The sequence below is a fragment of the Rhipicephalus microplus genome, chromosome X (assembly GCF_043290135.1).
Source record: "Rhipicephalus microplus isolate Deutch F79 chromosome X, USDA_Rmic, whole genome shotgun sequence".
In the NCBI taxonomy this organism is placed as follows: Eukaryota; Metazoa; Arthropoda; class Arachnida; order Ixodida; family Ixodidae; genus Rhipicephalus; species Rhipicephalus microplus.
In genome coordinates, this window is record NC_134710.1 from 206,194,917 (window position 1) to 206,462,110 (window position 267,194).

Below are 267,194 nucleotides of genomic sequence, written 5' to 3' on the forward strand. Positions count from 1 at the left end.
AACAGATAAACAGAGTGCTATACTGCAGTTTTGACAGGATGTGTATGGCTGAACTGCGAGAAGTGCGTTTCTGGATAGAGCAGCTCAATTACAAAGGGAGTGGAGCGTGAAGGAGGGAATACAGTTTCTGCATAACGATAAATTTTCCACTAATTGTTATCAGAACATCACAGAATTTTGTGTGTTTTCATATCATATACATTAATGCTTGCATATGCTAAAAACTTTTAAATTGATCCCCTTTCATTCTAATGAATGCAGTGCAGTGTGACACGTTTACATTTTATTAAATTCTCAATTGCCCTCACTTGACTACAAACCACTTAATAGCGGTAAGCATTGAATGTCGCATAGTCATTTGTACAAAATGTTACCATTGAGTAGAACACAACCCACCAACTTTTCAGTTTTCTTTTTTTGAGGATTAAGAAGCACTGGCTTCCTGCCTGGTGCAGAACATTTTTTTTCCCGCGCAGGATGGTGCACATTAAGGCTTTGTGACTTGACATTAGGTAAGCAAGTATGCTATAAAAGAAGCTCGCAGGTGCCGTGCGCATATAGTTTCGAAAAGACGTGGCGCTACGAGACGAGAACTACTTTCTTCTGACCATGTGGCCGAGTCATTGAGACCGATGAGGGATCGAGCGCTCTCAAGGAAACTTCGACGGTCATGCTTGGTGAACGCGGTTTTTAAAGAGCGCTCGAATGGCGACTGTGGTGCAAGGCTTGTAAGTTACGTCGCTTGTACTACTTGCATGCCGAAGACGCGTAGTTGCCGTAGAAGAGTGTTCGTTAGAAAAGAGACGTAGGGGCTAGGAGAATCGTGCTTCGAAGCTGTTGGTTGCCATCTTCTGTATAGTTCCCAGGGTTATTTCTTATCTGATAGATCTGATAGGCGCAGAGTTTATTGGCATCGATGGCTTTCTTGGAGCGCGGACTTGCTCTTTAGGTGCGCATGTGCATCCCTCCCTGCAATATATATAGCGGCTTTGAAACTGAAGGAAGTGGCCATCATATATCAGTGATGGCCACTTCCTTCAGTTTATATATATATATATATATATATATATATATATATATATATATATATATATATATATATATATATATATATATATATACATATATATATATATACATATATATATATATATATATATATATATATATATATATATATATATATATATATATATATATATATATATATATATATATATATATATATATATATATATATATATATATATATATATATAAGGAAAGATTCGAGAATGAATGTTCACGTAGTGATCGTTGAAAGAAAAAAGATACGACTACGCATACACCGAGTTGTAAGATACACTTATTTGAATCCTGAATATTTACGTGTTCGACGTCTAACATAGCTGGCCCTGGCAATGCTACGTGGAGTGTAGTCACTGCCATTGAACAAGAGTCAAGAGGAGGACAAGCAGAGCATGCTGGGTGCAGAAAAAACTGCGCTAGCGAGGTGCATCGGGAAACCCCTTTAGATTATGATGCATTCCCAACGTCTTTCATGCATGCTACTCCAAATGAATTGACGTCATTACGTGCATTCAATTGTGGGTTTTACTGTTTTTATTTTTTATACTTCCCCCTTCCTGTAGCCGGAAAACCCAGCTCACAAATTTATGATAAGTCAAACATCAAGTGTTTAACAAAAAATTAGCTTGTGTTGTGTTTAACCAAGAGCTGTATTCCTTAGTGTGCATGGAATGCGGTGCTAACACTAGTTTATTTCTTTTTTATTCGAAAGAGTGGCCTTTGGTGCAAGAAAAGTATACATAATAACAAGAGAGGCGTGTCACACATAAACAAACAAGCTGAACTCGTGCATAAAGTTTTAACAAGTATCGGTGAAATGGTTCTTGTATCCACCTTTGTAAGTCCTGAGGATGGCCGGGACGGGTGACCGGTTGCTCTGCAATGACGTAGGCATGCTTGTTCTATGCTCGGCAACAGTCAGAGCAAGTGTGTCACGTCCACTCCAGTTATCGAAGCGTCATGAACAGGACATGTGGTTTCATACGCTATGCGGTAGTGTTGCAGCCAGTGGGAAAGGGAGGGAGTGTCACTGCTACGTAACAGCAATCGCAACTCGAAGTCTACGAAGCGCCACCTTCTCTAAGCGAGTAAACCCACTAGGGAAGTCAGAAACATATGGTGGTATGAGTGCTAGTGTGGTACTTCGCCGGCATAGGTCGGCAAAAACTGTGGAGCTCACTCTAGCTCACTCACAAAATATAATTTTCTCTTAGTACTAACTCGGACTAAGACTGATCAAAATTTTGCTGACCCGAACTCGCTCAGATTCACGGCGTCATCTTAGTTTGAGTGAGTCGACTCATGAGTTCGTTAGCTTAGAATTAGCTTTTTTGACCCTGGCATGAATGCTCTTTAAAGAAACAGTGACATCAAATTTCAAACTCAAAATCTGGCGTCCTTTCAAATTCTTAGTATGCAGCAGTTTTTTTAGTGAAGAGTGAAGTTCGTTACGTAAAAATTCTATTTAGAGCGTAAAAAGCATCGGAAGTCTCAACAGCGCGTTCAGGGCCATAAAACATCGACACTATTTTCACGTGTTCAGTTACCTTCTAGGCCACGCCTCAAGCGCTGAGTGAGGATGAACGAGCAGCGATGCCGTTGACAATTTTAGTGTTGTCATCGGGGCATCTACATATGGTACCGTTTGGCGGCGACACCTCTGCCTGGCAACGGCTTCAATTGCTTTTTTCTTTTGCTTGGCTTGTGCAGTGCGTTCGTTTAAATCATGCGTTGTCGTTGTGCCGCGGGCTTCGGTCGACTTTTTATGGACTCGGGGGCGTGAATGTAGTTATTTGAAGCTATGGTCATCGCGAACAAGAACACGCAAAAAGCACTCATGTGGCTTACTAGACAGCGTAGCCCAAGCGTGCGTCTCCAGCTGCCTCGTCGCTGCTCGGTCCAGCGTCGATTTCAGAATCACTGCTGAGAAGAGGATCGAACCGAAAATGATTCGCCACGCCTGGAATCACTGCGACTTGATATTCCTCGGTGTTTCCATCGTCGCTTGTTGATGCTGATGATGGGGTGACGCCAATGGGGGTGGCAAAGACATATGCTATATGCGCGTGCGCACCAAGCATACGGAATGTCGACTGAAACTTGCATTAGTATTTCGTGTGGCTACGTGATCAGATGGGGTGCGACTTCAGGAGGAGACCACATGGCAGCGTTGGCAACGCTGGAAATTGTCCGCTTTCGCACCCGCGTTCAATTTGGTTAGATACTGATTGTACTAATCAACATTGCGTATATTCTTTCGTCTATCTTTTGCATTATCAGAACCGAATCGTTACAATAGGATCGATGACTACGTGTTAACACAAAAAACGCGACATGCGTCAAGTTGATGTCACTGCTTCTTTAACACCAATACTCACGTAATTGCTGCTTTTTTGGCCCTTTTTGATATTCGCCCCGATACCAGGCTACAGATGGCAGCACCATCACCGTGTATATAGATAGGCGGACGGCGGCGTGCATTCAAATGTACGCAGTGGCGCTTTTTTTTTTTTGTGAGTGGTGCGAGCCGATTGTTGGCTAATAAAATGCGTTAACTACATCCTACTCGTAATATGTCTGTAATACGTTGCCGAATGAGTTCACGAGGCTTGTTCGAGATTATAATCACCTCTGAGAGAAACGCTATCTACCAATGAAAGGGATTTCGCACGTGGGGACAGCCTGCATATTCACACTTCATAAGTAAAGTTTATTGTGTTTGTTTTATTTGTAGGCGATGACCATGTGTAGCGCCTACTACGCAGTGTTGTAGTGTGACCTAATCCATTGTTAAAATATTACATGCTGGTCTTGTATACTAAAAAAACTTAAAAAAAACGACAGAAATCTGATATTCTTGAGTTATGAGCTAAAATAACCACGAACACATATATACAATTCTTTCTTATTCAGTTCTCCAATAAATGAACGTGAAACGTTTGATACTCTTATTCATAAATGCTATATAGGTGGTTGACAGCACCTTAGCGCGCCTATTTTTTACTCCAATAACAATTAATATAATAATAATAATATTGTACATACAAATAAATATAAACTATTTATATTATTTAAATATTAATATATATGTGTGTGTAACAATTGAGTGCACAGCTTTCTTCGATTGATTATTTGCATGACTGTGATGCAGCAAAGGTTTGATCAATTGATTGGTAAAAAACCTTTTTTTTTTTTCAAGTGAATAATGTGCGATCCCTACATCAGTCTGTGAAAACGCCACAAGACCACTGAAGTTAATGTGAAAAAAAAATTGACCTTTTGCGTGAAATTATACGACATAACTGTGATGCACGCCGTCTCAAATAATTTTGACATTTCCATTATTTAATTCGAATTAAAACTTGTGGGGTCTCCGCGAGGCGAACGAGCACATCGCCACGCTCTTGGAGTGAACGGACACTGCAGACGCGGTCGGTACAAAGCACACAACATACATACATTTATTAACTAATTTAGACGACGATATCGTCCGCCGAATGTTACATCAATTTTAATTAACACGCTACCATAAAAACAACATAACGCAGTGACACACTAAACACACAATAACATGATAAACACACACTAACACACCCAACACACTAACACATACCCAAGGCGGCGTCGCCAACGCCTGACTTTCCACGTGGGAACCCGGCGCGAAGCCCGCGGTGCCGAGCACCGGGGACCCACGCTACAGACAACCGTTCGCGGCAGCCGCCACGCGCAGAAGAGGCTCGCTCAACTCTCGCCCACCACCAAGGCCTGCTTTCCGCCAGGGGCCACCGCCGGCACTACCACTCTACCAACAGTGGTACTCAAAGCGAACACAACGCCATCTATCGCCCGGCGGTGGTCACCACCGAAATAAAGCCTTGGGGCGAGACACATGCGCCACGCGGCGCAGACAACTTTACAGGGGTGGGGGGTGTCAGCACCCCCACATTCCCCCAACCTTAAATCAAACCATATCCCGAAATCAAAAATTAGCTACACAAGCTTTAATAAAAAAATGATATCGCACGACCATAATGTCCTCGCACCACGACACCGCCGCTGGTCGACACTGCTGCACTGTACGGCTAGACTTCACCTCAGTACCGGCCTCGCAACAGCAACGTTGCCGTCGGCGCGACGATCTGTCGCTAGCGCCGACACGTCTTCCAGTTGCGACCAGCACTCGCGACGGCGCCGGACTGCAGGCAGTTGCGCAGGTCCCAGGCATCTCCATCGCCCGACCTCACGACCGCATTCCTGGCCAGTGACGCTGATGATGTGCAGGACAGCCGGCCGTGGATGACATCCCTCCCACTGAATACATCAATAACAACAATAAAAAAATTGAAAGAAAACAATCGAGCAGGTCCTCGGGAAGGGAGCTTCGAGCTTTTCGTCCACGTGGTACGTTGGTCAGTACTGCTAGCTAATACATCGGTGGCGGCCGAAATGCCCATCAAAATAAAACAAAAATCACTTTTCCTAACTCGTGCTCACAAGAAAAAAAAAGTGAGGGAAGCAGAGCGCAGCACCTCAACGCCACGATCCACCTAGTTGTGCCACGTGCGAGAGGCGGCTGCGCAGAGCCTAAGGCCTCATGAGTCGCTCGGCAACAACCGGCATCCACCCAGCACCCAGCCTAGGCGCAGAAGAGGCTCGCCGCGAGGAGACGTCCACTCTGTGAGGTGGCCCTATCGCTCGCCGCACACAGCAGCTTACCGAGCGATCGGCGTCCACCGCCCCGGGCGGTGTCACGACGCCTCGGCGTCGAGCCGCAATACCAGACAGCAACGACCCCCGGCTCCCTGAGCCCAAAGATATAGAAGAAGCTATTTACAGAAAATTGGACCACCCACGAGGCTTCCGTACTCACTCGCTTCGGTCCTGGCCTACAAACCACGTGCTCTAGGCCTTGCTCACCCCAGGATGCGGACCGCATGGCTCTCGTTCAAATTCAACAACGTTTTTGGAAACTAACAACAACAAAAAATAACAACACTTGCGAGCAAAAAAATAAATAAATAGAAAGTCAACCTGCCAACAAATTCAAAGACGTTACAAAACCAATCTCCTCGCTTCTCAACAAAGCACACCACCGACGCTAGCAAAGAAGTCCCCCCTAGGCCTACTCTACTCCGGCTCTAACAAAATCCCTGTATTGAACCGCAAAAACTGTCGTCTGATACTCCAAGAGCCCCACGTTGGGCGCCAGTGTGGGGTCTCCGCGAGGCGAACGAGCGCATCGCCACGCCACGCTCTTGGAGTGAACGGACACTGCAGATGCGGTCGGTACAAAGCACACAACATACATACATTTATTAACTAATTTAGACGACGATATCGTCCGCCGAATATTACATCAATTTTAATTAACACGCTACCATAAAAACAACATAACGCAGTGACACACTAAACACACAATAACATGATAAACACACACTAACACACCCAACACACTAACACATACCCAAGGCGGCGTCGCCAACGCCTGACTTTCCACGTGGGAACCCGGCGCGAAGCCCGCGGTGCCGAGCCCCGGGGACCCACGCTACAGACAACCGTTCGCGGCAGCCGCCACGCGCAGAAGAGGCTCGCTCAACTCTCGCCCACCACCAAGGCCTGCTTTCCGCCAGGGGCCACCGCCGGCACTACCACTCTACCAACAGTGGTACTCAAAGCGAACACAACGCCATCTATCGCCCGGCGGTGGTCACCACCGAAATAAAGCCTTGGGGCGAGACACATGCGCCACGCGGCGCAGACAACTTTACAGGGGTGGGGGGTGTCAGCACCCCCACAAACTTAAGCGCACAAGTGTGCACATGTCTGTATAAGTTTCGCCTAATGTTCAAATTGCGCCCGACCACTGAGGTTTAATCACTTTCATGTCCTTCGAGTTTCTGTACATTTTAAGGGACAATTTAAATGTAGAAGTGTTAGAATTTACTTGACAAATATTTCTCTCTAGTGAGTCCATGACTGTTGATTAAAAGGAAATCTCAAACACAAAGCTCGTCACGTAACCGATCAGCCACAGCGCCGCAGTTACACTACTAACAAGTGAAATTTCATTTATCACTGAGTCTCTAAAATGACGCTGCATTCACACAATATGGAATATTCCTGATGTTTGAGACGACACCAAGGGCACTTCACGATGAGCTTCAACTACGCAGCGGCCCTTGCACCAAAATTATCCAGGTGAACAGACGGTACGATGGCAATATACAGCATTCACGGCGAGTGCACGAACTGGTCTTATTGCAGTGAATATGCAGCCGAGCAAGGCTAAATGCTTTTAAAGATAGCGTTATATGCAAACGTACAAGCAGTTGAACTTGCGCTAACAGTGTGGGACAAACCACCCTCTGAGAATGAACATGGAATACAAGCACATGCTAGCCTTAGGTAGAGAGCAAACGACGCAAGGAGCAATCCACACTAGACGCGTTTCAGCCAGTGGCCACCTGGCGGTGACTCCGCTCAATTTCGGAGTGAATATTACCTTCAAATACGAATTATGAGGGGTTAAAAAACAACAAGTACAATTTTCCTTGAAAACGATGACAACATAAAATATATTTATCAAGAACTTCCCGGAAAAACTCGGTGGAGGGGAGGTGAAGGCACACTCCTGAACAATGCATAACTCTCATAATAAATGTTGAAATTGTGTATGAACCATACTGCTTTAGAATACGGCTAAGTAGACAAGAGTATAAACGGTAATCCAGGCAAGGTGGATAGTTATGCTTAAGATGAGTAGATAGGTGACGTCGGAGACATTTGTTTTGGTGTAGCAGTTTTCCGTAGTTGTTGTTGGGGCATTGCGGCAGCAGGTGTCTTATTGCAGGTGAACAACAGGCAGGATTCGCCTTTCACTGACCAGATACTGCCGCTCTAGAGCCCCTTCAATGTGCATCGTTGTGCCAATATTTTTTGCCAGCTGATAAGTGGCGCCTGAAAACGCGGTCGATCAGGCCACCAGACGGATATCACCAACTGCTTCCGTGGTACGATGGCACGGTATCTGTGCTAATAACAAGCTTGGAGTAGAACTTCACTTCAACAAAATAACTCAATGCGTTAAGGCCGTCCCGTATAGCAGCGATTTCAGCGAAATAGGCTGGTGGTTCAGGGTCCGTTGCGTACGTGCATGTCTGTTCTACCTGTGGTAGTTTTGACCACACCTGTGTGGTGTGAACCACGCCAATGCTGATACTGGCATCGACGTCTGCTAGAAGAATACCTGGAGTGTCGTTGTTGCGATTAAGACGGGAGACTATAGCCATCACCAGGCAGACCATCGGGCTTGTTATCCGTGAACTATATTCAATGCCGCGTCATAGTAGTGGTCGCAACAATAGTAACGGGTACTGCACATCGCATATATCGAGCGAATGCAGCAAGATTGAGAAATATTGACTATTAGTTCGTGAGCAGAACGCCACTGATGTACCAATTCATCAACCATGTCAAGTTGCACCTCTGTAAATTAGAAATCAACTTCATGCGCTGCAACTCAGTTATCGCACGCATAGCTTTATGATTATTACGTTCAAACCGGTTCATTCAGCCTTTGTTAGATGGAGGAATTGGGCTTGACTCATAAGGTGTGGTTCAAGTACAGCCTTGAAAAGGTAGCGTGCCACTGTGCTGCGTGCACTGCTGGATCTTTTGACAATCCGATGTATAACATGAGTTGTGTCTGCCCCGCGCTGTTTTGGTCTTTGCCTATGTGGTTTTTGCCTATCCCAAATTTCCTCTTCACCACTTCTTCCGTTCTTTAGAACATGTTCGATTCTGTCTATACTATACCTCCTTACATCGGGTATCTTGCGATTATTAATCAAGCTCTATTTTGTGGGTTTTGTTTGGTGATAATATGCTTTGATCTTTCTTAATGAAGATCATCTCTTGGGACAGCTTGCTAGTGTCCTGTCTAACTACCGTAACTCCCACTCCCAATGCGCACTCCGTAATGATACTCGTCAGACTATCAGCCATTGCTTCAACGCTAAGGTCGGTTTTCTAGTCCGATAAGAGCCAAGTATCTGTTCTGAATTGAGACTGAATTCCTGTACTTTCTCTCTTAGTGCTACCTGATTGATTCACTTCTTGCATATCATTTTCTGTCGTTCCTTCTTCAAGTTTAGACTAATTTGAGACATTACCATTTTATGGCCTCTGCATCGTACCTTGCCAAGCATTACCTTACGAAAGTCACATATAGGGCCTTGTATAAAATACCCATATATTGCAACATTAGGAATTGGGCATATCGGGCTTCATACAGAGGCCCCATATATTGGCCTTATATAACCTGATATGCCAAATTCCTGACGTCGCCATATATGGGACTTGAACAGCCTGATATACCCAATTCTTTACTTAACTACACTTGGAAAACATCCATATATGGCTAAAAATAGAAGCATTCATATAAGTTTATACATAGCGTTACGCGGATACATTCATATGTAGCTATTCAGATGATTCGTCTATATGAATTGAGCTGGTGTCATTGGCATATATTATGGCTCCGCAAATCATTCTACAGCTAGAAATATTGCTGTTTGTATCCACATATTACACGATGCCTGGGTGTGCATTCAGGAAAGTCTATTTTATTCTTACTTTCGCCATTAGGGTTCATCCATGTCCACGATTCAGTCGTTTTCGGTAGAAGGTATTCAAAATGCATAAATTATTGCGTTTGGCGAATCCTACTAATAACTCCCGTCTGGCTTTTCTAGCAGCGATGCCATAATCTCCTACTGTCTAGTCTCCTGCCTGCTTGTTCCCTACCTTGGCATTAAAGTTGCCCATCAGTATGGTATACTGATGGCGAGCGTAGTGCGACACGTTTATTCATTTTATTTATTTGCAAAGTACTGCTTGCTTCAGAAGGCTGCAAGCAGGAGTGAGGATACAAAGGTGAAGGAATACATGCATACTACGCAAAAAAGGCGATAACGCTATGCCACACACTGGGTACATTTCTGCAGCAATAGCGTCAGCACATCAATAAACACTATATTGCAAAACCACACGGTAACCAAAGTGTTCAAAATGCCATTATTGCATAGTGAACATACTATGAAAAGTTATATCAAAATACATACTGAAATATCTAAGTGAACATTGACAAAAAATCAGTAGATTTATATAATTATCCAGTCGACCAATCAGCCTTAAGTGTCAGAGTCCATAACATCGACTGGGAGCTCATGCCATACCTTTACGGTTCGTGGGAAAACCGTGTTGTGAAAAACATCTGTTTGGCAGTTATAGTCCAGCAATTTTTTTTAGTGATGAGGGTGTGTGAATGGCTTCTTGACAGGATGGATTGATTGGTCCTTTTCCTATTTTGTTGTGGAAGATTTTGTATAGGTACACGAGTCTGTCAGCTCGGCGCCGAAGTTCAAGGGGTTCCAGTTCAGCCTTTTTCACTAGCATACTTGCGGATGTGTGCCAGCTGTACATATTAAAAATAAATTGCACTGATTTTGTTTGGACACCATCCAAGTGCGCAATGATTTTTTTTTCGTGTGCGGGTCTCATACTACTGATGCGTATTCGATGATTGGTTGGAGGAGCGTTTTATAGGTTAATAGTTTAATGTCTTGAAAAGCTTGGCGCAAAGTTCATCTTAGGTATCCTAGTTTACTTGTAGCTTTTTTCTTTATGCAAGACACGTGTTCGTTCCACCGAAGATCAGATGTGAGAATGACATCTAGATACTTAAAAGATTTTACTTCAGTCAAGGCACTTTCATTTAGGTAGTAGCTAAATTGTAGTGGTAAACGTTTTATAGTTATTATCATGAGAACTGTATTTCGACGGTTAATTTTCATCTGCCAGGTTTCACACCATTTCTCAACGCATTCAAGAGCTTTGTTTAGCTGGACATGGTCGTGAAGTTCGTCAGTTCTGTGATAAAAGACGCAATCGTCTGCAAATAGTTTATTTTGACAGACACTGCGTTAACTAAATCATTTATAAATATTAGGAAAAAGAATGACCCCAACATCGACTCTTGTGGAACGCCTGACCCGACAGCTGCAGGAGTTGAGCAAACATTATCAATTGACATACATTGCTGTCTGTGATACTAGAAGGCCTCTATCCATGACACTAATATAGTTTTTTTAGTATTATCTTAACCTTGAGTAGCAGTTATGAATGGGAAATACAATCAAATCCTTCTTTGGAGTCCAGAAAAATTGCGTTTATTTGAGAATGGGCCTCGATAGCCTCAGCGAAATAATGTAGAGTTTCAAGGAGTGCCGTCACTGTTGATTTGCCTGTGCGAAAACCATGTTGCCCATCGACGCGGAACGCCCGTCGACAAAGGCAGTCCTCACAGGCGCTGCGACCAGTTTGCCCGACATGGCACGAGCTGAGTATGAGCGCCGAAAAGCCCGGGCTCCTACCGGGAGTGCCACAGCCAGGTTAGCGCGTGAGTTTTTGGCACTGAAGTTGGACATTTTTGCCAGATTTGTGAGTACATGGCTGCGGTTCAACTATACCCGGTCTACGCTAAGGAAATACCTAAAATCACAAACAAGGCTGCGTTAAGCCTCTAAGATTGACCAGACTCGCTATTTCTTGAAGGGCCCCTAAACAGTCTCTGAAATAATGAAAACGTCTCTCCTGGCGTTTCCTATTCTAGTTAAACAATTCGTGACGTCACAAGTTTCTTCACGCGACATCAGGATGAAATAGGCTCTGGATTGTTCATTGTGAATTGTTTCGTACTCTGCTTCACCACGCGGCCGCATGCCCGTTCTGCCTTGTATTGCATAACTATCGTGCGCCTAAACGGATTTCACTTCGTTTTTTTTTTACGTTTGTGACTGCGCAAGCGGCAATGGCACCGTCTAGTCGACAACGGTGAAACAATAATTGGCTCAACGCTTATCACTCACATTTCTCATGCTTTATGAAGATCCAAAGCTCTCCACCACAGCGTCTCTCATAATCATATGGTGGTCTTAAGACGTTAAAACCCACATATAAATCAAATTATGTTTTATGGAGAAACAAGTGGCGAGGAGGATATGGTGCTTGTAGGAATGGTAGTGAAGGTGAGAAGAAAACTACTGTCTCATATTTGATCTCGAGTTTGTTTTGGGGCCCTTTAAGCCTTACACGGTTTGCGTAAACTTCTTTTAAGGGCGGAGCACTTTATGAGGGCAGGTTGTCAAATGCTCTCATCGTCCCTTGGCGTAACGCAAACGAGACCATCTGCAGCACGCGCTCGCGCCAAAAATGGTTCCTTTTGTTCTTCAAGCGCCTGAACGATATTATGCAGAGGACTTGAATTAAAACTGCGTATAAAAATTGAAACAAAAACAGAAAGCAAGCGAAAATTAAAAGAGGGAGCAAAAATAGGAAGAAAATAGACATTGAAGGACTGTAAAAGAGAAAAAGGAGAGGAGGATAGAAAGAGAAAGCTTGCGAAGCTTCGCACTTTCTTCAGGCTTATTGGCGCCCCTCCAGTACGAAGCTGCCGTACTTTTCTTTTCATCTTAAAACTTTGAGCTATTACCACGCCGCGGTTGTGTGGCTAAGGTACTCGGCTGCTAACACGCAGGTCGCGGGATCGAATCCCGGCTGCGGCGGCTGCAGTTCCGATGCTGTATATGTAAGCCCGTGTGCTCAGATTTGGGTGCAAGCTAAAGAACCCCAGGTGGTCGAAATTTCCGGAGCCCTCCACTACGGCGTCTCTCGTAATCATATGTTGGTTTTGGGACGTTGATTGCACATATCAATCAACTTCGAGCTATTGAAGATTTGTGCCGTTTGGATGGTGAAGAACTGAGCTCAAACGCATGCGCACAGTATGAGATTGAAATAAATTTCTTTTTTGTTTAATGGTGCCCCGTGCAATGCATCGTCACGTTAACCTGGAACAGTGAATTCACATACGTGTAGCGTATGGTCTCGTTTTTTTTTTCTCGTGGCGGCTTTTCCGGCATCAATTTGCGTCGAAGGCATGCCGACGCTGCGGGCGTGTTCCGTGACATGAGAGCGCGGCTATGAAAGCCCTGCGGCGCTACGTGATGTCGCGAGGATGCGTTGGCGCCATCGTTTCAGACGCGGCGTTGCAAAATGATGGCTATCCATTTGCGCGTGACGTTGACACACCCATCCCTACCCCTCCTTCCTATTTAGTGTCCTCTCTTCTGAGAGAGTATACAGGGTCGTGGGGAGTGGAGCTAAGATTAGCATAAACTTGAAAGTTAGCGATGTCGGGGGACTATATTTTTTGGCGAACGGAACGCAAGGACGGTAGCATATGATTCTAGTGTTGTGAACAGATTTAATGATTAAATGCTGTGACCGCTATTAATGTTGACCATGATTGTATTGATAAACATTCTCAAGATCGAACATTTTGTGCCAACTGTGAGCTTAGCTTTGTTGATGATTGATATGCGGGGTTTAACGTCCCAAAACTACCATATAATTATGAGAGACGCCGTAGTAGAGGGCTCCGGAAATTTCGACCCCCTGGGGTTCTTTAACGTGCACCCAAATCTGAGTACATGGGCCTACAGCATTTTCGTCTCCACCAAAAATGCAGCCGCCGCAGCCAGCATTCCATTCCGCGACTTGTGGGTCAGAAGCCGAATTTTTCACCCACTAGATCACCGCGGTGGAGCATGATCGAGCTATTTAAATACACCATAATCCGTTGGTGGCACGCACACCTCTTATGTGCTTCGTGGCAGAGGCTTGACTGTGCACGCTGAGGTGACGCAAAGGGACCCCCGAGCGCGCTTTCCGAATCATGCAAACCAAAGCACAAAATAAATGATTCGTTCTGTGGTTATTTCAGGTGGCATGGAACTTGAAATCAATATTTTACCAATTGAAGTGGGAATTAAACAGTTGGCTGAATAATGTTAGTTTATTAACTGAAACATAGTAATCGAATAGTTTAGGTTGCAAGAAAGCACGAGCACAGCTAATGGAAATCAGGTATACGACTTTCCTGGAGCACATAACTATTTTTTTAATGTTGGTTCGAGTTAGCTGGAAACCCCGGTATCTATATCTGAAGCTGTGCTATGTGGCGCACTGCAAAAGAACGCCAACCCGCGAAACTTATCAGCGCATTCTCGAGACGCAGCCTATCAAGTATAGGAAATGTATGCGTGAGACATTCTTCTATAAAGCATCGTAAGGAAGTGACCAAACAGTTATCTCCCAAGTAAACTCGCACGCATGCCTGATTGTCAATTCCTGAGATAAGCTTCTTGTCTACCTTCTTTTCCACCACTGAAAAACGCTTCATTTGAAAGTCGTCGTTCATGTGCATAATTTCTTCTTGTGTGTGTGTATGCGCGCCTCTCAAAATAAATCCGTTTGAACTTCCTGTCGTCCTACGCTTCCCTCCTAGTTCGGTGAACTGCTATCCGTGTTCTTGGCCTACTTATCCACACAATTGTTGTTTTATTATTTTGGTCTTGTTTGAGCAAAGAATATTTGTTGGTTAGTGACATACTTTGGCCGCAAATAACACAAACACAAGTAAAGGAACACACAAAGACAAGTACAAGCGGCACGATGGAACAGAAAATGATGTCGACGCTAGATAGGATGCCCGGAGAAGACACACACGAAGACATGCCAGTTGCACTAAAAATATATTGTAACAATACTGTCTTCGCCGGGCATCCTACCTAGCGTCGACATCATCGTCAGTTCTATCGTGCCGCTTGTGCTTGTCCTTGTGTGTTACTTTACTAGTGTTTGTGTTATTTGCGGCCAAAGCATGTCATTAGGCAAGTACCAACTGAGCCAACAATCAGTATTATCTGTTGGCTTTGCCGGAATAGCGTCTGCCATAGAAGTTCAGCTTAAATGCGGCTTTCTGCAGCCATCGACCACCCATGGATCTGTGCATAGCCTCTGCTCCCCTCTGGCGTTGCACTGAATTTCGTCGCGAGCACGGGAATGTTTGTTACTCAGCACCGGGAGACGATCGCCGCCAGCAAACACATGGAAGTTCTTTAGGATAGTGGTTTTTTGAGGCCTCCTGCCAGGTAAGAAGGAAATTCAGTTGTACTAGTTCACTGCCAAATAACTCACTATTGCTCGGAAAAGTCATCATAAATGAAACACACAAGTAAGTTTTCGATTTATGCTCCGCACATTATTCAAAGCTTGCTGCACTGCGCCACTTACGTTTGTTGGAGGAAGTGAGCGCCCGCGTTGTAATTCAAAGGTTTAAATACGACTTTTATTCCTGCGCGTAGTTTGATCAAATAATGTCTAGGGAGGAACTCTATGAGCCGTCGTATCAGATATCTAAGCAAGACCTTTTGTAGTTATGTCAGATATAATGAACACACAAAAATTCCTCGCAGAACTCCTATTGTATTTATGCTGCGTAATTGTTTGCAAGCAATCGTCTGCCGTTTCGTCGTCGTATGCAGCTGTGTTTAGTATAATTGCGAGAAACGGTAATGAATTGGGAAACAGAGATGCGCCATTTCAACACCGTAATTTTGAGGCCAGTGTGAGACGGCCAAAGGTTCGTTATTTGTATCCGATAACGTGCGGCATAACGTGCATGTATTTCCCGCGCTTGTTTTCAGTTGCGGTCGTCCCGCGTGGAACGCTGGTGTCGGATCGCATCGGCTTGCTTTAGTTACATCCTCTGCGCAGCCTCAGCGTCCTGCTACCATCCGCCCTTTTTTATGTTCGCGTGCTGCCCTCTTTGTCTCGCAGCTGGAAACACCTCGGTCGCGTGCCGGAGCTCTTTGATGGCGATTTACGTGTTTGCGCTGGTTTGTGCCGACAATGCTGCACGTCTGTTATGTACGTCTTCGATCTGAATTATGAAGACCTGAGTACATTATAATATTGGCTTGTATGGTCTTAGCTCGATAGTTGCTTCAAGTACAATAGAAATGACGCAGTTCTGGTGTAGATTAAGGTTTGCAACTTCGCAAAACATATTTGCGTGTATGTGATCAGTACCTTCACCTTGATACAACTCATACCGAAACGGTCCTGAAAACTGCTGGTTGTTTCAAGTTTGTTCTCGCTTGTAGTCGTATGCACCATGCATGCAGCTTGTCTTCTACTGTGTATTGTAAGCGCCCAATCTGCGTGTATAATTCCATTTGTAGAAAATTATTCTCTCGCGAAAAAGCAGCGGCAAGTGCTGATCACGTTGTTAACTGAATGAGGTGGTTGTTGTGGGCGGCTGTACTGAACACGCCATCATTAGTTTTATGTTTGACACAAACGGTGCACATCAACAAAATTTTTGTAGTGTGTGTGCGCATAATAAGCACCGAATTGTACAAAGACGTCCATACACTCGTATTTCTTGCGAAGATCGTGAGTGTGACGATCAACCTTCGGGAACAACGATGTACCAACGTTGGCATTTTGATGTAATGGCACAACCTTATTGTTGACCGTACGAGGTACGAAACCCTTGCCTGCAAATCATTAAGGCCAGAACTTGACTGTGAAAGTAACTTCCTTCATCCGAACTTCATAATTTTTATCCAATTACAGCATACTCGTCAACTCTAATACTGGTCTAACCTTTGCTAGACCAGATCGGCTTGAACTGTGCGTGCGCGGATTGAGAGGGCTGAACGACCTGCGTGTCAAATTAGGGAGTGTATTTTTAGGTTGTAGGTCTGTCAGTTTTCTCAGTAGTCGAATGTACAGCGGTGAGCTCTGTGAGGGTGAACACCCGCGCTCCGTTCAACGCCAGTGTGCTGGCGCGGCCGCGCATCGAAGCGTAGCGAGGCAAGCGCACGCGGACACATGGGAGCTGCTTTACATCGTCGGCTACATCGCTTGAGCGCGCCATTTTGTCGTAGTCAAGCGCAGGTGTCGCTTGTCTGTAGTACAGTCAGAGCGGCGCGCTCGTGCGCGCCTGCATGCGCCACTTGTATTCGATGCGCTGCCAGGCCGGCTACACTGGCGCTTCGCTGAGAGCTGCCATGCTGAGCCATTTTTTTTCCCTAACAGGGCTCGCTGCTGTACCACAAAACCGGTCCAACGAGCATCGCCAGCATAATCTAAAACGTAGCTTCGCCTCGACAACTCGCGACCGTCGGTTGTGTCGTTTTCAGCGTGTATAGCTGATGAAATGGCCATTCACTGACGATGTTTCACTGACAACACTCGGCCGCACACTGCCTTCAGCATCTTCTAGGAGTCTTTCCCGTTCGCCTACCGTATTTTAAACAGCTTCGTCCAGTCAGGCATGCGCTGCCAGCACTATAAAAAATGACAACGCTTCAAAACAACAAAAAACTGTTTGGTACACAAAATGTAGCCGCAAAATGACGTCGATCACGCTTATGCAGACGACGTCCAAACATATTTAAGTTTAAACGTTGGAGGCGTACCCGTCTTTGTGTAGCTGGTACCTCATTAACGTGCTCGAGTTATTGAAGCCCTATAACGCATAACTATAGAATCACTAGACGAAAAGCCACCAAGATCAAGCAGTGTGCAGGGGCCATATCAACACTTTCTTGAGGGCAAAAGTGCATGCGCAGCCGCTGGTATACATCAAATTTATATAACCCAGGTTTATCAACCCCTGCAAGTGTGTGCATTTCGCCCAATGAGTAAGGCACTGAGCGTTTCAACGTGAGGTCGTAGGTTAGATGCACCTGTACTTGCTTTGAGCAGCGTCTCCATCTTCAGCGTAACTTATTGCGAAAGCGAAACACCTAAATTGCTGAACTCAGAATTTGTATTGTAGTAGTAGTAGTAACAGACTTTTATTCAGCCACAATTTACAGGCCGAGCATTTCGACCGCCTGTGCGATCAGTCGACGCTGTTCTTCTTCCCCTTCGGCACCGATCCAGTCGAGCCAGGAGGTTATGGAAAGGGATGGTGGAGGGTAATAGCTGGATTGCTGAGCAGTTGGGCAGTAAAACAGGCAGTGTGACAGGTCAGCATATGGGGAGGGGCAATTAGTACAGCAGGGGTCCGACCTATAATTATAAAGGAAAAGGCGAGAGGGCGTTATCAGGCAATTCATTTGGACATGCTGTAGAGTTCGAGCCTCGAGCGCGGTGAGTGATGGATGAGGGGGGTGGTAAAGACGCTTGCGAGCCGGGGCTGGAGATATAGCTCCTTGATAGTGTGACGTAAGGAGATCTGCCCATCGTTATTCGTGGAGTTCTCACTGTCTTCCTAAGGTGTGGGCCACGAAATAAACGGCGCCCGGTGCAATATATCGCGGGCAAGCTGATGAGCTAGCTCATTGCCGTTAATACCTGAATGCCCAGGAACCCAGCGGAGGAAGACAGTGGAGGGTTGAAGAGCAGAGGCCGCTCGCTCGACCTCCTGTTGAAGAGCAACGGGCAACGTGTTGTTCTGTATGTGACGGATGGCGGCGTGAGAGTCGGAGTAAATCGTGTACTCGGGGAAAGAAGGGAGGGAGGAAAATACCTGCATAACGTGGACCATGGAAAGGACCTCGAGAGAAAATACATTTCGCGGGTGCAAGTATGGCCCGCTGGTGTGCGTGTCAGGTGCCGAAAGGTGTGGATGGTAGATAACGTAGCCACACGAGCCCCGAAAAGCCATGTATGAGGCATCTGTGTGGGCAACTCCCTGTGTAGAGAGAGGAGGAGAATGATGTGCTGCCGCATGACGTTTGCTGGCGTGAAGAACGGGAGACATATTGGATGGGAGGGCAAGGATGCAAAGGTTAGAAGCAGTGGTGCTAGCGGCAGAAGGTAAGGTGGGAACGGAAACGGGAATGTGAGAAATACCGGCTTGGGCCAAAAGCCATTGGCCTTGACGAGTGAGAGAAAGACGGGCAATCTGAGCGTCGTGATGCACAGAAATAAGAGAACGTAATGGATGGAAGATGCCGGTAGCAAAGAGCTTAGTGGTAGAGGTATTGACAGGGAGGTTTAGAGCTGCCTTGTAGAGGCCTAATAGAGCTCTTTCGAGTGTGTTGAGCTGCGTTTGGGTGGATTGAACGTAGGGTACAAAGTACAAGAACTTGTTGAGGGGGTACAAAGTAGGGTAGGGTACAAAGTACAAGAACTTGTACAAAGTACAAGAACTTGTTGAACTTGTGCAACCCGGCATGCATCAGCCTCGTGGAGCCCCAACTGCCGAGTGACAACGCGTCGCAGGATGTGAGTCACCGAGTGGCAAGTACTCACAGCGTGATGTAGGGCCTGCGCGTTCTTTGTCGCGTGCAAAGAGAAGCCGAGAACTTTGCATTGCTGAACAGTGGGGATGATAGAGCCAGAAAGATGTAGGGAGATGAGGGTGTTGTGGGAGCGCTGGTACGCAGACCGGTTTAGCGACAGTAGTTCACATTTCTCCGGTGCAGGAGACAGGCCAGCAGTAGCGAGAAATGAAGCGATAAGGTCCAGGCCACGTTTCAAAGTATCCTGCACGTGGCCGGGACATCCAGACGTACACCAGAGAGTGATGTCGTCTACATAAAAATTATGGTGGAGGTCAGGTATTTGGGAGAGTTGGGAGGCAAGGGGGGCTATAGCTATATTAAATAGAGTAGGAGATAGCACGGCACCTTGAGGAGTTCCGCGGGTGAGGGAGTGTGGGTTAGACAAATGAGTATCGACTCTAAAGCGAGAAACTCGATTGGAAAGAAAGGATCGGATGAAAGAATACATGCGGGAACCACATGACAGGGAGTAGAGCTGAGCGAGTATGTGGTCATGACTCACGCCATCGAATGCCTTCCGTACATCGACGGTTACAAGAGCATGGATCTGACTACGAGAAGGTGAAAGAAAAGTATGCTGAAGAAAAGGAACATGTCCTGTGCACAAACGTGGCGTCAGAAGCCAATAAGAGGAGAGAAAAACTATTTCGCCTCAATAAAATCAGACAGTCGAGTCAAGGCCATTTGCTCAGGAGTATTGCCAACGCATGACGTCAAAGAGATAGGGCGAAGGTTAGAGAGAGATTGAGGCTTGCCTGGCTTCGGAATCATGCAAATTAGAGAGGATCTCCAAGAGCTTGGAAGACAACCACTGTTCCATGCTTCGTTGAATGTGTGTAAGAGAAATTCCTTCGCGTTGTCGGGGAGATTACGTAGTGTAGTATACGTTATCTCATCCTCATCGGGAATCGAACTGGTAGATTGAGTGGCTAAGGCAGCTTCCAGCTCCCTGAGCGTGAATGGGCGGTCCAGGTCTGGGTTAGCTTCGCCACAGTAATCTCGGTAGGAAGGTGTGAGGGGGGTACTTTTGAAGGGGCCTTGAGGGCCATCCTGAGGTCAGACCGGGGCCCGGATGGTGTCGGCGCGTCCCGGAAGTCCTCTAGAAGGAATAGTGAGCTTCTCAAGACACGGGCGGGGCCCGGTAACGGGCCAAGAACACGTGCAAGTGGAGCACTGTATGCAGCCAGCCAAATAAAATGGTGCCACCTGGTGGTTCCGGTATTGTACAGTATCGTAACTGTTGACAAAATTTTCAACCTCTCGGACTCATTTGGTTTTAGCAGCGAAGCTGTTTAAACTAGGCATAATTTTTGCGGCCCGTATGTGCAAAGTAGACTACGCGAAAACTGTCCTCACCATAAAAGGGTATGTGCCACAAAAATAGAGTGAATACCACTGTTCACCACGGGTCCACTAAAGATGAAGAGCCAACAGTTAGCCCAAAAAATGGCTGCGAAGTGGCGGCAGCACAACGAGGAACGGGAAAGGCAACGGTGATGACGACGCACCGGTAGATCTATGAAAAGTACGGACACTTGGTTTCAGCGCAAGGTTAAGTCTCGGGAGTTTTGACATGCGTGTCGGTGTATACCTTACTCTGTTTCAACGCGACCCTCTGTGCGCTGAGAATCAACGTAGAAACAAGCTAGCAACTACTTAAAAGCAACCTAGAACCTTAATTCATCACCTATCTTAGGGAAGCAACCAAATCAGCCTTCAGGAAATCCAGTTTCACTGTTGCAAGCCTTAAACGGCTTAGCGCAAGCTTCGCGTTCCCTTCTTTTTCCCCCACTTTCTTTAGCGATCCTTCTTCAACCACGAGAGGATATATTTTCTCGTTTGATAGTAACTAAAAAGAATTTCATACTGTGAAAATCAAGGCTATACTTAGGTAACGCGTAGTCGACCTTCGTATGAGACATTCGGTTGATAAGATCATTCGTGATGTTCAGAAGGGCAAACTTGTGCTCCCTAGAACTGTTTTTAAATGCCAAGCTTTTCTTGGCCGAACAAAGGCAATTTGATAGTATGTTAGCTTGGGCTAGTTGGTGCAGTTGAGAATTAAACACCGACATGCTTGCACAGCAGAAGATGAACGTGGACACGTAAGAAGAGGACACAACACAGGCGCAGAGTTGTGTCCTCTCATCTGTACTTGTTCATTTTGCTTTGTGCGAATATGACGACTAAAGGCACTTTCGCCATATCTATCTATCTATCTATCTATCTATCTATCTATCTATCTATCTATCTATCTATCTATCTATCTATCTATCTATCAATTTTAGTTGAACCTCGATATAATGAGGTCTGTAAAACCGGATCTCGTTAAATATAAATTTGACATTTTGCCCAAACTATAGACCCTTTCACTGTTTAAAAACGCAGGCCCTTGTAGACACCCACTTTCATCCGCCGGTGTGACTTAATATCATCGGTGGGAAATAAGAGCTCTAGAATATATCCTGCAGATTTTCAAGCCTTTCCTTCTCTTATTTCACAAAATATATTCAAATAAATGTTCTCTTGAGCCACATAATATTTACGCACGTTCCTTTTATTCGAAAAGCTCAAGAGAGACTTTCTTTGTCCTGTAAAGAAGCTTGAAAAAATGCCTGGCCGGTGCGGAAGGCGCAGCACAGTTACAGCGAAAGATAGAGGAGCGGCCTGTCAGAGCCTTTTTCGAAACACTCATTGGGTAACTTCTGCAAATTAAAAAAGTAGTAGGGAAAGCCAACAAGAGATTAGGTTATATTCGACGTGTCCCTAAACTGGCTTCTCCAGCCACGAAATTGGCTGCTTATAAAGTGCTCGTGCGCCCAATGTTAGAATACGCATGTAAAGTGTGGGATCCGTATTTGAAAGATTCAGAGTCAAAACTACAGCAAGTTAAGAGACGTGCATTGCGGTTTATTTATTTCCGATACCGTCGGCAAGACGCCGTAACACCACTTTACGCGAGGGCAAACCTACCCGTACTTAACGTCAGGAGGAAGGAGAAACGACTTAGCCCCTTCTATTTATTCATTAATGAGCAGCTACTTGTTGATAAGTCTCGCTACATAAATGAATCTAAGACTAGCATAGTGCGAAACAAACATAGTAGGCACGTTAAGGAAAATTGATTTCACAAGAATTGCTACAAATACTCATTCTTCCTTTCGACAGGACGTCGCTGGAATTATCTCCCTGCAAATATTGTAAACACTTAAACTCGTGACCAGTTTTCTGCACTTGTGTCCGAATATTTACAACAATAGGGCGTATATCGCTGCATCGCTGTATTCTATTGTTCCGTTGACTGCTTGCTGTATGTTGATGTATTGTTACCACTCCTGTCTTTGTCCTGATGAGGACCGACAGTATCTGTAAATAAATAAAAAAATAAATAAAGTACACTTGCTTGATACCAACTAGGCCATTAATAATAATTTTTGGGGGTAGTAGGCCGGCACTCGCTATGCTATTTTTCGTCATTCTTCTGAGAAGCGTGGTATCCGCTTAACACTGGTCGGTCGGTCGGTTGGTCGGTCGGTCGGTTGGTCAACACCTTGGCGCAACCCACCTAGGTGGATAGGCCATGAATAGGATGGTGCTTTGCTTTTTTAAATTAATTCACTTCTTGAAAGGGCGGGTTGGATTATTTAGGTAATATAGACAGTAGGTAATATTTAAGTAATAGGTAATAGATTTAGGTAATATAGACAATATTTTAAAGGTGTTAGATTTCTAAAGAAACAAAAAACCTTTTAAAAGAAAACATAATAAACACAAAAACCGTATACATAAAAGAACTGAATGTATCTATGTTGAGCATTCCACTCTTTTAGATTCTCGTAAGAAATTTGTAACAGCGGTAAAAACACTCCTGTGGCTGAAATCAAATGCGACTGCGCGAAATGAAAGAATCACCGGAAGGGTCAAGTTTAAGTCCAACTTTCGTAGGGGTTCTTCTGGTAGGTTTTTCCTTTGACTTTTGAATTTTCGGCTTAACACTAACAAGGAATTTTATGCCGATTGTTCATACAGTGGCTGACGACGATGACGAATTATGGCTGAAGCGGGTATGCGCCACAGTTAATTGGGCAACAAGAACAAGCTATTGTAATGGGTTGGAGCAATGGACGGCCCACTCATTACGCTATTCGCATTGGTCGACGATTGGTTCTTCTTTCGCTATTTTAGAACGCTTTATAAGTCTTAATAACGCTATTGCTTTCCCGACATCAAGCCTGCCTAAGGCAAGTTTGACAACAAGTCAGTCAAAAGAACCAGCGTAGCCCTGTAGTAGACGACTGGGCTGGCACCCCACGGACCCGGGTCTGGCTCCACTAAATCATTGGTGCTAGGTTTTGTTTTTATTTGCTAATTTCGTGTGATGTGGTTACGGACACCGGCGGTGGTGGACAACTGCGCGTGACCCAAGTTCTGACCTAATAACAGGTTTCGCTGTAAAACGTGCTTTTAGTTCGACGTTAAGAGCTGGTAAATGAGGTGAAAGGAAGTTTTTACAGTGAAAGCTCTTATGAGATCACAACTCGGGTGACGCCCAGTTGTCCGTCACCACCGTCGCTGCCGCCAGTGTCTGTAACCACATCGCGCGAAATTAGAAAACAAGAACCTAGCACCTAAGACACAGTGAGACTCGAACCCGGGTCCGCTGGGTGCCAGCCCCATATTCTGCCACTGAATTACGCCGGTGCTTGTGACTTGTTGGCAAACTTCCCTTAGGCAGGCTTGATGTCGGGAAAAGCAATTGCGTTATTACGACTTTTAAAGCGTTCTAAAACAGCGAGAGAACAACCAGTCATCGCACATAGCGGATAGCGTAACGAGTTAGCTGTTCACTGTTCTAAGCCATTAGAAAAGCTTGTTCTTGTTTCCCTATTAACTGTGGCGCATAACCACTTCAGCCATAATTCCTCATCGTCATCAGCCACTGCATGAACTATTGGCACAAAATTCTTTGCAAGTGTTTAGCGGATACCACGCTTCTCAGAAGAATGACAAAAAACAGCATATAAAAAAACTGCGTACTATCCAAAGAAATTATTATTATTGGTGGTGGTGGTGGTGGTGGTGGTGGTGGTGGTGGTGGTGGTGGTGGTGGTGGTGGTGGTGGCGTTGCAGCAGGCGGGGTTAGCCTGGCCTGCATTGCCGGCAATTGTTCCGCCTGAGCATCTCCTGAATTTGAAAAATGTCACCACGTGTCAGACAGCCCAGTGTCTCACAGAAAGACCAGCAAAATTCGTTGCACGTTCCTCCTTTTTGCCGCAGGTCCTTCAGGAAAGATGACGTCATCAACTGTCCGGTGCCTATGACAGCCTTTTCGCAAGGTGCGGATCATCGCTGCTCTTTGCACATCAAACTGTGGGCAAAGCCAAATGAAATGTTCAATATCCCCGACGTCACCACAAAAGGCAAAGAACGGGGAAGCATATCTCCCAGTCTTGAATGACCAGGCCGGGGTGTACGCGGAGCCGGTTTTTATGCGGTACAACAGCGTCGCTTCTTCACAAGTAAGTTCGTGAATTACACATGCCTGGTGTGGGAACTTGTATACCGCCTTGAAATGATTGCGTATCACATCTTTGTTGTTCTCGTAAGTCTTGGGAGTTCTTACTTTTGGAAACGATGTTCAATGATTGAAATAGTGCTTTGTGCTATCCGGGCCAAACGTTTGTGCTGGTACTCTGAGATCCAAATGCAGATGTCATCGGCGTAGATGAATATTTTAACTGCTTTCAGAGATAAGTGCAGAGTGTCGGGAAGGCTGGCCATGGCAGCGTTAAAAAGCAAGGGAGATAGAACACTTCCTTGTGGGACGCCAAGGGAAACGCGTCTCTCTTCGCTCGTTACATTTCCAAGCTTAACAAGGACACAGCGGTCTCTGAGAAATTCATGTACGAAGCGAAGAGCATTTCCCGACACACCCATGGCTTGGAGCCCGTTCACGATGCCTGCCTGAAGCACACAATCATATGCCTTTGCAACGCCCATGAAGACGGCGAGTGTCGAGAGTCCGCTGACGTGGTGGTGCTTGATGTGGCTTAATAGGTCCAAAAAACTGTCCTGGGCACTCAGTCGTGGGTGAAATTTGGTCATACACAATGGCCATCGTCTTCCTTGTTCAAGGTACCAAGTTAATCTTGTACATATTAATCTTTCCATCAACTTAGATACGCATGATGTAAGAGATACCGGTAGATATGACGCGAGGCTCGCAGGGTCCTTTCCGGACTTTAGGACTGGCACCACCCATGCTGTCTTCCAAACAAATGGGACCTCTCCCGTGCTCGAGACATGATTAAATATGTCCAAAAGGGCCCTTTTTCGCTCATATGGTAGATTTGTCAACATTTGATTGCTGATCAAATCGGGACCCACGGCAAAGCGTCTTCTTAATTTGCTAAGTGCCATATCCAGCTCTCGAAAGGTGAATGGCGTATCCATCGTGTGAAAAAACTGGGTTGACAGAGGAATCGCCGCTCCTGCTGATCTACCAAATGTGTACACGTCTGCGAAATCCTCTGCAAGGGTTTGCAAATATATCCCTTGTTTCAAAGCGAGGGCTTCGTATGGCCTGTGTGTTCGGATCTTCCAAGAAAGACTATTTATCACTGCCTATATCTTTGTCAAGGACGTAAACGTTGATAGACTCTCACAGAAAGCGAACCATTGATTTCATCTTAACTTTTTTGTATTGCGACGAATCTCAGCGTTTATCCTGTTATATTCGGTTTTCGCAGACGGATTTCCTTTTGTTCTCATTATTTTCCGCTCCGCCCGTCTACGTGCTGCGCAGAGGTTCTTCAATTTTAAGTCAGGAGCAGGACAATGGTCGGGCAGCTTCAGCAACGAAGTTGCTGCTCGCTTGCTTTGCAACATATCTGCGAACAGCTCACCAGTGGATTTGTCCAACGCTTCTCTGTAGGTGTTCCAGCGTGTTACATTGCAGAATTGTCGACCAGCAGTTCGAAATCCCAGGATATTGGTGAAGATGGGGAAATGGTCGCTGCCCATTCTGTCTGGAGCCGTGTTCGATGATACCAGAAGGTCCGTGAAGTGAAGTACAAGGTCTATTGCACTCCATGAATCTGGTGACCTGAAAAATGTAGGTTTGCCATCGTTCGCCACACATTAGTCGGCAGCATCCGCAGCTGCTAGAAGTTCTTTGCCTCGAAAATCTACACTCCTATCTCCCCAGAGTGGATGGTGCGCGTTAAAATCACCACAGATTATTCGAGGAGCGGGACATCGAGTGCAAAGGTCCTTTAGGAAAGTCTCCATGGAGACCTTTTTTCGTGGGCTTATGTACACCGATACCACACTCAGTTTTGGTTTCCCAGGCACACTTGAACAGCAGCGACTTCCAGTGAGTTGGAACAGAGGTCTTGCACTGGTAAGGTGACGTGAGGCATTTCCCGCCTTATGTATATCATTGTGCTTCCATTTGCAAAGGATGTTATGCTCGGTTTGCCGTGTCGGGTGTACCCTGGGAGCGTCCTTGCATTCGGTAGACTGGCTTCGGAGAGGGCTAGAATCGGTATTGGAATGTCGCGCAGGAAATGGTTGAGTTCGCACAGACGTTTTAGAAGACCGGCGCAGTTCCATTGCAATATTAAGGGCATTTTTGAAGGACGAAATAGACCAGGTGTGCGAGATATTCCCATTATTCTACTGTGTGTTTGTGGAAGCAGAGCAAAGTAACACTGACTCTAGAGCCAGGACTGCTTCCAACATATCCTTCGTTGAACTCGCAGGCATCTTAGCGACGTGTGAACGTAGTGCGGTGAACAGAGCGCGAATAACGTGCTCGAGGTTTCCTTGCTGTTTGCTTCCAGATGGTACTTGAGGTGGGCTCAGTGCATCAGCGTAGGTGCGCTTGGCGGACTCTTTCGTGATACATTTCTCACCAGCGTTGAGCACTTGCGTTGACTCAGTACCAGCTCTTGTCGGATTTAGGCGCCGAAAATTTCCTGCGTACTCCTTATCCAAACCGCCATGTTGTGGCGCATTAATAATGCCCTAGTGGGTATCAAGCAAGTGTGCTTGCAAAAGTTACCCAATGAGCGTTTTGAAAAGGCCCCAAAAGGCCGCTCTTCTAGCTTTCGCTGCGACTGTGCTGCGTCTTCTGCGCAGGCCTGTCGTTTTTTTTTTTGTGAGGGGTACAATGTTTGCAGTTTTTAAACTGTCTATAGAGGCCGAAAGCGTTTATGTTTTAGCACGGCAAGTGTAAAATAATACAACAGTCCAAGAAAAACTAATTTCAATGGTACGATATAGAAAAACTTTATTTAAATCCGTCGGGGCACGAACTAGTACGTAGCGGACCGCCCCCACGTCGCGAGAGATAGGCCTAACCTCTCCCCACGACGTGGACCCATTGGACGGCCCATAGCTGCGTTTTTAAAGGGGTTCTGACACAAAAACTTTGGCCTCGCGTTTTTCGGCTGCAATGTCTTGCTAGGGGTGTGTAATTCACGACACGATTCATCGTTTGCTACAGCACGCGACAGAAATAAATTACATGCCCCTTACTATCGATCAGTTTTAGTTTCGCTTTGAGAGAGCTCCAAAAACTGGGTGCAACTGTCGCCACCAAGCGTGGGCAGCTTTTTACCACATCAGCACACAGAAATGTGACACACTTCCACATGGTCGGCACCAAGAAAGACTTTCGAACAAAAAATGTGACTGCAATGTTTCCAAACACAAACCTTTTTAAGCGTGTGCCACGACCACACACTCGCAACCAGCCGCCAAAAGCTGAAACAAACGTGACAAAAAAAACTGGCGGCTGAGGCGTCATCATAACTTGTTTTGTTTACTACAGCGTGGTGACGTGGGGGAAGTAGTCGGTGCCCAAAGGGTCCCCTTTGATGGTGTCAATGGCACGATGGAGTCAAGGACTCACGCAAACTTCAAAATTCTTTTAAAATAAATTCACAGCTATATTCGCTGTAGATATGTTGCAGATGATATACGAATGTTCCTGGAAATCGACGCCACAGGCTTTCTAGGCCGCATAATTTTGTGTCATGCAGTGCCCCTTTAAGTCCGTACTGCATATCGTAACATCCCACTTGGATGATGTAACATCTTCAACCCGTAACGCAGGGCTACGCCAGAGCATATAATCTAGGGTGCTATGCAAGATCGCCAGAGTTTTGCCCGAGTTTCGCGAAACTCAGGATCGTTTCGAGGCTTATTACACCCCTTATTAATGAACCAAAAGTACGAATAAGTCAAATGCACCCCCCAGTGTGCTGCGTTTCATTGGCTATACCATGGAACCAGTCATCGCGTCAAGGACGGTCTACTAAGTTGGGCGGGCAGTGTTTTTTATCTTTATTTACAGAAATTCTGCAGGCCACATGGCATAAGCAGGAGAGCGAAATACAAAATCATCAAAACATTGAAAGAAAAGATAACAAGTAATAATACTATCAGAATCTGAAAGAAATGAAAGTAATACAGGTTGTGAAAAGGCCACACAAATAAATGTGTGTGAACAGTCACAAAAATTATTAGACAAATGAAATAGAACCAATTCTTACTATCCATGGGAAAGTAGACTTAACAAAGTAACCTAGGAGGAGGAACTCGACTGCGCTAAGGAAAACAGTTGGTCAGGAAACAGGTCATTCCAATCAGAAATCGTACGCGGAAGGAATGAGAATTTAAATAGATTTGATTTGGCAAGATAGACAGTTAAAGATAGTACATGATTGATTGATTTGTGGGGTTTAACGTCCCAAAACCACCATATGATTATGAGAGACGCCGTAGTGGAGGGCCCCGGAAATTTTGACCACCTGGGGTACTTTAACGTGCACCCAAATCTGAGCACACGGGCCTACGACATTTCCGCCTCCATCGGAAATGCAGCCGCCGCAGCCGGGATTTGAACCCGCGACCTGCGGGTCAGCAGCCGAGTACCTTAGCCACTAGACCACCGTGGTGGGGCTAAAGAAAGTACATGAATGTCACGAGTGCGTCGTAATGTAAGCGGAGATAAGTATGGAGCTGGGTTGAGCCCGAGCTTTCGATTAAGCAAGGAGTATAAAAATTTTAGGCATCGCTCCTTTCGCCTGGACTGCGTTGAAAAAAAAAACCTGTTGGGATTCCATACATGACGTAACGGAAAACTGGGGGCTTTATAAATCAAAAATGAATCGCACAGCCTTTCCCTGATTTTTTTCAAGTGCCTTAATGGTGACGTTGGTGTACGTATCTAATATTACAGAAGCGTATTCAAGCTTAGGCCAGATCAGGTGTTCATAAGCCAGGCGTTTAGCACGTGGTGTTGAATTTTTAAGCTTGTGCCGCATAAAGCAAAGTTTGAGAAGAGCAGCAAAACACTTGTTAGCAATATGGGTGTTCCAACATTAAATGATACTAAAGGCAACTAATAATTCAACGTTGGTTGTTGAAATAGGGGTCCAGAAACATCGTAGTGTTACTTTTGTGCCAAGGCCTATTTCGAAATAAAATCACGTTTTAGTGGTCTGCATCGGGTTAGCGCACTTCAAATTATCCGCCTCGGGAAGCGGACTGACCGGACCGACTCACGTCACTGTTGCCGTGCAAAATGTTGCCCGCCTTTACTGCGCTAGTAGCAGCAGACCTAAAGCAGCGGGAGCCACAGCAGCAACAACAGCCACTGGTAAATTTTCCGCCATTAGCTGCGAGATTGCAGACGTTTCATGGTTCAACTGCGCCCTGCTAGTTGGCACCACAGGTACAGTGTATCTACGCGAAAATTGAATTTTTGAACCACTCACGTCATTCCCCATAGTAACGTCCGGTGGTTCTTTTTTCCATGAATCAAACAGAAACGAACAAGCCTTATTTATTGCGTCTCTTGATGCATGGATGGTTGTTTATTTAGTGCAGGTATGTCAATTCCAAGTGAATAATTGTATGCAGTCCGTCTGATGTCATCAGGATCATTTTGAGAATGTCCTACTGCGAAGCATGTGTTCTTGCGCATTGACCTTAATTTCTGTGTAAGTAGGGCAGTGTTGTTGATAATATTCTCGTTTTAGATGTTGTCCTGCACTGAGATTTCACTACACTACAACGTAAATTGTTATAAGACTTTAGTGTCCCTTTTATTTGTTATATTGACACCTAGGTACTTATTCATCTCGAGGACATACCGTGGCGCCACCTGCGTGATGACGTCGCTCATAGGATGCCGAGTTGACTTTGTGTGCTAGAACACTGCATTGCCTGCGCTGTTGTTGTGGACACTGTGCATGCTTTTCTTTGTTTTGAAGGTGAATGCTCAAAGAAGCGGTAAGCCCTGATAATACGGGCGAGCAAACTGAAAATCGGTGCCCCCTAGTGGCACTCTTGTGTCTAATTAGCATCGTAAAATCGTGACTAAGAACCGGTGCAGCCATGGGGGATCACGCAAGTGGTGTCGCGAAAGCAAAGCTGCCGTATTTCACAAAAACACATCGCATCTGTGACGTCAAAACGATCGCAGCGCTGGTCTCTTTAGTGGAGGCCCTCGCGGCCATTATTCGCAGACCTCCGTTGACGGTTTAGAAGAAATCGAAAAGGAAAATTTCAGTGGGTGAAGTCTTTTTGCGACGCGAAGAAGTATAGTCCTATCAGTGTTAAGCTCCGTGCCCCATTCATCACACCATGTAAGCCTTTTACTGAAGGCTACGCTAACCACGTGTTGATCGTCTGTGAAATGAATATGGTTAAATGAAGCACAATCGTGTGCAAATAAGTCATATGTTCATTAGTTTATTCAAAACTAAGACTAAGTCATTTATGTAAATGAGGAAGAAAATTGGCCCTCAGGCATCAAACCAGGTGCCTCTGGTTTGAGATGCCCCAAACCAGAGGCGTCTTGGTTCATTTGTTTGTCGTTCCACTGAGTGCACAGGTGCACCCATGCAACAAAGGTGTCCGGAACTTTTCGTTGCGATGTTTTTTACAGGCACGGGTTGATTAAATTTATTTTGAAGCTTTTATACTGGCACTAAGTCTGTTTTAGAATAATCAGTATGGTGGCCTCCGAGACTAGTATTGGCAGGGCGTCTTTCAACATTGCGACTACAGCTATAGACCTGAGGCCACGTGTTAATCATCATGGTCAGCCTGTACATTCTAGTGCGCTGCTCGGCCGGTGCATGTCGTCTTTCTCGTCATCGCCCGCTAGCATCTCAGCACGTGCGGCCGTCAAGTCAGCTATTTGGCGGGACGGTATACTTGGCAAGTTTGGCCAGGACAAGCTATGACCAAGCTTACGCCAAGTTATGGTAAGGCCGAGGTAATTGCGCCACATACTAAGAAGACCGTGCTAATCGAGCCATGTAAAACTAGAACCTGGCTAACGAAAGCATGCTAGTTGATGAGCTAACTAAACTATCCTAATCATCAGAACGTTAATCATGAACACGCTAAAACCTTGCTTATTAACCCTTGTTATTATAATCTAAGGTAAAATTACCTGAGAAAGGAGTAACGGCGCCCAATAGGGGCGCGCGATGAACGGATGGACCGTTGAGGAGCAACCACAGAAGAAAGCGTGCCGCGCGAAACCACTCAGTATCGAAACATGCTCCAAAGGGACGAACCACCCGGGTATTGCAGGCAGCGCGAAAAGCGTTGCCAAGGTGACCAGCCCTCTTTCTCCTCCTCTGCTGGTTCAGTCTCTCCCCGTATTTTGCCGGCGACGGTTCGCGTTGCGTCGCACTTGCAGTGCTCGACGAAGGCCGCCTAGATTCGACGATCTAATAATTGCAACGTGGTGCTTGTGTGTACGCTTGGATGAGCGTGGGCTGCTGCTTTTGCGGTTCGCTGCACCCATGAAGTCTGGAGCAAGTCTCGACACGTCACCAACCCGCGCTGTATATCTCTGGCTTCAAGATAGTCACGACCAACACCCGACAGCCACTGTTGGGAAGGCCAATTGGCAGCCGAGAAGACAACAGGCCTATCGGATATATACTTAAGTCCGACTCAGGGCAGAAAACAGCGCTAGATTCTAAGGCAAGTAGGTTATCATTCTTTATTCGACTCTACACTCTAAGGCAAAAGTACCCGAAAAAAGAGTAACGGAGCCCAATAGGCACACGCGATGAACGAATAGACCGTTGAGGAGCAACCACAGAGGGAAGCGTGCGGCGCGAAACCAATTAGTCTCCACTAGTAGGCAGCGCGAAAAGCGTTGCCAAGGAGACCACCCTCCTTCTCCACAGAACACATGTCCTTCTTCTCCTCTGCTGGCTCAGTTTTTCCCCGTATTTTGCCGGTGGTGGTTACACAACGGCGCGCTCGGAGTGCTCGACCACGGCTGCCTAGATCCGACGATCTAAGAACTACGACGTGGTGCTTGTGTGTACGCCTGGATGAGCGTGGGCTGTTGCTTTAGCGTTTCCATGCACCCATGAACTCTGGAGCAAGCCTCGACAGGTCACCACGCCACGCTGTATATCTCTGGCTTCAAGAAAGTCACGACCAACACACGACAGCAACAGTTGGGAAGGCTAATATGGCGGCCAAGTACAGGCCTATCGGATGTATACTTCAGTCCGACTCAGGGCAGAAAACAGCGCTGGATTCTAAGGAAAGTAGGTTATCATTCTTTATTCTACTCTACTTGTCGCGTGTGCGATACGGATCTCACTTGCCGGCAACGTGCTCGGTCGTGTTGTATATCGCACGCACGAAATGCATCGCGAAAGGTCAGCTTCGGCGTCTGCAGTGTGCCTGTGCTTTGCAACCGCCTGAGAATTGTTTATTTTACACCACCCCGAATACTTTTTTCGCCTGTTTCTCTGCTCAGTGACCAACAAATTCCGCAGAAAAAAACACGTGAAAAACCAGTTAGCCACCTACGTGTAACTGCTTTCACAGTCACGGCAACAACAAAAGACAAAAATGCGACATCGAAATCTTTTATTTTTCGGTATACACATGAAGTTTCCCCATTCTTTTAAGTGAATTCATGGTGAAGTGCACACGTCCAGTCTCGTCGTCAAATCTTGTTCACTCCTTGGGGAGCTCCTCCGACTGAAGAAATAGATGACAGGCATTGCAGACGCCAGCGCACGCAGCCTTCTGTCTGTTGTGTTCCCATGGCTTCACGTACAATAATATAGTAAAAATAGTTAGGCACACGTCACAGAAGATGAAGATGCACGCATGTGACAAGTACGTGCACGTTAATGTAAAAACAAGCGTTAAAATATGACACACAAATAACTTTACCTTGACATCTCGCACAGTCCTTCTGAAGCTGCTCTGACGAACGAGATGGATGACGTGCATCGCAGACGCCAGCACACAGTCTTCAGCACGGTGTGTGCCCACGGCTGCACAATAAGTATGTAAAATAGTGAGTCACACGTGACAGAGGATGAATACAAATGCATATGAGAAATACGTGCAAGGTGAAATGAAAACATATTTGAGATATGACATGCTAATAATTTCAACGTGATGTCACATATCGTCAAAGACTCATTTCGATACCCGTAGCGCAACAGCTTAGAAGCGGCGGCCGCAGTCACAACTCCGCGAACCACCGTGTCGCTAAAAAGTCGGCGAGTCCTAAGTGAGTGACGTCGTTCAGCTCGAGCAAGCGAACGCGAGACCAAACACGGCACTGCACGCGGAGTGTCTGCCGCCAGCAAACTTCGAACAGGAGAGCGAGCGTATGCTTGGCCGTCGCCACGAACAGCACCGAGCTGGTTTGCAGCTAGCGCCAAAGAAATCGACGGTAATGCGGCCCTTCTCCACAAACTCGAGCAAGCGCAGTGCGCAAACGCGAGTCTGCCGCCGCGGCCAACGGTCTGCGCCGAGCTGCTTGCGACCGACTGACGGGGAAGCCAACTGTAATGGTGACCAATTTTCAGTGAGTTCCGACGCTAGCGAAAGCCCCGCCAGCCCATGCTGGTGCGCTTACAGCGCGCGATATACTACAACCAAGCTTTTTACGAGAACCCGCAACGTGTTTTCGACGACTCCAAACACAGCGACGAGGTCTCAGCCTAATATCGTCAGCACGGAGCTCATCGCGGCGACAAAGGCAGGCGAGAACTCGATGAGCGAGCATACGGGAGGCCGACGGCAATGGCGGCCAATTTCCAGGCGGTCGCAAAGCACAGGCAAACTGCCGACGCCGAAGCTGACCTTCGCGATGCATTTCGTGCGTGCGATATACAACACGACCAAGCACGTGCCGGCAAGCCCGATCCGTATCGCACACGCGACAAGTATAGTAGAATATAGAATGATAACGTATTTGCCTTAGAATACAGCGCTGTTTTCTGCCCTGAGTCGGACTGAAGTATATATCCGATAGGCATGTTCTTCTCGGCCGCCATATTGGCCTTGCCAGTGTTGCTGTCGTGTGTTGGTCGCGACTATCTTCAAGCCAGAGATATACAGCGCGGCGTGGTGAGCTGTCGAGGCTTGCTCCAGAGTTCATGGGTGCATCGAAACGCTAAAGCAGCAGCCCACACTCATCCAGGCGTACACACAAGCACCACGTCGTAGTTCTTAGATCGTCGAATCTAGGTGGCCGTGGTCGAGCACTCAGAGCGCGCCGCTACGCAACCACCACCGGCAAAATACGGGGAGAGACTGAGCCAGCAGAGGAAGAGAAGGACATGCGTTCTGTGGAGAAGAAGGGCTGGTCACCTTGGCAACGCTTTTCGCGCTGCCTGCTAGTGGAGACTAACCCCCGTATTCTGGAACGTCCCTTCGCTCAACGCTTCACCTTCACTTGAGAAAGCAGATTGGAGCGCCGTCTCTAGGCACGGCAAGTCACTGCATATCAACAATAATCTGCTCTAATTCTTGAGTAGCGCAGCGTCATTTTCAGCTGAGTGGTGACGCATTGCTCAGCTCTTTTAAGTGAAAGAATAAAGTCGAGTCGAGGAGCGTTTGTGAATACGGGGGTAAGTGGTTTCGCGCCGCTCGCTTCCCTCTGTGGTTGCTCCTGAACGGTCTATCCGTTCATCGCGTGCACCTGCTGGGCTCCGTTACTCCTTTTTTGGGTAATTTTGCCTTACAGTGTTGCTTCCTTTGAGAGTCAAAATGTTTATGCTGCAGGTGGAAGAAAAGAACTTGTCCGTGAACGTCCCTCAACACGCCTTAGGAAGGCGCGTTGTGAGCTGACAAAAAGACAGCGCTACAATCACGCTGACGTCGCTGCACCGTTAAAATATTGACTGAGTGATGGCGCTGACGTGTTCGCACGCGGTGTTTCTTTGATAGCCCACGCGAATGTTTCATGCGTTTATAATGCCACGCGCGTACTTGTAGTCAATTTTATCGTCGCTATCACACGCTCTGATGTGTTATGGTGGCTAGCTGTGTCTTCATGCCATGGCCGCCGCATAGCGAGCTCGGGCCATCCTGCATATATCCCTGAGCTGGCAAAATTTTAGCAAAGCCCGCAGGTGTTAGGCGTCTGAAGTTTTGGATAAATTTTGTGCAAGAGTGCGGGACTGAGATATGCGCCGACCGGCAAAAGTCTCAGCGTTAATGCCTGAGAGGATCGATGGTGAAGTCTTTCCTCCTCACTGCGGCCGGGCACGTGTTGATACCCATATAAAACGGTCCGCCACAATGTGGCTAATTTTCTTCTGCAGTGTAACCTTACACCGTTACATAACAGGCCGGCATGCCACCTTGTGGCTTCTCTGATTATTCAATAGTAAAAAAAACCTGTAAAGAAAAGTGAGTGGACTGGCAGTAGTTGTAGTCGGCTGCGGCGGCTGCATTTCTGATGGAGGCGGAAATACTGTAGGCCCAGGTGCTCAGATTCGGGCGCACGTTAAAGAACGCCAGGTGGTCGAAATTTCCGGAGCCCTCCACTATGGCGTCTCTCATAATCATATGGTGGTTTTGGGACGTTAAAACCCACATATCGATCGGCAGTAGTTGTAGTGCTTTGAGGATAGGAAATATGTGTATTTCTACGTCCTGTAAGGGAGCAGGGCGCAGCGTCATTGTAATGGGGGTAAGGAGAGTGAAAGAAGTAGCGAGAAGGAGAGGCCACTTTCTCTTGAACTGAGCACACACCACCAAATGTGAGGCCGGAGTGCCTTTCGTCTTATTAGAAATACCACTCAGTACTGAGAATCGAACTCAGTAGGCCCTCGCTTTGGAAGGCAAGAGGACATGCGCACCCTCCCAGCCCCCTTTAACCATCATAGTGCGCACTCAGCTCTTTTGTCCCAACCCCGCTAAGGCTCTTTTGTGCCAAGCAGTCGTTCGCACCAGCCGCTTGTTGGGAGCCGGCGTACGTGAATACCGTCTTCAACTCGTCTTCGCATTCTTTTTCTCACACACACAGCATACAGTTCCAGAGAAATTTATCGCAATTCCAAGTTATGCGCAAACTCCCGGTGACGGCGGCGACCAAATATCGCTTAAAATGCACCTGTATTTTTTGTCCGTCCACCCCTATTCATTATTTCTTCAATTCTTGCCCATAGGACACAACCGGTCAGTCATTCTGCCTGTTGAAAAGTGTCGTTGCCTGTTAAACTTCAAGGAACACCATTTTCGTTGTTACACGAGTCGTTACATTCCAGTGGTCTGACAAGTAAAACACAGAGCACGAGTAACGATGCTTTTCATCATACTGCAAAGAAGATGCACGAGCCTACGGGGCGCGGAAGAAGAAGGGTAGTGGAGCGGCGCTTGGACTGTGTGGTTGGGTGAAGCGTTCTACGCCTGTTTCAGACGTACGCTGCTCTTTCACAACGCCATTTCACCTCATCTTTAAATAAACAAAGTCACTCGTAACAGTTTGGTGGGACGTGCCGGGTACGTAGATCTGGACGACCCAGCTCTACCAATTTAGCGGCGGAGCAGACGCTTGGCAGGCTTGCCACCACAGCTACCAGACATGGAGGACGCGGGAGCAAGCCATAACAACCTCGTTGCTGATGACCAACACGCTCACCCGCCAGGACAAGCTCGCTGCGGCATGTCAGAACGTCAGAGGAGGAGATTTTCGGGGCAGCCGGATGACGACGAGTGGTTAAGGAAGAACTTGCTCAACTGCAAGCTGTGGACACCGCCGGTATCTGCCATTAGTGTGCATTCGACCAACGGCCCCGTGAACCACTGGTACCTCGGATGCGACAGAGCTACTTTGAGCCTCGCCCGAATTACACTGATCGGTTCGAACGAAGAAGGGAGCGGCCACTCGAAAACCATGAACGTAGGCAACCTGCACCACAGCGATTTACTCCTCGGCCACCATCGCCCAGCTTTTATCAACCGACGAGGTCTACTACTTCGCCGGGGAGGACTAGACGCGACACCCGTACTTGCTAAAACTGCGGGCTACCTGGACACATCGCTAGGTACTGCTACCGTCAGCAGCAGCGAGCTCCACGATTCAACGTGTACACGCTCTATGTACCTGCTGGCGAGTTTCGACCATTTCAGGGCTTTTTCTAACGGCAACACGCAGCACGTGCTGACTCGCCTTGCTCCGACCGCAGCGTTACCCCACGACCCGCACGCCAACAGCAATCCCCGTCTCCGCGTAGCCGCTCGGGGACGCCACCACCACTGGGAAACTAACTGGTGCGACCAATTGGGGCGAGGCCGCAAAATCATCTTCCGCAAGACCCCCTTGGGTTGTAATGGTTGAGAACAAAGTGAGTGTTTTTGTAGACAATGTGAGTACTGTTGCTCTAGTTGATACCGGTGCTGCCGTTTCCATAATGCGCATGTCTTTTAAAAATCGCCTTGGGACGAAAGTAATGTTTGCTTGGAATCGGAGTGCTACGTTCCGCGGCGTAGGGGGAGAAACGTTGAGCCCGGTTGGTGTTCTGTTTTACTTTCTGTAGGAAATCAAACATTTCGAGCTGAACTAACGGTGCTTGCACGAGTGACCCACGACGTCATTCTAGGTATAGATTTTTGGCGCGAATGTGGTGCAACTCTAGATTGTGGTAGTGGTGGGATTAACTTTCGTCCCGTGTTGCCGTCTCCATTGACAAAAGATACCGTTGATGACTGCTTGGAAGTCTTTTCTGTGCCTGAAGACGTCTGCTTGGCCCCGCATACCGCAACGTTTGTGCGTGTAAACTCTTCGCTGTCTTGTGCGGGTTCTTACTACGGTTTAGCCAAGCCGAACTTTAGTAAAGCACTTAAGAAAAACGTTAATGTGCCACCGCCGATGGTCACCGTCGATGGTTGTGCCGATTTGTTGACTGTGAACGTTTCCGCGCAGCCCATATATCTGCCTGCAGGACTTAAATTGGCAAGCTTTCAAGAGCAAAGTACTCTTACCATACGGTCATTCCAACTGTCGGTGGATGTAAAGAAACCCCACGCCAACTCGTACCCTGACTATTCTGCCAGCATTGACCATGTGATCAACAAGTCACTTCCATCAACTGAACGGTTACTGCTGCAGGAGGTGATCGCACGCTACGCCTCAGTCTTTGACTTCCCAAGACGAGACGTCTACCGTTACGCCACCGTCTTCACGTATATAACACCGGATCTATACAGGCCAAGCACCACCAATACGCCAGAAGCCCTATCCTGTATCGCCTTCCGAAAGGAAAGTCATCGCTGAGCAATTTGAAGACATGCTAAAGAAGGGCGTCATACAAGAATCGTGTGGTCTATGGGCAGCTCCTGTCATTCTAGTCAGGAAAAAGGATAATTCATGGAGATTCTGCGTAGACTATCATCGCCTAAATGCCATCACAAAAAAAGACGTCTACCCTTTTCCACGTATAGATGACGCCGTGGACTGCCTGCATTCTGCCTCCTATTTTTCTTCTGTTGACTTGCGTTCTGGGTATTGGCAAATTCCTATGCATCCCTCAGATAAAGAGAAAACGGCCTTCGTAACACCAGACGGTCTCTTTGAGTTTAACGTTATGCCCTTTGGTTTGTGCAATGCTCCAGCGACATTCGAAAGATTTATGGATACAGTACTCCGTGGACTAAAATGGTAAATTTGTATGTGCTATTTAGATGACGTGATTATCTACGGCAATACTTTTCAAGAGCATAACCACCGCTTGTCGCTTGTGTTTGAATGCCTACGTGAAGCTGGCCTTGTTTTAAACTCAAAGAAGTGCCATTTTGGAGAACGTCAAGCCCTCGTATTAGGCTTTCTTGTGGATAAAGAAGGCGTGCGACCACACCCACAGAAGACCGCATTGGTTCGCAACTTTGAACCACCACGAACAGTGGAGGACCTGCGAAGTTTTCTGGGTCTGTGCTCATATTTCTGCCGATTTATTAGGAACTTCGCACAACTTGCCTCCCCAATGACGTCCCTTCTTCATAAAGACACACCGTACTTGTGGGATGATAAATGTGAGGCTGCATTTCAACAGCTGAAGTTTTTATTGACTTTAGGACCCATCCTAAAGCATTTTGATCCTGATGCTTTGACTGAACTTCATACTGATGCTAGTGGGCTAGGTGTTAGTGCTGTTCTGGTCCAACTCTGCAACAGCCGTCAGCCCGTCGTAGCATATGGCAGTCGGACACTGACCCGAGCAGAGAAGAACTACACCGTCACCGAGCTCGAGTGCTTAGCAGTCGTCTTCGCCATTCAGAAGTTCCGACCGTATCTACATGGCCGCGAGTTCACAATAGTGACCGATCACCACTTACTATGCTGGCTTGTGGGACTTCGTGACCCGTCTGGCCGGCTGGCTCGTTGGGCGTTGCGCCTCCAAGAGTATAGCTTTTCTGTTACCTATAAGAGCGCACGATGTCACACAGATGCCGACTGCTTATCCCGCCTTCCTTCAGTACACACCAATGCTGACGACGATGACATTGATGACTATTTAGTTTCTGTCTCTTCCGACTTCTCAGATACCAGCAGCTTCAAACGTGAGCAGCAGCACGACCCTACTCTGAACCCCTTGCTCGAAGCTGCACATAACTCCGTCGACAAGCACTTTAAAATTTCAAATGGCTTGCTGTATAAAAGAAACTTTTCAGCCGACGGCCTCCCGTTGCTTCTAGTCGTGTCGCAAAGCCCGCGCCAGGTCGTCCTTCGTTCTATGCACGATGACATAACATCCGGTCATCTCGGTTTCACAAGTGCGCTACATCGACTACGTGAGAGGTTCTACTGGCCGAAAATGTGGAAGACCACAAAACAGTACGTCACCAGCTGCGCTATATGTCAGCGCCACAAGCAATCCACCACTGTCCCGGCAGGTTATGTGCAGCCCATCCTTCCACCGGCATCCCCTTTTGAAAAAGTCGGCATTGACTTGCTTGGACCCCTCCCTAAGACCCCATGCGGCCACCGATATGTTATAGTGTGCGTGGATTATTTAACTCGTTATACGAAAACAGATGCGCTGACATCGGCCACAGCAGTCGCTGTTTCCTCCTTTCTGTTACAACGAGCCATACTGCGTCACGGTGCTCCACGGTTTTACTCAGTGACCGTGGACGACAATTTATCGCCGATGTGGTTGAAGAAATTTTGCGCCTCTGTGGCTCCTCTTATCGCCAATCCACCACTTACCATCCGCAAACTAACGGTCTCACTGAGAGAACAAATTGAACTCTCACGAATATGCTATCGATGAACGTTGATGCTGACCACAAGAACGGGGACGCCGTCTTACCGTTTGTTACTTACGCGTATAACACCGCCAAGCATGAAGTTACTGGACATTCGCCCTTCTTTCTGATTTACGCACGAAATCCACTGAGTTTTCTGGACACTCTATTACCTTTCTCGCATCAGGAAGATCTGTACATCGCTCAGACGTTGTGTCGCGCTGAAGAAGCACGTCAACTAGCGCGCCCTCGAACATTGTCTACGCAAGAACACAGCAAGAGTCGCTACGATGCCAAGCATATCCCCGTAGAGTTTTCTCCTGGTGACTACGTGTGGCTGTGGACTCCTGCTCGTAGAAAAGGATATTACCGGAAGTTTCTAGCAAACTATTCTGGCCCATTCGTGATAGTCACTCGTCTCAGACGTGAATTACGTTGTCGCCCGAGTCACAGCCGATAACCGGCGTTCGCGCACTACGCAAATTGTTCCCGTAGCCCACCTCAAAGAGTACCATCATAGGCCTATTTAACTCGCTCGGCGAGCTTCAACTGCCACCGGGGGAAATGCAGCGAAGATGCGCGAGCCTACGGGGCGCGGAAGAGGAAGAGTAGTGGAGCGGTGCTTGGACTATGTTGTTGGATGAGGCGTTCTAGGCCTGTCTCAGAAGTACGCTGCTCTTTCACAACGCCATTTCACCTCATGTTTAAATAAACACAGTCATTCTTAACAATACGTTATCTTATTGCGATGAAGCCAGCTTTGTCGAGCACTTTTAAGCGTGGACATGAACGCTCTAGTGCGAGGTCGAATGCTTTTATAACTAACAATATTTTTTTTCGAAATTTCGAATACCGGAGTGGCCTGATAGTGTTTGGTCTCGTGGGCATGCTGTGCTGCGAGCCATCAGATGGCGCCACGGCTAACGTACCCAGACAGCACTGCTCTCTGGATAAATTCCTCTGCCTTCCCAACTTATTCGTTCCAAGCGATGTGAGTAACACTTAAAGCACGAAGGAAATTCGTTATTTCTGATTTAAAGGTAAAATTGTGCTATGTATAAGGATTCATTACCAAGAGAATGCCTTGTGCACGGTGTGAACGTCGTCAAGATAGTTCCGCTCACATGGACTAGTATTTTCGACTGTTGACGGTAATGCCCAATGCAAAAAAAAAAATGTTAGCCAGCGTGCTATTCATTCATCAAAATACTTCCCCGTGGAGAACGAAGGCGAACTTCCACGTGCTTTGATGTAGGTGCAGGTAAAACAGCCCCGATGGACCAAATTAGACAAGAGTCATCTACTATGGCGTCCCTGGTAATAAAATCGTGAGTTTGACGCGCAAACCTTCACTAAAAAATATTACCCCATTAATAAAAAAGAATCGTTACTGCACCAAACACGTATTTTACGCGTATCACTGCTTTCACCTACACCGGAAATCGTTATGGCGTAGTGGCGCTTGTTCAGTGTGCACGCGTTATGAATAAATATTTGGAACGCGCAAGTATTCCATATCAAGCTTACAAGACCAATGCAGTTGTCCAACGAAATATATAGATATTTGGACCACGCTATAATTTCATATATAGCACACTAAAACAATGCGGTTGTTCATGGCTAGATGTTACGACGCGAATTCACATATTTATGTCAACGATCACCGTCAAACGACCACTGTCAGACAGCGCTTTGAAGAAAGGCACTCCAATGCGTACTTTGAAGAAAGGCTCTCCAATGCGTACTTCGCCCCGCAATAGGGGAGATGGGGGTAGATGCTTGTACGCGCGTTTGTCCTTTGGTGAGGATAGTCATGTGCCTTCGGCTTACATCGGAACGATTTCGTTAGTTGCCGGGCCCACAAAACTCAGTTCGGTCGCTGAACAGGCCCCGTTTGAGAAAAGAGGGTGCTTTTCAACACAGTGAGGTATAAAAACTGGGACACTTGTTAGTTTGCACTCATCTGTACCTGTGATTATGTTTTGTGTGTCGTTTTCGTTGAAACAGCATGTTACGTGTCACACGGTAAACGTTGCTGATTCGCTCTCGCCCTGTGTGTGATGTTTTCGTGCGTCATTTGTGCGTGAGCAGCGCAAAGCACTTTATGATCGGCTTGCCGTTCTCAGCGTTACGTTCTAAGTTGTTGCTATCGCATCAATTCGAAATTGTTACTTTTTTGTGCGTACATTCATAATTACATTTCGATTTTGCTTACTTTTCCGAGGTAATATTACTGTCGATGTTTGTGACTACATGACTATGAGAATGATTTTCATGTTAAGATCTATCTATATGTGAAGCAGCCCTGATGCAGTGATAGCTTTTAGTCAACATTGTTTACTTTACTGCACGCATCCAAACACGCTTGCGATACACAGTAACTATTATTTTTTGTAAGTTGTGCTGCTCGCTCACAACACAATTTCGCACGCTATTTTTTTCGGGCAGAATTTCTTGCAACCTTGGTTGACATTAGCGTTGCACTGTGACTTTTGACAGCATGAAGTAGAGCAACGGCAGAGGTCTTATCATCTAATCTGCAATCGCAGGGTAAGCATTGTTGGGAAATGCTCAGTTGGTCTCAATCGAAAATGCACTTAAAGCCAGACTCTACGTAATCACATAGAAATAGCTTGTTCGCAGCGTATATGGGCTAGCAAACTTAAATACGTTCAAAAACGCATAATGCTCTCGTGTTATTTTTTTTTGTAAATTTCGTCTGTCTGCTCCCTGAAACGATAGCGTTGCGGCAAGGTGCCTTCCGATGTTTGCAAACCTGCAGCTATCTTCTTTTACGTCAACAGATTCAGAACTGTACAGAATATTTCACCGCACAGTATAGATATGCCATGTATACACTGTTCTAACTAGTACGTGCATTCATGTTTGCAGCGGCGCGAACAGGAGCAGCCTCGTAACACACAGAATCTCCAGTGATAGGTTCACTAGTGACTAAAGAATGAACTCCGGTGTTCTTTAGAGCATAGTACACCGTAATCGATTCCTCAAAACGTGTGAACTTCGACGAGAACTGCGAGTGCATGAAACACGAGTATATTTACGCTGTATACTGTGCACCATCGGGGCCTGTCAGTTGTCTATCTCGGGCATTCCGATTCGAGTCCGGCATTCTGATTCGAGTCGCTGGAACTTTACTGTTGGCGTCAACTCCTTCGCGTTCATTCACGTTTGTAGTATGGCATCACAGCGCAATAGAACTTACTATCCTTCTGTAGGGACGCACTCACAAATGCGAGACGTTTCACGCGCTGAGTGAGATACTGAGCAAGCGCGACCATACTGGAGCCTGGCCTGAAGCGAAGCGGAAGAAATGTACGCCCGTGAACCTTTCCACCAGGGGAAAAACGAGCACCAGCTAGTGTTTAAAGTGGAATATTACCAGCCGACATATATCGTCCCTAAAGTTCTCGTTTCTCGCATTCAGTGTCACTGGCCGAACTTTGCTGATCGTGTTGCTTCCTAGCAATGTGAAGTCAACTTCTGAAATATGCTACCTAGACGAATTGGTGGGTAGTTCCTAGTTTTGCGTCAATCAGCGCCCTTCTATGAGACTCGATAAGCACGCCAAAACGCCGTATGGTAAAGCTTCATCATTACTTCTCCAAAGGTGATGCTTGCCCTATATTGTGCACACTCGACAATTGGCGAAAAGGCTACCGCAGCTGAAGAAACAGTTACTAGCTATAGTTCTGCACTGCCTGAATTTGACTCGTGTGCCGATCGAGCTCCTGAAAACCGACCGCAGCATGGTGCATGCACGGAAACCACGAATCATGACAATGAAATTAGTCTTTATGTGTTTAACGGGCCAAGACGCCAAGAGTTGCAGGACGACGGGACTAGATAACGTTTGCTAGTGACGCCATAGAAACCAGGTGTTAACTAAACCTTTTCCTCAGTTAGCGCTAACTGAAGTTGCAACTTCCCTTGCTAGAAATGTTTCTCTGGCTTATCTATTCCAAGTATCTTGAGGGAGCCCTCTGCAAGACAAGTGCGCTTTTTGGACAAAAAAGTTCAGGCAAGGCGGCTTGCAAGTTTTTGGTGCTTTGGTCCTTTTTGCGTTCATGCGTTGGGAGAACGAGCTCGAAAATTTCAGAAGCAACAATTATTGTGACTACCACAAGACCGCTGCTCTATACGCGTGTCAATTGAAAAAGATAAGCAATACTATTCCGGTATATCATGTGTCCCTTTGCTACGGTAAACGTTGCCTACATAGAGATCACTGAAGTTCTTGTAAAAATTATCGTTACTTTATATATTGTTTTTAAGTTTACACGATAACATGTCCACCCATGTTTCTTATATCTGTGCATTTCTAGTTGTAGGTTTTTAGTTGTAGGTTTTATCACTACTAGTTGTATAAATTGCCATGTCATGCCCTTCTGGTCATTTCAGAGTGAACAGACGGACAGGTGATGCGAATATATATAATATATATATATATATATATATATATATATATATATATATATATATATATATATATATATATATTTGCATCATCTGACCGTTCGTTTACACTGAAATGACCAGAAGGGCATGACAGGGCAATTTATGCAACTAGTAGCGATAAAACCTACAACTAGAAATGCACAGAATCAAGAAACATGGGTGGACATGTTATCGTGTAAACTTAAAAACAATGTATAAAGTAACGATAATTTTTTACAAGATAAAGTTCTTGTAAAAAATAAAAATTATATATATATATATATATATATATATATATATATATATATATTATTTTTATACAATTGTTTTGCTGCTTTAGGCTTGTGACCACCTGGCCATGGGATCAAATCTTGGCTGCGGTGGCTGCATATTCGCTGGAGGCGAAAGTGCTGTAAATTCGTGTGCTCAGACTTGGGAGCACGTTAAAAACCACAGGTGGTCAAAATTTCCGGACCCCACCAGTATGGCATCTCTCATAATCAAATGGTGGTTTTGAGACATTAAACCCCGCATATTATACAATCAATCGGGTTTATGACCAACATATTTATATTATTTGCTTAATTTACATACTGAGTATGTTAGTAGGCCTTTCTAAGGTTATGATGGGCCCGCACGTTTGCCTCCGTTGCACCTTCGTCATTAGACATTTCAGAGTGCTTTAGCCGTTAGGGCAAAGTAAAGATATTTATCAGTATATGGAACACTAGCGTACAAGTGAAGTTGCCCCGCCGCGGTGGTCTAGTGGCTAAGGTACTCGGCTGCTGACCCGCAGGTCGCGGGTTCAAATCCCGGCTGCGGCGGCTGCATTTACGATGGAAGCGGAAATGTTGTAGGCCCATGTGCTCAGATTTGGGTGCACGTTAAAAAACCCCAGGTGGTCGAAATTTCCGGAGCCCTCCACTACGGCGTCTCTCATAATCATATGGTGGTTTTGGGACGTTAAACCCCACAAATCATCAGCGTACAAATGAAGTTCAGTGAATAATACCAATATTTTGTCACGCGCACACGCGAGCATGTATGTGTGTTTATACGTTATCAGAGCGTGCGAAGTTTCAATACAAATGTTATTCTCTGGCTTGAGTATATCTTAGCACGAGTACAAAGAGTCACACCGTAGTATGTTTGAATTGGCCTGTCAGGATACTGAACTGTGTCTTGCTTTTACCATTAAAATGAATATCGGCTTATCAAAAATTATCAGCGAGATGAACTCCAGCGAGATCTGTTCCGGCGGGTACACGAATAACCATCGCTGCAGCATTAATCCCGTCACCGAGCCAGCTTACAACGTTCGCGGCCAAGATTTCTGCCCAAAACCTCGCAGAGTACCAAAGCCTTGACAAATACCACGACACATTTTCCCATGTGCAGACATTACGGTAAAAGGGCCCAGGAATGGTTTTGTGATAACAGCACCGTGTAGTTTCTAAATCATGCCAGCCCGAAGCGATGAAAAAAGAAGGTGCCGTTGTTCCACAGGCATGGTCTTTGTTCAAGAGCACTTCTTCTCACAAGAACCAGCGCAGTTCCGGCGAACTCAACCCCCCCCCCCCTTCCCAGCGCCACCTTCCACGCAGATGGCGGCGAGCCACCATGCAGTTCTGGGGAAAGTTTCGCCTCTTCTACCAAGCACCGGGAGCTGGTCTCCGAGAAAGGACCAAAAACGTTATTTAAGGCCGTGCCAGCCCCTTGTTTGGAGATCTTGCCCCAGCCTACGTCGTCGTGCTGGCCGGCTCTGTACAATATATAACCTGCTGCTTGAGTAAACGTTCCTACTTGTTGCTGTTTTCAAAACGATTGCCTCCCTATTCCACCTCTGGGCGAAGGCTTCAGCGACGTCCGTTCTGCTGCTAGCCGCTCTTGGCTACCGCTACCATCGTGACAAGGCGAATTCATAACAGTGGTGGCAGTGGTGGGATGCCAACAAACCCGAATTCGTAACAATGGTTGGCAGCTTCGGGATACGCTATACCCTACGTTTGGCACGCTGTATCGGACCCCTGGAAGCTCGAGCACGACTGACCTGATATAAGCGTTTGAATATGCTGGAATACATTACCCCTGTCCTAAACGTTTTGCTGCTCTTGAGCCCGCTACCCTGATCTCAATGGCTGAAAAGTTGGATCGTATCCCTGGAAGCCTGAGGACGACCACTCGGATATCAGCGTTTGGATACGCTGAATTACGCTACCCATGTCCTCAACGATTCACTGTTGTGAAACCCACCACCCCGATCTCAACGGCTCGGAGTTGGAGCGGATTCCTCCAGACCCGAAGACACCCACGACACTGTTCTAAGGCGGCCACGAGTTGGACCATTGTCGGCTATTTTGGTTGGGTGAGTGCCCAACATTTACTGTCCATTTCGCCAGACCTTTCTAGCACAGGCAGATGTTAGGAGAGTGTTTTGTGTTTTGTTGGTTGTAATTTAATATTCACGGGCTCTAAACCATGAGATTAGTTTTAGAGTGTGGTGGATATCAGTAGTAGAGCTCGCGATAAAGCAATACTCGCGATAAAGCAACGAAATCGCGATAAAGCAATACCTTGTGCAGGACCTCCTTGAAGTTTGTGGAGCCATGGGGATTTCTGCCGGGTCCTTTAAAACAAGCGAAGCGATTCTCGTGGTGATGCGGGCAGAGAATGTGATGGTCGAGGAAGCTGACGAGTCTTGGGAGATCATTTGTGAGCAAAAGCAGAAGGCCGAGAAAAGCCGCGAAGAGCTGGAAGCTCAAAGACACGAACGATGGAAGGCCGAGGAAAGTCGCAAAGAGAGAGAACATGCTCTCAGAAGGAAAGAACTTGATCGTAAAATTGAAGCGATCATGTGGCAGCGAGCACAATACCGACTCGAACTCTTCAGAATGGACGAGAACATAGTGTTTTTTCTCGTTCATTTTGAAAAGGTCTACGGCGATGTTAGTGTTGGGCGAGACTTTTGGTCGGCGAAGCTTGCCACGTTGCTTACGTGCAAAGTCGCAAGCAGGTAGGAGCGCTTAACCGCTGAGGAAGCGCATGACTTTGATAGGATTAAACACGCTTTGTTCGGTGCAACTTTGCTGCCCTTAGTCCTGCCAACTGCAAAAGTCGAGGGTACAAGTACAGCATTGAAGAGTGCAGCAAAGTGCTAAAAATTGAGGCCCTTAGCAAAACGCAGGACGCCGACATGCGTCAGAGAGAACGAGATGAGGCGCGTCGTAAGGCGATGGAGGTGGAAGCGCCTGAAAATGAGGCTCGCCGAAAAACGCTGGAAGTAGAAGCGTGTCGAGAAGCGCGTAAAGATAAAGCATACCGAAAAGCTGTGGAGGCTGAGGCCCGTCGCAAAGCACAAGCCGCTGAAGTGCGCCAGAGAGAGCGGGACGCCGAAGAGAGTCGTGAGGGGCCTGACATTGAGGCCCGTCTTAAGGTACGAGACGCCGAAGTGCGTCGGACTCAGCCAGACGCTGAGGTACATCGCGAAGAGTTAGGGGCCGAGGCACATCGCATAGCTAGGGACGCCGAGGTGCCTCCTAAAGCGCTAGATACGGAGCCGCTTCACAGCGCACATGATCAGGATGAATCACGTCAAAAAGAACTTGACGACGAGTCGCGTCGCAAGGCACTAGAGGTGGACGCCTGTTAACAAAAGCTTGAGCAGGATGCGCGACATAAAGCACTACAGAATAAAGTTTCTGAAAGAGAGCATGAGGCTGACTTCGAAGGCCAGAAAACAAGGGCTATCTACGACAGCGATTGACCCCCAGCCATCGAAAGCTCTCTAGGCGCGTTAGTTGGCTTTAAAAGCATCGGGACTCCCGTTAGGTCACAAGCAGAGACAGCTAGCAACGGGCCCAGGAAAATGTAGATAGCCAGTCTGGAGGTTCGGCAAAGGCAGCACACTTGGAAGTAAGTGTGTCTAGGCTGCCAGTATTGCGAGAAGTCCCGACTGAAAGAGGCGTCGGCGTAAGCATAACGTGGTAAGTACGACGAGTGCCAGGCGTGCTAAACCCACTGTTAGGTGCCATGAAGTCATCAGTCAAGACGCCAGATTCACGGCTAGGTGTAGGATCGCGACAGGACCCTCTAGGAAATTTTTGAAGCTCAGACCATCACTGAGATCAAGATTAGTCATGAAGCGCATCAAGAAAAACCGAATTTCAGGGAAATTCGAACGCCGAGATCATTGCCTGGTCTTATATTTTTCACTGCCGCGTAGAGGCAACCACGTGGGGAAGCATCGCGTCGCCTGAGCTGTAACAAAGGCTGTCGTTCTCCACCGTGGCGAGGGGGTCACTGGTCGAACGGGCGGGGTAAAGGACGCAGGGCAGATACATTCTTGTTCGAGTTAAGTGGTTGTACGTCAAACGTTGCTGCTACCGAGTTCGGAAAACAGTTTTGTTCATTGGGTCTTTGTCAAGACAGGATTCCTCGAAAGCTATGGAGTGCGCGACTCCCCAGAGTTCGTCTGAGAGGGGCCCCCTCTTGCCACTACTAAGAATAGATTTTGTATTCGGCTTTGGGAATCATTTTTCTAGTTTTGTCATCTGCCGATGAGCAAGGAATGCGTCTAAATGTTTGTAAGTTTTACGTTCCTTGTCATCGAAGAAGCAGACATTGATATCTTTGCTTGATGAATTTCGTTGTCATAATATTCGAAAGTTATGTTTTAACAGAGAAGGCTGAGTAAAAGCCCCTGTTTAAAATAGCTTCTGTGTTTGGCATTACGTGTGAGTATGTGCGTCAGTATTGGTCAACTTTAAACTTTGTTTTGTGTAAAACGCGCAAGTTTGATTTTATGTCTTATTTTCTTACTTTTTCAAGCGTGTTTTAACTTGTTGGGATGCTCATTGGCTGAGCGCCTTGAACGAGAGCTTATCGAATGACTTTGCTATGTTTAACGGTCTGACGCTCGCAGGCGACGCCAATGCGCGTGAATCAGAAGTGCTTGTTATTCTAAATTGTAGTTTCGGGGCCAAATCGAGTTATACCCGTGCCACACGGGCATAGAAAATGACATTTGGTGGCGAAGGCCTTCAGTTCCCGAATGACATTCGTTTCGCCGGCGCTGCTACACGTCCAAAGCGAATGACATTTGACTTGATGATGTCGATCACAGCACCTTCCAAGTGAGCATTGAGTGAATAGCAATAAAAAAAATTAAGAAGAATTTACAAGCTTCATACACATCAGATAATCATCAAATGAAGAAATAGGCGTATTACGCTGTCCTAAGTTTTAGTTTCTTGCTTTGTTTTACAACGTTGCAGCCGACCGTAGCAACCTAAGCCAACACTGGTCAGATCCACAGCGTAAATAGACACTAAAATTGACAAGCGTTTCATTATCAATACTTTATTTTCTTTGTATAACGTTCAAAGCATCTTCTCAAGACTTTAGTGCAAATAAAAGACGGGAAATTTCATTTTCAGCTCAGTATGATTTGTTTTATATACTTTCAGGTAAATCGCACTTCGCGAGATGTGTCGTCGAGAGTAGGCATTTCTCAGTCAACTGAGTTCTGGCGAAGGCAGTTGGTGGCGAATGGCATTCGAATGGCATTCGGATGAATGCCATTTTGTTCGCCCGTGTGGCACCGCGCGAATGGCAATAAATCTGAAGGCATTCGGGGGTAAATGCCATTTTTTCTGCCCGTGTGGCACGGGTATTAGACTCAGCAACTCCGATCGTCCACAATCTGCCTAAGTCACAATTGATAATCGCTGGGAAAGGAACGAAAAAATTATGTTTGGTTCAGGAGTGTCTTGCACTGGCACTTAGCTAAATGTGTGTCCGCAATGTGTATTGCTCCTCAGACACGTTGCTCATGATGCTATTTTTTTAGCTCAGCTTAATCTCGAGGAAGTATTTTCATTTCTGATGCTCTGGCTATTTCATCAGCATTTGGAAGGCGCTTGCTCTGGCCAGGCTAGCTTGGCTTTGTGCTCGACTCCGCCGTTCCAATGATCCTCTGCGGAGCTGTGAATGTCACCACGGGCGGAGAGAGCAGAACAGCTACAATTCTCAACGGTCAACCAGCATCCCTCCCCCTGAGCCGCGCTAGACGGCTCAAAACTGTGGATGCTTTGTCTGGCGGCGGGGGTGCTGTTATGCCACAGGCATTGTCCTTGTTCGGGAGCACTTCTTCCCACAAGAACCAGCGCACTTCCGGCGAACTCCCCCCCCCCCCTTCCAGCGCCACCTTCCACGCAGGTAGCGGCGAGCCACCGTGCCATTCTGGGGAAAGCATCGCCTCTTCCGCCAAGCACCGGGAACTGGTCTCAGAGAAAGGACCAAAAACGTTAAGGCCGTGCCGGCCCCTTGTTTAGAAATTCTGCACCAGCCGACTTCGTCGTACCGGCCGGCTCTGTACAAACTATAACCTGCTGTTTTAGTAAACGTTCCTACCTGTTGCTGTTTTCAAAACGATTGCCTCCCTATTCTACCTCTGGGCGAAGGCTTCAGCGACGTCCGTTCTGCTGCTCGCCGCTCTTGGCTACCGCTACCAACGTGACACAGTGAATTCATAACAGTGGTGGCAGTGGTTTGATGTCAATAAACCCGAATTGATAACAGTGGGCAAGTGCAAGGAGGGCGGGGTCACGCAAAAAATTTCGGGGGGGGGGGAGGTTGAACTCCCCACTCCTTGGCTACGCCACTGGCTCGTCACACAAGGTTAAAGTTTGCCTCGCTAATTCTGAGCATTAGCATGTATTCTGAGCTCTAACAAGAGAAATAAATTCAATGAACTTGTCTTTTGAAAATAATCAGCATCAGCTACGTCATTTTATTTTTACTTTATAATGACCATTTGTGGGGCCGCAGCATTCATATGGGGGACGGATAACCAGCGACGTTAAATTTGCGTTTCTGCTCTAGATTCTTGTGCGCTCGCTACTTCGTCAGCGACTGGAGACAGCGCCGTTCTTCGTACTCGGGGTCATTGGCCGCATTCTAAGCTGTTGCACTTGCGCTTTCTGTATTCTCATTTTTGCCGTCGTTCAGACAATGTGTAAGGAATAGATCCCTTACGGCTGTTCCGTAACTGCATGAGTGGCTAATGGTTGAATAAAGTGGTTTGGGTTCGTGGTTAGCTAAATGTCTAAAATCTGCTGGGTGCGCTGGGGTAACGGGGAGATTCTGACTTTCACCCTTACGACATATAGAAGTGTGAGAAAGATAACATATTGGAGGACTTCACGAAGTGTGAGTTACTTTATGTGGTTGAAACTGTTCTTTCCCTAAGGGGTGTCGGTGTACACTTCAGTGAGATGTCATGTTGCAAGTAAACAACGACACGCGTAATTATAACAAAAACAACATAACGCTTTATTGATACCGGTATTCCTTTACAAAAAAAGTTGGAAGAAGTAAGTGATCGATTAAACACACGCATGAAATATCCTCTAACAATTCAACTTATACACTTCCGCCCAATCAACTGGGATCACAGGGTCAACATGTTTTGCGCTAATATGCGCGGGTTCAGTTTACACCAGAAACATTGCAATTGATTCACAGTGCAGCCAACAAAACACAACGAGCAGGCAGAACTGTTGTCTTCGGATAACATGATGATACACCGCGCGGCATTAACTTGCATAGCAGATACTTAAACACAGGTACACGCTAAGTTACACTCTTCCTCAGTGCTTCATTGCACCAAAGTAAAACACCTCTGTTTAGAGCTGAATCTTCCCTTCCTTCAGGGCGGGTCACAAAAATGAGTGCCACACTCGACTCTCGGCAGAACTTTTGGAGACGACAAATGTCCCCTCAGTGCGTTTGCTGCGCCTCGCGGAGATGCAGCGAAGTCCCTTCCTGTGCCGCTTACCGGACCAGGAAGCGAGCTCACGCACCAGGAAGATCTGGATACTGAATGCGGCCGCTCAAAGAAAACGACAAACATCAAGGAAAAACAAGTCCACTGATGACCAGATTGTAGTAGGCATGTTCCTTTCTTGTTCTACTGCGCTCAGCGCAGCTTTCTAAAAGCCAAGAAAATGTACACTGTTCGGCAAGAAATACATGCACATTATCTCAAAAATATAGAACTGCAAATATCAGCGCAGCATCTACCTATACAGAGAATGAGTAAAAACTAGACTGAACTCACAATAATTACTACGAGAGCAGTTAGCTCATACACTTTGGTGGTGGATACTGAAAAAATAGAAACTGAAATTGGCCATACACATTGCCTTCTTGCGATAATTACCGCACACATTCAAAAAAGATTTCATGCAAAAAGCTATTTACAAGTCGCACTTGTCCGTAGTGCTTCCTTCAAACACGTATTTACGGTTGTTCATTTTAATCCCGAGACTCTCATTGCTCACGGACGGTGCATGCACTTCTGGTTGAAGATATCTTAAGGGTGAATGCTCAACGATTAAAGAATTATTTTTTAATGCTTCAGCTAGAGCGAAAATTTCAATGTCGCCGCACTGTAGCTTTTTAATTGGTTTGTTCGTCAATAGTATTTTATTTGCAGTGAATTTGTAAGTGGGGGATGCGTCAATTTCGAACCTCCCTCTGTGCTTTTTAGGCATCTATTACAGAGTAGAATGTCACAGTTAGAAAAATAGCTTAAAATATTTGTTGAGAGAAGAAATTACTACTTGGTTTCACCTTCGAGAGAATTTACCATTGACTGATATTGTTATGAAATACGACGCACGAACGCGGTCATCGGCTCCTAGTCAGCGTCTACGCTCTGGCTCGCAACCCTCCTAATGTACATAGAAAAGTGTTTGAGCTTCCACGCAACACACAAAGCAAAAGTGCACACTGGCAGACGACGGCATACTATCCCGACGCACCTGTACTCACTGTACCGGTATGCCTGGGGTTGCATAACGCACAGCGAGAAAGAATACACTGCTCACTACGAGGACACAATCACGCAGCCACTTGTACTCAACTGAACGGTATGACCATGCATACCAGTGACGTTATTTAAGGCAGTACCCGGGGAACTTGCTGCACTACTGGTCCGAAAAAAAAAATTACTGGTAATTAGAAAGATGTGCTATTAGCTTTGTTAAGGCAGCTGCATGAGAATATTTTATGAAGCAGGCTTTTGCAGAAAAACTCGTGGTTCCAATAAACAGACGCTTTTTCAGTAAAAACTTTAATTATGTAATCGTCATAAGGATTCAAGTAATGAACTTACTACTCTCTGTACCTTTCCTCAGATAATTACGCACACGTTATATAATTCCTCGATTGTGTGTCTACCACGGGCGTCATGTGCCTACGTGTTTCAAACAAGCGTTAGAGTCTGATCTTACGAGAATCGGTGAGCATGTGTTCTCAATTCTGTCAACTTTTAGTGCTTTAGTAAAGAGCCACTAGGACATCGTCCTCTCGTCCTGTTTTTCTTTTTTGTGTTTGCGTGTGTGTGTGTATGTGTGTTTGCTCCAGACACGATCACAAATGCATCAGACAAATTCTTGTACTATTGCTAGCTTTCAGCGTATTAACTTGAGATTTTTAGTCCACTTTTTACGATATTAGCATAGGGCATTACTTCAAAAAAGATAAATCCTGTAGGACCTCTTTCCGAGAACATATTGCACACTTTTATACTCATCGATGATTATTTTATGAATACTCCAGTTAGAAGACTAAATGAGTGGGCGTACAACAATATATCATGCAATATAATGTTCTAAAATATGTTAAGAACCTTCAATAACAATAACAAGAAAATAATACCAATGGTGACAATAAAATACTAAGTATATTTGTAAAAAACAACTACTGTTGCATCCGTTGGTATAGACACAATACTCATTAAGTAAAGATCATTACTAAAGCTTGCGAACTTGAAGAGTTTCAGATTTTTTTCTTGCGAAAGATATTAAATTCTTACTAATGGATTCTTGAGCGCGGAGATGATCAGCAACATAATAGACACAAAAACTATAAGGTAGCTTTTAAAAGCCGAGTGGCTGCCATCACATTGTAAGGACCATCAGTGTTTCTATCAGTGGTATACCATCGTTGTGAATCCAGAAAAAATGGTTAGGAAAATTCATCTACTAGGCCTTAAACGCAAGCTATACAGATTTCATACCTAACTCCTAACATTAGCATAATGCCACTTAACAACAAAGTTATGCGAATGCTGTAATTATTATCGAATGAGAACTAAATGGCGTGTTATGTGGAGAAAAATGCCCCTTTGGCTCACAAAGCTTTTGTCACGCGCTGCTATGAGTTTCAACTAAACGCACATTATTTTTCTACGCGTGTAATATTGAGGTTATACTGAAGCAAAGTATCCAGTGGAACATTTTCAGGCGTCGCACTACAAAAGCAAACTATGAATCGAATGACAATTAGAGATTTTATACTTGCTTTTCTACACACTTCTTAAGCTTTAACTGGTAATAAAGACATTTAAGAGCTACTAAACTAACCTACTGCTGCAAGCTCCAAATTACGCATGTTTCACGAGCTGAGGGCGCTGCGAGTTTTGAAGCAACGCGATTCATGTTTTCATGATTAGTCTCATCGGCCCGTTTGCAGCATTATATTATAAACTGCTGTAAACAATAACAAGCCATCTCGAAACAGTTCTCAAATGTATGTTTTCAAAGCTAACTTTATGTATATTAAATTCGCTCTTGACGCACGTACCCGAAAAAAAAGCTTGGATTAAGGTGGAAGCGCAACAAATGGCACATTATCTTGGCAAGTAAGAATGTTAGTGACAGAGAGAATAACGCCAGAAAAGTTGCATTTGTCAAAAAGAAATCAGCCCAATATTTGAGGCAGTGGTGAAAAAGCGATGGATCATGCTTGAAAACGTTCGTACAAGAGAAGGTGACGTGTGCTTAGGCTATCTGAATGAATGTCACGAGAAAATGAATAGCACTTCTCGGATTAAACGCGAAAGTAGGGATCTCTGAAGTTTCAAAGCGTTTTTTTTTTCTTTCTGTATCATTCTGCTCAAAGTAACTCTCCCTGTAGCTATTATAAATTCAGCTTCATGGCAAACTTATGTAATCCAGGTTAGTAGATGTGATTTGACAGCATGTTGTTCATATTTAACTGCTCACTACTCCTTATTAGTCTGCTTGTGAAACATGACAATGGCAAAAGTCAGAACAATATATATTTGGCAGCATACTATATAAATCACCTTTTTCCAGTCTTTGCACCGTGACCAGATAATAAGCAATGAATGGTGGCCTAAGAAAGGAAATCACATGCAGACGCTTTGACGTTTTCGAAGCTTTCCGGTCCCAGCTTCGAAAAACAGCGGACCATTATATTCCCTATTCGCGCTTCATAGACGCTGAGCGCCTCTGAGAGATAGCGATATACCCTGAATATCATGCAGCTTTCGGAGCGTGTCAAGCGTTGCTGGCAAACGACCATTCGCTAGCCGGCGCGCCAGCACTTCTCGTCCCATCACCACAGCCATTTCAGGAGCGGGCAGTCGGGTGATGGAACGTGTGCGCTCAGAAGCCGAATAGTCGAGCCTCACGTCATCCCGATCTGTCCAGCGGTGACGCGTCGATGAGAAGGCGCGAAGAGTGTCTTGAATGTTGGAGGCAACACGGTGGCGGTTTCGCAGATGAAATGGTAGCTTTCGATCGCGATAGCTGAAAATGTGGAGTGGGTGTTTTATCAGAGTGGACAAGATTTGGCGCCGCTGCGCAGGCGAGGGAAGCCGATGCCGAGTAGCCAACCGAATAGAAGGATGCGTGTGGTAGCCGCTTGCCCAAGCCGGTGGTTTCACGGAAAAGTGTGTCTGCTCTTTCCCGCTAATATCTGGTGCACGGCCTACCACAGTGCCACCATTAACGAATTTATTCCAGGTGTTTAGAGATAGCGCCGTAATCTCGCTACGGCTGTTCTTGTCTGATGAATGATGCGGAAAGTGATTCGAAGGCGATAATGATTGCACGCCGTTATTGTCACTTTGGGAGTGAAGGTATGTGTGATGGCTGACACTGTCAGATGAGTTCAGCTTAGCAGTACTGTGAGCGTATTGCGAATCGTTGCGCGAAGCTGAATCAAGTCGCTTCTCTTCCGATTTTGCAGCCGAAGACTCGATGAGTGCTTCATCCCCCGACGACGCATGGGCACTGCTCATTTCACTGAACTTCGGCGGCTTCCGCCTATGGTTCGACGGCGATGACCTTGGGCCATCGAGGTCGAAGGACGTTAGGTAATGTTGGCAGCATTTGACATTAAGCAGGCGAGCAGGAATGCGCTTCGAAGGCGCTGAGCAGAAAGAGTTGCGCAAGGACCGGGACAGTCGGCGGCGGCGGCGCGCTTCCATTGAGCAAGACTGCGCACAAGGCGTGGCACCGCGGTGACTTCCTGCGCAACTGTTTTTCCGCTTCTTCCTGGCCGCATGCTATGGATTCACATTGAACCGTTTACTGCTGCCCTCGTAGGGAGTAACCACCTGGAGGATGTTCTTGCTGTGACCAAAGTGACGAATCCTGTAGACGCCCGGTTCCGCACTTTGCGGGATTTCCCACATGACTGTCGCCTCGCTCTGCCCCAGGAAGCCCGAAGTGCGGCGCCAGTAGAATCTGCATTTGCCACAAAGCACACATTAGCCTACATAAAAATTCCAGCGCGCATTCATGCGAACAACGCAAGGTCATTTTTTTACACAAGCAGTTTTTCTTTAGGATTCCACGCCTAATTAGGCATCACAATTATTTCATGCGCCGACTCTTGCGTAAAGTGAGACACTTAAAGTACTCAAAAATTGAATCATTGCATTAAACAAAAGTCTATTTCACTTCTCAAAAGCTCGAAAGCCTACAAAAGTACGAACGTGAGAAAACGTCGCGACAGAAGTCCTTGAAGAACGTGTACAGATGCTGATTCCCTATTGTTTCACTTGGGCGTTGCCCCCTATTATACATCGTACCTATGGACGGTCTCATTGTGCTGTATCAAAGGTTGGTTCCGAACTAGTTGATGACATTTAGAAACTGGCAAGTGCACGAAAACAGGGACAAGACTACGACACGCAGACGGCTACTTAGACGAATATTTACTACGACACAAATACGCCAAATGTGTACTTTCTCCACTCGTCAAAGGGTAACTGCGCATGCTTGAGAAACGGGCTACCAGTTTTTCTTTTATTCTTACACTCTATCTACCTATATTGTCTTCACGAGAACAATTATATGCTTTGGTATATCAGTTTTAATTAGTGCTGTGCGCGTCGTCTTCTTGTTTTCATCTTCCTACGCTTACCAGTTTCAAAATGTCCTTGTCCCGTTTTTTTCATGCTAGAAAGGTTGCTTTCCAAGAGAGACGTTCCAGCTAGACTCAGAAAGAGTTCATTTCACGTTCCATCATTAAAAAATGAATTTCATAATTTTATATTGACACAATAGCATTGAGATCAAATTACAAATGTGCGAACCAAGTGATTTGTTCTTTTCATGTGCACAGGGCATCAGAAAACTGACCAAAATTTGAACTGTGTCACTCTCCAAAATAAGTCACGGAAGTCACGTGCATAGGTGAAAACTGTTTTGATTTGTAGTAGTTTTACATGCAGCTGATATAATTACAATCACTACATAATTACCAGGAACATTGCCGTAAACGATTGCGAATCACTTTTGATCACCGCGGCTTCTACAATGTGTACTATAACCTAGTAGTTTTGCTTTTCGCCCCCATCAAACGTTGGCTTCCTTGGCCTCGTATTCGTAAAACGAACCCGCATTTGCGTGCTTATCAGCTCAGCACCTTGGCCTCTACGCCTTCACGGGGATACCTAGACTACCTAGCGCTGGTGTTCGGCAATGTTCGGGAAGCGGTTTTGTTTGCTGCGTGAGAGCTGACTCGACAATGAAATCCTGACGGCTGTTCACTCCACTGAAGAAACATTACAATTTCACCCGATTCCGAAGGTTGCACTATTGGTTAATTAGGCTGCCCAAGAGGTGGTGTCACAGCGTTAGATGCTACGAAGAAGAGATACGTAAAAGTGGCACGCTCAGTTTCTAAGCAAAAGGCACACTCGCTTTTAGTTGTACGCGATAATAGTTGGTATGCGAGAGACTTCACTCGTAGCAGACTTCACTCGAGCCACGAACGAAGTATGTGGCCTGTCATGGGTTGAGTATCTGGTTAGTGCCGTGTGCATGTAATTTTGTTTTTAATCCACAAGACCTCAAATGAGCCGTGATCAGCACGTAGGACTACAAAGGCATATAACAGCTGCGTCTTGCCGCTACTTACCTACGGAGCAGAACCCTCGTGGCTTACAAAGATGGTTCAGCTTATATTAAGGACGACGCATCAAGCGATGGAAAAAAATGATAGGTGTAACATTAAGAGACAATAAGAGAGCATAGTGGGTCAGGGAACGAATTGCGGTTAAGTATGCTATAGTTGAAATCAAATAGAAATGGACATTGGACGGGCACGCAGCACGTAGACAGGATAACCGCTGGTCTTTGGGGAAACTGACCGGCTTCCCAGACAGGGCAAATGCACGAAGGAGAGACAGAAGTTTGGGTGGATTGGTGAGATTAAAAAGCTTCAAGGTATAACGTGGCAGCAGAAAGCACAACACTGGGTTGATTGGTGAATAATGGGAGAGGCCTTTGCCCTGCATTGATTGCAGTCAGGCTGATGACGATGACTACGAACCTACCACATAACATCGCTTGAGAGGTAGATTTGATCAAACAATACCTTGTTTCCCAGTTGCCGTCCGTAGCTACGACGGTCCATGATTCTCCATCCTCTGCAAGTTTTTCCACGGTCAAGTACGTGCTTTCCAGCTGGAAAAATTATTACAACGGCGTATTTATAAGGCGGTAATAGCAGTTACCACAACGCATGAGAGTAAAAACGGCACCTAACTCTTCTACAAGCAAGGTTACATATGTACAAACTTTGCCACCGAATAATTTTACACGTGCAAAGTGGGAAGTCAGAATAATAATCGTAACAAGGCCGTTTTTAACATGAAAATGTGCTCTTACCATCAAGTTGTTTCTTGGATGGCCGGAGACAAACGTCACAAAGACCCGATCTCCCTGAAAATGATTAATATGGTTGTCAAACGTCTCGCCCAAAGAAAACTACCGGACTTCAAATAAAGTTTATTAATTCATTGAACGTCTAGCTTTTTGTAACCATTTTCCCAACGTATCACCCCCCAGAACTCATGCTCCTGAAAACATAAGCGTTTGCTTCTACATTTATCTCTTGTTAATCCTTTGATTGCTTCGAACTGCAACCTGCGTTAAATTTTGGTAATCCGTTTTGCCTTCGCCTTTCTGCATTTTTTATCTCCGTCCGAATGTAAATAGCGCTTTGGTAAAAGTGTGCTGAATACTTTAGACCGTCTGAGATGTTGAGATGGTTATGAAGACCACAGCATACATGACTGTGTTATTTTGTTTTCCTGCATTTAGCACAAGGTAACTGTGACCAAATGTTTGAAGGGGTAAAAAAAACTTGAATTCCATACACAGCTGTAGAGCGGAATGCCGCACAGACACCTCTGCTAATAAAACGAATCTGATACAAAGCCGAAAACCCCCTTCAATCCCAAATTAAGACATTTAGGCTTGATTCTTAAATTCTTCAAAGTTATATATTTTCCTTAAATCTGACACAAGTCTACCAGGAAGAATATAGACGTATGTAACAAATATTTATTCTAGTCCAAGCTATTCATCAAAATTACGAAAATTGAATGGTCACTCATACGTTTCTCGTGATAGGTGATTCGAGTAATGGAAAGACCAACACGTGTTTTTTTTTTATATTAAGACAGGCTAGTCATTCAGTGGTCACCACTTTGATGCAGAAACCACATTGATATGGGGCAACTTATCGAACGTCTTGTCAAACGTGATAGCGCATCTTCTGTCCTATGCGATTATATTTTGAACATAAAACCCCTTTTTTCAGCATGAAATATACCAATTCACAATTTTAACATTGAAAAAAATGTGTTGCATGTTCGTAGGAAGACGCCTAGACTAAGACTGATAAGAATCCACAAGAGTACATATATTGCCCGGTTGGTACAACTCCATGAAAAAACGCGAACCACAGGGCGGGACGGAGACGGAAAAAGCACTTTTTCATCTTACGCTCTCTTTTTCCACCTCAGTCCTGTTGTTCGGTGGTCCGCGATGTTCTTCGTTTGCTATGGATATGTACTAATTTGGCCAAATCAGCACTCTTGTGGAGTTTCTTTTTTAGCAGCGCATTTTCTTGTATTTCCCGTTGTCCTGCGGTTCACGATGCTTCTCTCTTTCTAAGATCATACTATATTGTCTCACCACACCAACTATGCTCCATTAAACAAATTTCCCTGCACCAAGGCAAACGCACAACAATACACGCGCGAAGCTAAGATTATTATCTCACAGTTATATTACGATAGCAATTATATGGACACTCTCAGCTGTATTTTGCCGTTAACGTCGCCGTCACTCACCATATATATTTATTTATATATATATATATATATATATATATATATATATATATATATATATATATATATATATATATATATATATATATATATATATATATATATATATAGAGAGAGAGAGAGAGAGAGAGAGAGAGAGAGAGAGAGAGAGAGAGAGGTGTTGAGAAAGGTTCAGACGCAGCCTGGCAAAATGTGCTTTATCAGAGGCAAGTTGGCGAGCGGCGTGCACGAGCTACTACTACAGCCACCGATCATCATCGTCTTCTTCATTACCAGCAGAGCGTCCGTTATTCAGATTCATTACAATTACTTACAATTACTCTCCGCGAAATAAGGAGCCATCCTGGCGACCTATGGACAAGTAAAAACGGGAGAGTCGTAGCAGGGCTTAAGTCTCGAGACGTGGACAATTTCCTGGCCACGACGACATTGGTCAGAAGATGGTTCCAGTGGCTCGATCAGGTAATTCACCGGTGACGTTTTTTGTAACACACGATATGGGCCGTGATACTCGGGAACCAACTTGGTAGAAAGGCCAGGTGTAGCAGAAGGGACATGCAGCCAGACGAGTGAACCTGGATCGTAGGAAGTAGTGTTATTTGATGCGTCATGGTGGTGCTTTTGGCGTCCTTGGTCTTGGGTTGTGAATGATCTTGCCAGTTGGCGGCATTCTTCAGCGAATGTAGCGGCTTGAGACAAAGTCGTGGACTCTGAGGAGTCGGGTTAGTACGAAAAAATGGTGTCCATAGTGCAAGAAGGTTCGCGTCCGTAAAGGAGGAAAAAAGGAGAGAACCCAGTAGTGCTTTGATAAACAGGAGCACTCGGTCCCAATTGGAGTGGTCTGACTAGATATACATAGACAGCATGTCACCAAGGGTGCGGTTGAAGCGCTCTGTCATTCCATTGGTCTGGGGATGATAGGCGCTTGTAGTGCGGTGAACGACGTGGTACTCACGCAGCAATGCTGAGATGACGTCTGACAAGAATACGTGACCACGATCGCTCAGTAACTCCCGAGGTGCTCCATGACGTAATACGATGTTGTGAAGAACGAAAGTCGCAACGTCTTTTGCTGTAGACGAGAGAAGGAATGAAGTTTCGGCATACCGCGTGAGATGGTCGACGGGAACTATGATCCAGCGGTTACCGTCAGCAGTGTTGGGAAGGGGACCATAGATATTGATGCCGACGCGGTCGAAATGGTCGGGATGGGCATGGTAAGGGTAGCAAGGTACCGCTGGCTGATAAGTTTTTCGTCTCTGGCACGTCGAGCAGGCCCGAACGTATTGCCGTAGAAAACGGTACATGCCACGCCAGTAATATCGGAGACGTATGCGAGAATAAGTCTTCAGGAAACCTGCGTGGCCACATTGGGGGTCGTCATGAAACGTGGAACAAACTTCCGATCGCAGATGACGTGGAATCACGAGTAGCCACTGACGTCCACCGGGTGCGTAGTTGCGTCGTTACAGCACGTCGTCGCGAGTGGTGAAGTGCTCGACTTGCCGACGCAACGTGCGAGAAGGGGGGGAAACCGTCCGCCCAGCCAGGATGTCTAGAATCGAAGCAACCCAAGGGTCCTTGCGTTGCCCAGATGGCATGTCGGCGATGGTGATGGCAGTGGTATCACAGGTTAGACTTTCGCAGCAGTCCGGGTCAGGGGGTAGGGGCGAACGGGATAGGGCGTCTGCGTCCGAATGTTTCCGGCCGGAGCGATATACCACGCGAACATTATATTCTTGGAGGCGTAATGCCCATCGGGCGAGGCGACCGCTTGGATCCTTCAGTGATGACAACCAGCAGAGGGCGTGGTGGTCAGTCACGACGTCAAAAGGGCGCCCGTACGCGTAAGGTCGAAATTTCTCTATCGCCCAAATAATGGCGAGGCATTCCTTTTCAGTGACGGAATAGTTGATTTCGGGTTTGCTAAGAGTTCGGCTTGCGTAGGCAACCACGTATTCTTGGAAGCCGTCTTTCTGCTGTGCAAGAATAGCGCCTAGCTCAACACAACTAGCGTTGGTGTGGATCTCTGTGGGTGCTGATAGGTCGTAGTGTCGCAGAATAGGCGGCGACGTGAGGAGGCGGCGCAGTTCATTGAAAGAATCGTCACAGGTGGCAGACCAGGCTGAAAGGTCTCTAGAGCCGGCGAGGAGCTTGGTCAAAGGAGCGATGATCGTCGCGAAATGGCGGATGAAGCGCCGGAAGTAAGAGCAAAGGCCTATGAAGCTTTGGAGCACCTTCATGATGGTCGGTTTGGAAAACGCTGAAACGGCTGTAAGTTTGGCAGGGTCAGAAAAAATACCGTCTTTTGAAACCACGTGGCCAAGGATCGTAAGCTTTCGAGCGGCGAAATGGCACTTCTTCAGATTCAGTTGCAGCCCCGTGGCAGAAATACACGCGAGGACTTTCTCGAGGCGGGTTAAATTGGTCGCGAAATCAGTTGAAAAGACGACAATGTCATCTAATTAACAAAGGGAAACGTTTCATTTGAGGCCTTGAAGGATAGAGTCCATCATTCGCTTGAAAGTAGCTGGCGCGTTGCAGAGGCCGAAGGGCATGACTGTGAATTCGTAAAGCCCGTCGGGCGTGATGAAAGCTGTTTTTTCGCGATCGGCCTCTGCCATGGGTACCTGCCAGTATCCAGAGCACAGATCCAAAGAAGAGAAAAATTCGGCTTCCTGTAGGCAGTCCAAGGCATCGTCAATGCGTGGCAGCGGATAGACATCCTTGCGCGTGATTCAGTTGAGACGTCGGTAGTCCACGCAAAACCTGATGGATCCGTCCTTCTTCTTCACCAACACAACTGGAGAGGCCCAGGGACTGCTTGACGGTTTGATTATGCCACTTGTCAGCATGTCGTCAACCTGTTCATTGATGGCATGGCATTCGGTAGTTTACACACGATATGGACGCTGCCGTAATGGCGTCTCTTGACCGGTATTTATACGGTGAACAACAGATCACGCTCGACCTAAGGAAGGCTGATTGTGGTCAAACGAGGCTCGAAAACGCTGGAGGAGCTTGATCAGCTGTTTCTGCTGCCCAGGCGTGAGGTTGCAATCAATGGACCTGCGGAATACATCCATAGGTTCATTAGCGTCAGTTGCGGGTGTAATGGCACAAGTCGGTAAAAATGGCTTGTTTGGATAGATCGGGTCTTCGAAAATAAATTTAAGGTCTCGACGCTTCCCAGACACTCGCCGCGTAGCAGGATGTACGGACAAGCAGAAACGTTGCACGCATAAAGTCCCGCCGAACCATTGGAAAAGTTGATGACGGCAAACGAGAGGACGATGGTTCGGTGATGCACACTAGCTACAGTTGGTTGGAACAGGAGCGTCGAGTTAGTGACAGCAGGAGGAAACACAGGCACTAGGACGGCGGACAATGGCGCGATGCGGACTTAAGCTGCAGCAAACACTTTCAAGGGACTGTGGTGGTCGATATCAAGGCACGGATTCGTCAACGTGAGTTCAGCACGAGTGCAGTCGACGAAGGCCTGATGGGTAGAAAGGAAATCCCATCCTAGTATGACGTCGTAAGATGAACGTGGGAGAACAACAAAGTTAACGGCGTACCAAACATCTTGAATGAGAACGCGTGCTGTGCACTGAGCCGTCGGCGCGATGAAATGGGAGGTGGCTGTACGCAGAGCAAGATTCGTAAGCGGCGTTGTAACTTTTCTAAAATCGCGACACAGTTTTTCACTGATTACAGAAACGACGGCGCCTGTGTCGACAAGTACACGTACAGCAACACCTTCTACTAGCACATCAATTTCGTTGGGCGGACAAAGAGGAGCTCTTGGAAAGTTCGACGACGACGCAGTTCTTGCCTCCGGAACTGCGGCTGTCAGTTTTCCTTTCGAGCGGCTCTCGTGCGCCGAAGCATCGGGGAGACAGATCAGTGACGGGGTGGTAATGACCAGCGAGAATCGACAGGGCGTCGTGGGGACAATGAGTCGGTGATAGGAGAAGATGGTCGCTGGGGATTCTGGGCAGCCTGGTAATTTGCAGAATTCCCATGGTCTGGAGGCTGGAAGTTGCGACGGCGACAGTAGCGTGCTATATGTCCCACGAAACCGCATGCAAAAGAGATGGGTCGATTATCCAAGGTGCGCCGTGGGTTAACGACAGAAGGTGCAGGGGGCGAAACAGGATGGGGTGCCGTGTATGTAGGCAGCGTCGTAGGGTAGGAGGACCCGGTGCCCCGGTACCCCGGTATGCACCAAAGACAGGTGGGGCTGGGGGTCTAGCAACGACAGCAGCATAGGTCAGTGGCGTAGAGACAGATGGCGATGGAGGCAGTGCCTGCGTGACCTGTGTCTCAATGACCTGGCGTAGACGTGGGTCTAACGAGGTCACTGGGCGCGGATGCTTCGGCCACAAGATAAAGCTGACGCGCAACTTCTTCACGAATGAATTGTTTGATGTGGGGCAGTAAGACAGTGTGATCAGCAGCGACGTCGTGCACGAGGGCGGAAATTTCAGCCGTATCTTCAGCGGCCCTGCACGTCGAGACACGCTGCTTACGCAACTTGTCGTACTCCTGACAGAGCTGGACAACATCGGTGACGGTCTGTGGATTCCTAGCGACGAGCATCTGGAAGATATCGTCGTCAACTTCTTTGATGATGTGCTTGATTTTGTCGCGTTCGGTTAGAGATTCATTGACGCGCTTGCAAAGAGACAAGACATCTTCAATGTAGCTTGTAAAAGTCTCGTCCCTGCGCTGGACTCGACTATGGAGACGCTGTTCCACGCGAAGCCGGCGCATGGCGGGACGACCGAAGACCGCGACGATAGTGGTCTTGAAGGCGGACCAGTTGGTGATTTCGCCTTCGTGGTTCTTGAACCAGAGGCTGGCCACATCAGCGAGGTAAAAGCGCACGTTTGTGAGCTGGTCGCAGGCGTTCCACTTGTTGTAAGCGCCTACGATTTCGTACTCGACGAGCCAGTCCTCGACGTCTTGTTCATCGTTGCCGCGAAAAATTGGTGGGTCGTGTTGCCGAGGCACGCCAGTACAGTAGACTGTCATTGGTAAGGCAGCTTGAGAAGGGCCAGAAGCAGTCATGGTCAACGGTCAGAGTAGCGTCCGATTGCGAACTTCCAGGTTGATGGGAACCCCGGCTCCTGCACCACTTAAAATAGAGGTGTTGTACGTCGAGAAAGGCTCAGACGCAGCTTGGCAAAATGTGCTTTATCAGGCAAGTCTGGCTAATGGCGAGCGGCGTGCGCGAGCTACTACTACAGCCACCGATCATCATCGTCTTCTTCAATACCAGCAGAGCGTCCGTTATTCAGATTCATTACAATATATATATATATATATATATATATATATATATATATATATATATATATATATATATATATATATATATATATATATATATATATATGAAAATGCAAGAAAGAAAAAAATCAGATAAAGACTCCAGCGCACGGAATTGAAGGGTCCTTTGAATCGTGAGTGCGAGGAGTAACCACTGTTAAAGGCTCGAAGGCCGATAGCAGGAACGGCGGATTTCCTTTAGGGTAGCTGGCTCCCCGCCGTCGTCCGCATAGTCGATCTTCGCCAGTGAGAAGACGAGTTCGTAGAGATATAACGAAGGTTTATTTACATGATCGTTGAAAGACGAGAACTGTACAGAGATTCAGGAGATTCATCAATGTACAGAGGTTCAATCCATGATTCACCTCTATGTACAACAGAGATTCATCGATAATTTACAAAATGTTTTCGGCTTTTATAGCCCACCGTCTCCTCACACGGAGGTCCGCTGAAGGCAGTGACCACTCTTGCCACAAATCAGGTGGCATCTCAGTGGTCCACCCAACAGAAAGGGTGCAGATATTGAACCACTAGGCTGGGCGAAAAGGTCCAATGGTAGCACGAGCGCACCACACAATTACGCACCCGGCCCACGTCTTGAAGACGTCGAAGGGCGAGGAGGTAGAGTCCGGTAGAGGGAGAAGTTGAACTTCTCCGGGGAGACGGCCACTGATACGAACGTCAGAAGTGATCCAAGGCAGCGCTTTGCTACAGTGTTGCCAGAAGCTTCCCGAACTCGGCAGGCCAGGTGCTCAATCCCTGAGAACTGCGACTACGACGCCTTCCCAAGCTTCCAACGTCTCGGTGCTTTTGTGACGATTTCGCGTCGGCGACAACAGCCGAGTCGAAAGGTTGACTCCATGAGAACTGCCACAGTGGCGCCGTCCCACGCTGTTCGAACTTATTCAACAAAAGAGCTGTCTTGCGAAGCTTTTGTTGTGACCCGACAACTACCTGGAACACCTACAGGCGAGCGTCTAGCTGACTGGGCGCCAATGGGGTTGAAAGCATCCTAGCATACCGGCTTACGCACAATGGCGTCTGTCCAGAGGAACTGCCGGACCAAACGTAACACAACTGAGCTGTGTGGCAGCTTGGGCTAGTTGGCATGGCATGACGATAGTTATAGCGCGAGAACAATACGACGACACAGAGACAAGAAGGACACGAAGGACTGAGCCACCGTGGAGCACGTTCTTCAACGTTCAAACGGCAAGCTATCTATATCTACCACTTACCGCTGCTGACGGGCATCGAGGTGCGGAGTGGGTATTATGTTTTTAGCGTTACCAGCAAGATGGCGCAATGAGCGCGCGTAGCAAAATCTTCACGACGCAGCAGTTGCACTCTCGTCTCCCACGCGCACTTTGCCCCGCAAAGAGCAGGGGGTCGACACTCCTTACGCGTCCTTATCTCGCTGTAGGGAGGATGATACGTCTTGGCTGGCGTTCGGCTTCTACCGGAACAATTCTGTTTTAGTTACCGGGTGCACAAAAATCACTGCAATTGTTGCACAGTCTACGTTAGCAAAAAGAGCGCGCCTTTCAAACACAGCAAAGTAGCAACGGAGACGCTTATTCGCGTTTATATGTACCTTGAAGTACGTTTCGTGCGTCATTTGTGCGTGAGAAAAGCGGGGCATATTTAGATCTGCTGTTAATTCTGCGCGTGACCTTGAGACTTGTTGCTATCACATTCATTGTTTCGACTTTGCGACAAAGCTGTGACATTTTTTAGACTATTCACTGGACACCGCGTCTGGTACATAATAACGGACTCTACTGCGTTCTTTCACGCTGTGCTGCTTTAAAGGCTACACAAAGTACACAGCCAGTTCCATGCTTGTCTTCTTCAACGTTAACTACGGGCTTTCATTTTTTTTTCAGTATACGAGCTAGTGCTCAAGAACTGACCCTGTTGTACGCATCATTGGCGTCGGACAGCACATAGCCGAACGCTTTTCCAAGAGGGGCACCGTCGAAGACAACACCTGTCTTGAAGGTTACTTGCTTGGAGAGCAGGTTGGGAAGGGGAGGTCCGATGGGCAGGGTCGTATTGGTCGTCAGACTCACAGCCAGACCTTCGAATTGCTTTTGGTAGGCTAACAAAGTGTGCGGCCCGTATATCGTCGACGCTCCCTCGTAGCGTTGTACCTGCAATAAGTAAGTCACCGTGTGAGATACAACCATCACCACACGTGCACAGCAACCAAACACTTCTGCAATCTTAAATAACGATGTAACTTCAAGACATATTAGCCACGTCCACGCTTCAGAATAACCATCGTTCAACAGCAGTAACGGTTCCGTTACTCCCTCGGCGAGTTAGTTGACATTTATTCGGTAGCGCAAACAAGAAGGCCCCGACTTTCCACATCCAAATCCTACTCTCGTAAGTCTTCAATAAGTCGAAATCATTATATGCCCCATGAAACAGAAGACCCGGACTTCGTCGGTGTCAACACATCAACATTCGATGGCAAGAAACCTCGCATGACTAATAGATGACAAAACGTAAACTTTGGCGCCCAATTCGAAACTCTGACCCAAGTTCAGAACCGACACGGCTTACTTCCTAAAATAGCTTGAATGCACTCAAAGTTTAGGGCGCGTGCGCCTAAAGTTGACATTGCCCAATCCAAAACCTGACCCATGTTCAAAACTGGTCTGCCACACGCGCTAAGCTCACTTGGGCAACCTCAAACGTTTAGGTGGCGTACCCCTGACACCTGAGTGGCCTACCCATACCCACTACTAACAAGCTAGGCAATGGGACCAAACAAGTACTTGCAAGTTTTTTAATTAGGTACAATTTAAGTTACAGTCAAAAATTACTTTACCAATTCAAAAACTAGATAAACCTTCAATTGATGTTCACGTTCAACAAGGACCTGGCGCATCCCCAGAGTTCAGGTGACCCAATCTTAAAATTGTCTTCACCCAATTAGAAAATTTGGTTCATCCTAGTTCAAAACCGATCTGGGCACTCCCAAGATTTTTCTGGCCCACTGTCTCAACTGACTTTCTCTGATTCGCAATTCGAATTTATCCGCTTTCAGAAGCGACTTAGTCCGCTCCTAAAATGATTGTGCTCACACCTAACATTTGCATGGCCCGCCCCTAAAACTGGCATCACCCAATTAAAAAAATCAGTTGACCTACCTCAAAAACGAACCTCGCCCGGGCGCTCCTCAAATTTACTTTGCCCTGTTCAAGCTCATGACCAAGTGACCCCAACATGGGACAATGTCATGTGATCGAGAACCTCAAGTTGCAATTCGCGTGATCAAGTGATGACGTCATGTGAGAATACCATGTAACTTGGAAGTCAAAGTATTATGGACATTAATACAGTCAGCCCACCCAAACATGCCATGTCCTCACTGGCTGAGCCAGTCTGATCTGTGTGTCAGTGTGCTCAGCGTTACTTTCGCATTCATTATACGTAAGGAGGCTTAATTGTCCCCATCACTTTTTAATGCGGGGTTTAACGTTCCAAAACCACCATATGAATATGAGACGCCGTAGACGGGGGGGGGGGGGGGGGGGGGGGCTTCAGAAATTTTGTCAATCTTGGGTTTTTTAACGTGCATTCAAATCTGAACCCACAGTATTTTCACCTCCAGGCTCTATCGAAAATGCAGCAGTAGAAGCCGGGATTTCATCTCATGACCTGAGGGCCAACACTTTTGCCTAAGTCGACCAAACTGTTCGTCAGAAGTCTGCACACATGATTTCCAGATAGGTTTTCGCTGTTTTCTTCGTACCATGCGATGGGTAGGTATAGTAGTGGGAATAACTCAAAATAGCTTAGCCAATCATTATGGGAAAAAGGCAAACTTCAAATTAAAAAAGTAAACATAGAACTGTCACGTTTCACTGGTCAAAGAAAGCGTGTACAATTTGAAATATACCGCAAAAAGAGAGCTATAGAAAGGATAAGTACCCTCCAAATGTCTTCTATCCGATTGGACGAACCTATACAAACTATGTGAATTGATTGCAGACAGTTAGCCAAGCAATGCTATTATGATAACAATTACATGGACACTCTCAAAGGTTTTTGTAGTCTCCGGGCAGTTTAAGATATGTTTAACAAAGTCACAGCAAGAAATTGGAAGGTCACGCGCAAAATGGCAAGCCAATCGATACATTCCCCGCGTTTATCACGCACGAATGACGGACGAAACAAACTCACAGGTACAGATAAATGCGAGTAAGCGTCTCAGTTGTCACTCCGCTGTGTTTGACAAGTGTGTCCTTTTTGAAAACGGACACTGTGCAGCGAGTACAGTGACATTTGGGCGAACGGTAACTACAACAGAATCGTTCCGATGTGGGGTACGATTCTCCCCACCCGAGATAAGCGCGCGCACGCGCGAGAGTCCCCCCCCCCCCCCCCTGCTCTCCGCGTGGACCTGTATGGACCTTTTAAAACGACTCAGAAGCTCAAGCCCACATTTTTAGCCCAAGTTCTCATGCTTTTATCGCCCAAGTGAATGATCGAAAAGCTGGGAGTTCCACCTGTAATATTGTCGCAGCAAATAAAATAATGCAATATGTTTTTATTATTTTTTTCTATCATCTGTGACAAACGTTTCACGAGGTTTTACCACAAATCAATGATGGGGTGTTTAAATATTGATTTTTCATTAGGCTTTACTGTCGACGAATTTGCATGTTTGAGGCCATTTATAAAATTATGTGTTCGAAGTACAGTAACGGTATTGACAGGCGATATTGTAAACATTATGTTGTAATAGGTCACCAAGTAATGAAACACTAGCTGGTTTATTTTAGCGAAAAAAAATTTCAAGTGAAGCAACTTTTAAAAATATCACCTGTTCAGACATTTTCAGAAACACTTTGCTTCAGCATACAATTTTCAAACAATGCTGCTTCATTCTTCATTACATGTACATTTACTAAAAAAATCGTCTTCATTAGACTAATATTTGGGTTTCTATATTGTCGTTAACTTTCGAAATTGAAAAGAGAAGGACCTGGTCCCTCTGTACAAATTAGGCTCGATATTTTTGCTCCTCACTTATGCAGTTAATAGAATAATGAATGTCGCTTTCAGGCTACAAGGTGGTATGTGCATAAAATATAAAATAAACAGTCAAATCTAAAATATCAGCTTTTCAACCTGTGTTTATCTCTCGTGGAATCACTCAGTAGGTGTTCCTTCTTACCTCAGTGGCTAACGCCGCGCACTCACGCGCAAGAAGTCGGATTTTCGATGGCGTGCGCCGAAGTCTTTTAGGGGCTAAGCTCTTTAAGGCGTCACCCGATCGTCCTCTGTAATAACCACCTCTCTCGGGTATGTGCCACAGGGGAGTTCAGTTCTTAGAATGTACGCTAGATGGTGGTATTTGTATATAATCAATGGCAGGAACAGGCTGGCTAAGGGTGGCAGGAACAAGCTGAAGTGGGAGAGATAGAAGAACAGCTAAGGGAGGAGAGGCCGGTGGTATACAGTTTTGTAGAAACACATCTGAGGGACATGGAACAACATCCTAACAATCTGGACTACGCGTGGAAATATTGTAATAGAACAGAAGACAGCAGAAAGGGGGGTGGTATTGGGGCACTCATTCGTAAAAGTACAGACTGGCAAAGGGTCAAGCAGGAGTGCAAGGAACATTTATGACTAAAAGGGGAAGTGGTATTGATAAGCAATAGGATCGAGTACCTAAAGGAACGCGAAATATACGGGACGACTAAAGGTAACGGGAATGCAGAAGTGATGCAAAACAGGGCACTGTAGAATTACATTAGGTATGATATTGTGAGAGGAATATAGAAAGGGTCATGGTTCCTGGTCTGACGTTCGGCAATGCGGTGTTGTGCATGAGATAAGAAGTTCAAGCAAGATTAGAAATTTAGCAACGTAAAATAGGTAGGCTTGCCTTAGGAGCTCACGGGAATACACCAAATCAGGGAGTAAAAGTGGATATAGAATGAACATAATTTGAGTGCAGGGAAGCTAGCAGCCAGATAAAATTTGAGAAGCGATTGAGAGAAATGGGGGAGGAGCGTTGGACTGGAAAGGTTTTCAGCTACTTGTACATGAAAAATGCCGATACAAAGTGGAGGAAGGGAACCAGGAAATTGACCGGTAAATACTTAGAAAACAGCAGGGGGCCAAACAGAAAAGAACTGTTGGTTAAGAAGAAACTGAAGGAAACGAAGACCGATACGGAGAGAATTGGCATGATAAAGAAGTCCGCACTAGAGATCTATCAAACTTTTAAGCAGGAAATTTCCAAAGAAGGAATCTAGGATGATACTCGGGGTAGTTCCCTACTGTTTGAGGCCAGGACGGGAGTATTGCGAACCAAGACATATCGGGCCGAATACGAAGGGGTAGACACGGTATACAGTGCGTGTGGAGAGGAGGAGGAAACTGCCGAACACTTGATAATGTTCTGTAAAAAGCTTCAACCTACAGTTCAGGATGATGGCGCAGAGTTTTTCAAAGCACTGGGGTTTAGGGACCGGGAGGGCAAAAGATACTTTAAGCGGGTAGAGTTAATTAGAAGGAGGTTATCTGATTGGTGGCTAAAGTGAAGGCACGAGTGAAAATTAAACCCAAAGTACGAGTTCTCAACCTCACTATTTAAAGGAAAAAAAATAAATCTAGTTTTTGGTTCACTAAGAATTACGGCTTGGTGGCGTTAGCCACCGCCCGATCTAAAGGGTACAGCCATATCCATCCATCCATCCATCCATTTAATATATGGTGAAAAGATTCTTCTTTGAAAGTGCACTAGATGGTGGTACATGTACATAATCAATGATATGATATGTGGAGTTTAACGTCCCAAAACCACTATATTGTCACGTTACTCTCGACAAACTTGATAAAAAATGGGCTCGTTTAGTCGACTACTCAAGCAGCAGCTCAGAGAGATCGTCTTTGTCTTCTTTCACACTTCGATCTCACCCAAGCAAACCATGTGGCAATAGTCCCCCCCTTTGAAAGCATCGACTCGATGCTCGTAAATAAAAAAAAAATGAAGGTATACACACGCAGATATAGAGAACCAAAAGAGGGAGAGTGCCACTACTCGCAGCGCAAATGAGGAAGTTTCGCCAACGCTTCTGCCAAGCGCAAAAAGAAAGGGCATAAAAACACACGAGAACACAAACACCAGCAGCAACGCAATGTCACGGCATGTCGTAGCACGTGAAACAACAAGGGCTACTGTGTGAAGTAGGGCTTCAGCCGAAGGACATGCACGGTTTCGGGCCGAAGCTGTCGACGAGAAGACGCTGCGCCGTCCGGAAATACCTCGTAGGTAAGATCTGTGATCCGCCTAAGAACCTTGTACGGTCCAAAATAACGGCTTAGGAGTTTTTCGGATAAGCCTGGTCGCCGGACAGGGATCCACACCCACACTCGGTCCCCAGGGTGGTAGGTGACATTTCGATGGCGGAGGTTGTAACGTCGTGCGTCTGCATCTTGTTGGTGACTGGTGTTTATGCGAGCTAGCTGACGAGCTTCTTCGGCGTATTGAGTGTATTGCTCAGCATCTTGAGCAAGTTCATTGCTTTCGTTGCACGGAAGCATAGCATCGAGCATGGTTCGCACGTTGCGTCCGTAAACAAGTCGGAAAGGCGGAAATCGCGTTGTTTCTTGCGTTGCCGTATTATAAGCAAACGTGATGTATGGGAGAATCTCGTCCCAGGTTTTATGTTGTACGTCCACGTACATTGACAGCATGTCCGCTATGGTCTTGTTAAGCCTCTCTGTCAGTCCATTGGATTGCGGATGATAAGCCGTTGTTTTTCGATGACTTGTGCAGCTCAGTTTAAAAATGTCCTCCATCATTCGTGCTGTAAACGACGTCCCTCTGTCCGTAATCACGCATGACGGGGCACCATGCCGTAGGACGATTTGGTGCACGAAGAACTGCGCGACTTCAGAGGCCGCGCCACGGGGTAACGCTTTTGTTTCAGCGTAACGCGTAAGATAATCTGTCGCAACTATAATCCATTTGTTCCCAGAGGACGACAAAGGGAAGGGCCCGAGAAGGTCCATTCCCACGAGGTCAAACGGTGTCCGTGGTGGTGCGATCGGCTGGAGCAGGCCCGCGGGTCTCACAGGCGGAGTCTTGCGGCGCTGGCACTCACGGCAGCCTTTCACATATCGATGTACACTAGTTGATAGTCGCGGCCAGTAATACTGTTGGCGTACTCGGGCGAGAGTTCGCGAATAGCCCAAATGTCCTGACGTGGGCTCGTCGTGGCACGCCAGGAGGATTTCATCACGCATGTCGGTAGGAACAACGAGTAGGAAGGCCTTGTCGCTACCACGGGCGTTTTTCTTGTAAAGAATGCCTCTTCTTAGACAAAAAGAGGACAGTTCGCGAGCAATGTGTTGAGGGACCTGAGAGTTGCGGCCTTCCAGGGAATCAATGACTGGGCGTAGTTCATCGTCTGCCCGCTGCTTTGACATAAATTCAGAGTCGCTAACTGCTCCGAGAAAGGCATCTTCATCTTCGGAGCCCCTGACAGCGTTCCCCACAGGTGCTCGAGAAAGCGCGTCGGCGTCTTCGTGTTTGCGCCCTGACCTGTACACAATCGTAATGTCAAACTCCTGCAAACGCAAACTCCACCGTGCGAGACGGCCGGATGGATCTCTGAGATTTGCCAGCCAGCAGAGCGAGTGGTGGTCAGTCACCACTTTGAAGGGACGACCATAGAGGTAAGGCCGAAATTTGGTCGTCGCCCACACGACTGCGAGGCATTCTTTTTCTGACGTAGAATAGTTGGTCTCAGCTCGAGAAAGAGTACGACTGGCGTAAGCTATCACATGCTCAACGCCGCCGTGCCGTTGTACAAGGACAGCGCCAAGTCCGACGTTGCTGGCATCTGTATGAATTTCTGTAGCAGCGTCCTCATCAAAATGGGCAAGAACAGGGGCTGTTTGCATTCTCTGTCGTAACTCTGTGAACGCTGTATCTTGTTCTGCGCCCCAAGTAAAGGGTACGTCATCTCGGGTGAGTCGCGTAAGAGGTTCAGCTATCTTAGAGAAGTTGGCGATAAATCGGCGATAATACGCGCACAAGCCGAGGAAACGGCGTACTGCTCTTTTATCTGATGCGACAGGGAAGGCGGCGACAGCAGCAGTTTTGTCTGGATCAGGTCGCACTCCATCTGCACTAATGACATGTCCCAGAAATTTCAGCTCTTCATAGCCGAAATGGCATTTTTGGGGTTTCAGCGTAAGTTCAGCTGTGCGAATGGCTTCCAGAACCTTTCTCAGACGCTTCAGATGTTCTTCAAAGCTCTCGGAAAAGATGACCACATCATCGAGGTAGACAAGGCAGCTTTGCCACTTCAAGCCAGCGAGAACTGTGTCCATCATCCTCTGAAAAGTGGCTGGTGCAGAACAGAGGCCGAAGGGAAGAACTCGGAATTCGTAAAGTCCGTCTGGAGTCACAAACGCGGTTTTTTCTCGGTCTCGTTCATCCACTTCAATTTGCCAATAGCCACTCTTTAGATCGATGGACGAAAAATACTTCGCACGTCGTAACCTGTCGAGGGAGTCGTCTACTCGTGGAAGCGGGTAGACGTCCTTTTTTGTGACGCTATTAAGCTTCCTGTAGTCAATACAGAATCGCAGCGTTCCGTCTTTTTTCTTTACTAGAACGACTGGCGAGGACCAAGCGCTGCTGGATGGTTGAATAATCCCGTCAGCGAGCATCTCTTTTACTTGTGTCTGGATAGCCTCGCGTTCTTTGGCAGAAACGCGATAAGGCTGCTGCCGGATGGGGCGGACGTCATCGTCGGTAATAATTCGATGCTTCGTGAGGTGCGTTTGACGGACTTTAGAAGAAGAGGCGAAGCAATATCTAAACTCACTTAAAAGGTCGTGAAGTGCAGCCTTTCTTTCGTCTGACAGCGTGGAATTTATGTCGATGTGGTCTAGAAATTCCTTATCCCCATGCGTTTCCTCGGACGCGAAGCACTCCGTGACGTCGGCAACAGGTTCTCCATAAGCTAGGGTGGTTCCACGGAAAAGATGCCGGTGCTCGTAATTGAAGTTCGTAGCTAGTATCGTTGAATGTCCGTCACGGACGCGCACAACACTTCGGGCGGCGCATACACCTTGGAGCAGCAGAAGTGATAAGTTGCTTTCAGCCACCACGTCGCCGTCTTGGAAGTCTTCACAAGTGACTTCGATGGGAACAGTTGCTCGAGGTGGCAGCGTCACACTGTCGTCAGCAACACGCAGCGCAAGTCTACGGCAGTTATCTGCGTCTCGATCTGTTGCGCCTTGAGTCGAGAAGGTCACGATGCGCTCACGGAGATTTATGATGGCACCGTATTCCCGAAGGAAGTCCATGCCGATAATCAGCTGACGCGAACAGTCGGGAAGAACGAGGCAGCTGAGCACAAACGTTGACGCACGAATTTTCACTCTTGCGGTACAGCGACCCAGCGGTGTTACAACGTGTCCTCCAGCTGTTCGAATTCGCGTTCCATTCCACGGCGTGATCACTTTCCTGAGATCTTTCGCTAGCCTCCCGCTGATGATCGAATAGTCTGCACCAGTGTCTACCAATGCACTGACCTGAAGACCGTCAACCAGCACAGGTATGTCGAGCGACACGCGGTCACTAAGTTCAGATGCGGATGTCGGCGTTTCTTCGGCACTGCGATTATTCTCTGACGAAATGCCTTCGGCGCTGCGTGCAAGCATCGATGGGAGGTCTTCCGCACTTTGAGTCCCAGCGACCTTGCCCCCGAAGGCCGCTGCCTTCAGTTTTCCCGACGAGGGCTCGGGGAGCGTTCCCGTGCCGTCACCCCAAAATGTGGCCCAGTGGCTGCGGGTCTCCTCGGAGATGGTGACCGCGATTGCCGTCGTGTAAAGGGTGCACGCTGTTGCGCGAGATATTCTTCGATATCCCTTGGCCTTTGACCAATTCGGGGACGAGGGGAATTGACGGAAAATCCGCGCAGTCCAAGTTGCCGGTATGGGCATTCGCGGTAAATGTGACCAGCCTCACCGCAATGATAGCAGAGGGGTCGTCTGTCTGGCGTACGCCAGAGATCAGACTTGCGCGTCGGTGTACGGCGACTATCGATGTCCAAATCAGCGTGCGCTGACTGAATCGCGACTGACGGCATCATTGTCTGGATCGGGACGTATGGCATTGTCTGGATCGGGACGTGCGGCACTGTCTGGATCGGGACGTGCGGCACTGGCTGGATCGGGACTCCTTGACCCGAAAGAGGAGTGGCAGATCGCAAGGCTTCCGCGTACGTACGACGGCGACTGTCAGTAGACACAGGAGCCGTTTCCAAATCAACCGACGTGGGCGGAAAACGATGGGCGTGCAGCACCTGCTGGACCTCGTCGCGGATGACACTGGTGATAGAACCAACATCGATTTGCCTTGTCCCGTACATCTTTTCCATTTCTTCCCGGACGACAGATCGAATGATCTCGCGAATCCATTCGGGGCTCTTGCTCCCAGGGGTGGCGAAAATCTCGGGAGTTGAGGCAGCATTCACTTGACGGTCAAACTGGGCAGACCGTTGGTGCAGTACTCGCTCCATTGTTGCCGCTTCAGTAAGGAACTCAGCAACACTTTTGGGGGGACTACGCACCAAACCAGCAAAAAGTTGTTCCTTCACACCACGCATGAGGTGGCGCAACTTTTTTTCTTCTGCCATAGCAGGATCCGCTCGCTTAAAAAGCCGTGTCATGTCCTCGACGTACATCGAGACGGTCTCGTTGGGCATCTGGATGCGTGATTGAAGTGCACGCTCCGCCCGTTCGCGGCGGTCGGGACTCCTGTAGGTCTCCAGGAGGCGACGCTGGAACTCGCGCCAAGATGTCAGAACATCATCCCTGTTCAAAAACCACGTCTTGGCACCGTCTTTTAGGCACGTGTACACGTTCCGGAGCTTCGCGGCATCATCCCAGTAATTGATCGCTGCGACACGTTCGAACTCACTCAGCCAGTCGTCAACATCTTCATGCTGCGCTCCGTGAAAGGGGCTAGGCATGAGCGGGTTCTGGACGGTGCAGTAGATCGGCGTGGAAGGTGTCGGAGCTTGCATGGGATCTTGTGGTGAAGTCATAGTCGCTGCGTCAGTGGTTGGTGTCTCGGGCGGTAGGCCTCGTTGGCGGCGGCTTACTCTATGAACAGGAGTGTCCACGGGTGCAGGGCTTGTGTTCCGGCTGCTGGACGGGGTCTTGGGCATCGGGTGGATTGCAAGACGTTGTACCCAGCAACTCCACCAGTCTTGTCACGTTACTCTCGACAAACTTGATAAAAAATGGGCTCGTTTAGTCGACTACTCAAGCAGCAGCTCAGAGAGATCGTCTTTGTCTTCTTTCACACTTCGATCTCACCCAAGCAAACCATGTGGCAATATGATTATGAGAGACGCCGTAGTGGAGGGCTCCGGAAATTTAGACCACCTGGGGTTCTTTAACGTGCACCCAAATCTGAGCACACGGGCCTACAACATTTCCACCTCCATCGGAAATGCAGCCGCCGCAGCCGGGATTCGAACCCGCGCCCTGCGGGTCAGCAGCCGAGTACCTTAGCCACTAGACCACCGCGGCGGGGCTGTACATAATCAATATATGATGAAAAGATGCGAAATGGTGGTAGTTGCAGTGTTCACTAGACAGACGGACAGACGGACAGACAGACGCACAGACGGACAGATCGACCCACAGTTGGATGGATGGATGGATGCCCGAACGTAGATACGAACACTTCGCCCCACTCATCATCATTCAGTCCATGAATATGCTGTGATTTATCTGAATTATTTTTCTTCCTTGCATTTTCATATAGATAGATACGTATACATATACGGTGAATGACGCCGACCCCCACGCCGGCGGTAAAATCCAGCTGAGAGTGTCCATATAATTGCTATCACAATAAGAACTCGCTAAGAAAACAGATCCGAAAAAAAAAACTCCGAAGCGCACGACGAGGATTCGAGCGTGCTACCCCTTGCTCCGCAGCGCGACGTAATAAACAACTTCACCACAAAAAAATTCGTCCGTCAGCCCTCTAACGGGTACTTATATACAACATTGCCGTCGGTGATACGCATATCTGCGAGGTTCGTCAGCGTATTATGGGCTTGTTTGCCATCACCAGTGAGATGGGGAAAGGGCCAAAGTGCGCGCTTTAAATTGCGTTGTCCAGCTCGTCTTTCGCCGGATCCGGTTTGCTCACCTCCTGTCCGGCACTTATAGACCTAGAGTGTGCGGTGGTTCGTGCTCATGCGCCTGTCCTTTCAGGGAGGTTCCCGAAATTGCTCATAACTGTTATGAGCCAGTCATAACTGGCTCATAGCTTGTGCTTTCGCCGCGAAGTTTGCGTTGAAGCCATAGCCCGTACGAAGGTGACTTAGTTTGCTGCAGCGGCCATGAGCTAAAAGAGTGAGCTGCTAGCCTTTGTTCGTAAGGCATTCCAGTTTGTTGCCATCGCATTCATTGATTCGCCCCTGCCACAAAACATTTATGTGTGTACAAAAATTGTGTTGTTCATTCTAGCGACAATGCCATAAACACTCTTGGTGTTTTCTTTAGTGGTCGGAGCATCCATGCCTGTCACGTAAACTGCAATATTTTCCATTAAAATTAAGAAAAGTAACTCATTGTAAAATAAAGTAAAGAGATGAGCGGGTTACAGATGCAGCCAAAAATATTGCTTGCGTTCTCGATTTTGAGTCGTACTTGTCAATAGCCAGTTATTATTATCATGACCGCGTGGTTTTCTAGACAGGGTACTTTTACTTGGCTGAAAGAGCTGGGCGTCTGGAGTGTAACAACATCAACTTCCGAACGGCTATAAAAAATTGGTCGAGGTTGAAAACACAGAGACTGAAAAAAACAAGAAAAACAGTACAACAGCTTAAACGATCAGAGCCATCTTAGCATATAGCTATTTTTTGAACATGCAAAAATGTTTCCCTTTCTATTTCAAAACAAATGTTTACAAAAGGTGCGCACTGCATAAGTCTGAATCAACACCATTTGACAAAACTTTCTGACGGCGTTATTCTGATGATGCTGTTGATGCAAGAAACTTGCAGGTTCAGTAGTTATGACCTACCATGTGTTCGCTATAACATTTTGCCTAATCTCAGTTTCTGTTACTCTCTGCGGATGTCCGCACGCTATAGCTATAGCATTCTGTCTTCATACGAGACAACGTACCTGGTACTCTTCGTAAGTAGCCACGTAATGCGTGTATGTATTGGACAGGCCAGCCAACACGACCATGGATTCTGGGTCTTTCATCCTCACCACCTGAGCAAAAATTTATGCGAAAATTCATTTCAAAAAAAGCAGACGGGATAACCATAATATGCTCATCGATGAATATCGTTGGATGCGCTGCGACAACTATGCAGCGGTGACACGATGATGTCTCGTCGTGCGATCGAACTGTGATTCAACAACAAGTTGCATCTCCACAGTTTCAGTAATTACCTGCACGGAATATATTGCCGACTTCAAAATGTAGACACAAATAAAACATTTACATTTTCCTCATATTCGTGATGTTTAGGCCGATCACATGTTTCGCACGCACCCTGCTGCATTATAACTATACATCATTCGTATCACACAGTACTCCTGGTATAACCTTGACCACAATTCATTAGCTAGCATGCACCTTAAAGTTAGGCCACGAGCTACACTTCGCCTCTCAAGAATGCCGCATCGGCAGCTGTAAACAAAACACTGAGTCAATGCTTTCGTTATATGTTCAATAGTAGCTGTTCTATAGTCGTCTTCTACAGTGGCGACTCTAGCAATAACTGAGCTCTTTCGCTGGTCGTGGACATTTCTCTCCCTTCGTAAACTACTAACGTGGCCGAGCGACCCGCGGTCAATGCATACGATGCGCCTGAGGCTACGATAAGCAATTGCAAGCTTTCGCGTTATATGACGCGCAAGCCAATTCCACAAAGGAAGGCGACGGATCGTGAAGTAAAGAAATGCAATGCAGTATGAAGGGAGGTGCTTCAGCAGCTCGCTTGATGTCTCAGAGGGAAAGTACGTTATTAAGACCACTTTACTCACCAAAATGTACTCTTCGTGTACACGCCATTTCACAACAAATCAAGAACATACCACATGAAAAAATAAAGGATTGCAAACAGTCAAGTACCTTTTCGACGGTAGCGCGAAGTCGTCTTCCAGACATGGTGCTGCAGTAAAGAATTGTAGAGACAAAGTATTATAAAAGACACCACGCCAATACCGTATATATATATATATATATATATATATATATATTGTGGGAGTAATAATTCAATGGGCCAGTTAGTCTTCGTGAAGGTATGGGAAATGGCACAACGGGAGCGTTGTCAACAAGGATAAATATATTTCCCAACAGTTCCGGGAAGGGTCCTCCCTTCATCAGGGGATGAGTATAACTCATCCTCTGATGAAGGGAGGAGGAACCAGAACTGTTGGGAAATAAATATATTTATCCTTGTTGACAACGCTCCCGTCGTGCCATATGTATCCCATACCTATATATATATACCTATATATATACCTATATATAAATACCTATATATATATATATATCTATATATATATATATATATATATATATATATATATATATATATATATATATATACGCACAGGAGGTTATTGAGGTGAGAACACTTTGCCACGGCTGAAATGACATTGCCATGACCAATTCACATCAACTCGTTCTATAAGTGTTTTAATATCGACTTCAGGGAAATTATTGTGTTAGAAAAATACGTACAATTTATGGCATACATAGCTCATATATTCGAGAACATAATTCAAGATATGGATCATTGAGTTTTAACACTTTCGGTGTCATTGACGTTACAATGCATTTTCGTGTCCCCCCCCCCCACCTTCGTACTTTCAATAACGTATCAATGTATTTCCTGTAGTTCACTTAAGATTAGTGTCATGTGGTGCCAGCTAACTAGCTCCAAGACATGTGCTCTAGGAAACTCCCACCTACCCTGCTGTATATTAGTAGTAGTCGTGTGTACATCCTGTATTTTTTTGTGACTAAACGCTGAATAATTAATAAATGTGAAGCATTTCTTGGCGAACTTCGGCAACCTTGAGCGTATCTATCTATCTATCTATTTATCTATCTATCTATCTATCCATCTATCTATCCATCTATCCATCCATCCATCTATCCGTATATCCATCTATCCGTATATCCATCTATCCGTATATCCATCTATCCGTATATCCATCTATCCGTATATCCATCTATCCGTATATCCATCTATCCGTATATCCATCTATCCGTATATCCGTCCGTCCGTCCGTCCGTCCGTCCGTCCGTCTGTCTGTCTGTCTGTCTGTCTGTCTGTCTGTCTGTCTGTCTATCTACGACCTATAACTCTCCTTGCCATTTCGATAATGGTATCGATACGAAAACTGGTATGGCACAAAATGACTGTATGACAAACATAAGTGTCTAGTCATAACATGACAATCCTGACATGTATGTCATGAATGTCGTGATCTGAATTTCATGGTATTGCCGCTCTTGTGGTGTTTTCGTTGCCATGCCATATTGCAAAACTGGAATGGTATGACATGACTGCATGGCGAACATAAGCGACAGGCCCTAACGTGAAAATCATGATATGCATGTCATGTAAGCATGCCTACATATGCCACGCTCATGGTGCGTTCGCGGTCGCTTTGCTAGCTTCACATTTACTAAATGTGGTATTGCGGGACGGGAATGAATGACGAAGGTACATGACTGTTGCAAACATGATAATCAAGAGATGCGTGTCATGTAAGAACATGACTACATGCCACGCTCATGGTGCACTCGTGGCCGTTTCGCTAGCTTCACATATACGAAATTTGGTGTTACGTAACGTCGATGGATCACGAAGGTATAAGACTGGCGCAAACTTGATAATTATGACATGCGTTTCATGTAACAACATGACTAAATGCCACGCTGATGATGCGCTCGCGGCCATTTCGCTAGCTTCACATACACCAAATTTGGTATTACGTTACATGAACACACGAAGAAGGTAAATGACACGTCCAATAATGATAATCATGACATGTAAGTCATGGACGGCATTATTTATGTTCGATTCATAACGTTGTGCTGATTTTAAAGTTACATATCAACTTTCCTCATTCGTGCTTCGCATATCAACGATTCTGTAGCTCGCCTCAAATAAATACTGAGTCAAGTATGTATCTTTTGCTGAAACATGCGTAGTTGTTTTGTTTTGCTTTTGAGAAAAAAAAGCGCGCCAAACATGGGAAGTATAGCACGTGCGCCGCTACTCGAGCACTTCCAAGCGTTCTTTAGTTGACACACGGCTGGGTTTATTCGTCACCTTATTGTATAAGGCATCAAGATTGGAGATAGATGCGTAAGCAGTGTCTTTTGATGTGCGTTTATTAAATGGCGTGAGACACTGTACAATTAAGGAATGCAGCTGTGTATCAACTAAGGAATGTTTGGAAGCGCTCACATCATACTTCACGTGTTTCGCATGCTTGTTTTTTTTTTTTTGGAAAGAACAACGAGGCAGGTTTGAGTTATTTGAGGGTTATTTGAGGCGAAACATAACATGGAGTCACAATTTTACCTATTCGAGTAGGAGTAAATAAGTTTGTTAATTAAAGTAATTTATTAATTAGCGCATAGACATAAAAAATACGAGTGCAAGCTCACGTGACTACCACTGATATACAATGAATAGGGTTTCGTTGTACGCGTGCTTTTTTTTTAATTCTTGGTCAGAGTTGGCGGGGAACATAGTTTTCCGCTTGCGGAGCTTAGTTAAGAAGACCAGCGTTTTGGACACTTACGTAAACTCTCCAGGCGCACCAAGAATATACAGCTGTCCGACTTTCAGAATTTGAGTAGGAACGATGGTGGTCACCCAAGGATATGGAAAGTTCATCTGAAGGTGGACGGAAAAAATAAGCAGTTGCAACGACACACACTTTTAAAAAAATCAATAGCGTAACGTCATTATCAAAGATTACAGGTACCAAGTTGTCACATTAGAAGAACGTTCTTAATGTCAAATTACTATAGTGACTAATGTACCGCCTCCCCCCACCCCGTCACCTTAACGTAAATTATAAAAGATATTGAATTACCATCTTTATGCTGCGTCATGACAGGCTACGCCCTCAGTGAAGATAAATTCGTGTGGTGGACATTGTTAGAAGTAAGGCTTGAGCATAGTGAAAAACATGGCAGCGTCGCTGCAATTGACGGAGCTTCCTATTTGAGCAGTACCGTAATGACTACAGGGGGCGTGTCATCATAGTTTTTGTATATAAGCCACTAGCAGCACATCTCCTAATAGACGCAGTAACATAAAGGAGGCTGAAAACAAATTGCTGGAGTGGAAATTACTGCCCAGGAGTGAAGCCATACTCACCGTATAATGACGGCTGTGGCTGCTATTTATTGATAGCGGCATGATGAGCTGTTGGCGTTCGGCGATTAAATTGGAGCGCTTTCCTAGGACGCCCAACGAGTTCAGCCTGGCAACTTTTTTGGCTCAGTTAGTGCTCGAAGGGTGTCTTTATGATACTAGTTTTATTTAGTAAGCCTTGAATTCAAGGCAAATTTTATTGGAGGTCAATTCGATAGTCTTCTTTATGTATTGTTTTATCGAAAATAACTACCTTTTAATTTATAATTAACGTAGCCTTTAGACTAACAGATCAAAGCCACATAATTTCTAAGTAAGCACCACCAAAAAATAGCATGCTTCTAGGTCTTTGGCGCGCAAAATCTGGCTTCACTACTGCTGGCAAAGTATTACGAGAGCTTCAACTCAAGCAATTTTTTAAATCTCCTCCAGTAATATACGTACACGCGACCTCCTAGTATGAACCGTGTTTAGCAAGGTAAAGAAGCTTTCACATGTTTTCTAGTCTAAATAGTGATTGCCAGTACGACATACTTATTTTAAACTTTCGTAAAAATATTCGAAGTAACTACCTACACTAAAGTGGACCGAATTTTATGGAGACAGAATACGTAAGGACAGATGGACAAGACAGAATAGATGCCATGCCGAGGCTGTGCTTCGGTGATGAGATGTACCCGCTGCGGTGGTCTGTTGGTTATAGTGCTGTGGTGGCTGTGTTTCTTATGGAGGCGAAAATTCTTGAGGCCCAAGTACTTAGATTTAGGTTCACGCGAATTAAAAAAACCCATGTGGTAGAAATTTCCGGAACCCTCCACTACAGGGCTTTTCATAATCATATTCTGGTTCACCAGCTTCAACAATTACTATTACTATAGATGGCCAGTTGTATTTTATTTTGATTGAATGTGTTGCCTGTCTGGAACTTTACGTTCTTAAAGCAAAACTTAGCCCCGCAAGAGACACATCCCAATGCCATTGGTGAACAAAAAGCACTCTTTCTAGAAGTGCACTGGTATTAAGACAACCTGATGCCTTCACGAACGGCATTATTCGTACTAAACCTACAGCTTCGGCACTAAAGGACATTTGTACAATGCCAGCATGCACTTGCAACGCGCTGGAGGATTGCTGAAAGAAGTCCGCGCACACTTACCTCTCCTACAGGCAGCAGGATGGGTTTCGGGTGATGACATTTGATGGCCTCCTTCGATGGTGTCGCGATGAAGTCACGAACAAAATTCCAAAATGGGGTCGACTGCGTCGTTGCTGCATTGTGGACGAGAATCACTCGTAACTCCATGGCATTCAATGTGAAAAGCGAATCCCCGTTTATCGTTTGTTCCGTCTGCCAATATTTATCTTTTCGTCATCACTATTCAGACAGGACAGTCTACTTATGATGCGTGATTGTAAAACTGCTTGCCAAGTGCTCAGGAAAACCTAACGCTAGCCTTTTGGCTCAAGGCAACGCCATTATAAACATTGTGGAGCGATCGCCCTCTCGCTAAGCCGACCAGCACCTGCCCGTCTGGCGTTCCGAATATTTTTGTGAGCACCTGTATTTGCAATGTGCGTTTTCTTGTGTCTGTCAGAGCGAGCTGAATAATACATAACTGTGCGTTATTTTTATTTTTAGGTCATGCTACTTTCTATGTTATCTCGTGTGTGCTGTCCACTATTTAAGCTTTGTGATGCACTAGAAACAACCCTAAGCCTTGCTTGCGTAAGGAGGCTCCTTCTTTTCCTTTAAGAAAAATGTAATAAAATTCGAACATTAAAACAACACGCCTTGTAGCCAAGCCCCGTAAAATCACCGCTAGTTTTGGTTTCAACTAACATGCACGCTTGTATCGGTTGCCGGGCATTCTAAGATCCGGTTGAACGGAAGGAGGATGATGTGAATTTTCGTTGTTTATTGGCTTTCACAAGTTTTTACAAATAAAAAAATCGATAACCCTGTAAAGAACTCTTTTGTTTATATATCATTTCTTATTCCTTATTTTTTGAATTTTAAATGAGGCGAAGCACGGAAAGTGCTTGACTAGCGTTGATTCACTTCTCGCCCCTCGCTCAGCGATATTAGAAGCTGGTTCGCGCTCAGTTATCTCGCTCGGTTGGCTTGTAAACTACGAAAAAGAAAAATAGGAAAAGTTGTTGCGGGCAGAGAACGGAAGCCGCAGTGATCTCAACCAGGCATTCGTCGAAGAAGGCTCAATCGGGCAACACGTGTTTTGCGCGGCTCTGCGGTGTGCTAACCCGAGCATTTCTACTTCTGCAAAGGTTCTTCAGCGTTTCCTAAAGGCAACGGGTGAGCACAAGAATTTGGACCCATTATTTGAGAAGGTATTGATTTTGCATAAGCACATATGTGTAAATCCAGTTCTCTGCAAGCCTGGCTGGATTGACAGAAGTGCAGTGTCGCTTGATTAATTGGTGAAGACGGCAGACAAGCTCCTGTTGGGAAAATGAGTTTATTGAACGCTTTGAATTCAAGTTGACTCAGCTACATAGTTTAAGTTTCTTTTACTGTTGACGTGTATAGTTCAATTGATGTCAAGTAATGATAGGTTGCTTTCTGCTCATGAGGTTCTTGTTGCCGCTGTTTGAAACTTTGTGAATCTTTACTTCTAATAGTGTAACTTAAGTACAAGTGATGGTTGATTGATTTGTGTGGTTTGACGTCCCAAAACAACCATATGATTATGAGAGACACCGTAGCGGAGGGCTCCGGAAATTTTGACCACCTACAAGTAATGTATAAATGCTTCTAAAAATTATTACAGAGAACGTAGATGGAGCCAACGTTTTGACAAGTGAACTTTTCTTCGTCAAGGCAACTCGGATGCCTTGATAAAGACAAGTCAACTTGCCGAAACACTGTTTTCAGCGACGTTCTTTCTCGAAAAACTTCTGATCGCTTCAAGCCACTCCATACCTCTGAACTTCAGTCTCGTTTAGTATTCAACTTCTGTAAGAGAACTATGCGCGCCATCATAACGAACGTGATTAAGTCAAATACGACGTGTCCTACTCGCGATTGTTGATAATTTTCGCATCGGTTTGCATATTGCACATGATTACAAATAAGCAGCGCACGACGTTTTACACAAAGAGAGACGATAGGGACACCGCTGCACTCTCAACGTCGTGCGCTGCTTATTTGTAATCATGAACAATCACCAACTCGCCCAACTTTCGGTGTTATTGCATATTGCACTTTACAGCATTAACACATTAGTCATGCAGCATGACAAGAGTTAGCACTGATTCAAATGCCGAGTAATAACCTGAAAACTTAAAGCCCGATATACTCACGAGGGCTTTAAGTTTCTGTGCATATAATAATAATAATAATAATAATAATAATAATAATAATAATAATAATAATAATAATAATAATAATAATAATAATAATAATAATAATACGTTTATTTCATCATCATTGTGTACATGATGACAGGGGCCCGCAGTAAAAGCTGCAAAATCTGAGGATCGTTCCAATGAAAACTCCAAAAAAAGCAAACAGATAACAGGAATTATGAAAGAAAAAATGATAACAACTCTTTATTTGTCAATGTTTCAAGAGGTGCGTTTTTAGCTGCGAAGCTACTGAGCAGTCGCGGAAGCTGGTTTTCCAGGGTTTGCGTGCCATAAGCTGTTCTGTATGTTTGAACATGCCATATATCTGTATTTCTTGTTCTGCATATATGTTTTCGCGGCTCTAGCAGAGCAATCTTACGAAGTAGAAATTGACTATACTTGATTTCACGCTTGAAGGAATGACAAAGACGATACTCATATAATTTAGTTACTCACACAATTTTGTGCTCGGTAAAAAGTTCGGTTGTTGTGTGCCAGCGAGGAAGGTTTTCCATTACGCGTAAGAAGCTCTTTTGTAGGACGTGTAATTTGTTTAGGTCACGTGTTACTTCTTTAGGCTTCAAGAAATGTTTTAAAAAAATTGGTACCCCGTGCTAGTGTTTAGAACGGTGCCGCGCCTGCCATGGTGCTTTGGCAGCTATGGCATTGTGCGCGGCTAAGCACGACGGTGAGGGTACGATTCCAGGCCGACGCATTTCAAAACAGGCAAAATGCAAAAGAAACACCACTGCTTAGATATAGGCGCATGTTAATCTCGAAGGTCATGTGGTTAGGTATGAACCGGACCGCCTCACATAAACTTGCCTCATTACCATATAGTGGTTACGGCATGTAGCTTCCCCAAAACAAAAAAAGAAAAACTTGAGAAAGCAAAACCTAACAAACAAAAGGCAAGCCTAAGCGCTGCTACCGTTGCCAACCTGGCTGCGCATGCCAGACGAGCGTGATCACACTCCGTGCTAAGCTAATGCGTTTCCGTCAGATCAACTAATTAATCGACCCACATAATGTTCTCCTCTGTGGATGCAGGCGCATAAATTGCGGAACATTTTCTCTTCGCACACCAAGTGCAGCGCGTAGGCCAATCAGGTTCACCGAGCACGAGGTTTCTAACAAGATAGCTGGGCAACCTTATCGTCGGTGAAGCGTCATTTATAGTTAAGACGAAACGTGGTATTCGCTGGTTTGCTTCGCCAAGTCTATCTCCAACAACGTACGGGCCAAAAAAGTAGACCAGAATTTTCTGACCCAAGCTAAGATTGCACAACAAATAGCCTAGCCAGACTAGCTTCCCAGGTGAATAGTCTCGGTGACCGAGGCAGTGTGGCCCAGTCACAGAGTGGACAAGTGATTTAGATTTCGCACGGTAGACTTGAAAGCGTAGGAAAGGATTAACTCGTTGTAGCTAGTGCTCTGTTTAGCCCTGGTGGAGGTGTGTGCTTTGCATCACCTACACAGATGAAAACGAAATTCTTAGTTTACATGCCTCACGGTCACAATACTTGATTTCATTTTTACATATGGCTCCTCTTTAGCATTGGTCGTTTACCCGTAAGCCGGCGCACAATGTCTGCGAACCATCTTGTGGCACGACACGGCCAGACCGGTAATATGTGAGTAGGCTGCACTATATAGATGTTTCTGCGTCGAATTCCTGTATCGGAGTTCATTAGGCCTATATGTTTTCCTAGATCTTAAGGCGCATAACTGTGGCAAACCTAAAAACAGATTTCTCAACAGTGTAAAAGAATCCCCCTCACATAAATGCCACATTGTGCTTCCGTTCCAAGCAGAAATCACATTACGAAGTGCCACTAGTTGCACACGCAATTATGTTGTTTGAATAGCACCCGAGCCCCGCCGCGGTGGTCTAGTGGCTAAGGTACTCGGCTGCTGACCCGCAGGTCGCGGGTTCAAATCCCGGCTGCGGCAGCTGCATTTCCGATGGAGGCGGAAATGCTGTAGGCCCGTGTGCTCAGATTTGGGTGCGCGTTAAAGAACCCCGGGTGGTCGAAATCTCCGGAGCCCTCCACTACGGCGTCTCTCATAATCATATGGTGATTTGGGACGTTAAACCCCACATATGAAACCAGAATAGCACCCGAAATGTAGGGCGTTGCTGTTTGATTAAAGAGGAAAAGGTGTGGGAGTGCTTGAGAGCAGCAACAGCTGGTCAAGACGGTTGCATTGTGTTCATGTCGGTGTTACCTGAACCATGCGAAGCTTATCTGAAATCACGCTTTCTTTTCTCTTCCGACAAAAGCGAACCAAACGTGAACTTTACGCTTCAATGACAACCGTAGAAAGCCCCAACTCACACTGTGTGAAGTCGAACTGGCCCGGTCCATCAGTCGTTCCTGCTGCGAAGCTGTAACCCAACGCTGCCGTACACGTTGTGATCTAAAAGAGCAAAATGAGCGGCTGATTGCGCGTACCGAGATCTTAGGTGCAAGATTTCATGTTTCGGCAACAACATTGAAGTACTGGTTAATTATCCCTCGGTGCACCACACTTATGGAGGCGCTATATTGCAGCGCCACCACCCATAATCCAGATGACACTATAAGCTGCGACCTCACGCTCGGAGTGTGTGACGCGCACCTTTTTTAAAACTACAGTACCCTGATAAATCTTGCTTGATAAATGGTGAAATCATACGAAGTAACAAAGGCTGTATCTAAATATAGCAAAAGACTGTTCTATATCGTTACTGTGCATGCGGTATTGCTGAATGACGCGGGTACGGTATCGAGCACAGAACCAGAAACAGTGCAAGAGTTCTATTATTACCAGAAACGGACAAGGTGCTAGTCCGTTTCGTTTTCTTGCGTCATTTGTCTCTCTTCATCTATGCTGCGCATCGTTTCACTTCGCTTTCTTTTTTCACATTCAAACGAAGCTATCTGCGAGGATAATTAAGACATTTTATTTTTGAAGCAACGTGCAGAAAACGAAATTCGGTATAAAGCAATAAAAAGGATTGTTTCAGAAGTTCGGTTATTCTGAAAGGCTTATTGGTTGACATGTCTCGAAGTCTCACTATGTTCACTGTTCAAAGGATACGTAGGCCTGGGGACGAATTCACAAAACTTTTCTTTCGTCAGTGCCTTTTCCCATTAGTCGGCCGGATTCGCTTATATATGATGTGTGCCACATCATCAGTGGCTTTTGGGTAATTTTTAGCGTAAAAACAATTTTTGTGATTGTGGGCCCTTGACCTTATTCAATTTTAAGGAGGGCATTTCGTTCCGTTGAGACGTGATACAGAAACCGTTCTTTGTAAGCAACTTGCATTGCCTACTATTTATGGGTTTTCGTAGCAGTGCCTCCGTTTTACAATGTGTAAATATGCGAGGGAACAGTACAAAATGACTATAAGCGATTACTGCACGCGATTGGGTCTGAAAACGACATCGTATCTGCCACAGTGAAGTTCCTGTGAAAGTAAGTATATGCACGTTTTCATGCGAGCAAGACACATCCAATAAAAAACCGATCGTTTTTCGTTTTTTGAATTGGGAAAAGGTGCCGATAGGTAATATAAAAATATTGTGCGATACTCTGTATTTACTATAATCTGCGAATATTTAACGTTAGCAGCACTTGCGTAATACGTGCAACAATATATACACCCCCTCTCCCCCCTTCATGATGAGTTCGACACACGCTTTGTTAATAGAAATTGCAGCAGCTATACTTAAATTGTTAAAGCGTCACTGCTCATTCCACCGGTGCTGACTTCTTGTTGAATGGGCTGAGCTGTACAGAAGTTTGTGTTTGCTATAAATGAAGCAGCTCTTTAAGGGCTCTCAGAGTATGACTTCCAGTGAGCATGCGTAACACGACATGACGCGAGCTTCAACGCATTGTTTACCGGTACGCGTGTAAATATATTCAGTGTACATAATCACGAGAACCGCTTTTTTAATACAATGCATTTACACTCGTTCTTCTTTCGTGTACGCCTTTGAAGACAAAAAAAAAGATGAATAAGAAAGGAAGTGCGGTTACCGGATCTGCTTCGTTGTCGCTGACTTCATACTTCCCCATGTTCACCCTTTGGTAGGCGAATCCAACACTGCCGGAGAGCTTGCGTGAGGCCGAGTGGAACAGGTCCTACAAATAGGGAAACGTCGCTCTGTCAGGCAGCCATCAAATCCGGACGCCCTTTGTCCGACACCAGCGCGTATAGCTGACAGTACAACGCGGGTGCGCTGACCGGTGCTGCGCACGCCCCCACAACGAAGCGCCAGGAAGTCGGCACCCCACGACGGGGCCACATCGTCAATGTACGCGACAGCCTCAGTGAAAAAAGAATGGTGTGTGTGTGTGTGTGTGTGTGTGTGTGTGTGTGTGTGTGTGTGTGTGTGTGTGTGTGTGTGTGTGTGTGTGTGTGTGCGTGTTTGTGTGCGTGTGTGCGTGTGCGTGTGCGTGTGTGTGTGTGTGTGTGCGTGTGCGTTTGTGTGCGTGTGTGTGTGTGTGCGTGTTTGTGTGTGTGTGCGTATGTGCGTGTGTGTGCGTGTGCGTGTGTGTGCGCGCGTGTGTGTGTGTGCGTGTGCGTGTGTGTGTGTGTATGCGTGTGTGTGTGTTTGTGTGTGTGTGAGAGAGAGAGGGGGGAAAAAGAGCGAGAAGGCACCAGATTAGAAAAATTAGGGTGCATTGTGTGTGTCATGTTTAACGCCTTGTATGCTGTCGTTCATGCTGTCCTTTATTTATTTATTTATTTATTTATTTATTTGTCATACTGTTAACCCTCACTTGAGGGTTGTTACAGGGAGGGTGAAGAATTTAGTTGCACAAAATTCAATATTTGAAAACTCGTAAGATGAACTTTGTAACATATAGCATAATTATATGATAAACACAGTGACATGCTTTTTCACTCAATATATTTACAACATGATCTCTATGACCAATGAAACATTTCTAAGGAAACACATACATGAACACTGCAAACTCTACATTCTCAACAAAATGCCTATCAAGAGCAACGTCAAAATCACTCAAAGTTCTTATTTGCACCATATTGTTCGGTAATTCATTCCACATGTTAATAGCATCGGAAAAGAAAGAGAAATCGGAAGATATCTGTTCGAGCATGTATTCGTTGTATGAATACAGTGCATGTTGTTCTTGGAAACCTTTTGTAAGAATGCTTCAAATAATCATCCCTGTTTATTTTGACCCCGGCATGCAGGATCTGAAAAAAAAGTTTCAACCTTTGTTTCCGCCTTCTTAATTCTAGCGATTCTAATTTACATTATTTTAACATTTCAGTAACAAAATCCTTTCTTCGATATTTGGAGGAGATAAAGTTAGCTGACATTCTCTGAATGCGTTCTAATGTATTTTTTGAGACCTTTTGGTGCGGGCTCCACACAGAGCTAGCGTATTCTAATCTCGGACGCACATACGTTTTGTAGGCAAGCAGCTTGACATCTTTTGTGGCTCGGCCTAACTTCCTTCGTAGGAAGCACAATTTTTGACATGCTGATTGAGATATGTTATCGACATGAGGACGCCAGCTCAACTTATCTGTTATAGTTAGACCCAAGTATTTAAAATTACAGACTTTCACCAGCATATTATCACCAATGTTATATGCAAACGAAAGAACTCCCTTCTTTTTTGTAATGTGTGTGTAAGTCGATTTTTAATGTTAATTTCCATACCCCATTCAGAACACCATAAGTTTAGGGTTTGTAAGCACTCATTGATATTCACTTGATCTTCGCTGCATGATACCAGACAATTAGGCAGTCATCTGCAATTACCCCAATTTTTACTGGTGGTTGGACAACTGATAATATATCATCTATGTATAAAAAAAAAAGAGTAGGGGCCCTAATACAGAATCTTGAGGCACTCCCGAATACACCTCCCGATTTCCCGACATAGCATCTCTCACTCTAACTGCTTGTTGTCGATTGCTTAGATAAGCTCTGATCCAACTGAGAACATTCTCACTAATACCGACATTGCGAAGCTTGAATAGCAGCTTACGATGTGAAACTCTGTCGAACGCCTTTGAAAAATCGATACATATAACATCGATTTGCATACAGGCATCTACAGCTATACACAAGTCATGTATAGTTTCAACCAGTTGTGTGACTGTTGAAAGGCCACCGCGAAATCCATGCTGAAAGGGGCATAATAATTCATTTTGTTCTAAAAATTGCCAAATATTTTTTGCCACTATATGTTCAAATATTTTACAACATACCGACATGAGTGAGACAGGCCTATAATTGTTCAATGTCGTTCTATCACCACCCTTCAAAATTGGGACAATTGCTCTACGCCAATCTTGAGGTAACGAGTGGCATTTTAAAGATTTCTCGAAAATTATCACTAGGTAGTACGACAGCCACTCTGCAAATTGTCGCAAAAATTTATTCGATATACCGTCAGGTCCACATGACGTTTTGATATTTAAAAGAAGTAGTTGATTGAATATACCTTCTCGGTTAATATTTATATCATCTTCCTGAAGTGTCACTGTAGTACCTGATTCAATTTTCTCGTCGTCACCCTGATCCTTACAGAAAATACCGATTGAAAAAATTGATTGAGTCTTTTGGCTATATCTGACTTTTCTGTGATTACTTCTTTTCCATCTACAATAAGATCAATTCCCTCATTCGCTTCCTTAAAAATAGCCAAAACTTACGTGGTGAGTTCGTTAGCCTAGTTAGTGAGTGTGTTACTGAAAAAATGTTTCTTGGATTGCGCTATCTCTGCTTTCAAGTTTTTTTTAGCACATGATATTTCGGTCGAGGCCCTATGAGTTCTGCGCAGTCTTTTTAGTTTACGCTTCATGTGATTTATTTTCCTACTTAACCATGGATTTCTTCGTTTTGTCTTTTTAACGCGAGTGGGTATGAAGTTGTCTGAACAGTAACCTACTATTTCCTTAAAATGTTTCCAGATCTGTTCAACGCATTCAAGCTTTGATGCCTCCTGAAATTCGCCCAGCGACATTTCTAAAAAGTCCAGGATTGCCGTATCATCAGCACTATTGTAATCTTTGACATGTGCATACACATGACGCTTTGCTCGAAGCATAAACCAGTCCGGCACAGGTTTTGCTTGAATGCTGATTGCGAGCTCACGAATGTTAGGTATGTTCGCATAACATCGGGCACTGATAAACATATATTTAAGGCGGCCTATTTATCACCCGTGTAAGTGAATCTAATGTACATTCGACACGTACCCCGTGTGGTCAAAATCAATGTAAAGCCCTCCACATCAAGAAGCCTTAATATTGTTACGGAAGAGAAGAGACGCCGTATCGACGAGGCTGTGGATGAAATATATTTCAAACTAGCAGCACCGGTTGACCGGACACTGAGCCGAGACCACTCTTCGTCCTCTTCGTCCGGCACACACCCGCATAGTCCCACAAAATGTCAACATGCATGTAGCATAATCCCCGGCGGCAGAAGCGCCGTCTCGGCGCATCAAAATGTCAACATCAGCGGGAAAGTGGTGAGGCTTCAAGCGTGCCACATGTACGATATCAGTGGTCTGTGGGGCAGTTGAAGGCGATGAGGCATTTCGTATGTCACAGGAGCAACCTCACGAAGGACTCGATATGGACTTGTGTAGCGGGAGAGTTCATTCGACAAGCTTACTTGACAGGTCGAGGACCACAGCAGCACCAATGAACCGGGTAAGAAGTGCACATATGAAACATATTTCGCAGCATGTCTGTAAGTGTCTAATTCAAACGCTCTGTGAGTCCATTTGTCTGCGGGTGGTACGATGTAGTAAGCTTGAGCCTCGTTTCACATGACTAAAGCATATCGGCTATGACCTTTGATAGAAAAGTGCGGCCACGGCCTGTAAGCAGCTGGCGTGGAGCTCCACGTTGCAAGATCACGTCCTTGAGGAGGAAGTCAGCGACATCTGCGGCGCAGCTTGTTGGAAGTGCTCGTGTGATGGCGTGGCGCGTGGCATAGTCTATGGCCACAGCTATCCACCTGTTGCCAGAAGAAGACAAGGGAAAAGGTTCCAGAAGGTCTAATCCAACGACGCAGAAGAAAGGTTCTGACGAAATGTCAAGTGGTTGAAGGTGCCCAGCGGGAAGCGTCATTGGTGTTTTGCGGCGCTGACATCTATCACAAGCCGCAACGTATCTTCTGACTCAGCGTGAAAGCCCTGGCCAAAAGAAGCGTCGGCGAATCCAGTCGTAAGTGCGTCACACACCAAGGTGACCGGCAGTTGGGAGGTCATGGAGTTCGTGGAGAACTGCCGAGTGGAGGGGTTTTAGAATGACGAGCAGCTGGGCTGGTCCATCTGGGTAGAAGTTCTGGTGGTATAGGACACCATCAAGGAGGACGAATGAGCGCTGGGACCTGTCGGAAAATGGTGATTCAAAATGTTCGATTAGAGCACGCAAAGATTCATCACGGCGTTGCTCGTCACTGATGCGGGTCAGTTGCGAAACGGAAAAGGCGCAAGTATTGGTGTCGGTGTCAGGGATGGTGCTCAATTCATCGACCGGGTAGCGGGAGAGGTAGTCTGCGTCCGTATGTAGGCGTCCCGACTTGTACGAAACTGTTCTGATGGAGGCGGAAATGTTGTATGCCCGTGTGCTCAGATTTGGGTGCACGTTAAAGAACCCCAGGTGGACTAAATTTCCGGGGCCCTCCACTACGGCGTCTCTCATAATTATAAGGTGGTTTTTGGACGATAAACCCCACATATCAATCAATCATTGTACGTGACTGTACAGGTATATTCTTGCGGTCACAGAGCCCAGCGCACAAACCGGCCAGTAGGATCGTTCAGTGACGAAACGAAAACCAACACAGCGCATGGTGGTCCGTTATTACAGAGAAATTAGCGCCATATAAATATGGGCGGAACTTCATCACTACCCAAACAAGAGCAACACATTCACGCTCTGTTATTGAATAGTGGCGCTTGGCAGGGCAGCTCTGAGAAGGCGGCTAGCGTAGGCAATAACTTGATCGTGTCCCCACTGGCGTTGGGCTAGGACGGCTCCAATCCTGTGACCACTCGCATCGGTTCGGACTACTGTCGGAGTGGACGGGTCAAAGTGGGCCAATTAGGTGGAGTCATCAGGAGGGTGCTGAGGTGAGAAAAAGCGGCAGCTTAAGCGTAAACCCACGTAAAAGTCACGTTTTCTTCAGAAGGTCGGTGAGTGGTCGAGCGGTCGTTGCAAAACTTTTCATGAACCTTCTAAAATAGGAACAAAGTCCCACAAAGCTCCACACATCCTTGACACATTGGGATACAGGAAAGCTCGTGACGGCAAGATTTTTCTCCAGGCCAGGCTGCTCACCTGATGCGCCGACAAGGTGGCCCAAAACCGTAATCTGCTGGCGGCCGAAGTGACATTTCGACGAGTTTAGTTGAAGGTCAGCAGTGCGGAAAATGTCGAAAATCGCTGACAAACGCTGGAGGTGTGTCTCAAATGTACGCGAATATACGAAGACATCATCTAGGTAGCACAGGCATGTTGACCACTTGAACCCTTGTAATAGCGAGTCCATCATACGCTCAAACGTGACAGGGGCGTTGCATAGCCCAAACAACATCACCTTGAATTGGTATAGGCCGTCGAGAGTTACAAACGCAGTCTTTTCTTGGTCTTTCTCGTCCACCACAATCTGCCAATAGCCAGAATGTAGATCAATTGAAGAAAATTATCGCGCGCCGTGAAGACAATCGAGGGCATCATTGATTCGGGGCAAAGGATAAACGTGATTCGATTAAGATGGCGGAAATCAACGCAGTAGTGCCACGTGTCATCTTTCTTTTTAACGAGCACAACAGAAGATGCCCAAGGGCTCGAGGAGAGTTGAATAATTCTTTTAGATAGCATCTTGTTGACTTCTTCTTGAATTACCTTACGCTCTGTGACAGACACCTGGTATGATCGGCAGTGAATGAGAGGAGAATCAGAAGTATTAATGCGGTGCTTCACGAGGGAAATCTGACCGAGTGGACTGCTGTCGATATCAAATATGTCGCGGTAGGAAGTCAGAAGGCGGAATAGGGCGTCGGATTGCTGAGGTTTCAGTTTCGGGTCGATCATGGGGCGCAAGGCGGCATCGAGGGATGTGGCATTCTGCGGGTGACATGGAAAATCGGGGCATGCGTCTGCCACAAAAGTGGTGACGTGGGCGTCTTTTAAGGGTCGAGGCGGGGCGATTGAAATTCCTTGTGGTAGTACTTGGCGCGTGAAACCGAAACTGATAATGGGCAGACATGTTTGGTTAGAGGCCATGATTACGACGCAGTGTGGCACAGTGATGTCGCACGCCAGAACATCAAGAATAGGCGTGACGACGTAATCACCGTCAACAGCGGGTGAACTTGTTGCCAATGCAATGAATTTGAGGGCTTTTGGTGGTATCCGACTGAAGTCTGTGGTACAGATGTTTTTCGGCAGCTCGGGCCGAGAATCTGGAAGAAGAGAAAGTTCTTAACAGACAGTGCTGGCGGAACAGTCGATCAAGGCAGAACACGTCAATAAGAAGTCCATCCCGAAGATGAGGTCATGAGGGCAATTGTCGAGCATGGTAAATAAAACAGGAACATGGCGGCCGGCAGGGCTAACACAAGCGTTACACATTCCAATGACGGCCGCAGTTTCACCATCGGCGACACGAACGGCTTGTGTTGCGGCAGGCGTGAGTACTTTTTTGAGGCGGCGACAGAGACGAGCACTTATTATAGACACCTGAGCTCCAGTGTCAACTAAATTCGTCGATGAAAGACTGTCCACATGCATTTCCAGCAAGTTCTTATTAGTAGGGAGCGTCAACGGATGATTTGGGTCAGTCGTACTCGATGCAGCACTACCTCCAGGAGCCGCATAATTTAGTTTTCCGTTCGGGAAGATCCATAGTTAGTCGGCGATGGATAGCGGCGGGGTTGGGGCGAACGAGATCAACGGCGTTGCGGTGATGGTGAACGAGTGGTCGAGCGGCTGTTAGGTGCGTCGGAAGCAGCGTCCGAGTGTTGTGGCAGTAGCGGGAGACATGTCCAACTCGGTAACAGCGGAAGCAGATTGGCTTGTCGTCTGCTGTGCTCCATTCCGTCGGATTGCGGGATCATGGCAGAAAGTATGGGTCATGGCGTGGCGCATTTATTGGCATCGGTCTGTAGTACGGTCGGGAGACGGAGCAAGCGATAGGAAAACCAAGGTTAGCAATTTCTTGCTGCATGACTGCCTGAATAACTGACACCGCCGGAGGTGTTTGCACGGTGCCCTGGTCGAGTGGAAGTGCATGAAACGGTGCTGGACGGACCGTCTCAAGCTCGCGCCGAACGATGCGTGTGACATTCTCGTGCAAGGGTGGTGCGGCACCGAGATCAGTACAGGTTGACGTGACAGCCGTGTTTGGAAGCCACGAAAATTGAGGCAGAACTCGGCGGTTTTCGGTCATTTCGAAACGGCGGCATTCCTTAATTATGAGATCTACGGTCGTGACGTTGTTGTACACGAGCAAGTTCAAAGCGTCTTCCGCGATGCCCTTGAGTATGTGGCCCACCTTATCGCTCTTGGTCAATGGCTGCTCCACTTTGCGGCAGAACGCGAGCACGTCCTGTATGTACGAGACATACGACTCGGTTGATGACTGTACACGTGTGGCGAGTTCTTGTCATGCGGCCATTTGTCGACCGGACGGGTCCCCGAAGATGTCACGTAGTCGTTCCTTGAAGATGTACCAGCTGGTGAGCTCGGCCTCATGAGCGTCGAACCATACACGTGGGGTGCCATCCAAGTAAAAGATTACGTTGGTGAGCATCATGGTAGGGTCCTATCGGTGAGATAGGCTAACGCGCTTGTACATGTGGAGCCAGTAGTCGACGTCAAGGCCAGGCTGGGTGGAGAACGCACCGGTATCATGGGGGTGGGACATCGCAAGGTATGTAGTAGCTGGCACTCCAGCTGAAGGCAGTGGCGGGTTGTTATTATTGGAAGCCATGGCCGGAAGCTGGACGGTGCGGCCACTTCGGAGCTTCGTGGTGAGGACTAGAAATGTTCCACCTCCACCAAATATGTTACGAAAGAGAAGGGACGCCGTATCGTCAAGGTTGTGGATAAATATGTTTCAAACCAGCAGCATCAGTTGACCAGACACTGAGCCGAGACTACTCTTCGTCCTCTTCGTCAGGCACACACGCGCATCGTCTTACAAAATGTCAACATGCATGTAGCAATATCATGTTTTTAGCTCATAAGAAAAAACCGATATTAATTCATTATTTTAAACATTGGCGCTGCTTGGCTAGAATATACAGCAGTCTGCCAGGAAAATCAACAGAAAATAGTCTTATGATTCAAGTAAGTTAGTTTTCGAAAAAAAGAAATTACCGCAGGTCACACAATATCATATTAACAGATTATCATGAAATTGAGGCATATAGCTGAGAAAGTTTAGTTTCTGTGGTAAATAGGATTAAATGCAGCGGAAACATATTAGCGAAAGATGTGAGGGAACTTGAGCTTAATACTGAATTTAGGCAAATCTAAGGACGTTACACTGCTCATCTTTCCGGTAAGCGAATAGAGTGTTGCCACTGCAAAGACAGCAAACACTGCAAACGTCATTATTACGTCACCGCAACTTACCAATGCCTTTTGGAGCTGCCGCTCACCAATAATTTTTGTGCTTTCAAACATGTCTTTGCCAGGGCCAAAAGCGATGCAATTTTCAGTCTGGAATCGAGAGAACAAAATCATAATCAAATTAAATAAGGCTGCATCTGCACATCGACAGTTTTTTTTTAATTTCGAAGGCGATCAGTGTTTTAATTGCCAGAGACGTAGCGCCTCAGCGGCCTGTCTGCAGCTCCTACGTGTCACGAGGAAAGAATGTGAGAAGGCTTTTTATAGCACCGACACTGAGTGGTGGTACTGCACACTATAGTGCAACCGGTATCTATACACTGCGTTTACGCTGGTGTGCGAAACACACAGTGGTACCAATACCTCAGGAAGCACCGAAACTACTTCTATTTACGAAGTTGACACACGCTGTACGACAGACTATTTTTTATATCAGCATGCAATGCATGGTATGCAATACAAGCCCATCATGTCAGTGAACGAGAGCCAACACTGAAACATAATTTCAGAATCAGGCATTGTCAGAAAAAGACGCACAAGCACAACACGTTTGGAATTATATGCCTATTTTGTTGTGCAATAAAATGGCCTGTGTGCACCAGCTGCCACAGCGTCGTTGAATAAAGGATTGTAGCGTCTACTGCCTACATTTAAAAATAAATTTTGTGACTTTCACATTGCATTTAGGTGTATTTAATTGTGCCAGCTCCTCCTAAAATTTGGTGAATTCTTACTCATTCGGGCATAGAAAAAGACTGTTATGTAGTGGGTATGTGTCATCATGAGGGCACATACCACCAAGAAGACATTCTGCTCATTGAATGAGCTCGTTCAACCAATTTAGGCACACTCGAAGAATTGAAGTGCGCTTAGCGCTGCAAAACCTTCGCGATTAACTTCGGCAGCACACCATCATGCTGCTGAATAGGATCGCGGAGGCCACGCATAAAGAAGCGCGTGGTTGCGATTGGTTCCGTCAGGTGTCACAACGATTATTATCACAGAAACAAGAAGACATTCTCCTCTTCCAACGAACTCGTTCAATTAATATTCATTATTTTTCTTGACAGTTACCTGACCCTAACATTTAGTACACTTAGGCTCCAACATCATTTGTATGCTATACGACTCTTTTACTTGCCTCCTTGTTTTGACAGTTACCATTTTTATTGGGGTTTCGTAACACTGGAGCCAACGCTCCACTTCAGGTTGGCTTGGTGCGAATTCCCATAAGCTTCTTTAGAAACACAGTGCTGCTAGGTGCTATGTAAGGAAGAAAATGGAAAAGAAGACGCATGGGGAGGAAGGAAGAAGAACGCAAATATACAGTAAAGGCTTTATGATTCGGGGTCTTGTTGCTTGCTGTAGCCCCATAAAAATGCCTCTTTTTAAGAGTAAAATTTTTGCACAAGAGCATTTGATACCTGTTTGTTTATAAGCTATCAATAAATTATTTTTGTCTAATCAGATCAGTATCAAATCGCTTATGTCACGAACGCTGTACCTCCATGCCGCATCATCAATATTGTCTGGTAAACGAACGTCATGACCTTTTCTTGTACGTAAAAGTGTTTTGATTGATTGATTGCTTTTTATTCACAAATTACTCTTTACGCAAGGTAAACGCAATTTTTTTCGATCCACAACTGCAACAGCTAGTATTTGGTGCAGTAGTGAAATGCTCTTTTCATTTCACAACTTGGTATAGCACAAGATCGGAAGGAAGTAATTGAAAGAACTCTTCGTAGCTCTTGAGAAAAGTGAGGAGACTAGTGAGTGTTAATGGCCATGTTGACGTTTGCGTAAGGTACACGAAATTACAGGTTTACAGTGGTTTCATTTCTATCAAGCCATGATGATTTATAGGCTGCTAGAAATAATTGCCAAAGGGTGCAGCTGAAGCCAGCGTAATGTAACAAGATTAGAGTTCACACAGATTTATTCGGGCAGCGCACATGAGTTCTCGCCGTTTCCGACAATTGCGTCCTCATGCTCCATGTCAACGTAAATTACTTTGTATTTACACTTGTATGTCATAATTTAGTGGTTGAATACAATTTAGTACGACCAATGTAAATAACCTTGCCCTCGTCTTGACCGTGTTTATTTGGCTCTAGCTATCATAGCAATTATTAGCAGGACTTTGATGCTAGTTGGCTTACTCGCACAGTTGTTCCTTCACAAAATAATTCATTCGATACACTCACATAGGTGTCCCACTTTTTTTAGTGTTTTTATATCAAGTGGTATCCACTTATTAGTTGCAAATGCCCAAATCTTCACTATTCATGATGCGTTCCAGATGGTGTAAGAGGAAATAGCTGTTCTCCTCACCCGGCCATTGCAGGTAGATGTCTCGAAGTCACACGGAAGACCCGTGTCGATGCACCGTGGTCCCTGTAGGTTGGGGGACACGTCGCCCTCATTGGACTGTGCAAAAGCGGCGATGAATGGACCCTGTGAACAACGCAACACCTGATGCTCATAGTGCGCGCCCACATGAGAACATACTCACGCCCAGCCATCCCTCAAATTGGCCAACATGTTCAGAGATATCGCAAGCACCTTAAAAAAAAGTATATCTGCTACAAAAATGCAATAAAAAACAAAATTGATGTTGTGGTGGGCAGCATGCTTCACAAAAATGTGAGAAAACCATAAGCAACAATCTGCCATTAGGCTCCCGAAAAAGAAAAAAAAAGTCTAATGTCTGGTCAATCGCTCTACATAGATCCCCAAACGAATAACCCTGAAATGACCCTTATGTAGTAGGCTGAATGTCTGTGTCCTGACGACTTGAATATTCTGAAATAGGCTCTTGCCACAGGTGAAAATGAAGACTTTATAAGATACCGACGCGACGGTGTGGTCGCATTGTAATAACGTCAAAATCGGATTACCTTGTAAGGATAACTGATTCAAAAAATTACTGCAGCCTGCTTTGTTTTCAACGAACAGCCGTTTAACCATGGAAAAATGCGTGACACATTTTATCATGTGGTCGTCACATAATATTTGTAACACGTGGCTGTAACGCGATATTTAACTGTTTAGACGTGAATGCTAAGGAACCTATTGATAGCACCAGACGGCGTAAGTCAGAGAACATCTCATTTGAGCCATTTTTGCAGCCAAGAATTCTGTGCAAGTGTAGACTGGGCAATCGCGTTTCAGGAATAAAGAATTTGAAATTGCCGAACATAAATGTATGACGTTTGAGACATTGGTTTGTCAAACCTATAGCCTTATAAACATAATAGGTTAGACTTTGCTCCTAACATAGCATCTTTTTGAACCAGACTTGCGATTTCTTGTGCTGGAGCGTTTGTGAATTTGCCAGATAAACGGCAAGCATCGTTTCATTTCGCCCATGGTATGTAAACGGACGCTCGCGGTAACTGAAACTTCGCTGTTTAATATTCCGAAATTACAACTATGTCACAAGCACAGAGCTCCAGATGAGGCGCACACGAAAATCAAGGAAAAAAAACAAGCATTCATAATGTGTCTTACGCTTCCGTCAAAATTGCGAGGAATCCGCCCCGCTGCCTCGGCTGCTCTGTATTCGCAGTTTTGTTTGTTTTTTTTGCATTTTCAAAGCAATTTTAACTAGCACCTTTTTTTAGTTTCTTCCGAGTTTAATTTTACCAATATTAGCCAAAGATCCTTAATGGGTAAGAAAAGCAGGACTGAGGTTTTAAGAAAAGCATTCAACGGAAGCTCAATAGTTTGAGCTCCATTAAATTTATTTCGTTGGGTGTCTAATATGAAACTAAAATGCTTGAGTTCTGAGGTGTTGATTACACCACTATATATATTTCCAACGTACCTTCCCGGGAAGATTTCTGTTCATTGTGTATTCGAACATGAGCTCGGCGTATCCCTTGTTGTCACCGCTAATAAGTACGTTGCTGTTGTTCATGCTAGTTGGGTGAACGGAGAACCAACTGAAAGAAAACATACCTTGTCACATATTTGTCATAGCTTTAAAGCTTTGAAAAGCGGCATCAATAATATCCCAATCGAGCCTTCAAGCCCAAGATGGCGTGTCCCTCATTAAAAAGTACACATAGTAGTCAAAGAAGTGTCGCCAAAAATCACGAAAGAAACGGGTAGATTTGTATGCAGCCCATGTGACTTCCAGGTTGAATTTTCGGATGTTAAATGACACGAATGTGTTGCTGTGACAGCAGACGGCAGCAGTTTTGTCGATTCTCTACACACATTCTTCCTGTGATCGAGTAAACGTAGCTATGAAACTTATTTCGTGAATTCTCACTGCAGTAGCACATCTCGTATATGTGTACAGCCACATTTTTCATACATCTCCCGTGGACTTCTGATGCTTAACGTAGCAATAGTCTGCCCGAATATCTACCGTGTACAAAATCCCCAATACGACTGTGCTTCCTGCTTGACATATAGACTGCAGTTACGCGTGAGAGCCTTACATTTTCCCATTCCTATCTTTACATGCCCTATATACAGAATGGCTGATTTTTAGATCCCAAGTATTCTGTAACGACGTCGAATTCCCAAGATTTAGGGACATCTTTACATGGCGCCATCTCTCAGCCGCAACAACGGCGTCCTTCTATACCTACGAGTGAAGTAGGGAAAAAGTCATATCGGATAAGGAAAGCTAGTAATCATAAACAACTACTGGTCGCATGTAGCAGAGACCCACTAGAGCATAACCGCAAAATTTTAATATCGCAATACAAAATATGCGGCTTCCCAAGACAATTGAACATCGTCCCCCCTAAAAATGCGAGTGCTTACTTTATCATTGCTACTGGGTTGTTCTTTAGATCTGTGAACTTGAGAAGCAGCATCTTTGTGTCCGTGTTGTTCCTGTACCTGCGACACAAAAAAGTCTTGTTACACAGCTGCTGTCATGGATACCAACAATTATAAAAATCTATAGAGAGAAAAATAAAATTCCAACATCATTTATTGCAGCAAACGCCTGTTTGGTGATGTCCAATTGTAAGCGACGTAGATAGGCTTGCCTGGAGCAGCAGTCATCTTCCTGGGCATCTGTGATATACGCACTAATATGCGTGAGTGTTCGATATAAAATGACTTGCTCTACATGTACGTAAACGTCTTTATGTACGTAAATGACGTTTCACTAAATACCCATTGACAGAAAAAAAAGCAGCAATATCATTCTTGGCACACATGGCCTGATATAGTTGTACAGAAAATATCCACACCTCTCGAGTATCATGCGAGAAAATGGGCAAGCAACCAGTACTACAAAGTTCTCGCATATTGCGTGCCTTATTTCGTAGTTGTACAGCGTATCTAAAAGAGCGAAAGCAACACGAGATAAGCTAGCGTCATTTGTAGTAACGTCTGAATGTTCAAGCAGAATACTCCTTCACTTTATTCGAATAGATATGTGAATCTTGGAAATGTTTGGCAAAAAGTCTTTTTTTTTATAGCCTCGCTAGGCATCTTTTATTACTTTCTTGTTTTGAAGGACCAACACTTGCTTATTTAGTACGGCCACATCCAAGATCATTGGCAACAAAGGAAGTCGCTGTAAGAAGCTGGCTTGGGATAAACCATAAGAACCTTCTCACAAGGAAGGCATTTTGCCTAGTTATTGCAGGCAGTGGGGTGAAGTAAATGTATCTTTCGCAACACCTCACAGAACTGGCCAAGCCTTTGCAGTAATGTGGTAATGTTCAGTGCATGACGAGGATACAGTGCATTTTTTCTTACCTAACTTTTCGCGAGTTCCCTCACGAACGCGCTCTGCGAGTTATGAGGAAATATGTAGTCGTGATGTTTCTCTCCAATGACGCAAGATAATACACTCCGAGGCAACGAAAGAGAAAACGAGCTAAAGTCGCACAAGGAAAAAACGACGCACACGGTTGTTTCGGGGCGCACGTGAATTTATTTTTACCGCGTGTCAACATGAGAATACTGGCAGTACTTTCCACGGTGCTCGCTTGCAGCGTCTCGCCGACAGAAACGTGTTCAGGTCGTGGGATTGAATCCCGGCTGCGACGGCTGCATTTTTCATGGAGGCGGAAATGTTGTAGGCCCGTGTGCTCAGATTTGGGTGCACGTTAAAGAACCCCGGGTGGTCGAAATTTCCGGAGCCCTCCACTACAGCGTCTCTCATAACCATATAGTAGTTTTGGGACGTTAAACCCCACATATCAATCAATCAATCGAGAAAAACAAGTTTCGGCTGCAGTATGCGATTACAAAGTAAACGATTAAATTATTACATAAAAAAAATTGCAAGTCCCGTGGACGATAGGCCATTTGCGCACACAATTTCGCGCGCTTGCACAGACAGCGAATACTGCCAGAGTTGCAGCACGATCTACTGGTCGCTCTTGCGAGCTCCAAGTAATGAGAAATCGTCGCCCAGAGAACGTCTCTCTGCATAGCCAGTATTGCTAGGCTGTACGAGCGTTTCTCACCACGCGACGACGCCCAGCAGCAGGCGCGTTTCAAGCGGACCCCCGATGTTAAATATGGACGCTTCCGCGGCGCTTTGTTTCTCGCAACTGCGCTTCTTGAAGCCTGTGTTTGCGGATGTTTCAGCTGCCCCCGGTACTCGTTTATTTTTGTCTGCTCAGTTTATTCTTTACTTCGGTGCATTCGAAAGCAACCCGCCGCAGCGGCTCTCTGAGTAGTGGTCGGCTGTTGAGCAATAAGTGGTAGATTCGACTACTGAAACTAGCGGCCACATTTCGGTAACAACAGTGTTTAACAATGCTCATTCACCTGTAGTCAAATACTCTGATACGAATAAAACGTTGTTATACGGCAACACTGAACTTCAGCAGTGAAGCATCTCTCGTGACTGCAGCGTCGTGAGGCCCATAAAGGAGCAACCATATATATATATTAATTCTTTTTTTATCTCGTTATCATTCGTTATTAAAAGTTCAATTCGCCCATTTGTCACCCCTACAACAGGTCAATGTGCTTGAACACGTACATATAAATTTAAATCACAATAAAAAGAAAGAGCAAGCATTGACATAGAACGAATGAATGAAATTGGATCTGGAAGCAAATTCTGCAGCCGCCTCCATGCATGTTATGACGTCAGACAGTCAGTCTACCTTTCGCAAACGCAAAAAGCAGCGTCTCCGCGCCCTCGCTCGTCGTTACTACTTCATCACGGGCGAAATGACCACCGCATTCCTTCGCTTCGTAAGAGTGTGAGCTATCCTACTCATGATAACACTCGCGGAGCATGTCTATGTTAACGAATACACCACTGTAGTCATTGTCAGAAATTATGGCAGTTGAGATTTGCGGTGCTTAAGTTTGGGTTCGGCTGGTAAAATTAATTCGATTTCTAATTACTCCGCGAAAACAACCAGGGGCCGTTTTTTTTTTAATATCTCCAAGCGGCAATGAACTACTCGATATAATCCTGAATCAGCTCATTTGAGCCGATCACCTGTCAAGCCTAATTAATAAGCGTGTCTTAGTTTCTACGCTTACAGGCGTAATTACTTAAGATATCTATTCATTGTGAGATGTCTGCTTTCACATAAAAGAATTATGAAGAATTGTGAAAGTAGCCAGCAAATATCACAATATCCTTCCTTTGAATGATTTTCGTACATACAATGTGTTTTTTGTATGTCTTTAAGGTCACGCAGATTGTTGTTCGAAATCCATACATCTACGTCGAGGTGGAAATACTTTGTCGGAGCTAAAATCACTGTAGCGAATAATTAACAAACTCCTTATTTGACGTTTTAATTGTTGACTTGCGCGCTGTTATTCATATTAGAAAGTTGTAGATCATGACAATTCATGGCCTATCTATCTCTCAGAAGTCAGAATATTTGAGCATAGTTTGAAATAGTCATCATCGAATTTCAATGGTCATATGAAACCTCACCATGGTCAGCGCGTCGGACGCGCGGCCGCTCTGTTACGTCCGACTGGAACTTCCATGACAGAGGGGACGAAATTTGAATGAAAGCGCATCGCAGCAGCATCTTTTCGTTGAAAGAGGCAAGTCATCACATTTACGCCAGAGGATCGCCCTATCTTTGCATGTGGTATTTAGTGCTTATCTGCTTATTTCGACGTGTGCGCGATAATATGCAGTATCAACGTCCTCTTCGAATCTGAACCATAAAACTCGGGGCCCGCCACTGAAGCACTACTTCTTCCATAAAAGTGAAAGAGTCCATCGCCCCAGTTTATAGTTTAGCAAAGTAGCAGGTAAGCACGACACATTTCGCGCAAAGAATGAGTGGTCTACTCATTTATTTCATAGGAAACGACCACATTCTGACCACAATCTGTTTCAACGCTCCTCCATTCAAATTTCTTCACTTATCTGTCCTAGGAGCTTTCTTTCTGACGTAACTGAACAGCCTCGCTTTCTGGACACTGGGTGCAATTACTTTCAATATCAACATTAAAAATCACTCTTGAATTAGTCAAATAACGTGCAATTTTCTTGATTTCTAAAAAAACAAAAATGGGTATGCTAAGAATTGTCTCGCATGCACTACAACTTTCTAATGGAGAGAACTGCCCTTAATGTAATAGCAAAAAAGCTAATTCACGAGTTTTTTGTCGATTAGTCCGGAGCGCAACGAAGACGCCTACAAGTGTTTCTGACTTGTAAAAGCCCTATCAGCTTTTGTATTTCGAGGAAAAAATTACTACCTTCGAAGGAATGGCAATCTTTCTATGACTGACCCCCTGATTAAACGCTGTGAATGATTGATAAGCGATGTCACAGGAAGAAGACCGAGCCGCTGGGGAGTGTACGCTCACCGGTCTGTGTAGTGAACGATAGCGTCACCAAGCGCTACAATGCGTGAAGTTTTGCAAGTTACAATGAGACGTCCGACGTTAGGAGCCTAAAAAAATGAACTGCATTTACTCGGTGTTTAAGGACACGTATCATCCCTCACCAAATTACCGCCAGTATAGAAGCAATATCTATAATGGAACCCGCTTTTAAATATATTCGCAGAAATATTCAGTCTGTTCAGTTCTTAGCGAATGAAACGCTACAATCGGGTCGCATGGCCTCCAGCGCCGTGAAATTGAGCGATGGGGGCGGAAGGCTGTTCAAACACGCCGGATTTCTCTTTCATCACAATGCATAAGCTGAGTCTCCCCAGCAACCACCGGCGGAGCCTGCCGTGCCAGCAGCCGTGCGCTCAAGGTAATGCGTTTTTTTTTTTTCAATCGTCCGGCAGACTGACATAATAAAGCAACAGTCTTTGCGCGTGGTGAGTGATATAGTTGGCCAGAAATGTAGTCGCTATTTTAGGAAGCCGAGCCGAAGCCGCCCACAGCTGCGTTCAAGCGTTTGCGCGTGTCTTATTCGCCGCTATATTTGTAAGAACGGACAACATGCTCCGTTGAGGCAAAAGGCCCGCTTCGGGAAACAAAAGCGTGCCGTCACGTACTCCCGAACCCAAACGGTGCATGGCGATGAAAATGGAGTGGCAGTGAGGCAGGAGCTTCTTGCTCTTTTTTGCTCGCGGAGAAGCTGATTGCAGGAAACTATACAGCAGCGTTCTGCTAAGCGATCTGTCTTAAGGAAAGCACTGGCGGCGGCAAAATTTAGCGCAGTGTCCAATAAGTTTAAGACAAGTAAATGGTAGACCACATTCCATTCAAGCGGGATCTTGCAGCTCCGAAAAAAAACTTCGCGCGTGCGCACACACACACACACACACACACACACACACACGCACACACGCACACACGCGCACACGCACACACTACTGTGCTGAATGTCATTTTACGAAATTGGTACAAAACCACAAAAACCAGATACGAAGTAAAGTTGTGAAAAGAGTTTGGGGAAAGTTTGCGAAAGACAAACGAAAGCAACCCACTAATAATTAGGTATACGTTTTCCGCGAAGGGCAGCAGAAACGACAAACATCTGCAGCCTCTACAGGCACCCTAAGTAAACGTTTCAACAATTGAATTATATGGTTTGGTCGGCCTTCTTGCAAATATATTCTTATGCGCCCCAGGAGGAGGGACTAGAGCAGGCACACCCGCTAAAGCGACCGAATCCGGCACATTATACTGCGCAGCTTGGCCACCGCTATGAGCACGTGGCTAACCAGAGACAAGTTGTGGTGATGATGCAAGAGGTGACGAACTCGGCTACGATATCACGCAACCAGGCGTGAGAATGGCAAACCACGCTCGGGCCAGTCTGTGGCCGCATGTTTTTATCTTGAATGTCCTACTTGAAGGTAACAACTTTTTGGTAGCGCGGAGCATTTTAACCATCCACTGGAACAGACTCGGCGAGAATCATACTGCCTTGGACAAGAAAAAATATCTACAAGTGAAAGGCGGAATGAATGAATTAATTAATTGAAAATGGTTATACTTATGATAGACCAAACGCTTCTATGTACCCAGAATATAAAGAGAATGCTCTACTTACTTGGCTTTCTCCTCAGCTGGATTTGCCTCGTATGCGTATGGACTGCGGTTGATGTTGGCGTGCAGGAGCTCGCCTTCGTTCCAGTAGATGTAGCCCTTCCGGATGCCCTCGTGTGCTTGGTCAATACTCTGCGAGGACAAGTCATCCATCGTCGGCTGATCACAGCGTATACGCGAGCATTGCATTCGTGTGCAACGCCTTGCGCCTTAAGATTCTATATTGGCCCCTTTTCGAGCAACGGTTAGGATTGAACCCAATAGCACACTACATTTCCTCGTAGGTGCGGGCGAGTGATCCCAGCTGGTACGCCCCTAAGTAGGCAACCTGAACACGATGAAACAAAAAATGTAGGCAAGAAAAACAACCCACAACACTCCGTAATAGTTTTCATCGCAACCAAGCTCTATCAAATTCCAATTTCCCGATAATTATTGGTTCCTCTCTAAAAGTTCAAGAGGAGTTTTTTTCAGCTTTTTTTAATTGTATGAATACAAAAATATTACATGTATTTAGTATACATAAAAAGGTCCCTAAGTTGAAGACTGTATCGAGACCTCTTGTTAAAGGCAAATTGTGATAAAACAATGTTTAGGCAACATAAGCAAAAATCAAAAGTGTAAACTAAACACGTTTGCACCAGAACATTAAAGGAATGTATAAGACGAAAAAAATGTACACAATAAACAAAATGAAGCAACGAATAATGCTAAGCAATATAACTGAAAAAGAACACAAAAAGCTGTTATACTTGAGTGTCAAAATTAAAACAAACTGAAGCTATGAAAATGAACAGTAATACTAAGCATGCATAATGTGTGATTTCAGTTCTGTCTTAAATTGATGTAATTTTGCATTTTTATAGAAACTGGTAGTTGTATACATAACAATATGAATAAAATTCAGCAGTCCGTTTACCATAATTAGGGCGTACCTTAGGCAAAAGAACATTATTGTGTATGCGCAAATGTAGTTTACTATGGGCAAACAGATCAGTAGATGAGAAGCAGATTGGAGGTAGTGCCTTGGTTATATATTTATAGAACACGATACCTAAATTGTAATTGATGAGCTCTGAGATGCTTAAGAGTTCCAACCAAGATCTAAAAAGTCGTTGTTAGTCTGATATTATCCTGATTATGTTCTATCGCGACAAAAAAATCTCCATGTGAACTGCGTGAAAGTTTTGCCAACTAGCCCATCTTGACGATCATTTTAACGGAACGAGAATGACGTGTCCGCCACCGCTTGGGCAGATCTCAGCTGCGTTTACTTTAACCTCTAGTCACCCACACAGAGCCCGTTCCCTTAACGTCAACCCGCTACCACTGACAGGGCTGCCGTTCGTTCCTCCTGCACCAGTTTTCAAGTTCATCAGACTTGTCTTGCATTGTTCTTTGACAAGCTTACGATTACGCAAGGTGTGCCAAAAATGTAACAGTAATAGCTCCCCTCGAATGCTTCGCAGTTTACGCGCATGATTAGTACTGGATTTGTACGACAAGCGCGCCGATTTCACGAGTCGTTTCTTTTTTTTCGTATCATTAAATAAAGTCATTTGCCATTACTCTCCTTTATATGTACACGATTGGCCAGCACCTGTTCTTAAAACTTTTTTTCTCGTACGAAGTCATAACTGATTACGGACCCAATAGTTATCTGCTATTGTCTACGCCTATGGCAATCCACTTTGTGTTACTACGAGAGATTCAAATTTTGTGTATTTGTGCACACTTGCTGCAACAAAAAATGCACCGCAAGCATAGTCGTTTGCTTTATTCGTCAAATCAAGTCGCCATTTTTCGCTTGCAGCGACTACTGGGGCAGTAAGTTCGGGTTCATGAAAAAACAAGAACTCGGCCTGTCGATATTGAATCATTTCTCGGCTAACTCGAGTTCTGGTGTGTTTATATATATATATATATATATATATATATATATATATATATATATATATATATATATATATATATATATATATATATATATACATATATATATATATATATATATATATATATATATATATATATATATATATATATATATATATATATATATATATATATATATCCAAGCATGTGGACGAGACGTACCCTGCATATGCCGTCGATTTGGACGTCGGCCACCTGGCGGATGAAGCCCTGGGTGTGGATGTTATAGAGCAGGTACTGCATGAAGCCGCCCACCGACGAGTGCGTGTGCGTCGCTGTCAGCAGAATGTTCTCCTCGCTGTAAAGCGACGGGCCGTACTTCTCCTGAAGACGCTTGACCACCTGCAAGTTTAGCTTCCGTTTACTACCCTCTTTAACAAAGTGATCAGAATGCTGCACTTTCCCGTCCCAGTGCACACTTGCGTGCACAAGGGGCACAGGTAACTCATTTGCAAAGCAACGAAGGTCTAAGCTGGCACATGAGTATCTAGACTCTCCTTAAGGGTGCAATCAACTTGCCATTCTACTGCAAATAAAGACGTCTTTTAAGCACTATAGCGAAATGGTCAGCCAGACAATTGGAGCATTTGAGAATAGCACGCACATATAGCTTCGGCCGGAGAATATTTGAAGGGTTATCTCACACCCTGCCCGCACTCACCATGCCCTCTAAATTTTAAAACAATTTTACCATGATGCTTTTTATCAAAAATGTCGAAGCCACTCGGCGAGTGACTAGATTTGTCACTTATCTTCTTGCAAGAAATTCTCTGCAGCCTTGTACAACAAATCTTAGCGTAAAAAGGCTGGTGATATTAAGATGATTCTGCTTGGAGCGAAGGTCTCTACGAAGACGTGGGGGGGGGGGGGAGGTGTTCCGGTTTCACGTAGTTGGAATAACACATACAACGTGTTCGAAACGTAGTGTGCACGCGCTTATAGTGCGCGCTTAGTGTGTGCACAGATAGTGAGCTCCAGGCGCAGTGCGTTCATGGAGGCGTGTCATCGCATTTTAGAGCTAAGATAACATTTCCTACACGCAAACAATATAGAAAGTAATGGGGCATGGTAAACCATATAACTTTAATAATGTTTTTTTTTTGCAAGTGAGAGTGAAAGTGGTTATCGAAGACTGCACAGACGACACGTGTGTTTCATCACAAAAAAGACGTTTATTGTTTCAGTCAACTGCCGTATCACGAAGCTGAGGGTATAAAGACATAACGTTCGACAAGTTGTTTCATTCTCTTTCTACACAGATAATAAATATAACCTTCGAGAGACACCATGCCGAGGAAGGCGTAATTACCGCGAATGAAAAGGCCGGCCACGGCTCGTATGGCGTCACAGTGATGTTACAATCATCGGGGTTTCAGCTTTCTTTCCATACCTGGAATTTGTGCCCAAATGTTAGATAGTTCTCGGGTATGAAACTCTATAAAACTATCTTTAAAGTTTAGCATATTATACAAAGATCCATCTACTTAAGAACAGGAATTGTGTATGTTTAAGGACACTAAAGGCAACTATTAGGTCTACGTTGGTTGTTGAAATAACGGTGCATAAACCTCGTAGTGTTACATTTGTGCCAAGAAAGTGCTTGTTTTGAAATAAAATCACTTTCTAGAGGCCCGCATCGGTTTAGCGCTCTTTAATTCACCCGCCTCAAGAGGAACGTCTCACGTCACTGTTGCCAACGTTGCCCGGTTTTGCCGGGCAACGTTGGCAACAGTGACGTGAGACGTTCCGACAATAATAGCAGCAGGACGAAAGTCGTGGGAGCCACAGCAGCAACAACGTTCATTGAACAATTTCCTGTCATAGCCTCCAAGATGACAGACGTGCTTGTTTCAACTGGGCCCCGCTAGATGGGACGACCTGTCCAGTTTAACCATGCAAAAATTGCAACTTTTAAACCACTCGCACCATTCCCCGGAGTAACGTCCGGCGGTTCTTTTTTCCATGAATCAAATAGAAGCGAACAAGAAGCATTTTACTATGTCTAGACGCACAGGAGGTTCTTTATTTAGTACAGCTAGTTCGACTATTAGTGTATAATTGTAGGCAGTACCTCTCACGTCATCTGGATCATTTTGTGAATGTACTAGGCGTAGCGGATTCGTTCTCGTGCATTTACCTTAATGCTTTACTGCCATTGTCACGAACTCGCGACATACCGAAAAACATCGAGCCAGCAAGTCATGGAAAGCGTGCCACCATTAATGACGGCAGTAAAGTACTCACGGGGAATGTAGACTTCACCTTAAAAAAATCTAGCGCTATCTCGTGTATGTTTTTTTATGCTACAACCGATTGTTTTATAACTGATGGCGGAGAGCGCAAGGCGCGTGCAAGACCACTAGTTTCTTCGTTATTTCTCGCCTGGCTGACGCAAGTTCTAGCTTCGATCATTTTGTTTATTTAGTGTGTGCGCGCCACGCACTAAGCACGTTTTTTCTTGCAAGGTCCTCGCTTCTGGGACATTTGGAGAATTCGCCACGTACCTGTATGCATTAAAGGTGCATTTTGGATAATTTAGCAGTGTAATCACTAAACGGTTGCTATGTAAAGCTGGAAAATGGAACCATTTTTTTTATTTTCTTCGGCAGTTTTATAATTCAGGTATTAAAGAGTTAATTTCTCGGTAAGTAGGGCCCTGCCGTTGATAATATCATTGTTTTAGAATTTTTCATACATTGAGCTTTCACCTGACGTAAGTTGTTATTTAACTTTAGTGTTGCTTTAGGAAGACGTACGTCAAAAAAAGCTGCAGAAAATGCTAAAAACGTCCTTTTGATAGGATGGTGCTCTTTGAGGCATCATCATCTATTTTTAAGCCCAGTTGAGTACGGCCGAGGGTTAGATGGAATGACAAAATTAAGAAGCTCACGGGCACAAAATGAAATGAGTTGGCCCAAGAGTGGCTGAATTTGGAGTCATTACGAAAGGCCTTCGTCCTGCAGTAAACATAAAAATAGGCTGAAAATTATTGTGATGGTGAAAACATTGCCTAAATAGGAAATGAAGCTCAGTAGCAGATAACTACATAAGTATAAATGAATGTGTCTCAATGACATTCCATTGGCAAGTTATCTTTTCGTCCGCTTTTCTTTCTTCCCATTTACAATACAACTACTTCTAATAACATTCCCATACTTCTCTTGGCATCATTGTCAGTTAGTTCTTATAAATATAACTAAAGGAATATGTAAACAACAAGTAATGCAAACGTACGCTCCAACGTTCAGCCATAGCGGTGAAGAAGTCAAACGAGGATGCTGAATTAGCAGTGCCGAAGGTGCGTACTACATCATTATCATTGGATAAAACGAAATTTCGAGCAACCAATTGGTAACCACGGTATCTTTTTTTAGGAATCGCGGTATCTTCTATAGAAATCTTGATGTAATTGGCTGAAAATGTGACACCAATTTATAGGTCTTACGAGTCAAAACACTGATATATTTACGAGGTGCGCCCGTAGTGGGGGACTCGTCTATAATTTTGACCACCTGGAGTTCTTGAAAAGGCACGTACTTAAATTTATGTGACTGGAAGTTATTGCATGTAGCACCTGTCAAAATGGGGCCACCATGACGTTAATAAACCTACTCTCTCGAGCCTGATGAGTTGAGTTTATTTATCACATGCTGTTTTACAGTGGTTGGCATAGGTGGAAAATTCTGCATCAAACAGCTTGACCATGCTCCACGTCTCAGATTCACATTGGCAGCAAAATGAGAAAAGCAAAGTTTAAACGCAATCCAAACCTACAATGCACATGCTTTGCATTGAAATCAAGTTCTACAAAAAGGAAATAATAACACGGACATATTTAACAAAGCATTTTTAAAAAAGAAAAATTAGAAGAACTAGAGAAGAATTCGTTCGCAAAAAGAAAACGAATCTGTAAAAGTATAACACCTCCAAAAAACAAAGACAGGAATTCAACAAGGAAAAGTTCTAACAGGGAAACAAAAACTAAATGAAGCGAAGTTTTTTTTTATATATTGTGCGGGGATTCTGGCATAATACACGATATAATAGTACAGGTAAGGTAAGGTGTAGTGAGCATAGGTTACAAAAGAAAACAGCGAAATTAATCCCTAAAAAACAAGCTGTGGTCAGGAATAAATAGACGAGTGTAGGGTTGGTCCTGATAACAAATACGATGCCTCATAGAACACGAACAAACTGTGACACAGGAGAAATGAATGAAACCGTATGTAGCTTCCTTTCCAATCCTGTCTCGTATGTTTGAACTTCCTGCTCTGATTACTAAAGGCTTATGAACTAAGTTGCACAATGTTTTCTTACTTTACATTATGCTATAAGTCCACCCACGAGTACAAATAACGAGGATGAACAGAATCAGCGTGAATGACGCTCAATCAAACGCTCCTCTATGTACGTTTAAGCGCCCACGGTACTGCATAAAAAGTTCAACGTGACAATTCATCTGATATGAGCTTTTATTTCTATAGAACATCCTTTAAACTCGGTGAGAAGAAACGCATCACGCGTCATGCCCTTGGGAGCTCACAGAATTCCCATAGAACCTCACCCTATAGAATCACCAGTTGAAACCCTTCCCAGCCGAGTGAACTGCTATTGAGGTCATAAGGTCGACGCCATTCGCGGAGTCAGCTGTTTACGTTAGCCTGACGATCACGGTCGACGTAGTACTGTACACGCGGAATGATTCAACTGCGAGCGCGGTTTACGTGTCATTCGCTTCTACCGCGGGCCAAGTCGAGGCAAGCGTGTGAGTGACCTTGCACGAAAACAAGCCGGCCGTGTAGTGGAGGCCCGTAAGAGAGAAAGAGAGCGTGCGAATCAGGCGGGAAAGAGAGCGATCGAGGAGGGGTAGGGAGTGAAACAGAGAAAGCAGTGGGGGGTCTCATCAAGAGAAAGAAAAGCCTGATGCTTCACTCTTGCCTATCGGCGAATAACGGAATTTTCCTTCATGGTGGGGTCAAGGCTAACTATTTCTAGAACGCTAACCCTCGCTGTGGGCCATTGATTCGCGTTTCTTTTTGAAGCTGTTTCGTAGTACTGAGGCTTCATTTTTGCCTTTTGTGCTGCAAATGTTGCGCGACCCGTTTTGACTTATATTGCAGAATAATTCATTTATTGTGTCGCCATTCCCCCTCCTCTCTCATTTCGAAGCTGTCAATAGCATCTGGTCTGAAAAGTGCTTTGCCCTTGCCCTTCAAATATCAGTATCACTTCACTTTTTTGCAAATTGTATTTCGTAGGTTTATTTTAGGTTAGTCACCTATTTCGTATAGTTGCTGTTATCCCTATGCACGTAAAGCGCTTCGTTACTGCAGCATTACTTCTTTACTTTTTTTCCGCTCACGCATGTAGTTATAGCGAATTACCATTTTGTGGGTTTCGATTCAGTCATAATAATGTGAGAGTACACACAATGCATATTATCAATCAAATATGGATTGAAGGAAGCATAAATTAAAGTAGTAAATTTACTCAAGTGATCAAGTTTGAATTAGTTGTAGATAAAGTTTTAAAGACCATTAAAGGAGAATCAAATGTGAATCGAGACCTCGTTAACAAATCTGAGCATATGGAACTATTTGTCATGTCTAGTTGACCGAAAGAGAACAATGAAAAGCAACAATGCAGTCGAGCGAGAATGTCAAAGGAGCTTAATGGGTGTTCTGTGAGGCCATATGCTTTCGCCTGTGCTCTCTTCAGTGTTAGCTAAATCTAGTGGAAGTTTTCCTGTCAGGTAAGAGGCCACGGATAACGCCTAGGCAGAAATCACACTCAAAAAGTTTTTGGAAAATTTGCTAACTATCACTTCCTTTATTCTTGTATTTCAGTCATCTGTTGGCCTTACGCACAATATATTAAAGTAAAGCTATCAATGATCTGCACGAGAATGATGAGTGCGAACGTCCGCTCTAAATGATGATGATAACTAGAATTTATTGACCTTAACCACAGAAAAATCGTCCATGAAGTGAAGCACACCTGATGTAAAACGAGTCAGCTAAGTGTGTGAGAGATGTTAAATAGGCAGATTCCAGGATATGTCGAAAAAAATTATTATCTATTTAGTGTTCTCACGCGTATTAATCACTAGAAAAATTCCAGCATCATCCAACTTCACTCAAAAAACCCACAGGGTCCCCTTCTAACCTGTGCATTTGCCTAAGACGATTCGCAAGCGAAATTCATCTCCTTCTTTGCCTTCAAAGTCCATGCATTGATTGTCCCCCGCAACCCTCCGAGAGTTTTATGCACCTAACGCAGCTTTGCTTCGCCTCCAAGATCGAAGGCAGTGCAAGCTGTTTGCGCCTCGCCTGGTTTTTCATCGCCTCCGTGATCAGTCGCCTATGACCAAGCAGCAACGTCACACGACGAAGTGCCATCGTGTGACGTTATGTTACGTTACTTGAAGATCCGTAACGTCACGATGACCTCATATGATGACATGATAACGTTATGATGACTTTCATTTGCATCCCTTCGTGTTGGAGCCACCGACTGTCACTTTCGGAGTTTTATGACCTAATAAATCGTGCTGTAGTGTACGCACACCGAGAAATTTGCGAATTTGTAGCTGCCTTGAGGTCACCGCAGAAGCTCATAGCACGGCTCATAAAAATACTCCCAAAATATCAGAAATTTTTTAAGTTATAGACAGGAAACTCTCAGGATCACCTTCGAGCAGCCAATTCAGGTTTATGTTTACTGCTGTAAGTAAAAAAACGGTATTTCTGCTTGAAACTTAATACTTCTACGGGAGCCCTCCTTGTTGACAAGCTTTCATAATGTTGGTAAAGTGGTCTGCAATAAGCACACGAAAAAAGAATAAGTCGATTGAGGGGGAAGTGAAGGAAGAAGTTGGAATAAAATAGCGCATGACACCAGTCTGTCGTAAATTATGTGTGTTTGATGTGTTAGTTCCTAGTCGGAATGCTACAGTTTTATTACACGGAAGCCCGAAAGTGTTAATTGCAGAGGGTTAACTGCGTGTTACAGGTATATCTACGTCAGCATTTTTGAAATGAGTGAAGGTTGGAAAGAGAGTACACGGGTGTTGTGAGATGTCTTCTCCGAAACGAGTCACTCAGGTCTCGAAATTCACAGCGGTCTTGAAATTCAGGTTATGATTCAGTGCGTTTCCTTTTTTCTGATTGATGCGGTGTCACACGACAGGCGTGCACTGCTATAGATACCCTGTACGACACGCACGTTCACCCGAAGCTACCCGTTTGTCTACTTCATTCTGTGTAGACTCTAGCGCAGTTTTCCGCTAACGGAAGCTCGAGTTCGCTGCATAAAATATTTCAAGAGTGGCTACTTGGGCTGGTTGGTATTGCATTTTTGAAAGAAATATACTTTCTTAGTGCGCAGGGAACGTTTTCAGAAGGAAGATGGGTGCGCCTGTCCTTTCTCTTGGCTCTATCTTCCTTCTGAAAACATTCCCTGTGCACTAAGAAAGTATATTTCTTTAAAAAAATAATTTTTTTCTGTAGACTATGCCGCAGTGCGATGAGTCTGGGCGTCCAAACTCTGGCGCGATTTTAAAGCATGTACTTTAAGAGCTAACGTGACTGAGGTTAATTAGGGGTCCTTCGCTATAGTATGCGTCATTTATCACGGCTAAGCTTGTAATTTTGCACCGAAAAATAACCATTCTCTCATGCTCGTCTGCGGGGGTGCTTTTATTTCACACAGATCCAACTAACCAAACTACATGTGACGTTATTCGTGAGAAGCTGCAAACTTTGCTTTTTCAAGGTCCGTCGTTGAGCGTATGTGATTCATACGAACGGCGAGGGTAAACTTGACACAGGGGCAGCATAAAAATGTGCCTCGTGCGCTTCCCTGAGTGGCGAAATACATCGTATTTTCCAACTTCGCAATCGTGGCGCTTGATCGAGTCCAAGAAAATCGCCATGCGCTCCGTGATTGGTCGCCTCGGTTGTTTTCCTTCTTTTCCTCCATGGCCGCTCTCACGTTGTCGTGGCTACTGACGTCAAGCGCCACAGCACTCCATCCTGCCGATCATCCTTCCGTTAAAAGGGAGAAGATTTGGGCGCGTTCGTTATTCATCGTTCTTCATAAAACAGAGCGCAGGCAACACACGGGGCAGAAAGAGATCGGGACAAGCGTTCGCTATCAACTGAAGTTTTATTGCCGAATCAGAGCATATATAGGCACCCATTAAAGCCACTATAAAGAGAGGAAAAGAAGAAAAAACAACGAAAAAGGAGGCGTGTCTGTGCCAAGAATTTATGCTCTTCTACAGATAACAGGATGGACGGGATACTGACACACCTCTTACCTGCCCTCACTATCTCTGCCACCTCGATGATTTCTCTAGTCATTTTTTCCCGCTGCCGATACAGTACAACTGTCTGACTGAACAATGGAACACACACTCTTAAAAAAAGTTAGTAAAAAGGTAGCAACTGCAAGAAAATAGGTAGTAACTGCAGCACTTACTACCTTTTTTTGTACCATTGGTACCCTTTCACTACTTGTTGACTGCTTACGTTAGTAAACAGTTATTACCTGCAACTGTTACTAACTTTTTGTGGCCTGTTTACTACCTATGTTAGTCAACATTAAGTAACTAGAATGAAAGAGGTATCAACTACAGCCGTTACTAGCTTTCTTGCTCCGTTACTACCTTTTTGCTACCCGGCTGCTGACTATCTAATCCAAAACAGTACGTGATTCTGGTTCTGATACTTTGAGGGTAATTGTCTCAACGTATCAATATTAAACGAAAAAAATACGCAGGAGATATTGCTAGATAAAAGATTTTGTTTTAAATTACGCAACATAGATATGTTGACGTCATTCTGATACTGTCGAAACGGAGAAGTACAAGTTAACTAACCATAAGCAAGTGCTACACACGTTGTAATAGACAATTACAACACAGTAAATTACAGCAAATTCACAGGACCGCAATAGAACAAGATGGTCACAAATATTTTGGAGGATGATCACAATTAATTCCCTGCGACGCGTTTTCCAATATTATTGTTGTCTTGGCACGTCAAACCCCCAAACGATTATTACCTATTTTTCCGCTGATATATTCGCCGTGTGAAGCATTCAAATGCACCGAGACTATGTCAAAGAGTTCTGTACCTTCTTTCGGCTACTGTCAATAATGTCTTTTTGTGGCCCTTTTATAATAAATAGATATGACATATCATTTTTTTTACAAGTAAGGCTGATTAAAAGTCTTGTGCTACGTGCCCAAGCACACGTAGTCAGGTAGTATGATATAGTACTCTAGATTCACATTTGCTATAATTCATCCTAGAACACAAGTGCTTCCCTGTACCAGACACGCATCTGCTAAGTAGGGGCTCTATATATACCGAGGCTTGCGTTATACTGTAGTGTAAAAAATAGTGCAATTCTTAAGTCTATGTATTCTTCGCGTTCATGGCACACCACGCAAATTTACCCTAAGTTGTTTAGTAATGAGACATTAATTGACCAACATTAGCAATAAAAAACACTATGCCAATATGAATGAACAGGGTAGTATTGTTGGCTACTTCTTTTTTTCTTGAAACCTTTAAAATTTACTACCCATTGGTGGTAACGACTAGGGTAGTGACAGTTACTAAATGATAGTAGTTGCAGCAAAGGTAGTAGTTGGTACCACCCTTGCCGTTACTAACTACGCTTACTACCAGGGTTGTAAAATATGTGACAAACCATTACTACCCCAAAGTTAGCAAACACTACTACCGTTTTTTTAAAAGTTGATTGATTGTTTGATATGTGGGGTTTACCGTCCCAAAACTACCATATGATTATGAGAGACGCCGTAGTGGAGGGCTCCGGAAATTTTGACCGCCTGGGGTTTTTTAACGTGCGTCAAAATCTGAGTACACGGCCCTACAACATTTCCGCCTCCATCGGAAATGCAGCCGCCGCAGCCGGGATTCGATCCCGCGACCTGCAAGTCAGCGGCCGAGTACCTTAGCCACTAGACCACCATGGCGGGGCTTTTTTCCAAGAGTGCACTGTGGTCTTGCGTCACACTTCCTACAATGGCCGGCAAGGTGTTCGTCAATCGCAGTGCTCCCGATTTTTTCGTTATGCTCCTGCAGGCGAATGTCGAGGCATCTGCCAGTCTGGCCTACGTAATGCCTGCCACATGAGAGGATGGTGCTGTCCGTTAGACGGTGCTGTCTAATTTTCAAATGCTAGCGGCATGGGTGAAGTTGGTTTGTTTTAACTCTTATCTTTTTACTTGAAGTTGTTGCTTTTGACAACGGCATTGACCTGCAGAAGTAGGCTGTTTGCGTCTGATTGTGCGCAGCACATATTTTAAGTGATCTGTTTCACGATTGTTGTGATCGGGCTCTCTCTGACCAGCTGGGTGACTCGGGAACGGTAGATTGATATGTGAGGTTTAACGTCACAAAACCACCATATGATTATGAGAGACGCCGTAGTAGAGGGCTCCGGAAATTTCGACCACCTGGGGTTCTTTGACGTGCACCCAAACCTGAGCACACGGGCCTACAACATTTCCAGACTCATGCATTGTAAAAAACTTTCAAGTATGTAAACGGCTTCTTCGTTTTTTTTAAGTAGATCAGTTCTTGGTACTATTGCGAGTAGCTCTCGTGTACAATGTCTTGACTGCAGCAACTCAGTCCTCACGCGAATTCTTGCATCTTTTAATCCATATTTTACGTCGCTCAATTTGACCACGGAATTGCCCGAACAGCTCAGCATCAGGTATTTATATCTGAGGTTGCATTTCAAAGACAATTACGTGTGTTGGGTCTATGAACCAAGAGCCAGCAAGCCGTTCTTAAAGTACTCATCTGAGCCCTCGAAGCTTACGAAGAGGAACGTAGTGCTTTCTCTTCGTCAAATGCTATCTGCAAGTCCTGCGATCACTTGGTGGATGAAAGCCTCCTCAAATAAGTGGCACGTTTGGAAGCCGCAGGCTACCCTAAGCATATCATTGTCTCAGTCGCTGAAGGCCTGCATCGAAGGAAGAAGTGTGTATCACGTCGCAGTGAAAAGCAATGAACGGAACTTGAGAGAATCGCTAAAAAAAATAGAGCCAAAGAAAAGATGCCTGTAATTCCATACCTTCACAAATTGTCTCACAATATAAAGAAGGTGGGGCAGCATACTGCAGTAAAGGGTGTGTTTTCAGCACCTAACAAGCTTTTAAGCTTCTGCACGTTGAGCTATCCGATAAGAAAGCAGAAACCTGTTAGCTAAATCGCACACAAAAATGCCTGCGATTTCTGTGCAAAAGGTGTAGTGTACAGAATTTCTCTTTCATGTGGCAGGCATTACGTAGGTCAAACTGACAGATGCCTCAACGTTCGACTGCAGGAGCATAACAAAATCGGGAACACTGCGATTGACGGACACCTTGCCGGCCATTGTAAGAAGTTTGACGCAGGGCCACAGTGTGTTTCATTGTTCAGTCAGACATTTGTACGGTATCGGCACCAGAAAAGAAAAAAAAACTAGAGAAATCGTAGAGTAGAGGCGGAAGAGATAGCGAGGAAAGCTAACAGGTGTGTCACTATCCCGCCCATTCTGTTACCTGTAAAAAAACATGGATTCTTGGCATAGACACGTGTCACTTTTTGTTGTTGTTTTTTCTCTTTTTTCTTTTCTTTATAGTGGCTTCAATGGGTGCTTACACATGCTCTAATTCCACAATAAAACTTCAGTTGATAGTGAGTGCTTGTCCTGATCTCTTTCTGTCCCGTGTTTTATGCGCTCTGTTTTATGAAGAACATCCTTGTCAACGCTTTCCAGATATACCTCAACGACACAGATTGCTGAGAAGCAGCGTTTCAGGATGTGCTACGTGGAGACACGAGCATTAAGGTGCTTTTGTAAGAACAATACAAACGCCAGAAAATGAACTGCATAGGCACGGTGGTAAATTATTCGACCACCCGAAAGAGAAAACACAGAAAGTTTTTGGGTGTGTCACGACCGTGTTCGAATAATTCATAATAACACATCGCGAAGAAGGCTGTTCGAAGAAATATTCAAATGCTTCGTAATGCCGCTACTTATAGAGTTACCCCCACCAAAAATGTGATGTATTATTACCGATGAAAAATACGCTCTGATATCATGAGCATAAAGTTTGCATTACACATTTTACGTCATTTACCTAAACATTCTTGCCGCTTTATGAAATCATGAAATACAATTAGGCATAACAAGAAAAAGAATATTTTTCAGCAGACGAGTAGGTGCTATATTTGCCACATGCAAGCTTGTTTCTATTCAGTCTATGGCACTCACTCGACTAAGCAAATCTTAGAGAATGAAATAGAGAGAGGGGGGGAGGGGGCTGCATGCTCGCTTTAGTGGTTAAAAAGCATAAAAGATTGAAAAAAAACGCTTCTTGAGGAATGCAACTTTGTTCCTACGGTCTATTGCAGTTCCCTTTATAAAAACGTTTCAAACCACAATAGGAGAGTATGCTTAAGCGCCTGCCACATAACCATGAGAAATCATTGTCTGTTGCCTATTATCGAAAAGTAGCCCCACCGTGGTGGTCTAGTGGCTAATGCACTCGGCTGCTGACCCGCAGGTCGCGGGATCGAATCCCGGCTGCGGCGGCTGCATTTCCGATGGAGGCGGAAATGTTGTATGCCCATGTGCTCAGATTTGGGTGCACATTAAAGAACCCCGGGTGGTCGAAATTTCTGGAGCCCTGCACTACAGCGTCTCTCATAACCATTTGGTGGTTTTGGGGCATTAAACTCCACATATCAATCAATATTATTGAAAAGTACCAAGTGCTTAAAATATTATCAGCTTCCACCCTGCCTATTCACTAATTTTACACCTAGCAAAGGCTGCCATGTGGAGGAACACAGTATACAGAGTACAGGTATATTAGGTGGGCTCATTTTACAAGTTGCGCACGCAGTACACTTCCTCTTGGCTGCAGCCATCACTGACCTATCCTATGAAAAATGTATTTCTTGAATAACAGCAGCAATTATGAAAACTAACGAAGGTGTTTTCGAGGCCACATATGCCACAAGTGCAGTGGGCACGCTGAAACTTTTTAAGAGCACGTACCATAAGTGGCTTCTTTTTTTTATGCTGTCGCTATTTGTAGGAAGAAAACGTTGTCGTTGTAAATTATATGCGGCAGTGTCTTTCTAATGTTAATATAATAATATACCTTACCGATGGCAATGAGTAAGTCTCAAAATTTCTGTACATTTTTGAGAACACCAGAATGTACGTCCAGATATGACTTACCTTCCACCCAAGTAGAGCTGCAGTTTACTAAATATTAAATATCTACGGTACAAACAAAAGTACACAACATGGTGTACAACAGCAAAATGGCCACAGATTTCAAAACAAAGCCTCTATTAAGTGACTATTAGCTGTTATTGGCTGGGAGAAAACAGAGAATTTTCTACACTTTCTTCGCGGGCAGTAGTACATCATCTTTCACGATACCTACATTAACAAGACGTTTACGCCATCGAAAACGCACATGTGAACAGTACCTCTCTTAATTTCATGAGCGTCAATGTGAACAATAAAATCCATCAGCAGCTAATAATTATTAACTGCTCCGGTGCCCTTTACGAACAAAACTGTCTTGATTTATTCCAGCCAAACAACAAATGAAAAGACTGCATAACGAGGCAGTGTGGTTTTCCTGCAGTTTTCCCACAGCCAACAAAGCTTTAACAGTCACGCCACGTAATTATGGCATATAAAGCACGAAGTCTGCTGAGAAAGCCACGTCGTGCTCTTGTACGACTTCGTGGTGGCAGTTAGAGCGAGGTAGTTTAATATTAATGCTTTTAGCCGCACGAGTATGCCTAGCCTGAAAGACATCAAGAACAATTCAAGTTAAACGCGTGCCTGAACGCCACGTAATTGGTGGCCCTTCAAATTGTGCGGTTTATATAACTGGATGAAAAAAAAAACAACTCTGACTAAAAATTGGTGGATCTCACGCATAGTGCCAATCAATGACATGCCAAGAACGAATGAGGAAGGTTGATATGTCACTTTAAAATTAGCCCGACGTTACGAGGCGGACCTATATTATGCCGTACATGACTTCAATGTGCTGATTATCATGCTTGCACCTGTCATTTGTGTTCGTCGTCCATTCACGTCACGTAACACCAAATTTGGTATATGTGAAGCAAGGGAAACGGCCGCTAGCGCGCTATCAGCGCGATATGTAGTCATTTTTTAGATGACATGCATGTCATGATTATGTTTGAACGTGTCTTTTACTTCGTCACACATTCACGTCACGTAATACCAAATTTGGTATATGTGAAGCTAGTAAAGCGGCCACGAGCACATAAGGAGCGTGGTATGCATTCATATTCTTACACGACACGCATGCCATGATTATCATGTTTGCACCAGTCACATACATTCGTCATCCATTGACGTCCCGTAACACCAAAGCTGGTATATGTTAATCTAGTTGAGCCCTGTGGTGGGTGCGTGGATTTGAATCATCATCGTCATCAACAACATCATCATCATCATCATCATCATCAGCCTGACTACGTCGACTGCAGGGCAAAGGCCTCTCCCATGTTCCGCCAGTGAACTTGGTCCTGTGCTTGCTGCTGCCAATTTATACCCACAAACTTCTTAATCTTATCTACCCACCTAACCTTCCGTCTCCCCCTAACCCACTTGCCTTCTCTGGGAATCCAGTTAGTTAGTTAATAACCAGCGGTTATCTTGTCTAAGCGCTAGATGACCGGCCCATGTACATTTCCTCTTCTTGATTTCAACTATGATATCCTTAACCCCCGTTTGTTCCCCAATCCACTCTGCTCTCTTCTTGTCTCTTAAAGTTACACCTACCATATTTCTTTCCATTGCTTGCTGCGTCATCCTCAATTTAAGCGGAACCATCTTTGTAAGTCTCCAGGTTTCTGCTCCATAGCTAGGTATCCACAAGATACAGCTGTTATATACCTTCCTCATGAGGGATAGTGGTAATCTATTTGTCATCATTTGAGAGTGCTTGCCAAATGTGCTCCACCACATTCTTATTCTTCTAGTTACTTCAACCTCATGGTTCGGCTCCACGGTTCTTACCTGCCCTAAGTAGACATAGCCTTTTACAACTTGAAATGGACTATTGCCTGTCTCGAAACGCTGCTCTCTACCAAGGTTGTTGTACATTACTTTCGTTTTCTGCACATTAATTTTAAGACCCACCTTTCTGCTCTCCTTGTCTAACTCCGTAATCATGAATCGCAATTCATCCCCTGAGTTACTCAGCAATGCAATGTCATCGCCGAAGCGCAGGTTACTAAGGTACTCTCCATTAACTCTTATGCCTAACTGTTCCCACGCTAGGCCTCTGAAAACCTCCTGTTAACACGCGGTAAATAGTATTGGGGAGATTGTATCCCCCTGCCTTACACCCTTCTTGATTGGTAGTCTGTTGCTTTCTTTATTTAGTACTATGGTAGCAGTTGATCCCCTGTAGATTTCTTCCAGGATGTTTATATATGCTTCATCAACGCCCTGATTCCGCAGTGTCTGCATGACTGCTGATATTTCTACTGAATCAAACGCCTTCTCGTAACTGCTTTGACGCTTGCTCCATTTTTCAGAGCGTGTTCAATTCTCTCCATATTATACTTTCTTACATCGGATACCTCATGCTTATTAATCAACTTCGAAAGCTCTGCCAGTTATATTTTGTCTGTCGTACTTGAGACTTTCATGCTTTGACGCTTCTTAATGAGATTTTTCGCTTCCTGGGAAAGCTTGCCAGTGTCCTGTCTAAGTACCGTGCCTCCAATTTCCACTGCACACTCCGTCATGATACTCGTCAGACTATCATTCACTGTATCTACGCTAAGGTTGCTTTCCTCACTAAGAGCCGAGTACCTGTTCTGAAGCGAGACTCTGAATTCCTGTACTTTACCTCTCAGTGCTAGCTCATTGATTGGCTTCTTTCGTATTAGTTTCTGTCGTTCCTTCTTCAAGTATAGGCGAATTCGAGACCGTACCATTCTATGGTCATTCTATCGTACCTTGCCAACCACTTCCCCATCCTGGACGATGCCTGGGTGTGCACACATTATAAAGTCTATTTCGTTCTTATTTTCACCATTAGGGCTCCTCCATGTTCACTTACGGTTTCCTCGTTTTCGATAGAAGGTATTCGAAATCCGTAAATATTGCGTTCTGCGAATTCTGCTAGTAGCTCTAGTAGCTCTCCTCTGGCATTTCTAGTAACAATGCCATAATCTCCTACTGTCTTGTCTCCAGCCTGCTTCTTCTCTACCTCTGCATTAAAGTCTCCCATTAGTATAGTTTACTGTGTTTTTACCTTACCCATTGCCGATTCCAAGTCTTCATAGAAGCTTTCAACTGAAGCGTCATCATGGCTGGATGTGGGCGCGTAAGTCTGTACCACCTTCATCTTGTATCTTTTATTCAGTTTAATTACGATACCTACCACCCTTTCAACAATGATATAGTATTCCTCGATGTTGCCAGCTATGTTTCTGTGAATTAGGAGCCCCATTCCCAGTTCTCTTCTGTGAGCCAAGCCCCGATAGCAAAGGACGTGCCCATTCTGTAGCACCGCTTGAATATCTTCTTCTTAACAGCGCAGTAACACTCATGGTCATTCCCTATTAGTACAGCGCAGCATAATCTCTAGAGGACGCCTGACGTGTGTTTCCGGTAGAATCGAATTAACGTGTATACATGTCATACAAGAACGAAAAGCTCTTTGACGTGGCTGCGGAATGACAGTGCATTTCTTTCCAATGACAGAAGACGTGCACGTGTATACAGGTGTCTGGTCGCTTGGTATTTGCTCTCAGGCAGCCAGCGCTGTTTCATAGGCATTGCATTATGAGCTAGTATAGCGTGGGAAGACGACCTCGCATATTTCCCTTGCGCATGGTATAAGTATCCCGTCACTCAGCTAAGCTGCAGATTTTGATGGGGCTAACGGTTCGATGCAAGACTTCCGGCGCAACTATACCAGTATCAGAAGGGCACTTTTTATAGCTATCAGGGCCAATCCAAATCCAAATTCTTGATTGCGCTAACAAATTTTGTCACTGCTACGCGGTACTGCATATTCCAGATTGAGTTGGGCCTGGACGTCAGTCAAATAGCGAATATACAGCCACATCACGTCACGCAGATTGCGATCGTTTTGATCCCAGTCAAACCTTATTGCGATGAAAAAAAGCGTGTCGCCGTAACAGGTATGGATCGACCCTGATCGCGATCAAAGGTATTTGCCTGACACAAGCAAATGGCTTGAAGCAGGCAGCCAATTAAAGCACGCTCTTTCCAGTGCTTCCGTTTGGTTTTCGTTCTTTTAAATTACAATAGTGTCATACCTCACTTCTGATGCACTCAGTTTCATTTAACCAACCAATCAGAGACGCTGCCGACAAAGCCATGCGCCTAGTTTTTGCAAGGTCTACTACGCCTTCATTACAACCGCAGTCTCGGAACTACACAGATGATGCCACGTGAAACACAGCACCTGAAATACTGTATGATGACTTGTTTTTGCCATTCCCACAACTATCTTTTCCTTCCTCATTTCTTTTTCTTTTTCTGTTCCTTTTTTTAACCTCAGAACAAGGCTGAGACGTGGTTACCCAGCATTACTTTCACGCTTGTTACTTTTACGTCAGCGTATGCAAGAGTAAACAGAGCTACTTGCCACTCACGTTTATAAATCTTTCTCGTAGGATCTTTTTTTTTTCATGTGCGCGTGTACGGTCACCGCAGAAAACGACAATCACAGGCGACTATTGGCCACAACGGTTCTCTGTGCTTCTGTGGACACTTTACATTCGAATGGTTTGCCTCTGCATGGACTAGTTGCTGATCCTGCTTGTCGAGGGGTTGCAGCTAAATTTAAACGTACGCACGAAGTAAAGAGTCAGCATTGTCCTTGGGTTTCGTGCGTACGGCTGAATTCAGCTGCAACCACTCGACTGTACACTGTATTTTTTTCGATGAATTTAGGTGTGTAGGTCGCGTGGCTAAGAGATCTGTTGCATCTCCAATGTTAAGCGTGACAGCAACACGCAAAAGACCAGGGTTTCTGCAGGTATGCAATGCATTCTAGCAAGGCAGTGTAATAACATTAGTGAAATGCAGTGACAGTTTCGGAGCTCACGAAATAAAATGTATTAAACGTGAGTAACAGTGAACTCACCTCAATTTTTACGATGTCACCAATCATGGCGGAGTCTACATTGACGATGACCACCCTGGAATCACCTTGCTTTATGATGAACGCCCTGCTGTACACACGGAAGTGGATGCCGGCTGAAGACTGGCCGGCCTTGGCATAGCCTAACTGCATATGACAAAAAAGATTGCGAGTAAGGAGACGTTCGTTAGATGTGCGCAAGTGCATACATTCACATCTGTGAAACACAAAAACAGCGTAACCAAAACTCTGGTGAGATTGAGAAAAACACGGGAGCATTGTTCGCATTAATTTTTGTTGCTGCGAAATAACTAAAGCTCAATCATATCTTCAAAGCTTTACCCTTAGTACTCTTCAGTATTGACACATCAGTATTGACAATCCATGCAAGAAGGTATCGCTGCACGAGAGGCGATACTTTTTGTCAGCGCAAAGATTGTGTACAAGCAATGTACATCGAATGCTATACGGTGGCCTAGGAAAAGCGCTGACTTGCATGAAAGCATCGCAATTTCACTGACCCTTGAGCTTCTTTGCATCAACTGCCTCATGCTCAATGCGAGCTCCTGATCCCTGGATTTTTATTTGAGGGGCCCTAATCAACTTTAGAAGAACACTTTAGAGTATACATTCTCTCCACTTGAGATAATAAAGATATTGTTTGCCAGTGCTTCCACACGACACTGGGAGTAACACCAGTACCACATACAGAACTTCTGGAAACTGGACCTCCCCGGAAAACGCTAAGAAAGTCCTTCACTGCAGAAACAGAAAAATTGTACGCAGTGGTTGATGCTTGTTACGCGACGGGCCATGTGTTTGCAACCAGGCCTTGCTAGAACCTGACCTGGGATCATTGTGCATAAATAAAACGAATGTAAAAAAAAAACGGCATCGGGTATGCATCAACTTTAAAAATCAATTGTTTTCGAAATGACATACTACCTATGTATAAGCTCCACCATACTTATAGCGAGCGTCCAGAACAAAACAAGACGAGGCATGTGACCTTACGTGTAGCCCTGCGGAGTCAAGGTAAATGGCTTCACATCTGGTATATTCAATGTTACAGACGGAGCGCCGGCACAGCGATAGCTCACACCCTCTTGCGTCGAAGTTATCACTTTCAACAAAGCCCACGTATGTTTATACCCGTTCCTGTCTAACAGCGAACATTTATGAAACGATGGTTTACAAGCATAGATGAAAGAGTAAACCGATATTCGGGCATCTTTGTGTCATTTTAATATTTGCTTTTTTGTTCTTAACTTAGGCGGCTCACAATTGGTACCTGCTTTTCATAGTAGTTTAGTGTCTAAATTGTTGCGCTGTTTAGAACGAAAGCGCGAGTAGTACCTTTGGTCACAGAGACCGCGATTAATTGCGAAATACAAAAACACAGCTTTCTTAGATTCACGTGCACGTTAAAGAAGTCTATGCAGTCAAAAAGAATGCGAAGCCTCCCGCAGCGGCCTGCCTCATATTCACTTCGTGGTTTCGACACGTCAGTGCAGAAAATTTGAGCCTTCAGGTTTTCGTATATACTTATGTTGTGCATTTGTTGTATGTGCAATGACGGGAAACACTTTTTCGAGCAACAGTTAAGTTTTTAGAATCATCTGGTGAAGTAAGTGATCGTAAGTTTCTCATGCGTTTTCGTGAAACTATGCAGTTCTACATTTTTCGTCGGAAGCAAGCCGAAGGTCCGCACAACCCATCTCTTGCAAGCAGAGCGTACAGGGTGTGTTTTTTAAAGTGGTACGTGCTGCCTTTTCTCGGTGCCATCTCAACGTGGCGAACAAAAGGTCAAATTTAGACTCTAAATCATAAAATTTATTTATTTCACTTTGATCGAATGAAATCAGAAAGCAGCAAGCAATACATTATGTGACAAAAAAAAAGGACTGCCGCTTGTTTGCATAACTGACGCAATATAGCAACGCGGGATGGCGAGCGAATTTTAGCTTTGTGAATACGGGATAGATTATAGAGAGCGGAAAATGTTACATTCGCATTACTAGGACAATTTTACAGAGACCATGAAATATGCCGTGCGTATACCGCCCGACGTATCAAGAAAGAATGGTACCACTACGCAACCAGTCACGAGTAATATTCGTGCATGTATATGGTGCCTACTGGTGCACGCAGGCCACTCATCAGTAAGTCATATACGGTTCCTTTTCAGCGGGTGATCCCCACATAAAATTATTAAGTAGACTTCGGGTCACGATTGCTGTTCACTTGTGAAGAATTATTTACAAATAACAACAACAACACAGTCATCGTCCCAATTAAGAGCAGACCATTCATTTTTGGCATTAATCAACGTAATCACCCTACAAGGCTCCACGCTGTCATTTACTTTTTTTGGAAAGACTATCACTGCTGGTTTTCACGATCAACCATGCAAAAAGAAGTAGGACACTGCGCTTTCCCCTAACTGGACGCAAATGTCATCTGCAGTAAACTACTAACGAGGCAAATGTTCAGGGCAAGCTGGAAGCTCGATATCATAAACAATCGCTATTTTCGAAACGCTGGCTTCAGAGACATTCTCTGTTCAACGGTTTCTCGTATCTACAGTGAAACTGCAGTACAATGAACCTACTGAGAGCGATTTCCGTTCACGTGTTCACTTCCTCTGTAGCGAATTCACCCGGCTGAAGTGATCAGGACGTGCTCATTTTTTTTATGGTATCTTTTTCCACACCTTGCACCCGTAAACGGCCAAAACGAATATGTCATTTCTATAAAGCGAGCCGACTTCAATACTATATATACTGCTAGCTGCGCTTTTCACGATGAATTCCTTTTATATTGTGCACATAGACATGTTGAAATACTCTAGCAGTCATTCAAAACAAAGGCAGGAGAACTAATGAATCAGTATGTTGCATTATAAAGAATTATAAACATTCAAGCACCTCTTGGAGTTCTAGGTATTTAAACTACTATCCAAATAAAAGTCGCGGGCATTTTATTTCACAGTTTGGGAGCCACTGAACGTTGGTCTGCCTAAAAGTTGCAAATATATAAATCACACAATATACACTTACATTTTTAAACATTCGCAATAAAAGAAACAAGTTCTGTCAAAACTATCAGCACGGCTTTCGTATTTTTTTGCATTCGATTCCCAACTACAATCATACTTCCAAGAGATTTTTCTCGCTGCTATGAACATAGTTATATCACTAGTTATAATTTTTTAGATTGCGCGAAAGAATTTCACAAGGTTAACCACTACTACTCAGCATTGTTTAATTCAATAAAAGAGCTTCTAACCGCACGCAGTTTGTGTCCCCTGACAATATTGACTCTTCTAAATACCTGAACGTTCTGGTATACCACACGGTTATTTTCTGAATTCTCTACTTTTGTTGAAATTATACCAACAATTTGCCCTACGGTATAACTTGATTATGCACCTTTTAACAGCGAAGCTGTTTAATCTCGAGCTTGGTCCGGCCGGGTTCGCAAAAACCATCGAGCGATGACGTCACCATGAGTCACCTAACAACGCGTTGAATGGAATAAAGGAAGCGGAGAAGAGCAGAAGAAATGAAACCAGCCGACATTTGAAATCGAGTACTCACTGTCTGAAAACAAGCGCCACGACAACTCGGCTATCCAGGCGCGCTATCAAGAACAAGCATTCATGGGAACCACACGGGTGAGGGAACGGATAGAGATAAAAACAAACGCACACACACACACACACACAGAGAGAGAGAGAGAGAGAGAGAGGAACTAAATAAGACTTCTTGGTGAAGCGGGTTTCCAACCTGACTACCCACGGTCCGAAGGTGAGCTTGTAACCACTCGGCTATCGTCTAAGCACGCTAGCAGAGTAAGCGTTTATGGGAACCACGTTATTGCGTTGCAACGGACAAGAAAATAAGAAGATAATAAAGAGGAAGAGAAAGAAGCAAAAAAAAATGGCAGATCCCACGTACAGTGGGAATCGATCATACGCGAAGCACGAATTAGGAAGACTCATGGTCATTCCTTATTTGTACAGCGCAGCATAATTTCCAAATAATTACAAACTACAGAGGAAGCATGTCGTGTGTTTCAGGTAGAAGCAAAATAACGTGTATACATACAAGAACGAAAAACTCTTTGACGTGGCTGCGAAATGACAGTGCATTTCTTTCCAATGACAGAGGACGTGCACGTGTATAGAGGTGCCTGGTCGCTTGGTATTTACTCTCAGGCAGCCAGCACTGTTTTATATGCATTGCATTATGGGCAAAGATAGATAGATAGATAGATAGATAGATAGATAGATAGATAGATAGATAGATAGATAGATAGATAGATAGATAGATAGATAGATAGATAGATAGATAGATAGATAGATAGATAGATAGATAGATAGATAGATAGATAGATAGATAGATAGATAGATAGATAGATAGATAGATAGATAGATAGATAGATAGATAGATAGATAGATAGATAGATAGATAGATAGATAGATAGATATATAGATAGATAGATAGATAGATAGATAGATAGATAGATAGATAGATAGATAGATAGATAGATAGATAGATAGATAGATAGATAGATAGATAGATAGATAGATAGATAGATAGATAGATAGATAGATAGATAGATAGATAGATAGATAGATAGATAGATAGATAGATAGATAGATAGATAGATAGATAGATAGATAGATAGATAGATAGATAGAAAAGGTAAGGGGGAGAAGTAAAAATACAGTGAATAATGGAGAGAGGGTGCCTCAAATCGGCTTTCCTAGGCCCAACTTCACTTTCCAAAGCTCGATTGGTATCTCTATAGTACCTTCAGGCTAGGAAACACCATTGCAAAGCTGACCTAACTTTTTTTGCAAGCAACTGCGTTACTTTCCACGAAAGTACTGATCACTGATTCTGAGGCCCTACGTGATGACCTGAATAACATTCTGCGCTGGTGCGACCTCTCTAAGGTGCCACTTGGCACTTCTGATTTCAAGCAATGAGAGTTCTCGCGCACCACATATATTAAAACAATGAAGAAACGCTGCCAGAAAACAGGTACTAGAAGGAAGTACTTCCAAAACACAGGCGCAAATTATCAACTGAGATTTACTTGAAGAAACAATAATACTTTTACATGAAAGAAAACAAGATTATGATTTGTGGGGTTTAACGTCCCAAAACCACCATATGATTATGAGAGGCGCTGTAGTGGAGGGCTCCGGAAATTTTGACCACCTGGTGTTCTTTAACGTGCACCCAAATCTGAGCACACGGGCCTACGACATTTCCGCCTTCATCGCAAATGCAGCCGCCGCAGCCGGGATTCGAACCCGCGACCTGCGGGTCAGCAGCCGAGTACCTTAGCCACTTGACCACCGTGGCGGGGCGAGAAAACAAGAACAATATCACCATCAAGACGTACTCTGTCTATCGCGACATAAAAGTAATCTCTCTTTTCTCGATTGCCACTGACGCGCAGCTAATAAATGTGTCCCCTTCGGGTGCATTTTAAAGGGCTTCGAGGATCTCCCTTTCTAATTTGTTCGCGGAGCGTGCCAAAAATTTAGCCTGTTTAATGATAGGGCGGCAGTCGCAACGCTCACAGTGTTTTGGAATATGTATGCCCACCCGCGTTCTGGTTCACTGCCTTGTTGTACTCTCTCGCCCGCGATACCAGTGCCCAGTTAGTCCTTTATACACCTTCGTTGCAACATCGAGGAACTTCGTAGATGATATCACTTTTGCACTGGCTGTATACTGTACCGCATGTTTCTTGACTTATAGATCCGGTTTTATTTTGTTTATTACTGGTCAAATTTTGGATGATTTCCTCAGTGCACAGTCAGGGCTCTGTGCCTACTGGGTACTTCCAAAACACAAAATGCCTATATACTATATACTTCCAAAATGCCTATATACTGGGGAGGTAGCCTACTGTGTGCGCTATATACGCATCATCATCATAATCAGCCTGACTATGCCCACTGCAGGGCAAAGACTCCTCCCATGATCCGCCAATCAACCTAGTACTGTCCTTTCTGCTACCACGGTATACCGGCGAACTTGTTATTGTCATCGTCCCACCTAAATTTCTGTCTCCCCTTCGTGCGTTTGCCTTCTCAAAGAATCTAGTCAGTTACCCTCACTGACCAGTGAGCGGTTATCCTGCTTACGTGCTACGTGCCCGACCCATGTTTTCTTCTTCTTGATTTCATGTATGGTATTGTTATAAATTACAGGGGGTTTATTTAGGAACATGGTTTACAGTCGTACTTGTAGAGACGCTCTAAAGAGAGGGAAGCCCAGATTGTCGTCTTCTTCACTCGCTGGCGCTGCGCCCCTCGGGCAAATCCGTGATCTTCATTGTCGTCACTAGCGCACAGCTAGACGCAGCTATGTACACGGCATTACCCTCCCGCCAGAGTGAGCATTGTCTCGATGCTCACCAAGTAGAGATGCGTTAGTGAGCTAGCGGGCGTTTACATCACTAAAATGGGTAAGTTTTCATGCTGATGCTGGCGATGTTTTGAACAGGAGGAGGCGATGGCCACGACTTCGTACGCCGCGTCACAAAGACGACGCAAAGCCTTGTAGGCTCCCAAGTATACCGGCGAAGGAATTTCTTTGAGAGGCTTTGCCGTTGTACAGGGAGCCAAACCAAGATTTTTCCTCTGGTTGATAAGCGTCGAATTGATGGCGAAGGTTTCACAGTTGGGCGTCAAGTTGTTGCTGGTTGTTTATTCTGACACGGGTAAGCTGCCTTGCTTCCTCGGCGTGCTCAGTGAAATCTGCGATGTCTGTCTCTGAATCATTTCAATCATAAGGCAGCATGGCGTCAAGCACTGTAATATCTTCTCTGCCATCAATTGGTGCAAATGGCACCATTTTCGTTGTTACCTGGCGTGCCGTATTATACGCGAATGTGATGTAAGGCAAGATTCGGTCCCAATTCTTGCGTTCCAAGTCGACGTACATGCAAAGCAGGTCAGCGATTGTCTTGTTAAGTCGTTCCGTAAGCCCATTCATTCGTGGGTGGTATAAGCTGCCGACTTCCTATATGCGCTGCGCCACTAAGCGTAAGCACAGCGCGCAAAAGCTCGGTTGTACACGTGGTACCTTCGTCTACACGTTATGACGACCGCTGGAGCGCCATGTCTCAGGAATATGTTCTCCATGAAGAACCGGGCCACTTCAGCTTCAGTGCCACTCGGAATCGTCTTAGTCTCCGCGTATCGGGTGAGGTAGTCTGTCGCCACTATAGCCCATTTGTTGCCGCTGTCCGATATTGGAAATGGGCCCAGCAGATCCATTCTGATTTGAGCAATCGGAGTTTCTGAAACTGACACAGATTGCAATAGCCCAGTGGTTTTAAAGCTGGTACCTTGCGCCGCTGACAGTCAATGCATTTTCGGACGTAATGCTTCACCTCTGCTGCAATTCTTGGCCAGTAGTATTTTTTTCTTTGACGCGTGTCAATGTTTTTGTGAAACCGAGGTGACCCGCAGTAATTTTGTCATGGAAAGCTTTTCAAATTTTACTGCAGAGAGCTTCAGGTACTACCAGCATATAGCTTTTACCTGTTGATAAGAAATTATTTTTGTAGAGATTTCCGTCCCGTAAACAGAATGCTGATAAGTTCCTTGAAAACACTCTCGGTTCATTGGCGGCTCGTCCATTCCAGAATTCTATTAGCGAGTTGAGCTCCCGATCATCTTGTTGTTGCCGAGAAATTATAGCTGCATTAACAACTCAAAAAAAAAACCTGCGTGTTCGTCATCCTCTGTAGTCGGTGATTCCATCGGTGACCTTGACAAGCAGTCGGCGTCCAAGTGTTGCCTTCCGGACTTGTAAAGTACAGTCATGTCGTACTCTTGGAGCCGTAAGCTCTTTCGTGCCAAACGTCCAGATGGGTCTTTCATGTTTGTCAACCAACAAAAAGAGTGGTGGTCGCTTACGACTTGAAAAGCGCGGCCATATAGGTATGGGTAGAACTTCGCAACTGCCCAAACGACAGCCAGACACTCCTTCTCCATCGTTGAGTAGTTGGACACGGCGCTACTCAACGTTCTGGAAGCGTAAGCAACTACTCTTTCCGCACCATCTTGACACAAGACAAGATCAGCCCCTCGGGCCACATTGCTGGCATCTGTATGGATGGCTGTTGGTGCATCCTCATCAAAGTGAGCGAGGACGGGTGAACTTTGTGGACGCTGCTGCAACTCGTTGAACGAAGCTTGTTGCTCTTCATCCCATACAAATGCAACGCCTTCCTTTTTGAAACGGGTGAGTGGAAAGGCGACGTGTGCAAAGTTTACTATAAATCGCCGGTAGTAGGCGCTGAGACCCAGGAAACACCTGACCACCTTCTTATCAGCAGGCCTGGCGAACTTTCCGACAGCTGCATTTTTATCTGAGTCAGGCTTCACACCTTCGTGAGTGACAACATCCTTCAGGAACTGGAGTTCTTCAAAACCAAAGTGGCATTTTTTCGCTTTTAGTGTGAGTCCCGTGGACCATATGGCTAGAACAACAGACGGTAGCTGCTTTAGATGTTCCTCAAACGTGGCCAAAAAAAAAACAATCACGTTTGTCGAGGTATACACAAGGCATGTTTTTTTTTATTTTTTAAGAAATATATTTCAAACTGGACAGAACGGTATCCATGAGTCTTTGAAACGTGGCTGGGGCTGAACATAAACCAAAAGGGAAGACTTTGAATTCAAAAAGCCCGTGTGTCATCCCGAAGGCGATCTTTCCTCAATCGCGTTAATCTACTTCTAATTGTGAATAACAACTTTTAGGGTCCATTGACAAGAAGTAGCGCGCATGCCGTAGCCTGTCCAAAGAGCCATCTATTCATGGTAACGGATAAACATCTTCCTTCGTAACTTCATTCAGCTTACGGTAATCGATGCAAAGTACCACCGGTGATGCTCAAGAACTTTTGGATGGTTGAATTACATCATCCTCGAGCATCTTCTTGACTTGCTGCTGGGTTACCTGACGTTCTTTCTTAGCGACGCGACATGGGTTCTGTCGTATCGGTCTTGCTGTGTTTTCTGTAATGATGCGATGTTTAGTCAGAGGTGTTAGACCAACTTGTGACGTCGAGGATAATCACTCCTTCAACTGGTTGAGCAGCTCCATAAGACGGCATATTTCAGTCGAGGTTAAACTCGGACCGATATCGACTGGTGGTGTATGCGGTGCTGAACGGGCCGTGGCTTCCCCTTGCATAACAAGACAGTCGTGTAGTCTACCTCCTCGAGGTATGCCACAGCAGTGCCTATAACTATGTGCCGGTGCTCATTCGTGAAGTTGATCAGAAGCCCCTCCGCACGCTCCCTCACTAAGCTAACGATGCCGCGAGCAATAGCGATGCCTTGGCGAGAAAGAAGCGCAGTGATGCGCTCGGCTAAGGCGTCTTCATTACAGTGCACGGCGCAACACATGGAAACAAGACTACATCACAGTGATGTAGGCACACAGGCGTCGTCGTCGACCACACGTAACACACTGTGTTCTTGGTCTGGGTCATGGTTCACAGGCTTGTCAGCGGCGAATGTAATCACACCATCACGTATTTTGACCACAGCACCGTACTTTCTTAACAAGTCCTTTCTCAGTATCAGAGGTTTGCAGCACTCCGGTAGGATCAGGAACGTGGCTACAAAAGGCACCTTCTCGGGCGCGAGTCTTCCTGTAAATTTTCCCGTTGGTGTCATTATCTGGCCTATAGCATTTCGGATATAAGGACCCGTTCATTCCGTCCAGACTTTCTTGAATTCGTCTGCCAATCGTTCACTCATGATGAAAACGTTTTTACCAGTATCGACTAAAGCCGTCACTTCGAAGCCATCAATCATCACAGCGAGGTCGGCAGTCACAGTTTTCTGGGCGGAGTCTTCATCGTCAGCGCTCATGTGTTTCGGCAGCAGTGGGGGATTTTCGGCAATTCGATAACTTGCGATTTCTCCCCCAAAGATCGCTGCTTTCAGTTTCCCCGGCGTGGGCCGGGAGACCAACCCCTGACGGCGTCACCAAACGAGCCGGAGATGGTGAGCGCATCCGAAAGGTAGCAGAGTCGGTAGCAGAGTGGAATGGTGTACTCCACCCTTTTGTCATGCGGGTGCACGTGCATTGAGCAGACGGGACGTTGCCTCAACGTCCGTCTAAGGGAGCATGATAGCGCTCTGAAAGGTACACCATCCACGCATCTTGCCCTCTATTGCCGGCAGTGAGGCTGCCGGCAATAGAGGCCAAGATGCGTGGATAGTGTACCTTTCGCAGCTGAGATGCGCAGCTGAGTTGAACAAAACCACTGTGTTGATGAGGCAAAGAGACCAGCGCACGCATGAAATCGCTGAACCGTATGAAATCATCAAAGCTAGAGACAGGTGCGTGAGCGCACCTTCTATCGCTCACGGAGATCTTTCACGTGCTTGGCGGGGGGTGTCGGGGTTTTTATGCCTTCATGTTTGCAATGTATGACACATTTCTTCCAATAAACTTTCAGTTGTTTACAGCGCTTAGGTCGTGCGCTTTCTTGAGTTTTTTTTTGTCTTTTTAGTGAGCTGAACATGGTGAGTGTTTCCTCGCCAACTGCGTGTAACCATCTAGGTGACGCGCTGTGCTGACATCTGTTGTCTGCCCTCCAAAGCGGGCAGCTACGCTTGCGCGCCCCTCTCCCCAAACACACAATGATAAATAAAGTACGCTAAAGATGATACAGAATTAACGACAAGAAGGCACTAATAACTCGCTCTTGCTTTCCACTGACCTGTCTAAACCGTACAGAAAATACCCCAAGAGAATATTTGCTTCGCACAAAAGTGAGGAACCGGTCATGACTATGACACTCCTGACGGGGAAGGTGGAGGGGGATAGTATGCTGGAGTATATCTGTTTTTTTCCATCACACGAATTATATTATAAAGTCGAGGGACCTATATTTCGGTAGGAGTTTTCCAGTTAGCCTCTTAACCTCGAACACAGCTGTGCGTTAAAAAAAATATGCCACTCAAAATGGAGTGTTTGGGGAGACCATACGCAGCAGATTGCTCATTGTTATTTTATTGTTATAATCAACCGCCCCGCCGCGGTGGTCTAGTGGCTAAGGTATTCGGCTGCTGACCCGCAGGTCGCGGGTTCGAAATCCCGGCTGCGGCGGCTGCATTTCCGATGGAGGCAGAAATGTTGTAGGCCCGTGTACTCACATTCGGGTGCACATTAAAGAACCCCAGGTGGTCGAAATTTCCGAAGCACTCCACTACGGCGTCTCTCATAATCATATGGTGGTTTTGGGACGTTAAACCCCCCAAATCTAATCTAATCTTGTTATAATCAACCAAATTATTTGGTTTTACATACCAAAACCACGGTATGATTAAGCCACACCGTAGTAGAAGGCTTAATTTCGAACATCTGGCGCATATCTAAGTGTACGGGTGTTTTCGCGTGTCACCTACACTGAAATACGGCCTCCGTACCGTACATTTTAATCCGCATCCTCGAGCTTAGAAGGACGACACTTTAGCCATTAAGGTAGCATGGTGGGTGATTAGCAATACATTCGCAAACATACAGCGCTATATCTCACACGTATGCATGCACACACGCCCACATGACATAAGCGCGTGGTTAGGAGGCCATCCAACACCCCTAACTTTCAGCAAAGCTGCCTCCCCCTCCCCAGTCATTGAACAATGGGATGCATGAAGCGCTTACTCAATGCATCGCTAATATGATTCTCTTGATGCTTCGAATTCTGTTGATAGAGTATACATAGAGTTATATAGTTACTCGCAGTTATTTAGCTTCTTAGCCTCGACAAAACAGCGCGCGCGAATTCCACGAAGCGAGGGGCACGCAGCCATCACGCAAAAACGTAAATAAAGCTGCATACTTTTGGCCAAGTTTGCTCAGCATTAATGCAGGAAATAATCGCCTCATGTCAAGGACGCCAAGAAAGGCACAATGCACACCATGTGCCACTTGAAATACTGAAGGACAACAGAACATATATACTGGTAGAGTGACACTCCCCTTTGAGCGCATTGTTTGTCTAGCTTTTGGCTAGCAATGTGCAAGCGTGGCATCAATATCATCATCATCGGAAGTGCGGCTCTTGCGTGGAAACTCCCACTATGCCGCACAACAGCAAATATCCCCTGTATCAATAAAGCAGTTGTAAATGGCGCAATGTTTGCACTGTGCCTTTCCTTGTGCCCATGTTGTGTGGCAGCTATTTCCTGCTGTCATAAATAAAGGTAACGTGAATCTCATTCAATATACGTGCATAGCGCGATTTATCAGAACAAGCGACCGAAGTTGTCGCTCTCTTCCACAGGAAAACCGCACGCTGAATTCAGATTATCCCTTCTGCGTGGTTGTATGTCCCGAGCACGCGATGGTTTTCAGCCCCGTGCGTCTGCAGTTGTAGCACATGGCTTAGATACGCCATTTTGGAAAAAACTGCTTCAAATATGGCTGCAGTTTTTGCGGCCAATTTCGGTTCTTGTTTTCGCACCGCTTCATCACGCAAAAAGGAAGAAAAAAAATCAAATATGGAAGTCAAAGAATGTTTACAATAAGCACGCCCTTGTAAAGCAGTGTTACAAAGTAAAGCTTAGCTAAAAGTAGTCAGAAAAAAATGCAGAGCAAAGTTCATGGTAACAAAAAAAAGTGGTGCAATGTTTGCGCATAACAACAAGTAAATCCACATAAATTGAGTACACAAAGAAAAAACAAATATAAGGTACAAGAATTTCTTTCGAAAGCAGTGAGACGAGAGGGAAAGTACAGAAACACTAAGAAGGCCAGCAAGAAAAAAAGACAGTGACGATTCATGGCAGTATACAGGACAGCGCATCCATATTTACCGTACCCTTTGTCTAGCGTGGATGCATTATCTACTGGTTTTAATTATTATTGTACAAAAAAGCCATCTTATCCCCCCTCTTTCATTGTACATTTGAGCATAATTATGATAACGACTCTACAGTCAAGAGTTTCCTAAATTATTCTTAACAAGTTTGCGCCGCATAGTGTGTGCGTGCGTGCGTGCGTGTGTGTGTGTGTGTGTGTGTGTGTGTGTGTGTGTGTGTGTGTGTGTGTGTGTGTGTGTGTGTGTGTGTGTGTGTGTGTGTGCGTGTGTGTGTGTGTGTGTGCGTGTGCGTGTGCGTGTGCGTGTGTCGTGCGTGCATGCGTGCGCACGCACGTGCACTTCGGTTTTCATGTTCGATTTCTCGCGAAGGCTTCTAAAGCTCGTAGAGTGCTTGTACACGTGCCAAACGCCTGCACAAGTGCAATGACGGTGCGCCACAATTCTATTTCCAGCGGTTATGACACCACGCCTCGCAACTGTCTCTTGGAACTACGGCTCAATTGCACGTTGTTCCTTGGAGCACCTGTTGTCATATTCAAGTGAAACATAGTGAAGCATCGCTGCCGGATTGCGAACGGAAACGTAATGTGTCCCAGGTACCAACAGCTGCTCGCACATGCAGTACGGCGTCTACCGTACCATTCCCCGCGGCGTAATAACGCGCCAACGTATTCATTTTAATGATCCCCTGAGAGCGGTATAGGCACAGAAGGACGTAGGTACCTATCGGCAACAATTTAGTCATGCGCTCAAAGTGCCACATATGAAACGCCTGTTTTACAACCTGACAGCTGTATAGATTTGAGGATGACACTGCGTCATATTGTGAACCAGCTTATGCGGGTGGTCTAGACGAGGTCTCTTCTTCCGAGGCAACGACGACAGGTTCGAGTGACCATCTGTGCGAAGCTGGGGGGATGGTTACTTGGAGCACGCGCCCAGCAAAAATGTTACGTGGAATATGGCTGCATAGAATGCATACAGATACGTTTACCAACTGACTCGCCGCCCGGCTCACGGAAATGAAGTGCTAGCTGAAGAATAGTTGCCTTCTAGCCAATCACGTCAGCAGCTTCTTCCTTATCAGTGGCACTGGCCCGTAGCAATATTCTATTCACCGATTGTGCGCTACCTTGAAATTGCCAACAATTAAGACAATTCCTTTGTCTTGCGGTTTTTGTTTCAACTTTTTGTGGCTTATTATCCAAACGATTGTTTTATGTGTGGTTCAACGTACCAAAACCACTATATGATTATGAGAGACGCCGTAGCGAAGGGCTCCGGAAATTTCGACCACCTGGGGTTCTTTAACGTGCACCCAAATCTGAGCACATGGGCCTACAACGTTCACGCCTCTATCGGAAATGCAGCCGCCGCAGCCCGGCTGCGATCCCGTGACCTGCGGGTCAACAGCCGTGTACCTTAGACACTCGACTACCACGGCGGGTTTTTTTTTTTTTTCAAAAAAAGTGAATGGCACAAAAATGCGTCAGGCGACTTTACTGGTCAAGGTAGAAGGGCAAGGGAACCTCCAGTATCACCTGTGAAACCACCAAATTTGATTAGACAACGAACTACGACAATGAGATGCCACAGCCTTTCGTCTACAATGGACCCGTCAGTGTTTTACTCGTGCATCTGATTGCAACTCTGCAAATGTTTTTTTTTTTTGTACTATATGAAAGCACGAAGGTGGCACGTACTACAGGAGTGCAGGGCGTATTCCTTTCGTTTCAACATAAAAACAAGAAATTCGTTATGAAAAAAATTACCCGCAGCTTCCCTCGGGGGAACACTGAGGAGGATGCGGACCATATAATTGGTTAACGGGGTGTTAAAGTGCGACTTACTTGGGTCGATGGCTAAATTGGTTAACGTGGTTGTGAAATGGGGTGTTAAATTGCGACTTACTTGGGTCGATGGCTAAATTGGTTAACGTGGTTGTAGGAGGGGGTGTTAAATGAGTGAACACGTACACACGTATGCGAAAGGGCGGCGCTGGTCGAAGGGACGTCGATCATTGTGTTTGTGGATTCGTTGGAATTCATTTCACCGCGACCTTGGACGTCGACGCGCCGTACAAACCAACCGACGAGCGGCAACTGAGCGAGCGAGCGCCGACCTTGAGTATATATACAGCACGACGGCGCATGCACTGTCAGCTGTTGAATGTTCTCGAAGCGCGACGCCACATGCGCGTCCACTGGAGAATCAGGAGAATTGTAGATGTCGAACGCGGTGTGTAGAGGAGGAAGGGTGCACAGATGGTGGAGGAGTGAAGCGCGCGCGGTGTGTAGAGGAGGAAGGGATGCACAGATGGTGGAAGAGTGGGCGATGGCGCGACGGCGCATGCGCGCGCGTCAGCTGTCGAATGTTCGAGAAGCGGTGCGGACGGCGCGAACGGCGCGGACGGCGCACTACAAGGCGCGAGTATAAGATGCTCCGCATCTAAAAGAACATACAAAGGTTCACGTGGTCGTAACCACAACACAAACAATCTGCCGATGAAAGCGTACATTATACCTGGTCATTTTTTTCCTCTTAAAGCACACACTAAACTATTTAAAATGTACAAAGGGGGAAGGGGAAGGAGGCGCAAGGTGTCAAAAGCTCCCAGGCCGCAATCCCATGCATTTCCATGGAAGCGTCACCTAGGAACTTTTGACCAGGACTCTACATTAACCAACTCACCCAAATCACCGTTCTTCTTCAGTACATCTCCATACCTGCAGTGCACTCATATACGCTCATACTCATATCGTTATTCGGGTGCATGCTAATAAACCCCAGGAGGTTGAAATTTTTGGAGCCCTCCACTACGGCGTCTCTCACAATCATATGATGTTCTTGAAACGTTAAACCCTACATATCATCATTCAAATCAAGGGTACAAGCAAAACGGATAAAGAGGACAAACACAGCACAATACTGAAGGTCTAACAGTTGAACAGTGTACAGGTGAAAGAAGACATTGCAGAATTTTTACAATAACAATAGGATACTAAGAAACATGGAGCGCTTGTTGAAGCACAATTTTTTTTTTGTCTTAGATGTGCGCAACAGAGAGTAAATATTAGTGTCCTCTGCGCGAACTACACTGAGAACGTGTACAGCGACAGCTATAGATAATTCTTGGACTTTAATGTTGAGCGCCCGTAAACATATGTATAGGCTGTGAATACAATCACAACTCCCACTGCCGACAAATTTTTCAGTAAATGCCCTCTCTTATTTCTCTTTAGCTTATAACTGGTACAATTCAATCAAGATAATAGATATCTTTCTCTTGTTTGCTCTCCCTTCATATTAGTTTGCTTCATACGACAGCAGTGACTATAACAAACATTGGGCCCCTCGACCGATTCCCCACCCATGTCGTTCCCTCGAGAAACTAGTTGCAAATGCGCCGTGAAACAGACTTGGTCAACGATGAACGGACCTGAAGTCCATGCTTCGAGAGATGTATGCTCTTTTTTACCTAATTGTACAGTTACACATAATACCAGGTCCCACAAGACTAGGGGAATCAGTTTGACTATGGCAATATAACCACACATTATTATACCTTTTCTATATACTAAACTACTCGGCACATCATCTGGTGCTAACTTCACAAAAATACAACATCTACTATAGCGCAGAGCGGCGGGTGTAAATTTAGAAAGGCGCTGGCTTGAAAACAATATTGACGATGTGAGTTCCTTAACGTGGACCTAAATGTAATTAAACGTGACCATATCCTCCCTTTTTTTCGCACTTCAATTCATCTGTTTCGTTACAATACGAAAATAGTTATTTTTCACATGTCTCGGGAAGATGGTTTTTTCCAGTTTTAAAAGAGCTAAAGCACACAATGCGGCGTATCAGTTTGCACAATTAAATGCTTGTTCTACAAAATATATCTTATAAACCAACAAAAACACTTTGCATGAAATGAAAATGTGAAGAGTTTGCAGTTTTTGGTTGCCAGCTGGTAAACAGTATCATAAAAAACACTATAAAGGCAAAAATGGTAAAATCAAAGAAAATTCCGAATATACAATTTGAGGATAACTGACTCAGGACCAGTATAAAAATAATAAATGCTGTACAAAACGTTTCTATTCAAATGGAGAGAGTAGTCAGAACCAATGTGCTGCTTTGTTGCTTGTGCCAACTGGTGAAGCATTGCTTGTTTTTTCGTTAGAAACAAGTGAACTCGTTCGCTTTCCACAGTTATTTTTCTTGCTTTTTCGGTGATAAGAACTTCCAGGTCTTCAAATATAGACAGATGTCTGTGATGTGAATAATCGCTTCATAAAAAAAATGTCCAATGAACTTCACTATTCAATCTAGCGTCTCCTCTTTCCTTGAGCCAGCTCACTCCGCATAGGCATATGCATTGAAATGCCTCCGTACGAATATGCGTGCAAGAATATTTTTTAGTATTTTGCACATCACATTAAAAAAAGAACAATATCGTACGCATGCAGTAGTAGAACGTTTCGCACTGCTCCGCAGTCTGGGCCAGGATGTGCTCCGGTGGCCTTGTTGTCGTTAGGAGAAGCTCTGCAGCCGGCGCCAGCGCACCGCTCCCTAGCGAAGTGTGGACCTCAAAACTAACCTGATTAACTTTAAGGTTGTGCGCAGAGGTCGGCAGCTACGCACTTGCGGGGGAGAAGACAACTTGAAGCCGTAAACAGAACAAACCCATGTCTCAGGCTGCCGCCAAACGAGGCCGCCATAAAACTTGAAACTGAAGTGCTGTCATCCTCGAACTCTAAGCTCGTCCTCACTCAATTCAGGTGAGATTGAAAGACAGTTTCAAGCAGCGCATGTGTTTCACAGTGCTGGGGCGCACCCATGCACGCATGACGACAACGTCTTAAGAGCGACTAGTGACAATCGATGCGGCCCTGTTGCCTGATATAACGATATAACGATGCAAGCAAAAAAAAAAGCTATTGGAAACTGTCAGAGAAGGCCACCTCTACACTTTAAAGATGCGGGGGACCTTCGTGATTATTTTTGGAGAACAACTTTTCTCTGACCCATAGGACCAGTTCTCCATTGAACATCTGGCATAAATTTCTTGCACTTACTACTGCTCAATATTGTTAAATTGCAAAGCTGGCACTTCAATTCAATATTTCGCTTGCAAACGTTAACTTCATTACGGAACTTCGATGTTACTGTAGCATAATCACGAGCAGCATGCACTTCTGTCGAGTTTGCCGGCCTAGTGCACTTTTCTTACAGTACACGCACATTGGTTCGAGCAAAGCTGTATCTAGATGTTGCCCAAACGAGCAAACTCAAAATTATTTTAGAAGTTGAGTGGCTGTACTATCTACTAGAGGGTGCTGGGTGCACGACAAACAAATTTAACATGTCGAAATCGACAATTCCAAAGCGTCGATCACCTGAGACCAATTTGAATAGGCGTGGTGATGAAACAGTTAACTCAAAGATGGTGGCCGTGAATGGCAATCGGAACTTCAACTTTGTATCCCCCCCCCACTTAACACACACATACAATGGCAAATAAAGTACGCTAAATATGATATAGAACGAACGAGCAGAAGTCGCTCATAACTCGCTCTTGCTTTTCGTGAACCCGTCTAAACCGTACCGGATATATTGCACAAGCATGTTCGCTTCGCACAAAAGTGAGGCAGCGATTGTGACGATGACACTTCTGACGAGGGAGGTGAAAGGGGATAGTTTGCTGGAGTATGGTTTTTTTTTTCTTTACGCGAAATATATTATATAGTCGAGGGACCTATATTTCGGTAGGAGTTTTCCCGCTGGCCTCTTAACCTCGAACACCGCTGTGCGTTACAAAAATATGCCATTCAAAATAAATTGTTTGGGGAGACCACACGCAGCAAATTGCCCATTGTTATTTTTATTGTTATAATCAACCGAATTCTTTGGTTTTACATGCCAAAAACACGGTATGATTAGGACACGCCGTTGTAGAAGACTTAAATTTGAACACCTGGCACACATCCAAGTTTACGGGTGTTTTCGCATGTCACCTACACTGAAATACGGCCTCCGTGCCGTACATTTTAATCCGCATCCTCGAGCTTAGAAGGACGACACTTTAGCTATTAAGGTAGCATGGTGGGTGATTAGCAATACATTCGCAAACATACAGCGCTATATCTCACACGTATGCATGCACACACGCCCACATGACATAAGCGCGTGGTTAGGAGGCCATCCAACACCCCTAACTTTCAGCAAAGCTGCCTCCCCCTCCCCAGTCATTGAACAATGGGATGCATGAAGCGCTTACTCAATGCATCGCTAATATGATTCTCTTGATGCTTCGAATTCTGTTGATAGAGTATGCATAGAGTTATATAGTTACTCGCAGTTATTTAGCTTCTTAGCCTCGACAAAACAGCGCGCGCGAATTCCACGAAGCGAGGGGCACGCAGCCATCACGCAAAAACGTAAATAAAGCTGCATACTTTTGGCCAAGTTTGTTCAGCATTAATGCAGGAAATAATCGCCTCATGTCAAGGACGCCAAGAAAGGCACAATGCACACCATGTGCCACTTGAAATACTGAAGGACAACAGAACATATATACTGGTAGAGTGACACTCCTCTTTGCACGCATTCTTTGTTTAGCTTTTGGCTAGCAATGTGCAAGCGTGACAGCAATATCATCATAGGAAGTGCGGCTCTTGCATGGAAACTCCCACTATACCACACAACAGCAAATATCCCCTGTACTTTCCGTCGTCCTTCAATAAAGCAGTTGTAAATGGCGCAATGTTTGCACTGTGCCTTTCCTTGTGCCCACATTGTGTGGCACCTATTTCCTGCTGTCATAAATAAGGGTAACGTGAATCTAATTCGATATACGTGCATAGCATGATTTATCAGAACAAGCAACCGAGGTTGTCGCTCTCTTCCACAGGGGAACCGCACGCTGAATTGAGATTGTCTCTCCTACGTGATTGTATGTCCCGAGCACGTGATGGGTTTCAGCCCCGTGCGGCTGCAATTGTAGCAGAGGGCTTAGACAAGCCATTTTTGCAAAGAAACTGCTTCAAAAATGGCTGCAGTTTTTGCGGCCAATTTCGGTTCTTGTTTTCGCACCGCTTCATCACGCAAAAAGGAAAATAAGGAAGCAAGACATGGAAGTCAAAGAATGTTTACAATAAAAACGCCCTTGTAAAGCAGTGTTACAAACTAAAACTTAGCTAAGAGTAGTCAGAAAAAGAATGCAGAGCAAAGTTCATGGTAACAAAAAAGCGGTGCAAAATGTGTCCATAACAAAAAATAACAGCAAGAGATCCACATAAATCGAGTACATAAAGAAAGAACAAATATAAGGCACTAGAATTTCTTTCCAAAACAGAGAGACGAGACAGAAAAAGTACAGAAACACTAAGAGAGCTAGCAAAAAAAAAGACAGAGTGACCATTCATGGCAGTGTACAGGACAGCCCATCCATAATTAACGTACTCTATGTCTAGCTTGGATGCATTATCTACTGGTTTTCATTATTATTGTGTCGTACAAAAAAGACGCCCTCTAATCAAACTTATTTTATTGTACATTTCAGCATAACTATGATGAAGACTGTATGGTCAAGATGTTCCTAAATTATTCTTAACACGTTTGCGCAGCAGTGTGTGTGTGTGTGTGTGTGTGTTTGTGTATGTGTGCGTGCGTGCGTGTGCGTGTGTGTGTGTGTGTGTGTGTGTGTGTGTGTGTGTGTGTGCGTTCGTGCGTTCATGCGTGCGTGCGTTCGTGCGTTCGTGCGTGCGTGCGCACGTCCACTTTGGATTTATGTTCACTTTTTCGCGAAGGCTTCTAAAGCTCGTAGAGTGCTTGTACACGTGCCAAACGCCTGCGCAAGTGCAATGACGTTGAGCCACAATTCTATTTTCCGCGGTTGTGACACCACGCCTCGCAACTATCTCTTGGAACTACGGCTACATTGCGCGTTGTTCCTTGGCGCACCTGTTGTCATATTCAAGTGAAACATAGTGCAGCATCGCTGCCGGATTGCGAACGGAAACGTAATGTGTCCCAGGTACCAACAGCTGCTCACATATGCAGTACGGCGTCTAGCGTACCATTTTCCGTGGCGCAATAACGCGCCAACGTATTCGTTTTACTGATCTCCTGAGAGTGGTATAGGCACAGATGGGCGTAGGTACCTATCCGCAACCAGTTAGTCATGTGCTCTAACTGCCACATATGAAACGCATGTTTTACAACCTGACAGCTGTATAGATTTGAGGATGACACTGCGTCATATTGTGAACCAGCTTATGTGGGCGGTCTAGATGAGGTCTCTTCGTCCGAGGCAACGATGACAGGCTCGAGTAACCATCTATGCGAAGCTGGGGGGATGGTCACAGGCAACACGCACGCAACAAAAATGTTACGTGGAATATGGGTGCATAACCTACATACAGATACGTTTACCAACTGATAAGCCGCCCGGTTCACGAAAATGCAGTGCTAGCTAAAGAATAGTTGCCTTCTAGCCAACCACATCAGGAGCTTCTTGCTTATCTGGGGAACTGGCCCATAGCAATATTCTATTCACTGATTGTGCGCTACCTTGAACTTGCAAACATTTAAGATAATTCCTTTGTCTTGTGGTGTTTGCTTCAACATTTTGTGTATTATTTTCCAAAAGATTGATTGATATGTGGGGTTTAACGTCCCAAAACCACCATATGATTATTAGAGACGCCGTTGTGTAGGGCTCCGGAAATTTCGATTACCTGGGGTTCTTTAACGTGCACCCAAATCTAAGCACACGGGCCTACAACGTTCCCGCATCCATTGGAAATGCAGCCACCGCAGCTGGGATTTAAACCCGTGACCTGCGGGTCAGCAGCCGAGTACCCTAGCCACTAGACCACCGCGGCGGGGCTATTTTCCAAAAGAAGTGAATGGCACAAAAGTGCGTCAGGTGACATTACTTGTCACAAGTAGAAGGGCGAGGAAACCTCCAGTATCGCCTGTGAAACCACCAAATTTGATTAGACACCGAACTACGACAATGAGATGCCACAGCCTTTCGCCTACAATGGACCCGTCTGTGCTTTTCTCTTGCATCTGATCGCAACTCTGCAAATGTTTTTTGTACTATATAAAAGCCACGAAGGTGGCACGTATACAGGAGTGCCGGGCATATTCCATTCGTTTTAACATATAACCAAGAAATTTGTTATGAAAAAGAACACACAAAGGTTCACGTGGTCGTAACCACAGCACAAAAAATCTGCCGATAAAAGCGTACATTATATCTGGTCATTTTTTTTTTCCTCTTATACCACACACTAAACTCTTTAAAACGTACAGAGGGGGAAGGGGAAGGAGGCGGAAGGTGTCAAAAGCTCCCAGGCCACGATCCCATGCATTTCCATGGAAGCGTCACGTGGGAACGTTTCACCAGGACTGTACATTAACCAACTCAACCAATTCACCGTTCTTCTTCAGTACATCCCCACACCTGCAGTGCACTCATATATGCTCAAAGCGAGAGCCGGATTCGGGTGCACGCTAACAAAACCCCAGTTGGTCGAAATTTTAGGAGCCCTCCACTAAGGCGTCTTTCATATTCATTTGATGTTTTGAGACGTTAAACCCTACATATCATCATTTAAAGCAAGGGCACAACCAGAACGCATGAAGAAAACAAACACTGCACAATACTGAAGGTCTAAAAGCTAAACAGTGTACAGGTGAAAAAATACATTGCAGAATTTTTACAAAAACAATAGATTATTAAGAAACATGGAGCGCTTGTTGAAGCACCATTTTTTTGTCTTAGATGTGCGCAACAGAGAGTTAATACCAGTGTCATCTGCGCGAACTACACTGAGAACGTGGACAGTGACAGCTATAGATGATTCTTGCACTTTAATGTTGGGCGCCTGTAAACATATGTATAGGCTGTGAATGCAATCACAGCTCCCACTGCCAACAAATTTTTCAGTAAATGCCCTCTTTTATTTTTCTTTAGCTTATAACTGGTACAATTCAATTAAGATAATAGATATCTTACCCTTGTTTGCTCTCACTTGTCGCAGAGAAGCATCGCGACGTTGTTCTTCACCAATATGAAGAAACTGGGAGATTGACATGACGCTGAGGCTAAGCTCGATGTCTGGTTCGTCGGGCTGATGAACAGGGTAGCGGGATAAGCAATCAGTGTCCAGATGGAGACGTCCAGACTTATAAGCAACCGAGTAGGAATACTCCTGTAGGCGTAATGCCCAGTGACCAATTGGTCCAGTGGGGTCCTTCAGAGAAGAAAGCCAACACAGCGCGTGATGGTCTGTGATGACACGGAAAGGGCGGCCATACAAGTACGGACGGAATTTCGAAACCGCCCAAACAAGAGCGACACATTCCCGTTCTGTTATAGAATAATTGCGTTCAGACTTAGAAAGCAGACGGCTTGCGTACGCGATTACACGGTCGTTGCCACGCTGAATTTGCGCCAAATTTGCACCAATTCCGTGACCACTCGCGTCTGTTCGCACTTCTGTAGGAGCATCGGGGTCGAAATGTGCAAGAATAGGAGGTGTCATTAGAGCGGTGATTAGCTGAGAGAAGGCATCAGCTTTAAGAGGGCTCCAACAAAATGGGACGTCTTGTTTGATAAGGTCATTGAGTGGCCGTGCGAGGGCCGCAAAGTTTTTCGCGAACCGGCAAAAGTAGGTGCAGAGGCCCACGAAACTGCGAACATCATGGACAGCGCGTGAGACGGGAAGTTTGTTACAGCGCGTACTTTCGCCGGGTCTGGCCGTACGCCGGCAGCGTCAACAAGGTGACCCAATACGGTAATCTGACGAAGACCGAAGTGGCACTTGGAGGAATTGAGCTGCAGGCCGGCCCGTCGAAATATGGATAGAATGGTCGAAAGGCGTTCAAGGTGGGTTGCAAAGGTAGGTGAGAAAATGATCACGTCGTCCAGGTAACACAAACATGTCGACCATTTAAATCCTTGTAGGAGCGGGACCATCATTCTCTCGAAGGTTGCTTCATACGACAGCTGTGACTATAACAAACATTGGGCCCCTCGACCGATTCCCCACCCATGTCGTTCCCTCGAGAAACTAGAAGCAAATGCGCCGTGAAACAGGCGTGGTGAACGATGTATGGGCCTGAAGTCCATTCCTCGAGAGATGTATGCTGTTTTTGACCTAAGTGTACAGTTACACATATTACCAGGTTCCACAAGACTATGGGAATCAGTTTGACCATGAGATGATAACCCGACTTTAATATACCTTTTCTATTATACTAAACCACTCGGCACATCATCTGGTACAAATTTCACAAAAATACAACATGTACCATAGCGCAAAGCGGGGGGTGTAATTTTAGAAAGCCGCTGGCTCCAAAACAATTTTGACGATGTGAGTTCCTTAACGTGGACCTAAATGTAATTATACGGGACCATTTCCTGCCCTTTTTTTTCGCATTTCGATTTAACTGTTTCGTTACAATACGAAAATGGTTATTTTTCACATGTCTCGGAAAGCTGGTTTTTTTCCAGTTTTAAAACAGCTAAAGCACAAAATGTGGCATATCAGTTTGCACATTTAAATGCTTGTTCTACAAAATATATCTTATAAACAAACCAAAACACTTTGCATGAAATGAAAATGTGAAGAGTTTGCAATTTTTGGTTGCCAGCTGGTAAACAGTATCATAAAAAACACTATAAATGCAAAAATATTCAAAAAACAAAGAAAACTCTGAATATACAATTTGAGGATAACTGACTCAGGACCAGTATAAAACTAATAAATGTTGTACAAAACGTTTCAATTCAAATGGAGAGAGTAGTCAGAACCAATGTGCTGCTTTGTTGCTTGTGCCAACTGGTGAAGCATTGCTTGTTTTTTTGTTAGAAACAAGTGAACTCGTTCACTTTCCACAGTTATTTTTCTTGCTTTTTTGGCGATAGGAACTTCCAGGTCTTCAAATATAGACAGATGTCTGTGTTGTGAATAATCGCTTTATAAATAAAGTGTCCAATGAACTTCACTATTCAATCTAGCGTCTCCTCTTTCCATGAGCCAGCTCACTCCGCATAGGCATATGCATTCAAATGCCTCCGTACGAATATGCGTGCAAGCATATTTTTTAGTATTTTGCACATCGCATTAAAAAAAGAACAATATCGTACGCAGTTGTAGAACGTTTCGTACTGCTCCGCAGTCTGGGCCAGGATGTGCTCCGGTGGCCTTGTTGTCGTTAGGAGAAGCTCTGCAGCCGGCGCCAGCGCACCGCTCCCTAGCGAAGTGTGGACCTCAAAACTAACCAGATTGACTTTAAGGTTGTGCGCAGAGGTCGGCAGCTACGCACTTGTGGGGGAGAAGACAACTTGAAGCCGTAAACAGAACAAACCCATGTCTCAGGCTGCCGCCAAACGAAGCCGCCATAAAACTTGAAGCTGAAGTGCTGTTATCGTCGAACTCTAAGCTCATCTTCACTCAATTCAGGTGAGATTGCAAGACAATTTCAAGCAGGCCATGTGCTTTGCAGTGCTGGGCCGCACGCATGCGCGCGTGCCATTTACACCATAGGAGAACTAGTGGACACCAGATACGACCCTGTGTCTGATATAACAATAGAAGCAAAACAAAAACTGCTCCAAACTGGTTGAAAAGGACACCTTGACACTTTCAACGTGCAGCAGACCTTCAGAATATTTTTTTGTAGAATTAATTTTCCCTGAATCCTAGCAACCACTCTCTATTGAATAGCTGGTATAAAATCTGGCAATTATCACTACTCCACACTGCCAAATTGCCAAGCTAACACTTAAATTCGATATTTGACTTGCAAACGTTAATTTTATTATAGAACTTCGATGTTACTGTAGCATAATCACGAGGAGCATGTACTTCTGTCAAGTTTGCCAGCCTAGTGCACTTTTCCAATATTATACACACATTGGTTCGTGCAAACAACTGTCAAAAATCACTATGTAGCCCAAACGAGCAAACTCAAAATGAAAATGATTCTGAAATGTGAGCGGTTGTACTAACTACCAGAATGTGCTGGGTGCTCGACAAACAAATTGAACATGTCGAAATCGACAATCGAAAAGCGTTGATCACCTGTGATCAATTTTAATGGGCGTGGTAACGAAAGTGTCAACTCAAAGTGCGGCTGTGGAGGGCAATCGAAACTTCGACTTTGCACACAGCAACAGCACACGTCCCGGGAGGAGTAGCTGCTACCGTGGCCTGTCTCAAATGAATGTTGTCTTTGCCACTAACACAACTGCAACGACGTAGTCTTCAAGTGTTTTTTGAGCAACCATTAGTGAGACAAAGGTAAACGTAGCTTTCCAAACTATCAAGCGAACACATTCAATTTTTGCCTCTACGAAACGCAGGCACCCAATTCCCAAACCTTTTCATTCGCACATAGTCTTCGCCGTTGGCCAGCTGTCTTCGCTAACGATATGTCTCGAACCCGGATTGTCTGAAGCCACCAGGATCGGCACCATGAGGAATCCTCGAAATACGGATTTTAGCTGTATCCAGCGTTTAGACAAGCCGACTTCCCTTTTTTGGAGCTGCAACTTGAAGAAGAGTTGCAACTTGAAGAACCCGGTGCAGGCTTAATTGACGAATACGAGCACGTTAGTCGGAACGTTGCCACCAGCGACAACCCATGTTCCGAGGGTTTCTCATCGCTTCAAGATTCCATCTTCCCCACAACTTCGACCGGGAATTGTATCAGAAGGGCGTTTTAGCAAGTTACGGTAACACCATGCCGTATTTTCTCGTACGAACGTGTCTAACACCGCTTTTGAAAAAAAAAGGTAACAAGTTTCATCGTGCCTGTAGCGCAGTGTCTCCAATGGTTCGGCTCGGCAGGTCCTGTTACAGTTTGCTCCCCTTTTGATTTGCTTTAGGCGTTAGGCTGCTGGTAGTGTTCCGCTTTCTTTCACTCCGGTTTCACGTGAGCCATACTGACACCTTTATCGTCTCGGGTGTGTACGTTCTCCTTTCTTTCACCGGATCATTATTCCAGCACTGAGCGTGCGTCGGACAGCGGTCAACTTCCTGTTCCGAGCCGCACTAGGCTGACACGCCTAAATAAATACGCGGCAGTAATCGCGCATTCTTGGAGGCACAGCCCATTCACTCTGAGTGAGGCGTCCGGGTGAAGTTAAGTATGCAAATAACTATATGCGAAATAAAACCAACAGGCTTTTACGAATCTGTCCAATCCCAACACAAGTTCCACATAAGCTCGTCATAAAACAAGAAGGTTTCGACATCGTATGTCGTTCCTCACGAAAAAAGGCTTCACCATTTAAGTGGAGCTTCACAACAGTGACTCTCGCTCTCACCCCCAGCGGATCATCTCAATTACTGCGCCTAAATCAGCGAAGTTTGACGTGCGGCTCGTTACAAATTTTAGCTCTGAAGTTAACAAATCAAACAGATAAGTGCTACAATGAGTGCTGCGCGCAGAGGTATCTTGCAATCATGCGCGATTTCAAATCCTTACGTTGAACTGTCTGGTTAAACCAACCGGGTGCTTTTTCATGGAGCGCCTTACAAGCTCCGACATTTACAAAATTTCCTTCGGTGACCCCCATGCACCCCGAACCTTGAGATTTCTGTAACACGCTTTGCTTAAATTACACGGGTATTTAATTGAACAGCTAAATCTTTTACCATACGTGGAAGCATCGGAAACCTCGTCCACAGCGGTGGATCAGTGACTATGGTGCTCCGCTGCTGACCCGAAGGTCGGGTTCGACTCCGGCAGCGGTGGTCGCGTTTTGATGCAGGCAAAACGGTAGAGGTCCTTGTGTGATGCCCGTGCACGTGAAAGAACAACAGCTAGTCAAAATTTCCGGAGCCCTCCACTATGGCGTCTCTCATAGTCATATCGTGGTTTTGGAACGTAAAATTCAACATAATATTATTAATATTGGTAACCTCCATACAATTAAAGTAAAATTATATCCTGATGCGTGCTGCCAAGGCACCAGAAACATTAATATTTTCATCAGCACGCCCATAACGCCAGTGACATACGTATCTTCCTTCTATCAACTTCGCGGCATATCTAGAAAGACGCCCTGTTGAAAATTCTATCAAGTTTTGCATATAGATTGATCGACGTTTATTAATTTTCTGATAACCGACCTAGTTATATACTATACATGCATCTCGTTCCGCGTATCACTCTTGACATTTGAGTCGTCGTGCCAGCTTGACAGTGACAGTCGACTCCTACAAATTTCACTGCGCTAACTCTAATGATTCCCTGAAGACATTATCGTCAACATTCAAGGCGGACGTTTAAAGCACGTTGTCGAAGCAAGATGTTGAAGAAGTCAATGCGGATGAGCTATGATAACTCATGAAAGTCGTGTACTGGCCATCATGATTAAAGGCCACCGAGGTCGCTCGGAGGCCCATATTTAGAAAGACGACTTGGCAAGGTGGAACGCTTCTGGCGTTGGACGCGTAATTGCCTCCGTAAGCCACCACTTCGCCAAGTGCATGAAACTGCAGCGTAGACCCACTCTTTATTACTCGTGGCCGCCAGTTCTGCGCCCGGAGGCCACCTCTGCAAGGCGGCACTTCCTATCTCGAGGAAGTGCCCTTTCCTCCGAACGCAGCTTCACGGGCTCTTCCGGAATCTCTCCTTTTCGTTCCGACCCCGGCTCTGACAGAAGGCCAGCTCAGTCAATCGCGGCTGTACGATCCTTGTCATTCGCAAGTCGATCAGCTCGACCGTCTGTGGCCCTCGCTAGTCACACCTTCGTTTTCTACACGACCTGAACCTAACATGTAGAGTCGCCACAGCAGGTGGAGGTCGACTATTCCCATATGTTCGCCCACGCTCAGCCCTTGACAATCTCCCGCCATAGTCCGTCTTCGCCTGATCGATGGCGTTCAAACGTCCTCTTTGTGAGCAGCCACCCACGGCCGCATCGGGCAACTCGGTCACGGCGACCGAGTTTATTTTCCGCTCGAGCAATCTTGTTATAGGGCCGTTTCGTTCGACGCTATTTGTAGTAGGAATGGGGAAGGCTGGGACGAGATCACCGGAGGCGCGGACGGGGAAGGAGGAGCGAGGGCAGTTTTGTTGGATGTTTTAATTTTGGCGTCCGGAAAGCGCCGAAATCAGGGTTAAGGCTGCCCGATTCAAACGAAGACAAGATCGAGCAATCGCGTACGTCTCCATTCGCGCCTCCATTCCGCTGGCACTACTACACGTGTGCAACTGACGGCTTATCTTGTTGGTCGTCTCTGTGCATGGGTACAGCCCAATTATGACACTCCATGTATCTACACTGGACGTTTCTTTGACACAGTATAAGTGGTTGGCGATGTCTGCAGAGAATACAACTGAAAAGGGAGGATGTGACATGCAATCCACTTGCGCTATCTTCCTAGGTTGCCACAGAAAGCAGCTCTCACATGCACCGATGTTATTAGCGTGCTGTTTCCGTCTATACGGACAGATGTGTCATCACCAATGCGTCCAACCTACAGCTTTTGTGACATGTCTTTCGGTGAAATTCGCGCGTAAGCTCAAACGTTGGCGACAAGAACGTTTCATCACAACACAACACACCGTCTTGATAGAAAGCTTCCGGGCTACAACGCAGTATGCGTAATTTATCACCATGTGCAGCCAATCGGCGAAGTGAGCTGGAGCACGGTAAAGAAAACGTTAGACAGCGAAAAAAAGTTACACAAGCGAAGAGAGTTCACAAGCGAAGAAAAAAAGTTGAAAGGAACTCCCGTTAATTTTACCGAGTTCTATCCATGGGTCCCTCATTATCGAAAGCGCTGAGCCAAACGTGAATGTAAGCAAGCTTGTACAAATAATTCTAGTATATTTTGCAAATCGAATACAGAAACTCTTCTCGTTTGATTATATTCATTCGTTGCCCTGGAAAGAGACTCGAGGCTCCATGCGAACTAATGGTGAATGAGAAATGCAGATAACCTTTACAAAAATTATAAAATGGCTACATAGTCTTCCTGAGATGCTCTCTTAGCATAAAATCTGCATGCTTATTTCATCTGAGGGGGCTCGATCTGGTGCTGCGAGCATTCAAACGCCATTACAAAGGTATGCGTATAATAGGAGGATTTGTCTTATATTTGCGATTGCGGCCTGTGACGTTCTTGTGGTTTTGTTTACGGCATACCCTTTCGTTTACTGTATCAAATTTTGGAATACTTCTTCTTTTCTAAACGAAAAAACCAAGGCTCCGCGTACACGCGCAAACACTGCGAATGAATTGTCGCGCCTAAAACAATATTTTGTTGAAAACGGTAACTTTGCCTAGTCCAAAGCCCATTTGAAGAGTTTCCCAAATCCATGACATCAGTCCAATGCTGGCTCAACAGCCATTGATGCAGCTCTCGTATGAATTCGTATGAGATTACTCTCCATAAATATTGTAAAAACACTGTGTAGAGTAAGCGCTTCAATTGGATATACATAATATCCGGACTTTTACGTGCCAAAATGACCATCTGATTGGGAGGCACGCTGCAACGAAAAGTTTCAGAAATTTTGACTATCTGTTGTTTTTTTTAACAAGCACTGATATTGCTCCGTACGAGAGCTTCTAGAGTATCGCCACCATCGGACGCAACCGCTGTGGCCTCAGAATAAAACATGTGACCTTCATGTAGGCATCCGAGAACCATAACTGCGGCATACTTGCTTAATTTGATGAAGCTGTCAAATCATTTCAGTTCCTTAGATAATCATTGTTCGCGCTCGACACTTTAATGCACTATTACGTTTCTTCACCCGTATCACTTGGGAAGAAGTTCTCAGCCGCCAAGGGGACAGTGGTAAGGATTGATATGTGGGGTTTTAACATTCCAAAACCATCATATGATTATGAGAGACGCCGTAGTGGAGGGCTCCTGAAATTTGGACCACCTGGGGAGTTCTTTAACGTACACCCAAATCTGAACACACGGGCCTGCAGCAATTTGGCCTCCAGCTCTTCGATATGTGTCGTCCTATCGTTTTGTCGTCGGCCCCTGCAGGTTCGCTCGAGAAAGCAAGCACGTCCCATTTCGTCGCTGCTGCTTCCGTAGTCCAAAAAAGCTCATTTTAGGAAAATAGTAAAAGCTTATGAGGTGGCGGTGCCGGTCACTGGTTGCGGAAGGTGCAATATACACAGGCTTAACATCCCAACTTTGTAACGGTATAGGAGTTCACAAATGATGATTCCACGAGAGATCGACACGGGTCCAAAAGTTGATATTTTAGATTTCATTGAGTATTTTATATTTCGTGAACCTCTCACTAGGTAGCCCGAAAGTCAACTTCGTTTTATGATTAACGGCATAACTTACGAGAAAAAAAATATCAAACTTCACCAACACGGTGGCACCAATTTCGTCACCTGTCATTTTCGAAAACTGCAGATGCTATAAAAATACAAATATTTTTGTTTCAAGGAAGATATTTTTTACCTGAAATGCTTGTCTAATGAAGAATGAATTCATACGGTTTCAAGTTTGTAGACCTTAAGAAAATAGCTTTTAAAGATGTCTAGTTTTGCGACAGCTTAAAATAAGTTACGTATTCCCCTTTTTTTTCTCCGAAAGTAATGCAAGCAGCGTTTTCAAACTTGACACGTTTTAAGTATATAGTATGTTCATTAGGTACATAAATTATTGCTACCGTAAGGCAAATGTAAATCTTTATATATTGCTTCAAAGTTCTCATATTGGCAAAAGTGTACTCCACTGAAATTTGAATAATACAAAAACCCCATCTTCGATTTTTCCTAAAAACTCGTAAATAGACAACCGAAGGCCATCATACAGTAATATAGAAAAACATGTTGCATTATTTTGTTTTTAGCGACAATATTCGTGGTACAAATCAGAGCTTTTCTAGAATGCGCTGATAAGTTGAGAAATCTAGAAATCGGAACGGAAAAGTCGCAATGAGCTTCAAACGCGTGTAAACGTGACCGCATTTGGTGAAGAAAGGCTGTTTTAGCAGATAGGAGTAACTATTTTGAACACTATATTCTACAGCATCTGAATTCACTCTTATACGTAGAGCACTGAGACTTCTAATATGTGGTTCCTCTCCATTACAGACACACAGATGGAGCTGCTGTGATGGCCATGTGTTTGCAACTCGTTGGGTAAGAGAATTGAATGTTGAATGAGTTCATAAAGGATTCATAACAAATTTTTATCACTTGGGGCACGAAGACTACCGCATTAGACTGAACAACACGCTTTAGGGCAAGTTGTCATCCCTTATCTGCTCTACAGATTAATTGCTGTGCACCACATCTCGGAGGCAATGCTTTAGATCATATGGTTCAAAGTAGGGACAAAGATTACGCCTCCCGTAATTTTATCGACAAAAACATTGTGACATTCATTTTAACGTACTATATTTCAGTTTTGCATTCGCACTGTGGATACTTGCACACAAGTATCAACAGTGCGAGATTTTAGCGATTTTACGATATTTACGAGATTTTTGGAAAAATCGAAGATGGGGTTTTTTTTATTATTCAAATTTCAGTGGAGTACACTTTTGCCAATATGAGAACTTTGAGGATATATATAAAAATTTACATTTGCCCTACGGCAGCAATAATTGATATACCTAATTAACACACTATATTCTTAAAACGTGTCAAGTTTGAAAACGCTGCTTGCATTACTTTCGGAGAAAAGAAATGGGGAATATGTAACTTATTTTAAACCGTCGCAAAATTAGACATTTTTAAAAGCTATTTTCTTAAGGTCTACAAACTTATGAATTCGTACAACCTTATGAAACCGTATGAATTCATTCTTCATTAGACATGCATTTCAGGTAAAAAATATCTTCCTTGAAACAAAAATATTTGTATTTTTATAGCATCTGCAGTTTTCGAAAATGACAGGTGACGAAATTGGTGCCTCCGTGTTGGTGAAGTCTGATATTTTTTTTCTCGTAAGTTATGCCGTTACTAATAAAACGAAGTTGACTTTCGGGCTACCTGGTGAGAGGTGCACGAAATATAAAATACTCAATGAAATCTAAAATATTAACTTTTGGACCCGTGTCGATCTCTCGTGGAATCACCCATTACTTTTCACTTTGTGTGAAGACGCCTGACCGTGTCGTATTCGATTTTAAATACACAATCCTTATTAGAGCTCAAGAACCAGCAGAATTGTAATATCGGCAGAATTGATTACAAATCCGAGATTGCTCAATGAGTTTTTTTTTTTTTACTAAAGGGCTTAAACAAGGCAATTTAATTTAAACAACGCTGTTTTAATGCCTCAATCGCACAATAAAACACGTCCGAAAGAATATATTTTATTATGTCTATAGCCTTCTATACGCCTCGCGTCTAAGTGAAAGCGTAACGAAGCTGATCAGATCCATGTACAGGAGGACCGCAAAGCCCACTTCTTCGCTTTACTGGTCATATTGGTCTGCAAATTGGCTTGAAGCCATGGCTTGAAACCAAACTGTTTCAGCCAATCTTATTCAGAACAATATAAGCGTACAAGCGAGTTTTAACTTGGCACTCGTCTGGTTTTCTTGTTCCTTCTCGTGTCATTGTTTTCTTGCGCTATACTTTTTAAAATGAAAAAATAATAATAATGTGCTCACGTGTTTACACAATAGTGTTCGTGTAAAGGACCCTCGCTAGGACCTATATATAACAGGCGTATCTACCGGCGGGGCAGGGGAGCGCTGCAAACGGCCTCCCCCTTCCGAATATCGAGGGCGGTCACGGTCGGTAGTGCTCTGGCAAACCAAGAGCTGAGGTGAAATTTTTGGGACCCATTTCAGTCACGTTATGTAAATTGCTATTTTTTCATAAATACATTGCTTCAGGCTGGCGTCGTCTTCTATGCCCCGCCATAGTACGCGGTAAGTGCGCTGTGGTGCAAGCCGCGACGCTTTCTCGTCTTGAACACCAGCCTCGCAGATGAGGCCACCGCTGAAGAGGGGCTCCTTAGAGTGAAATTATTTGGTACTCATTTTCTTTTCATTCTGCCTGACGTCGTTTTTGCAAACCCGGTGATGCTGTTTACTAGCTGCTGGTTCTCTCCTGTAGACGGCGGAAAATCAGCAGTTTTTTGTAGACTAAGAAATTGACTATGCTTAACTCTTAGTAAATTTTGTCAGGTCCGAAAATGACTGGAGAAGAAGCGAATTGAAGCTAATCCTTACATCGATTTCTTATCACATAAGGTAGAGAAAGTATTAAGTAGATGCGACGTTAATGTTGTTTTTACGACTGTCAATGACATGTGCGCTGCCGGAGAGTAAGATATGCGTCGACGAGCAGAGAGAGTAGTGGATAACAGATAAAAAGTGGACTGACAGTTCTTTTTTTAAAAAAAAAAAACAAGTGAAATGGCATGCTCCCGTACTTGTGTGGTATATAAGGGTTCCCTCCTTTCACCCGCGACCGCTTCTTCGGAGAACAGATGACGGCTGTGTTCATATGAGAGGCGCATGAAGAGGCCGTTAACCGGAGGCTCACCATGAATAATTCATTACAGTGTGTAGTGTGTTAATGCATGCGCGCCAAAATATGGTGAATGCAGAGTCTTATAAGTAAAGACAGGAACTTTAGGCAAAATGCCTATTTTTTTCCTGGAGTCCGTTTCGAGCCTATTTAACATATAAACACAAACTAAGGGATGAGAAACATTTAATCATACATTTATTGGGCCTATAAGTGCCTATTTTGAGGTTGGTGCCTATATCAGCTTTTCAGTGCCTAGAAATGCCTTTCCGCGTTCGTCCAGTAAGCTTTTTTACTTAAATGAGCTGTTCGTATGGCGAAAAACAAGAAGCAATTAATGTGGCCATATTAACAACACGTGCCTAGCATGCTAGTTTTTTTTTCATGTTTTTAGCTCCTGGTAAGGTGCGATTATGGTTTGGCGTAGGGTCGACGCGCGCATACACTGTGCCATGTTGGCGACAACAGATCATAAGTCGACGCACTGCCACAACGAACGTATGATCAGACTCGGCCAATGCGCTCCGACGCATGTGACGTTTGCCCAAGCTCCGATAATGTCGCACTTTGAACGCGCCTTTACATGAGCGGGACTTGTACCCCAGCGAGGCAAACCAAAACTGGCATCTATGGCGCTAGCGGGCCCCCCTAAAAGATTTTCATTGCTTGGTTCGAGAGTAATGCAACATGGCGGTTGCGTTTCGGAGGCTAGAGTACATGTAGCTACAACGTACTCTAATCAGACTAAGCTAGGCTAGCGCTGCCGCCTACAGCCTACACGTAAGTTTTGTTGGCATTTATGTTCTTCATAACAGAAGCTGTCGGAAGTCTACCTAGCAATGCGGAATAAAAAGAAGCCATAAAGCGTCCTTGTTAGTCTATGGACCAGTGGATCACAGCGCTACTCCGTCGATAGAGAAACAGTCTGTGTGGAAAGCGGGGAAGAAGACATTAAAAATGTCAACAATATTTTGAGTTTGATGTCCACTCTGAAGCACGCATAGGCATAAGGCTCCGAAAATTGGTAACGCAACTGCTAATTTAGTCAAATAACCACTGAATCTGCGCGAATAACATGTATTTTCTGGTCGTTCCACGGGCACACAGATTACTTTTGTTATTTTTATATCTGCATCTGTGAACTCACGTGCACAGAACTCGCATCCACCCATTACACAGAATACAGTCATATGCGAAAGCTTCACTGCCACAAGCCACTTTGAACTTTATTGCTTACACTGTATAGCAATCCACAATTTAAGCTTCTCGAGTAACATTATACAATAAAAATCATGTACTAAGTGGTTGAAGTACCCACCAGGGACAGAATATCGCTATCGCGTTGAACGCGAAGCTTATGGATACCCAGATTTTTTTTTTTCGGACACGCAGGAAAGATTTGCCTCGTCCCCAATAGATTGGTCGCTCACAGCGTTCTGTCAAAGTTGAAATCTGTCTTAGAAATAATCCCACTATTTATGTGCTAAAGCAAGTGTCTGAAGTTTCTAGCACTGCTGATTCAAATATTTAGGATGCAATTAAAGCAAATACTGACTAAAAGAAGCACAATTCAAGCCCGAAAAAAAACCTTAAGGTGATGCTGATTTGTCATTGTTTTCACAGCCTTTCCCATAATGTCAAATTACCTCAGATTTCACCTAAATCTGTTCAAATGATTGGGCTTTTTGCTATTCCTTTTCATAAAAAATATAAATTTAGTAGCTTTCCTAAAGCACAGAATTTGCCTGCTGTGTTTTTTACAGTTGAATAATTGTCCTGAGTACAATACTGAAGTATATATGCCTAAAGAAAAGCTTTTAACGCCTATTTATGCCTAAATGACAGTTTTAGGGCCTATTATAGGCGTCTAAACCATTCATTTTTCGTACCATAAGTTCCGGTTTCTAGTTATAAGGCGCAAGAGTGAAGATACGAGTCTAGCTGCTGAGGCCTGGCATATCTATAGCAGTAGAAGCACATGCGTGGGGCAAGCTCGATCAACTTAGATAAAAAATAAATAAAATGTTTAAGTTGCTATGTCAGGCGTAGAAACCCATGTATGCCAAAATTAAAGGTGGCGCTTCCACATGTGGGCATGGTCGGATAAGTTTTGCCTACTTTCCACCACAGTGGGCACTTTGTTTATAGTCAGCATGTGTGTTGCGTTCTTGTCTTGTGTCTGCGTTTCCCCGCCTTAAGTTCGCTAACGATGAATCCTAACCTACTATAGCCCAGCTGTCTATCGTTCTTTGTGCTGTTCCTGTTAACTATTACCCTGTATTTGTGTGCGTAAAGCATGGGAAAGTCCAGCCAAGCTGTTCGTCCTATTTTTGTAAGGTCTAGAGTGAAACACTGTCAGATATAAAATTATCCTTCTCTCGATATACACACAGAAATAATACAATAGGCTATTGTCTTGCGACAATGGTTGCCACGAGAAAATAGGTAAAGAGTGCATGCTTCTAAATAACTGCTTGTTCGTCGACGTTTATATTGAAGACTGACCCCTCTCTCTCTCTCTCTCTCTCTCTCTCTCTATATATATATATATATATATATATATATATATATATATATATATATATATATATATATATATATATATATATATATATATATATATATATATATCCCCAGAGCCCAGTCGTGCGTCAGTTGATACACCGCTGCAGCTTTTTCTTCCATTATTCGAGCCAAAGACCTGTAAGATCCACAAAAACACGTTTTTTTGTTCTTATTCTTTGTGTGGTGTGCTTGCTTACCGTACGAAAACGTATGCACTTCACGAGGCGGTTTTCCTATAGCTGATGCATCTGTCAGAAACATTCTGACAACGACAATCGCGCAAGCTCCCGTGAATCCTAAAGACGCTCTTTGCCGAGGACACATCTCCAGCAGCAACTTGACACTGTCGGATTCATATATACTCTGAACATCTCTGAACATATATACTCTGAACTCTGATCATATATATATATATATATATATATATATATATATATATATATATATATATATATATATATATATATATCCCCAGAGCCCAGTCGTGCGTCAGTTGATACACCGCTGCAGCTTTTTCTTCCATTATTCGAGCCAAAGACCTGTAAGATCCACAAAAACACGTTTTTTTGTTCTTATTCTTTGTGTGGTGTGCTTGCTTACCGTACGAAAACGTATGCACTTCACGAGGCGGTTTTCCTATAGCTGATGCATCTGTCAGAAACATTCTGACAACGACAATCGCGCAAGCTCCCGTGAATCCTAAAGACGCTCTTTGCCGAGGACACATCTCCAGCAGCAACTTGACACTGTCGGATTCATATATACTCTGAACATCTCTGAACATATATACTCTGAACTCTGATCATATATATATATATATATATATATATATATATATATATATATATATATATATATATATATATATATATATATATATATATATATCTTTTTGCTGAAATAGAGACAAAAATGCAGAACCAGCTTCAGAGGACTTTGCCGTCTTGTACAAAGAAAGATAAAATGTTTAACAAGAGCATGAATGAATGCAGAGGTACAGCTCGCCATTTTACGCAAAATACAATGAGACAGTCATACATACGCCTATTGTACAAGTGACAGTGCATACAAATACAGTTCGTACAATAAACGCACCACTTTATGCGTCGATACAATTTTGAATAGCGGCCTCCCCAGTAGTACAGTCTCATATCATTCAATAAAATTTTGTGAATGTCTAAAAGCTGTTCACAAGTATTTGCGTTTCAAAGACTGGTACATCATCCTTAATTCAAGTTGAACTCTCTTTGTAAGCCTCTAGCTTTCTGCTCAGTGGGTAAGCATCGGTAAGATGCAGCTCTTATATACCTTCTTCTTGGGGGACAGCGGTAGACTACCATTAATGATTTGAGAATGCTTGCCGAATGTGCTCCATTCCACCCTTATTATTCTTGTTATTTCACTGTCATGGTCCGGCTTCACGGTTTCTACCTGTCCCGAGTAAGCACATTCCTTTACAACTTCCAACATTTCGCCGCCTATCGCATAGCGCTGTTTTCTGCCGAGACTGTTGTGCACTGCAATAGTTTTATTCAAATTAATTTTCAGACCTACCCTTCTGCTTTCCGTGTCCAGTTCAGTAATCATGAGCTGTAATCCTTCCCCTTATTTACTGATCAAGGCAATGTCATCAGCTAATCGCAGGTTACTAAGATAGTTTCCATTAATTCGTATCCCTAGCTGTTCCCAATCTAGAGCCCTGAAAACCGCCTGTAAACACGCAGTGAATAGCTTGAGAGAGATCGTGTCTCCTCGCCTTAAACTCTTCGCTATAGGATTCTGTAGCTTTCTTTATTTTGGACTATGGTGGCTGCGGATTCGCTGTGGATGTCTTCTAGTCTGTATACATGGGCTTCGTCAATGCCCTGATCCCACAGTGCTTGCATGAGTGCTGATATATCAACCGAATCAAATGGATTCGCGTAATCTGTGAAGGCTATGTATATATAGGTTGGTTGTAATCCGCGCATTAGTCTATCACCTGACTAATAGTATAAATATGGCATATTGTTGAGTAAGCTTATAAAATTCTGCATGGTCCTATAGTTGAATAAACGCTGATGTTGTTTTAATTCTATTAGCTATTATTTTTGTGAAAGCCAGTAGACAACAGATAGTAAGCTGATCAGCCACTGTGATTTTTGAAGTCCTTGTCTTCTCCGCTTTCCATGGATTAAGATCATGTTGACATTCTTCCAAGATTTTGGTATCCTTCCCGTAAGCGGCACTTCGTATGCAAGGTGCCCAGTTTTTCTAACACAATCCATTAACCATCTTTCAACAGGTTTGATGTTACCTTAGTCTCACCAGCGGCTTTGCTACTTTGCATTTTCTGTGGGGCTTTCTTTACTTACCTTGTCGTTACTGCTGGTATCGTTCTTCTAGGCTATTGCGGTTTCTTATACCGGTGTCACATGGGTACTTTTGATCACGATCAGTGTCGATCCGGATTAACCACGATCCGGATTAGGTGCTGCAGCACGGTCACTTTTAATCGCGATCAGGCGCGATCGGGATCAAGACTATCGCCATACGCACATCGCGATCTGGCTGAGAGATCGCGATTTCGTGTCGTCTGCACCCCCTGGCCGAGCTTGTTGAAAGCAAAACAAACAAGAAGCTCGAGCATAGTTCAATAAAAAAAACTTTAAAACAGCCACAAGCTTATAAAAAGCAAATTCTAAACTGTTTTAATTAGAACAATATCTGAAATATTGCATATTCTAAGATTCGTATCAATCGCATGTAGTTATGGGACAAGCAGACGACAAGCAATCGACCATTACATTCCGCGCTCAGTTCCACTCTCGCACTGTCGGAGCTGTTGGAGAACCTCGAAGCAAACGGAGTGTGAGTGCCGCAAACCTTTCGACTACGTCGCAACGTAAGCGCACTTCGTGGTCAAATCGACCGCTGGCAGGAGCGACTGGAAGACTTGAGGCGCCAGAAGTGAAACTCTGGCGCGTACAACGAGATTGATGCTTTGCTGCGACTGGACGGATACGAGCGGGGGCCATCAGAAATAATATTGGAGGTTGAGAATTTCACTCAGCAATACAAGTAAGTGCAAGGAAAACTTTATCGAGTGATGGATTAATGAAATAACTCTTTAGTGGCACGCAAAGTTTTTGAAGTTCGAACGGTTATTGCTCAAATAACATTGCTGATAAAGGGCTCCGCATAAATATCATACGCCGAGTTTTGTCAGTGACATGTTTTACGGCACGCAAGTACCTCCTGGTGCATTTCTTCTGACCCAAGCTTCAATCGGATTAGCTTGGGCAGTGTAGCAGCGGTCACAAAGTTGATCGCAATCAAGAAAACCGATCCGGATCGCCCTGATCGCGATTAAAAGTGCCCGTGTGATACCGGCATGAAGATATCACCCTGGTTGTCACGGCTGCTATACAGATCTCTGTAGAGCTCCTCCGCTACCTCAACTACTCTATCTTTAATGGTTGTGACCTTGCCTTCCTTATCTCATAATACATATACATCAGATTTTCACTTATGTACAGTGTTGCCTTCGCAACTTTTGGGCTTCTTCCACTCTTTACAGCAAGCTCAATTCTCTCCACGTTATACCATCTTATGTCGGCTGCCTTAATCCTATTGATTAACTTCGAAAGCTCCGCCAGCCCTATTTTGTGTGTTGTGTGTTGCATTAAAGGCTTTTACGGTCTGACGTCTTTTAGGAGTTTTCTCGTCTATTGTGATAACTGGCCAGGGTCCTGTCTAACGTCTGTACCTCGACTTCCATTGCAGTCCTTATGATACTTGTCAGATTATCGTTCATTGTGTCAACGTTACGTCGGTTTCCTACCTTAGAGTCGCCATTATAATCTGAAGCGAAACTGAAATCCTGTGCTTCCCACCTCAACGCTAGCTCATTATTGGCCTCTTGCTTATCAGTTTGTGCCAATCCTTTTTCAAGTCTAGACGAATTCGAGACCTTACCATTCAATGTACACTACATCGAGTCTTGCCAATGCATCTAGCGTGCTGTTTTATATTATTTAGTGTTATTGCTTTTTAAAACCAGAGCTGCAAACCAACATGATTCAGCTCGAAGTGGTTTCTAATAAGACCTTATCTAGAACTGTGCGGAAGGCGCACTCCCGAAATCTACGCTATATGCCCACAGAAGCTATACATCCATATAATGACAGGAAGCAGGCCCCAACGCCGCTGTTTCACAGCTCCTTGATTCTAAAGAGGTTTTTTTAGGTAATGATTCTCTGCATGTACACACAATACGCGGAAGTGTCAGGCAAGCGACAAGCTGTCATCTGTACTTGCAATTAATAGCACTTCTCAGTTACAATATTTCGGGTATACTATTGCAAATGTATACACAAAAGTACAAACGTACAAATGCGTACATCATACTTCAGGGGGAGAAGGGCAAGTGATTCGTATTTAACAACAAAAGCCGACTGTCAGCTCAGTTTTACCGGAACTGTCATTGAAAGATTGCAGAGTTATGTTGACCGCATATTTAGCACATTTATGCAGTGTAATGCAGCGCATCGATGCAGCACATGTATGTAGCGCATGTATGCACGCTTCATGCCCAAACTATAGGCTAATATATTTGACATTTTTTTAATGCACTTGGCGTAAAAATTTAATTCTGTGAGTACAATGATGTAATTCTTATTACCTGTATGCACATCGTTGTTACTTGTCGGTTTTCCCTACCTGATAATAAATATTAAACCGGCAGCATAAAGTGGCGTCAATCGGAAGTCCACTATGATCAACACTGTCTCTTCGAAGAAACTTGTAGCTACAGCGAAAGTTAAGACTTATACACATGATAAACTCGGAAAGTTATCGGCTACGCGTTTATAAAAGTCCTTAGTTCGCACATTTCCAAACTAAATGTGAGATATTACTATAATACTCACTTAAATAAAACGAACCTTGCTGCCATATCCATGTAACGCGACTGGTTCCATTTGCCACGGAGTGTTGATAGTAGCGAGTTCATTGGCAAAAAAGACCATGTCCCGCTAAAGGGAACCATGTGTAGATGCGAAGTGGCGGGCGCTAACGCTTGCAATGCTATGGCGGCGACGTTGAAGGTGGCACTCATCAAGCGAAGGCTAAGACACACTTCGCTAAATTCAAAACGCGCGATCTACTGCCTACATATACGGGGTGATCAATGAAAGTTGTGCAGAGCGAGCAGTCAGTTTTTAACTAGCAAACAGCCTTGCGACGCGAGAGAGGGGCAGGGGAGGGGCAGTGTTTGCGAGTGTCACACGCGGCGAGCGGCGACAGATTAGGGAGAGAGTGACGTCACGCACGCGCACTGCGAGGGAAGGCGTGACCTACTTGGCACCGTCCCAACGCTTGCGGCCAGGCGGGCGTGGTGTGGACGTAGTAACAGCGTTACACGGCTAGTCAAAGAGCTGCTTCACATCTAAAAAAAATGGGGGACCCTCAAAGGCCAACTCCGGTGATTTTTGACCATGTCAAGATAATGGTGTTTCTATGTTCCTGAGACACTCTTGTCACGAGCCGAATAGCTGAAATGGTCAGTAAATTCGAAAATAATTTTTAATAAGCAAAAACGGGCAAACCCGAAACCGAAATGGGCGCCCTGTCTGCATATGGCGTACTATTTGGCAAGAACCGGAGGCCGTATACTGGTTCCGCTGGCGTGAAGTATGAAAGCTGTGAAAGCCAGACCACGGAAGCACTGGCTGAACACCACAGAAGAAGGAAGAAAGCTTTCCCGTGATATACTCGTGCCAAACACCGCCGCTGTCGCCTTGTGGCCAGCACAATAAACGCTGTAGGGGCCAAAGTATGGATGCCATCGGCTGCGTCACTTCCATTGATATGCCAAACAGGACGTCACACAGACAGTGTTGCCAAAAATTCTGGCAAGCGAGGTGAGCTTTCCGAGGCAATCTTTAAAATTTATTTGCAAACAATCAGCGCATCTCTAAAGCCTGTAATTTGGCATAAATGGCAAAAATGTGCCAAGGAACGTACCCTGCGAATTTCACTGAGATTCATCGACCTCGGAAAATTTACCGGAGTTCGCCTTTAAGCCTTGCCTTTAAGAGTTGAACGGGATAGCGAAATCCGGCCCCTAGTTCGCCCTTCCACCGCTAAGAGCATGTTTATCAATATCTTTTGTTACACACACACACACACACACACACGCGCGCGCGCGCGCGCGCGCGCGCGCGTACGTACGCGCGCACACAGTAGATTGTACCAGCGAGCGCGCGCGAATGATATAGGTTTTTTATTTGAAGCAAGAGTCGCATGGCCTCCAAGATACACGCCACGCGCTCGACATCTCGGAGGCTATGAAGAGTCTCACAATGCCTCACAAATGGCTGTTTGAAAGTTTGTGTGTGTTTTTAGCGGCGATGGCTGCACTATACCGGCCTCTTTCAACGTAGTTTGATGGCCTCCCAAATGCGCCAACAAATCGGCGAATGGGCTATAGTTTTCGTCTTGACACCTATCGAGCAAATTACGATAAGGAGACTTCTTCTGCTACATGGCATTTATGTAGTGTTTTTCCCGAATCAGCGTCAAGTAACATCGGGGCTTTGTGGTAAGACACCTGCTTGCCACGCGAACGGCCCGGGATCGATCCTCAATGGTACCTGAAATTTCGTTCTTTGTTTTATTTGCTTCTATCTCAATTTTTGGCTTACAGGCGAGTTTTCGCTCACAACCAGCCGTGCCGACGCCCACGACGGAATTTCTGCGACACGAGCTCTCGAACGCTATCGCGTTGAAGGGAATCCTGATGGAATGCGAAGCAGCAGCGGTGCGCATGGCGTTGACTCGGTTGAAACGAGCGTCGACGCTAGCGTTGGAAGAACGGTTTGAAGGGTAACTCGGTGTAGTGTTTACTCGAGTGAAAGTTTGTTTGAAATGAAAAGGCACGGGAGGCGGGTTAGGTTTTCTGTAAGATTGATCGCAGAAAGACTCATCGCTCAATGTGCGCTCGAACGTGCGAATGGTGGAGAGGATGAAGCGAGTGACATGACATGCGGCGAGCGGCGACAGACTAGGGAGAGTGTGACGTCAATGCGCGCGCACTTCGAGGGAAGGCGTGACCTACTTGGCACCGCCCCAACACCTGCGGCCAGGGGAGGGCGGTGCGGAAGGAGGGACAGCGTTACACAGGCTAGTCAAAGAATGCTTCGCATCTAATATTATATAATATCAAGTGACAGGTTTATTCCTTTCTGATCAGCCAGACGAACACCCTAGGCCTCGGAACAAAGCCTGTTGGCAGCAATCGAACCCATTACTGACACCAGCACTAAGCGAATAACAGGCTACAAGAATCGGGGAGTAATCGCGATTTTATTTGCGGCATGAGGAGTGGCGCCAATGTGCATACAATTAACAAAATTAAGTGCCTAGAAAGTTACAATTCAATGTCGACGGAGTAATGAAAGACGTCCATCGCCGCAGTGCAGTAGCACTACCCTCGTGTCGGTGTGTCCGGTGCCAACGTGGCATCGCGCCTTTCCGTCACGCGCAGGGGCTGGCCGTATATTCGCACAGGTCGGCACAAGCAGCCAGTGCGCTCGCGTCGTGCATTCCAAAGCGTCAGGTCATTGCAGAGATGCGAGTTTGATCGTTTTTTCTTCTCCTTACAGGTCATTTACTCCCAACAGTGCGCCGGAGGAAAGAGGGCAGCGGAGCGCGCCCGGAAAGCAAATGCCAAGAGCACATGAGCCAGTCTAGCAACGGAGAAAGAAAAAGGGCCCCAATACAGCGAGTAGCAGGAAGCTGCCGCAGAGCGACGACGAAGAAGAAGAAAGTGATTCGGAACAAGTTGTCCCAGATAAGCTGCGCGCAAAGCGTCGCTCACCGGTGGCTGGCCGTGCTGACGGACAGGCGGCCCAAGCACCGAAGCAAGTAAGCGCCACTGGTTTGCGGTCTGGGACGCTATCGTCCATGCTTTCGCTCAAATAGACCCACCGGCTGATGGAGCTCCCATTACTCTGGTCGATTGAAAGTGCATCTGGCGTTCAAACTCACGAGAAGACAACCATATATGGTGGAAAGCATTTTTATTTTGCTTCAAAACTTGTGCTCTGTATACAGTTCTTTCCACAAAGGTGATTTTTAAAAAAAAAGGGGAGGGGGGTGGAATCTGCGAGACCAGTACATACAGGCCACTTCAAAGAACCACCTAAGCAGACGAAAGGTAACGATGTGCAGCGCGTTACATGGTTACATGTGCAGCATATACATGGCTGAACAGCACAGCGTGGGGACCCCGATGCTGACGCGCTTTTATGCCGTCAGACCTATACGCAAAATTATTTCCTAGGGTTCACCTCTCAGGTGAAGTGGTTACGTGCTCGGTTCGATTATGGCCGCAGCTGTCAAGTTTCTATGGATGAGAAATGCTAGAGGCCCGTGCGCGGTGCAATGCCAGGGCACCATGTGGTCAAATTTTTCGGAGTCTTTTACGAAGGTGTGCCTCACAATCATATCACGCTTTTCGAACGGAATACCACATATATTGTTAAAAGCTAGTTCAATAGAGCAGTAATGGAATTCAGTGAGCCAACAGTTCGAGATGCGCTGAGCGCGATAATAAAGGGCGTAAACCCACGCGCGGGCACATCTTCTCGCCTAAGTAGTACGAACACCAAACGAAGTACGCGAGCTACGTGCACGGTCGGCACGTATTTATACTCCAAAATGGATTTCAGTTCTGGCTGTTAAGAAGAACCTGGGTCATAGCCGCGGCTACTTATGGACGCCAGAAGCCTATAGACATAAGCGACGGCCACTCTGCAGATAGCAAAATTGGCACTTCTGCAAGCGCAGCTTCTGCAAGTTGTGATGACCGTGAACGAAAAAGTCGGTCTTTATAGATTGTATTGCCCTTTTGTTTTGTTTTCTATGTGTGAATTTCCCGGGCACACTTGCGCCGTTGGCATCGCCATGTGGTCCTGCCACTGAAGGCACACGCGTGACGCTGGCGTGAGGGCCTCCATAGACATTTCTCCTGTAGCCAGGTCAATGTTGCGAAGGTAACAAAAGCTCTGTTCAAATTCCTACGCCACGCGGACTTGAACAAGCGGCTGTAACAGCAATGTCACACACCGCGAAAGACAAGACTGAACTATGACTGAGTGTGCGCGCGTGTGCTGCCAAATGTGCTGTGTTTATCACTCTCCCTTCTCTGCTCTCTAACCTTCATTTACCCCATCCCCCTCCCATGCGCAGGGTAACAAACCGGCTGCCTATAGGCTGGTTAACCTCCCTGCTGTTCTTTTCCTCCTATTTTTCTTCCTTCCTCCCTTCCACTGCGTAGGATGTGCGTTGCGCGCACATGCATTGTAGCGTTCTTACACCTGTGTGCGTCCGATTCGTGCTCGATGCCACGCTGTGTTAATGCTTTCTTATATTTCAATAGTATAATTGTTGGAGTTTGGCATCATAAAACCGCTATACATATGATTATGAGACACGCCAGAGTGGGGGGTTTCAGAGATGTCGACCACCTGGCGGTCTTTAAGTACGCTTAAATAATAAAAAATGCGGCCGCAAGCATTTTCGCCTCCATCTCAAGTGCAGCTGCAGCGGCCGGGTTTGATCCCGCGACCTGCAGCCGAGCACCATCAGGCCACCGTTGTGGGTGAAATATTTTGTTTTGTCTCTCGGTAAACGCCAATGGTTTTTCCTCGGTTTCACCGTTCAGTACTGAGAACACCAGAAATACTGCTGGCAGGCTCTTTATCACGGCAGCGGTAAGCAACGCTGTCAGGCGCCAACGTGAACATATAAGTATTCATTCGAATGTTTTGCCTTCATGCTGTGAAACTGACCTCCTCTTTGCGTAAATTAGTGTGGAAGTAGTTTGCGCGAAGGCCAACCTGGAATTAGGATGCTCGTTTAGGACATGCGTTCAGATGCAACCAAAATAAAACTGCAAAATTTTGTGAGCAATGGATGAAATTCCATGCAATGAACTGGTGAACGGATCAGTTTAAATCTCGTGTGACGTGAAGTTGTCGGTCAAAATTTCTAAACCACTGCGTACGTGACTAGAACCATTGGAGCCCTTCTTGGGCGAATTACCACCGAGTACAGTTAAATTGGCTGACGTGAAGGCATTTTTTTCTCCGATTCGTTTTAACCTTAGTAGAGCAGGCGTTTCCATAGAAAGAACGTACAAAGAGTTAACTAAACTAACCTTGGTTACCACCGTTAGACGCGTAAGATGCTGCTCACAATGATGAAAGGAAAACATGCGAATAAAATACCCATCTCTGCAACTCGAACAAGGCTGGTTACCGAAAGTTACATCACAACAGAAAAAAAAAGAAATATGTGAGAGGGAAAACAGAGAGGAGTAAAAGTACATAATAAACGAAAATGCGCGCACGCCTTACGTCAATTGAAGCGTATATGTACACAAAGGAGCCCTTCTTTGTTTCTTTTTTGCCTCTTCATTTCTTTCTTTCGTATTCGTCTGCGGTGGCATGAACAGCAACGAAAGCGTGGCCACATGCCGCGTCCAGCAAGTTTCGCACGGCGTCTTTCCTTGAGTAACGAAGGGGAAGGCGGACGGCTTTTCCTCCTTGGCCGCGGACCTTCCAACGCCGTGGAGTGATTGGTAGTCCTCTGGAAGCGCGTGTGTCTAGGAAAAACCCAAATGGACTGCAGTAGCGGTGATGCGCGCCCCAACGTACCACGTCGACAGTTTCTTGCTGTGGTATACTACAGCACCGAAAGTCACAATAAAGCATCAACTCCTCGGCAGGACAGTCCGAGCTGCAGCTATATATATGCGCTTTCTATATTTCTAAGAAATGGCGCGAGGAGTGCCACCCACGTTATATAATTATGTGATATAACTATAGAACGTACTGCACTCAGAATTCACTATACTGGTCGAGCACTTTTTTTTCCCGAGGAACAAAAGGAAATGGACGTGAAGAACCTCTCTGGGCACTTTCACTAACCGAAATTCAACAGAACCTAGCAAAGTCCACTTCTTTATTATGAATGTATCCTCCTCATTCAATGACACGCAGCTACTCTTACCGAACCCAATCAGCCTGGTCAGCATATGTTCGCTCGCAATTCCTTGAACCATGATTTCAGTTACTGTCTGTAACGCTCACAGCGGACTCACATGCGGCGTTCGCTCGTGCTGTTGCCTGTAAAAGCCTTTCAGGCACAAGTGGCATATAGAATACCTAGCGAAACACGCTCAATCATCGCAAGCTTGACAGCGCGACGTCACTGGCAAAGAATGAGTTCACAAATTCCCACTGGGGTAGGCGCCGGAGAGGCGTCAACCAATGTCCTCCTCAATGGTTAAATATCCTCACATAATAAAGGAAACTAACACGTTGTAGTGTTGCATAAAAATATTTGTGCGGGGCCTACACTTGCTGGAGAAGCCGAGTGTGAAGCAGAGCTATCACACGCACAAAACTAGGAACAGGCTTGGCTGAGCTCCATTTGGGAGTTTTGTCATTAGAAATCTGATTTTTACTAGTTGAGTTCCAGTATATATATATATATATATATATATATATATATATATATATATATATATATATATATATATATATATATATATATATATATATATCAAATAGGTGCACATTTATACAACGAGTCCTCTTACGGGGTAACGATCAATTTAATAGCCAGAAACGCAGCCACGATTTTGTTTTGTTTTCAGAGAGAGGGGGGGGGGTTAAATCGCCTTTTATGCATGCTAATACATGTTTTTTTATGTGTGAACGTATACAATGAGATGCAAAACATTCGGCAGGGGGCTCCCAGTTACATCCTCCTTAAAAGCAACGCTCCTAACAAGAGCGTAGCATACCAACTTCCATGACAATCTAGAATGAAAGTCTCACAGCAAGTTTCAGGCGTCAAATTATGGACAAGCACCACCACGTGCATGATAAAAGGACGGACATGGTGTGCGCATGATTCGCAGCATACTTTCGAATATATCCAAGCACAGAACACGCAAGCTTTCTGTTTCACTTTACTTTGAGTACTAACATAAACTAAGTCAAACTACTGTACAGGTGTCAAAGATTGAACAGCACAAAAAAGACGAACCACACAGAAAGGCGCACAGATACAGTACTACATTTGTGCGTCTTACTGCGTGATCCGACTTTTTTTTTTTTTTTGCACTGTCTATAGAATCCCAAGTATACGAACCAACTTGGTAAAGCATCTGCTTTAGCTAAGTGGATAGAGAAGGGCCAACAATCACATGACATCTACACCAAAGCTACAGTCGACTGAACACCTAGCTGAGAGGATCATTCACAACTGTTCGACCCTCCCATGATCAATTCATTAATGGACATAGTCTACATACACCATAAAGAATCATTTCTACAGTAGCAAACAACGCATGGCTCATGCTCTCACTGCGGGTATTCTTTATGAAAGACAGGCTTTCATTCATTCAAGCAGCGAACGCTAGTCAGCCGCCGTCTGACAAAGGAAAAAATTTGAAAAAAGTACTGTTGTAGAGCTGGTCGAAATGTATGGGCGGTGAAAACTGCTCTCCCCTGTCGCGGTCGCCTATCACAGGTATATAGCAATCAATGAACAATAGATGTTTCACGAAATCCTCGCCGAGAGCAGCGGCGCAACTGCAGCAGCAAACGCATTCCTATATTTCGTCGATATGGTCGAGCAATGTGGCGTGACGAACGAATGCTTCCGCTGCTGCGAGTGCTGACACAGCCGCCATCAAAAGCTGCTTCTCGACGTAATAAACTAAAGGGAACGTAGGAGGAAATTTTCCAGAGGTGGTTTAGAGGAGACTGTCCCTCGACAGCTTTCTGATCATACACACCACTATTTTCCCGAGCTGCAGGGGGGAAAATGAAAGAAATTCTTACAACCACTCAAAGTCATATTTTCCTCGTAGCGGATATTTTTATCTTTCACCTATATTATTCTGCGACAAAAAAAAAATCAGGCATAGCTGTCGTTAAAGTGTGCCCAGGCGCATATTCGGTGTATCCACCTTTTCTTCGCGAATCTCCGCTAGATGTAAAGCGTTGATAGTGAAGACAAACGCTTAGTTTAATCGCTTACCAAGCCATGAATTAGAAGATCGTCTATGTTTCATACAGCAGCATTTTCTCTTTTCCCCCACAACCTACCCAAATTAAGTCCCTCAGCAATAACATTGTCCTTTGCAATGGAAATTAAGCTTTCCGTTGCAAAAGTAGTGGCGCATACAGATAACATGAAAATGTCCCCATCAGCTACTAATGGCGAGACTGTGTGGTATGCCGGGGCTGGTTATGCTTGCCTCCTCTTACTGGGCTCCCCCATCAGCGAGCATTGATGGCTGCATGCAAGCTCAAACATTTCCGTCGCTTTCGTAAGCTGTGCATTAGTCTAGGCGTAGCATATAGTTCTTATTTGAGCTGGTGTTCTTGTTTTACTTGTACACTTTTATTTAAAGCAAATAATTGTGGACACAACAAAGCATACATCGGCCGCTGTCACATGTGAAGAATCTGATTATTGCTGGCATTGATATCCCAAACATGAAGGTTTCTCAACTACGTGAATAAATGGTGTATTCAGACTCTTCAAACTATTTGATACAACCGATGTCCGTCTGTCTAGTCTAACCGAGTTGTCTGTGAGTTCTTGTACTGCCACAACGTAGTATATGTTGTATAGAAACATTTGTTTGAGGTGTTTCATTCGTAGCTATAATTTTTACATTTTGCTGTTCTCTAAATGTGTACACACACCAAAGGATGGGAAACACAGCCGAGGGGTGCAGCGATTTACATGGCGTGAAGAAATGAAGTTGATTGATTGATTGATTGATTGATTGATTGATTGATTGATTGATTGATTGATTGATTGATTGATTGATTGATTGATTGATTGATTGATTGATATGCGGGTTTTAACGTCCCACAACCACCATATGATCATGAGAGACGCCGTACTGGAGGGCTCCGGAAATTTCGACCACCTGGTATTTTTTAACGTGCACCCAAATCTGAGCACACGGGCCTACAACATTTCCGCCTCCATCGGAAATGCAGCCACCGCAGCCGGGATTCGATCCCGCGACCTGAAGAAATGAAGTTCGCTTGCCTAAAATGGAGTCAACTGGCACATTACAGGGTAAATCAGAGATCATTGCGAGCGGCCTTCGTCCGGCAGGGCACATGAATTAACCTGAAAATGATTATGATTGTGGCTATGACAAACTAATGTATTGAGGTATATGATCAGTGTGATTACTGTCTCGTATGTACCTTTGAGTCAGCAATAACTACGGAAGGTAATTAATGAACCACGTGCTTTGTTGCCCCGCTGCGTCTCGCTGGTGTGCATAGAGGGCTACGATCATTTATGCTCATCCCCTTCATCAACCTTGTATCGGTGAAAATTAAATTATTATTATTATTATTATTATTATTATTATTATTATTATTATTATTATTATTATTATTATTATTATTATTATTATTATTATTATTATTATTATTATTATTATTATTATTATTAAACCCAGTTTTATCTCAATCGCTGGGCTTGCGTGGACGGAGCAGGGATTACACGTCAGCAGACGACAAAGCCATGGCACACAAGCGCCGACAGAACGCACGTGATATTAACAGGATACCACTATCGCGGCCTTTCATTCCAGCTGCTCCCGCACAGGGCTTATAGTACACATCAAAATATGGCTTGCAGCTGCAAGCGGCGCGAACTCCGGTTTGAAGCAAAACTGTCGTATTCTTTCCGGGTGTATCCTTTCACTGCCACTGATGTGACTCGTCTTGAGACTCACTCCTCCGTATGGGCCAGGACGACAGCAGCGGAGATAGCGGAGACAATGAAGCGACCATAACTGCAGAAAAGTAGACTGCGGAAGCTGCGTCCCCGTTTCCGGTATACCACGCGAGCGCTGTGATCTGGTGCGGATAATTTTGCTTCCTGCTGCCAGATACATATCTGCTAAAATCGAAACCACGCTCGCTTATTCGGGGGTAACTCTTGCAGGTCAATCTGTCGGAATCCCAGTGGATTATCAGCTTAGTTTTGTGGTTTATTCTGCGAGAAATCTGGCGAAGTGACGCATAAGGTCAAGCGTAGATCAGTGTACTCCGCGAAACAGCCATTAATACACCGAGCTTTTGCCATTCTTGCAATTTATAGTATATATTGTCTGAGTAAGGATACGAACCCCCTCGTACGTGACAGGGGACTGGCTGCTTCGAATGTGTGAATGAAAAGAAAATAACAGCGCTTTCCTCGCACTCATTCTGATGAGCCTCCTGCGCGATGCATATATAAGCCCTATATTCTAGTGCTACACAGTAGGCTGCACAGAATGGTGTCCCATATACTAACAGCCAATGCCGATTAGAGTAATACTGGTGCAATCGGAGGCCGAAACCATGTCAAGGGATAACGCTTATTGAGGTAGATGACGCAGTGATGGCACGTCCTGTGGTAACACATGCGCGGTCGGAGAAAAGTCTGCCATCCGCGGCACTGCGCTACACGCACGAGTTTGCGAGGGATCGAGAGCGTTCGTCGAGCGCTACAACCCCAGCCAAGCTACGCGCACGTGACCGCTATCTGGTCGAGCTCGCAAGTGGCGCGGCGTTTGCCTCGGGCCGCATGCCCGGTTGGCCTGTTTCGCATCGCTCAAACAGTTCAAACGCATCAGCTGTGTACGCTGAAAGTAGTTTCATCAAGAGGATAAGAGCATGCAGGAACTATTCCAGACATGTCACTTGACCACTGACGCTTCGTTCCCGCTATATCAGATGGAAATGTATAATCCCTTCCTTCTGGCTGTAATATTGAACCGACAAGTATAAAATGCGAAGCATTTCTTAGTGAACTTCGGCGACTTTGAGCGTATCTATCTATCAAGCCACTTACGTTTGGGTGCTCTCGTGATCAGCCCCTTAACTTGGCTTGAAACAAACTTAGCATGGGAGGGTAGGATGGTTTGACGAATATGGCGCGCTGGTCAGGACATGAATAATGCCATGATCCCGCCGCGTACGTCGTCAAACACTTCTCGCCAGGCAGTGGCACATAACCTACAGGCAGGTATGTGCCGCTGGTATGCAGGTATGTGTCATAGGTGATTGACACTTAGTGTCTACCCAGGAACGACGACAATACACATTAACAATTTTAACGTGCGAGCCTTAATAAATACCCGGCATCGTTAGCGTCGACTGATCAATGCAGAGAATAAATGTCAGAGTCCCAGCTAAATCAAAGCCACGCAGTCTGCGTGGCAACGAAGCATTATACCACACAGCTACGCCAGGTCTCCTAACTACTTTTCGAATAGACGCTAAGCTTCGTGAAACGTCCTTCGTGGTTGCAGAGCTGCCTACCCAATTTTATAAGCATTACATATATGTACTCCTTTGATACAGCCGTCACGTCGGGTTAACGTCAATTGTGGTTAGTTGCCATGCGATGAAGTTGATTTATGTAGCGGTACCCAGGGCCAGCCTCCTCGCGAGCATCAGCGCTTCATATCAGCTTCTGTTGTTGCTAATACGCATGTTCCGGTTGCATCATTTCGCAAGTGCAAACAATTGGTTATTTATATATATTTATATATATTTATATTATATATATATATATATATATATATATATATATATATATATATATATATATATATATATATATATATATATATATATATATATATATATATATATATATATATATGCAACAAGGAGAAATTTCTGACAGAATTAATAAGTACCATAGATAAATACATTTGAAAACAAAGAAATTGAGCAATTTTCATCTAATATGCAAAAGCACGAACGACACAAAAGAAATATTTATAAATATTTATAATTACTAATACAATTAAGGCTCCTTACAAAGAAGGAAGTACATCTTAACTTTTTTTCTTCACACTGTTTTTAGTGTTATATTCTTTGAAAAGTTCACGGACATAGCTATTTTCGTGGAATAGATAAGGTATTTAATATGATAAAGCTTGCTTACCATATGTTGTTCTGAAAAAAGGCAATCGAAAACGATCAAAGCGTAGTTCATATGGAGTATCGCTTGGGTAGCAATGCTCTATATAAGTGCCAACGGTGTTTACTATTTCATTAATGACATATAAGCTGAGTTTAAGATTGTATAATTGGTAGACAGTACCTGTATAAGTGGTAGACAGGCTTTCGTAGCCGATTTTAAGTATTAGACATCCACTCATTCAGCATATATTACATGTTATGACACTGCAATTCTACGCGTCTGCCAAGCAATATCACATTGGTTAAGGTGACTTCTACTACATGACATTGTTTTTTAAGCAGTTTCAGCAATAGCATGGTTCTATAGTGGACCACTTGCTTGTCATGCAGATGGTGTGCGTTTGATTGTCGCTCAATTGAAAGTTCTTATTATTCATTTTATTTGCATCTTTCTCAATTTTTCGGTAACGGACAAGATTATCTTTTGCTCACAACCAACGACGCCGACAACGGAATTTCTGCGAACGAGCTCGTTAACGCTACAGCGTTAAAATTGGCCACTAGTTCTATTAGGCATATTAGTGGCGCCATAAAGAAGCTAGTGCCCTCAACTTACCGCAACGCACGCCTTGCTGAATCATCTTTTCTGATTCGCGCAACCTACAAATCATGAGGTTTGGCACCCGAATGGTGTACTTGTTGTGGCTTATGAGGAACTCCGTATAGAGGAAGCTTGAGTCTCTTTTTTTTTTATATTTTTCTTTGTCACAGGCTTTAACGAGCACCAAAGCAGCAGTCCACGGAAGTTTTTCGCTGTCTAAATGTGGACACCATTACAAGGAGTCGATTTCGTGACCTCCCGTGTGCTCAGCAACTTAACCGCGGCAACGTTAAACGCGTACGCGTAGATAAACGCTTGGCTCTTTACTGTGCTAATAACTCCTCCGACATGACAACCGCGATAAAGTTGGCCACGGATATATAAGTCTACGTGTAGCGCCTACACAGCCCTTCAAGTCGTCTGATGTTTTCACAAGCGAATACAGCACCGTTGGCCCATTTTTAGCGCAGGATCGCATGATGGTCTTTCCTAACGGTCAAGAACAGGCGCACTACTCAAAACAGCTATAGACACTGAATTATCCAGCCTCTTTGCACGAGTGGTGCTCAATTAAGAGGTAATGCACAGGTAGGACCATTTATCCTCAATGGTTTCGGCACGCCACGCATTAGAGGTTGGTCGCCACCGAGTGAGGGGCCGACGTTCTTGAGTGCGGCTCGATGAGAGGAGGCAACCGCCGGCTGTGTCCGGATGTCACGAAACGTCAAAATGCCCGGATGGTTTAGCATGCACCTCGCATTTCGTGGAACATCGTTTATCTTGTCGTGTACTATTCGAAGTCCATTAGCGCCTAAATTGGAATCTCTGCCGGAAATATGCGTCCGTCGCCCGCTGTCACAACTCTTCAAGCACGCTTTAGTCTCTTTGCCGCTGTCGCCGGCTACTCTCGCCACTCTCGACCTTCGCAGCGGCCAGAATCGCTTCGTATCTCTTTCCACACGCCTGTTTTCTATTTATTTCGTTACTTCCTTGGTGTTTTTTCTTTAGTTCCTGTAAGCCAGTAGTGCAAGTTATGCAACTCAAAAGCCTGAAAGATATACGACAGCGCCTGGTGCCAACGCGCTGCAGCTTTCCCCGTCCGCAGCAACCAAGTGGACGCGATAGACTGCTTCTATTAATGAGTGCAAGCGTACGTACAGTAAGCGTGAAAAGTTTAGAGACCGCGACACCCAAGCAAACTCTGAATATCTATACTTCGACGGGCAGGCAGAGTTGAATTTAGATTGCCGTCCTGTTCTAAAACGCCCACAGAGCACGTACTGCACAGCTTTAGAGAATACAGTCCAGCGATGACCAGGTGACTGAAGCTCGGCAGCCGATGGCACCCGCGAGTAAGGGAATAGTACCGCCGACGTCCTCGGCCATTAGCCGTGCTCTCCGACTTCGGGGTCACCGTCCGTCCGGCTCGTGACGTCACCATATACAGCACACTCGCTAATTTGTACAAGCTTGTGTGCATCCACTTTTAACGTGGCGGCTGCCTTTTGAAGTTGTATAAAGTATAGCTGAACTTGTATAAATTTGTATAGTTGTATGGACTTTAGCAGCGATTCCAAATGTGGCTTTATGTACTGCTCTGTGTTTGTTGGTGTATATCAGCCAGGACCTGAAGTAGCATGTCAGGCGAATATACGGGCTAGCATCCCGAGCAATTTAATTAAAGCTTTTATCTCACTCTCACTGCGTAAATAAAGTTTTCTACAACAGCTATACCAATATGTGGCATAACATAATTAAATCTAGTAAACATAGCGTCTAATTTAAATTATTTGGTGGATTTACAAGTTTTTCTAAGACGGATACCTGTTAATTCATTCAGTGCATTAATTACAGTGTAAGTATGTGTGCTTAAACAGAATATATAATATATATATATATATATATATATATATATATATATATATATATATATATATATATATATATATATATATATATATATATATATATATATATATATATATATATATATTCGAAAATATAATGTCATGCAGAGCGCTTTTTTAATACAATTCTACGATCCTGATTCCATCGGTGACAGAAGCAGTGCAGCTTCACTGGGAATACAAAACTCGCAGCATATCTACACCAGTGTTTCGGTCCTCCGCCTCCTCGGCTTTCGCAAAATTTCATGTTCAATGACTTGTAAAATGAGATATGAAGCCTTTTATTGCAGCGAATGTCGTTAATCACTGCGAATATTTCTGGAACAAAGGACAAATTAATCACTAAAAACCTGCATTTCAAAACAACGGTTCTCTTCATGAAGCCCTGCAACGTTCACTTTATTATTCAATACAGATCCAGGTTGTACTGAAAACACGAACATCGTGAGAATAGTTTTTTTTAGTTTACAAATAAATTAATGTACGCGGAATATTTACGCAGCTTGCGTTTCCATAAACAACTAACGCATTGGAGAGAGGCTCGTTTAATTACAAATACGAACTGTATTACAGGCAAATGTGAAGTGGCTGACAGTCACAGTACAGCGAAAAACTGGAATTGGGCACCAGAAAACCAGAAGCAGTAAGCTAACTTAATATTCTGTAATTTTTAAATAAACATGCATCCAGATGTAAATATATTGATTTCATTAAACATGGTACAATTTATATTACTCCATATTAGAGTCAAATATTTGCGTTCGGAAATGCAAGACTGCTAGCTGCTTTGCATCATATGGTGCTCCAGTTTGGTGTTTTATCTGCTCCATGCAGCAGCTGCACCGAAGTGGCTTCGACTAACCACATCACTGCACTCACGAATTGCTGGGAAATTTGAAGTTTTCTCCCACAGAGGTCACCAATTTTGCCGCTGATTGTACATAGCTATACACACGGCTATATGCACGTGCAAAGGAAACTTTACGCTTCCCATTCGACGCACCGTAATTGCTCACAGCTGCAGCTTTACGGGCTTTGTCCTGTTCGTTCGTGCCGGTCAACACCCGGTGCACAATTTGCTTCCTTTTGTTCGCGCTCAATGTATGGAGTCCCCCACAAAGCAACCTTGTACATTTGTCCGTTGTGAAAAGAGCTGCTCCTTAAGGAACGTATAAACTCGCAAGTCTATTTTGTACGCTGCTAAAGTTCGAAACAGGGAATTTGCGCCAATCGCGACATCGAGCCGTGAAGGCGCCTGACCAGTTACAAGCAGCTGTTACGAAACCACACATATATTAGAGTCCGTTCCGAAGGGCTCGAAGTGACATCAGGATGACAAGCTGCGTCCGTGTACATAGGCAGCATGTGCTTTGTAGCCGCAATATACGTTTATAGTGCGAGGAATATCTAATCTGCGCATCGTAGCGTGACGCAAACGCTACGCGGGTTATTCAGCATATAAACTCTCAATCCAAGCCACGTCACCATTGTTCTTTTATTTTAACAGTGCAAAAAAAAAAAATAGCGGGCAACTAGAGAGCCTTCTGCGCCTGCCAAATACGCATTTTCCCCCCTGATTTTCACGGTTCCGAAGTCTTAAATTCCGAAGTCCAATTCCGAAGTCCAATTCCGAAGTCTTAAATAACGCTTGCCTAAACACTTTCGTTGCACAAGGCAACAATCCCTCCCGCACAAAAGTGTACGTGAAGTGAATACTTAGGTGAGTCGAAGGGTGTGTTCCGACCTATTTTTATTTTGTCGGCCAGCCCTATCTGGACGATGCTTTTTTTTTTTTTTTGATAAACAAACGGAAGGCCTTCTACTGAACGCCTTGTCTGGTTAGGGATGTTTCTGGGTCCTCTAGTGCGGGCTGTAGTTACTACTCTTTTTTTTTCTTTTTTTCCCCTTTTTTATACCCAGTAGAATCCGCTTCGCCTGGCTCAGTGTTGAGAATAAACCGGTCACCCGTTCGTCACGACAACCACGCTCCCTCGCTCCCTTCTTTAGCTGGCGTGGCGGTTTCTTCGAGACCTTTGCTCTGAGCTCAGGTGGAGGCCACGGCAAACACTGAGCACACGTTGCGAAAGCCAGTCTTCATTACACCGTCACGCACGCCGTTGCGTGTGTAGTACAAGCTCGGAAAATAAAGGCATTGCATTTATATCCGCTGTTTCCCGACCATGCTAGTTAAAATTCCTCGCCGGTATCGCACGTATGTGTAGTTCGAGATTCGCACATCCTGTACTTTCAGAATGGCATACTGTGCTGCATTGATCGCAACTGCTATGTTGACAGTCAAATAACATTTCTATCAAACTGCGAACATTCCCGCTCCACTTGGAATGCTTCATTTCTTCATATACTCCTGATAACTTGGGACTTATGCTCGATAACGGTGTTTTCATGAATGTATGATGCCAAACCAACGTTTTATTTCTAGGGAACGTCGTATTGACCTTTTCATGCCAAATTTTCCACCATATGCACATGTTCTGAGCTAGTGAAATTTGCATTCAGTAGTATTCTGCACGTCAATGCCATGACCCCCGGTTGTCATCAGTGACGACGTATTTACTGGCACGGCAGCATGCACTTGGTGCTTGTCATGAGCCTCATATGCAAACATCAATATTAAACACTCATCTGCAAAAATATTTTATATCGTCTGAAATTCACTGCGACGCTATGCGGCCCAAAGACAAAATGCTCGACATTGGTGACGCAAGTTCCGTGGCTTATTAACAGGAAAACAGTGAAAGACGCACAGGCTAAACGCCTTTCTGCATAACAATGAAAAGAAAATCAGAAAAATTCACCTCGTTAATGTACGAGACAGTAACCCAAGCATGCAGCTGTACACAGAATTACCGTAAGTGAAATTGGTCTTGGCATCGCAAATGTTGACTGTACCTGCGAGCGAAGGCCTCTCTCGCGGGAATTGCGCATGAATACGAAGGTTGGCTGCGATTTTCAGTTCGCGAAAACGTGGCGCTTGTATTTAGAGGGGCAGATATGCAGTGGCACCGACTCATAGAAATAATTTATACAGCAATTGTCCCATGTCACTGGGGGAATTACAAAAAAAAAACAGGCCTTTGTGGAGCGCACAGCACAGCCGCCGCAAAATCTATAGAAGAGCGGCCTTTCTTTAGCCTTTTCTTCAACACTCCTTGAGCAATTACTGCGAGCCCGCTTGCATGGTACCAACTACGCCATAAATCATTATATTGTGGTCAAGTAGCGAAGCATCCACTATGCCTTTATTCGTCATTCTTCAGAAAAGCATGGTACCCGCTACACACTTGCAAGACAATATGTGTGCACTTCGTTTATGCTGTGGCTGACGATGGTGATGAATTATTCCCGGTACTTTTGTAATAGGTTCGAGCATTCCACAACACACTGGTTACGCAATTCACATAGTGTTACACCAGGTTGTTCCTTTGCCGTCTTAAAACACTTTATTAGACATGTTACCACGATTCCTTGTCCTCTTCGGTGGATCAGTAGTGGCTATGGTGCTCGGATACTGACCCGAGTTTCGCACGTTCGATCCCGGCCGTAGAGGTTGCATTTAAACCAAAGCGAAATACTTGAGGCACATGTACTGCGCCATGCTAGTTCACGTTAAAGAACGCAAGATGGTCAGACTTTCCAGAGCCCTCCACTGCGGCGTTCCTCATGATCATATCGCGGATTTAGGACTCCTTACTCGAAGTGAAGCCTGCACAGGATCAGTTTGCAACGGAGTTCCAAGCGCCGGTGTAGCTAACTGGTCGAGTACTGGACCGCTACGCAGAGGGTCTGCTCTTGATTCCCATTCTGTCCTGCGTATTTTATATTTGGTTTTATTTTCTCTTATATTGTGCGATACTGGTTACGGACACCAGCGGCGACGGCGGCGAACAACTACGGCACCAGAATCCACCCTCGTTGTGATCTTATAACAGATTTCGCTGTAAAATGAGGCATGAGGTTCCCTTTAGCGAGAGGTGGTGTAATGATTTCCCCTCAGTCATTTTTAGTAGTTCGAATTTTGTGTCTTCCTACCATGAAAGTTGCACTCGTTTATTCGTTTAGCAAGAGGAAGGTGTTGTAATTTCTACACGCTTTATAAGTTTAGTTATGCGGATATGTCCTATCAAGTAGCCAAGTACAAATAAAAAACCAGATGTCAAACGTGGGAGCGCATTTGGGCGTATGCAACAGTGAAAAAAAATTGAACCATCTCCACGAAGAAAACCCTGATGTGATGCGAAGCATCAGCGTTGCGCACGGGTGGCGTCACGGGTTGAACGGCGCTAACACGGGTGCTGAGGTGGGCGCTGGAAAATTCGTTTGAAGTGACGGCTGGCGTAGGTCTTACAGATGGCACGTGCAGATGCCCTGACGAGGCACTGTGGCAAACCTCGGGTTCAAATTCATTTCATCAATTACCACCTTCTGACATGGCCTTTCAAGCATGAAAGAGGGAGAATTTTTGCTACCTGTGCAACTTTTTGCAACTTACTGAGATTGCTAACCATTAATTTTTCATCAATTGTTATAGGACACTACTGAATAAACCTGTCTGATGGAAGTAACCCCAAGATCTTAATCTACAAGCGTTCAAATAGTGCAGGTATAGGTAGCCTATTACTTTGGAATATGAAATTCAAGAAAATAAGCAACTTCTGAGGTGGATTCGTTTTTTTAGCTGTTTCCCTGCCGACAAAAACTGGCGGCTGAATTTTCATGAAGACGTTACTACAACAGCAGTGGGCGCACCTCGGTACCATCATACTTAAGAAGAAATGGATCTCTAACCGAATGTGGCGCTGGCTCTGGACTTCTCTACAAACGCAGGCAAGCAGCCGCTATTCGAAAATGTTGTAGTGAATTATCGAGGCGTGCGTGCTGACTCAGGGTTGAAATGTTTCGTTGAACTGGCGAACACTGCCGAGCGCTGACTGGTCCGGAAAATCTTTCTCACCGTCCGTCAATGCGAGAGGCAATTAACGGTCATGCTGTGCGATCGTGCCAACTGGTTGCAAGTGCCAACTTCAGAAACTCGTGTCTCACCTCACGTTAATACGATATAGAGTGAGGCAGAAATGTAATGTGAGTAGTTTGGTACATTAAGCACTTCAGTTCATATTTTATTAGGAACACCTCCATGCGCATATAAGGACTAGATGTGAACCTGAATTTGGTCATGTCTTCCTCGTTTTCTTTTCAGAATATACTTGCCATTTTTACTACGAAGTATTTTTGCCGTTAGGGGCGAGTCGGTAACAAATTCTACAGTGTGTTTTTTTGGTAATTTTTTTGTTTTGGGACGTTATACCCTACGTATCATTATTATAATCGTCATCGGTAAAAAGTCTTTTTTTTAGTTTCGTGAAAACTGAAAACGCATGAAAAAGATTGCGCCCCGCATTTCCCAGTAAGCTGTACTGAATACTAAGCACCGCTCATCAGATGCTGTGCAGGAGAGAATTTCTTGTCTGTGTGCGTGTGCAGACATGCTTCAGGCGGTCAATGTGCATCCCGGTCAATGTGCACTCAGAGTGCATCCCGTCGCAAAAAAAAAACATTTTGAGCACAAGGACCTTTTAAAAATGTCCCTCACAATGCACTAAAAGTCACAATTTCATTCAAGAAAATCTGGACTAAAACATCTGGCACGCATGAACACATGACGCATAAAGTGACATAAGGAGTCGAAGTGAATCCCGAGACAGACGGCGTGACTCGTATCGTGATTATGGCATGTGAAAATCCGGAATTATGTTAAAATATACTGTCGATATAATAAGCGAGTTAAACGCTACATTTTCGGTAACATAACTAAAGTAGAGGGTACGATTTTTCAAAACTATCAAAAACTAAGCGAATAACCGCTCACAAAAACAGAGGCACAAGTACAGCGGTTTCATCGTTTGCTTCAAGAGTGGCAGTTAGAAAATTAGTGAGAGAGCTACGTGGACAACATAGAGCACCCGCGGTCATGCCACGCAGTATCTCGTGGAAGAAGGTGTTCAGAGAGGCATATCTGCAGTGTGTATAGGGTGACAAGCGCACCCTCTCTGTTCGATCAGCTTTTTTTTTCCTGGTCTCCTACAACCCTTTTTATGGTCACAAATAAAGCAAATGAATGAATGAATGAATGAATGAATGAATGAATGAATGAATGAATGAATAAATGAATAAATGAATGAATAAATGAATGAATGAATGAATGAATGAATGAATGAATGAATGAATGAATGAATGAATGAATGAATGAATGGACGAGATCGTCAGTGAAACCTGTCATTTTTCATCGTACCTGTGACCGTTTTCTAGCGTTTTTAATTCGTTATTGTGGTTATCACGATAATTAAGCTCAAGAAGACGCAACACAATCTAATCATTTATGGTTAGATGAAATTACTTGTTCTTTAGCTATCTCTCACTTTATGCGTTATAAAGCCCACGCACAAAAGGCGCTTTCGCAAGACTAGTTCAACCATGTTTCTCACCACATATGCGTGTGTTCTCTTGCCAAGTACTACTAGGTTTATTTAAACGAAGCATACGTTTTCTATATAGGTGCATTTCTCCCACCGTCAATGAAATTGACTAGCACTAAAGACAGTGAACTGTTATGCATACATTCACTGCATTAGTAGAAGGCCGCTTAGGTGTGATACACTGACTGACGCCAGCAAACAGGAAATCCAAAAAGAGTAACTGTTGTTCGTGACTGTCGAATTATTACCGAAGCGAAAAGCCGAAACTCAGCGTAAAGCACAGCCACAGTGGTTCATGTTTTCTCAAATTACCCAGGAAAATCATTCTCAACGAACTGTGACCGCTCAAAGAAGGCGGTAAACTCGCGCAGCCTGAGTGCTGTCAAATTGCATGGTTTAGGCGTTTCCGAAGAGGAAAAAATCACGTTTCTCGATACGTGGGTTCTGCCAAGCAACTGCTTCTCGGACGCGACGAACAATACGTCTTATTCAGAACCCGAGCAAGGTGGTTTTCGGCAGTTACGCTGGCCACGCTCGACCGTGCCCATACAGAGGACCGCGCTCCTTACAAGACAATTTTCTTCCGGCTCCCCGACAACGAAGCATGCTGCGAACTTCCGCCACGTGTGTGTGCGACGTTATTGGTCCGGGCTCAGCCATTTCCGCTCTCTGATAGCATGGCGCGATCGCCGAAGGCCAGCGGTCGACATCGACGTAATGCCAAGGTTCATTGAAAGCAGATAGCGTCGGAAGTCTGTGTGCGTGTGGGTGATATAAATTACGGCGATGTTAGAGAGCTAGTGAAAAGAACAAAGGCCGGTTCAACTAAGCCGAATCCAAACAGCACAAGTGAAAATGTGGGACAAACGAGAGAAAACAAGGATCCGTATTCCGTGTAGGAACGTCTTGGCGGGCTCATTGGTTCATTCAGTGCTCGAAAATGGGAAGAAAAAGAAGATACACAAACAGATCTAGTGAAAACTACCAACTGACCGCCGAACGTCACTCAAATAGGCCTTCCGAACAGAGTTGCGGTGTCCCTTTTGACTTACGCTCAGTTACTTTTCTGCATAGTATTGCGTGTCTTTTGTCTCATGTTTTCAGTTCATCTGTTGACCCTTCCAAGTTAATTCTATAGTCAGTTCTAGTCATCTTTAGTCAATGATTCATCTACATCGTCATTAGGCCAGCTTACAAAAAGGCTGGCTTAAAAAAGAACGTGTGCGTTTAAGGCACGGCTTCAATTTCGACGTGAATTGAGATTGCCTACAAAGTGATTTAAGTCAGCTGCCGAGACCTATAGAGCACCAAATTTTTTGAAAAAAAATGTTCTGCGCTTCATTTTTTCATTTGTGTTCACTGAAGTGCACCTTTGGCGTACAATGTTAAAGTCGCGCAGTTTCTGAACACGAGTGTGCAATAGTACTTCGTTATTTCGATGCCCCGAGAGAAAAGTATTCAACTCAGAGTGTGGAAACTAGTGGCCGCGTGCATAGTGAAAGTGTCGTGTCAATCATTATACCATCTAGTTGACTTTACGCTGAATTGTTGACGGTCCAGCATTTTTACATTCTAATTGCGACATCGTCCTAAAATATGCAACCCGGAAACAAGCGCATATATTTTTATGCGGGTATGATAAACTGCTCGGGCACATCTGTAGCTCTACAAAACTGAAATCGATAGAACAATTGTTAAACAACTTCTGGAAATTCAAAGAATGAACGCGTTATTCTCTCTTGGCGTATCCCCTCTTTCCAGCACATTTCGTGACGCCAGTGGTCTGCTCACATGACGTCAAGAGGCAGTAAGATCTCCACTGGTCAATATATGCTAGGATTATCAATTGTGAAATGTAAGCAACCCTGCTCTGCTCTGCTGTCGCCCAAACGTATACTGTCCTATCTCGCATGGCCGTTGCGCGCGATCAAAGTGTATATATATATATATATATATATATATATATATATATATATATATATATATATATATATATATATATATATATATATATATATATATATATATATATATATATATATATATATATATATATATATATAATAAATGAACACTTCACATTTCTATCAGCACTTCAACCGGAATCCGGCATTGACGAAGGCCGGATCCTGGCGAAATATTGGAATCCGGTTTTCGCACGTTCACCTTACATATCAGTAAATATTTGCGTTTTCTTCTACGTTCTGATGTGCACAACTGTGTTTCAGTATAACAGATATCAGGATATTTGTTAATAAACATGAAATGCGTGTATGTGACTCTTTAATACTCTCACGATTATTTAGGTAAGATATTAGCTACTAAATCGCACCATCGGATCCTTTATACGTAGTTCATACCCAGCAATTTTTTGACACTGCTTCTTTCAACATCAGTTGAACATCCTCACAATACACCATTTTTACACAATGGCCATCATTAGAATGTATATTACCTTTCTGAAGACGGCTGAGTTTCAACAAGTTTCAGTTTTCAAAGTAGGGAGGTGACATCCTGCTAATGTAATAGAAATGAAAGCGGAATGAATCTATCGGGCTGCTCTTGTGAGATGCAACCATGTTTGAAGGGAAATGACGACGCAGAAGATTGCATAAGGGGTGTCATATCTTGCTTGTAATTGTAGTTTTACTAATTATGAGGCTAGTTGAACTGAGTGAAAGAAGACGAAAAAAATCTTGCCGCCGGTTTAAGGCGAACCCGACAACAGTTAGAATAGCGGTGTGTTTTTGTCCTCCATTGGGGGTATATGTGCACCATTCGGCGGTAATCACCATAGATGTGACACACGCCCCCCCCCCCCACCCCTTGGTCTTGACAACGAAGAAATGCACGCCAACAGATCCCGTTAGTTTAACTGTGCGTATGCTCGTAGTCAGCGCAAACAAATATATGCTCACTTTACACTGACACTTGGTTCGACGTTAGTGCGTGAGAAAGACGCAGAAGTACGTGGAAGGCCCCAGATAAGCGAAAGATATTGTCGCTGCGCTTCTGTAGTTGTCTTATCCTCGGTTAAATACTGCCACGTCTAACGGACTCACAGAGCGATTTAACAAGACTTTAGCAAACGGGCTGTCAATGTATACATAGAAAATTCAGCACAAGGCAAGTGCTCTCCTACGATACGTTGGCGTAAAGCACAGCGTTCCTAGAGAATACAAGCAGCCTTGTGCATGGGCGAACTCCTCCAACAGCACTCAATGTCATGCTGCCGCATGTAAACGACAACCCCGACGTAGCTTAAGATTTTATCACACCGAAGAGGCTCACCAACTCGCGCGTGTACGACTGAAGAGGCAGCAAGACATGAGCGTCGAACACAAGAACCTTCGACGACGACAAGAGTACACGCCTGTTCACTTTGTGTGTTTGTGGACACCTGTCCTCCGGCGTGGACTAAGCGAGAATCTTTCACTACGGTATACTTTGGCCCTTACAAGCTCCTATGTCGGTGAAGTGAACAATGCGATCTTTCCAAAAGGAGCGACCTGCAGGTAGTTCACGTCGCACGACTTACACCTTTCTACGAGCAGTCGGAAACCGATGTAATCTTGAGCTGTATTTCTGTACTGGACTTGGTGTGCGCGAACGCTAACAGTTATTTTACATTCAATATTTTTCTGAATTTATTTTTACGCTGTCATTTTTTATTCTGTATGTGCAGGAGTACACCTAACTGGGCTGGTTGGTACGTGATTAAGATGTGAACCAACAGCGCTGGACACGGGACGCTTAAAGAACGACAGACGAGGGCGCTGGTCTACGCCCTTGTCGCTCGCCTTCAACTGTCGTTCAATTAGCACCCTCGTTTATCGGTCCTTCACCATCCCTTGTCCAGCGCTATTTGTTTACGTCTAAATTTTGTGTGTTCTTTGTTATAAGTTCGCGTCGAGGCGATGCTGTTTCTTCAGGGGGGAGGGGATAATAGTTATTGCAAGACGAAAGTGGTTTATGCTGGGGTCCACCACGGTTTCGTGACGTATTTTTGTCATGAATATGACGTAAAATAATTATTAACACGTTTGTAAAGAAAAAAAAACGAAAAGGAAAAATTCCGCAGTGGGGCGTCAACCCGCGACCTCACGCTTCTCAGCGCTAGACGCTAACCACTACACCACAGAGCGTTCCTTCTCCGGTATGTTAACGGCAAGCTGTTTGGGCACACCATGTACTGCTGGCGGTCCTCATAGCTCGGAAACTTCAGCGCATTTTGTTGCCCTCTCATGTGGTCACTGCTAAATTGGGAAAACTGGCCGCTGTGTAAGTAACCACCTCAGAGAACATTGCAGTCTAATGCGCGGGGCTCTGTTGGTAGCTACTTAGCTGCGCACAGCTCCGTGTGTGGCTGTCACACTGTGCTTTATCAATGCAAGGTACTTCAAAGGCACAGTTATGAACGAGCACGTGAGATTTACGAGGCGTTTTGCAATGCAAGTGATGTTGTATGAGTGTACCCTCGTTAGCGCTTCTCACCAGAGAAGTTGCGTTTTTGTAAAGTGAATGAATGCTTCATAACAGTTTTTTGAGGCGCATAAAAGTATTTCATCAAAAAACGTTCCACGTCACTGTTATCCTCTCCTTCCTTTCATGTTGCGTGTGCCATGCATACTCCCTCGTATGGAATAAAACCTCGGTTGTAAGTCAGCTCATCGTCCGTCTCTTTCACTGACGTGTTTTCGCGATGTTTTTTTGCTTCGTTGTTCACACTTCCTCGGTGTGTTACGCTTTTTTTATTAAAGTCATGCACAAAAAAAATCTACGCATACGTGTCGTCGCATGCGGCAGACAGGGAAAAAATGGCGCGATACCTAGCACGCTAGCACCAATAGAGCACGGAAGACCACCTCTATTTACTGTTGAGTTGCTTATTGCGCCTAGGCCATTTCGTACTTTTCACTGCATATCACGTCGCAGAAGCGACCGGAGATGCCGTTCTCCATGCAATGTGATTACACGGTGCATCTTTCTTGTTCACCCTAACTATAGAATGTACTATATCCAGTATAGGTGCTCGGAACTAGCTTCGAAAAGCGAAGCCAAGTCGCTATATAGTAGCACTACGATCGGTAGGCTGCAATATGTGGTGACTTAGGGGCTGAGCGACGCTTCACCGGAGTGGTGCAGAAGTAGGATGGGTTGTTGCCACTCGGAAGACTGCAGCTGTAGATACCCCCTTTTTTTGTATAACTTGTTACATTTTTATTAATTTTTTTTTCACAAAACTTGGTTTGATTGCAACGCGCTCCCGCAAATACTAACGTGAAATGTCACGGAAGATGAAGTAGATTAGACCACGAACGTAAATCTTTGTAGGACCATCACGCGGGATTCAACAAAAGCACAGAGGAGTATGGCCTCCGAGATTTTTTTGTGAATACGAGACTCGAACGCACGCTCGTGCATAATACGAAGTCCAAGAAGTCTTTCTCCAAGCACCATCACGCTTGGGAGTCAAACTGGATTGTTCTTCAAAGTAGAGGGAAGGTGAAACATGGTCCTATTTACAGGAAATTGACTCCAATAGTGTGCACTTTGCACAATGCCCGTATACGCTAGGACTTACTAAGCATGACTTGTCAAATTTCGCCTAAAAAGAAAATTGCAGCTGCATCCCGGGGGCCACACTTCTCTTTGTGTTTTTTGCTGTATCCCGCAAAGTGGTGCTACAGGTATTTACGTTCACTCGCAAATTTGTTTCATTTTCTTTGACATTTCGCGTGACTTTAGGGCAGTGCGTAGCGAACGAGGCAAATCTTAAGAAACGAAAGAAGGAAACAACTGTAGCAAATTGCACTAAACAAAAACCAAGCACCATCTATAACAGCAAATACAACACTGGTCTTATGAGAGGGAAGCGGGCATTCTATCTCCGCACCACTTTGGTGCGGCTCTTTAATGCAGATGGCTCTTCAATGATCTCTTCCTGCAGGCTACCGATCACAGCACTGCTAGTGGCTTTAGCATTTTTCTTGTCTTTAATTTCCATCAAGGCATGTGTGCATGGTGAAATACGAATCAAACAGCGATCATACCAAATCGACTAATATTCTAATAGTTTTCGAATAATTAGGCAACTATATTTAAGACGGGCCTAGACTTTTGTTTCGGGATCTTAAGATACCAAAAGTAGTTGCTCTGTTCAATTGTCGCTTAGTACTTCTCTACTCTACAACATTTCATTTAAAGCAATTATTCATAAACGTTAGCACAGTAACATTACCAGTGCAATTAACCCAAAAAGGATGCCACGATTATGTAAACTGAGGTACGATCGTATACAGTAGCGACTAAAGCCGGGAACTTTAGTTACTTTTGTATTTGAGGTAGTACTTCGTCAACGGATTTTAAATAACACTAAAACATAAACGTCAAACATTTCATGAATGAACATTCATGAACATTCTTTATTGGAGTGTTCCAAAAAATTTGAGCAAGTGGTTTCTTTAACGTGCACGTCGTCTGCCACGGTGGATCCGTGGCTACGGTGCTCGGCTGCTTACCGAAAGGTCACGGGTTCGATCAAGGCCGGGGCGATCGCCTTTCGATGAAGCCGAAATAGTAGAGACACCCCGTGCACGGTGTAATGTCAGTGCATGTTAATGAAGACTAGGAGGTCCAAACTTCCGGAACCCTCCTATACGGCGTCTCTCATAATTATATCGTAATTTCGGGGCGCAAAACCCCAATTATTATTATTATTATTATTATTATTATTATTATTATTATTATTATTATTATTATTATTATTATTATTATTATTATTATTATTATTATTATTATTATTATTATTATTATTATTATTAAAATCAAAGTACATGGCCAACATTTGATCCCGCGACCTTCAAGCCAGAGGTCCTTGAACTGCGTGAATTTTCGCAATTCACTAATTAAAACAAGAAATACGATCCTCCACTCTTCCAACGAGTTGTTCCTTTGAACTTTCCCATCGGTGCTGGTTATTCGAAAAATATTCGATATATGATAAAAGGAGTGCTCCATACGAGTATCGAATAGCCTAAAACGCTATTGAATTCGTGGTCCGCTTCGGAGGATCCGTAGCTACGATGCTCAGCTGCTGAACCGAAGGTTGCGGGTTCGATTACGGCAGTGGCGGTCACATTTGTATAAAGGAGAAATGGTAGAAGCCTGTGTACTGTACGATGTCAGGGCACGGCAAAAAACCCCAGGTGGTCGAAGTTTCCGGAGCCCTCCACTAATGCGTTCCTTGTTATCACATCGCGGTTTTAGAACATAAGCCCCCCCACATATTATTGAGTTCGTTCTTCAAAATTTTGCATATTTTGCAATCCTTTCGATGCGTAGGGGATGAGGCCGTTAACGGCAATTCCTCTGACAGTCGTCGTTGCGAAAACAGGATGACTGCTGGCCATTCCTTCTCAAGATGACTTTTTGGTTCTTCTTCTCATGTATACACACCACGTAACGTCTTAAGTCCTCTGTCTGATAGAAGAAGTGCGAGTGTATCATATCTACCCGTTCGAGCTATCTCAACGAGGGTTAAATTGCGTACTAATTCAGAACATATTCGTACATGCCAAGTAAAGCGAAAAATTGTGCAACTGGCAACGTTTGTAGCGTGCATGACCTCGGTTTGCCTCCGCTGCCTCTCTTTTGATCTTCGAAGAAGCTAGAAAGAAATCGTGAACAGAAACCGAGACGAAAAAAGGATGCTCCGCCCCGAACCCTGCTCGCATCTCCGGCGTTCGCTTTCTTTCCGCGTCGTGCCCTCGCTGCCGGCTGGCCCAGCAGAGGAGCGGGGTCTTTTATCACGCGGCCGTTCGCGATCCCTGTAACGGGCCGCCATAGGAAGCACTTCCTTCCAGGAAGGGCGCCACTGTAGAGCATGCAAACAAAGGCAATCATTTCTAAAGGAGCAAACATGAATTAGGCATCCCCCCAAAATAGGCACCCTTCGTTGGGGTCCTCAGTTTATGAAACTGCAGCGCCGGCCGAGCATTTTTTTCCTGCTTAGGCCTCGCCCATACGCACAGTCCTCGCCGACCAGACGGATCGGATTATGCGCGGCCTCTTCCTTGCGCCCGACAAAACTGAGAGCGTCACTTTGGCCGCGTGTGATTACGGCCCAGCACCACATTACTCCTTTCTCCGGCCCTACGTCGAATTAGGCGCCTGTTCGTATGCTCCATTTCCTCTCCTGCCAGAGATTAGGGCGCGAAGGAAAGTGCGTTTGAATAAACCTTCTCTGTACCATTCAAAATATACAACACGAGACATTTCCTCTTTCGTCGAAAGCCAGCCGGTTAGAAGAGGCTGCTGTAGGCGCCGAAAGATGCTGGAACCGATAGCGTTCAGTCAGCGGGCGACACGTGCCGGAATAATCCACGCAACTGCCGCGTTCACAATCTCCGATCACTTTTGTGCATAAATAAGAACAGGGGCAAGTCGACGGAAAGCACGTGCCATCGCCATTCGTGAGTGTGAATCCCTAGTAACGAGATCGAAAGGCCACACGCTAATGATGTGCAAGACTACTCGCCAGAAGGTTCTCTGTCGTATACAAACTTGTCCTGGATGTGAGGATGTATATAGGAAGGCACACAGCAAATCTGGGGCGCCTGTCACAGCAGGCACACAAAATGTTTGGCGACCTCGCCGATAGAACTTGACGCATGCAAGCAGTGTGAAGCTTCGCATAGGAACTTCGAGGAAATTGTCCAATGCAGCACTGCTTGTTTCATCGCAGTCTGATGCGTGTTTTCCTGAGTACCTGATTGTGTGAATGCCCAAAAACGAGCTGGTAGCCCACTGTTGTGTACTCCAGTACTATAACATCATGAGACCTCAGTGCATTTGCTACTCTACAATAAATTAATTCCGATAACTGAGCTAATGAGTCCGCTCGTCAAAGGTTCTCTGAAAGACAGGCCCTCAGCCATGCACCAGAGGCGCAGTTAGGATTTTTATTTCGGAAGCTGTCCTTCCCACCATTCACATGTTTGTGATTTTATGTGGCACGTACGCAAACAAAATGGCAATGTCGCTTTTTGGGGGGAGGGGTTCGAACCCCCCCACTACGCCTGTGCCGTACAGACACCGTTGATGTTGCATCGTTACACGTTGCGAAGGGACCACTGGCTCTTGCGACAGCGTAAGGGAGGAAGCGGCCTACAAGCAGGCTGCAGGCCGGGCGCTCACTTACGCTGTCGCGAAATGATGAGGTCACGCAGGAGACGCACAGAAAGCGGACAAAACAGCGTCCTCACATCAACGCCACAAGACGCCTGCCAACTGAGCGCTCTCCGAGCAGAGTGCGTAACGGAACTCTTCCAGGAAATCTCGAAGTACAGGTAAGACGAGGCCGCGCAAGGAGAAGGTATGCGTACCACAGTAAACACAACGAGTGGAACGTTGGGTTGTGCACGTGGTTCAGTCGGCGCGTACGTGCGGTCGAGAAATACTACGCCTTGAGGAAACGTCGTCACGCGCTTACCATTCCGATTTCAGCCGCCGGACCGGTGATGTCTGCGATGCCGACGCCGAATTCATACTCCTCTCGATCCAGGCCTCCGATGATTTTGATGAGGAAGAGAAGACAGAGGAAGACGTAGTTCCACATGGCGGTGTCTGATACCCACGGCGTGCTCCGGCGGAGACAGCGGCGCGGCTGACAGCAGCGAGGCCCGCGATCCAGGTTACACGACGAATTTAAAAGTGAGCCGCCCTCCCGCGCCCGCCGGACGAGGTCTTCGTTCCCGTACGGTGGGTTTCGAGGAGAGGGCAATTTTTATGGAACGCTCGGGTGACGCCACCGGCTGTGGCGTACCCTGGCGGCTACCACGCAAACAGCCACAGCGCGCGCAATGTTTCCCGCGCTCGGCTAACGAGCGCTCGGCCGCCGATTCATAGAGCGCAGGCCGTTTTGCGACCAGCCTCGGTACTTAGATATCAGTGTGCGTGGGAAACAATGGACCTCACAACGGCTGTGAGCTTTGGAAACATTTGTACTTCGCGTACAGGACCCTTCTCATATTCATTTCTTTTGTTTTTCTCTGGTCGTGCGTTACGGTTCGCGTGGATCACTGGCGTGACATAGTGTATGAAACAGAAACCTGCCTCTAATTGTTTGCTCTCTTCTTTAAAGGAAGTATATCTCTTGTGTCACTAGTTAAGCGCTGACATCACGTTTTCGACATAGCTGTAACGTCTGATTTTTCCCCAGACGGTGTGGCTAAAGATCTTCTTGCAGCGCAATACGCACCAGCTTCATCTATCGCTCTTCACAGCCTTGCGCACTGACTGCCACTTGGGGGCAGAATATCCTGTCCTTCGTGGTCCTGTTGTCTTGCCCTGCAACCCCGCCTATATATGCAATATATATATATATATATATATATATATATATATATATATATGCTCATCGATGGGCTTGGTACAATATATCATTGAAGAGAAGGATGCATGCAGGTATGTATATTGTACATTTCTTACGTGCATATATGATGATGATCGGTTGGTTCGAGCAAAAAAAAATATTCACACTTCCATGTATTTTTTTTTTGTTTCTGATCCTGAAAATTGAGGCTCAAAATAACAAAATCACATGCACACACAAACGCACACCCCGAGTTTGTAGCGGAGTTTTTCACGTTAAGGAGAACCGCTTACGGGTAAAAAACATTTTGTGTGTGTGCGCGCGCATAGCTTCACAATGAGGGCCATCGGTGAAGAGTCAAGTCCGGAGTAGTGTTTGCAAAAACTTATCGCGGGCAAAATAAAGGCGTGGCCCGTATTTTGTCCACGATTATTTTGCCTATGGCATTTGGTGTGTAGCACACTATTACGTGCAGTAAAAATCCAAACAGAAGACGACGACGACCACACGCCCAGCTCGAGATGGCTACGCCTGTTCCGGTTTGCGTCTAAGAAAGTGGCTTCTAAGATATATCATTTGTGGACTCCAAACTCCATGCCCCCCTGTTTCCACAAATTATATACTGTCTGCCTATTTCCACAAATTATACAATTTGTGGAAACAGGCAGACAGACGTCGATCTGCGAGTCCACAAATCACATATTTTAGAAGCCGTTTTCTCAAGTGCGAACAGGAACTGTCGCTGCCATCTCGTCCTTGTTTGTTTGTTTGTTTGTTTGTTTGTTTGTTTGTTTGTTTGTTTGTTTGTTTGTTTGTTTGTTTGTTTGTTTGTTTGTTTGTTTGTTTGTTTGTTTGTTTGTTTGTTTGTTTCCCTAGACTCATGGCTCCCACCCACTCCGGGGGAGTGGCCAAGAAAGTGTAGTGCTCTTTTTCTGTGAAAAATATACCTAAGTGTAAAAATGAATTTGTATTATAATATGACTAATGTAAGGAAAACCACATAAAAAAAGAGTGAACAAAAAAATGGAAAAGTCAATTTGAGAAATTTTGATATTTCAGGTGTTGTGTTTACCACACAGCTGCGTTTACTTCACCTCACCATTTAGAATTTCTAGGTTACCAAATAATAATTATTCGATTAAAGATCACAATGGGATACGTTTGGATGCCTGCATGTAATCGCAAATGGCATTGACAACATCCCTGTGGCAATGTCCCAAAACTGAGGCACCAAAGTTTATAGTGCAGTTTCCGCCGTCAATGTAACGCATATTTTCAGAAATGGAATAACTATGAGTCTTTTTCTAAGTATAGCATATCGGCGACAATACAAAAAATAATGTTCAATTGATTCCATTTCTCATCAGAATGCACAGAGGGGTGATATCGTCTGACCAGCTCTGTGTAGATACAGGTTTAGGAGCGAGGACACGACATCGAAATTTAGTAATTAAAACTTCGAGCTTTCTGGACTGACTCTAGTGGGGGCGCCAAGAAAACTTGAGGTGGTTATATTGTGTCCATGTAGTTACTTTTTCTATCATATGAGGGCAGATTGCTGATTTTCGATATTTTATTATTGTAATATATTCAACTTCTGGCAGTACGAATAAGATTGGGTCATGAAGCGCGGCTCGTGCTAAGGAATCGGCCAGTTCATTTAATCTTAATCCACAGTGTCCTGGAACCCAGAGTAACCTCAGGAGTCTCAACAGTGGTAGCACTAATGTTATGAATGTCCTTAGAATTCGAGAGTTCTAAGAAGCTGTGAGAGTTGTACTAACTGAAAGGGAATCCTTCATTATGACTGTGTTATTTTGATTTGACGGAAGTTTTCGAAGAGCTAAAATAATCGCCACGAGCTCAGCTTCAAAAACTGGAGTAAAATCAGGCAGTCTCACTGAAAAGGACCAGTCAAGCGAATCAGGGGCAATGCCTACACCTGCCTTTTGATTATTTACTGAAGCATCTGTGGCTATTGTATTTTTGGTTTCTGCATGGTTCAAGTAATGTAATAATATGTTTTTTTTTTAATTTGAAAGAATGTAACTCGGCGTTTTGGGGGAAAATATCATCATATTCAATTATAACATTACAATTCGAGTCATTAGCCTCAATTACATTTCTAATGTTCACATTTATACTTTGTAGTTTCTTTTGTACAAACATTATCTGGGGTGTGTGAAACCGTGGCCAATGAGCAAGAAAGAAGGCGTCTGAGTTTGAGATAAAAGCATATTGAGATCTTCTTGCCGGTAAGATATAAAATTTTTAAAATGCTTGTACTTTCAAAATGCGAAATTGACAAAGTAGAGTGGGCAGTCCCACTTCCTGGTACAGTACATTGATAGCCACAAACCTGGGGAGTCCCAGACACATTCGCAGTGCTTCTCGCTCCAAGACAACTAGAGGTTTCGTCTTATAAACAAGGCCACTCGAGAATAATATGCATCCGAATTCCACGATGGGGCACATGTGCAACTTGTACAACATTATCAAAGTCTGCCTCTGTAACTCATATTTACGGTTACACCGCTTGAGCAATAAGCCGGAGGCCCATTGGGCATTGGTAGTTATATACTCTACGTGTGGACTCCAGTTAAGTTTTTCATTTAAATGATTTCCAAATATTTTGTAGAGTCTACTTGCTGAATGGCTTCCTGTTTATATAGAACTGAAATTGAATTTGAGTCTGCAAACGGAAACACCAAGAGCGCACTTTTGTTGACATTTGACGATAATGAAATCGACTGCAAGCAAATTTCTAACATATTAATATATCTTTGTAATTTAAGTTGTAGTGAGTAAATACTACAGCCAGCAGCAAAGAATGCGATGTCATCAGCATAAATGTAGACAGTAACTTCTTGTTCTGTTGAAATTGTGCTCATGAAAGCATTAACCCTTTCGGACCTGGCGGTGTCAATCGACACCACCGCACAACATTTCGCCTAGTATCTCGGAAACGTAACCATTACTACTCATTATTGGGGGCATAGTTCTTCAATGATCCCCACTGCAATTGACATCAATATTGCGGCACGTTTGCGGAGGCAGCAGCCACAAAGAAGAAGAGGCGCAACCGAGGTCTTCCATGAAGCCGAGGCGCGTAAGTGGAGGCGGGTATAAGCGCCATTTTCGGGACGACGTACCGAAGCTGTTTCAGTGAGTATTAGGCTTAAAAGTAAGACGTTGGTTTCCATTTCGTGTACACTATTGATTGGCAGGAAAAAAGAAGCCATTTTTTTATTTTCCAATCACTGGGCCCTTATCACCTAATTTGATGCCCCCCCCCCCCCCATTTATTTGTAATCACTCGAAGTCAGTCTCAGATTTAAGTTTCGTCAGTTCGGCTATTACTACTTCTTCTTGGAAAGCGCTGGACTGTGGCACCAACAGTGACCACTTACTAAAACTTGATCCTTGCACCACGACCTTGTAGCTAGATCCAAACTTCGTGTGTCTTGAACTCCATCTGGAAAATGTATATCAACTAGGGTGAAAGGACTGCAGTTTGGTAATGTAATGGCTACCGTCAAAATTTCGCATTCTGTGACGTATGTTTGCATGAACATTTGACTTTCATACTAATTCTATTATTAATAAAGAAAGCTAGACCCCCACCTCTCGATGGACGGTCTAGTCGAAAAGACCGGAAGTTATTTTACTGAAACAAGTTATCTACAGATAGCTGTGTATCTTGTAATGCTATAATATCAGGAGCGAATTGAAAATTCAAGTATACCAAATCCGTAGATGCAGAATAAATTGATCGGCAATTCCAATGGTGAATCTTAAGTGACCCTATAGTTTCGAAAGAGCTGCTTCCGCTACAGCTTTATCTACAATGCTTTCTTTCAAATAATCTCTTTTTGAAAGGCTCTCCTTTTCCTTCAGATACTTCTGTTTTTTTGTCTGTTTTGGTGAGTTAGTTGTCATTGACAGAGGGAATCTAGATCGCTCCAGTGACCTAGGGTCCAAATCCATGCCATCTGAATCTATTGTATCTTCATCTTTATCCTCACTTTGGCGTTGTATATCTACTGCAGAGGGTCCTGCAGATGAATAATACGATGGCGCAGTTTCCAATTCAACATCACTTATTGGTCGTGAAATCTCAATATGTTCGGATACCAGGCCTGACTCTCCCGGTGTACAAAATATGTGAATCATTTCGTTAGCCGGAATTTGAAATAGAGAATCACAAAAGTTGGAAGCCAGTCGTTCCATGGCCTTTTTTAGAGCCATTTCTACGACCTCTGTGATATTCAGGGAAATCGACCCATTCATTTCCGAGATATGACGTGCTGCAACACTGGCATACCCCTGAGTTTTGGCCTGTATTTCCTCTATGGCTTCTCGTCGGGAACAGTGCCTACGCCCTATAATTTCAAGAACTTGTATTTCTCGAGCCTTAGCTGAGTCATTAGGACTATCTGCACAATGATGTTCGTTGCAGAGACAACATTTCTCTTATTTACCTTTGCAGTCATTCGCTTTGTGGTTGTCACCACACTCCCGGCATCTGAGTGCTGACCTGCATCATTTAATAGTGTGACCACATCGCCAGCACTTCGTACACTGGAGTGGTCGCAGTGATAGTGGTTCCACTCTGTATATTAGTGGCCACGCCTTGATTTCGTTTGGGAGATTCACTCCAGCAAAGTTTACAATTACCCACTCAGTCGGGATCTTCTACTTCTCTACAATTCGTGCATACCTATAAACGGAGATTACACCAGTCACGGCAAACATATCTAATACGTCAGATGGGGTCAAGTTGACATTGACGTCGTTAGCAATACCTTTCGCACATGCCAGATACGGGGGAATAAAGGCGCTCACCGGATTGCTCGCGAACAACGAGCACTTTAGTAGGTCTTGGACACAGAGCTGATTTGATTAAAAGCACAAAATACTGCCTCTGCAGAACTGGTGGACCTCTGTGATGTTGTGGAAGTGAGACGTAGCAGCTCTAAGCTCCGCCTGGACCACTTTCAAATTCTTCATCCGAACGAAGCCATCATTGCTTGGGACAAGGGCCACAGGAACTGCAGGGATACCGTTGCGCCGAAACCAATCCACTGGTATCTTTTGTTGCGGAAGAGAAACAGACCAGGGCCCGGATTCACAAAGCTCACTTACGAAAACATTTTTGCGCAAGAGAAATTTTGTTGCGTAAGTTGATTCACGAAACGAAAAAACGTCGTAAGAAGCCATAGTTGTCACATCGGCCGCTGCAAATAAAGCGCGCTGTGACTGCCCGGGAACATGTCAGCGATGGTGATGCAGTTGCTATATTTGCTTACGTCACCGAAAAGTGCTCGTAAGTGGATTCACGAAGCGAAATTGTGCGTAAAAACAGCATGGCTGAGAGAAAATCCAAAGAGTGGTCCGGACCACTCTTAGGAACAATGTGGCTACTTAGAACCTGCTGCCACAGCGGTATACTTTGGTGCCCTGGCTGGTTTTGAGTTAATTCACGCCCATTAAGGGCTGCCTGATGACTGCTGGTGCGCTTTTATCTCTTTCGGCACTTTGAGTTTCGCGTGTTGTTCCCCTTGTACGCAGTGGATGGTGTTGACAACCACCACCGTCCAATAAGTTCGAAGTCGCAGTAATTGAAGAATTCTATTGGGCGTCAGTGGCATAAAACTACGCATGTAAAGATTTGTGGTTGGATGAAAACCAATGTGATACGTGAATGGTCGGTGCATTCGAACGCGACATGACATAGGATCAACCTTATTTGTTATGTTGTTGTGTTGCGCCCCATTTCATCCAATTAAATGTGCGACTCGAGATCCTTGCCTCATTGGTGGAAATTACCACCAAAGAGGTTAATGGGAGCACATTCTTTGCAAGCTATTGGAAATAAAAATGAGAGAAAGTTTCCAGTGAGTGGTTCCTAAAGTTTGTGCTCTAGTGTACTTTCATCGGCTCTAACTGTCCAATGGTTGCGATCTCTGAAATACAGCTGTCGATACACTTTGGGACGATGTGGAACAAAGCGTACTTTGTAAACCAAAGCGTATTAGGGGTGCGCGTGATTACGCATGGAACTACAAACAAATCATGCATCTTCACCTTCACTGTTCAGACACCGATATGGACCGTGATATTATGGCAAGCAATCGGAATGAAATGACCCTAGTAACTTTGTATGACACCGAAAATATGCAAACCTTCACGATTCTGGAGCAAACCTTGGCTGAATTCATCCCTGCGTCAATTACCAGTCATTTACCTTGGCGCACGAACATCATTCAAAGGTAGAGCGAGCCACTGACATGTATTTTGTGCGACGTAGTGACCACTTGACCTGAGAATAATAGCGTTGCGAAGGCGAACCCCCTGTCGCATGCTCTGATCGAAGCAGACGACAAACGCGAGCAGACGACGGCTTGGCCGACAGGCACAGCTTGTTATTGGTTGTGAAGCAATACCCTCTACATCAGCTCACTCCGTGACGTTGCCAAAACACTTCTTTCATCTGGCACGCCTGTCCTGTTCGTCATATCACCCCCCTCACACATAAGAGAAATTTTTTTCACGCCGTGAAAATAGTGCAAGTACTTTCTAAGAGCTCTCTTACGTGCGGTGCAGTTGTCGAAAACAACATGGCGTCGTAAACAGCATATCGGTCGGTGCGACTTTCAGCAAATGCTTCTCGCACGAGTTACTTCAGCGTTTGACCGGATGTGTTGTGATTACAGCAGCTCTTTCAGTGCGTGTGAGCAGTGCGGAAAGCTGTGGCAGTGCAATGGTGTACGGTGAAGCGCAGCGAAGCCTGTGCGTCGGTGTGGTTATCAAGCGGGGATCGGCGTCGGTGTATCGACGGCAACTAGCACTCGAGAAGCCTGCAATGTGTGTTTGTGTGCCAGTAACAGTTCGTTCGCTTGACTTTCCAGTGTCTCAGTTGGGTGCTGTGCGACATTTCGGATTGACAGCGTTTTGACACGTTACTTGAGTGACCCCAAGTACGTACGGAAACGTATGAACTACGCGCTCGGTTCTTGCTTCGCCACTAGTTAGCCCGTACGCTTCTATTTACTTGAGAGCAATGTACTGTTTGGTGGTGCTGTGTTGACGTTCCAAGACTTGTGAACAAGCTGTACTCGTGTGACCGAAAATTGAAAGACAGCGTTGATAACTGTTTTGCCCGGCGAAGTTGTGGTGGGGCAGCTTGGCGCTTTTGTTTATTAAGTCGTCACTTCTCCTTTTTGTGATAACCATAGTCCTAGCGCTGTGATGTGATCAAACATAACTGCGAGATGCTACATTCTGTTGTGGATCGTGCTACTTTGGAAGCGCACCTAGACTGTTCTTCGGTAACAACTTGAGAGTTTTATGTGGCAGCGAGAGCCCGTGAACGTCCAGCTTCCCTTCGGCCCCCAGAAAAAGCAAAGATTTCACCGGTGCCTTGCTTTGGATGAAGTTGTAGGCCAATATCGCCTAACTAAAGGTTTCCGAATTCGTCTGGCCATCGTTTTTCACGGCACTAGAGCCTTGACAACAGCCGGTCATGGCCAGTTCTTACACTTTATCAATGGACGTGCACGCCTGGCCAGCCCTTCATTGCTGTCATTGGCAGCTTCCAGTCTGCAGATGCCCTTTGCCTGTTGGCCGTACTTGGTTCCTCATGACACCGATGGCTACTAAATGCTGCCATCGGTAAGTTCACCTTGCAGAACTAAATTTCACCAGTACTATAATTCACGCAGTTCTATAACGTGTGCAAGTTTTTAAGCCCATCAGATGTAATGTTTCTCTATGGTATGTTGAAGCATGAAAAATATACTACTACTGTTATATACATACATATATTATGGAGCAAATACATAAAAAGTTTTTTGTGATTTGATACAAGTGAGCTCTTGTTTGATTATGAGGTTGGGCCTATCGATTGACCACGTTTGATAGTTGGAAAGTTAATGTGAATTTATTTTTCAGAAGCCAGGTTGCACTTAAAAAATTTATGTTATTTTGGAAAATTAGTTCTATAGACGATTACCACTGTGCTAGTACTATACTTCAGTAGGACATATATATTGCGGTACGTAAATTTTACATGAGGCTTCAGTTTATTTCAAAGTGATTATAGCAGATTTTGGTCACATTAACGAAGTGATAGCTTCCTCAAATAAGTATTAGAAGTGAGTGCTTTAATGATTGTTTTTAAATATCTCGTTTTTGGCTCTTCACAGATCGCAGAGATTGGTTTCTTAAGGTCCTGTGATTCATCGGTTGAACATTCTGGCACATCAATCCTCATCATTACTTGGAGCACCTGTACGAAAATAGGAAGGACGCGTTCTCCCTAACTATGCAAGCCTATGTCACTGCTGGGACTGTTATCATTCAGCGGATGGGGCGTGGAAGCATGCATGGCAGCCTCATCTGGAAGGACTGCGATCTACTTGGGAGCTTCGAGCGCACAAAACTGCCTAACGGCTGGCTGCAAGGTTAGTTTTTCTTTAATACATACGATTACGTGAACACCACTTACTGTGCACAAATTGAAAACCCAAGCATGGTTGCTTTCAGTGGATACCTGTAATGTTCTTACACATAATTCTTATTCAACATTTATAGAACTAAATTGCAAGATAATTGATAATGTTGAAAGCTAAAAGCCTGCAGCTTATGAATGAAACTCCAATAATCTGAGGCTCAAAAGCTTGTCTTTGAAACGAGCACAAATACTTTGATTCCTTATTGAGCTCTCGAGCTTGTGACTCCCTCTGTGGATCAAGTGCTCTGGAAGGAAATAGCAAGTGGGTGAAAATTGCCTGGCTGTTCACAACTTGTAAGGAGAAAGACCTATTGAAGAAGCTTCAGATGACATAGGGCCAGTAACTGCATCTTTTACCTAATGTAGCTTTTTCTCTCTCAGTGCTGTTGGTTATGTTTCAGCCGAACATGTTCACCACGATTGCATAGTGATATATATTTTTCTACAAATTGTACCTGACCTAAGTATGCATTGTTGATCTCTAAAGGTGACGTTCAGTGTGTTTCAAAGCCATGGCTTCTCATTTCTCTGTCTGTGGCTAGCCTATTTCAGCAGCAGAGTGATGCAGCTAGCACACATGCAATCCAAGTCATGGAGCGCTCCTTTGGTGTTCTGTGCAGGACGCAGCATATCCATCCGGCAAGACACTGGTATCAACAATAATGGTGAGTGTTGGTGGCACCTGTAGGAGCCCGTTGTGTTTGTTGCGTATGATTATTTCCCCTGATGAAGTGCATTTTTGAAAGGTTTTCTTCATTTAGAATATTAGATGTCAGCAACAAACACACTCATAATCCACAAGTTCTTTGTGTCTTCTAGACTGCCCATTTGCTCCTATACGCAGTACGGTGAGCTGGCTATGTTAGACAGCCTTAAAGTTAGGAACATTGGCTGTTGCGTTGTAATGCAGTCTAACTTGTATTTCTTAGTGAACCTATTTGTGCTCTGCTTCTCGCACCTAGTGTAAAAGTCAAAATAGAAGAAACTTTATTGGCTTTTTATGTCTGGCAGAAGTTTCATGCCTTCATCTATAACATTGTAGTTTTGCTCTTGTATCATATTAAATATATTTTCAGTCTTCACTGTTTGTGTGTGTGTGTGTGTGTTGAGGCTTGTCATTGGCTTCTGAAAATACAACAATATCTGTAAATATGAGCACATAATTGACAACTATACACTCTTGCATGTAGCATGGTTGTAACAATGATCTGTATTTTTCTAACTTCCAGCAGTAACAAGGGGTTTGGTGCTCCACGGTCATGTACAGTGTATCAAGAACAGAGCACAGAAGACCAACAAGTATAAAGGGGCTGCCAGTGACTGTTCTCCTGCTCAAAGTTTACAACAGCAGAAAGAGCACATTGTGATGTCAGGAGCAGCTGCTGCTTAACTTCTTAGCAGTGCATTATTCAGCAGTTCAATTGCTTGCATTCAAAATTATTTAAATTTTGCATGGAAGATACCAAACTATGACACTAATTTAAAGGCTGCTGTAGTGTTAGTGGGCAAATATTTTTGAGCTGAAGTTTTTAACATGTGTGTTAAGTGCTTGCGTGCCTTTACATTTACATGCCAGAAATCACAGCATCCATGGTCGCCAATGGTAACAGTGTCTGCATTCTTTGTAGTACAAGAAGTAAAGCCATAGATGCAGTAATCATGTACTTAGTCGATGTAATCCTTCAGTGTACACTCATTTGTATAGCACCAATGATGCCATGAGTGTATAAGCACTCGGAAGTGAATCTATGTGGATTATTTTATTTGGAAGGAAGTAGATCATCACTACTCCTAGTATATCTTAACAGAAGATTTTAGTGCTTGGGTATTATCCCACTGCCTGTCCGTCCTTCAACAGTTTACTTATCTACTGTGTAAGTGTAACTTTTTAAATGTATACTTTGCTCGGATAGGTTTGTTCATAATGTAATGCATGTGACTTATAATCTATGCAGCTCTACTCAGACTAGAAATAAAAGTACTTATTTTTATATGTAGCTATACTATTCATTCACTTGTGTTTTTCTAGGTGCCTGTACAATTGTTTAGCCCTACAAAAGTGCTGGTATACTCTAATATTGAATCTGGCATCTTAAAATAGTTTGTTAGTGGAAGTAAGAATGTTTTTACAATCAATATTACTATCCTCAGATGAACTGTGAAAACTCTGTGGAAATTTATTTACATTTTTTGAACTTTGTGAAGGCAAATGTTGTTATGTTCTTTTATTGTGGTCCCTGTTTCATGCAAATGACACATAATTACTTTGCAGTGGCATAGTATTAGTTGTTATTTTACACATATGTGCTGAGCGACATCGCAGTTGAGGCCAGCAGCAAGACATACATGCAGTGCACTGGAGCATCACCTCACAAGTGTACAGTCTTTGCCCACCAGTAAACTCAATATTTTTCAAGCAGACTAATAGACAGCTGTATGGGAACTGTGTTGATGTGCAAACTTTGAAGTCTTCTTGAGGAGTGTTTTTCATCATTTTTGTCCAAGTGAAGTAGCTACCCAAGGCCACAACTGGTGGGAATTCGGTGCTTTCCTCTCTCCAAAAGCACTCCTACCAGCTGCCTCAATGTTAGCATGGGGTGAATTCACGAACTGGAAAAATAATTGGTCTTTGTTTTCTTAGCCGAAAAAGTCACTTCCACCGTTGAGCCACCACGACGCGCCAGAATAGAAACATTTAGCTAAATAAAGTTGATTCTACTTTTGAGAAGTGTTTTGGGGAAACGAAATGGCACCTATAGCTGTCAATATAAACACTGTTTCACCAAGGAGCTTAGTAGCTTATAATTGTATTATTCATGTATTGTCTAGAATTTACTCGCGCTTTGCCAACTTTCAGCCGAAGTGTCCTAACATGCTTTGTTAGTGGGTTGTGAATGAGCCAAGCTATGTAAATAAACAGAGTGATATTGCAGACATGTACAAAATATTGATTCACAGCCCTTTTCTTTAGCATGACATTGTCAAGGGCTTTATTCTTGTGTTTTTTATAAAAACTGCTTGTCACTGGGCAGCAGCAGAAAACTATGCATCAAGCTTTTGCGAGATAATTCGAGAAACACCGTGTTCAGACATAACAGTGCCGGTGGATATCTCTCGTAAGTTACTTTCTGTAGTATATTCAAAATGAGTGTATTAGAATTGTTGTTTTATAGCCATTCATTTTAATATTTACACATGAGTGTGTGTATGTATGTATGCATGGGTGTACATATGTATGTATGTATGTATGTATGTATGTATGTATGTATGTATGTATGTATGTATGTATGTATGTATGTATGTATGTATGTATCTTTTAAATGAGAATCCGTTTATCATTGGTGAGTAAGTTTGGTAATGATTTGGCTGAATTTGTTTCTAGTCATTTCACTTTTGAGCCATTATACATTTCAATTTGTTTTGTACTGCATAAAAATAAATATAACCTTACACAGAATATGTGTGTTCGAAGAAGTTTCATTTCCCAACCTACAGTCATGGACAAGAAATTGGGTAAAATGGAACGAACCTGCGAAGATTAGTTTCGAGCATAGCTACTCTACATGGCATATCTCGTACACATTGCGTTGGTTGAATATGTCGATTTCAACCTTTCAATTTTAATCAGAATAAGCAAGCTATCACCCGTGGTTGTATACGTGTGTGATATTTATGCATACTGTGATACCGGTTCGCAATTACAATTAAGGTCACAAACCTAGTCAAGCTGAATACACGAATTTTGACCATGCCCCTTTCATCTGCACTGGAACTGTTGTTAATAAAAAATAAACTTCAGTTAAGAAATTTATTCTAGTAACCAAAAGCAGGGTATCTCTTTATCACACAAATCAAATCGCCATTGTTCTGTTCCATTCTGGACCATAGAAGACCCTCTCAGCAGAACTCGATTACCTGCTATAGTTCATTTTAACCATTGACAGCGACATTACACTGAAGCGTGCAGCATGACAAATAGCGGGAGAGAAGACACAAACTAATCACTCTGTTTGCGTCAGCTCTAATTGTCCGTGCTCTCTAATCTTGCTGCATGTGATGATGCCCACCAAATTAGCACGAAAGCGTGTCCCTACAAAGGCAGTCAACTTGGCTGCAAGCAGTTAGCTCACTGCATGTGTAGATTTTCTTCAAAACACCGTGAAGACTGATTGCTGGTCGAATATCCAAAGACGTGAAAAGTAATATACCAGGTATTATATTGGTATTTCAGCACTGGACACTTTTGCGATAAGAGAGGATGGAGGAGAAAATTATGAACCCTCATCTGTTTAATTTTTGAAGAAGCACAGTACAGCGCTTTTGGGTCAAAGAGGGAGTGAAAGAAGCAAGTGCGAAAGCCTACTTCTCAAAAAGTTAGTACCCGCCACCACGCATAATGTCAGGCCGGGCGACCTCTTGAAAAAAAAAAAGTGCTCAGTGATTCTGCGAATCGAACCAAGTACCTCCTAGATTGTAGTTGAGCGCTGTAACCGCTCGTCCACTGCAGCAGTGGTTGTGTTCGCCCTATTGCTGATATATCGTCATTCCTTCGAATGAAGCCAAATGCAAAAACGTCCCGTGAAACTTTGTCAAAAATAGAAAAAATTGTTAGAATGCGTTTTTCCAAGGTTACTAGAACATAGAAACCGCCACGTGTGACTGTATAACCGTGCGCTATTTATTCTTGTACATTACTGTCATTACGTTGGGATAGCCGGCTCTAACGTACGCTACCTTCTCATAGTTTGCCAAATATAGATAAGAAAATAAAAATATATATCGGCCTGTGACAACGCTAATCAACTATTATGAGTTCACTGTCACTAGTGTCACTTTCACTAAATGAATGCTCAGTTTGCTTCCATTATCGTTATTTAGGAAAGTTTTGGCTCATTAACTCAACTCTCTTAATTAGCATTGATTCTCACACCTAAGGACAGTCACACATCATCTCGCTTTCTGAGTGGCTCTCACTCCCATATAACGCGTACTCCACTTTTTTATGCTCTCCGAGCATCTGACTCTGCTTTGCGGAGACATTCCCTGACGTCTGCTGGGCCAGAAAATTGTCTTTATTATCTATCAATTTCAAGCTTTCGCGAAGCCGAAACGAGAGTCTCTCTCTCTCTCTCTCTTTTCATCCTTTTCGCACGTGTGATAACGTCTCTCGACCTCAAGACTCGTATACACGTCCCTTGCTTCGTTTGCGCACTCAAACAACGCTGGGCGAAATATTTGCACCGTGTTATGTGAAAAGCATTAGCACTGAGACACCTCCCGACGAGTCTCCCTCATTTTACGTAGACATATACCTAAGCGTAAGCGTATGCACGTTCTCACATTCCGGCTTTATAAAAACGCTGCGGTGCATGGAACCAGCGAAATTGCGCTCACAATTTCATTTGATTACTGCTGTTATCTATTTCCGCACAATTCGTCTGCAGGCACCAAAGTCGCTCATGTGTCTTGTAATAAGAATATTGTAACAAAGGCTACCTTTGACTATAGGTACAAAACACCCTTACGTTCACCACTATACCGTGCTAGATCGCACCGAATTAGCTAAGTAGCAGCGCAGCTTCAATGAAATGTAAGGTAACTGGTCGCGTTAAATAGGGGAAGACATTCGAGGCACATTTTCAAACATTGCATGCATCGATTTATGTGTGGTTTCATTTATGTGGTCTGGAGTGTTGTTTACTTGTACTTGGCGAGATAGTGCATGGATTGCTCGGTGACTTAAGGCCATCGAGCAATTTTTTTTTTTAGGTACAGTCGTTAAGTAAAGGCGAGTGCTTGGCTTTGCACAGCCCACCAAAACGTCTATTACAACGTACGCGGCATCCCGTAAGCGCTGTAGCAGACGCTCGCGGAACTGAAACTTAGATGCAGCAAATCATTGGCTATCAGATGCAGCAAATCATTGCAGCAAATCATTGGCTATCATCGTATACTCTCGATGCTAGACGCTTTGTGTGCTACCTTGATATTATCGGCACACACTTCTTTCTTTCCTTGTCGTTTTATCGGCTATCGTGTGTCCTCCTTGCCCTCTTAAGTGCCGAAAAAGTTAAATTCATACCCGCGCTATAGTAATCCCTCCAGATAAGAGAACTTTTGGCTAAGAAAATGCGTAGCCAAAGAGAAAGCTTTGTGAATTCGGCCCCAGAAGAAAGCCCCTGGTCCAGTTGAAGAAAACGACATCTGAGTGCTCTTTCTATCGCTAAATATGCTTACTTAACTGTAAAAGCACTATAAGAACACCTAACAAAGACAATGAAACCTCAGCAACTACACAATCTTAGGCCAAAACCTCAGAGCAAGAACGGCCAGCTACTTGCACCGCGTCGACGTGTGGATACCATAAGCCAGCTTTTTCTTGTTCTTCTTCTTCTGTCCTTGGTGTGTCGACGTCGTCTTCTCCTGTTGAAATTCTTGTGGCATGTACTAGCGCGCTACAGGTGTAATTAGCCAGGGCAGATTCTGAGAACACTTCTTGCATGACCACAGGCGTTTACAGAACTGAGAGTTTGTCACATAAGCCAACAAAAAAGTATGGTGGAGTCTGATCACTTACGAATGTCTCATAAAAAGAATCTACAATTTCATTAAAGGGACACCTAAACCTATAACAGACATGAAACGGCTTCATAATGTGAGTCATAACACGCAGTAAGTGATGAAAGCAGAGATGAATAATCAGTAGTAATCATAGCTGACGTGCATGTTCTAGTTAATTTGCCTATGGCCAAAACCACTGCCATCAATCGAGCCACAAGAAATCGAAATAAAATCCGGCAGCCGTATGAAATAAGTCCTTATTTGCGGGCAGCGCAAGGGGCAGTAATGAAGGAAGCGAGACAGCGTTTAACTTTCAACTGGAAATATATTACAAAACGGCAAAAAATAATGAAAAAATTTTGACTGACAGTATGCGAATTCTTGGTGCAGCTTCTTATTAGAATAAACCCAACTGTGTTTGAAGTTTCGGATTTCCGCAAGGTATTGACTGCGCCATGCATCATAATTTTTGCGAAGCAAACGTTGTTATTCGTCCTCCTGTGGATAAGCGAGGCGTCCGCTGCACATTTTCAAGGTATTATGTGCACTGTGTGGACGCTGAATGAGGTTGATGACAATTAAGAGATATAGCTGAGCACGTTACAGTGGGTAGGAAGCATTAAACTGCGCCCCCCCCCCACACACACACACGCGCGCGAGCACGCACACACACACGCGCGCTACTCAATTAGCATCACTGTCATGACTGGTTGTTAATTCACTCTTTTATCACGCTATAATACAAACGTTAACGCGATTCCCTGCCGGACGTGACGCCTGGGTCTTTTTGCAAGTGATTCACCAGCATCCTGCAGCATGGCTCTATGGTAGAATGCTGGACTGCGATGCAGAGGGCACAGGTTCAAATCACATTCAGTCCTGGGTTATGTTCTCATTTCACTTTTTTTAAGTCTAATGGTTACGGCAGCATCGGCGATGCTGGTCAACGCAGAAACAGGCGCCTGAGAGTTGCGTTACAAAATACTGCGATGCAGCCGACGCAAACGTTTCGACAAGGGGCCTTGTCTTCTCCATGGCAGCCTTGAAGAAGAATACAAAACCACCACTTGTCCAAACGCTGGCTCCAGCGACATTCCGTGTTCAAGAATTTTATATCTCTTTAAACTTCTATCTTCTCCTGAACATTGGCCTTAATTAAAAAGAATTGTTATTATTATTATGCACATGCGCATAAACGCACGTGCACGCTTAAGCAGTCTGTTCCTGCATCTGCTTATTAGCCCACGCTCTCGAAGGAAGATCTCCGGAGAATAATTTTCAGTTTTCGTCCAAATAAGCAACCAGGGATTGATGGGGTAGCTGTGGCCACGCTTTGACGGAACTTTGAAGCATTATCTGGTGTACTTTTCTTCATGTTAAGTGGATTTTTAACCAGTGCATCGATTCCCAAGAAATTAAAAATGGCAATAGTTAAGGCATTGTTTGAAGCAGGGAAAAAAGATGATATAGAAAATTACAGACTAATTTCTGTTTTGCCTATACTCTCCCAGATACCAAAAAAAATTTTGCTTCAATGTATGTCGTCTTTCTTACAGAAGTTCTCGCTACTAACACCCCAGCAATTTGGTTTAATTGCTAATCGCAGTACTATAACATTATTAAAAGAGTTTAGTGATGAAATATATTCGGCTTTAGACAAGAACCTCTTCTGTTTTGTTCTATTTTTAGATTTGGCAAAAGCGTTTGAAACAGTGAACCATACCATTTTGTTAGAAAAGTTATTTTGTTTGGACTTTAGTGGGCCTTTTTTATGATGTGCTCTATAATTACTTACAAGACAGGTCACAGGTCGTTATGGAATGTAGGGAGGTAATTATCAATAGAAAATATATTACTGCTGGTGTGACACAAGGATCGGTGTTGTCACCATTGCTATTTAATTTATTTATGAATGACTTCCCCTTGGGAATTAGTAAAGCCAATGTGTACCAGTATGCAGATGACACGGTGCTATTAACACGTCACGTACGTTATGAAGGGGCGATTCATTGTCTTCAGAGTGAAATTCATAATGCCATGATATGATTCGAAGAAAACTCCGTAATGGTAAACGAAAAGAAGAAAAAACTTATCTGCTTTCGAAGCCCTGTAAAAACACAAAAAAATGAATATACCAATTTTTTTTCACACCGAACATTGCAATCCAAGCAAATGTTCTGCAGTGGAAAATGTCGAAACATTCAGATACTTGGGCGTAATTTTTCATAGTGGTATGTCTTGGCAACATCACATGGCATTCATTTGTTCCAAATTGAGAAGTGTGGCATGTCTTCTTTTCAATATAAAAAGCTTGGTGCCTCTACCAGTGAAAAAAATGATAGTTCATTCGTTAGCATATAGTGCAGTGAGATATGGGATAACAGTTTTTGCATTTTGCTCAGAACGCTGGAAAACACGCATTGATAGTTTACTTCGAAATATTTTTAAAAGTGTAGCTTACGGTAATAAGATAGATGCCAGTACTATTTTTCAGGATTTGGGCTTTTGTGTATTCCAGGATTTGTTTATTAAGACAGTTGTTCTAAGATACAATTGGTGTGATGACTTTAAAGTGTCATACGTAACGCGTCGACCCCTGAGAAAAAAAAAAGCGTTTTATAGTACCCTGGTTCTCAACCAGATATTGAGAAGCATGTAGAAGTGTATATATTCCAAAAATTTTCAAAGCACTACCTGACGAATTTTTTTCAGCGAGTTCAAAAAGGCAAATAAAGAAATTGCTCTCTGAGCTGTAAAATCACATGGTCTATTTGTATGCCACGTATGCTCTGTGTCCCTCCTTTGTTCCTCTTTTTTACTTACTGCCTGTAAAAAAGTAATGGTGTCAATCGTTTGTCTGTTCGTTGGTAAGGAAACAACAATAGTTTTGTTTCGTTGTATTCACATCGCGGGCCTAGTCTCACAAGTCCTGGGGACTTAGACAGGCCCTTTTCTTTGTATTTCATATGGATGTGTACAATAAAGTATTATTATTTTTATTATTATTATTATTATTATTATTATTATTATTATTATTATTATTATTATTATTATTATTATTATTATTATTATTATTATTATTATTATTATTATTATTATTATTATTATTATTATTATTATTATTATTATTATTATTATTATTATTATTATTATTATTATTATTATTATTATTATTATTATTATTATTAAAATATATGTAGGTTATAACGTCCCAAAACGACCACATGATTATGAGAGACGCCGTAGTGCAGGGCTCCGGAAATTCTGACCACCTGGGGTTCTTTAACCTGCATTGAGTACACGCGCCTCTACTCTTTCGCCTCAATCGAAGCGCGACCACCGCGGCCGGGATCAAACCCGCGACCTTTGGTTCAGCAGCCAAGTACCGTAGCTGCTGTTCCACCGAGGCGGAAATGGAGTAAAGGAATTTCAAAACACGCTGTTGCGTTTATATTGTTACGGGGAGAAGGCGTCTGAAAAATACCTTTACTTTAGGGTAAACAGGCAGGCATACAATATGGAGCCCAGTCTGCACGAGCTCGCCCTAAACATTGTCCTCTTTCCTATAATGTTCATTTGTGGCACCCCGTAGCAATATTAAGCCTACAAGTAAAAGATGAGGTCATGAAAATTATCGGGATATTATTTCCTGGCCTCGTTGTTGTTGTTGTTGTTGTTGTTGTTGTTGTTGTTGTTGTTGTTGTTGTTGTTGTTGTTGTTGTTGTTGTTGTTGTTGTTGTTGTTGTTGGTAATGATGATGATGATGATGATGATGATGATGATGATGATGATGATGATGATGATGATGATGATGATGATGATGATGATAGTGTAATAATAATGTGAAGAGAAATGAACTTGTACAAAAGAACAGCTTGCCGCCAGCGGTGACCGAGCTGACCAAGTGAGCTTAAACGCGTGCGATGCACTACCAGCTGAGAATTGCACGCGTAATGCAAAGGTTATGGGCTCGATTTCCACTTCATTATTTGCTGGATGCATATGGTCGTGTCTTACAAAAGCAGGCCCTTCGAAGCATTCTATTTCTTGCGCTGATCAAATAGCCCGCAAACAGAACAAAATCTTACCAGCAATACGTAGGAGGAAAATCACCCCATTTCTTCTTCCTAGCTTCACATTAACTTACACAGTGTACAGCTTACATGCTAGCACATTGCAGCATCTTGAAATTGATGACGCTCACAGGATTAAGGTATAAGGCGAAGTGACAGAATTTTTTTCAAAGCAACAGTCACTAGAAATAATTAGTCTGCAATATAAAGCACGTCGTTTAGGCACATATGAGCGTTTTAAGCAAGTCATGTCTTATGTTATTTTTTCTAATTAAAAATTTATTGAAAGTATGCGTTGCGCAAACCCTCCTAACTCAAGTTCTGCTCTTTGAAAATGTTTTATTTTTTGACGCACATATAAAAAGCTTTGGCCTGTGCAATGAACCAAATCAAATGAGATTTTACGAGTAGTACAAGCACAGTAATTAAATGACCAAAAAAATGGGCACTAACCCTAGGGGCACCTTCATATAACTGGAGAATATATTAAATTTTGTGGCCCAATTTCGCTCCTTGAGGTTCATTGCACGCCTAATATTCTGATAAGAAAATGCGCCAAGTTTTCATAAAAATGTTATATTAGCAAAAGAGCCACAACTGTTCACGTGCGGAAATATGTCCGAAATATAGGTTTTGTAAAAATAGACAAATTAGATTTAAATCTAACCCAAATCTACTGTGTATACTTCACCCTTAACACTAAAGTTACAATGAACAGGAATATCTTGCCAACTGAAGCAGCGAAGGAAACTACGCAACCAAATTTTGAAAACAAGATACAAGTACATGCACGCAACGCCTCCCTAGGAGTGTATGTCCCGTCTACGGTTGTTTTTGACGCTCACGAAAAAATCCTAATCGCAAGTGCGGTAGTTTCGACTGTAATACGCAACCAATTTGTAGGTGCCAGTTTACAGATGCGTCACAGCTCACCTGGATGTACTTAATCGACTCCACCTGTGGCATATCTTCAAGATGACAACGCAAGGTGGCGTGCTGAGAAAACTATAACAGTACGTTTATGTAAAAATCGCTCCAACTCAGCCAGGTCTCCAGGGCACTGAGATAAGTGTATGGTAGTGAGGTGGTATAGAACTCCTTATGCAGATGCGAAAACGCAATATCATCTATACAAATTCAAGTATAGGTATTTCTTGGTAACAAAAAATATTGCTCATAAGAACACCGGAGAACTAACAGAGCCGAGATTGAAACAAATGACGTTTGATCTTCTGTGAGAGCTTACTAGCACATGAATTCGCGGTCTTAGTGATATAAACAATGAAATATGTTGACCGCTGTATTGTTTTGATTGAAGTTGATACACTGCACTTGAGAACTAACTGGCTAAGCAGCCGTGCATTGGCTTGTTCAAGCCTGGTGTGTATGCCCTTGAAAAGACCTTGAAAAGTCTGGTCGCCAGAACTCTTTATTTCTGAAATGCTGTTATGTTTTCTAAAAAATTGTATACAAGACGATTATTCATTCAGGCTCGCTAGTTGTATAATATTCCCAGAGGCTGCGTTTCGACGGGACCGCAAAGAAGTAATGACCCTGTAGATGTCCATTAAGGAACTCTCGGTGGTATAAGTTGATCAGGAGGCTGGTCCCACTATTACGCGCCTCATATCCAAGTTTTTGTGTGTACACTGCAGAAATTACTCGGCCTATAGTCTCAAAAGGCGTGGCACGTTATTTCCTCTTAGCAGCGGGCGTTGTTAACAGTCCTGCTTCATCCAACCTGAAGCAATCTGTATATTTTCATATATTGCAAGAAAAAACACCACACAACCGCAAAAGTTGTTTGTACAATGAAGGTATAAAGGCCAGCCAAGTTGAATGTATACACGGTACTTGACCCATGCCCTTTGTTCAGCTAAGAAAGATAATAACTACAATCTAAGCAATTAAAACTGTCTTTTTTTTTTCATTCGGCCTTATCTCTCTTTACGCCGGGTAGGTATTTGCAGTCTGCTGATCATGAAAATGTTTTTCTTCGTTTAATCATGGTTAAAAAGCTGTTTTTCGCTGTGTCTGTAAGCACAAAAAACGAGTTTACTGGTCCATGTCGTGACACTTCCACAGCCCTGCCTTCGGCTTCTACAGCAGTATCCAGGCTGCCACTCAATAAACGTTACAGGCAGTGTGACCTTTGACTGCTTCACATTCGCATTGTTCTAAAAGAACCGAGGTGAATCTTCGAGAAGTCTGAAGAAATAAAAAAAACGTCGTAGCGGGTTCATAAAATGCTTCAGAATCCCGAAATACCGGACGTGTTTCTCAGGGCTGGTGCGTGGAAGAAAAAGCAAACGTTCACTCTACTCTCGCAATGGCCAATCCCTCGTAGTGGATACGAGCCACTTGTAAAGGGCCAAGCAAGCAAGCTTCCATCTTTCTTTGGTTTTCTTTTTCCCCTCTCCCTTCATTCCATGTAGTGGGTTGAACCATACCAACAAGATCCAATCAGCTAACTTCGTGAGCCCACATGCTGCAACCATGTGTTGTCTTCTCTATAGGATTCAGCAACAGGGGCGTCTGCTCGGCTATAAGCGAATTTCTTGTTGACACAAGAAGAATTCTATGGTAAGAAATTCTCTATAAGATTTTTGTACTTCGCAAGTAATTTCATTAGTTCGATGTTTTCCGTGTTACTGTATTATTGTATTTACACTGGTCATTCTTAAATTTTTATTGATGTGGCGTTAGATTTTCTTCCTCATCTCTTTTCAAAATTTAAAATAAAATATTTTCTTTATTTTAACCGTTGGATTTACGGCTAATCGCCCGTAGTGGGTAGGAGTCAACTAGTCAAGGCGCAAGCAAGCAAGCAAGCAACCTTGAAGACTTATGTTTTGCAAAGAAGTGAATGATAGGTCCGACGGGAACCAAGCCGAATACCACCGTGTAGAGGATGTCTTAAGGCTGCCCTGCCATTGCAATCCAGCAGTGAAAAGAACTCATGTGAAAGTGGCGCGCCGCAACCGCGGCAAATCAACCTTGTAGCCGGCTTCCTGGAGGCCGGTGGGGACGAGCCATGGACGATAACGTGCCCCAAGGTGACAAGTTGAATGCAGAGATGTCGCAGGGCGTTCACGTCGAGCTGAAAAGGGCGCCCGAACCCAAAGCTCGAAAGACCCTAGCCTCCATCAAGCGGGAACCTTGCGTTCCCAAGCGTCGTGGAGGCATCGCGGCTCCCACCGTAGCTACGTCAGCAAGGTGCGTCTGAAGCTGAAGGAGGCATACTCCTTCCCTCCATGTGAATTCGTGCGAATGCGATAAAACCTCGTAATATGTACTTTTCAGCTCTCATCTTATGTTTAACCGCACGGAGACAGACATAATGCCTGTTTTGGATTGATATAGTTGATGGTGGGTAATATTCGAAGTACCTACTCCGTTATCACTGTTTTTCGTCTTCTTCTAGCTCCCGCCACCAATTTTTCGGATGTGCCAATCTCAGTTCTGTACGTTCTCTTTTTATTGCAGCTGACACACATTCATAGAGATACCTTAATGAAGTAGCTGGTTTATTGCAGTCCTCAAGGCTAGCGTATTTCTAACATTCTTCAGTCATCTATATATCCGACGCCACTGACATCATCTAATCAGTATTACTCACGCTCATCAAATAACGCATGAATTGCAATTTAGTATATGTGTGAAATACGAGTGTACTCGTGTTCGTCATACGCCCGATATCATTCTGCATAAGAGTGACCGCTAATCAGGACGCTGAGAACAGTGTATTCCCCACCAGCTATAACAACTAAGACGAACAGAAAAAAAAATATCGTACGCTATCTAACTCCGATATACAAGGACACAGCCGCATAGCAGGTTTAGCCGCCAGTAATGCTCATCATGTAAAGTGTTGCGGCACCTGCCACTGTAGAAACGGGTGCAGTGAGCAAACCACGGCTTTTGGCACTCCTACAACCACCGTTAGCATTGGTCACCAATAATACAAGGTATATCAAATACAAAGGTCCCTGAAACTCGCACATGAATGGTACACTTTCATTCACTCGCGGAGACCCGCGAAGGTGATAAAATGTCACAGTTATCTTTCTCATAAACTCGGCAGAGACGAGTCTCCAAATAGAACCTCCTGTCAACCAGAAGATGCCCAGTAAACTTAGTGGCGTTTTACCTGTGAGCACATAGAAAGTGTGTTAGCGTTTGGCTGGAAAAGCTAAAGATAGAGCTCATCTTTGAAACCCAAAAGCTTAAGATCTGTTTCCACCTGTCAAAACGCGTTCTCTCTACACCGTTCTCCAGTGTTTTGACAGAGTCACCGGTGAGCTGCCGATTGAAGGGCCCCACATGCCGCAACCCTGCAGCACGTATGCACTGTGGTAAAGCCACATAGATTTGGCAGCATGGAGCGCGAATTAAAAAAAGTGGCTTCTGTAGTTCTGCGTAGAAAGCGCACACAAAAACATAAAACGCACATTGCGAAAGTGCTTAAGCACAAGACTAAATGTAAACTTATGGACTGTGTTGGTTGCTTGGCTGTTCCTTAGTGACTGTGTGAACACACTCTAAGAAATTGATGTTGGCCGTCGTTTACCTCTTATTTTACGCAAACAGAGCGAACACAAGCACGCACACGTTTTACTCGATCCTACAGGATCCGTCCAGGCGACTATATCGACGGGTCCGAACGCTTTCGCGCCAGATAGGGCCGCACGAGAGGCGAGCCGTGGAAAAAGGAGAAGGTGCGGTGTGAGTACCATCAGGAGAGCACAGCGAAAAACACACGCTACCAGTACTTCTAGTCAGCGTATAGTAGTCGCTTGACGCGAGCATGACGCAAGCGAAGTGAAGCGCACGCAGGTACAGTCGGAGCCAGTGAGCGCGCGTGCATGATGCGAGCGCCGCCACGAGAGTGGTGAGAGCGGCGCAAACTACGCACGGGGAAATCGAATGATGTCACCATTTCCTTTACCCTCAGCTGAGAGGAGCATATACATTACACTACTGTAGTCGAGTGTTGTACGTGGACCTACACCGCAAACGCAGTCTTGCTATGGATTTATTTCCAGTGAACCAGTAGACATTTTAAGGTTTATTGTGACTCTCAACTAATACCAATTAATTATAACACGCAGTAAACATGCTCCTTTCTAATTCAGTACTTAGATAATACGTATCCATCAAACGCCACTTCATGCTCCCTTACAGCAGACCTGTATAGGCACTTTTCTGGGGTTTCAGCGTGTAATTAAGTTGCTCGTCCGAATTATGTTTCAATTGCTTATAAAAGCGGTTATCTGAACTTTTCCTGTACTCAACCATTTCCGCCCTGGCAGCGTCAACTGACACCACCACACAGCATTTCCCCTATAGAACCTCGCAAACGAAAAGAAAACTGCCCATTCTTAAGAGATCCCATTCTTAAGAGTCATCAATGATCCCCATTGTGATCGACACCAAAGGAAGTCACGATTACGAAGCTTGAACGAAACCATGGGTGACGCCGTGGCGCGTAAGCTGAGGTGCATGGAGGAAGTTTATTCCTTCCTCCATGATGAGGTCGGTTAACGCCCTCTTCAGGACGAAGTGGGGAAGCTATTTCAATGACTATAACACTGCCAAATAAAGCGTTGGTTCGTATTCTGTGTGATCTGTTGAGTAGAAAGAATAGAGAAGCCATTGTTCTGATTTCGCAATCACTGAGTTCTAACGACCTATGCAACACCATGTTTGTTAATCCATAAATACGTGTACCACTGGCTCAATGTTTTGTTTGGGGTCTTTTGAGGTCCCAACTGTTCGCGGCTCCAATTGAGTGCTTGTTACCTAGAGGCCACGCCTGGAAACAGCTTTAACAGGGCATGGCCTCCGAGATGGCGGGCGCAGACATGTTACCAAGTCGCGCGCGTTGAGAAGCGGCCACATAGTTCTTTTCTTTTCACCATGCTGCACGTGCGAGCACGGAAAATAAGAACTCAATGTCCTGAGACCGTCGCAGACTGTCGCAATGCGTTGTATCGTGGTGAAAAGTCACATCCCGGCTGGGGCGGCTGCATTTCCGATGGAGGCGGAAATGTTGTAGGCCCGTGTACTCAGATTTGGGTGCACGTTAAGGAACCCCAGGTGGTCAAAATTTCCGGAGCCCTCCACTACGGCGTCTCTCATAATCAAATGGTGGTTTTGGGACGTTAAATCCCACAAATCGTCATCGTGGTGAAAAGATGGCAACGTATCGTTCTATCACTTCCTGACCGATGCAGATGACGCGTGATGGAGAACGGCGCAAATCAGAAGCTTACGTACTGAAAAAAAAAAAAAGGTGGCGGACACTACGGTAGCTTGTCCTAATCAAGTCGCTCATGACAATTGAATTCTCCTCAGTGACTGCACCATTATTTATCTTGTGTGCATTCTTATCAATACCCGGGCTTCTCTGAATAGGCACGGGGTATAGTTTCGTTTATATAAGCAAGTGCTTTATGAAATTAGTTGCGTTGCATGTGTGACTATTTTTCGCACATGCTTCTTTTCTGTGCAAGTCGTAGTGCTACCCATTCTCAAATTAGGCTGCTGTAATCCTTTCCCCCGAATATTTTTTTTATTTCGCATGTGTGTTTATACACACACCCTAACGCACGCGTGAAGGTCGCGCGGGCGTGCGTACATGCATGTATGTTCGTTCGTATATACATCATGTTCGTGTATTCGTAGTCTGCGTGCATATACCTGCTTTGAATATCAACTACGGCCTACACGACAAACGAGTGGTCAGAAGCACGTGGCCTTATTCATCAGAAACATGGTAACATAGATCGGTGAACAGAAAAGAACACTTCTATTAAAATCAAAGCTATGATTACCTTTATCTCAAGATACACTGGTCCAAGCATAGCTACGCTCTGTAAACAAGTGAACGGTGCGCGTATTCAGCTTTAACGGCACAACGGAACTCAATCAAATACATGCAATCAGCATCACGAGTCGCGGTGTAGTTATCTCGAAAACCAACAAAACCTAGCTTGTAGCAGTGTAGCAACACAGCACAAAAGTGCTGGCACCTTTCGGAAAGGCCCGTACATATAGGCAGGTGCCTTCTTCAACCTTAGGCTCGCTAGACAGGTTCTTCAACTTGAAGTAAATCTGTTGCGGTTCGCCGAAAAGGCTCGATGTTTGCGCGCACATCGCAACTATTTCCACTGTTTCGGCAGCGAAATCCTTTATGCCGATGAGAATGAGGTGGTCCGCCGCCAGCACCCTTTCGCCTTCGGCGAAGCAACGCGATCCGACACCACAATCAAGAAACAACAGCTGTCGTCGTTTTGTTCTCGCGCTATAACTATCGTCATGCCATACCAACTAGGCCAAGCTGCCACACTTCTAAGAAACTGCCATGTTGACTCTGATAAGCGCAGCCATCTTTGTTTTTCGACCACTGTTGCTAGCTCAAGGAGTGTTTTGCAGAGTTGCGAATCAAGAAAACACGCACAAATAAATGGTCTGGCCAAAATGAAAAATACGGGGTTCAAATAGTTAACCTTTATTATCCCCTCCTTCACATGCGATCCTTAATTAGAATATTTACTAACATTTGAACAAAATTTATTCGCGACTTTCATGACATTTTGCGATCACGATCGATTTACCTCTCTGCTATAGCTTCATATCGCGAGCTGCCAGGGCCAGAAAAGTGTTTTGCTCTCAGTCCCAACACAGCAATGTTAGTACAACGCAACCCGTGAGCCGGTGCGGAATCGTTGCATTTCTGTTCGCAAAAATAAAACGGAAAGAAAGACACGTAGCCTCACAATCATATAGATAAATGGCAATATTCACATCTGTGAACGCGGATCGATTCGAGCATTCACGATAAAAAAGCTGTGCCACTAAAGCTCCCGTAGTCTTCGCACAGAAACTCCCCGTCGAAGCTGAAATACCTCACCGCTGCTAACGTTGCATTGTTGGTAATTACTTACTAAAGGTGTTAACTTACATATTTTCAATGTGTATTATTGCCTTCCTTGTATTCTGGGGTAGTGTTTGCCAATTTGTAAAATCATTCTGCTCAATGTGGTTGCGGAACACATAAATAAATAAAAATAAAGAAAATCTTCTACGATAACTTATGCATCCGCCTAAGATGAATCGAAGGTGAAAGCCAACTTTTACTCCTCAGTCGACGTACTGATCCTCTCCCGCCCCCTTCCGAAGGCTTCTGCATTCTGCACATAACGGGGTTTAATATTGCCTCCAGGATCGGAGGCATTGCAAGCCTTTTGCATTGTCCCTAGTTTTGCACTGCCTCCGTGATCGGTGTACTTTTGACCAAGTGACGTTGTCATGTCATTAAGTCATAAAACTTGATCTGTGACGTCATTTTGTGATGCCGTCACGTGATGATAATTTTTTGCACCCCTCTGGATGATGCCGATTGTCAGTTTTTGCTTTTAATAGGCTGTCTAAGGCTTTCGCCTTGATGAATACGTGAGAAGGGCAGCGTTAATTTGAGAAAGTTGTAGTAAGGAACAATTTCTGAATACTATAACTTTAATCAAAAAATTTTACGTTGTTTTATATTCATACTCCAATTTCAGTGTCAATTGTGAAGCTGAGCAGATCGGACGCTCGGAAAGAGCGGCCGCTCTGTTACGTCAGACCGGAACTTCCCGGGATAGAGGAAAGCACAAATTTTGAAGGAAGGCACGTCCGTACAGAATCTGGCCAGGAAACGCGACAACTAGAATACACATTTGGACCACTTATTTTGTGTGCATGATGTGTAGTGCTTCTCCGTTTCTTGAACTATAAATAGGTACGAAACACTGTTTCGCCTGTTGCACTGTCTGTGACAAGGAGTGCCTTAATGGCTGTGCGCGAGTTTTACGCTACCTACAGTGAAAGAGAAGGTACGAATTACGGGGTTTTTTTTTTTTCGCTCACAGTCTGAGAGATCGGATAGAGCACCAAGCATCACACGCAAACCTAAGGCGATGCGCTGGTACCAGTGACATGGCGTCGCATTTCGCGAGAACATTCTGCCACTACGCGCCCTCATTCCGTCCTTTCCTCGTCACGAAGTTCCGTTCTGACGTAACAGAGGGGCTTAATTTCCTGTGCGCATGGGCGCACTCGGCTCTGATATCGCCATTGAATTTCGGTTATTAATTAATTAAGTTATGTGCCATTCTTATTTAAAAAATCGATACGCCATACATTGTGATGGCATGCCTTTTTCTTCAGGTAAATATCACACACGTTGGCAATGAAAACTTTAATTCGGAAGAAGTGGTGAATTTATTCCAACTTAATTTATTGTCTTTTCAATGTAACTAGTATTGGCCGAATTTCACCGCCTGGATGCAAGGTTTTTCTATTAAAATGACGTGTGTGACTGTCATTACGTATCTTATAATAAACATAATAAGCCTGTATTTGCCTGAAGAAACCATCAGGGTGTATATACAGGGGTGCTGGAAAATTTCTGGCTTTGTCGCCTTTCACTGAGAATTGAATCAAAAACGTGGAACGAACGATATGAAAGCTTAGTGCATCTACGATAGCTATAGCGCGAGAACAGAACGACAAAGAGAAAAGAAGAACACGAGCTCTTTGTCGTCGTTCTGTTCTCGCCCTATAACTATCGTAATGTCATACCAACTAGCCCAAACTGACACGCTTAATGTCTCGTTAAGTATTTGTGAATGTTTGAGGTGTGTCTGATTTTCAGAACTAGTTTTGATTTCGTATAGACTGAGATGACTGAGGTATAAGCAGGGGGTTTTTTTGTTGTTGTTGTTGGAGTTACCAGGCCTCATGACGCTTTTGTTTCTAAAGGAAAAACCTAGAAAGAACACTCGCCCTGCAAGAAGGAAGGAAGGACAAGAACAACAAGAGAGAAGGCATCGAGGTTAACCAGGCACATGACCGGTTTGCTACCCTACTCTTGGGGAATGGAAAGGGGGAGAATAAACATGAACGGGAGAGGAGAAAGAAGAGAAAGAGGCAAAAAAAATGTTAGTCAATGGGCTGACGCGTATGAAGCGGTGGCACTACACAAACGTTAAAGGTGTTCGCATAGGCCCGTAGTCCCGCAAGAGGGCTTTGACTGCCTTTTGAGCCGATGAAGGACAAGGACGGTAATGTCAGAAACATTAGAAGAATCTTTCCTATTGTACATTCAAAAGTTGGCTCTTTCCTTTAAAAACATGAAATTTTAGCATGGGTTTTCAATCGCGAAGTGGCCACCCAACAACCTCGAGGGATCCGGTAACAAGCTATGCTGTCTACCAGCTGATTTTTGGTAATAGACGAATACCTGCCGAAAACATAGTCCAGTTTCTACGAATCCGCGAGCACGTCGGCCCAACATCACTCATATTCGCGTGACCTGGTCCCTTCCAATCACCACGCGTTTCCTAACTTGAAGAAACACTATAGAAGCGGCATAATTATGACGACAGTTTTGACGGCTAGCATGCTTCTGGTAGCTGTTTTGACGACCTATGGCACGTTATTTTATATTGAACTACAAAAGATAAAACAACGATGTTTCGCACAGAGGCACATTCATGTGGTTTAGATGTGTTGTACATGTATTCCCTTCGCGGAAGCATGAGTGTGTAGCCTAGTGCTAAAGACACTCGCTTTCGGAGCATGAGGGTGCGGGTTCAAATCCCAGCGTCGGAAAGAAGAAACTTTGTTATTTGATTTACGCTACAGACATTATCAGGTCTGAACAACCACTCGTGGCACTGTAAGCAGCGCAGTAGCTGGGCCACAGGGCGATACGGGAGTGTCCGCTCTTTATGCAAGTATGTTTCTCTATGCTTTTATCACATTTGACTGCTCTTATTGATAACGTGGCCGGAGCACTCATCTGCATTACGACCTGACTCTGTAACTCCGTGGAGTTGCAGGTGAAGTGACCTTTTTTAAAGACGATAGTCTTTCTTGAGGACCTTCGACGCAAAACTTTTGGTCTGTCTGTCTGTCTATTTGTCTGTTTGTTCACCCTTAATGGTACCGGGCACTTTAAACGGCGCCAGAGAATTTTCCAAACGGCCGACCCCATCCGCAGCGCCCACCAATGTTGCTCAAGATTCAGCGTCCACACTTATGCGATTGTCAATTAAAAAGCAATTATCGCGCATATCTGAGGCACCATAACGCCATGTATATATTCTGTATGTGCGTATTTACTAGAAAAGGCATAGATTAGTTATTCTAAGGACTGTAACGTTTATCACGCGGTGCTGACCATGCAACGCTTGCACGGAAAGGGAAGTGTTTCCAATGCTTTGCTAAGACGACACGGTGGTTGCACCTACCCGTCGCCTTGCGTTCTACACCTTATCACCTCTGAGACGGGCACGCACACACGTCTCAGAGCCGCGCGTTTCGTTTTCCAAGATAACTGCCAGATAGCGCTCATGTCTCACGTCTGACGTGACTTGGTGCGCTCGTTCACCTCCGCTGCACGCTCGAGGCACTCTAACTCAGCGCCTACAGAATGCCATTCACCAATTTTCTTGCGCAGAACGTCAAATAAACGTTTTGTTCAATCTCTCCAGATGCAAGAGTATCGTCTTTCGACGACATTTGCAAATTAACATGCAGATACGGGGCCAATTTTTTTTTTCTGCCTTTTTTTCCTAATACTGGCTTCCTCACAGAAGAGTCATTCAATGCTTGTTGGCGCATTGAATGGCACTGCTCACAGAGAGCCTATTTGAGGGCGCTGCATCCTGATGCGCGCTGCAGTTTAGCTACGTGATTCTTTCATATTTCACGTACCTTATTTTTAGTGCGCAATAATCGGACAGCAATTAGTACACTGCTAAAAACGACAATGTTAGAAGGTCATGTCCCTCTAAGCATGCCGCATTGACATTTCAATAACTAAGCGAGAGCTTGTACGAAAGCGGGGTTGTTGCGGATACGGTAATCGGCTGCGGACCTGACGATGATGGGTTCGATCCCCGTCGCGGCGTTCGCATTGCGATTGAGGCGAGGTGTTAGAGGCCTGTGTTCTGTGCGATGTTAGAGCACGTCAAAAGGCACCTAACGGTCAACATTTTCGGAACCCTGCAATCCTAATACACCTGTTGTGGATTCGCGACGTCAAATCCGACATATTATTATTATTATTATTATTATTATTATTATTATTATTATTATTATTATTATTATTATTATTATTATTATTATTATTATTATTATTATTATTATTATTATTATTATTATTATTATTATTATTATTATTATTATTATTTAAGTTAGCTATAGCTGAATAGTCATGCCACATTACCGGAAAAATTAGCGCAGCTTGCATCAAGTCACTCACGGCTGGTGCACAGTGGAGCTGGTCGGCCCTTAGCTGGCCCTAGCTTGACTAGGATAGCTTTAACGCCAGAGCGCTAAAGGGCTCATTTCGCCGTAATTCGTGGGTATATATGAATCGTAAGTATGCGAGTACGCATCTTGGCAAGAACTTTTTCCCCTAGAATTTCTTTCTTGCTCTTTCTTTTTCCTCTCTCCCTCCGAAGTTGTTCTTTCACCCATCAGAGTTATAGCATCCCACGCCGGACAAATCGGCGCATTTGTTCTGGGGACGAAACCGAAGAGGACGAAAAGGACGACGACAAAGAATTGGACAAAAAAACTCGTGTCCGTTTGTGAGGATGATAATTTTCTATCTGTAACATACGGCATACCTCGAGCATAACAGTTTGTAAAAGTTATTCATGGCTATACCAGTGTGCTCGAAACAATAGACACGAGGTTAACTTATTGTGACATCGTTTCTCTTTATTTAAATTTCGCCGCGTGACACTGGGGCACCCTGTATATAGATGCATGTGATGTGAACGAGAAAGCACGACGCACGTGGAAATATCCGTAGTGCTTTTTTAGCACTAAATTAAACGACATTATCCCAAAGAAAACCCTGATGGGTTGCGAAGCAGCGGCGTTGTGCATGGCGATTCAGTGGGAGATTCGGTGGAAAGCACGTGGTGCTTTCGAGACGTTGCCGACGACGACGACGTCGAGGATTCGATGGCGTTGGCCTTCCGCCGTCGGCACTTGCTCGGCTTCCTTGGCTCGCGTCTCGTTGGTGTTACCCGCATACCATATTCATTCTCGAACGCGATCGGCGTGCTTGAATCGCACCTCGTCGGTGTCAATGGTCTTCCACTGCCGAGGCTTGCGTTCGGCTTCCCTGGCTCACGCCTCATTGGTGTTGCAAGCACGACGTCGCATTCGCGGACGCGATCGGCTCTGCTAACCCTCGCAACGCCAGTGGCAGCTGGGTTAGGCCAAATCGCTTCGGCGCATGTTACGTAGGACGAAGGAGCTTCGCTTTCTGGCGTCCTCTTCATCGGAGATAAACTAGCCTAAAAATTGTTCGCTTTATGTGCGCTCGAACGTTGTGAGTGGGGGAGAGGGTGAAGCAAGAGAGAAGTGAATACTCGTTTTCGACAAAAAGGCGACCGAGGCAACCACGATCGGGTCAGGCACTTCGGCAAATACATCGAAGGAGAAGCGTTCAAGTAGTACCTGAGAGAGATTTTTGGCAACGACGAGGCATGAAACAGTGTAAAGTGCAACATGCGAAATCACTTTGCTACGGCTAAGACAGATGCCTTTTGTCACTTCATCCACTACCGGCTAAAGTGAGGGCAAACCATTAAGCATTACTAAGACGAGAAAAAACGGCAAGGCTCCTTGGCCGACCTTCAGGAGTGCCACATTATTTCTGGACTGACTGACGATGTTCCTTCCTTCTAATGTGGAACTGGCGCTTACAGATATGTCTTTCAACTCGTCATCAGAGTGGTTCGCTGCTGCTCAATGGGTCGAGACATCTTTAAGACGGGTGAGAAGAATTTCCGGACTTTTAGTGCTACATCAAGAGCTTCACGTCTCTTCAGCAAGCCACAGCAGCCATAATTGACTTCTCGACCGCGTGTCCCCCAAAATAAACGTAGATATCGCTCAGCTGCTGGTTTCCCGCGATAATTTCATTGGCACAACGAATGTCCGCGCCGCGGCAACGTGTCTGCTATTGAAACTAGTACGGGAAACGAGGACAGCGACCCAGAGTTTAATTATGGTAGTTCGATCCTCTCATCAACGGGAGGCCATTTACTTCTATTCTTGAAACAGGTGCAACAATTACTTGTATCAGTGAAGATGTGTATAAACAGCTCAAGCTTCAGTTGATGACAGACTCCAGCATCATGGTGCAGCAAGTTACTTCAAGCATTCTAATTTTGGGTCACGTGAACATTCAATTGCGAATTGGGGATGTCACAAAAAAAGTTTATGTAGATGTTTTGCGAGACATGCGAACACAATTCTTGGCCTAGACAGCGCTTCGTACTTCAATCTTTCTGTAAAGTTGTAAAGCCCGTCAGTAACAAGAGGACGTGAAAATTTGAACCTGCCCAAGTACCAGGAAAAGAAAACCACTAAAGAACCGCTGATAAGAACCCTGAGATTAGAAAGCTTACCAGAACATGAATCAGCAGTGCTCGACTCTCTTTTAAATAAGTATGACGAGATCTTCTCGAAATTACAAGCGGATATTGGGTGCATCACTACTGAGCAACATATGATTGCACTTACCAGTGCAGTCCCTATTCATCGAGCACCCTAGAGATGTTCACAGGCTGACAAAACGGAAATTAACGAACAAGTCGACACTCTCATTAGGTGAGTGAGGTGTTGTGAAGCATTCGTTGTCGTCCTATGCCGCACCGGTCATCTTAGCAGAAAATAAAGGTGAAGGACGTACTTGTCTACGTATTGACTATCGCAAGCTCAACGCCATAATGGTACCTCACTATCCACCGATTCCGCGTATACATGACATTTTGGACCGCTTGAACATGGCGAACTTTTTCACTATGCTTGTTGTAACGTTTTGATACTGACGACGTTCAAAAAACTGCGTTTGTCATGGCTAATGGTCATTATGCGTGGTTGGCAATGCCGTTCGGGTTCAAGAACGCTCCTGCTACATTTCCAAGAGGCATGAAATAAATAATAGCCAAGCATCAGTTAACTAATGTTGCCAATTACTTTGACGATGTGGTCGAATACTCAGAGGCACTTGACGATCACATACGACACCTCGAGGCACTGTTGAAGACTCTTAGAGACGAGAACGTGAAACTGACACGCAAAAAGTGCCGATTGGCAAGATACACCATTGAATACTCGGGCCACAAAATTTTACAAGGAATAGTGACACCAAAGCAGAGTAACGCGGCTGCAATACTCATATTTTTGACACTCAAACGACAGGAAGAAAAGACCTCCAGCATTTCCTGGGCTCTGTAAACACTCACCGTCAGCACATTCCTTGTTTCAGCGACGTCGCTCTCCCCCTCACGAAACTACTCTCCAAAGGAAGCAAGTGAACGTAGACAGAAGCATGCGAGCAAGCTTTTCGGGAACTGGAGGAGCACATAACTGACGAACCGGTGCTTCGCATACATGACACTTCGAGATCATGTACTGTGTACTGTGATGCATCTGGCGAAGGCATTGGTTCAGTGCTGAAGCAAGCTGACGACAAAGTCAAGGAACATCTCGTTGCCTATATTAGTCCTGCAAGGTATTTAAGCACGAGGTCAACTATGCTGTTAGAAAAAGAGAATGTCGTGCTTGCCATTATTGATGCCATTAATAAATGACATTGCTACCGTCATAGAAATTCATTCACTGATGGATCACTCTGCACTACAGCGGCTGAAGAATATTGAAAATCCTCAAGATCGTCTCTTTTGGTGGTCGTTGAAACTATTGATGTAAGGAGTAAACATCAAGCATCCAAAATTCATAAGCAACGTCAAATCAGATGCACTCTCCAGAGCCCCGATAGCTCAACTACATGTCCCACGATGACGATGCAGCAATGAGCATCGATTCAACAATGGGCGTCCAAAAGGAACGCAGTCATTGGAAAACAACGTAGCCATCGTCAAAATAAAAGCACTAAGGAAAATATCTGTGCCTCATGAACTACGCCCAACCATTCTTAAAAACGCACACCAACATTTTAGGCATGTCGGAGTGAAGAAGATGCTATCACTCTCGTCACAGCAATATTATTGGCCGGATATGATAACCGCTGTTACCACTTACGTTCGGCATTCCAGGTATACAAGAAGACGAAAACAAAGAAGCATGACACACTTGTATCTCTGCCTTCTGCTAAAGAGCCTTTGGCCTATTTGCGATGGAAACCATTGGGGAATTCTGTGAATATGGCTTATGAAAAACGTTTATCCACTTGAACGTTGACCATGCCACTTGCTACGTATGGGCATTCGCCCATAAAGTGAAAACAGCGACGCCTACATCTCATGCTTAAAAACAATTTTTGTTGCCGGAAAACCACGAAAGTTCTTTTCAGATCGTGGAACAGGATTCACTGCAGGAAAATTTAAACAGTTTCAAAAACATAACCGAATACACCCCCTCTTCCCCTCATCTCATCATCAGCAATGCAATGGTATGAACGAGTGGACAAAGCAGACCGTCGTAACCACACTTAAGTGCAAGATTAATGACGAGCCACAGAAGCATTAGACTCAGCTGCTGTTGCAGGTAATAGACGAGTAAAACAGAACGCCTCACGAAGTTATCGGCTACGCACCACCTTTCTTAATGTGCGGGATTACATCTTATTCAACTATACTCAAACAGCGAGAACAAACGGTGGAAGAAGCGAGGAAAGAACAAAGTAATACATGATAAGAAATTTCTTCCTATTGAGTTCCAAGTCGGTGGCTTCGTCTTTTACGAGACACCGTGGCATCCCAACAACGGCAAACTGAGTTCCGTTATAAAAGGTCCCTACAAGATTCTACGCAAAGACTCACTAGTGAACAATCAGATGAACCACTCTGTGTTGTCCTTAGGCAAAATGTCAGACATTGTGATGTTGGCAAACTACGACTTTATTTCTTACATTCTGAACAGGGACGCTTTCGAGGGGAGGAGGAAGAGTGTAATGTATGAACAAGGCGGTGGTAGAAGCCGAAGAAGTGTGTGTGTGTGTGTGTGTGTGTGTGTGTGTGTGTGTGTGTGTGTGTGTGTGTGTGTGTGTGTGTGTGTGTGTGTGTGTGTTTGTGTGTGTGTGTGTGTGTGTGTGTGTGTGTGTGTGTGTGTGTGTGTGTGTGTGTGTGTGTGTGTGTGTGTGTGTGTGTGTGTGTTTCAGACAAGAACGAGGCGGCGCAGGGAGCACTGCCACCTAAATCACGTGGTAACGAGCGGAAAGCCAGGGCGCTGAATGCTCAATTGCGTTTATACCACGGCGTGTGATACATTGTAGTGGGGAAGAGGGAGAGAGACAGTATCTAGTTGGAGCACCTGAAAGACGACTACGACAAAGAGCTGAGCTCGTGACAGTGACTGACGCCTCTTGAACCAGGCAGTTGGTTTTATTCAATAAACCCCCTTATAATCTGGTGGAAGTGCTGGGTAGTCTTCGAAGCTGGAACTACGAAGTCACACCTTACCTGCAGTGCCAGCAATGCCGGAAGAACCCTCCACCCAAGGTACCTCGCAAGTTCCCGCCTCTACATGTCCCGGCGTGAGGCCACAGCGTCACCCACCGATCTTCAGCGGCACTCATGGCCAAGACGTTGAGGAGTGGCTGGCTACTTACCACAAGGTGAGCGCAGCGAACAAGTGGGACGATGCGGCTAAGCTGACCTATGTAAGCTTTTACATGTCCGGCGTCGCTAGTCTCTGGTTGCGCAATCACGAAGCCGACATTGCCAGCTGGGATTCATTCAAGGCCTCCTTTTCGCAACTCTTCGACCGCCCTGCTGTGCGAAAACTCCGCGCAGAACAACGACTTCGTGAGCGCGCTCAACAGCCAGGAGAGACCTTTACCAGCTACATTGAAGACGTTGACTTGTGCAAGCGGGTAAACCCAGCGATGCTCGAAGCCGACAAAATCAAACAAATCCTCAAGGGCATATGCGATGACGCATTTCAAGTGTTTTTAGCCAAGGACCCACAAACCATTGCCGAACTCGTCAGCTTGTGCCAGAGTTTTGACGAATTGCGCAAGCAACGCGCCCAAACATGGCGCTCTCTGGAACAACGTGATTCGATCGCGGCCTTGACTCTCGGAGACCAGAATGACATGTTGGCTCGCATAAAGCAGTTCGTGCGTGAGGAGGTCGCTCGGCAGCTCTCCATTTTATCGAGCACGCCCGATCCAGCACAAACGCATCCTTTGGCCCCAAATCATCTGGCCCCGGCCATAAGGCACGTCATACAAGATGAGGTAGCGGACGCTTTGCCTTTCGCTCGTTCACCACCTCAGGAGGCCGCACCCTTGACGTATGCGCAAGTCGTTGCAGCCAGAGCACCTCGACAGCCCACTTATGCTGTATTCTCACCGATCCCTGTTCGGCCATCACTAGTTCCGTTCAGCCGGCCGAATGCAGCATTTCCGAATCCATGGCGCACCGCATACAACCGCCCGATTTGCTATTCTTGCGGTTACGCAGGACATGTGGCTCGCTTGTGCCGCCGCCGCCCTCTCGTTCAAAGCAACAACATGCAAAGATCGTCGCACGACTCTCGGCGCTTTAACAACACGGCACGTCAACAAGGATCCTCTTCACCCAACCGCCCTCCCTCAGTCAGTCACCGATCTCCATCTCCCCGACGTCGCTCCCTGTCGCCTATGCGCCGTCGACCCTGCCCTTCAGACGCGGAAAACCAGATGCCGCAGTTCCGGAGGCACGAACTGCGTCGTCGTCGAAAGAATCAAGTCCTCGCATTTCTCCGACAAACCTCATCGACGTTTTTGTGGATGGTTACCGTACCCTTGCGCTTGTGGACACTGGTGCTGCCGTTTCAGTAATTGATTTAAAACTTTGCCGCCTGCTTCGTAAGGTTACCACGACGCCAAAGGGGTTGTCCCTCCGTACTGCCAGTGCTCACCATATTCGACCATCAGCTGCCTGTACCACTCGCGTTCTCATCCAAGATGTCTTGTATACCGTTGAATTTCTTGTGCTACAGGCGTGTTCTCATGATGTGACCCTCAGCTGGGATTTTCTGCCTCGTAATCATGCGGTTATCGACTGTGCTCGTGCTGAAGTGGCCTTCTCTGCGGTGTATGCCTCGTCTCCGGAATTTCCGTTGAACAAGCTGTTTGTCGCTGACGACATCGACATACCACCGACTAGCGCAGCCTTTGTTCCCGTATCTTGTGCCGATGTGTCTAAGCCTGCAGTGTCGTTTACGCCTTCCCAAACATTCCAAAGTCGCAAGAGCCTCGCGTTGCCGTTTGCAGTCCTAGATATTTCGGCGGGCCCTACCAATTTGTTTGTCACAAATCTCTTGCCGTCTCCCTCAACCTTGCGTCGCGGAGAATATATTGGAACATTCAAAGACTTAGACGTTTCCTCCATTTTCGACCTTGACGGTGAAAGTGATTTGCAGCTTAATGCATTGACGCCAGCTGCCCATTCAATCGTCCACGAAAATAATAAACTGTTTGGCCCCTCAATTGATGGCGAACTTGAGGAACCACACCGCGAAAAGCTTCTAGAACTTCACCAGTTTCGCGGCTCGTTCGATTGCCAGCAGACGTCCTTAGGCCGAACGCACACCGTTGTGCATCATATTAACACCGGCTCCCAAGCGCCTCTGCGACAGCGTCCCTACCGTGTATCCCCTGTGGAGCGTCGTGTAATCACCGAGGAAGTGGCCGACATGCTTCAACGTGGCTTCATTCGGCCGTCCAGCAGTCCCTGGTCCTCACCTATGGTACTTGTGAGGAAAAAGACGGCTCGATTCGCTTTTGCGTCGATTACCGCCGTTTAAACAAAGTCATGATTAAAGACGTATATACACCCTTTGCCGCGCATCGATAATGCCCTGGACTGCTTGCAAGGCGCTGAATTCTTCTCATCACTACACCTACGGTCCGGTTATTGGCAGGTCCCCATGGCACCATCAGATCGTCCAAAATCTGCTTTTGAGACGCCCGATGGGCTATACGAATTTAATGTAATGCCCTTCGGCCTTTGTAATGCGCCAGCCACATTCGAAAGGATGATGGATAGCGTCTTGCGTGGGCTAAAATGGAAGACATGCCTATGCTACTTGGATGATGTCGTTGTTTTCTCCCCTAATTTCGACAGCCATCTCCAACGTCTCAGCGAAGTCTTGAGCTGCCTCACGAGCGCAGGCCTTCAACTAAACATCAAGAAGTGCCACTTTGGAGCTAGGAAGCTCACAATACTTGGTCACGTTGTCTCAAAACAGGGCGTCCTCCCAGACCCAGAGAAGCTTCGTGCTGTCGCTGAGTTCCCGAAGCCTACGACTGTGAAAGCGCTTCGCAGCTTTGTCGGACTATGCTCTTACTTTCGCCGCTTTGTGAAGAACTTTGCTTCGATAATCGCACCACTGACGACCACTCTGGCGATGGACACCTCTCTGATTGGTCGCCAGCATGCGATGATGTTTTTGCAACATTGCGCCATCTCCTTACTTCACCACCTATTTTACGCCACTTCGGCCCTACTGCTCCAACCGAGGTGCACACGGATGCCAGTGGCATAGGGCTTGGCGCTGTCCTTGCTCAACGCAAATCTGGCTTCTCGGAGTATGTAGTTGCGTATGCCAGTCGTACCCTAACCAAGGCAGAGCACAAATACTCGGTTTCGGAAAAGGAATGTTTGGCCATTGTTTGGGCATTACAAAAATTTCGTCCTTACTTATATGGACGCCTATTCGATGTAGTTACAGATCACCATTCACTCTGTTGGCTCGCTTCATTGAAGGATCCTTCGGGCCGGCTTGGACGTTGGGCGCTACGTTTACGGGAATTTGATATTCACGTCATTTACCGCTCAGGCCGCAAGCACACCGACGCAGATGCTCTTTCTCATTCGCCCCTTCCTTCAGCCATTGCACCTGTTTCCTTCGCCGAAGCTACCATCGGCAGCATCGATACCGCTGACATGCCTTCAGAACAACGCAAGGACCCTTGGATAGCCTCGCTCATCGACGTTCTCTCCTCGTCTTCGGTGACACCACGCCAGCCTCTACCTCGTGCACTACGTCGGCAAATTCCCCATTATGCAATACGGGATGCCATGTTGTACCGTCGCAACTATCAGCCGGATGGTAAGAAATGGCTTCTTGGTATACCTCGCCATTGGCGCTCCAACATGTGCGCGTACTTCCACGCAAACCCTCAAAACGCGCACGCTGGCGTTTTGAAAACATACGACCGGCTTCATCAGCGATTTTTCTGGCGTGGAATGTACTCGTACGTTCGCAAGTACATACGCTCCTGCACTGAGTGTCAGCGACGGAAAACAACTTGTCATGCCTCTGGCGAATTACAACCATTGCCGTGTCCAGCTCGGCCGTTTGATAGAATCAGCATCGACCTCTATGGCCCACTACCTTGTACTCCTGCGGAAAATCGCTGGATTATTGTGGCCGTTGACCACCTAACCCATTACGCTGAAACCGCCGCTTTGCCAGCCGCTGCTGCTCGTGATGTCACCTTGTTCATCTTGCGTAGCTTTGTCCTTCGCCATGGCGCGCCACGTGAGCTGCTTAGCGACCATGGGCGTGCGTTTCTATCGCAAGTCGTCCAGGAGCTTCTCAGTGAGTGCAATATTATTCATCGCACCAGTACAAGCTATCACCCACAGACAAACGGTTTGACAAAGCGCTTTAACCGCATGCTCGGTGATATGCTTTCTATGTACATATCCTCCGACCATTTTTATTGGGACTTGGTGCTTCTTTCGTGACGTATGCGTATAATACGGCCACGCAAGCAACTACTGGGTTTTCACTTTTTTTCTACTGTACGGACGTGAGCCCTCTTCTACGCTTGACACGATACTTACTTACCGCCCAGATGCTTCAGAATACCGCCCAGCCTCCGAACTTGTTCAGTGTGCCGAAGAGTGCCGCCAATTAGCACGTTCATTTACGTCCGTCACACAAGGTCTCCAAAAATAACGACTTGACCAAGACAAGCCTGCTCACAGCTTCCCCATAGGCTCATTTGTATGGCTTTCGGTTCCACTCTAGTCCCCCGGCCTCTCCCGAAAGTTCGCACCCAAGTACAATGGTCCGTACCGCATCGTTCAATGCACGTCACCGGTCAACTACGTCGTCGAACCAGTGACACCTGCCGAGGACAGACGATGCCGTGGTCGTGAGACAGTCCACATCAGCCGCTTAAAACATTACTATGATCCCCTTGTGCTTGCTTCGCCGTGAGTCGCTAGGATGGCTCCTCTTCACCACCGGGGCAAATGTAGTGGGGAAGAGGGAGAGAGACAGTATCTAGTTGGAGCACCTGAAAGACGACTACGACGAAGAGCTGAGCTCGTGACAGTGACTGACGCCTCTTGAACCAGGCAGTTGGTTTTATTCAATAAACCCCCTTATAATATATATAGTTGAATATAAAAACAGCGCTAGAGACGAAAACTGACGAGTCAATTCTGTCCTACCAACTTGCTCAAGTTTGCATGTTTCATAGATGTGGCTGGTCACGGGTGTTCGAAAAGGTGTGGTCGCCATGCACAATCGCGCTGTTGACAACTCGGGCTTCAGCGGCTGCGCAAAATTTCTTTCGTTTACCGGTGAAAAAAAGTATCATCGCAAGAGTGTGCTGGTGATGGCGGTAGTAATTAGGGACGGGCGCAGGGCATGTTTTGAGCTAATTGAGGCACAAAGGTCTTGCAATGAAGTCGCAATGTGAAATAAGTACAGGATGGCGAAAATTGCAGCTTTTACGCTGTTCTTACGCATAATAGGAACAGAATTTACGAATTAACCAAGAAAATGAAATAGTATTGATGTAACAGACATTTGTTTGTTGTTTTCTTGACACTTTTGATCATTAGGAATTCGCTTAATTCGGACTTTTTTCGAATCCTCCTTAAACAATAATTAACAGGCTTTTTTCTCTATATATACAGGGGGGTGAAGCTTCTCATGGTTGGCGCATATCCATAATTAGCGCACCACGACGAGAATTTTAGCCGAAGCATTTATTTAGACTGTCTGCGTAATTTGGCACGTTGTCTCGCCAAATCTCGCCAAGCCTCGCCAGTCTTTCTGTTCACTGTAAAAAGTGCCTAACAAATGACGCTTGTTTTGAATTAGGCTTATCTTTACGAACTCCATAGGCGCTTCCTCCTCCTGAGTCTTATCGGTGCACAACTGTAGGACTAGGCTACGCAATAAAATCACTCCCTATATCTAAATATTCTGAGCGCAATAAGTATGTCCATGAACGACCATAATTCTTAAATCATGCTAATTAAGCGGCGACCAAACTTTCTGCACTATTGACCCACGCAACTAATCCAAATGTTGCTCCATGACCTTATAACAACGTCTGTGCAGAAACATGAACAGACATTGTCTGACTGTAGAAACCTTACGGTGGGACTTTCACTATACCCACAGAACGATTTTACCTGCCAGACACGCGTCACTGTATGGCACAACAGCGATTTCCGTGATTATTTGCAGCATCATAATCAAAAGTGTATATGCCTTGCAAACGCACGCCAGCTGCAGTTCATCTGTTATACTACACCACAGAGTAATTAGCTGATAATGAGCACAGAAATTTCCAACAAGTACAGAAACTTCAAATGTATGAACTGACGCCGTACCTGACGCATTACTTTTTATTTGCATTAATTTTTTGAAAAAGTGTGTGTGCGTGTGTGTGTGTTTGTGTGTGTGCCTGAATGCGTGCGTGTGCGTTTGTGTGCTTGTTTTTTGTAAGTTGTTTTTTTTCTTAAACTTTAGTGTGTGTATATTAACACACAAAGCTGATTGTACTGGATGTTTGCAATACACTGTATGCTATGTTAAAGCTTTACATTTGCACCCAGGCCACCAAAAGCACCGAAACCGCTCAGAAGAAAGCTCCGTCCGGCAGCCAGGAACAATGATTTGGGTGAAGCCTCCTCTGCAGCAAGAGACAGCAAACACAGCAAGCACATTATTCCCTTGAACGCTCATCCCAGCACCGTGGTCATTCAACCATGGGATTCACACGGCGCTGGTCCTCGTATCGGCTTCTGTGCTATCAAGGGGCGTGTGCAACTTATGGATGAAGACCTCTGTGGTTCTCCAGTTAAGGGAGGCACTTGTGGCAGCAATGAGGAAAAGCCCCGTCACGTGTTTCCCGTTGCAAGAAGAGCTGCCATTAGCGTGAACGCAGCTTCTAAAGGCGAAACGGCAACTGCAGTCAAATCTCGTAAGCTTCGCCCATCGTGCTTGCCCGTCAAAGGCGTTCCCATCCAAGAAAGGTGAGACGTAGCATTACTCATTGGTGTTTTACCCACTTTACAGCCAAATGTCAGTTGTTACATTGACAGGCTCATACCTTGCAGTTATAGCAGTAAATCGTGTAACAATCATATTGCAGTCATTTGGCATATTATCTGTAAATATTTGTTGTAACAATTACAGCAAACATGTTGAAACGAACATAGTGCGATGAGAGCGCTCGTTTCGGCCAGGGCCGCTCACGTCTCATTCTCCGTGCGGCACTCCGTCATTCTTCATCGCATCATGCACTTAGGCTGAAACACTCCGCACAACATCTGTCAAATCGTTATCTCTCGCAGCGGGATTTCTAGCGATGCTATAGTTCAAGATCCATTCCGGACCTATTATACTTAGTACCACATCCGCTGAACCAGAGTATGGTAAGCTGAAGTTTATTTCAGGAAAAATAACGAGAAAGATGCACAAACCGGCGAGAAGACCAAAAAAAAAAAGAAAAGACCTGTCAAGGCGCCTACCCTCCCTACCCCAGAAATTCCACAAAAAAGTAGCTCTGCTACCCGTTCTACCTAGCTCTCAGCTGTATGCTATGATATCAGCATTAACAATGTGGTGAGTGCACAGAAAAGTATTTCCTAGCATGTTTATGTAACGAAGATGGCTAATATTGGCGCCACCCCACTTAAGGACAACTATAGAATAGCAAACGACTGGACGCTCCTGGATGTCTGAACGTTGCGGAGCTAATACAAGGTCTCTAAGCATGCTGTGCATATGCTGCTCCAGGAGCATCACGAGATAGCGCAAGCGGAATGCTGATCTCGTAAAGACACGAGGAAGCCGACATGACGGCAAAGTGCGCGAGCCCGAAACTTAATCATATCAACAGGGGGAACGAGTGGTTCGTTTGATAATCGATATTGAAAGCGGCTGCCGAAAGAGGAACAATGTTTGAGCTACAGGGACACACGCAAATTTTGGGTAGAAAAGTAATCGAAGTTTTATGTGTGACCCTGCTATTCGTACATTGTTTCTGTGCTGTTGCCTCTTTCATCAGTCCGAAATTTAACGTCAGTTTTCACTTTTTCCTGCTGCTGCAAGTACCCGCTGCTGGCCTCTTTCGAGTATACTGCTGTGGAGCGATCTACATAATTGGAGGGATAATAAGGCGTATAGCCGCATAGCACAATACGCCATTTCAAAGGACGTCAGTGTAACAGTACTAGCTTAATATCAAGGCAGTACTCAAGGTATCGCCGACGTCTTTGCAATTCTAAACTTATTGCACACTAGGTCAATTTAAATATATGGCCTCTTTAGGATTTCACCATATTAACAGCGAAGTTAGTGATTCATAAGGTGTCAACCCTGCCCCTCCCATCATCATAAACGGATTGATTGATATGTAGGGTTTAACGTCCCAAAAGCACCATATGATTACGAAAGACACCGTAGTGGAGAGCACCGGAAATTTCTACCACCTGAGGTTGTTCAACGTGCACCCATATCTGAGCACACGGGCCTACAGCATTTTCGTCTCCATCGAAAATGCAACCGTCGCCACAGCCAGGATTCAATCCCACGACCTGCGGGTCAGCAGCCGAGTACCTTAGACCACCACGGCGGGGCAGATCATAAACGGGTACGTGCCACAGAATGTGGGCAAACCTCATTACTCGCCATTCTAACAATCTTCATAACCTACCTACAAGTATAAACTGCCACGCTTCAAAGTTGCATTAATCACCGCAACGGCGTGGCCTGTGATAACACTGATAGATGAGAGAACGAGTACGCACAGAAAGAGAGGCGGGATGCAAACCCACTTACCCTAAATCAGTAGGCGAGCATCCTGACTACTCGGCTAGCCAGGTACGCTGGCAGAGCAGGGCATAGCCTTGTGTAGTACACTGCAGCAAGGTGGTGGGAACCGGAAATCGGCGTGAAGAGGAGAGATGTGATTAGGAGAAAAAGGAAGGGGGAGAGAAAATGTAGCACATGAAAAATTTTAAAAATGCAGAAATGAAAAGATAGAGAGCCAAAGAGAACAATAACCGAAAAGAGAAAGAAGTATAAAGATATATAAAAGCCAAGCCCACTTAGTGCAGATATAAAATTTTTAGCCGTGTGCCAGACGTCTTCACGTTGTTTTTTATATAGGCAGCTTTAACACGGCGTTTCACCGACCGCTGTGTCCAGACTAATAATTCTACCTTGGCTTCCCAGTGACTCCTTGTTGCATTTGTTTTTTATGAAGGATTGCAGCTTGTGCTGTAAGTCCGTCCTACGAGCTGCGCGTTCTGCTTGACTTTTCCGCTGGCAGTGCGTGCATCTATCCAATCGTCAAACGTTAGACTGTCATCGTGCTTCTGGCAATTCAATACGTCGTCTGTTTGTATACTTGGTGAGATTATGCGCTTCCTGGCTTAATTATTGCTGCAGAAGTCGTGGAAGTCTGGCTCTAATATTACTTGTGGAGACCTTCAACAACGCCTACAAACAACAACGCTGCGACCTTCAACAACGCCTACAAACGCCGCCCATCCTTGGTCACTTCGACACCGAAGCAGACACAGAAGTCCGCACTGACGCGAGCAACCTTGGCCTTGAAGCTATTCTCGTGCAATATCAAGATGGCGTGGAACGCTTCATCGCCTACGCTAGCCGCACGTTGTCATCTGCGGAGAAGAACTACTCGACGACTGAAAAAGAATGTCTAGTGGTTGTATGGGCCATTACGAAATTCAGGCCCTACTTGTACGGACGCCCCTTCCGAATCGTCAGTGACCACCACTCTCTCTGCTGGCTAGCGAATCTGAAAGATCCTTCGGGCCGTCTCGCAAGATGGAGCCTTCGGTTACAGGAATTTGATATAACGATGGTTCACAAGTCTGGCCAGAAACACGCGACGCTGACTGTCTTTCCCGCGCACCCGTCGAGGTCGCTGCAGAAGACAAGGATGAAGACTTCGGCTGCCTTGGTTTTCTCGCATCATTAAACGTGGCTGAGCAGTAACGCGAAGACTCAGAACTACAACCACTGATAGAATACCTTGAGGGACGTCGCCCACAAACACCACGTAAATTTTCACGTGATTTGTCATCTTTCTGTCAACGCCAAGACATCGTCTACAAGCGCAACTTTCATCCAACGAAAACTGTTTACCTGCTCGTCGTTCCTGCTGCTCTCCGCGATGATATTTTGCGTGCTTGTCACGACGAGCCATCGTCAGGGCATCTTGGCTTCGCCCGTACTCTGGCGCAGATCAAGGACAAATACTACTGGCGGAAACTTACGAAAACCGTCCGGTAGTACATCAAGACATGCACAGCCTGCCAGCGCCGCAAAAATCCAACGACGAAACCAGCCGGTCTGCTTCAGTCTTTGCGGCCCCTTAACGCACCTTTTGAAAAGGTCGGGATGGGTTTACTCGGCCCATTTCCGAAGTCTAAGGCTGGTAACCGCTGGATTGTGGTTGCCACCGACTACTTGACCAGATACTGCGAAACACAAGCCGCCCAGTGAGCAACTGCTTCCGATGTGGTTGACTTTTTTATCAAGAACATCATTCTCCGCCATGGTGCTCCCGCTGTAGTCATCAGAGATCGTGGTACTGCCTTTACGGCACAGTTGCTTCGAAAGATCCTGTTGCTCAGCGGCACGACGCACCGAACAGCAACTGCGTACCACCCGCAGACTAACGGGCTAACCGAACGCCTTAACAAAACGATTGCAGATATGCTTTCGATGTATGTCGCCAAGGATCAGAAGAATTGGGACGAAATCCATATAACATTTGCCTACAATATGGCTCTGCAGGAAACCACCGGCTTTGCTCCTTTTTGTCTGGTTTACGGCCGCGACGTCACCACAATACTTGACACCATGCTGCAGCCAACTCTGCCGGACATGGTTACCCCGGACGCCGATGTATTTGTTCAGCGTGCCAAAGACGCCCGGCAGCTAGCACGCTTTCGCATTTTATCGCGGCAAAATCAAGATGCTCGACGGTACAACATCCACCACAGAGCAGTACTATACGAACCCGGTGACCTTGTCTGGGTTTGGACTCCTATACGTCAACGTGGACGCTCGGAAAAATTGTTATGTCGGTACTTCGGACCCTGCCGAGTTCTTCATCTCATCGGGGAAGTTAACTACGAAGTTGTCCCAGCAGACACATCGCACCATTCTCGTAGACCACGTTCCTCGGGTGTGGTTCACGTCTCCAGGATGAAGCATTACTATTCGCGTTGAGTCAAGAACTTTGTGATGTGGCACTTTCCTTCAAGACAATTGTAGATTTCTTTCTCGCTTCTTTTTTGCTCATCTCTTTTTTTCTTCTCAATGGACACAGACATTTTTTACTACCTCTTGTTGTTTTTCGGAGCCACGGCAATCATGCGATGCTTCCTCTTCTTTTTTTTTTTGGGGGGGGGGGAGGGTAATGCCGCGCTGGGTTAGTGGTAGAAGAGGAGAACGAAGAAGTGAATGGCAGCTAGCTGTGGCTTAGTAAACAGTCGTCCACTTCGAGCTTCGAGGCCCTGTCTATCGTTTCGTCTCGCGACAATATATATATATATATATATATATATATATATATAGATATATATATATATTATATATATATATATATATATATATATATATATATATATATATATATATATATATATATATATATATATATATATATTGGCGTAGTTCATAGTGTAGCTGCCATGAACTTTTTTTTCTGGTGATAACGCACAGCGAATCTGAGCCTGGAATTCCCGCATTTCGCCTTGTATACATTGGCTATATGGCCTTTTTTCGTGGTACTAGTTGCTAACACAAGGCGGAGAGTGTGTCGGCCACAAAGTAGCGCGCACACGTTGCATGCAGTTCCGTCCACCTCGGAGGAACAGTGTCTACGTTTCTCGGCTGCTGGCACAAAGGTCGCCGTTTTGATCCCGGCCGCGGCGGTTGCATTTCGATTTAGGCGAAATGGTAGAGGCCCATGTACTGTGCGATGTCAGTGCGCGTCAAAGAACAGCAGAGGGTCGAAATTTCTGGAGCCCTCCACAACGGCGTCTCTCATAATCATACCTGTGGCAATGTGCCACAGGTATGCGGTGATGGGTAAGTGCCGCAGATTATTGACAATTTACACCTACCCAGCCAAGGCGAGAACCGAGATGAGTTCATTTTAACGCGGGAGTGTTGATGGGGAACTCTGGTGCATTTTCTACCATGCTGAGATAATGCCGTTTTCAATTAGTTTTGACACTCCTGCAACAGCTAGGGTGGTTCATTATGCCCAGATACTCGTCAATTATTAAGCGATGAACGATAAGTCAAAACAGAAATCGAAACAGGGAGCTGCTTCATCCTCCATGGTGGGTATCGGATTACGTCACGAAAATCTTTCTTCGATGCCGACTAGCCAGGGTGTAAACATAACTAGTATGCCTCTTCTGAAGCGTGAAAAGCAAATTGGCGATGTCATCAAGCGCGGAATCAAGCTGTACCAGCTTGTCTGAACTTACTAGTGACAAGTTCAGCGGTGATTGCGGCCACTACCTGAGTGCGGAAGCATCGCTTTTTTATTTCAACCCGCCGGTGCACCAAGCATCTGACGTGCCCCGAATCGATCTATTCGTTGCTCAATACTGTAAGACCCGACGTCAACGATGACTAACACGCTGTATGCGGCGGACAAAACTGAACTCACGTCGTCCTCGCCTAGTTGAAGAAAACGCGTGCTGCATCCGTCTGCCTGGAAAGGCAGAGTTTTTGAGAGAAAGTAGGTACCTACGTCACGTACACAGGGTGGCCCGCGTTTACAAGCGGGATTCCTAAATCAGCTACCAATTTCAAAATTCGTTTTCGAAAAACTAAACGACTTACGGTTGTAGAATTTGGCACATATCACCACGGTACCAATGAGAACACATGGTGAATTTTTTATTGAAATCGATGAATATCGAAAGAACGCCGAAGTTTAAACAAAAAGCTGACATCGGCAGCGTTGACTCGACGAATACAAATAATAAATGCCAAAATCTCAGCAGGACTAGAACCCCAAGATATTGCGTCACAATCAAGTATTTTCCCACAGAGCTAAGCCAGTTGTCGAAACTACTTTTCAAATAGACCTTAATGTTCATGAAACGTGCATTGCGGTTACAGTACTGGCTATCCAATTTTATATACATTACATATACAGTCGTCACGTCATGTTAACGTCAATTGTATTTAGGTTGTCATCTGCTGTTGACTTATGTGGCAGTGTCCAGGGCTGCCATCCTCGCGAGCACCAGCACTTCAGATAAGCTTACCCTTGCTGGTGTTGCTAATATTCATGTCGAGGTTGGCATCGTTACGCAGCAGTAAACGAGTTGTTATATAAAACCTACGCGGCTGTTTAACATGTATGTGCGTACATTTGTACAGATATCTTTAGCGCCATTTCGTAACGTTTAGCTCAGTGAAAAAATTACAACACTGTCACTTTCCATCCGCATGCTTCGCACATTGATTCCCAAGTTATACGTGGGACCTGCCAAATTTTTATTCTATGTTATCATCATGAATAGTACTAATTGCAGCATAATACATTCTACGCATAGTTGTGACGCATTACATTTGGCAGGTTCCACAGTAACTACCGGCGTTCGTGAGTATTCCAGCATGACGGCAAGATCCTCGAGCTGCCTGACTTGCATCGACACATTGTTGGTCCCGCAGACAATGTTGTCCCTAAGCAATTTATCGAAAAACGTCCTATAGCCCCCTTCGTGGATACGAGAGTTGGGTTCGAAGCAACTTACCTAAACTTGCCGGGAATATTGACGGAGTATTTTTCAGAACTTTTTCCGGCACAAGAAGACTGCGTAGTATAGAGTGCGTTCTTGAACTACCACCACTCGGAAAGACGACGCGACATTTTTTCCACTCGCATGTAGATGACGTCCAATGATAGTTCCATCTGTTCCAAGTATTCTTGCCATATGTGGGGCTGAAATGGGTTTCTAAAGCTTCTAAAATAGACAGTAAATTGACCCACCTTGCAATCACCCATTTATACTTGTCATGAAAACTTAATTACCCCCAAAAGAAACACATACCACGGATTGTTCGTTCATATTTTGTGAAATTTTTACCAGCGATCTGGCGCAAGCACCACTGTCGTTCATATATCCTACGAGCGACTACCTTTCAGTCTTTGCTCTAGTTTTTAGTGTTTACTATACAGTGATCAAAATTCTTCTAAAAGACGTAAGCGCCGATTTTCGCACACAAGGGTCAACACGCAATACACAACTGTCTGTCCCCTGACTGCAGGAAGAATTACTGCCGGAGGCAATGACACTGACGCACTAGATGACGCATACAAAAAGAGCGCTATGCATCGCATCATCCAGCGGTCTTTCCCGACATGTTCGGAGTGAGGGCTTATATTAGTTTTGACAGATGATGGGCTGCAGGTGCAACCGGATTTCCCAACGTGCTTCTAAGCAAAAAGCGCTAGACATTAGAACACCCGAATTCTCTTTTTTTCTCTCTCTCTTTCACGTCATTCTTCGGTCATTTTTTCGACATGAATATTCTTTTTGTGATGAAGTTTGATGCAAGAAAGTGAGATACAGCACGTGCACTTTTCCCCAACAATGAGGACAAAGGAAAGTGCGTCGTAAATTGGTAGCACTAATTATATTAGCGCTATAGACCAAGTCACCTCATAACGGCTCTGCAGAAGTAGTAAAAACGAATTGCGTTTTTGTTGCGTGTCTAATGTGTGTTCATGTTCTGTTCGAAATTGAGGATTGCTTTTACAATAGCGAAATGCAAGAGAAAATGGATACAAGTAAGCTATACTGCACGTAAATATTCGTAATATTTGCACAGTTTATAGGCAAATCCTCATCCCAAGATTCTTAGTTGAGTCATTTACTTGCGTTCACATTGCAGGCTGCTGGAGCCAACTGAAAGAACGACAAGGAGCGTGGGTGCGGGCACCGTACCCACGGTCGTTCGACGAAAAGAGAACAGCGCAAGAAGGCTCTCCAAATGCGAGATCGTTGCGCAGTGCACTGCGGGTGACATGCCGTTGACTGACCCAGACTGCGGAGTTTCACTCCCACGGATTCGAGCAACAACTGGCAGGCGTAGAAACGACGAGTGTACTTTTAAGTCGCAACCGTTCAACAATCGTGAACCACGAGGCAGGTCTTCGGACTATCGGGCCACCGAAGTAGCTTTTATGTCACCGCGATACAAGCAGAAAGAAAATGAAGTTTACGACATTTTTTCTCCCAAGTTAGCGGGGCCTTCGTGGAGCACCACAGCGGAAGCCAGCACCTCCTTGGAACGCAACCTGGAGAATTCGGTACGCGAGGTCCATGCGCAGCGCGGTGATGAGAAGATCGCCAACCTACCTTGTGCCGACTCCTCTGCAAAGGAAACGCCCGCGTCAACGGTCAGTGACAACAGCCTTCTTGAAACGACAGTCTCCGGTAACCTTACGAGAGGTTCCGGCAATTCTCAACAACTCAAGAAGGATCTCCTAGTTTTCCACGTCATCATTCTTGTTGCTGTCACAGGGGCTGCCGCACTGGCGATTGCCTTCTACCCAGGAGCAGTGAAATCGAGCTCTGGATTTCCCTTAATTATCGAGCGTGGTTTTCCTGCTTCGGTCTCTTCGACGACCTCGTCAACGTCAACAAAGCATCCAATGGATGCGCCAGAACACGTCGTACACCGAGAGCCACTGTACGACGTCTGTTCTACAGAGACATGTCAAAAAGACGGCGCCTACCTTGGCGCCTTAATTTCCAAAAACATGGACCCGTGCGACGACTTTTACAAGTTTGTCTGCAGTCGCTGGAAAGGTGCCAATGGCTCCACTAGCCCTGATGACGAATTGGTCCAGAAGCTCGAGAGTGACATTTACCACGTCCTTTCATCACCACTGTCTCTCAGCGTTCAAGACTCTGACGTCCTATCCCCACTAAAGCGTGTAATGACTGCGTGTATGAATGGCGTGAACAGGACCAATGTTGACCCTGTTCTTGACTTACTGGCAGCCGCTGACCTCGAAGGCTTCCCTTTTACTCCACCTGTGCGCAGCAGTATTTCGCCATGGAAGACTGCCGCCAAGGTTTTTCTTCTGACGGGCACATCGGCGCTTCTTCGACTTGGAGTGGCCTTGCATCCTTTTGAGCCTGACATAGACATAATCACTGTCGAAGTACCCGAACCCTTGATTGTAGGCCCTGAAAAAACGACCTCTGCTTACAGAAGACTTATGCAAGCGTCGATGAATGCACTCGGCAAGCGTTTCGTGCCTTCATCCTACGCCATGGAGGTAGTCGCGTTCACACAACAGCTTGATGCAGCAATCGCTTCTGGAGAGTCGCAGAGCCGAGATGAACGTTCACATCGGGTCGTAAAACTGAAGGAAGAGAACGAGCTCCAGGTATACTTGCTTGAAGTTTTTGGTGACTTGCAGCTTCCTCCGGAGGAAGAAGATCGCGATTTGATGCTCCTTTCGCCCGATTTTTCAAGAGCTCTCGTGCATCTAATACGCAAGACGGATGTCCACGTCATTCTCAATTTTCTTTGCGTGCACGTGCTTGTGAGATCTTCAGTTTTCGTCTCTATGGCTGACCAAGATTTAGAATGGGCTGTGTCGGCTCAGCTTTTCAACCGTCCAGTCCGGCACGTGCAGCGGTGGAGGCTTTGCGTCCGCGCCGCTGCGCAAGCGCTACCAGACTTGTTCCTTTATGCTACTCATCTGGTAGTGAAAACGGCAGACAGTACGATCAGTGGGCTTCTCGACAACGTGCTAAAGCAAGTGATTACACATGTGGAGTCTCTAATATTCTTGGACGGCCAAACTCGCGTGTTGGCGAAGAGAATTCTGTCCGACGTTCGCTTCCTTGTGGGCCTACCACACTGGCTTAGCGACATGTCTAAACTATCCTCATTTGTCGCGAAGCTTCCCTTGTTTAATAATCGGAGCAACTTTTTGAAGTGGCTCTCTGAAGTGAACGAAATGGTACAAACTTCGACACTTCGTCGTAGCTCAAGGGAATTTTGGCGAGCTTCGCCTTTTGAGACTGATTGTTGGTATGATCTCCAGCTGAAGACTGTGTACATTCCTGTCTTACTAGCCAACTGGACTCGTTATAGAGTTGACGAGTTGGGCTACTTGCAGTTACCACGACAAGGTCATCGTGCGGCTCGATGCGTACTGAAGATGCTTTTCGAAGGTGTGTCGTCATTCTTTAACCGTGAAATACTCACACGCAGCTTTTGGTCGTCGTCAGCGAAGACATCACTCCGTCGCGCACAGCTGTGCCTGCAAGAGCATGCCCGTGTTCCGGCATCAATGTCTCTATCGCTTCTGGAAGACCACACGGCGCTAAAAGTTATCCAAGAGCTCTACCAAGGAAACGTTCACCTCGTTGGCGCAGCCACGGCATCCGGGGCAATTCGTGATGTTCGCTTGCCAGGTGCTGAAGATTTTACAGCGGACCACTTGTTTTTTATTTACTACTCTCTCGACTTCTGTAACAGCGACCTTCGCGAGGAAGAGCTCGAAGATCGGGCACGCCTTGTGAATATCCCTCTTCGAGGCTCACTTATGTTTCACGAAGTCTATGGCTGCCGACCTACGTCCAAGATGGGTCCGTTGGATAAGTGCACAGCCTGGGTTTCGGCCGCTAAACAAAGTGGTTCCATGATATCCTGATGTCTTTAATCTGTTGTTGACGGACATCACCTTTCGAATTGTAGTATGTCGCTTCTTACGCTAAGACCACACGTCATTATTCGAATTTGAATGCTGCAAGGTCTTGTCGACTTCTTCGTGGTGCGGAGAGCACTATGATGGAAGCGCATGTATGATGCGCAGGTGCTAGACAACATGGCGCAGGCGTACTATTAACGCGAGTGCCTCCAATCAAGTGTTATATCAACATTATTTGAAGAACTTATCTTTTCTCATTAAAGTGATCTGATGTTCGCAGCTGTTTTGTTATGTGGTATCACTGAATAATTTAGCTGTTTCGATAAGTATCTGGTCACTATTTATGCGTAGAGTATGGCTGCAAACAGAGAGCAACCTAAATTAAACATTTTTTATATTCCCTTGTTTATAAGCAGCAGAAAAGTTGCTCGCGATTGTCCAATCTTGCAATGATAACGCGGAAAATGTCGCTGAAATTTTCGTCCGAATGGTACGATTTGCAGTCAGGTGTTTTGAAATAGTGCGCTGGAAAGATACTAAAACAATAATAAATGAATGTGACAGCAAGCTGCTGCCCATTTCGTTATCAAGCCGAGGTTCATGGGATGATATTTGGTGTCTTCCAGGTTGAACACAAACTTTAACACCTACAAAGTCACTCGTATACACCAACTTAAAATAAAGGTTCACTGCTTATTCAGTTACCATCTTAAACACCACGAAGCCTGTACCCCTCGTTAGCGTAAACTTAAAACTCTTTAATACCCACAGATTAAAGCGCGAAAACATAGATAATCTAAACTCTGAGATTTTCAACTGAGATGGTGCACTTGGCAAATCAGTTATCTTGCGAAACCCCAAAACGCGGTGAAAAGCCATAGAAGAGGGACTGTCATCAACAGGGTTCAGCACGAACCATTTTTAATAATGCAAAGAAACTCTTCAGCCATTGCACTGATTTAGCGCGTGCACCTTTGAATTGATTCCACCTCGATTTGCGTGGGCCAGAGTGCTGCGATCAGGTTATGTATTTATTTATTTTGCTAATTAAGTCATTTTTATTGAGTTATTTTATCTATTAACCATGTCGGTTTCCCAATTTATGCGGCTAGACGTTTTTCGTTAGGCTGGGCATTTGTTAACTCATCAGAAAACTTATTGCGGAGTAACAATACGTCCACACTTTTAACGCGATAGTATTAAAAAGCTCGTTCCGCAGAAATTTCGGTGTCGGCATCGTTGGTTGTGAGCGAAAAGTCATCTTATGCGTGACCGATAGATGTGGAATGATTCAAATAAAATATTATGAAAGTCCTGGGTCAGAGTGGGGATCGAACCCGGGTTGTTTGCGAGGCATGAGTCGGCTTGTTAATATAGTGCAAATACTTTCCTCTGCTTGAAAATGCAGTGAAGGTAACTTTCATGCTTTACAAACAAGCACGTCCTGTACACATGCTCCCCAATGCAACATTAGATATTGCCGTAATAATGCGTGGTACAAGCGTTCATTGCCATCGGGCGTCAGAACGTGGGATTATCTTAATGTCTTCATAGTTTAAAGCCAGTCACCCCATACAAAAGGCACACATGCTACTGCACCCACAAAGCCCCGTAGTGGGTGAATAGCAAGCAAGAAAAGATTTCATACACTAAGTGTTTGAAGTACGCACTAAAAACAGAATATCGCTATTGTGTTCAACTTTTAAATTTTCACTTTCAAGATCATCGTAGTCACGTCAACCAATTCGCCTATCTCACCAGCTGCCCTTTGAGCTCAGTCTGAATGGACATGGTCGTTTTTGAATGCGGAGCATTTCTTTGCGTACTGCAGGCCATTTTGCGTGTATCTGTCTATATAGCTCTGGGTGCTCTCGTGATCATCTCGTTAACGTAGGGAGAAGCGAAATTAGTATCGGAGTGTAAGACGGTTCGACGAATATGACTGTCTGGTTATGACATGAATAATGTTACAAACCTGTCGTTTACCTCGTAAAACCCTTTCAGCCAGACGCGTGAGACACATAGCTGTATACTACGGGCGGGTATGTGCCACAGGTATGCGGGTATGTGCCACAAGTGTTTGACAGTTTGTGTCTATACTGAGGAACAGCGAGAGCAGACATTGGTAATATAGATGCGAGAGCATGAGGAGAAACTGACATAGACAGCGTTGACCTGATAATAATAAGTGTTATGGTCCCAGCAGGAATCGAACCCACGCGTTTTTCGTGGCAATCAAGCATTCTACCATACAGCCACGCCAGGTATCGGAACTGCTTTCGGAACAGACCCTACGCAGGAATAATGTTCGTGAAACGTTAACTGTGGTTGCAGTGTTGGCTATCCAGTTTCATAAACACTACATATGTGACCACACGATACAGCGATCGCATTGGGTTAACGTCACTTGTAGTTAAGCACCATCCACTGAAGTTTAGTTATGTATCCAAGGCCACCATCCTCGCGAGCACAAACGCTAAATATCAGCCTACCACTTTTGTTGTTGCCAATACCCATGTTGGTGTTGGCATCATTACGCAACTGTAAACAAGTTGTATAGAAAAATTGGGGGACCCTTATGCTTCGCGTTTAAGAGTTGCACGCGATAGCGATGTCACGGTCTTAAATGAGCATGTGCCTGTATTCTGTGTAGCGGGTTGCACGCGTAAAAGCTGTCTTTTGAGAGCAAAGGAAGTTATTTTCTCTGTGTTTTCAAGCAGAGATGTGGGTGAGTGGGAGAACAATTGCGGCCGTACATATGGCCTGGGTTCTGTCCTCACTCAGGCCCAGAATTGTTTTTTATTCTTAGTGCGTACTTTTAGTGGATGAAACTGGTGTAAATTTGCTATATGCACCCACTACGTGGCCTTAAGGAAATAGGCGCAGTAGCGTGTGTTCCTTTTGTAGTGAATGACAGGCTCAAAACCCCGAAGCCATAAAGATAATTACATGTTGCGATGGCTGCTGGCAATGGACGCTTGTACCATGCATTATTACTGTAATATTTAATGTTGCATTTTAAAGCATGTATACGGGAAGCGCGTGTGTGTAAAGCATGAAAGCTACTCGCACTGCATTTCCAAGCCGAGTAAATTCTTCTTACTGTGTTCACAAGCAAAGAAATGGTCGTGTGGATTCTCCTTTCGGCCACGGTTGTGAACGGACGCAGGATGCAGGGCTCCATTGGAGCGGCTACAGCAGCCCTTCAGGGCCGCGGTAACAGGTCAAATGAAGAGTACCAAGTCATTCTGCTTCATCTGCCAACGGGACGCGTTGCCTTGCATGCTGTGTTTTTGCATGGAGACGTTCGAGCGAGACCCTATAGAATTGAAGACTTCAGAGACGCGTTGGGTCCCACTGGAGTGCTATCGGACTTCATTGCACTTGGAGCGTACCAGATTAATCACGTCTGGGTGGTTACACTGACCGGAGAAGACGCGACGAAGAAACTGCTGTCCTTTAAGGAACTTCAGGTGAAGCCTGACACCGGTGTCTCATCGTCGATCCCCAGGACCGGCGGATAAAACTGCGGCTTCATTGGCTGCTTTACGGAGTCACCGATGAGGATGTGCGAATGGCATTTGCGGCCTTCGGCAATGTGGTCGAAGTGAATCGGGAACGCTGGAGAGTCGACTGCGTCAGCGACAAAGGGTCGATGACCAGAACTGCGCTTCTCAAGTCAAAGAGTGGAGTAACGGTTGAGGACATTCCGCATCGAGTACACGTTGCAGGGGAATCGTCCCTAGTCGTGGCGCCGGGCAGGCCTATGCAATGCTTGCGGTGCAAGAGGACCAGTCATGTGCGGCGGGACTGCAGGGTGCCATGGTGTTCAAGTTGTCGGCGATCGGGCATCGAGGCGCCCAGTGCGTCCGGTCAAGCGCTACAACGTGCGATGAGATCGGAGAGCAGACCATGAACGCCGCTGAGCCGGAAGACGCGGCTACGGGGCCAGGAGACGTGGCCAGTTCTCTGGATGAACGTGGGTCGGTTTTGTCTGAAGAGTACGATACAGCGTCTGAACCCGAGGAGAAAGAAACGGCTACGGCGTAGGGCGCTCGGGCTGCTAATCCCACTACCCCTTCTAGAACACTGTAATGGTGGACCTATGCTACAGTCATGGAGGAAGGAAAGTTTCTTTTTCCTTCCTCCATGGCAACAGTGTACTAGAATAACTCAGTGCAATTAGCGGAGGGAGCACTGCCTTGCTTCGTGCGTCACAATGAATGGTACGCGAAGCGGTGGCGCTGACGTCAGCCACTCTTTACTGCATATGCTACCTTTAAGTAGCATAGAAAGGTCGCATATACGGTAACTCTACCACTCTTGAAAGCTACCGGTTTTGTGCACACGTGCTTACGCGCGAGGCTTCTCGTTCTGTGTGGTTGTGTTTCATGCGTGCACTCATGTGAACGTGGCCACGTGCGGCAATGAGTAGAAAGCAACGCCTCAATCACTGCTACGCTCCAAGGTGTAGCACGGGGTACGCGCGAACTAACAGCGCGAAGAAGCTGTCGCTATTCAAGGCGCCTGCAGACCCGGAACGCAGATACACGTGGGAAAGAAACCTTCATAGAGCAGACAAGGAGCTGACCGCGGACTGCGCGGTATGTGAATTCCATTTTGAGCAGCGTTTCATTGTCAGGGACTACGTACACTGCGAAAATGGTGAGGAAGTTCGCATTCCACGTGGGACGGCTACGCTCACTTCGGACACAGTCCCCACAATTTTGCCAAACCTGCCAGCTTACCTGAGCAAGCAGCCCACTCCCAAGAGGAATGAGTGGAAAAGGAAGCGTGATGACGAAGTCACACAACAGAAACAGGCGCGTGGGGAGACTGCGGAGATGACAGATGTTGACTAACCTTCGAATGGCAGTGAAGTCTTTGCTGCCGCGACTCTCACTGCGGTGATGGAAATCGAAATGCCCGGGAAGCGCTGGACGCCGCATGAACTTCATGACGCCGACAGAGTATGTTTTACTTCATGTTTCCTCGACTCGCTTTCAGGCGACGTCACTGTGGATAAAGCCGTGTTCTTCACTGCAAGCAGTGTCGGTGCTTTGCACTAGAAGACGTTCGTGTTGGGTAAGCAGGTGGCTGGAGCTTCATTGACTATTCAAGATGCTGTAACCACTCTGCAGGAAGCCCATGACATGCATATATGTAAGGTGCAGCATTGCGAGATGAAAGCAGTCTCACAACCAACTCTTCAATGAAATCGCAAGGTCAAATTAAGTTCGAAGACAGTTTACAGTATTAACTGCCAAGGCAGGGCAATGAAATAAGTAATGAATTGCGTCGTTTGCAAATACGTAAGAAAATTGTCAGGCGGCAGTGGTGCCTCACAAGGCGTCATGGACGGAGCCTGAACAGTCATAATGTTAGCTCGCTGTGCTGTGGCCGTGTTTCGAAGAAGCTGCAAGCTTGTACCCGAAGAAATCAACGACTTTTATTGAAGGTAGACAAGCTCACCTTACACATCAAGAAAATGAAAAGCAAATGGACTGCGACAGCTGATGAAGTACTTGCTACTAAGATAAGTTTGTTGTCGCTAAAGCAGCAGTTCGCTGTCAGGCACTTTGAGGAATTCAAAAGGAAGAGCTTGCGGGGCATGAAGTACGACAATGAATTGATGCTCCAATGCACTTTACTCAAAATGAGAAGCCCGAAGCTCTACCAGTATATGCGAAGACAGAACATTTTGGCACTTCCAAGTGACACAACCCACCGTAAATACACCGCTCAGTAGAGAAGCGGCTAGGGGTTCAACGAAAAGATGCTGAGTGTGTTGCAAAAAAAAAAAAAAAAAGTTGCCCATTTGGATTTGTTTCACCAACATGGTGGATTAATAATCGATAAAATCAAACAGGTTGAACATTTATCTGTGATTACAGGTGCGAAAATTTAAGGCTTTGTGGACCTCGGACCGTATACGCTCGAAAACGACAGAACATTGCTATGCAATCATGGCCTCGTCGTGATTTTTGTGCCGTTGGTTGGCAGCTGGACACAAGTGATTGGTGTTTTCCGGAGCAACGAGAACGTGAAAAAGGACCTGTTGGCCAAAATTATTTTAGAGTCCACAGTTCTAACAGAAAGAGCCGGCCTCATTGTTGACTACATAACATGTGATGCAGCAGTTTGGAACCGGAAAATGTGGAGCTCCTTTAACATTAGCGCTTGTTTAAAAGAAAGTGGCGTGCGAAAAACCACATCCTGGTGACAGCTAATGGTTCCTACACTTTTTTGCAGATTTTTCTCATTTAGTCAAGATTGTTCTAAACAGGCTCCTTACTACAACTTTTGACCCCCCTGATGGCGAAGTTTCGATGAAATTTGCAAGAGAAGCTCTCAAATTGGACATTAATGCAGTCATAATGAAGGCAATGTCTGGGATTAGCAGCGTCCACATAAGCCCCAACAATTTCGAAAAAATGCGGGAAAGGTATGCATTCCAGTTGTTCGGGCATGGTCCTTTGCTAGCATTTTTATTTACCGTACTTATTTGGAAAGGATCTGTGGTAAAATTTATGCGACAGAGGAATTCTTCTTGAGAATGAAGTCACTGATTGCTGTGATGACAGCAAGGTACACAGCCGAGGCTCTCATACCCAACTCTCCAAGCGAAGTTCATGCTGATTATGGAGAAGTTTCTCAGCGAGTAAAGTACAAGTACTGTATAGAGCTCGTACGCTATTTGCGTGAGAAATATGGGTTTAGCTGTATACTTGTTGATACCCAGGCTGAACCAAGATAAAGTGGAAAACTTTTTCGGGATCGTGAGACTTTCGTCCGGCTGCAACCCACATCCAACGCCACAGCAGTTCCTGCTCTCTGTCTCACTTTCTTTAATTTGGCACTCAGTGTTGCAGGCGGGAATGCAGAGGGAGATGTCATCAGTTCTCTTCTTGATGTTGGGGACAGGGAAGAAACTCCAAAGCAACAGCTGATTGACTAAATGAAGCTTTACGCGGAAAAGCAAGCGGGTGGCACCTTCAGGGTCATGTGAAAGTGAAGCTGGGGAACATGAGTACCACGTCTAGAGAAGCTACTCAAGGCTGACTTGTTACATTTCCGGATATGTGGCGAGAAAGTGCGTGCTTCCCACCAAGTGTCTGCATGTAATGACAGCCTTCTTCTCCCAACGAAAGAAGGGCGCCGTTTGCATACGGCATAATTTGTGTGCCACAGTGGTCAAGGTGGTTTGCTCTACCCGTAGGGTGAACTCTTCCGCTTTATCTCAAGACTTGAAGATATTTTCACAAGTTGTTTTAGTGCACGAAAAGTTCACCGGGAGAGCGTAATGGACATCCAGCACATGATTCATTGTGCCGCTCTTTTGAAGGTGGGATGCAGCGCTCACGCCGAGAGTCTCACTCCTCGCATAGTCAGCTTTTATGTCACCACTCGACTTCTTTTTTCTTTTTTTTATCAAAGGCTTGAACAAGGCAAACGTGCTGTCAAAGAGAAAGGCAGCGCAACACCTCAAGCTAAGCAGACTAACTTAGCTGTACTTCTACACCGTATACT

The 267,194-nt window shown here is 44.9% G+C and overlaps 2 protein-coding genes and 1 long non-coding RNA gene across 5 annotated transcripts; 2 read left to right on the forward strand and 1 right to left on the reverse strand.

Annotated features, from left to right (window-relative positions):
- Positions 1-57,315: 57,315 nt before the first annotated feature.
- CDase (neutral ceramidase) lies at positions 57,316-204,884 on the reverse strand. Its single transcript, XM_075878500.1, has 18 exons — positions 204,599-204,884; positions 132,131-132,274; positions 114,064-114,243; positions 111,971-112,098; positions 106,318-106,395; positions 105,365-105,482; positions 103,870-103,992; positions 101,539-101,625; positions 92,931-93,035; positions 91,238-91,319; positions 86,692-86,804; positions 84,955-85,049; positions 82,259-82,298; positions 81,298-81,390; positions 69,003-69,242; positions 60,284-60,337; positions 59,991-60,079; positions 57,316-57,850 (listed from the first exon to the last, which is right to left on the reverse strand). Exons 1-18 carry the CDS (start codon positions 204,722-204,724, stop codon positions 57,670-57,672), a joined length of 2,076 nt encoding a protein of 691 aa, XP_075734615.1. The 5' UTR covers positions 204,725-204,884; the 3' UTR covers positions 57,316-57,669.
- LOC119187675 (uncharacterized) lies at positions 157,068-179,881 on the forward strand. The gene is made up of 3 exons (XR_005111885.2): positions 157,068-157,494; positions 164,124-164,171; positions 176,732-179,881. It is a non-coding gene; the product is annotated as an uncharacterized LOC119187675 (long non-coding RNA).
- Positions 204,885-211,280: 6,396 nt separating the features above from the next.
- On the forward strand, positions 211,281-217,452 carry LOC142775934 (uncharacterized). 3 transcript variants are annotated; one of them, XM_075878501.1, is made up of 4 exons: positions 211,281-213,154; positions 213,688-213,945; positions 214,538-214,660; positions 215,225-217,452. In XM_075878501.1, exons 2-4 carry the CDS (start codon positions 213,807-213,809, stop codon positions 215,383-215,385), a joined length of 423 nt encoding a protein of 140 aa, XP_075734616.1. In that variant the 5' UTR covers positions 211,281-213,154; positions 213,688-213,806; the 3' UTR covers positions 215,386-217,452. The 3 variants fall into 3 exon arrangements, with proteins under 3 accessions (XP_075734616.1, XP_075734618.1, XP_075734617.1); XM_075878503.1 differs by having other exon boundaries at positions 214,616-214,660; XM_075878502.1 differs by lacking the exon at positions 211,281-213,154 and having other exon boundaries at positions 213,267-213,945.
- The last annotated feature ends 49,742 nt before the right edge of the window (positions 217,453-267,194 follow it).

Bases quoted from the DNA above. Each gene is read 5' to 3' on its own strand.
- CDase (XM_075878500.1), bottom strand. From the start codon at position 204,724: ATGTGGAACTACGTCTTCCTCTGTCTTCTCTTCCTCATCAAAATCATC. The intron at 112,099-114,063 runs GTACGTCTCGTC...TTGTCCTCGCAG, and splicing joins AAATCGACGGCATATGCAGG to AGTATTGACCAAGCACACGA. The intron at 103,993-105,364 runs GTACGTTGGAAA...CGTTGTTCACAG, and splicing joins ACAGAAATCTTCCCGGGAAG to GGTCCATTCATCGCCGCTTT.
- LOC142775934 (XM_075878501.1), top strand. From the start codon at position 213,807: ATGCAAGCCTATGTCACTGCTGGGACTGTTATCATTCAGCGGATGGGG. The intron at 213,946-214,537 runs GTTAGTTTTTCT...GTCTGTGGCTAG, and splicing joins GCCTAACGGCTGGCTGCAAG to CCTATTTCAGCAGCAGAGTG. The intron at 214,661-215,224 runs GTGAGTGTTGGT...TCTAACTTCCAG, and splicing joins CACTGGTATCAACAATAATG to CAGTAACAAGGGGTTTGGTG.